General features: G+C 42.3%; 4 protein-coding genes and 1 pseudogene across 11 annotated transcripts; 3 read left to right on the forward strand and 2 right to left on the reverse strand.

Annotated features, from left to right (window-relative positions):
• The first annotated feature begins 806 nt into the window (after window positions 1-806).
• Window positions 807-26,331, forward strand: STOM (stomatin). Its single transcript, XM_019731227.3, has 7 exons — window positions 807-964; window positions 11,489-11,592; window positions 12,465-12,537; window positions 13,628-13,710; window positions 17,878-18,081; window positions 19,388-19,522; window positions 25,280-26,331. Exons 1-7 carry the CDS (start codon window positions 904-906, stop codon window positions 25,472-25,474), a joined length of 855 nt encoding a protein of 284 aa, XP_019586786.1. The 5' UTR covers window positions 807-903; the 3' UTR covers window positions 25,475-26,331.
• Window positions 26,332-31,499: 5,168 nt separating this feature from the next.
• GSN (gelsolin) lies at window positions 31,500-83,926 on the reverse strand. Of its 5 annotated transcripts, XM_074330943.2 has the most exons (20): window positions 83,570-83,708; window positions 81,027-81,126; window positions 73,381-73,468; window positions 57,797-57,867; window positions 56,205-56,409; window positions 55,314-55,468; window positions 50,566-50,727; window positions 48,862-49,011; window positions 47,624-47,713; window positions 45,290-45,422; window positions 43,922-44,010; window positions 43,532-43,747; window positions 41,497-41,630; window positions 38,629-38,719; window positions 36,568-36,738; window positions 35,756-35,930; window positions 34,533-34,657; window positions 34,253-34,330; window positions 32,509-32,569; window positions 31,500-31,909 (listed from the first exon to the last, which is right to left on the reverse strand). In XM_074330943.2, the coding sequence occupies exons 4-20, from the start codon at window positions 57,818-57,820 to the stop codon at window positions 31,740-31,742; spliced, it is 2,229 nt and encodes a 742-aa protein (XP_074187044.1). In that variant the 5' UTR covers window positions 57,821-57,867; window positions 73,381-73,468; window positions 81,027-81,126; window positions 83,570-83,708; the 3' UTR covers window positions 31,500-31,739. The 5 variants fall into 5 exon arrangements, with proteins under 5 accessions (XP_074187044.1, XP_019586785.1, XP_074187045.1 ...); XM_019731226.3 differs by lacking the exon at window positions 57,797-57,867 and having other exon boundaries at window positions 83,570-83,926; XM_074330944.2 differs by lacking the exons at window positions 57,797-57,867; window positions 81,027-81,126 and having other exon boundaries at window positions 83,570-83,622.
• Window positions 83,927-128,864: 44,938 nt separating this feature from the next.
• Window positions 128,865-128,935, forward strand: LOC141571443 (small nucleolar RNA U13; annotated as a pseudogene).
• A 2,118-nt stretch (window positions 128,936-131,053) lies between these two features.
• On the forward strand, window positions 131,054-155,046 carry RAB14 (RAB14, member RAS oncogene family). Its single transcript, XM_019731221.3, has 8 exons — window positions 131,054-131,328; window positions 140,572-140,630; window positions 141,743-141,796; window positions 143,115-143,292; window positions 146,890-146,956; window positions 151,092-151,179; window positions 151,517-151,547; window positions 152,766-155,046. The coding sequence occupies exons 2-8, from the start codon at window positions 140,579-140,581 to the stop codon at window positions 152,941-152,943; spliced, it is 648 nt and encodes a 215-aa protein (XP_019586780.1). The 5' UTR covers window positions 131,054-131,328; window positions 140,572-140,578; the 3' UTR covers window positions 152,944-155,046.
• A 1,759-nt stretch (window positions 155,047-156,805) lies between these two features.
• On the reverse strand, window positions 156,806-234,730 carry CNTRL (centriolin). Of its 4 annotated transcripts, XM_019731213.3 has the most exons (45): window positions 234,593-234,730; window positions 226,909-227,156; window positions 225,118-225,248; window positions 223,768-223,898; window positions 222,200-222,341; window positions 220,821-221,007; window positions 217,722-217,915; window positions 213,320-213,376; window positions 211,279-211,398; window positions 210,186-210,414; window positions 208,691-208,800; window positions 206,539-206,733; window positions 201,150-201,303; window positions 199,936-200,156; window positions 194,359-194,535; window positions 192,512-192,646; window positions 188,892-189,037; window positions 188,089-188,296; window positions 187,463-187,642; window positions 185,365-185,544; window positions 184,498-184,614; window positions 184,046-184,205; window positions 183,442-183,590; window positions 181,648-181,837; window positions 180,299-180,612; window positions 178,274-178,479; window positions 176,170-176,362; window positions 173,837-173,967; window positions 173,554-173,694; window positions 173,323-173,449; window positions 172,285-172,449; window positions 171,387-171,546; window positions 170,158-170,273; window positions 169,857-170,074; window positions 167,670-167,827; window positions 166,546-166,619; window positions 165,231-165,419; window positions 164,559-164,784; window positions 163,040-163,245; window positions 161,873-162,013; window positions 160,485-160,757; window positions 160,244-160,306; window positions 158,832-159,038; window positions 157,506-157,593; window positions 156,806-157,241 (listed from the first exon to the last, which is right to left on the reverse strand). In XM_019731213.3, the coding sequence occupies exons 2-44, from the start codon at window positions 227,123-227,125 to the stop codon at window positions 157,534-157,536; spliced, it is 7,098 nt and encodes a 2,365-aa protein (XP_019586772.3). In that variant the 5' UTR covers window positions 227,126-227,156; window positions 234,593-234,730; the 3' UTR covers window positions 156,806-157,241; window positions 157,506-157,533. The 4 variants fall into 4 exon arrangements, with proteins under 4 accessions (XP_019586772.3, XP_019586774.3, XP_019586775.3 ...); XM_019731215.3 differs by lacking the exon at window positions 213,320-213,376; XM_019731216.3 differs by lacking the exons at window positions 226,909-227,156; window positions 234,593-234,730 and having other exon boundaries at window positions 223,768-223,834; window positions 225,118-225,250.
• Window positions 234,731-244,429: the final 9,699 nt, after the last annotated feature.

A 244,429-nucleotide genomic window follows, 5' to 3' on the forward strand; every position in this document is an offset into this window, starting at 1 on the left:
ATCTACTTAACAGAAGGAAAAGGGATATCCTCTCCAAAGTCCTGCACTCGGGACCCCTTCCCAAGGCTGGCATCTTCTCATCTTTCAGGCCAGATCTCAATGCCACCTTCTTACAGAGGCCTTCCCTCGTCCCCCTAACTAAAGTAGATGCCATCTGCTATTCGCTCAGTACCTCGTTCCCTTTATCACGTTCTTCTCCACGTGTAATGGTTTGGTTAGTTTACTTGTTTTTTGTTGCCTATCTGTCCACTAGACCATAAACTCCAAGAGGGCGGGCACCGTATCTGCCCCTTGTGCACTACACCACCTGCCCTTGGCAGATGGCAGGGGCTCCAAAAGGATTTTGTTTGAATAAAGGCACCTCACTGGAATTCACTCCCTTGGCTCAAGGGTGATCACGTCGGTTCCTTCGCTTCACACCACTGGTCCTCAAGATCAGGGATGGCCTCAGCTACCTCACTTTGGCCATCAGGTGCCCGTCCGCCTCCTTCCCTCCACTCTGACCCAACCGCGTTGGGAGGGCACCATCTTCTTCTCTCTAATGCGTCTGTCCAGAAGGGTGCCTTTTTCTTATTTGCAACTTTTTCTCAAGCCATCCAGCTCCCTCCGCAATATACGAACCCCGGCCCCTCGCCTAGTGGCCTCCGCTCCTCTATTCGGGTGCCGCAGGCCACGCCCCTCAGCCCTAGAACCCTGCGGGGAGGTGCCCACCCACCAGCCGTGAGGGAAGGGCAGGGGTGGGGGCGTGTCCTCAATACTGGGCGTCGATTGGCCGGGTCGCGGGGAGGGGCGGGGCTTCAGCCTGGGTCTTGGGGCTCGGGATCTCCCCACTGGGCATTCCTCGCGGCTCCGGCTCTGGTTTCGGTTATCACTACGCGACAGCGGTGACCTGCATCCAGGAGCATGTCTGACAAGCGGCGCACATCGGACACCCAAGCCCGGCGGCTCCCGGGCACCTTTCAGGGTGAGCTCCGCACCCCTGGCGAGGCCGGTGGGATGGCCCGCCGTCCCCTACCCCTCTCCTCCGGGACAAGCCCCAGCCCGGAGATCCCAGGCCCGTCTTTCGCTCTTCTTGGCTGAGACCGCTGCTCGAAGCTGTGGTTTTCTCACTTTACGCCGAGGATGGCGATTCCTGCTTTGCGCGGGCTGGGGGTCAGATTTAGGGATGTTAGGGTACAGAGTGCAAGCTGCGTGCTCCGCACACTGTGAAAGCGCCAACAGCAGGGCGCGTTTCCAATACTAAAGCCATAGCAGGAGCTCGCGTTATCCAGCGGTTGCCAGATACCAGGCTCTGTGCCAGAGTTTTCGTTCATTACGGTATCTCCTGTCATGCACGCGGACGAGGAAATGCATAAGTGACTCGCGGCCAGCGAGTGGTGGAGCTCGGGCTCAAACCTGCACTCCACACTTGGGACCTCACGTCTTCCCTGTCGCCCGACTTCCCTTCCCGCCCCATCCCTGCGGAGGCCATCTCCTCCACTTAGCCTTCGCCCACCCCCAGGGTAAGCCACCCGACTCCGGAACTGGAAAGAACTCCTGCTCCCGCACGAAAACCCCCGGCCAGTTTCATGTAAAAAGCGAGACCAACCTGTGAGGTTTGCCCCCAGCTCCCGACACGTAGTGGGCGGGCCACATTTGCTAAAGAAAAGAAGGAAGTCTTTTTGGCATTCTTCTGGTATCTCTTTCCAGCTTCACTTTCTGCTCCATCCTGCACCCTCCACTTTACTTTGTCCTAGGGACCTCGGTCTTGGGGCTTTTGTCCTTCACAAGGAACTCTTAAGTTCCCCGATCCTTCTAGGGCCTTCATGAAGGCAGAAACTGTGGCTCAATCTTGTTCTCCTGTGAAGGAATTAGTACCCTTGAAGGATATCATCTTGAACCTTTATTGGCTAACTACTTAGGGGATTGATAAGAGAGGCTGGCGATAAACCTCTCAGGAGTACTGGTTCCCTCCCAAGGGGGTCTTAGTGATCCAAAGGAATTTTTTCTAAGGATGAAATTTCAGACAGGATGACATAGTGAAGGAAATGTAGGGTGCTGGGTGAGCTTTTCCACCACCCGCTCAAAGAAAGCCATATTGGAGTCATCTGTTCTGATTATTTGTAAAGCCAGCCTTGTCCACTCATCCCATATAAGGCCTATTTCCTTTGCCCAGCAATCCTTGTCTTTAGTTCCTTTCTAGGAGCATCAGAAGAATTATAGAAATCTTTATCCCTCACTTATTAAAAATGTAAACCGTAGAGAGCTGACACTGTTAGGAAAACCATGACTAGAATTTATCAAGTGTTTACCACGTGCCAAACACAGCCCAAGTGCTTTACAAACATTATCTAATTGCAATCCTCTAACAACTCCACAAGGAAGATATTATTATCCGACATTTTACAACAAGGCAACAGGCGCAAAGGGGAAAAACCACGCACACCTATGTGTGATTCAGAGCGAGGTTTCAAACTTGGGCTATCTGATTTAACCAATCATTTCCCTACCCTAGAGCTACCTCCAAAATGCATACCGAAACTCAGGCCTTTGTCACGTGTCAGTATTTCACTGAAGTGTGAGAGACAAAAATAACAAAGAAAGCCCAGAGGAACCTAGCTTCAATCAAGACCTATTTATTGGAAAAACAGCTCCAGAGGGCTGCTTCTAAGCGAAGCAGTGGAATATAAAAGCCCAAACTGTGTCCCTTTATGTTTTTGCTAATAATTAGTCTTAGGAATGTAAATATGACCAAACCTAGGGCAAGACTAGTTTTTTCCTAAATGCAGTTCACTCATTTTGTAATGAAATAATGCAAGTGGATTGCAAAGAAATGCATTATAATTAAGTCACATCAACAGAACAAATCCCTTTGAGACAATGCCTGAAAATAAGCAGAAGCAAGGGACTGATTTGTTTATTTCAGTTGTTACAGCCGATCAGATTGGGAAGAACTTTGTAACATCTTTAATAATTAATCTAGTTAAACCATTAATGGTCATAAGGTAACTCAAACTGAGGACCAAGTCTACAAAAATTGGCATTCATTATTGTTTTTTAATGATTAAATAGGTTCTTGGTCCTACCTGATGGTGTCAATTTTATACTGTAAAAGACAGAGTCACTGATTGCCTGGTTAGCTTTGAAGAAAAATGATTTTTTAATGTTAATAAAGTGATAGAAATTGGATTCAAAATCTATTTTTAAGTATATGTAGAAAACATTTTCCTGAAAACGATTGTAACCATGAAAAACGAAAAAGTGAGCATTTGTCCTCTGTGTCTGCCTGACATTCTGCACATACCTCTATCATAATATTTATGTATTATAATTATCAGTTATAATCACTTTTATTAGACCAGGAGAGCTTTTTTTTTTCTCCCTCCTTCCACCTCCCCAGTTCAAGCCATTGTTTCTCAGTCTATGTAGGACACAGCTCCCTGGCCAGTGCTGGTATTATGAGCCTTTCGCTCCCCCGGCTGAGGCAGTCAGTCACCAGTCGTTGCTCACAACGCTCACGGCAGCACACGGCAGCAGGCCACCTGCCACTCAATGGCAGCACATGGTAACCCACAGCATTCCATGGCAGCCCAGCTCCAGGGAGAGCCATTGTTCACAATCTTCGCTATAGAGGGCGCAGCTCACTGGCCCACGTGGGAATCGATCTGGCGACTTTGGAATTAGGAGCGTGGAGCCCAACCACCTAAACCACTGGGCTGGCCCAGGAGAGCTTTTGAAAACAGAGATTGTGTCCTCACTGTAATTAGCTCAGTATCAAGTACATAGTAGGTTTGCAAGAATGTTTGTTGAAAGAAAAAAGCAGAGGAGGGAGACAAAGATCCCCCATGGAGTAAATCACGTTGTTAAATGTTTGGCTTCTGTTGGTGGAGAAATTTTCCAGTCTACAGGTCATTAAGTTTGTTATAACCCAAACTGTTGATTTTAGGGTGTGAACATCATGTTCCTTATTACATGTTTCTCTCATTTTACTAACGCGAACATTTAGTGGTAGAATTGGAATCTGACACTAAAACCTCAAGCGCTTAGCTACTGCTTAGCTATTGGGCCTCAGCTGAAGAATTGGGAACCTTATGATCTAGTTCTCTTCTGTTTCCCGGTTGTTGGTTTGTTTTTGTTTTGTTTCATTTTGTTTTTTATTAAAATGATATTATCCTCCAAAGACTTTTATGAGAAAAACTTAATTACAGATACTTTTAAGATGTCCAAGTGAAAGAGCTGAAGGAAAAAAACCAAGAAGTGGGAGGGTTTTGTTTTGTTTTAACATATTTCAGGCCTAGTCTAAATTGAATTAACTTACTACCATCATGAAATTGTTTTTCTGTCCCATTTTTCTGAACATAACCGTTGCTGTCTTTCCAGACAAGGGTATATGCCACACATCTTTCTATCTTCCTAAATTCTCTAGCCTCACAGGTGGGAAAGGTCTGATTTTAAAAAGAGCAAAGAACAAATTCAAGGAAAGCAGTAAGACAACTGCTTTGGGATAGAGGCTGATTCTGAATCGTAGTCCTGGATCCTGTCTGCTGACAGTGTAATTTCAATTTCCTTCCCCGCAAAGAAACAACAGAATCACTCAACTCATTCAACAACTATTTCTTTAACAACTGTTTTTTTTTAGTATCTTCTTGGTACTAGGTATCTCCCATAGTAGTTCACTTACTCTTCACACTAATACTCTAAGAGATACTCTTATTACCCCTATTTTAAAGCACAGATTAAGCGCTTTCTCAAGATCACATAGCTAGTAAGTGGCAGATCCAACTCTAAAGCCATTACGCTATCCTGCTTTAACAAGACCAGAATCTCATGAAGAAGACAGACACTGAATAATTACAGGTGTGTTAAGTGTCCCTTAAAGAGGGTGAAGTGAGATAGGAGATTGGGGGTGGGGGGTCCTATTTAAGATTGAGAGTTTCAAATTTAAAATTATTGATGATACTCTCACTTATTTTTTCCCCCTCTTGTTTTATGGCTAGGAACATTTGAATGAAGGAAAGCTACAGAAAATCCTCAAGGTGCTTGCGAAAGAAAATATACCTATTTAATTTCCTTATTCTTTTCAAGCTAAGTAAAGGACTCCCTTTATTTCAACTTTTCTTGAAAATCTTTCTTAAAAGGATTAGTCCATTTCCTTTCCTTAATATTGCATGGTAAAAATATTTTAAGTTTTGTGATTCAAATTACATAATGCTTCATCAGTATCAGTTCTTTTAGTCCAGTATTTATAGCTATAGATGGTTACAAGAGGACAGTCAGGGTTCTTAACTTGATACGTCTGGCCTGCAGCCGCTCTAGCCCAGAGAATTCTTTCTTCCCTAGAGGTTTAAAGATAAGGGCATGGGAAAAAAGATGAACTGTGCCTAATTAAAATAATCATTTGAAAGATGGGTTGCAGTCTGTGCTTGTTTGCTTAGAAAGCTTCTGCCCAAAGGAGCTGCAAGTTGTGATGTCCTAGTAAATACCATTATTTTTTCAACATACATTTATTGCTACCCTACTATGTCTAAACTCTGCCTCTCTCTTACCTTTACCTGTTTTAATCTTTCTGCAGGATGATGTCTTCATTTTGTTGTCACTCTCCTCCTTACTCCTTTTCTCCATTTCTCTTATTTTCCTTTTGTCCTGTTGTTTCCTTCCCTTCTTTGTCTCTTTTCCCTAAAATTCCAGCCATTTGAAAAAACTGAGTTATAGTAAAATTTTGATTAATTGAAGATGTATTTATATTCACACACTTTATCTGCCCTTTTGCCTGTTTTCACCTTGAATTTTTATCAGGTCTTATAAAGACCTTGTTTCAAAACAAGCAAAGGGAGAAAAAACAAAACAAAACAAAACAAAGGAAAGAGAAACTGGGAATCTGGCAAATGTACCCTTAATTGCAAAGCTGGAAGAAAGATCAAGTGTGTTTAATTTATGAAGTCTTCCTCAAAGAGATAGTTGTATGACATAGGACAGGAACAGGTCGTCCAGCCTGTAGACCAAATCTGGCAGGCTGCCTGTTTTTGTATGTCCCACAAGCTAAGAATAGTTTTTGCTTTTATAAATGGTTTTTAAAAAAGTAAGATCTCGTTCACATGAAAATGACATGAAGTTCAGATTTCAGTGCCCATAAGTTTCGTTGTTTCGTTGGAACCCAGCCATGAACGGTACGGTATTCAGTAGTGGGGTACACCTTATGGCCTACCAAGGCTAAAATGTTTATTTTCTGGCCCTCTCCAGGAAAAGTCGCCAAATCCTGACATAGACTCGCTCATGAATAGTGGTCGAAAAGGACACGTCCTTCCTGAATATATGTGCTTTTACGAAAAATTCCAAAATTGCCAACACCTATCATTTTGACCTACTGTTGCCCCTTTAAAAAGTGCTGGAACCAGAGAGCATGTGTTTTTGAGACTGAATTCCTAGCCATCCTATCTGTCCCCACCCAAACAAAACTGTTTTTGGCAGTTTACAACATGAAGTGCTTCACATGCAATTCGGGAAAGGAGAAGGAAAAGATTGTCCTTTAACCATCGCTACTTAGGTATTTCAATAATTCTTTGGCTTATCTCTTTCTTTTTGTGCATAGTGATGCATAAGACTCTGAGTCAGACTTTCTGTATTGCGTAAGTCATGTTTCTGGCCTTTCCCTGAAGAGAAAGTCCAGTATCTTTGGAACTTTAGAACAAAGTGGTGATCATAAATGAAATTTATTACTCCACGTGACTTCCACTACACAGGGCCAAGTTCTGTTGATCTTAATGTAAATCGGCTGATATGGGATCATTAATAGCATACAGTGCTCTGAAATTGTGCCTTATCATCTTGAAAAGAATATTTTACTGCTTTTCCAAAGATAACCAAACAAAAATTTCTGTACAACTTTTTTTTCCCCCATTTGTTACATGTTTTTTTTAATTTGTTTTCTTTTGTCTCTTCCCGGAAAGTCTTTTGCTTTATTACTTTAGAACTCCTAGAGGAACATTTTATACCTACTTTATATATTTTTGTAAATATTAGAAATAATGTTTATAAGGAGGTAGCTTATGGCTGACAAGTAATAGGCATTCAATAAATGGTTAGTAGTAATAATAAAAGATACCTCCAGAATGAATTTAAGAATTAATGTAATTTCATCTTTTCAGCAAAATTTAAGAATTAAATTTTGAATTTAAGAATTAATGTAATTTCATCTTTTCAGCAAATTAGTATTCATAACAATTTAAGAATTAAAATTTGAATTTAAGAATTAATGTAATTTCATCTTTTCAGCAAATTAGTATTCATAACAAGGATTATGAAAACTTTGCTAAAAGTATATTCAGTGCAGCAGAGTTTTTAACAGAAAATTGGACACAACCAAAATGTTCATCATATGGAACAATGGAATATTAATCAACCTTTAATAATAAAGAATATGTACTGATATGAAAACATGTTCAGAAGATGGGGGGAAGGAGATTAAAAATCATCACGTATACCATTATTTCATTTTTGAAAAAATGTTGGATAGAAAAGTTTTAAAGAACATTTAGCAAGGCAAAAAATAATTGCCATCCAGAGATAAAGTATAGGTTATGTTTCTTTTTCTATTTGTTCAGCTATACTTTCTAATTTTTATTTAGTGACAATATTTGGCTTTTACATTTTTCAAAAAGCAGTATTTAAAAAAAATATCATGTTATGTTTCCTGGAGATAAGCCCAGTTTGAACGTTCAGTTAAAAAAAAGTTAATGTATAGGCTTAATACACTTTCAAAACCTTGCTTTGGTTAGTTAAAAATATATTCTAATGTAGTTTTCAGGAAAGAGTTTGGTAGTGAAAGAAAAAAATACTCTAAACCCTGGCAGAGTAGTATTTACAACCAAAAATCATGGGTTACTCACCTTTAGGAATGTTCCCACCCTGCAAAATATCAACACGTGCATCAACCAAAACATCTCAGGAACATTAATTGCTTGTCATTTGTCTTTTACTTCATAAAGCTGGTAGGGAGAAGTCAGTCCTCAAAGTAATGATGGGAACCTTGAAGAAAATGAATTTCATGAAATTTTTGGAGTAACAGAATTTCTTTTGCCATGTAGGTGACTAAGGGTTCATTTAGGGCCTGGTGGACTTTAAGCCTCACCTCTCGGACTCATATGATTTGTGTACATGTTTGAGCTATAACCAAGTAGGGAAGAATTTTGAGGGTTGAGAAAAAGAATAGGTTCATTTTAAAGGCACTAGAATAATATGAAATGGTGCCATTTCCCTAGTGTATACACTCTGATTATTTCTAGCTGAGCATTTGAAATGTGAAGGACCAAGCGCAGTTTTCAGAATATCCACTTAGTTTCCTGTTCCTCTTGATCTGTTATCCCATATACTCAGGTGGGGTTTTCAAAAACACAGCGTGTCCATGGAAACTGAGCACAAAAAAACTGGGCTGGACTTTCTGGCTTTTCCTCATGTGGATAATAATTCAATAATTTAGTAATTCAGTTCATAAATGAGCTTCTTGAGGGTCTTTGAATGTCCAAGCCTCGCCTGGCAGGAGGGAGGCGTGAAGTCAGGGGCAAATTTTTTTTTTTTTAGGGAGGGTGCAGCTCACAGTGCCCCATGTGGGGATCGAACTGGCAACCTTGGTGTTATCAGCACCATACTCTAATCAACTGAGCTAATCAGCCATCCCCAGGGGCAAATTAAATAGTTTAAGAGGCTTTTTCCAAAAAGGTTAAATGCTACTTATTTTCCCATTTTTAGTGTGAAAATTTGAACACTTGCGTAAAATAGGAGGATTATAGAGAACAGCCATCTATATTTATTGAGCACTACCTCAACCCTGCAAGGCCAGTCTAATTATCCTTATAGTATAGGTGAAGAAACTAAGGTCCAAAGAGGTAAATAAAGGTCACACAACTAAGAAATAACAGAATTAAAATGGAAACTTAGACACTCCATATTCTCAGGAAATCTCAGTCTAATAAGGGATATAAATGCCATTCAGAGATTCAGAGAAAGGAAAAAACACATTGAGCTGGAAAGCTTGGTCAGAGTGTTTTATTTTATACCCACTCTCTGCAGGTTACGGTACTAGACATTGAGAATATAAAAATGAACAAGAAACATCCTTGCCCTCAGGGAGTTTATAGTCTAGCATGTTTGAGACACAGAGCTATGTGCTTTGCCTGGAGTCTGGGAGACTTGGGGCAATATTTTAGAAGGCACCAAATGCGGTCAGATAAGTATTTGTGGCCAAACTGTTCCTTGTTTGGAATCCATTTTACTTTGGAAACCTAGACCTGAGTCTGGCAAAGAGTCTTGAGACTGTCTTTTGCTATAAATAGGCACAGCGGGAATTAAGAAGGCTTCCTCTGTAGGAATATAAGATTTCATTCTCAGAACTCCTACCACGTTTTCCCAGTTTGAATACTGTCTTAAGTGCTCCAAACACGAAAACTTCTTTAATGAGGATTTTTTATTCAGAGGCAAAGGGTCAAAGAGTGAACTGATTTAGAACACGGGCTTTGGAGTAAAATGACCTATATTTGAATCCCAGGCATTCCGTTATATGGCCTTGGGAAAGTCATGTTGCTTCAGTTACTGCATTTGTGAAATTGAATTAAAAATATTTTACAGAGCTTTGTAAGCAATAAATGAGATACATGTCTGAAGTAACACAGTGCCTGGAGTATATTAACAAACCATCTAAAAATGGCTGCTGTGATTATTATCAGTTATGATAATACTACCTGATGGAGCCTTCTCGACAAGCAGCACTGTGGCCTTACTTGGAATATTCTCTAAGTGAATATGTCTGTACCCCCCAAAATTATAACTTAGAGTCCTCCAGGATTAACTTCGATCACTTTTGTTTAAGTATGCGTAAGGATATTTACCTCACACTATGGTAACACAGGATAATTACGTCACACTATGGTTAAGTATGCGTAAGGATATTGTCGTGGGGGAGACCCTGCTCGCGGCGCCATTTTTCAGGCGGGGCGGCCCGCGGGGTCTCTGCTCCCGCTCCCCACACAAGAACGCAGAATATGATGAGTCCAAAAAGGAACACCCACGGAGCCATAGGTAGGGGAGTCATACCACTATGGTCTCACTGGAGGCTGGGCCCACCGGACGCTTGACCTGCCATCCCCCTTTCCACCAACCGACCGACGACTCTCTTCCACTCTCCTCGACTCTGTTCCTCTACTCTCTTCCGTAGCCGCAGCAGTTATACCAGCGGCCAATCGGCTAACTGGCCACAGCCCACGGCCAATCAGCCACAGCCGACGGCCATCCACCACCCGAGCCAGCACCCTTCCACGGGAGGCCGAGAGCCTGTAAACTACTTTCTGGGGCTCTGTCCCCACAGATATTTACCTCACACTATGGTAACACAGAATAATTACCTCACACTATGGTTAAGTATGCGTAAGGATATTTACTTCACACTATGGTAACACAGGATATTTACCTCACACTATGACACAGGATCAGAAAACTACAAAGTGATAGATTACCACAGTACTCATGTGTATTTCTGGGTTTTCATCCTGTGTTTTAGAGCACTTGACCTGGAGCCAACTTGTGTGTCTCTTTTTCTCCCACGCTCCCAGCCTTAACTCTGTGCTTTGTTCTTGGCCCCCGATTTATTCCAAGTCCTGTCCCACTGCCATCTTTGCCCTTTCTTCTGAGCAGTGATGCATACCTGCATACTTCTTCCTCCTGCCAGTCTCCCTCCCATTATTCAACAGCTCTTGGAAATAGAGTAGAAGCCTTCTATTGTTGACAAGAAAAGTGATAGTATCACGTGGCCTACTCAGTCCCTCTGTCCATCACAGAAAGGAAAAGCAAAGTAAAAATGAGGAAGACACTGGACACAGGAAGTGGGGAACAGAACAGGGGAAGTGAAAGGAAATTCCCAGGATGGTAGTAAAAGGCCATCAGAGTGACAGCTGTGTGCACCAGCTGCGAGAATGAGCCCAGGCATGACTCTCACGGAAGATGAAACTGATATAATAGAATGCCTCCATCCCAACTGTGTGAGTTACTCCTATTCTGTGTTTTCAAAATATTCTGAACAGATACTCTATGTCTGCACTTACTACCATCTAGTATTATAATTATGTCTGTCTATCTTCCCCACTAAACTTTATTATCTTCTTGATAGCTTGGATTGGGTCATATTCACTTTTACCACTTCAGTGCAAAGCACGGGTCATAATCAATATTAGGTGCTTAATAGTGTTTGCTGGATAAAGAGTAATGTGAAAAATATTTGTGTTATCATGTTAAGTAGATTAGGGAACGTAGCGCCTACTTCAGGTTGTTATGACGATGAGATGCGAAAATTCATGTAAAAACATCTGTTAGGTTGGTGCAAAAGTAATTGCGGTTTAAAAGGTTAAAATAATTGCAAAAACCACAACCACAACCCTAATGCCAAGCACAGCTGTTCATAGGATGAAGATGGCGGTGAGTATGCTAGTAAGAATAAGAGCTGTGTGTTTTCTGTTTTCCACAGAAAGCCCCAATACAGGCCTTGGACCTTGTGGATGGATTTTGGTGATTGTTTCATTCTTGTTCACCATTGTAACTTTCCCAATATCAGTATGGATGTGCATAAAGGTAAAGAATATTTCATTCGCATTTCTCAAGTCCTAATTACATAAACCCACTTTGTGTGGGCGTGTGTAAGACAGACAGAAACCACACTGACCTGTAATTCTTTTTCCTTTTTCTCTCTTGAAAAAGTCACTCTGGTCACCTATTATAATGGAATCTTAAAACTTTTTTTCAGCCATTGTTTAGTCAATCCTTTCTGAAGTTTGAAGTAAAGATCACCATCTAAAGTGTTCTGGAATCTGGGCTAGGGGATGGTTCTGTGAGAATAAGTTCTCCGGAGTCAGGATGCTGAGGTTTGACTGCTGGCTCCGTTGTTTATGCTGTGACCTTTGCCATGTTTCCTCACCTGTAAAATGGGAGGAAATAATAACACCCACTTCATAGGGCCCTTTTGAGAATTAAATGAATTGATGTATTTAAATGTACTCATCACAGTGCTTGGCCCATGATAAGTGCTTCCCAAATGCTAGTTATTATTTCTATAAAGTTATTAATACTTTGATAAATGACTATCATTTACATATTCCTAAAAAGATAAACATATGTTCCAATATTTGTGAATTTCCAGATACGTTTATTATTATAATTTAAGGAATCTGCAGACAAACTATAGGGACTGTAGCTTTTTTCTTCTGTATTAACAATGCATGAGTAATTGAATAATAATGTTAACGACTGAGGAGTGAGGTGATAGTAAATATATCCTTGGTGGGGGTATTAAACATTGAATATATTATTTATAGATATAATCTGGATTATAGAGAAGAGACTAACATAAAGGCATGTAACATGTTTAGAGCAGAAATATTTAAAAAGCTATGCACGTAAATATTTGTACTCCTCATATTAAGTTATTATTTGTGTTTTTAATCTAGATCATAAAAGAATATGAAAGAGCCATCATCTTTAGATTGGGTCGCATTTTACAAGGAGGAGCCAAAGGACCTGGTCAGTACTAGAATTCTAGGTTGTTTGCCTGGAAACTGAAATTCTTCCTTTTATTGATATGATTTCCCTTATGAAGGTCTCTTCTCTGTTGACTGAAAAAGAGTTTGTATTGCAATAGCAGTGGTGCTAGCCAGTCTTGCTGTAATCACCTTTTCCTTCCCGTCTCTCCCCTCCCCTTCCCATCTGAGCTGATAAAGATTACTGTAGGCCAGAAATAGCTGCAGTTATGGAAGTTTGAGCATGAGCTTTCCCTACGAAAATAAAGGCTTTAAGTCATATTGTTTGGCAAACTTCAATTAAGCAGTTACCGTGCTCCAGGCTCTGGGAATTCACAGGAGACTAAAACACGGTCCCTGCCCTCAGAGATCTTCCAGTCTAGAGGTGGGACACCACCAAAGAGACAGCTGGTTACAATCCCATGCGATAAGTGTTATGATTAAGTAATCACAGATAGCTGTGGAAACCCAGAGAAGAGTGACTGACCTGAACTGGTAGGATAAGGCAAGGCTTCAGCAGGTGACAACCTGGCAGAGTCTGGACGTGAAAAGGCATTGGCCAGAGCGGAGGTATTCCTGCCAGAAATGGCAACCCGTACAAAGCAATGTGGAGGAGAGTGTTTCCGGCTGAGGAAGGCAGGCTGCTCAGCCCAGCCAGAGTGCAGGGCACACCACTGAGAGGGGAGCGGCTGAAGAGGGAAGCTGGGGCAGGTCGTGCGGAACTTCGTATGGCTTGTTCAGGGGTTTCTATTTCAGGAAAGATTGCCCTGCTTGCAGCTTAGAAAATGGATCGCAGGAGAGAAACTGGAAGAAATAGAAAGATGACTTGGGAAATGATTGCATAGGTCTAAGTGAAAACAAAAAGTGCCAGTCACAGTGGAGAAAGGAAATGAAACCCACAGGCCTCGGTGGGGCAGTTAGAGTTGGGAAGGGAGCAGAAGGAGTCAAGGACAACATTGTTGACCTCTGGCTCATTCGCTGAGATGAGTTGGTGACTTACAGTCGATTAGGTTGACGCTTTTAGAATTGAATGGTGTAGTAAACCGATGAGGTGCTGGTATCTCCCTGTAAACTTCGGTGGATCTTTGTTGCAGGTTTGTTTTTTGTTCTGCCATGCACGGACAGCTTCATCAAAGTGGACATGAGGACTATTTCATTTGATATTCCTCCACAGGAGGTAAGGTGGACTTTTGCTATGAATCGCTGAGGTACCGTGTATAAAAGTGCTTAACAAGGAGGCAGCATTGTGTAGTGTTCAGAGCATAGGAGGTGTAGTCAAACAATACCGTGAATGTTTAAATTAAAAAAATTGTTAAAGTAAAAGACACATTGCCAGGAATCCCCCTCAGAATCCTTCCCCTCCCTTGGAACACACTTATCCCATCGTTCTTGCCACTTTCTGAAGCCGTTCTGGAAGTCCTCTTTTGTGAGTGTCTTTAGTTGTGCTGTCGTGGCTGCCTCCACGTCCTGAATCGATTCAAAACATTTACCTTTCATCCTCATTTTGACTTTGGGGAAGAACCAGAAATCGCAAGGTGCCAGATCCAGTGAATAAGGTGGATGAGGACACACCTCATGTTTTTATTTGACAGAAATGGCCGTATACCAGAAGCGATGTGTGACACGGAGCCCTTCCATAGGTTTAGAGCCCTGTGTGCCTCTGTCATTTTCTAGCTGTATGACCATGAGCAAGCTTTTTAACTGCTCTGTGCCTCAGTTTTGTCATGTACAAAACAGAGACTATATTAGTAGGACCAACTTTATAGGGTCCTTACGAGGACGCCATGAGTTATATGTCAAGTGCTTTGAATAGGGACTGATAGTTACGTGCACTATAAGTGATTATTATCCCAAAACGTAGTGTCATGTTGATGTAAGTATAATGTTCACATCATCACTGCTGTCATCATTTTTACCATCACATTTCTCCTCTGGGTTTCCTGAGAGAAAATCCTAGGTAGTACGGTATTCTTCCTGAAGTTCTTGATTTTATTCTAGATAAATTGGTTAGGTGCCAAAGTAGCAGTTTCTAATTCTTTGGCAGCTAACCAATTTATCTAGAATAAAATTAGAATTAGAAACTGCCAAAGAATTAGAAACTGCTCCTTTGGCACTTTAGATAAAGCATATGCTGTTTTAGATTAGTAAATATTTCATGCTGTTTCAGACTACTTCACCAATATTATCACAGTTGAAGCTCACAGCAGAATCCCTAGAAAGTATTCAGTGGCTGTGAGACAAAGGAATTCCCCCAGACCACAGAGGCAGAGCCAGGAGGAAAATATAGCCCCTTCCGTTCCCTGTCCAGTGCTTTTTCCACAACTCCATGCTCAGTGCATTCTACGTGAGGTCCCTCGTGGCCCTTGACGTAGTGGTGGCCGTCCTGGTACCCATGTCTAAGGAGGCATAGTAACTATTGCAGACAGAAAGCCTGAAAAACGTAATGAAAGGGAGGGACAGAAGAAGAGTATCAGTAATTCCTGGCTGAAAGCCAGGTATCTAGCAGGGTCGGGGAGCCTGGCCACGTTGCCTCCTCTCCTCACAGAATCCAGAAACCAGCCTCGGTGCTGATCCAAGTAGTTGGTGAGGTCAGACTTTTATAATTCACACCTCTGTAGAGACACCAGGAATCATTTTTACCCACAAAAACAAGACGTGAGCGTCGCTGTATTCTGTGCATGTTTTCCCATCTTTCAGGGAAAATTGTCTCTCAGAAGGAGCCCCTTTCAAGGGAGCTGGGAATTCTGGCATTTTCTTCTATAAACATCGCCAGCATCTGGCAGGGTTGCTGTAAGCTTCTGCCTTCCAGCTGCTCTCTCCTCTCCTACAAGCTGCTGAACGCAGAGCGGGTTGGAACTTGGCAGGCACTTGTTTTTCCGATCCCCTGTGAACTTACTGCCAGGGGAGATAAACACTCTGCCTAAGATAAACAGTAGGCAGAGAGGCTGCGGCCTTAGCTCTGGCTGTGGCAAAGTCACAGTGGCAAGAATTTGTTTAGAAATGATACACATTTTCCCATCACATCATGGGAAATCATTTTCACAGAAGATGGTAACGTACCATACATTTACTTACAAATCTCCCACTTCTCTTCCGAGTTACAAGTATATTTAGATTCCTAAAAAAAGAAGGGTTACTGCTTTGATGCCTGGCAGGACTAAATAGCTGTGTAATTATTATTATGATTACTTTCCATTTACATAGCTCTTTATACTTTCAAAAGGGTTTCATTCACAAACATCTTCTTACTTGATTTTCAAAGAAATCTGTGTAGAATTGAGTGGTATTGTTAGCCCCCTCTCACAAATGAGGGATCTCTTGGTCAAACAGTTTGAAAGCTAGAAGTCACTGAGGGAGGTACAGGCAGAGTTGGAACTGCGGTTCAGATCTCCTCACTCTCACCCTCCGTGCTCTTCATCAGTCACTGTATTCGTAGGACCATGTTTCAAGTCACCGCATCTCTTATTTACTGATGACCTGTTATGTATCAAACACTCTGCTGGTGCTGGTGAGGCAGAGACAAACTGCCCTCAAGGAATTCCTATCTAATAGGAAAGTAAAGAATAATGTCACTGCAGTGAGGTGCAAAGGGAAGAGTGTGCTCTGCCAAGTGGGTCAGGGGACTTCCACAGAGAAAAGGACACTTGAGCTGTGTTGAATGATGAGTAAGAATGTGCCAGTCTGATGTTTACGAGGGAGAGAGAGAAAATGGGACATCCAAGCAGAGGGGACACTAGGGGACATGGAACATGCAGCATGCAGGAATGTACACCTCATCTAGTATAGTGTGTGCAGGAGGGAGGCCAGAGGGCTAGATGTCAGCGGACCAGGTGTCAAAGGACTTGTGTAGCCAACTAAGGACTTTGCCCGGCAGGTGGTAGGAAGTGTTGACACGTTGTGTCCTATGAAGCATTTATATGTAGCATGCTGTACATATACTTTTACCCTGACCTCACCCTATAAAAACATTCCCCATACACTTTTTTTTTTTATATAATTTTTTTTTTAAAGATTTTATTGGGGAAGGGGAACAGGACTTTATTGGGGAACAGTGTGTACTTACAGGATTTTTTCCAAGTCAAGTTGTTGTCCTTTCAATCTTAGTTGTGGAGGGTGCCGTTCAGCTTCAAGTTGTCCTTTCAGTCTTAGTTGTGGAGGGCGCAGCTCAGCTCCAGGTCCAGTTGCTGATGCTAGTTGCGGGGGGGCGTAGCCCATCATCCCTTGCGGGAGTCGAACCGGCAACCTTGTGGTTGAGAGGACGCGCTCCAACCAGCTGAGCCATCTGGGAGGCAGTTCAGCTCAAGGTGCCATGTTCAATCTTAGTTTCAGGGGGCAGAGCCCACCATCCCTTGCAGGACTCGAGGAATTGAACTGGCAACCTTTTGGTTGAGAGCCCACTGGCCCATGTGGGAATTGAACCGACAGCCTTCGGAGTTAGGAGCATGGAGCTCTAACCGCCTGAGCCACCGGTCCGGCCCCCCATGCACTTTTTGTTCTTGTAATACTGTGCTACTTACAGTTCTAGTAATCCTCATAAACCTAGACTCCCCCATACCTCTGCGCTTTTTCATGCATTATTTTCTCTGCCTTGAATACTCTTTCACTCTACCCTCCATCCTCTGAAAAGTTTTGTTCCTTCCTTCAAGACAGTTCAAGTATCACCCCTGCCACCTACAACTGCCCATCCTTTGTTCCTTGAAGCCTCCCTTGATACCCCAACCTCTTTGAAAGTAGGAGCCAAGTTTTTTCATAACTTTATCCCTGGTACTGAGCACAGTGTCTGCTACTGAGTGGTATCTCATTGTTTGTTGAATGGTTGACTGAAGTAAGAGAATTAATGAATAAATGAGTATATTTTATTAAAACTTTAAACATACAATTAGCTTTCTATCTCAGCCCATCCGCTCTGCTATAACAAAATGCTATAAACTGGGTGGCTTTTAAACAACAAAAATTTATTTCTCACGGTTCTGGAGGCTGGGAAGTCCAAGATCAAGGCGTTGGCAGATTCGGTGTCTGATGAGGGCCTGTTTCCTTGTTCATAGATGACCATCTTTTCACTGTGTTCTCACGTGACAGAAGGGGTGAAGGAGCTCCAGGGTCTCTTTTATAAGGGCACTAATCATTCATAAGGGTTCTACCCTCATGCCCTCATCACCACCACCTCCAAATACCAACACATTGGGGATTAGGTTTCAACATAAGAATTTGGGGGGAACAATCAGTCAACAGCACTTACTAAAGAAAATCAGCGTGTTTTAAGATCTATAGAATAGCATTCCATACAGTGGTATTAAAGAAAGAGGTGGTTGACAGGTGGGAAATGGCTGCCTTTATACCACAGATCCTCACAAAGGACTCCGTGACCGTCAGTGTGGATGGCGTGGTCTATTACCGCGTCCAGAACGCAACCCTGGCCGTGGCAAACATCACCAACGCGGACTCAGCAACCCGTCTTTTGGCCCAAACTACCCTGAGGAACGTCCTGGGCACCAAGAACCTTTCTCAGATCCTCTCTGACAGAGAAGAAATTGCTCACAACATGCAGGTGAGGCATTACCGATGTCACCCGTCCCTGCACCCTGATCATTGAGGCAGAGGCTCAGTGGCTGAGAACTCTTTATCAATTCAAGTTCGGAAATCACTGGCCTTTTTTCCTTTGTAGAAAGGTTCTTCCCAAACTGGATGGAAAGGGATGTTTTTCACACAAGTAGCTCGTGGGTAATAATACTCAGATTGCATGATTTTTTTATGCCCTCCAGTGTGCAGTTTTTTTCCAGAATTAGTATTAACCTTTTTTTCCCCCCCAGATTTTTATTGGGGGATATAGGGGAACAGTGTGTTTCTCCAGGGCCCATCAGCTCCAAGTCGTTGTCCTTCAATCTAGTTGCGGAGGGCGCAACTCAGCTCCAAGTCCAGTCACTGTTTAGTTGCAGGGGGCACAGCCCGCCATCCCATGCGGGAATTTAACCGGCAACCTTGTTGAGAGCTTGCGCTCTAACCAACTGAGCCATCCGGCCACCCCTCCGGAAACTCAGTGACAGCTTGTTGTCTTCAATCTAGTTGTGGAGGGCACAGCTCCCTAGCCCATGTGGGAATTGAAGCGGCAACCCTGCTGTTCAGAGCTTGCGCTCTAAGCAACTGAGCCATCCGGCTGCCCCCTAACCTTTTTCTTTAGTGTGACAGTTTAGAGACTGTTCGGCAAGATGGTGTAGGTATTGTTAAAGCTGTATCTCCCACGTGAGTCCCATGACTTCCCTTGTGACTCTTATGCTTTCCAATGTTGCTTGAGTAATAGATGATGAATTAAACCTGATCTGTTCAAAAAAGATACAGTACTATAAAACCGAACTCATATTATTTGTATAGACTTCACTGTGTGTAAAATCTATGTTGCTTGATACCCACAACCACCATACGAAACCGATAGTATGATTTTATTCCTACCATTGTAAAGGGAGTACGTCGAAGCACAAAGCAGTAACACGGCTCACACAGAGTCACGTCAGTTTGGGAATTGGCTGGCCATCTGTTTTAATAAACCAAGTTTTATTGGAATACAGCCACACTCATTGGTTTATATATTATCCATGGCTGCTTTTGACCTACAATGTCAAAAAGTTGCGACAGACTGAAAGTTAACAATTAATATCTGGCCTTTTTAGAAAAAGTTTGCCTGCATTAGCTTATTAGTAACAGAATTGGGGTCAGCGCCCCAGTGAGCCAGCTCCTACTGCAGCATTCCTTCTGCCGTAGCATACCTCGCTGCTCTATAGCTCTCCCCTGGCACCTTAGGGGCTCTGAGGCCTCTGGGCTAGGGCTGGCCGTTGTAGTTTGCCTTCTCTTCCTCTCAGAGCACCCTGGATGACGCCACTGACGACTGGGGAATCAAGGTGGAGCGTGTGGAAATTAAGGACGTGAAACTCCCTCTCCAGTTGCAGAGGGCAATGGCTGCAGAAGCAGAAGCATCCCGGGAGGCCCGGGCCAAGGTTATCTTTTTGTTTTGTTTTGTTTTGTTTTGTTTTGTTTGTTTGTTTGTTTTGGTTTTTTTGTAGTTTGTCTTTCCTATTGGGTTTTCTTTTTTAATTGCAAAAAGTCAAACCTGTTTGTTATAACACTTAGGAATAATCCTGAAGTATTTAGTAAAGAGGAAAGCTCTCCCTGTCACTTCAGAGTGTATCTTCCCAAAGGCCATCAATCTTAACAGTTTAGTGTGTACACTTCCAGATTATCATTTGGGGTTTATCTGGGTTTTACTTGACCCGGTTTAGTTAGACTACTGGCTTGTTTGCTTTACAGAAGTAGGTCACAGTGTACATATTATTCTGCCCCTTGCTTTTTTCACTTAACATTTCACGGGTATATTAGTACATACAGAGTCACCTCATTGTTTTATTGACTGCATGTCCCGTACTTTATTCTCCCAGTCCCCTATAAAGGACAAATGAACAGTTCCGACTTCAGAGCAAATGGGCAACCTCACCAGTTTGCTTACCATTCATTCCTTTCTTACTTTTGTCTTCTCTTTCATTCTCTTCTCTCAGGGTCTTCTTTCTTCTCACTGTTTGCCTTTCTCTCTTCTTTCCTTTCTTTCACTTTTCTTTCTTGGATGTCCACTTTTTCCCCCGCTTTCTTTTCATCATCATCCCTGCCTATGTCTTAACCCTGCATAGGTGCATGATTCCTGTGAGAGGTGCTGAGGAAATATGTATTGACCTAACCTAGAAAAGAGGCTCTAGTGAGAGGATAATGCATAAGGACCCAGGATTATCTCGCCAAACCCATGAGTAGGAAGCAGAGTCGAGCCTCATCCGAATTGGAGCCAGGGACCCAAAAGGAGTCAAGGCAGAAGGGAGTGAGTGAGTCATTTCACTTCCTGGGCCACCTCTCACTACAGAAGGCTCGACGGGGAAAAGGTCTGACTCTAGCTGAACACGAAAGGAGACAGACCAGTACTGATTCCAAATTCACAGCAGAGAGATTATCTTTGGTCCAACTTTGGTCAAAGGATAAAGTCAGATACTAATGAGGTCCCACAGCCCCTTGCATGTGAATGGGTGGAGGAATAGGGGCACTTTTCATAGGAGGGATTGATAGATTTCCTAAGACATAAGGAGCAAACCACTTTGTTTTCGTTGTTAGAAAAATAGCAGTCGTTGGTGATAACTGGCTAACCACAGAACCCTGCCCTTCCCTCAGGGTGCCCTTCATGCCACATCTGGGCCACCATAATTTCTTAGCCAGTACCAAATAGAATAGTAGCTCATTTGATACTAACCAGAATTTTCAGGTTTTTCTAATGTGATTATCGATGCTTATGAGGATAGTCTGGTGACACTGCAGAACCCACAAGTGCTTTCTCTCAAAATCATTACATTTAGGAGATTAAATTATTTTTATGACAACATCAAATATGCCCTTCTATAATCAAATTATTTTGAAAATTAGGAATCATTTTGACCTAGATATGTCATTAACCAAAAGCCCCGTCCAAATCATACTAAACAATAGAATTCATCATACATAGACACATAGAATATCAGAGCCCAAGGAGTCCTTAGAGATTGTCTTCTGAAGGTGACAAATACCTGGCCCGGAATCTGTTCCCCTGCCCTCCTATTCCCATGCCTGTAATTACTCACAGCACTGTTTTCCACTGAGCTTAAACTTCACTTTCTATAGCACTTTAGATAACAACCCTCCCGTGCTTGGAATTGGCTCGAAAAATGAAACTTATCTGCCATCCTACTATCCAGATGAAAAAATTGATGCCGAGAAAAGTTAAGTGACTGCCTCAAGGTCACACAGTCTGTTAGTGGCCATGGAGATTAGAATCCCCCTCTCCTCCTCACATTCTCCCCTGGGACTTTCCAGGACAGACTGAGCCTCTTCTGCAAGTGTTCTCACCAGTTAGGAAAGGGAGTTCCCATCTTCCCTTTATAACAATAAGAAGAGATACAGGAAGCTAGTTAAAATTCTGAATTATGTGTTCCTACTTGGATGGGGCTGTAGAGTTGGTCTGGAAGCAATCTCATGGGCCTGGGCAGTGACTGTCTAAGTTTAGGGTTAATACAGAATCACAATGAGTCCAGCCCGTATGTAAAACACAGTAACCCTGCAACAACCATAAGGCCATAGATTCAAGTTCTCGTGGAAAATAGGGGGTCACGGTTTCTTCAATAAATAAGTTGCAAAGGAAAAGCCTAGGAGAACCTATAGATTAAGAGACTTCAGAGAAAATTCCTCAAATTAATTAGCCATCAGGAAGATACAAATTCAAATCACCAGCAGATGCCACACTAGACATCCATAAGAATGGCTTTAAAAAAGACAACAAGCAAGTGTGGGTGAGGGAGGAACTGGAATTCATATTTTGGTGGGGAGCGTATGAATTGGTACCACCACTTTGGAAAATTGGCAGTATATACCTAACAGAAATGCACTCATTTGTTTACCAAAAGGCATGTACTAGGATATTCACAGTGGCACTTTGTCATTTCCCCCACTGTCCACTGCTAGTTGAATGGATAAGTATGGTTTATTCCCGTGAAGAAATACTGCACACAAGTGAATGAACATACAAATGCTCAAACATGATTTGAAAGGAGCCAGTCACAAGAAGACAGATTCTCACAGTAGTTTTACAGTTATGTTTAGCTGAATCTCTTTAAGGTTTTTAGACCAACTCTTAATGACATGAAATGTAATATCCTTGTTTCCTTTTTCATAGCATTCAGAAAAATGCTTGACATGTGCTTTCAAGCTCCTATTTCTGAGAGGGTGTAGTGCAAAATACAGATTACCTGTCTCTGCCCTTCTCCCAGATCAGCCCACCTGGGCTGCCAAAGGAGACAGCAGTACCGACCTCACATCCCTGAAAATGATGGTCTGTAACTACCAAGTGTTGGTTGACATGGGATCACTGCGCATTTGGCAGAAGCCCCCTCACCACCAGTACCTTGCTTCGCTTTCTGAGATCCTGCCCACAGCCAGTGGTATTGTGTTCACATCTTTGGCAGCTTGTTGAGAGCAGCTTTCCTATTAACAAAATGTGCGCCCAGCCCTGTGGGTCTGGCTTCCCAGCCAAGAGATCGTGTATCGATTGGTAGCGGGAGATAAGGTGTCTTTGCGGTTGGTCCATGTCCAGACACACAAAAAGGGCCTAATTGGACATCTGAGGTGACAGCGGAAAGAATCAGAGCCTGCTGTCCTCGTGGCAAGGGTTTATGTGTGCGTTCTCTGCTGTGTTTGCCTTGAGGTACAGTTTTGTGATTCTTTTTGAGTCTATCTGGCACTTGCTCCTTTTCACAGACTTAGGTAGGAAATAATGGTTGGGGCCTCTCTCTCAGTAAATACCACATCCTATATTCCCTACCTCACCTAAGGGCGTTACAACCGAAACTCAGAAACCTCAGCTTCAGTCTCTGTCCCCTTCCCCCCTTTCCCATGACAGGTCAGCTTCCAGACTGTTGAGTCTCCTGAATGGCTCCCTGATCCATTTCCTCCTCCATCCCCCACACCAGTGAACTGCGCCACCCACTCTAGAGCAGTTTGACTGACAGCTCTCAGTCTCTTCTCTTCTAGGTCCTCAGACATCTGTCAGTGTTTTCTCAAACCTAGATCTGAGCAGGTTATCTACTTAAAACCATCCAGCAGCTTCCCATGGCCTGTACAAGGAAGACCCTGGCCTTCTCTGCCCTGCAGACCCTGCCCCATCCATGCCCCACCGTTCCCCTCTTCCTCACACAGTATTCAGCCACTTAGGGTTTTCTGGAATACACCAGCTTTTTTATACCTCAGCACATTTTCATGTGTTCTGCCTGAAATACTCTTCCTCATCTTAGTGCCAACAATATAGCTTTCATCCTATAACCCTGAACTTCTGTAACCTCATCTTCTGCAAAAATTGCTTTGCTTTTGGTGCTAGTTCTGCCTCATACAGGTCAGCATTTGTCGCACTGAAATGAAGTGACCTCTTGACACGTCTGTCTCCCCTACTTGAAGGAGGCAAGGAAGTTTATTCTATCTCTCCCTCCTACACAGGGCTTGACACCTCAAAGTCCCCCAAAGTTTACTGGACAAGTGAATGAAATTTCACTCATCATAAGACCCTGGCTTCCAATCCTGATATTACAGGAGTATGAGGTCAGACAATTAAGTTTGCGAACTTAATTGTCCGACCTTCGTATTATGAACCATTCATATTTGAGATCCTAGTGGAACTGCGCTTTTAATCTTGATGATTATGGTATCTTTATACCTAGTCTCCTAATTATGAATTAAAAGTAACTGCTTTGATTTGGCTTCTGAATCTTTTATGAATTAAGGCATTTGTGGATCCATAAATCAGGTCTTGACTTGGCACTTGGCATTTCTATATAATAGACTCTCTATATAGCAACACTTAATATGCCTTCTCTGTCTTCCTCACAATAGTCCTGAAAGGTAGGTGCTGTCCCATTTTAAGAATAACAGACTGAGGCTCAGAATGTTGATCTTTCTGAGGATATTCAGCTAGTAGGGGGTAGGTTTAGGATTTGAGTTCAAGTCCACCTAACTCCAAAGCCCCAGCTCTCCCCACCACGCGTGATTTCAAACTTTTTTGCCCATGTAACCCTAAAAGAATTTAGGAAAACTATATGTCTCATCATACCCTTTAAATGGAATATAAAATTTTTCATTTTGAATTTATATACCTGCCAAGTATACAATTCCTGGCATGTTTTAAATATTGACATTTTAAAATAAAACTGTTAACATCATTCTTTTTAAACGTATGCAGTGAAATTTAAATAACAAAGATTTCATCACCTATTTAAAAATATGTGAATAAAGCTCTCTTTTAACAGTCAGGAATTTTTCATGGTTCCTTTTTCTCCTTGAACTTGTACTTTCATTCACAGATTCTTTTCCTAATATATTTTGTCATGAATTATTTTATTATTACCCTACTGCGACACATTTAGTGTATAAGTTAAAATTATTTTTAAAAATTTCCTCTGATTACAAATAAGGCTCTAGAGGTTTCAAAATTTCTCCGTATACATATGCTTTTACCAGAAATGCTTCTTATAATGAGATGAATGAGAAATCAATTCATGAATTGAATTTCATGAATCTATCTGTAGATGGCTATCACTTATTGCTAGAATGAAATAAGATTCAGCATCAGTGCCATTATTTTTCATTTTTATAGATATAAGGACTCAGAAACCTTGTTTGAATAAATCGATGGCAATGGAAGTTTTAATGTCATGCAATTCTTAGCACTGCCTCTGAATTTATATGCTAAAAAAAATCATAAAGAGATCTTTCACCAAAAAATTTAAAAAATTTTTTTTCAGTTACAGTTGACATTCAGTATTATTTTATATCAGTTAGCCTACTGATCTATCAGCTTTCAGTTCGATAAGGTCCTCTTTCCTTTCTTTGAAATCAAAGAATTGGAAATCCATCTGGCTTTCAAAAGAATTTGTATCCAGTCATTAAAGTCACTCAACTTTCTCAACCCCTACACAGTATTTTGAATTGTTCCTTTGTTTGGTGTCCTGGAAAATGAGAGAAAGGCAGTAGTGAAAGATCTCAGGCATATACTCAGTTATAGGAAACTTAGTATCTGGAAATTGATTTCCTTAAAACTGTTCTGGCATACTCCCTGGAAAGTTTTCTGTACCTGAGGCATACATACATGCCGCGTGACTCCTGCCGTTTTCTCCTGTTTGATCTCTCCTCCTACCGTTCTACAGGTCATTGCAGCTGAGGGAGAAATGAATGCATCCAGGGCTCTGAAAGAAGCCTCCATGGTCATCACTGAATCTCCTGCGGCTCTTCAGCTCCGGTATCTTCAGACACTGACCACCATTGCTGCTGAGAAAAACTCGACAATTGTCTTCCCTCTGCCCATAGATATGTTGCAAGGCATTATGGGGGCAAAACACTGAGGCATATAGGCCAACAGAGATGAGCTCTTCCCTTCCAAGGATGAAGTGGGGGACCAAATCAGCCTTTAACCCCTAAGGAGAGGGTAGGGTGGGAACCTTGACGAATCTCCCTCCCTTTCCTTTTCCATATGTTGAGTGTGATGTTCTTAGACTGTATAGTGATCCTAGCAACAGATGAAGATTGTTAGCTTGTAAATACTATGTGGGTGTGAGAGAGATTTATATAATTTCTTCCTCTTTAAATATTTAAAAGTTCATATTTTTAGATCATTATGTAATAGGTTAAATCCTTTTTTTTTACTTTCATTAAGTCATTCTACACCCTCTATTAGAAGCCAGGCCAAAGGCAAGAAAATAGACTCTGACGACCACCTGACACTCTAGCTGGACAAATGCTTTGCAAAAATCAGTGACCTTAGACTACAACCAGCTTCTCTGGGGCATATGTGCCTTACTTCTGGGGAATTTTACTTCAGGAAAATTTTCTGACATCTGTTTACTCTCTAAACCCAAACCACGTTTAAAATAATCTCCACCTGAGACTAGGTATTTTCTTGCTAGTACCTATCAGCACGGTTGGAAGTGATCAACATCAATGAAAATTCTTACCCTAACCTCTGAATGCCTTTTAAATCCCGTCATAGAGGGCCTTTTAAAATAATGTTGATAATTTTTTTTTAAGCTTCTTTGAGCCTCTTTATGAGTAAATGATTTCTCTGTGGTCTGTCTTTCAAACCAGCTAAATACCTGTCACAGAAGTGCTTTTTTCTCACTTTTGCCTATTTTCATATATCAAGTTCTAAATAGTTGTGGTTTTTTTAATAAAAATTTCTGAGTAAATAGTTGTTTGTAACCTATTTGAATAGTTGTGTTTTTTTTAATAAAAATTTCTGAGTAAATAGTTGTTTGTAACCTATTTGAATCACTTAAGAACTAATACTTATTTTAAAAATATCTTCAGAAACCCATTATATTTTACTGTCTGCATGCTCTTAACTATTATTATACATTGTGAAATATCTTGGCTACCAGTCTCATTCATTAAGTGGTATAAAGAATGCACAGTATGTTGGGCACATACTATCCAATGAGCTCAGGAAGATGCTGTTAAACTTAGGGTATCGTTATAGATGTAGATCCTTTGTACTTATATGTTGATGCCAAAAGAGGAAGGGGTCAGCCCTTTGGAACCACAGTTGCTTAACCTGTACTATTAGGAAGCACCTTCTATTTCGTAAACTGGCTGGTGACATTTGTATCACTTCCTCTTTAAGGCTTTAGGTTCACCTAGAGAAGTCTCAGGATATCTGCTTCCTTCCCCAGAGACACCCTTCATATCCGTCCTTAGCTGGATTACTCTGTCAATCCCAGCCTCTAAGTATCCCCTCCCCTCCACCCCATTTCCAACCTTATTTTAGAAAACCTTGAACCACCATGTATCCTGGTTCTCGGCTGAGTTTATTAGATGTGTATGGAGCATTTTGACTCAGAACTCAAGTTGCGTTATGTTTTGAATTTGAAAATAATGATTTTTATCTCTTGTGTGAGGTGGCTCACCCTTGACCACCGAGGACCAGGAAACAACCACATATTCTGGCTGAAAAATCTTTCTCCGACTTAGAGTAACAGTGCTTTTTGTCCCTTGCATTTCCCTGTCTCCAGATACCAAACAATCTCCACTTTTCTGCCTTGTGGATTCATTGCCCCATAGTCTGGAATTCTATCGCCTGGGAGGGAGGAAGCCTGGGAGCTCTCGGATGGGAGGGTGAGTGCAAGGGTTTGTTCCAAGTGGCCTCCCTTCCCAATGCTGGACAGGAAAAGAGTGCACTTTTACCGACTTTCTTTGGATGAGAGCCTGTTTCTTCCTGCTTAGTGTGTGGTTTTCGTGTTTCAGAAGTGGCACATCATGTCCTGCAGTCCCGGCTGGCTCCCTTGTGTGCTCTCCCTGGGCCAGAGGCAGAGGAGAGCCTGCAGTAGTCCACGTGCCATCTCTCCTGTCCAGGTTCCCTCTGGGGCACCTGCCCACACATGTTCCCTGGGGGGGTTGAGACCCATGCAGCCCCTGAATCCTTGGCTGGCTTCATTTCCCTTTGCCTTAACCCAAACAGGACAAGAACTCACTACTTGCTGTCACCCCGCTAATCACACAAGCATACCCTCGACTTAAAAAGAGAGAAATAAATGATATAAAATCAATGGGTGTTACCAGCAATGTTCAACCTTTGAAGAACTGTCTTGAATTAATGGCTACCATTTGTAGAGCCCCAGGTACCCGGCTCTGTGCTGAAATACTTGTACATACGTTCTATTATTTTTATCCTCAAAACAGCTTGATGAAGATATTGTCCCCATTTTAGAGATGAGGACACTGAGGCTCAAAGGTTAAACTTTATCCAAAGTCAGAGCTGGGATCAAACACGGACCCGTGTAATGCCAAAGACTCAAGGTGTCTATATATGCACTTTCGTGGAACAGTGCCTGCCTCCACCCCCCCATATACACACCACCAGCAGCAGTCATTTTCTATGTAGAGCACAGCTTTTCAAGACTGTCTAAGTCCATTTGCTTAGTGAGACTTTGTGTTCAGTCCAAGTAAGGGGAGTAGCTAGGGAGTTTGTAAACACAATGTGTTATATAATACACTGGCCCAAATGGTAGGAAACCCGGTGCCACAGGTCTTGAACTAAACATAATCTCCCTTAATCATCATAAAAACTCTTTGTGTATAAGCAATATTTTTACTCCCATTTTACACAGAAGGAAGCTACCAAGAGTTAAGTAAAAATCACACTGTTAAGAAGTTGTGGAGCTAGAATGTGAACCCAGGTCTGACTCCAAAGCCCAGCTTTGAACCACTATATTATATCATCTCCAGTTAGGTACTGTTTTAATACAATATTGTCATTTTGCAGGAGGGGGAATTGAGGCTTATAGAAAATTTCCTGTTATGTCTTTAGTGCCTTGTGCATTGCCTGGCACAAAGTGCACAATAAATATCTGTTGAACTGAATTAATTGCCCAAGACAGGGCACAGGATCCAAGCCTAGGCCAATCTCTTTCCAAGAGGTGCCCTTTCGGTGCCTGTCATGGCATTTCACAGTAGGTTCTCCATTGCAGATGATGAAATCCAAGGTGTCTCAAAAATTGTTAGGAAGAGAAAATATGTGGCTAAAGTGATATCGTTCCTGATGTGTTACTTTGCCTTTGAGAGAAAAGTATGAAGTCCAAGCAACTCAGTCGCCTCTGGCAACTTCCTTTCTCAGAGAATTTCAGAGCTTTCTCCGAGGCCACAAGTAGCAATGAACCAAAATTGGCCAATAAACCACCTTGAATGCCAATAAATGGAAAGAAAGAATGCACGGGTAGGTCCACTTACAATTTGACCTCCCGCAGGTTTCCAGGATGTGAGCTGGCTCTGTCTGGACCCACCACCGGCCTCCAGTGGAGGCTCTAGAAGCTCCAGGTGGCCAGTGCTGCTTTTGTTCTAGGACTTCGCATTTGTCAAGGTGATTGCTTTGACCACTAGAGCAACCCTTGGGGTAGGTCAGGCAGGCAGGCAGGCCTTACAAGATCAAGTTCAACCCCCTTAGCTAGGCATTCAAGGCCCCTCATTAACTCTCAGCTTTGAGGCCTAGCACTCCCCAACTTCTGCTCCAGCCACACCAGGCTGTTATCTGTCCCTGAGTGTGACATTCTCCCTCTTAGCTCTCCGTCTTTGTACTTGCTACACATGCTGCCTGAGATGACTTTCTCCCCATGTTTCACCTGGAAAATTCCTTCTCCACTACCCGCGTCACGTCTGCGATGAATTAGAATCTCTGGAGGGAGAGCCTCTGGGGAAGCTATGCTTTTAAAAGGCTCCCTGGACAATTTGGGTGATCAGCCAGCTTTGAAAACGGTAAGTGTAAACACATATACACACCCTCCCCTCACACAGGTTTTATCACTTCGCAACTTGGATGGGGAGGTGGCACAGAACAAAATGGTGAGAAAAGACTGGCAGGATAGAGGGGAGGGAACAGGGTCTGTCCCGCAGCTGTTCCTTGGACGGGCTTGGAACTTCCCTGGAGAAAAGATGTAGAGGCACAAGTTCATGAAAATGTCTGAGAAGGACTTCGTGACAATCTGAGTACGAGCAGAGAGTCAGGGGGCCCAGGGGACCGAGACGGGAACAGAGGAGCTCCACTCCCTCTCCCAAACCCAAATGGATGCAAACTTTGGGAGCATGTGATGGTAGCTGCAGCAGCAGATTTCTCCAAACAGCTTGGCGGCAGAATGACCGGTGGGAACCAGAAGAAGCGAGCAAGTTCTAGGCAGACGTTACTGTGTATGGCAGCCATGAGATGGTACCTTGCCGACTTTCTACCATAGGGAATGTAAGCGGCTAAAGACCCCAGCGGCCGGCTTTGAATTCCACACCACAAGTGCTCCAAGGCCACACCTCACAATGGCTGATATAAGTGGGGAGAGGGGACACAGCACACCACTCCAGGGAGACATACAGCTCTTACGCTGGCTGATTTGACCCTGGCTTAACGACTTTGACTCGAACAGATAGTTCCACACCAATGCTCACAGCAGCATTATTCACAAGAGCCAGAGGTGGAAAGGACCCGACTGTCCGTCGGTGGATCAGTGGAAAAAACAAAATGTGGTAGACAGGATTTCCCCACTATCCGAAAATAGAGCGTTCCTATGAAACCTTTCGTGAGCAGGAATGGCATAAAGCAAAGCGTATGCTTTGCTTTCTACAAGGTCGCGTTGTGCAACTTCACTTTTATGAAAGACCTACGTTAGTGCCTGTTTTCACTAACCAAAGGAAATCCAAAGAGCATTTTTCGCTTTTACATAAAAGCTGTTACTACACTGTGTTTCCCCGAAAATAAGACCTAGTCGGACAATCAGATCTAATGCGTCTTTGCAGCAAAAATTAGTATAAGACCCAGTCTTATTTTACTATAACATAAGACCCGGTATTATTATATTAATATTTATATTATATTATATTATATTATATTATATTATATTATATTATATTATATTATATTATATTATATTATATTACATTATACTGGGTCTTATATTAATTTTTGCTCCTAAAGACACATTAGAGCTGAATGTCCGGCTAGGTCTTATTTTTGGGAAAACAAGGTGCTAATGTAGGTCCTTCGTAAAAGCGAAGTGGCCTAACTCGAACTTTTGGAAAGCAGGGGATTACCCATATGCATTCAATGGAATATTACTCAGCAACAAAAAAAATAAAGAAATTTTTATACATGCTACAAAATGTATGCCTCTTCAAAACATTGTGTTAAGTGAAATAAGCCAGATACAGCGGACAAAAACTGTATGATTCCACTTATAGAAGGCACCTAGAATAGGCAAATTCAGAGACAGAAATTAGAATAAAGGTTACCAGGGGTTGGGGGAATGCGGGGTGGAGGGGAGCTAAGGAATTATTGTTCAATGGGCACAGCAGTCACGTTGATTATTATGATAAAGGTTTGGGTATAGATAGTGGGGATGGCTATACAACACCATACATATATTTAGTGCCACTGAATTATACACGTACAAGTGATCAAAATGACAAATATTATGCTATGTATAGTTTACCACAATAAAAAAAACCACAAAAATTGGACCATACCATTGAAGACAATTTTTTTTTTCTTTTACTTTGGCTCAAGAACTCCCCAGAAGCTTTGCCAAACCTTCCTGGACTGCACGGCCATGTAAGATGCTTCCACCCACCCTCCTCTCCCTCTCCTTTACTTGGGGTCAGACTTGCATCTCGGTCTGATGGCTCCCCAGCCTTCCCTGGTTCCCTCCCAGTTTCCTTTCACACAGGAAGTTCCTTCGTACAACCTATGCACACTTCATCTCGTCCTGGCACCTGCTTCTCGAAGGACCGGGATTCACACACAGGGCAAATGAAGTTTCCTCGCTGATTCACTGGCACATGTGAGGCCCCTCCCTGGACATTCTCAGAATAATTACCAGGACATACAGAGCCACAGCAGGCTAACACACTCCAAAAAGCTTTTATTGAATTCAATTTCCAAAAGCACAGACACTTTAGACAATTTCAATAGGACCCTGAATTTTTGCAGGGCTGTTTTTGGCTACTGTAAAACACACACACACACGTACACACACACACACACAGACACACACACCAGAGTGGCCCTGCTATAAGGTCTCTTTGAGGGATGGATAGTTCTAGAAGGCACTGACCAGTGACAGGGGTAGGGCCTGCCCTTCCTCAGGCAGCCAGCTCAGCTATGGCCCTGTCCAAGGGGTCCACAGACCAGTAGTTGTCATCCCAGCCGAGGAACCAGCCCACAAAGGAGGGAGGCTCAAAGCCTTGCTTCACCACGGTGATGGGGGTCCGCCTATCACGATTAGCTGGGTCCGTCTCGATATACCGCTTAGCTGCAGACACACATGGAGGAGAAAGAGACCCGGGAATCCTTAGTGCCTCCCTCACCAGGGAGAGGCGGTTTAGAGCAGGAATTGCCTACGATGGTTTTTGGTCCTACTGCCATAATGCCCAGTCTCTGCACTGGACACCACTGTGCCCTGAAGGCAATGGTATCCGCATGGCTCCCCCACCACCTTGCCCAGGAACACAGGAAGGGGCAGGGGTCATAGTTTAACCTCCTGCCTCACAAAGCTTATATCATGTCTCTCTATTAGACAATATTAAAGAACCAGCTTTGGGGTTCCCGGCTCCCAAATCAGATCCATTCAGGTCCCAGGGACCTGCCTGCCAACATCTAAACCCTGATGAGTTCAGTCATTGGGTACTCTGGGAACTTGAAGCAGCTCCTGTCTGTTCCTTCCTTTCCCTGGCATGACTTAAGGCTTTCTGAAGGAACTGAGCTGTTTTTTCACACCCCAGGTGGGGCTCACGAGGGACTGACAATAGATGAGGGAGTCTCCACGCCACTGTCAGGAACCCCTAGCCTTGTACAGGAAGCTGCGCCCACCCCACCACAAGAAACAGACCACAGGCAGACGTGGGTCCTCACCAGAGGTCAAGGTTTCTGTCTTCTCCTCTTCTTGAGAATCCTTCCCAACCCAGACATAGACCTGGAGGTGAGATGAAAAATAAAAAGAGCATGAGAGTGCGGGCCAAACTCGCCGCTGGAGGAGTGGGGAGGTCCTAGGTGCTGGACTGGACAAACCCTCAGCTGACAGAGCTCACGGGTGACACCGAGAAGGATTTGGAACAGACGATGCAAACGAGTGACCTCCAAGCATGTTCTGTTTGCCCACTCACCACCCTAGGTTGGTCTGCAATGTCTTCTGAGACAAATTTCATTGCCAGCTCATTACATTATTTCTAGATTTCCGACTTCTCTTGAAAACCTGGAGGATCTGGCAACCATGAGCCTTTACCTTGACGGCGATGAAGCTAAGCAGCAACGGCCCCTGGAGACGGGAAGTTCCAGTTCCCCTCAGACGCCACCCGTCCTTCCTGTCTCCCCACCCTAGCCTGCTTCACTCACTGACACCGCCAGTCAGGTGCCTTGAGCATGAGACTCCGCTCTAGAAGTTCATGAATTATCCCTTTAAGGGTATTTACGTGTTCAACAAGTGAGTGGCCAAACATATGCTCACGGGTTTATTCAACCAACAAATATGCACTGAGAGTCTGCTATGTGCCAGTCTCTGGGTGTCTGGGCCAACTAAAGCGTGGCATCAAGACAATTCACCACCACTGCCACCATTTTGAGTCTTATTACGCATTTTGTTACACCAAAAAACTGACTAGGCAGATTTTTCTGTATCATCTATTTTTAGGTTTCTCTGAAATATTTTAAAGGGTGCCTGTCATTGATAAAACAGTATTAGACAATAAAATGCCATTTCATCGCTCCTATTTACAAATGTGTTCCCTACTACACTGCTCTCCCTCACGGCAGGTATTCTGTCTACTTTGCTCATCAGAGGGTTCCCAGCACTGTAGTGTTTTGCCTGGAAGACACTTCATACACGTTGGCGGAATGAATGAACAAACAGATTCAGTAGCCAGTGCAGCAATTAGTGATGCTAGCTGCATGGCTCAAGCTGCAAGCATTTCGGTGCCCATCTCCCAACTGGGGATCCCAAGAAGCAGCCCTGAGGGTAGATGGGAGTCATGTGCCTGCTATCTAGAGCCCTGACAACTCTGGAAGAAGCCAAATTGATAGCAGGGGTTACTGACTGCCACCCCCACAAGACTGTAAGCCCTATGGGAGCAGGGAAATGTCTTTATTTATTGCTCCGTCCCGAGCATCTAGAACAGTGCCTGCCTCAAAGCAGGTGCTCAGTTAATGTTGGCTGAATGCACGAATGGCATTTCCCCTGCCATGAAGACATGGTGGCCTTCCCTAGGGTGAAGCAGAGAGAACCCAGATGCACGTCAGAACCTCTGGGTGACCCTGGACAGTTACCCTGCATATGATACGCTGTTAGGTTCAACTTCCTTTACCAACAGATTTAAAGTAAGAGTTCACACTCCCGTAAAGGCCCGGGAGGGAATGCTCCTCATCTGATCTGCATTTCCATGGTGTTTTGCAGTTTGCAAGGTGATTTAACCTGCATCTCCTCTTGTTGGATTGTGCAAGGTAGGTTTTTGCAGATGAGGAAATGGAGGCTGAGAAAGGAGACGTGGCATGCAGCATGGGCTTTTCCAGCAACAAGTCTTTCTGTCAACGACCTTAGCGCTGGAAGTCTCGGTGCTCCCACTCCTTCAGGCCAGAGAGCCTTTACCTGCAGTCCTTCACTCACCTGGTCCCAGGTGTCCAGGAGCATGACATCATCAGTGGCCAGGTCTTCCTGCATGAGCTCGCCAGGGACCTCTTCGATCTGGGAAGGAACCCAAGAGCTTAATGAAAGCGCAGCTGCCTTGCTCCCAGGGTAGGCTCCCCACCAGGGAGTTGCAGAGCTGGCTCCAGCCTGCAGAGGACTCCTTCCACCGGGCTGCACCCTCAGATCTGTTTCTCCCTGCCCCTGCTGCCAAGGGCCCCCTCCCTAGAACACGCCTCCCCAGGGGAAAGCAGGGGCTTACCACAAAACGTCCGATCTTGTTGGTGCAGGCAAAGAGACGAGGAGGGTGGGCATCCATTTTCTTGTCCTTCAGCCTTGGGGACGTGCGGTAGGCCGCCTTCCCGCCCAGGGCTTCCCAGAAGCTGTCTGTGAGGGGAGGCCACACCAGTTGCCAACTGACATCACTGCCTCCCTAGCACTTCTCATCAGATGCTGGGACAAACCCTGACTTAGAGCAAACAACTGCTTTCCATCCCCACCCATCGTCTTAAAATCCCAGAGGGCCAAAGAGGGAAGGAGCCTGAGAGATTCAAAGGTGATGAAATAGAGCCCAGAGAGGGCACACTTGGTATTCAACACATAGCCAGGACTACTTCTGGTTTGAGACTGATGACAGCACTGTGGGATGGGGATAATTATCCCTAATCAACAAATGAGGTGATTGGGGCTCAGAGAGGGTAAGCAACTCACTCACCATCACACAGCTAGTGAATGGTAAAGCCAGGACACAAATCTTGTCAGACTCCAATCCCCTTATTCTTTCCACTATGCCTGTTTTGTCCACATGAGACTATTTATATTTAAATTCATTAAAATTAAACACAATTAAAAATTCATTTCCTCATTCTCACTAATTCCCACCAGTCACATTTCAAGTGCTCATTAGCTACACATTGACTAGTGGCCACCAAATTGGACCTGGCAGATAAAGAACATGTCCATCCTCTCAGAAGGTTCCACTGGACAGTGCTGCTCTAGACCGAGTGAGTCTTCCCCAGGTCTGCTAAGCATCAAGCAGGAGAGAGCGGGCTTAAAAGTAAGAGCAGAAAGACTGAGCGCGAGCCTCAGGAAGACGTTCCTGACCTCTATTCTGGAAACTGAGGTGGCCTGCGGCACTTTGTGCATGGATATTCTAAAGATTAGGAGAGACTGCTGTCCCTGTGAGGCTGTTAGTCCTGCCTACCGTCTTTCAAGGCTTCCCAGCAAATGACCGCCTCCTCCAGCAGCTCTCCCTGACTGCCCCGGCCCATACTGAGCTCTCCTTTCTCTAACTTCTAGAGGCCTCCCTCTCACTCACCATAGCCCTCATTTTCATCCAACCCTCTTTTATTTAACACACATGAGAGGACAGGCATTGAGGAGGGGTGAGGACAGAGCCCCACCCCATCCCCCAAGCAGAAGGAAGGGAAACCTAACAGCTGCAGCCCCCAAAGAGCAGCAGGCCCCTCTGGCCCTCGCTCCTACCTGGCTCGCTGCCTTCTGCCACCTGCACAGGTTGGGCCCGCAGCACCCTGAGCAGCTCCTGGGCCCCGGTCTTCTCCGCCTCACTGGCTCCTGCACCGACCCACAGGTAGGCGGCCGAGGGGGTTTTCAAGACAAAGGCATCGTTGGAGTTCAGTGCACCAGCCTTAGGGAGTATCTGGAAGGACAGTGCTCGGTTATTTAGAAAATGACCAAAACCCCTCAGCCCCCTTCTCACAGCCCAGGAGACACTACAGCAGGACAAGCTTAGGTGGGGACTTGGAGAAGCACACCCTAACCCAGCTGAGGGCACAGACGTCGGACACTGAGGGGCTTAGTTGACTTCCATGAGTCACTAATGCCCTGTGGCTAGCCAAAGTGATTCTAGATTTCTGGGATGCATTAACAGAAGTTGAGTGCCCAGAATAAAGGAGGTAATAGTCCCATTCTCCTCTAAGCTGCTCAGACTGTCCTATAGGAAGGAGCATGTTCAGGTCTGTACCTTCCACCATAAAAGGGATAGTAGCCAACTGGAATATAATCCAGACTGGAAGTGTCCAGACTGTGGAGAATGGACTACCAGTGAGTAGTGGGCTGCCCGTTATGGAAGATGTACAAGGGGCACTGGGCATCCTTGAAACAAGGGGAAATGTAAGACATACAATCCTGCTGCCAGGGTACGAAGGTACAAAAAGTTGCTTCTTAACCCCTCACCCAATTCCACCCAATCCTATGCCCAGAGATCTACCCATCAAGCCGGGGAGGTTTCAGGGAGGCCACGTTCCTCCTGGGGTCAGTGCCTGAGTGTTAGTTACCTCAACGGCTCGGGTGGCTCCAGAGCTGCTGGCCCGGACCTGGAAGAGGCGGGTACTGGCGGGGGCCGTCTGCCCACCGTCACGGGAGGTACCACCCTTATAGATGATCATGGGCTTCCCGCCAAACAGGCTCATGAGGTGGGCAGGCTCCTTGCCTTGGACCACACGGCTCTGGCAGGGAGATGGGAGAGCAAGTCAGGGAAGTGGGGGCAAAGATTCTTTGATGTGGCACCAGCCTCACCCACCTCCCTGGCCACCATGGCCCAGACCCACCCCCAAACAAGACCATCACGCTTGTATCTGTGGGTGGCATGGAGCTTGACCCCACAGCACCCAGGGCCTGGGCAGGGAACGGCGAGTTCCAGGAAGCTTAGAGACGCTGTTATTGCCTGCGTTCCCCTGGGTGCTGCCTCAGCCGCTCTCCCCTCCCAAAAGGACCTGCCTTGCTGACCCTGCGTCTAGTCCAAGAACCAAGAGAGCCCATGTTTGCAAATATTCCCTTAAATGGAGGCACAGGGATTGTGCATGGACGTGCTTCCAGGACGGTGACATCAGTTCCAGGCATGAAAGCCAACGGATTGGTGAGAAGAGAGCCTTCCAGATCTGGAGAGACCCCTCCCACACAGCCAGTGCACCCCAGAGGCAGGCTGCAGTCAGGGGCCTGGAGGTGGGAGGGAGTGCGGCAAGGAGGTCTGTGCCAAGATATATTGTATCTGCTTCTGCCCGTGTGCCACCCAGACCCGTCGTGGCTCGAGAGCTAAATCTCGAAGCAAATGTCGTGTGTGTGTTTGGGGGTGCTGTGGTCACTTCCCAGCATGACCCAGCACTGCGGGGTTTGAGTTCAGATCCCAGTGCCACCCTGATGGTGAGAATTTGGGCACATGCCTCAACCTCTCAGGTTCTTCGTCTATAAAGTGGAACCAAGAATGCCACTCCCAAGGCCATTGTTGGGACCAAATGAGCTAAGGCAGCAATCATCCCACTCTGTACCTGGCACCCAGAGGACACCCGTGTCACAAAGGTCAGGGCACCAACCTTGGATCTGAATCAAGAGCCCCACCCACTCCAAGAGTAGGACAGGGGAAGGAGAATTGTGTCTTCTTCCCTCTCAACTTTCCAACCAAGCTCTGCTGCCCTCCCGGGCCCTACACTATAGCCAGAATGACCTCTGAGACCCATGAATCCCCTCATGTCAGATTGATCCTTTAGCAACATCGCCTTGTTCTCAGGATCAAGGTCAACATCGTCACCATGGCTTCTGAGTAGTCTGGCCCCTCTGAGCACCTCTCCAGACTCCTATCAAGGCACCCATGGCACCCTTGCTCTCACACCCAGTGCTCCCTCCCACCTCAGGGCCTTTGCATATACTCTTCCCTCTGCCTGGAATGCTTTCCTTCACTCTTTGCCTGGCCAACCCCTACTCATCTGATTGGCCCCAGATGAAAAGTCCCTTCCTTGGGGGAAAGAAGGCTTCTCTAATCCTATTAGATCCTACTGGGGAATCTACGTCCTTATACATAACACACACGTATAAGGAGTCTGTTAGGGGCCAGGCACAGCTCTAAATGCTTTACCAGTGTTAATGCTTCGTCTGCACAGCCCTCCTGTCAGATAGGGGCTGTTACCCCCGTTTGAGAACACAGAGGCATAGAGGCTAAGTGACTTGCCCACAAGTGAAGATGGGATTCAAACCAAGCAGGCTGCCTCCATGTCCACGTTCCGCCACGCTGCCTATCTGGCTTCTCTCCCACAGCGTCTTATCAGTTTGACTTACTGCACACATCTGTGTGTGACCTGATCTCCAGTGTGTGATTACGCACGCATTTGTGTGCACTTCTGATGAACGTCTTTCCCCCTTGACTGTAACCCCCATCAGGGCAGGGGTGGGGCTGTGTACTCGGGGGCTACAGACACAGTGCCAGCATATGGAAGCCCTCATAAGTACTTGTTGGGTGGACAGATGGATAGATGGATGGGTGGAGAGATGAAGAGTTAGACAGATGAGTGAACAGATGGACAAGGCCCAGGGTATGACCCAGAGGGGCAGCAGGTGGGGCTCACCTGGACAGGGGTACCTCCCAATTCCTCATCCAGCTGGGCGGTCAGGATGGCAGACGCAGCAACCTCATCCTGGGTGGACTGGGCGCCCTGCCTGGAAGAGGAAGTGACACTCAGCAGTAGCTTTCACACATAGTTCCCAGTCTTGCCTTTGCCCTGGGCCTGACAAACCCACAAATCTCGATTACAGGAAGTGAAACTGACGCACAGAGAGGGCAACGGAATCTCTGAAGAGCAACCATAGCCAGGAACCAAACCAAAATGCCACACCGCCAGCTTAGCATCAGGCCTTCTCATAGAGAACTGAGCAACACCAGAGGACTTCTTTCTCCTAAATGTGCCCTGTTTTGGCTCATCCCAGGCTGGGCAGCCACGAGAGAAGGTGCTTTGAGACTCAAGCCCAAGAGGCAGAAAGGTGGCCAGGACATTGCCCAGGGTGGAAAGGCAGGTCAGGGAGTAGCAAGTGCGACGTAAGGGCACCAGTTGGAAAAGGCATCAGTCAGTTTAGCCTCATGTGGACACGCGCGGAGAGGTCTGCATGGATGTTCCTCAAAAGGCCAGTGGTGACAGCCCTGAGGGGGGAGATTTGGGAGAGGGTGGCTTTCTGTCCACCTTTTCCTAGACTGTCTAAATTTCCATAACCAATGTGTTACCTGATATTAGCCAACAAAATGTGACAAATCAATGTGCTGATGCAGCTAATTAAGAAAGACTGAGGAACTGTCAGAGATTAGATCAGACATGATGATTGGATGCCACTAAGGAGATGTGATGACTAAATGGCATGTGGGATTCTGGGTTAGAACCTAAACCAGAAAAAGGATATCAGTGGGAAAACTGGTGAAACTCAAGTAAGGTCTATAGATTACTAAACAGTATTGTATCGATATCAACTTCCTGGTTTTGATGATTGTATTATAGTTCGGTTTGATGTGAAAAGAGGCAACTGTGTAATGGTTATACGGGAATTATACATACTATTTGGCAACTTTTCAAGAAGTCTAAAGTTGTTTCAAAATAAAACCTTTAGGGCCGGCCCGGTGGCTCAGGTGGTTGGAGCGCCGTGCAGGTCGCCAGTTTGATTCCCACATGGGCCAGTGAGCTGCGCCCTCTACAGCTAAGATTGTGAACAACAGCTCTCCCTGGAGCTGGGCGGCCATGTGCCACCATGAGAGGCCGTGTGTTGCCACCCGGGGTGGGATCTAAATTAAAAATGTACTGAGATACCATTTCATAAACTATTAGGTTGGTGAGAAAGTATTATGGTTTAAAAGGTTAAAAACAATTGCAAAAACCGCAATGACTTTTGCACCAACCTAATACAAGGTTGACAAACATCCAAAAGGTGGATAAGACAGTCCATACTGGTGAGGCTACTAGGAAGCAAATGCTGTCACTTGTTGCTGAAAATGCTACAGACCTTATCTAGGGAAACTCGGCGCTATCCATCAAAATGACAAGCGATCTGACTTCTGGGAACTTAAGCTACAGACATTGCTCTACACATTCAAAATGACATTGCCTTAAAGTTCCTAATTGCAGCGATGCTTGTAATCACCAACAACTGGAACCAGTCCAAGAGTGCGCCAGCAGGGAATCTATTAAACAGTGTGGAATATTATGCAGCTGTTAAAAAAAAAAAAAAAGAGCAAGGAAGTTCTCCGTGTGCTGACACAACTGAGGGATAAGTGAGAAAAGTAAAGTGCAGGACAACACACAAAGCAGACTATCTATTGTGTAAGGAAGGGAGAGAACTAGGAATATTGAGTCATCCTTGCTTATGTTTGCATAAAGAATTACTGCACAGATACACAAAAAAACTAATAAAAGCAGTAACCCACGAAGGGTTGGGGGTTGGAGAACATGTTGGAGAGGGACGGGGTGAGAACAGGTACCTTTTTATCCTGTTTTTGTTTTTTTAATTACATGAATGCATTATCTATTTTTAAAGAGTTACAAATAATTTTTAATTAGGAAGTGGGTGAGAGGGTAAATACCTGGGTGTGCAGTAGTTAGAGAGGAATGGTGGAAGAGATTTTCTGCTTGTTTCTCCCTATTCCGTCCCTATTCACATCTCCTACAACAGCCATGCGATGTTTTATAAGAATAGCTTAAAAGTCCTTGTAAGAAATAAGACAACGGGTGTGTGCCCGCTGCTGCTTACAGGCTGCGCATCTGCCAACCCCGCCGCCATGGACCTGTTTGGGGACCTGCTGGAGCCTGAGCGCTTGCCGCGCCCGGCTGCAGGGGAAGAAGCTCAGAAAGGACCCCTGCTCTTTGACGACCTCCCTGCAGCCAGCAGTACTGACCCAGGTACAGTCCCCAGGCTCTCCCAGGGTCAGGGGGACCTTTGCTCTTTGACGACCTCCCTGCAGCCAGCAGTACTGACCCAGGTACAGTCTCCAGGCTCTCCCAGGGTCAGGGGGATCTTTGCTCTTTGACGACCTCCCACCAGCCAGCAGTGGCAACTCAGGTTCTCTTGACACCTCCATATCCCCGATGGTAAAGAATGAAGGGAAAGGAGCAAAGAGAAAAACCTCTGAAGGAGAGAAGAATGGCAGCAAAGAGCTTGTGGAAAAGAAAGTTTATAAAGGTGTTAGACAGCTTGAAAACAAATGTATTAGACTTGGTATTCTAAAACGACCCAGAGCAAAAACATGCTCAGCTTTCTGACATGACTTGAAAAGAAAAGAATATGACAAGCGGTATTGCTCTGTGGGTGAGAGCCCTTCCCAGCAGAGCGCCATCCCACCTCAGGCCCAGGCCCGCACAGCCTCAGACATCCCGTTGACTCCTCCAGCCTTGCTGCCATGCTCGCCATCAGCACAGTGCCCCCGCCCCGCCCCGCAGCACGCGGCCCCCGCTCCTCACCAGTTGTAGATGATCTGTCCCTGACGACTGCCGTGACGGTAGTTGTACAGGATGATGTAGCTGTCCCCACCGTAGAACTGCCCGTAGGTGGCGGGGTCCACTGGCACTTTGTTGGAGCCTTCAATTCTCCAGATCTGCCAGAGCAAAGCTGGGCTTAACAGGGTATGGCACCCCCCCACCCCCACCTCAGGCCAGCGTGGAAACCACGTTGTGGTTCCATAATGGGACAAGAGTTCCATAAGTGACTCCCCCTGAGCTCAGGCTGAAGTTAAATAATGTGTCCAAACCACAGAGCCACTCGATTCAAATCCAGGTATCCTGCTGAGGGTCCTTACACCGAACCCCTGCCCCACCCACCCCCTGCTTCTTCCTTGGAGGGATCAGCGTAGGGACTGGTAGCTGCATGGCTGTATGTAATGTGCGTTTAGCAAGCATAACACAGTGAGGGCTGAGGGCACGAATCAACATGTGACCTGGAACCAAATCGGCCTCTACCTCCTTAGAGGTCGTGTGACCTGGGACAACTTGCTTAAACTCTTTGAACCTCAGTGTCTTCATCTGAAAAATGGGAATAGTAAGAATATCTACCACGAAAGGTTGTTGTGAGGATCAAGTGAGTTTATTCATGAAAGTCTAGCACAGAGCCTGGCATAGGTTGATAGCTCTGTAGGGGCAGCAACTCTTATTATTAGAATTATTGTTATTACTAATATTACCATTATCTGTATCATTATTGAATTGTCTGGACTTTATAGACCACCTCCAGAAGGAGGGCCCTCACTATAGGACCTCCGAATGACCCCTGCTGGTAGATCTCTTTGCAGAGCTATGGTGACATGATTTTCCCAGGCGGTCATGAGGCCCTGCAGCGCCACCTGGCGGTGCTGCGGAGACATTGAGCCCTCCAAGTCCCAGAAAACAGAAGTCCAAAATCTCTGGACGTTGAAAAGTTTTGAACGTGATGGATTGGGACTAAACCCCATTTTACAGGTCAGGAAAGTGAGACTCAAAGAGGTTAAATAACTCACCCAAGGTCACACAGCCAGGCTGCCAGGGCTCTTTCCACACTGCCCTACCCTGAATATTTTCACTGCATCCTCCCCTCCCACTCAAGTAATGAATGAAAGAATGAATAATAATACCAATGACATAAACGATAATAAATAAAAATTAAGCCTTTTGCTATTTCTATCATGTTGGAATGGAATCAGTGTTTGCCCGAAACAGAGCCCACCTCATCGTAAACATCGCCCGCACACCACCCCACTCTTCTCCATCTTCACTGAGAACTTCCTGGTCTCGAGGTTGTCGTCTCTTTGCTAAACTATTATAACAATCTCCTCATGGAGTCTCTACCTTCATTTTCCTGCCTCTAATCCATTTTCACAACGATCTTTGAAAGCACAAAACTGAGCCTGTCACATTTCTGCTTTTAAAGAAAGCAAAAGGAAAAAACCCTTACTAGCACCTGCTCATCAGAGGCTCAAGTCCACAACCTTGGACACAGCACTCAAGGCCCCGCCTTGAAGACGTGCCCAGCATCAAGCTCCCGGGACGGCTCCTGCCTGGAGGGCCCACTCTTCCTCTCTGGCACCAAACTCCTACTCATACTCTGAGGCCCAACCGAAGTGTCCCCATCTCTGTGAAGACTACCCCATCCACCCTACTCTCAGCCCCTGCTGTCTTCCCTCTGCTCCCATAATCCCCGTGCTTGCCTCCCATCTTCACTGACCACACAGGTCTGAGCAATCAGCTGTGGCTGTGGTCACCTCCGTTCCCAGACCAGACACTCCTCACAGCCAAAGTAGGTTCTGAGACACTTGGCACAGGGCCTGGCAGGTGGTAGGTGCTTAGAGTATGTTGATTGTAAAAATTAAGAGAAAACAACCTCATTCACCAGTACTGTGGTCAAAACGTCATAGAAAAAAGTCCTTGGGGAAGGAAGCAGGAGGCCATGTCGCCATGCATGGGCCAGAGGGGCCTGGGAGGGAGTGAAGGAGGGGCCTGGACACGCCCACCCCAGCCCCCCAGGTACCTGTTTCTGGCCTGTGCCATCATCATCCATGCCGTGCTGGGCGGCCATGGCAGTGGAGGTGTGCAGGGTGGCAGCGTCGAAGGGCACCCTCTCCACATTGGCGATGTGGCTGGAGAGGTAGGGCAAGCCCAGGCCGTCCGTCTGGTCTGGGTCCCGCCAGCTCTTGAAGAACTGTTTGAACAGCGGGGTCTCGCCACCCTCAGGAAGGATGGAGACCTGGAAGAGGAGGGGAAGAGCAGGATGTGGCTGGGCTCGGGTCCCCCTGGGGACAGGGACCGCCAAGCAGGGGTCCTCAGGGGAGCTTCAGACAGCCAACCCACATCGAGGGTAGGACACCCACCCCACCCCAGCTGGACCCATTCTCCCTCTCCTACTTGGCTTCAGACTCACCTGAGTCTGCTTGGGGTAGTTCATCTTGGAGATGAAGTCGGAGGCCGTTTTGAGGGCAGCCTTCCTCTCCTCGGTGTTGGCCTGCCTGCCTATTGGTAGATGGAGGGTGAGGGGCCTGGGGTTACTGCTGCGCCCTAATGCCCAATGGGCCAGAGAAAGTAGCAACCAAACCTCCCCACTTATTCTTGTTAGACAATGGACAGCCAAGGCCAGAGACCGCTCCCCCACCCCACCCAGAGATGACCATTCCTAGAGCCCTTATGGTCTAGATGGGGTCCTGGCTGATCACAGCAACCGCAGCAACTGTTGAGGACAATTTACTGAGCGTGTGTTTTGTGCTCAGAATAATACATAGACTATTTCATTTAACCCACGTACTGATACTAAGTGACAAAGATCATTATCTTGTCCCAATTTCCATAAAAGGAAACCAGTGTCTCAGAGAGGTTAAGTGACTTGAACAAAGCCACTCAGCAAGTGGGAAAGCTGTGTGTGTCTGCCCCATCGCCTCTGAAGCCTACACACCACGGGCCCCCTCCCCTCCCCTAGGCCTTCTGTCCTTGCTGGGGGACTCCTCCCATTTCACAGTCTGATGTGTGTCCAGACTCTGCGAGCCTCCCTGTGCCTGGCCAGCTCCTGGCAGCTCAGACTCCAGCCTTCTTATTGCCAAGGCTGAGCAGCCAAGATGGTAACAGGAATAGCCACAAGTGTTCCGTCTGTCTCTCACCGTCTCTGCCACCCATTGCCCCCCTCCCCTTCCTCTGGACTAATAGAGCATGTGAGGAGATGCCCACGCCTCCACTCTGAAACATCTGGGCCAATGTTTCCCAGCAGCCTCCCGCAATAAGTACCCAAGACAGTCCACAAAGAGTTCCACGGAACGCTAGCACAGTTTCCCAAACAGAAACCAGATCACCTTTCTGAAAAGCCCCAACATGCATATATTAGCAAGTTAAAGGCTAGTAAGAGTCCTGCAGTAAACAAACCTGTGAATATCATTTAACCCAGTGTTGCCCATAAACATATTTGACCATGAAGCTATATATTTTTTTACGTATTTTTTTATATGATGCCAATTAGCCTCTCTGAGAACTGGTATTACAACACATTTGGGAAACACTGGTTTTAGTCCAAATTGGAAATCTGAGACCCAGAGAAGTAAGTAAAGTACCCAAGATCACACAGTGAGTCAATTGCAATTGCCAAGTCAGGGCTTTTAGCTCATGAGTCCTGATTTCCATTCAGGAGCCTGCCACTACCTCAGGGTACCTGGAATACACACTCCACCTTCTCTCCTGAGGTAAGACCCTGCCAGGCTGCAGGAGCTCCCACCCAGGGTCCTGTCAGAACCCTTCCCGTCCACAGTACCTTTCCAGACAAAGATTTTCCCATCTTTGCCATGGTCCAGGATAAAGCAGTCATCTGACCTCAAGGCCCCCTGGGCGAAGGGGTTCTCGTCAGCCACAAGCGACACCGACATGGAGCCCGCACTATTGGAGACCTGAGGGGACAAGGCAGAGGGAGCCCAGGATGTGAGTGACTTCCACCACCTCGGCCTGCCCAGACGGCACCCCTAAGCCAACACATGGGTTGGTGGCATCCCAGCCCTGAAGGACACTGCAGAGTAACACCTGGACTTGTACCCTCAAGCTCTAAGGCACATTCAGGTTTTCTTTTCCCTTTTCTCTTTTGTCACAACCACATCTGTGACCTACACACAAGTGTAACACGGAAACAGCACCCAGAAAGGGACGGGAGATAAAATGCAGGAACTCAGGTCGCATAGGAGAAGAATTATGTAGTTGGCTAAGAAGATAGTCAATCTCCTCAGTAAGCAAGTAAGTAAATAAATAAGTAAGTAAGTAAATAAATAAATGTAAAAGATATAAATGGGATTGGAATCTGGAATGAAAAATCGGGGAAATCTGAATAGTCTGTGGTTTAGTTCATATCATTGAACCAGTGTTACTTTCTTAGTTTTGACTAATGTACCTGGTTGTGTTAAGATGTTAATGAGCAGCTGGATAGGAAAGGCATATGAGAACCCTCTGTACTATCTTTGCAACTTTTCTGTAAACCTAGAAAACTATGCCAAAATAAAAAGTTCATTAAATTTTTTACAAAGTGTACCATACTAGTCAAAATTCAAAGGAATGACATCCAGTGTGGACAAGGCTCTAGGTACACAGGAACTTTCAAACCCCTGGGGAGGGTAATTTGGGAGCCCTTGCAGAGTAGTTTAGTAATATCTATCAGAAGTTTAAATAATGAATGTTCTATGCTTACTGAGTACTTACTATGTGCCAGCACTAGTCTAAGCAATTAGTATAATCAATCACTTACATAATTATAGAACTCCTTTAATCCTTGCAACAACCCTATGATAGTTCTACTACTATCCCCATTTCACTGATAAGGACCCCAAGACAGAGAGGTTAAGCAACCTGCACACCTACAAAATACCGGTCCCGGGATTTGAACTCAGGCCGTCTGACTCCAGAACTAGTATTTTCAGTACTGACTCGCTATTGAGCCTGTGACCCAGCAAGTCTGGGAACTTGCTCTAATGCCATACTTAGCACAAGTGCAGAGGGACTGCTTGCAATCAGAAAAGGTGGAAATATTCTTTGATGTCCATCAACTAGCGGTCTGCCAAAAATTCTTCTGTTCGTAAACTAGAACACTACATAGCTGTTATAAAGGGCCAGGAGGTCCTGTAGTACAGAAAGATATTCGTGACTGTGTTGAGGGGAAAAAGGCCACAGAACAGCATAAATAGTTTGGATCCATTTATATCAAATAGAGATGGAAAAGTATATAATTAGACACAGAAGGATGTAATCTAGATGTTCTTTCACCAAAATGGTAACCATGTATCCATGGTAACCCATGGAGAGGAAGGAGGAGAGGTTGATTTTTGTTTTTAATTGAGTATTGTTACTTTTGTAATTAAGACATTTAAAAAAATAGTACTGGTTATCTTAAACCAGTGAAATCGCACTGACTTTCATTTTCTTTTTATATTCTTGAGTATTGCCCTCTATTTTAGTTTTATAGTGAGTGTGTGTTGCTTTATTAGAATAAAAATCACAAATCTCCTTGGTTTTCCTCTGTACGTGATGAGAATCTGCACCCCGTTTTGTTATTTTACCACAAATAAGCCGAGGGCACAATATGAGTATCACGACTCGGCGGGCCTTTGTCTCAGGTCTCAGCCACAGGACCAGAGCATGTCAGCTCAACAGCAGCCTCCATTCAATTTTAAACATCACAAGGAAGAAATTATAAATAAAGTCATTAACCATAACCCGCCCCCCCCCACACACACACATGCCCACTTCTGTAGTATTTCCCCAAGTATTTTCCCATCAGTTTTCTCTGTGGACTCCCAGAAATCCTACAAAGTGGACCTTACTGCCCTTCTCCCCACTTTACAGACTAGGAAACTGAGCCCGGAGAGAGGACATGTGCTGCCAAGACCCCACAGAGGAACATGACACAGATGTGTCCACAGTCAATGGCTTTCTCTTATTCTTAATGCAAGAGGCAAAGGAAGTAGACGGGTGCCCACTGGAGACAGGCAGAAACCAAGCCCCCCACCACACCCCGCAGGTGGATTTTGCTCAAGATAGCAGAGCTCGGAAAGACCGGGCCCCCTGCCTCCTTGCCCTGACCCCAGGAGACAGAGCAGCTGAGGCTCACCTTGTAGAGCTTGGCCAGCTTGCGGTTGGCCGCGTCCTCCTTGGCTGTGTCATCGGTACCCTCGGGCAGAGCTGGCTTGGGACCCAGCACCTGCAGAGATGGAGAGATGGAAGGGTGGCCATGAGCTCCCGGCAGCCTCATCCCCCTGGGAGGGGCCTGGGCTCCTGAGAGAGCCCCGCTCTCCAAGCAGGCAAGGACCATATAGGCATCGATGGCAACCCTCCAGTTAGGGGAAAACCCCCTCTCCAGAGACGTCCTGCATCTCTTCACATGCCTCCTGTGTATGGAGCTCAACCAGGTCGGCCTGTTAAGTCCTCTCCTCCCTGAGCCCTGTCTCCAAGAGTTCTGAGAATGTCCTGCTTCTCTGTCTCCAGGACGGTCCTTCAACCGGTGCCTCCTTGGCCTTCTAAGAGTAACTACAGCTACTGAACACCTTCCACTATGTGCCTTTAAGGGATCTCATTTAATGTCACATGCACACCAGGAGGCACAGATTATCACTCTCGTTTTACAGAAGAGGAAACTGAAGTCCACAGAGATGAGGTGACTTGTTCACACAGCTGTGAGGTGGCCACATCAGAATTGGAATCCAGATCCCTGTGACTTGAGAGCCGATTTTTACTCTTCCATGTTGGTCTACCTCTGCCAACAGCCCCAGCTCACTGCCCCTCCCAAGCCACGGTCGGTGTCCAGTCTCCTCCCCATGACAGTCACCATCTGCTCGTCCTAAAACCTGTAACTCAACACAAGGAGGAGCCAAGTGGCATGGAGCAGAGTTCATGGTCTCCCCGTTTTCCTGGTGAACTCTGCCTCTGCAAAGCCAAATGGCTGGTGATGGCACCACGCAGTTGACTAAATGGGCCACACACTACCAGGAATGGTCAGAAGAGGAAAGAGGGGATTGGGTCTCAGGCGTATATTTCTGACCTGGCGTCAGCATGAGGCTTGCCCTCAAGAGAGGCTGAGACTCTCCTCCTTGGCTCCTTGGGAGGACCTGGCCCTCCCAGCTGGAGGGTGTGGCTTAAACCCTAGAAAACAGCAGGGCCTGGATTCCAGCCCACCTCCCAGGGGCGTCTGGGAGTGGTGAGGGAAGCTGTTCTTCCCCACTTTCTAGCGAGTTCCAGCTTGGTAGAAAAACAAATTCACCTCAAAGTTGCCTACTGACTGGAAGAAAGTAAACAGCATCCTTTCCCAGGCTTGGCACCCCCCCTGCACTCCTGGGATGCGGCTGTCGGTACCTGGAGCATTGCCTCAGGCTCGCCGCCCTCCTCAGACACGTGCACTTGGGCTCGGCCACTGCGCTCGTTGTCCCGGATGCCCTTGGACACCTGTGTAGCCTTCAGCCTCTCAAATCGGTTGCTGTTGGAGCCACACCACTGGTAGATGTTCTGTAAGACAGGGACCCCATGTAAGGCAGCGCCCCAGCCTTTGAATAAGCCCTGCCCAGTAACAAGGTCAGGAGGAAACAGTGTGGTGTGTGTAAGCTCACCTTGTTTTCTGCTGGCCCAGGTGAGGGGGGTGGAGTGTACACATGCACACATCTAAGGGCAACGGGTGTGATCCATGTGCACCAGGGTATGTGAGTGCATGGCTCGGGATACGTGTTTTTTCACAGGTGAAACTACACAGAGAATGTGTATAACAATGTTTGCCTGCTGGTGGGAGTGGAAATTGCTACAACCACTTTGCAAAACCATCTGGCCACAGCTACGAAAGCTCAGTCTATCGAGATCCTATGAGCCCGCAATCCCTTTTCTAGGAACATACCCAACAAAAGTGCACCCAGATGTTCCCCAAAAGAGCTGTTCTCAGTCAGAACCTGTTCTAATAAGAAGGTTCTGAACCGTACCATGTATAATAGCCCCAAACTAGAAAACAGAAAGGATAAATAAATTGTGGCATATTCAGCCAATCGAATCGCACGTAGCAAGAAGAACGAACAATCTACAGCTAAAGGCAACAATGTGGATGGACCTCAGAAGCAGAATGCAGAACAGAAGTCAAACATAAAAAAGCACGGTTCCATGTACATCAAGTTCAGAATCAGGCGGAACTACTTTGTGCTGTTGAGAGAGTTCAGGGTAGTAGTTACCCTTGGGGGTGAAGGGACTCAAAGAGGACAGGAGGGGCCTTTTGGGGGCTGGTGAGGTTCTGTTTCTTGATCAGGGTGTTGGTTATATGGGTGTTCACTTTGTGAAATCCATACAGGTGTGCATTCAGGATTCACACACGCTTCTCTGTGCCTATAACCCTTTAATAAAAGCTTACACTCAATAAGTGTGTGCCCACATTTGCATAACAGTACATCACGTGTATACATGAGCTTGGGGTGGAATGTCTGCCGTGTCCATTTACAGGTATGAGTGCATGCGGATTTGGGAGGAATGGGTACAAAGCATCACACATCTGTATGGTGGGCCTGGGTAAGTGCACCCCACACACATTGCCATATACAGCTGTGAATGTGTAACTGCACGTCCAACACACACATATGTGGGTCCTTGAACAATACACCCAAACCCACTTGTGGAGCCATGTCCATGCTTGGTGGGCAAGAGCCTATAGTTTTTGTACATGCCTTCCATGTATTTGGAAGTGAGTGACTATATGTAAAAAGGTACAGCAGATGTGTATATGAACACAATATGTCAGAGAGTCTGTATATCAATCAAAGTCTGAGTACACTGTGCCCGAGGTCTGTTGGCATGTATATGATGGGCTGAGTCTACACGTGTGGGAGTCCATGCATGCCGGGCACATCTGTACCTCAGTCTTTGCAGGTGTGTCTGACTCATGCGTAGAGCAGGTGTGTGCATGGGGGCTGCTGTTCCTGTGGCTTGCCCTGTTCATGCCTTTGCATGTGTTAACATGGGTGTGTCTACCTCCCGGAGCCAGGCCAGAAGCACCTCAGTGGCCCCTGGGAAAAGGCAGGGCAGACTCACATTGCCCAGGTCCAGGATGAAGCAGTCGCCATTGTTGAAGCTCTCCCAGGACACGGGTACTTCAGTGGCACGGACCACACGCCGCCCTTTGACCTGGAAGAGTCTCTGCACCACCACCTCATTGGGTACCACGTGCTTGAATCCTGATGCCACGCCTCCTTTCTGTTGGGTCAAGAGATAGCGTCAGTCTCGGGGAGAGGGTCCAAAGAAGCAGATATGGGGGAAAAGAATAGGGTTGAGCTGAAGGAAATTCTGGCTGTGGACCAGTGGCCTTCCAGCAGATTCCCTACCACTACACCTTGTCGTCCTTTTGAATCTTATACTCCACTGACAAGAACACAGGGCCATTTTCCTGAATCAAAAGCTGCAAACACTTCTTTCTCAAAACCAGCATTTCCCAAGGGGTGTTCTAAGGAACCCTAGTCCCCAAGACATTCTGCAAGGAAAAGGTTCCCTGGCGGTGGAAGAAAAAGGCTTCCACTAGGGCCAGAAATGCGGCCACCCTGTCCAGGCCCCTCTTTGCTGCCTCCCTTTGCAGAGCGAAGCCAAGTCTGACTCTTGCCACACAGACTCCATGAGAGCAAGGGGACAATGGGAGCGAGTTTTAACTGGGTTCCTATTATGTCGACACACAGTAAACAATATGGAAACGTTTGTGAAATGATAATGCCCACCATGCAGGGCATTTTGCATCATGTATGAGGCAGGTGTCACTATCCCATCTTACAGATAAGGAAAATAAAGCCCAGAAGTGAAGGAACTTGCATAAGATCTCACAGCGAGGAAGTGCTGGAGCTAGGATTCAAACCCAGGTGTGACTGAATCGACAGGTTCTTCCCCCAATATCAGGCTTTCTTAGAGCAAAGGTCACTAGGGTCACTCAGGATGGGAGGCAGGAACAAGGCAACTGTTCAGGGCAGTCTTTCAAGTAATGTTTTTCCAGTTGTGAGTGGAGCGGCCCCTGGTGGCCTTTCATAGTACAAGCATGAGGCCTTTCGAGAGTATCCCCTGGGGCTCAGCAGGGTTGCCAAGGTGTTCACAGAGCCGTCTTCTGCCCTGCTTCAATGGCCCTGCTGCTGGGGGGCAGGTGAGGGAGGGCAGGTGAAGAGAAGATGAAACGCCCTGCGCTCACCTGCTAATGACTGCAGAGGATGCCACTCACTAAGTCCTTGCCATGGGCTAGGGCATCTGTTTTATGGACATGCAATGTGGTTCTCACAACAAGCCCTGAGGTAGGGACTCTCATTACCCCACTTCACAGGCAACGAAACAAGTGCTAAGAGGGTAAGTCCCATGCCCAGGGTCCCAGCTAGTTGGTGGCAGTGCTGGGTTTTACCCCTCAATTTGCCCTTCCAGGAACCCGGCCGTGCCCAAGTCTGCCAGCCCAGGGACTACTGAGTGTCTGTGGGCAGCCCTGACCTGGGGACTTCATTCAGCTGGAGGTAAAGAGACAGTGGATCTGAAAAGTCTCACTGTTTCAATGGATTCCTCAGAGACAAGGAATGGGGAGACAGGGGAAAAGACCCTTAACTTTTTTTAGTACATCTCTGAAATATTTTACTTGTTCAAGCAGGCCTTATATTTGATGTTTAAAAAAAAGAAACATTTTTTTTTACAAGAAAATGGGTTCTTTTATGTCATAAATCTTGGTTCCAATAAATTCTCTGTATATAAATTTATAAAAGATTAATTGATTTTTAATTATTGTGGGTGTGTACTTCCTGATAAATTAATTCCTCTGATCAAGAAAATTAGACCTGGAAAGACTAGTTAACAAAAAACAACAAAACCAAGCTCTGAAAAAAAAGAAAAGAAAAATGTAAAAACAAAAACAAAACAAAAAAACTGGAAAAAAAAGGAAGAAAGAAAAAAGAAAAGCTCTTAGAAGACATTGGTGGATCTATAACCACAGGGGACAGAAATTTTTTGAAATTTTCACTCTTTTCCACTTCTACTGTAATCTTTAGGATTGATTGTTGCTTTATATGGTCTAATCATTAGGTGGGCAGAGATTGACATCAAATTACTTGGAAAAAAATTCAATAGGATAAATTGTTTTAAAAGCTACTTTCCAAATATAGTTCTATATGTATATGAATATACATATCTATATGTTCATATACAGAGAGAGAGAAAAACTACCCACCATTTGGGGTACATCTCCAATCATAGGGGACTTTTACTTTTCAAAACCTGTGTTTCTATGTTTGATATTTCACAATAAGCTTGTATCACTCTTGTAGTCAGAAGAAGGAAAAATTTATAAAGATTTATATTTTTTTAAATGTTAAATTGTCTATAAAACAAAGAAAAAACGGATCAACCCAGCCCAGCCCAGATTGTTTGAATAAAGAGTTTCAAATAACCCAGCCCGGAGGGGTCTCTAGGGTTCTGTCTGAGAACAGAGAAAGAAGGAGGAAAAGAAGGAGGGGTGGGGCGGGGGTTGATGGGGACGGGATCAACGGATTCTGAAAAGTGCAGCAACTTTTAAAAGGAGTTATAGGTTGCAGAACAAGATGAGCCAGGCCCTGTGACAGCCCTCTCTAGTATCTCCTGTCCCCTCCCTGCCCCTTCTCACAACCGAGGACAGAATTGGCTCTGAGGTGCAGGCTTTCACAGAAACAAGTCTTGCGTAACAAGCTCTGCTCCTTGGGGATCTATAATTGATAAGGGCGCCAGGCCAGAACCTTGGGCTGGGCCAGCCAAGTGCGGGGGCAGCCGGAGGACTTGGCAGAAGGTAGAAAACAGGATCGGCCTTGGAACTCATATTTTCACCAGGAACAGGGTCTTCCAGAACTGATGTCCCAAATCCAGGCCCAGGTTGGGAACCCGCCCCCTGGACCATTCCTGAGTTTGGTCCAAGAACATCCTGAAAAAATCCCCGGAGGGTGGGGGAGCCTTGCTAAACATGACCTAGGCTCTACCTGAGCTAAGATCAGAGACCAGGAGACCTAGAAATGTCCACTGTGAACCAGCTCCATGCTAGCCCTTCACACCCAGGTTTGAATCCCAGCTCCATCCCTTACCAGCTGTGCAAGTTGCTTAACTTGTCCACACAGCAACAATAAGCAGCGCTATTTATTTATTTATTTAAGGAGGGCGCAGCTCACAGTGGCCCATGCAGGGATCGAACTGGCAACCTTGGTGTTATTAGCACCACGCTCTAACCAACTGAGCTAAACAGCCACCCCAATTATCATATAAATGATCAATGTTTGCTGAATGGATGACAAATGAGGAATGTGTCAGGGCACACACCCAGAAGCACACAACTGGCCCAAAGCCTCAAAGCAGTTACAAGAGTGGCCTTGGGACCAGAACCCTTAATCTTTCTGGCTCCTGGTCAAGTGCTCTTTCCGCTCCCTAGTCCAGGAGCTGCAAAAAAGCCTGGTCCTTCTCCAGGTCAGAGGCCTGGGTCCCAACCTTCTTACCTCTCCTTCAAGGTACCAAGGGTCCCAAGGTACCAAGGTATAAGCCCCAGAAGGGGCTTTGTAAGTAGAAGGTAGAGCCGGACAGCTCAGGATTAGCAGCTGTGAGCACCAGTGAACTGGCAGACATGGGGCGCTGGTAGGCTCCCGGGAATCCAGCCCACCTCTGCCCAGCCCAGAGCTGAGGCCCTGTTCCCAGGATACACCCTGCCCCTATCTCCGTCTCACCAGCATGTTCCCATCATCCAATTCCTTGTGCCTCACCTGGGCAGAAAGGGTCACCACAGAGGACCCTGAGGTCCAGAGAGGGACAATGACTTCTATAAAGTCACGCAACACATCAGTGGCACAGACTTGGCTTGAGAGGCAGGTTGGTGTAGTGGAAAGAATGCTGGGAGTCAGGAGATCTGGGTTCTGGTCTTAGCTCTGGGACTGACTTGCTGTGTAACCCTGGACTAGTTGTTTAACCTCTCTGTGCCTCAGTTCCCCTCTATCCCGTAAAATAAGAGATTTGGACTCTGACATTAAGGTCCATTTGGCTATCAAAGCTTGTGATCCTCTCCCTGTCCCGACCAAAGAGAACCCCAGCTCTGCAAAACTACAGCTTTTCCTGAGCCCTTCCAAGCCAAGCCCTGTGCAAGGCATTTCCCAGCTACACCTTTACCAAATCCTCTCCCCAGGCCTGAAGGGCAGGTACAACTGGCTCTTGTGTTACCGGAGAGGAGAAGGAGGCTCAAGGAGGCCAAGTGGCCTGCCAGAAGTCACACAGCGTATTAGGGCACAGCTTCTCAGGACTCCTAGCTTGGCTTTGCTCAGCCCCACCTGGCTGGGGACTGAGGGAAAGATCTGTGTTGGTTCAGATTCTTCAGAGTTCAAGTTCAAGGGGGATTCTTCTAACGAACAGAAAGAAGAACGTCATCAAAGGTGCCCCTTTCAAATATCTAACATGGGCACTCTGTTGGCAGGGCCAAAAATCTAAGGGGTGCAGGAATAGGACTAGGTCCACGCCCCTGGCAAGCAAGGGACTAGGTTTCCACCCATGGCCCACACCTTGCTACTGGGGCTAGGAAGACAACTCTGTGAGACGATGGGGAACTTTCTTCTCTCCATTTTAACATAAGGAACCAGAGGCTCACAGAGGAATTGTGATTTGTCCAAGGTCACACAGCTAGGAAGGGTCCAGGATTCAAACCCAGGGCTGGCCAACTCCAAAGGCTGAGCTCTGACCTGTCTGCTGACATCACCCCACAAGACTGAAAGATGGGTGGGCCTGAACATGTCCTGCCATTGGTGCAATTGTCCCTGCCGCCCAGGACCCACCTGGTATTTGAGGCCAGACTTGAAATAGCCGAGGAAGGTGGCCGACTCGAAGCCCTGGACCTCGCGGTGCTGCACGGCCCGACCATTCAGGTAGTCGTCCAGCTGCACGGTGAAGATGGCGGCTGCTCCACTCTCATCCTGGGTACACTCATTGCCTAGACGACATTCGAGCAGCGTAAGCCTGGCTTCTGGAGTGGTCCCAGCCTCCTGTGGAGGACTCTGGAGCCCCCAGCATGGAGCAGGCCTGGCTGTACCAACTGGGCAAGCCCCTCAGTTAATCCAGCTACGTAGTGGGGGAAGTGGGGGCCGGACTCCATGGTCTCTGAGTCCTCTCAGCTCTGACACGTTCCCCCCCCTCACCTCTCTCCCGCATTGCCCCGCACTCACTCTCAGGCCTCCTGAGCGTGACGCCAGGCCTGGGAGCAAGGGCTCAATTCACACATTAGGAAACTGAGGCTCAGTAGGGGCAGGACTTACAGTCACACTACAGAGCTGTGGCAGGGACTCCAGGCTCCCAACTCTGAAGGGTAAACTGAGGCATGGCTGGAGACGAGCCAGGGAATGTGTGGAGCAGGTCCAGGGTCCCCAAGTCACCCCCAATTCTGAGTGCTGCACTAACTCGTTTACCCCTCCCAACAGCCCTCTGAGGTAGTGTGGCACTGCCATCATGTCCACTTTCCAGAGGGACTGAGTGCGTTGCCAAAGGGCAAGGCTGGGCTCTGAACTCGGGCAGGCTGGCGCTAGAGTTTGGGGACACATAATCACCAGCCAACGGCCTGGGACCTACTTGATGCTCAGTAGTCACTTAGCTCCCATGGGCGTCCCCCTGGGGACCATGCCTCTAAGTCTGTGCTTTATGGGAGTGGGGCCTGGGGTGGGGGCCGGCCTCACCCAGCCAGTAGTGCAGGTCATACTGCAGGTTCCCGTTCCTCAGCTGCACTGTCTTCAGGATGACATAGGCATCGCCTGTGTAGAAGTTTCCGTAAAGGTTGGGGGGCACAGGTACCAGGTCGAACTTCTCCACACGCCAGATCTGCAGACCAGGCACCTTTCCGGCCTTGAGGAACTCGGGGTGTTCCACCACCATGCTGCCGGGCTGGAAGAGACAGGGCGGAGCCTGAGCAGGGGCCGGGGCCCTGGCGGGGAGAGACCCCGGGCATGAGGGAGGGTGGTTTCCAGCACCAAGAGCATCCCACTTGAGCCTCTGACTCTCCCCACCCCCCGAGGCAAGTCTAACCCCTTCTACAACCGCTGTCTCAAGGAGTGAGCAAACAGGGAAGAGTTTAGGCTCCAAACCCTGTCCTTGGCCAGAGAGTAATCAGTTCTCCGATGATGGGGCGACAAAGGGCTCTACCTCCCTTCTCCTTCCCTTCTTAGTGCCAATTGGATGGGACAGCTGAGGCACAGAGAGGTGAAGTGACTCTGCCAAGGACCCCCAGCCAGAAAATGGCATGGCAGGGATTGCCCCAAGCTCCAAGAGCATGAGCTCTGGGGCCATGGAAAGAGCCCCTCAGACGGCAGTGATAACGCTGGGGGTCTCCAGGAGCTCAGCATTGTTCCCTTCCAGCATCCTCAGTGGCTCTTAGAACTAGAAGGGTCTTCAGAAAGCTCCTCATCCAACCCCATTCTGCAGATGGGGAAACTGAGGCCCAAAGTGGGGAGGGGACTGGCCCACGGTCACACAGCCTGTTTGTTTTTGCTCTTTGGAAATGGGAAGGTATCCCATGCCCTGTCCATGTCCCCCATCACATCCCCAAGAAGGGCCTAAATGACTTAGCCCAAGTGGCCTCCTGCGCTGTCTGCCTCCTCCCTCCTGCCCCCCCAACACCCCATCCCCAAGTCCCATTTCTTAGAAAAGGCAGAGGATGCAGCTGGGGTCTGCCGAGCCTGTTGGAGATAAGGAGGTCAAGAATGGGGCAAAGGCCATCAGACATGCAGGGGGCTAGAGATGGAGCAGAGTGAGACGGTTAGCCTGAGGCCAAAGGGCAGAATCAGCAGGCACAGGTCACCTGGCCGGAGGACAGATCTGGTGGGAGAAGTCAGAGAAACCAGACAGGGAGAACTCAGGCAGAGGGGTGAAGAAACACAAAAGGGAACCAGGAGAGAAGAGGAAAAACCAGACAGGACAGAGGAGATATCAGAGAGGGGTGAATAAATAAGAGTAACGACAATAAGCACACAGAGGTGACATCATACAAAACAAAGGGAGAAAATATTGGAGAGGGAGGGAAATAGCAGATGAGAAAGAGGAATCTGAAATAGAAGAAATAAGAAGAGGGAAGAAGAGAAATCAGGCAGAGGGAAGGAAAAACTAGATGAGGAAAAGGAGAAATCAGGCAGCAGGGATGGATAAGACAACAGAAGGCGGCGAGGGAAAAGAAATCCGGCCAAGGTGAGGTTAGCCTCTAGGGAGGTTAACAGCCAGGTCCCCGAGGCTCCCACCCCCATCAACGGGAGCCCAGGAAGCAGCAAGAGATACTTACAAAGCAACAAAACAGTTTTTCCATTCTAGACCTGAATTACTCCCCTTTTCCTAGCGCTGTATCTGCAAGAACTTACAATAGAGAGTTACTCTGGGAGCCCCCGGTCCCCCTGGACACTCACCCGCGCCTCGGACGCACGCCCCTGGGGCGCGGATGTCTGGGCCGCCCCCCGCGCCGCGGTGGCCGCGCGGGCAGGCGGCGACAGCACGCACAGCGCCAGGACCAGCGCGCCGAGCAGGGCGGGCGCAGAGCGGTGCGGAGCCATGGCAGCGATGGCAGCAGAAGACCCAGTGAGCAGCCACCGCCTTCGGGTCGCTCACTTTAAGTAGCCACCCGCCCATCGCATCCAAGCCGGGAACGCCCTGCAGGGAGGGCGCGGGGCAGGGTTGGGCCCCAGCGGGGCCCAGGAGGGGCGGGGACCTGGCCTGGATTTTGGAGACATCGGGGTTCCCATCGGACCAAACCGACTGGGCGCGGCCGCCCCTTCACCCCAGCTCCAGGGCAGAGACCAAGCACAGGGGCTGGCATACAGCAGGCGCTAAGTCTATGGATACTAAATGGGCGAATTCACGAATGGCAGGGAGCCCAGCTCAGCGACCTGTGAGACCCACGCAAGACCCCTCCCCCTCCGCACCTAACATCTCCAGGACTTATTGTAGGTTCCCCACGCCTCATAAGAAGGTTGACACAAGACATCCTTTACAGAGTGGGTATATCGGCAGGCCCATTTTACAGAGGGGGGGAAACTGCTGCGAATGGCCCAGCCACCTGCACAGCAGGACGTGGTGCAGCTAAGATTTGAACCCAATCAGTCTGGGTGGCCCAACTCCCAGTAGCTAGGGGCCGACTGGACCGGGAGCAAACAGAACTTAGCGGGGGCTGGCAGACCTCTCCACTCCTGCAGTTGCACGTTCTTCTACTGCATTCAAGACTGCCCTTCTTTCCTTATTTTTCAACAGTTTTCATTTTTTAAAACTTATTTTTTATCAAAGCTTAAAGTCACATATTTGTACAGTTACTTCTCCCCAGGGGCAACCACTTCTATCTACCCCCTTTAGCTGATGATTTCAGTGTTTACCTTCATGTCCTAAATAACAAATTCTGTTGCGTATTGTAGTTGTTTTTGTTTTGGGGTTTTTTGTGTGTGTTTTGTTTTGTTTTTTCAGTTCTAGGTCCTATCTAGTGGCTCCCCCTGGGGAAGACGAGGTTTTAAGCCTTGTCCCCACTCCCAGGCTCCCTTCCCATTGCTCCACCCTCCCACTCGTGAGGCAGAGTCACTGCATTAGGAGGACTCTTCAGACTCTCTTAATCCTGCCAATCCCTCTCTCCTCCCTCCCATCACACTACTTATCTATTTCCAAGTTCTCTTTGCATCCCAGATCTCCCCATCTTCCAAGAGCCTGGTGGGACGTCAGGAAAGAGAAATGGGGATTTGGAGACCTGGCTCTGACTCCCACCACTGTGTGTAAGTTACTTTCCTTTTCTATGCCTGTCTCCTCATCTACTAAATGGGTACAGTGGTTGCTGAGGACTAAATCAATCTCTGTGTATGTGTGAAAATGGCCTGGCCTGCAACCAGGTAAATGGGAGTTCCCGTCCCCTTCCCCACAGCTATGGTCCCCTGTCCCAGCCCCTCCTGGAGCCCCAGCTTCTATCTAATCAGTGGCAATTGGACCTCCGCCCTCCACAACTTCCTTCTACAGAAGGGGGTCTGTGGGACAGATAAAGGGCTAAGGGAACACACACACAGAGATGGTTCAGATCGTAAGGATTGTAAGAAGACTTCATGGAGAAAGGAACTTGTGACCAGGGCGTTGAAGGACAAGGGGGAGGGAGCCTAAGAAGAAAAGGCATTTTCAGGGAGGGAACAGCATGGACAAAGGGCAAGCAAACAAACCACACGCAGCGAATAACGAGGGGTCCAGTCTGAAACACAGGGAAAAAGAGATGAGGCGGGAGAGGGCGGCAGGAGTTCACAGGGCGCTACACTGAAGAGTCTGAACTTTATATCTGGGTGTCTGTGGGGCGCCACAGAGAGATGCCAAGTTCTCTGTCTGTCTAGGCCCTGGCCCAGGGAGCCTGCAGTGGGCCAGTTCAGGCCTAAGTTCAGACAGTTCTTCCCTCTCTTTAGGCATTTGGGTGATTATAAAAACCCCACAGTTGTAAAACAAACAAACAAATAAACAAACAAAACCCACAGTTGTCATATGCTCTGATGGAAGCATCAACTGGCTTCACCTCTTTGGGTAGTAATTTGATTATCCAAATTCGAAACACACGAGGTAACAACAGATCCACTTTCTTCAGAATTACTTACAAAGGAACACAAAAATATATGTGCAAGGATGTTCACTGAAGCATTGTTTGAGGAAAACTGGAAAGGACCCAAATGTCCTGGTTAAATAAATTACGGCGGTGCCATACAACGGACCACTCTGCAGCTGTGAAAACACAATGAGCTAGATGTGATTGTGCCTGGCACATAGTAGGCACTCAAGCACGGAGAGCTGTCCAAGGGAAAAAAAGCAAATTGTACGACTGCAGTATGACTCCTCTCTGCTTTTTTATAAGGGTGTCTGTGTTTGCACACATCCCTCAAAAGTCAAGGAGGACAAATGCCAAACTGTCACGGCAGTTTGCTTGGAAGAGATGAGAAAGGAGAATTTCCTCCTCTGATACTGTTGTGATAGCCTGAGGCTGCAGTGAGCCCCTCGATCACTGCAGTCAGCAGGAGGACACATTTTAGGGTGATGACAACATTCTAACACTGGATTATGGGGATGACTACACAACTGAAAAATCTACTAAAAATCAATGCGCTGTATGCTTACAATGGGTGAGTTGTTATGGTATGTAACTCACACCTCAATACACTTGCTGGGGAAAAAAAAGAAAACTTGCTATAGGAGTTGAAACTATTTACAAATATGTATCCAATGCAATTGATGTTTTTTAATGAAACACTGATCTAGAAAGAAGTCCTTTTCAAAATATATAGTGATGCCTGCTCATTAGAGAATTTGGAAAATCCAAACAAGTAGGAAAAAGAAATGTCCTTGTCATCCCAGCCCCCAGAGTGAATTGGAGCTGGAGGCTGGCCCGGGTCAGCAGGCCCTTCTTGGAGCACTGTGGCTCTGACCTCCCCACTGGGTGATTAACGGAGGGTGTGGCCTTGGGCACGGGGGTCTGACAAGCAGCCCAGGGTCACTGGCCCTCAGGTTAATGGTCACAAAGGCCTTGCAGCTTTGCCTGCCACATCTGAGTAGCTCTGGAGCCTGGGCCCTCAGCATTGGAGACCTGGTGAATGGGCCCTGGGCCCCACCCTCCGGGAGCCCACAGCCTGGAAACTCTACTTGGTAGAGATGTGTGGAGCCTGTCATGGGGGCAACATGGTCTTGTGCTGCTCCCTGCCTGGAAGAGGATGTATGAGTTCAGGAGAGTGGGGGACTTGGGTGCAAGAGAGGGGCAAGGTAGACCCCAAGGTAGAAAGGAAGAGGCCCCACTGCTAGACCTGGCTCTGTCACTGACTTCCTGCGTGATTTGAGACAAGTCACTGCCCCTCTCTGAGCCTTGGGGTCTCCACTGCAAAAGATGAGATAGGTCCCTGTGCTATTTCCAGCTCCAGCATTCCCAGATCCTGGCTGTGCAACCACATCCAGAACCTACATGTCTCTGAGCCTCAAGGTTCTTATCTGTAAAATGGTACTGGACCAGGTCACCTGTACAGGTACTTCTGAATCTGACAGTCCAGCACCTGTCCTGCAGAAGGAAGCATTGCCATCACCATGCTACCTCTCCTCTGGGCCCAGACATCTCTGGGAGAAAAGAGGAAGGAAAGGAGAGGGGGGTCCAAGACTGAGTCTCCTCATAGCAACCAAGGGAAATAGACATTAAAATTTCCATTTTACAGATGGGGAAACAGACTCAGGGAGGTTCGGTCACTTACTCAGGGCCACTCAGCTGGAAAGAGGCATTCCTGAGACTCAGACACAAGTGTGGCTGGCTCTAGTCTCTAAGGTCTGTCTGGGGAGAAAAGCAGGGCCTCCTGGCACCATCCAGCCCGGGCAGGGAGCAAGTGTCCTTTCCAGGTAAAGGGTTGCAGTTGCTAAATCAGCCAAAGGCAAGCCATGCCTGGCAGCCAGCAGTCTCTGGGGCAGCCGTCCCCACCACACCCCCCAGGCCAGGGCAGGAGGCTGGACCGGAAAAGCCCTCTGCCCTCCACACACCTGTGTGAGCACCCAGGACAAAGGCATGTCTTAGGAAGAAGTTCAGGCTGTGGCCACTGAGTGGACGATGGCCTGACACCTACATCCGATGCCACTCATGGGCACTCAGGTCAGCCATGGTTACTGTGAGCTGAGAGGCAGCCTGGTTCTGCTGCCACTCACTCTGTGAGCACACCCTCAACCCTGCCCTTCTCTGGACCCCAGAGGTCCCCTGGTCTTGGTTGTTCCTGGCTCCTGCCCGGTACCATGCACACAGTAGGCAGCTTTTCAGTGTCTGCCACAGGAAGAAGCCATAGAGCCCACAATCTTCCCCTGTAGTTGGACCCAGGACCGCCACGGGCTTCGGCCCTACCTCCTCTGTGACCTTAGGCTAGTCTCCGTGTCTCTCTGGTGTCCCAGGGCAGCTACCAGAGCCTGGAGGAGGCGGCCTCACCCTCCGCCCCTGGCCACAGTGTACAAAAGGCCTTGGCCAGGGCTGGAAGACGCCGCCCTGTTCTTTTCTCTTCACCCCAAACACAGTTGTTTCTGATTTCCCAGCAGCTGGCCACTCATGGGAAGCCTCCCGGAGTTTGTTTGCTGTTCTCTGGGTCCTCCTGGGAACACCCGCCCCGCTGGCCCAGGATTTTGCTAATTGGGACAATGGTAAACAAAGAAGCAAGTTATAAAACTCAGTGAAACTGGACAGGGCCGCAGGCAGGTCTGGAGAGCCCCCGTGGACCTGAAAGGATGTGTGTTTTAGAATTTGGGAGACTCAGTTCCTTGAAGTGACTCAGTTTTCTTATCTAAAAAACTGGGAGAATGATACCTAGCTCACGAGGCAGTGAGGAGGCCCAAGGCCTGACACACGGTAAGAGCTCCCCAAAAGTTAGAACGCTTCTTCTTGAACTATCTGGTTTCTTTGCAGAGGCTTTTATTCAGCATCTGTATACCATGTGGGAACAGTGGAGCAGGAGAAAGGTTACAGACTCCACAGGGAGATTCTTGAGTTCAGGTCTGGGCTATGTCACCTGGAGCAAGTTACTTCCCCCTCTGAGCCTTGGGTGACTCATTTGTAAACAGGGATAGCGGTGTCCAGTTGCAGGGCAGTTGGGAGCTCTGGAGCAAAGGTAGTGTTGGGGGCCATTGCTCAGCGCAGGACTCATTAGCAGCCATGTTCATTAGGCTTCCTGTCTTTGTAGATGGTGACACCAAGAACAAGACTGGGACTTCTCAGAATCAACAGCGAGTCCCTGGCAGAACAGACTGAGGCCCCAGGGCCCTTGGTGACCAGACCAGAGCTGAGGCCTGTGTCCCTGCCAGGACAGCGCTCACGCTAAGGGCCAGCTGGATCTCTGTGTGGGCCCAGCCTATCCTGGGTGTGGACAGCTTTTGGGGAGATGGCCAGTGGGGTTTGGCTGAAGCCACCTCTAGGAGGCCGACTATCCCAGGGACCAAAGCCACTGGCCCTTTCCCAGCTTCTGGAGGCAAGCCCACCTAGTGCTGAGAGCCAAGGCAGGACATTCGGAAGGGGCCAGGCCCTGCCACTTCCTGACCCCGTGCCCTGGAAGCTGCCAGATTTGGCCATGGGTGCAAGCCCAGCGCCCTTCTTGCCACGGCCCACTTCACAGTCTGTCTCCCCTTTCCTGGGGAAGGAAACACGGTGGGCCAGCAGCTCGGCTGTAAACAGCTGCAAACAACTACATCGTAGCCCGTCCGGCACCCCTCATCTTGCCGAAAGGGGAGCCCAGGCACAAATCAGCAGCAGGGCAGAGGCCCAGCTGCAGGCGCTGTGGCCGCAGGACCGTCTCCATCTGCAAACCTCCTGGGAAAGCAGTGCCTAGGGGGCCCCAGCCAGAGCCAGGATGAGCAGGAGCCGCAGGAGGCAGCTCCCTGGCTCCACAGAGCGAAGGGCTTTCCAGGAGGGAGAAAAGCAACGTGCAAGACTGTGAAAGACGCTCCCGCCAGGAACATCTGGGCCTAATTCCTGACCTACCACTTCCTAAGTGTGGTGTGAGCAGGTCGCTTCTGCTCTCTGAGCCTCCACTTCCTCATCCGTACCATGGGGATTATAATACCCTTCCTAGGGTTGTTGTGGGAATTTAATAAGGTAAAATACGTGTGGGGCTTTGCACAGTGCTGGGCGCAGAGTATGCACTATAAAGGATTATTGTTAGTTGAGCACTGGGGAAAGTTTCTCTCTCTCTGAGAGGCTCAAGTTCCTTATGTATGAAACTGGTGTAAAAGTGCCTTTCTCGAAAGCGAATGGAAAGGATGGAATGAGACCATAAGTGTGGAAGATCCTCGGACCATGCCTGGCATAAAACAGATGTTCAAAAATGCCAGTTTCCTTTGGTCAGGAGCAGGAGCTGAGGCTGGTGAGCTCAGGATGCCGAGAATGGGTGAGGGGTGCGTGACCTCCCGGCCAAGAGAATACAAGGAATGTGTGGGGTGATTTTGGACAGAGCTCAAATCCCTACCATGGGGAGGTGGGGGGAACTGGGCGAGTGGCCCTCCTGTGGCACTTCACTTTCCTCCTCTGTAGAATGGGGTGAGGGTCCCTGCCTTGTGGGGTGCCTGGGAGGGCTGAAGGAGCCCAGGCACGGTGCTTGGCACACAGCCAGCACTCAATTACTGTAACATCCAAAGACGAGCCCTAGCACATGTCCAGGCCCTGCACACATCCAGCTCACGGGCCCCTACACCCACCCTTGACCTCTACCTCTCTGTCCCTTCATCCGAAGGAGGGGAGAGTTGGAGGGTCCCAGCCAAGGCCCTGAAACCCAGGGTGGTGGCTGGTGCCAGGGATGGGGAGGCATCTCAGGAGAGGGCCTCGAGCCAGCACCTAAGGAGCCTAACTTGCCTTCACCCCCTCCACGAGTCTCTCCTGATGACGCCTCTCCTCGGGTCTGCCTTCACCCAAAACAACAAGGGCTCTGATCCCAGCCCTGCCACCTACTACCTGGGTAAGTGACTCAACCTCTCTGAGCCTGTGTCCTTGGGTATGGAATGGCCAGACTGTGTCACAGGCTTGCCAGAACTTGATACCAGTAAAAATCAATTATGGAAAAACTCCAAATGCTATGGCATGATTGGAGAGTCTTTGCAATGAACCTCAAACTCTAAACTACAATAGAACATCCAGAGATTCAAAGATGTTTTTATTATTACTAATCCTTTTAATTGGTTTTTAAAAGTACTTTCCCCTCTTCAGCATAAACAGAGGTATGGTACTGGAATGCTTTTGTTCCTTTCCCAGCTCAGAGGACAATCGTAACCAGCTGGAAGAATTAAACATGATCCAGCACATAGTAGGCACACAGTAGGGCTCCAGAACGATGGGTTCCAGTAGGTCTTCCCTCCCCAGGTTTGCTCCTGACCTCACCTCCCTCCAGACACCAGTCACCGGCATCATCTTCCAGGTGCCTGACCCTCTGGGGGCTTCCAGAACCCTCTGGGACACTCTTAGAGGCAGGGCCTAATCAGAATCCTCCCACCAGGATATAGTATGTAAGGGCTGAGGCCAGAGCCGAGATGCTCAAACCCAGCCACTCCTGCTTCACACTCACTTCCCACCCCCACAAACCAACCACTATCCTGGTTCAGGGTCCCCATCTTTCCTCTGGAACCACTGCACCAGCTTCCTCACTAACTTCAACTGTCCCATTATCCAGAGATTGCATCATTCCCTACTCAAGACCCTTCCACGGCCCCCAGTGCAGACTGAAAGCAGCTTGGCACCTGAGGCCCTCTGTGATCTGGTGCCCACGTGTGCTTGCAGCCTCATCACTTGCCGACCTCCACCACCAACGTCTGTGCCATCTAACCTTGTTTGTATACGTCCTCAATTTCTTGCCTCAGGGATAGCTGGGGTCTAGCCTCAGCTCTGTCTCTGACTCAGTATGACCTTGGGCAAGCACTTGGCCTCTCTGAGCCTCAGTCTCATATGAGGCAATCGGGGGCTCTTGTGCAGATGAGACAAGATAAGGGACTGTCAGGGGCCAGGAAGCGCCAGTCTGCCAGCCTGCTTACTGCTGCCTCCTCTCTGCACCTCCACCCCCGCAGCAGTGCTGATTCTCTCCCCTAAGCTTTCTCTCCTCCACGCTCTGGAATGCAGCCGCTGGCAGCCAGCAGGGGCAGCCAGGGAGGGGAGCCGGAGGGAGGATGGCTTACAGGAAAATTACCCAGCTCAGGCCAGCCAGTGCTGGCGCTTCCAGCTGCCTCTAAGACTGGAGCTGGGGGCCTAGCAGGCTCTTCCTGAGCCATGGACTTGGCCCCAGGCCTTGACCCCTGTCTGAGCTGGTGGGGGCCTGGGGGCTACTCTGGGCCCCACTCCTCTGGGATATGCCCACTCTTTGGCACCCACAGAAACGGAGGAGGAGGAGGCAAAACACAGACTGGCCTTTGTGAGAAGAGAAAATTGGCTCCTGCTGCTGCATGCTGGGGCCCCAGGCACTGACATGAAAAGGGTCCTCTGGGCCCCTATGCTGAATCTTTATACCCTGGGTACCATGTCCCCACGTCATATACTTTGTACCAGCATCACATATGCCACGCCCTGTGTTCCTCACACCTTGTCGTGTGTGTACCCTGATGCACGTTCCACGTTGCGGCCCATGGACACCGTACACCTGGATCGTGCTCCGCGCACCACGTCATATCTGTTGCATGATGCACTCTGTACTACATACCATCTTTTGAGACCCATGCCCACTGAGTCAGGTCCTATCCCTGGAAAGTGTGTGCCATCAACCTTGTCCTGGGCCCATGAACAGTGTCCCTCATGCCTTGGTGGCCATCTGTATCGTAATGGTTAAGGAGGGCAAGCTCTGGGACAGACTCCCAACCCTACCCACCGTTACCAGGGAAAAGTTACCTCCCTTTTCAATGCCTCAGTTTCTCCAGCTATAAAACAGAAATGGTATTAACACTCACCTAATAAGAGTTGTTGTGAGAATTAAAAGAGATAATGCATTTAAGGCTCTTAGCCCAGTGCCTGGCACAGAGTGAGTCTGCAAATGTTGGCTGGTATTGTTAAAACTGTGCCCAGGTATCTGTACTATGGCCCGTGTACTGCATGCCAGGCCCCCAATTCCCCAGCTCCTACTATGCATCAGACATTCTATCACATTTGTGAAATTCAAACAATGAGCTATAAGAAGGCTATGACTGTCCCCTCTCTTCCAGAGGAGAAATCCCAGGCCCAGAGAGGGCCAACAATGTGCATGAACTCGCACAGCCAGCATGGATGAAGCTGGGAGGTGCACACAGCCTGGGCATCCAGAGACAGCAGAATCGTGGTGGGCCACGGGGTGGGTGTGGAGATTGCCAGCCAGCAGGCACAGGCATCTTTTAGGGGTGATGAAAATGTTCTCAAACTAGATTGTGGAAATGACGGTATAACTCTGCAAATTTATTAAAAGTTACTGAATTAAGTAAACCAGGTGAATTATATGTATGTAAATAACATGTAAATTTACTTCGACAACTTATGTAAATTGCATTTCAATAAGGCTGGTTGAAAAAAAAGAAACAAAAAAGCCTCTGAACTTCCCATGCACCACGCTGCCCAAGCATTCAGCAAGAGAAGTGATTCCCTGGGAGTCAGTGGACACCATCATCAAGCACAGGCTGAGAAGCCACTGAGGCCCAGCGGGAGGAGCCTTGAGTGGCATGGTTCCCAAACACCTCTGCAGACCAGGTGCATAACATAACAAAATCACCTGGGGGGCGTCCAGAAAACGTGGATTCCCAGGCCCCACGCCCAGCCTCTGAGTCTGTAGGTTGGGTGGGGCCCGGGAACCTGGGATTCTGAGGCTCAGCCTGGACTGGAAATCACTTATCATAGCCCAACATCCCCTTTCACTTTTGGGGAAACTGAGGCCAAGCAGGACAGGCGATGTGTCAGGTCTAGTTGATCAAGCAGTGGAAAAGCCACGGCTGGCACTGGGACCCCTCCTTGTCCCTTCTCTCCATTCCCTCCTCCTCCCTCCCACTCCTCCTTGGCCATCAGCCCCCAGGTGACTCAGGGCTCTGAGTCATTCAGTAGCGCCACAGAGGAAACTTCTTAGGAAAAACAATCCCCAAACAAAGCTTCTCTGATCTGTGGAACAGAATAGGCCCAGGGCGCTAGGAGTGAGGGAAGAGAACACAGGGTGGAGTTGGAGGCCAGGACCAAGACTTAGTCTCCCTTCTTGGCCACTGACTTGTGAGGGCCCTAGAGAAAGCACTTCTCTGTACTGAGCCTGTTTTCCCACCTGTAAACAACACCAGTATTGTCCACAGAAGCTCATATGGACCAGGTGACGTAAGTACTTATAAGCTTTGTCTTGTTGACAATGCTTCCCCAAAACCCACAGGTAACCTTATTCCCATTTTACAGATGGGGAAACTGAGGCTCAGAGAAGTTCAGCCCAAAGTTGCACTGTTAGGAAGTATAGGCAGAGTCTGAATCTAGAGCTATCTGACTTGGAAGTCTTCCGCTCACTCCTACACACCTTTAAAACATACCTACTCTGTATAGTGGCATGCAGATCATATCTCAACAAACATGTAAGGTGAACGGCCACAGAAGGTGCTCGACCATAAATGACTTTCTCTTTTTCTTCCTCTGTGTCAGGTCCTGCCTCAGGACTTCCTGAGCCAGTGGGTGATACACGTAAATTCAGGTAATCACTCAAGTGGCTCTGGGCAGAGGGAGCGCAAAGCAGGGAGCACCCAGGACCTGACAAGCCCCAAAGGAGGAGCATTTGAGCAGAGCCTTGAAGGATGAATGGAGGTTTGTCTTTGGGGAACTGGAAACAGGCCAGTCAGGTGGAGGGAACAGCAAAAGCAAAGGGTCAGGGAAATGCAAACACTGGAGAGGTGTGCCCGGGTGGAGACTTAGACATGCAGGTGAGGGAGGGGCCTAACTGCTCGGAGTCCTGGACCGATCTGAGGCAGCGGAGGATTTTTAAGAAGGGAGAGAATAGGATGGGGACTGGTTGCATCTCTGCAGAGGGTTCGGCTGATGGCTAAACCAATGGAGTCAGGCCTGGGCCTTCCCCTGAGGCCTCTTGGAGGCCCCCCTCTGAGCAGACTTCAGGGACCACCCCAGATCCCTTGCTACTCACCCACGAGTCAGAATTGCCCCCAAGGGCCTCTTCCTCAGCCATAGCTGGGCTGGGCAGAAGGCAGATAGGCCTCTCCTGGCCGCATCGATCTAATCACACGGCCTATAAATAGGCCCTTGTGGCTTAGTCTGAAATAGCTGTGCCAGGCCCAACTCCACAGACATCACATGGGACGCACAGTTCTGGAAATGGTCCTTCTCCTTGACACAATGAAAAACCAAAACTTCCGCAGGAAACCATCGTTCATGCTCTACTTCCTTCTCTAAGCATGAGACAGTGCGTCTGTGGGCAATGGCCCACAGACTGAAAGTGGGTCCTGTGACTGCTTTTCTGCTTCCCTCTCTGGGGACCCTGAGTGAGCCATTACCTCTCTCTGGGCCTCGGTCCCCCGCAATGTAAATTAGCGAGGTTGGATGACACCCTTAGGGCCTTTGTAACCAGGATGGTCTCTGGAATTGTCTGGGGGGGGAGCCCCTACACCCAGAACACCCATTCCATTGTTACCTCTCCCCCAGTTGACTGCAATTTTAATTATCAGCATTTAAAAAATTATAATTGCGATAAACATTTGAGCCAGAGAGAAATGAACAGGTCCAAGCCCTGCCACCAAGAGCTGTGTGACCTTGGACGAGTCACTAACCCTCTCTGGGCGCCAGATTCCTCAGCCATAAGATGAAGGTGCTGGCGAGATGATGCCCAAGGTCTATGACTTTTTTTCAATTTTCAATTGTTTTGTTCAGTGTTTATGAGAACAATGAGAGGCCAGTCTTGTGCTGGGCGCTGGAGCTAACGAGACAAATTAGATCTCATCTAGCCCTCCGCGCCCAGCCCTGTGCCAGGCCCCAGTGGGGGAAATTTAAAAGCATTTCCAAACCCCTCAGAGTCCCACTAGAGGTCTCCGTTAGGGCTGCTGGGAACACCTTCGTTTCAGTTCGTATTACAGATTTATGGCTGCTGATAAGACTCCCCAAGAGGCAGAGTAGGACATGGACTGGGCCCTGAGACGTTACCAACCAACAGGGAAATAAAAGTAACCGTGCATACCAATGCCCCAGAGATATGCTTAGCGCTTTACCTCCTCATCACTTAAGCCTCGACAACCCTATGATCACCCCCATTTCACAGATGAGGATATTGAGGCTGAGAGGGGTTAAGGGATGTGTCGAGGGGTGCATAGCAAGTCAGTCCCAGAGTGATGCTTTGGCTTAGACCCATCTCCCTCTGGAGCCCAGGGTATAACCAAACCCCAGGGCTGCAGTGAAACAGCGCTGGGTGGCTCATGTGAGCCAACCAATGGGGAATAACTCTACAAGGGCTGGGGACAGAAAGGGGCACGGAGTATTTTACCGTGTGTGTGTGTGTGTGTGTGTGTGTGTGTGTGTGTGTGTGTGTGTAGGAGGGTAGGAGAGACCCAGTAATACTCACTCTATCCAACCAGCTTATAGCGTTGTGCCCTCCAATCGACCCTCCCCTCTCAAATCCCATCAATGAAGCCACTCCTCTGCTCAAGACCTGTCCATAGCTCCCTGGCACCCAGAGGCTCGAATCCTGGCATTCAGTGCCTCTCCCAGTCCTGCTCTCCCCGTCACATCCTGCCACTCCTCACCTCAGCGCCACACTCCCGCTCTAGCTGCACTGCTCACTAGTCCCCAAGCACAGCAGCTCCAGGTGGCCAAGCCTTGGCACATGCGACTTCCCTTGTCTGGAATGCCCCACGTGCCCTCTTACCCTAGTGCTTGACTCAGAGGAGGAAAATGTCTCCCTGGCTCCAGGAGCCCCTGGCACTGAACACAATGCACTCTGGGCTCAGCCACCACAATTCTGGATCCCCAAGGGCAGGGCAAGTCTGATGAAAAAAAATTCAAGGAGCCCAGAGAATGCTGGGAAGTGCACATTTCTCAGGACTCCCCAAGACCAAGCCTTGTACTGAGGCACAGCGTGAGGGTGCCACGGTGTGGAACAACCAAAAATTACACCCCTGGGGCTAATCAGTGTGGGGGTGGGGTCTATCTCTTTCAAGGGTTCTAATAATGAAATCTGGGCAAATCTCTCCCCTACTTTAAAACTTCCAGTAGTTCCCCAGTGGCCTAGAATAAAATTGAAACTCTAATCAAGGCTCCCAAGGGCTTGCATGACTGAGGTGCTACATGGTCTCCAGTCCCTTTTCCCATGACGCTCCCTTCTTTTAGTTCCTCAACAACTCTGCACGCAATGTCCTGCCTCCAAGCCTCGCCCATGCTGTTCCCTCTGCCTGATGGCTCCCTTCCCAGCTCCTTTTGTTCCCTGTTCAGGTCTGGGTTTTTTCCGGGAGCCCTCCTTCATCTGTCCAGACAGAATCCCATCATACCCACCCAATCCCATATGCTCTCACAACCCTGGTTATTCCCTTTAAAGCTTTAGAAATAATGGATTTTTATGTATGTAATGACTTACTGTAAGACCCAGGACAATAAGACCATGAGAAACAGGAAAACCTTGTTGTCCAACACCCAGTTCAGGGCTTAAATATCTGTCAAGTGAATGCACCCACGAATGAATGAATGAATGAATGAATGAACCAACCAACCAACCAATGAACGAATGAATGAACGAGTGTATGTAATGAGTCTATATGTAACTCAAGACAAGAAGGTGGTCAGAATCCTCGTGAACATTAGAGGCAAAAAACCAGGGCCCAAAGAAGGTCAGGGAAGCAGGAGATAAACTGGATGGTACAGGCTCCCAGAAGCAAAAAGGAGAGAGAGCTTCTAGAAGGAGAAGGTATCTGATGCTCCAGAGAGGCGGTACATGGAGACCTGAGGAAATGCCCCGGATTTTGACAAGCAGGAGCTCAGTGGGGCCTCCTTGGCTAAGCCCAAATTCAGCGGAGGGGGCACAGTGCAGGGTGGGGAAGAGCAGTGCAGGGTTTGAGCAAGCTAAGCTTACTTAACAGGTCCTCAGCTGGGCCTGAGCCAGCCTGGCCCTGCAGGGTCTACACAAGCATGGAAAGCAGGAGACAGGTCCCTGTGTCGTTGTTACTAAAAACACGAACAGAGCCTAACACCCTTTTTGGTGACAAATCATTGAGGTAATTCGGCTTTAGGAGTTGGAGTGGTCAGGGCTCCCTCAGTCTCAAAAGCTGGAGCTTCAGAACCGAGACCAGCCCCCATCCCTCCTCCCTGGGCAGCATCAGGGCTACCCCTTTGTCAGAACCCTCGGGCTGTGGCTAAAGTGGGATAAACCCCTCTCGGCCTGGTGGGCCTCCTAGGAATCCTGGTTTTGAGGACAAAGCATTCTGGAGACCGTCAGATCTAAGCTTTGGGAAAGGGGAACATCTCTGGCTGTGGTCGGTATCACCCCCTGGAAGTCAGCTGGGCCATGGAGGATGAGTAAGCCCTGTAGGCATTTGGCCCCTTCTCCTTTTGGCAACCAAAGGTGATGTCATGAGCTGGAGGGGTGTTTTCCAGGCTCTCCGCACAGTTGCTGTTAATTAGAAAGTCACTTCTGTGTTGGCGTTGGAAGTTGGGTTAGTCCCCTGGCAGTGATCCTTCCTGTTTTACAGCTCACAGAGTCCTTTGGCATCTGCGAGCTTGTGTCGTCCTCACGACAACTTGTTAGATGGGTGCGGGGGAGACCAACGCACCTATTTTATAGGCAGAGAAACCAAGGCCCAAGCTGGGACGTAACCCAGGTCTCCTGCTTGCAACCCAGGACTCTGCACCCTACCCCTGCAAGTCAGGTCACCTGTGAATCTGATAGTCAGGTGGGCCCCACCCTGCCAGCCTTCCCCAGGTGGTATGACTCATCCACCTTCCCCGTGACTCACACTGCCAGGCACTCCTCCTATAGTCAACAAGCCAGACACTGGGCCCCACTCCCCAGCTTTTCTCACCTCTCCAAAGCCTTCAGGGAGAATTCCTGCACCTCCTCCTGGCAGACGCCACCCTCTTACAGAACAGCTAACAGAGACGTTGAGAGGGAATGCAACTGTCCTATAGCCACTCAGCCAGCATGCAGCACAGCTAGGTGGGGGCCCAGGCACCCTGGCACCCAGCCCAGTCCTTGCCTCTTCCCCACAGGATCACCCTCACCTGGCCTCCCTCTCAAGGGAGGGTGAGAAACAAATGAGGTAACAGGCAGATAGTACCCTGAGCTTTACTAGAAAAACCTCAGAAACTACCTTTGAATCAACTGTGGCAACCAGTGGCTGCTTCCGCTGTCCCTTCCAGACTCCCCTGGGCAGCCAGAGCGGGTTTAGGAGGACGTGAGATGTCTGTTCTACTCTACTTACCTTTCAAGGCTGTCAGGCTGAAGAGGGCTGTTACGGATGGAGGTGCTGGGTCCAAGGCAGAAGCTGTAAGAATAGGTATCAGCACCACCTGTAAATAAAGAGCCAAGACTCTCAGTGTCAAGGGCTCAAGGTCATCTGGTCAAATCAAAAGCTTCCACTCCTCCCCAGCCCCCACTACCAAGGTCACATGGCCCCTACTTGCATGCCTCCAACAAAGGGATACTCACTTCCTACCAAGGCTTCAAGACCTTCTGTTGGAGAGTTTGGATGGTTAAAAATATTGTCGTTAAGATGTGTTAAAATCTTTCTCTATGCCTTATACATGCTGGTCCTAGCTCTGCCCTCTGCAGTCAGCCAAAACAGGTCAGTCACCCTGTTTCCCAACGGCTCCTTGAAGACTTCAAAACAGTGATCTTGGGCCCCTTAAGTCTTCTGCAAGTTATACACCCCCTTTTCCTCCAGCTCTTCCTGAGACCAGGGTATCCAGTTCCCTCACTGCCTTACCTGATCTACTCCAAATGAACCCTGTCCCTCCTGACAAAACAAGACCCAGAATTAGACATTCAGATGAGTTCCATCCAGAGCAGGCAGGGCAAGCAGAACTCTCACCTCCATCATTCTAGATATCATCCCTCTATTAATTCAGCCTAAAATCCCATTAGCATTTAAGGTAACGCCACTGCATGACTGAATTCAGCGTACAATCCACTTCAGAGCTGTGGTTCGGGGTTCTGGAGTTAGACAAAATGGTCCTTCAGTTAACTATGTAACTTGACCAAGTTACTGCACTTCTCTGAGTCTCAGTTTCCTTCTCTGTAAAAGAGGGGTTATGTTAGAACTCACACCATAGAGTCATTATGAGGATTAAATGAGATAAAATATGTCAAGGGTTTTGAACAGTGCATATATTACTCTGATTAGTAATTAAATCCCTAAGTCTTTTTCTAGAAGTTATATCTTTCTCATCCTGTAGTTCTGCAGCCAAGCTGTTTACATGCCATAATCCCACCTCTATACCTAAGCATTGCTCTATTCTTGCAGGAGCGTATTATCATTCTCTGGTGACAGGTCTTTCTCTCCCATCAGACTGAGCTCCACCAGACTGCTCTGCCTCTGAAGCTGCGGCCCTGGCACATGACCTGACGTACAGCAGACCAGCAGGTGTATACTAGATGACTGAATGAAGGGCTGGCCTACCTCGGCCAAGATTGTGCAGCCCCGTCTTCCAGCCCCCACCCACCCCCACACACACCTTTCAGAGACAACCTGGATCTTTCCCCTTCCTCGCGCTACGGAGCCCCAGTCATCTACATCTGGGGACAGCTCGGTAAGCTGGCTCCAGCCTACACTGGAAAATTTCTGCCCAAACCAGCTTCTCCAAGCCAGAGAGTCCAGGTTCCCAAATGCAGTGGGGTCCTGTAGGCTGCTGAGATTCAGACATAAATGAGCCCTGTTCTCAGCTGCCAGTACATGACCCAGCCATTCCTGGTGGATTTCGGCACTGTGAGTGGCACGAGTGCACAGCAGGGGATCTGGAAAGAGGCTGGGCACGTATCTGGGCCTTAGCACCTGGTGTTAAGTGCCACCTCTGTAGGCCTTCCCCAGAGAGTTCCACCAAGACTTCCTGGTTCCATGGGACAGATCAAAGCAGAGGTGGCTTTTGTATGTACGGCTCCCCTTTGGCCCCTAGATAAAAAGTCCAAGATCCTTAACGAACTTTTCAACACCTTTCATGATCTGCCCTCATCAAATCATAAAGCCTCAGCCCTCACCAGTTCCTCTCTTCCACCCACACCCTCCAGACTCCAGCCAGACACAGCTGTAATCTGTTCCTTAAGTCCTTGGATAATCTTTGCATAGACTGCTTCCTCTTGTTTCAGAACTCTCTTTCACTCCTGTTCTTCTTTCCTCCTTCCTCTCATGATCAAGTTCAGCTTTCCTCCAGGAAATCTTCTCTAACCTTCCTTCCCCTTTGAGGCTGTTTCCAAGGCTGAGACCTGCTCCAGTGTATGCTAATGCCTAGCCTAGGGCTGTGGCAACCACAGCTCACGATTCACCAAAGAAAGAAATTAGTGACTCACGTGTGTGCACAGGCTCACAGCACAGAGCCAGCTGAGAGTGCAGGTGCTGCCATCTATGGGCGGAAAGGGCATTACACTCTTTTCCAGGATTTGGACCTTGGGAGCTCCACCGTTTCAAACTGGGCTGGTTTAGAATTAGCCCCAGCTAACTCCAAGTTGGTCTGTTTTCCATCTTGGATTTGAAAGCTGAAGTGGCTTAAAAACAAGTCCACAAACCACTGACTCTAGTCTATCTCCGACACGCCCCAGATGGAGCCATAAAGAGAGGCGGGTCCTCCCAGCACTCATCCCAGCCCAGGCTCACTAGGTGCCTGTTTGCCGAATTATATCTTAAAGCAGAGGGAGAATAAGCACTTCAATAGTCAGAGCTGCCCACCAGGGGAAAGGCTGGCCTTCGGGTAGAGAGCTCACCGTTAGTGAAGTGTAAAAGTCACCAGAACCCTATCTGTCTACTGGGCTGAAGAGGAGCTTTCTGACCCAGGGGTTGGGGGGGCGGGGGCAGCTGGAACAGAGGTGTTTTTCTCCTAAAAGACTGTTTCCCAGCTTACTGGGACGACCTTCAGAGTTGGTGAAACATGGTATCCGTCTAGTAATGCCAGAAGTGTTCAAACGGCCACCTCAATGACAACAGTTATTTTCTGAGCACCTACCAAGTGCTAAGCATTTTATATACATCATCTCTCATCCTCACGAGAACTCTGCCAAGCAGCTATCATTGTTCCTATTTTGTGAAGGAAAGACAAGCTCAGAGAGGTGAAGTAATGTGCTCAAGGTCACACAGCTAAGTTGTCTGGGCAGTTCCCACCAAGTCAGTCTGCCTCACCCCTATAGCTCGGTCTCACTAAATTTCAAGCTATAAGGCTAGGCTTCTGCTCACCAGAGAAAAACATAAAGCTTTGGTTACTCTAGATCAGTGGTCAGCAAACTTTTACTGTAAAGGGCCAGACAGTAAATATTTTAGGCTCTGCAAGCCACATACCCTCTCTTTTGCATATTGTTCCTTGTTTGGTTTTGGGTGTGGGGTTTTTGTGTGTGTGTGTGTTTTTTTTAACAACTTTTTAAAAATGTAAAAATTCTTAGCTCGGAGGCATAAAAAAACAGGCTGGGGCCTCCCCAGGCTGTAGATTGCAGCCTGTAGATAAAGAAAGTTTATAATTTTAAGTAGAAAAACTTGGAGTGGAAATGGTTCAGCCAGATGCTGGGCCCTTCAGATGCATTTCTCCCCCTTCAGATGGCTTCCTATTGAGTCACTCTCTTCTAAAGGAGGGTCCTACGTAGCTCTGCAATTAGGCACCAAAATATTTCAAGGGCTGTTCAGATTCTAGAAACTCATAGCTGTGGACCAAATAGCTAGATCAGTGGAAAAGGAGGTAAATACAACGAGTAGAAAGAACCTCAGAGATAAGAGTAGAAAGAACCTCAGAGATAAGACATTAAGAGATGTGGGGTCCTGGTCTGGCCCCTCCCTGAACAGGGACTTAGAATCTTATTATGCAAAGTATAGCCCCTGGACCAGCAATGTGAGCCTCACCAGGGAGCTCAGTAGAAATGCAGTCTCAGACCCCATCCCAGACCTACCGAACTGGAATCTGCATTTTAACAAAATTCCCAGGTGATCCATGTGCCGATAAAGTTTGAGATGCTCTAGAACACCTCTTATGTCCAACTGCAACATTGTGAACAAACCCTGTCCTCAAGGAGAGAAAGGGTCCAAAGGCATCTTTCTTTACATCGTAACATTAAGTCTCTGACCTAACATACTACACTAGTGACCTCAAAAAGCATGCCGCTTTAGGATGCACAATTGACAGAATAAAACTTGCCACTGGACCTAGAAATTAAACCTTCAACTGGCAGAAAAGTAGACCTGAGGGGACCAACCAGAGAAGGTGCCATTCCCCATTTTGCAGTGGGGAGAAACTGGTGAGGAAGGGAACTGACTATCCCAAGACCACACTGCCAGGACAAACTAGGGGTCTGACCATGGCCAAGTTCCTCAATCTTCCCAGGCCTTAGGTTTAATAATAAGTGAAATAATTTTGGTTTAGATGAGTGCTTTTGAAGTCTCACAAATGGTGGAGTAGCAATCAGAGGCCTTGCTGTGTGCTTTAGGAAATTCACTTGTTCTCGCTGGGCGTGAAGTGTTCCTGGTCAGGAAGTAAGGGGGTGGGGCCAGGTGATTCCCGAGGTCCAACTGTAAAGGTTGGAGTCTGGAAACTGTTTTGAGATGAAGGCAGTCAGGAGAGGGACCTTCCGCTGAGAGTCACCATAGTGACACCAAAGTCTCAGGGCTGGGAACACAAAGTCAAGCCCTTCTGTCCTACATGTGGAGGCAGAGCAGTGACCTGGCTGGCATAAGCTCAAGGTCATATGGCAAGTACAAAGCAGAAACTAGAATGAGAAGCGGCTTCTCTCTAGCGCTTCAAGCCTGGGATCTTAACCGTCATCCTTTACTGATGCTGACCTGTGCAAATGTATTTGCGAAATGAATGAACGAAGTATGATGTTTGGGGAAAATGATTCCTGAGCCTTTTAATAAAACAGCTAGACTTTTGATAGACCAGCTTCCGATGCTGCTAAAGGCAACCGCCCTCAGGTATGGCTGGTGGGAATAAGAACTGCTGCAATCTTTCTGGGCAGCAATTTGGCAAAATGTTGCAAAAGTTGTAAAACGTCATTTTTGGCCCAGAAACTCCAAATGTTGAGCACCCCTCTAAGAAATAATGAAAGAATAATAATTTATGCATTAGGATATTCACTGCAGCACTGTTGATAAAATCAGATGGGCATATATCATTTTCACAATAAAAAAGTAAAATTTGTTTTTTACAAACAAAATGCATTATTTCACTTCTTTAATCCCCTTGGAACGAAAGATTTAAAATAGCAAAGAACATGCACTTATCTACTTAGGTATAGTACACTTTAAAAACTCTTTTGAAAATTAAATTTAGAGTCCTGAATAACAGGAGAAAATATTTATGTTATAATGTTGAAAAAACAAAGAGTCAGACTAGAAAATTATAAATGTGTTATAACCACAATTATGTGAGGGTTAAAAAAAAAGTGCTGACAATATCAGGAAGGAAATGCACCCAAATGTTAGCAGTGATTATCTCTGGTTGGCAAAATTATGGACAGTTCTTATTTTTGTATACTTTCTTTTATTTGCTAAATTTCCTATCATAAACATTTATTAAAATTAGAAAAAGAAAAAAAAAAAGTCCTTGGAGGACGGGAGAATAAAAGTACCCCATATCCTATGGGTAGCCCACCCATAGCACTGTGCCAGAGCCCCCAAATTAACTAGTATTTACTGAGTACCCACCAAGGGCCCACCTGGCCACAGTCACTATAGAAAGGAAATGACGGCTAAGCCCCACCCTGAAGGCTCACCTATACCATATATATAGTCTTTGCTTGGCAAATAAGCCAGACCCAGATGATATCCTTGCTGAAGGTGGAAAGTAATAAGGCTGTTTGCTTAATCAGTCAGCCGAATCAATGAGTCCACTCCCTCTGGTGTGGCGCCTTGCTCAGACTTCCCTGAGAGATGCCACAGCTCAAACCATTTCTGGAGTCCCCTTGGGAAGAGCAAATTTCAGGGATGCTTTACAGTCCAGGAAGAAAACTGTTATCCGTTAGTCTAAGCATTGAATACAAGAGATGTAGAGGCTCCTTCTGAGGCTGGGAAGGAACCTAACAGGACATGTGGCCCCTGGGGACCCCGAGCAAGAGAGCTCAAATCTCCAGGTCTCAATTTCCTCATCTATAAAATGAAGCCCATAATGACAACCTCAGGGCTACTGTGAGGCTCAAAGAGAAAGTCAGTCATTTCATGTCTCTAGGCCAAACCTCAGTTACCTCAACTGTAAAACTGAGTCATTATCTTCTCTCTCAGGGCTGTTAAAAGACTAAACAAGACGGTGAAGACAAAAGGCGAACACACACAGTAAGCATGCTACATACGGTGGCCATGACTCTTATTGCTGGTAGAACAGAGAATAGGATACATAAATGAATCCTAGGCCTCAACTTCCTTATCTGCAAAATGGGGCAACCAATTCAGTCCACAAAAACCAAATTCATGAACGGTAGCTGAAGCTGTAGCTGGCATTGGCACAAGTAACTTAAACACGGATGGCTGCTACGGGCTCACTTTGTGCCGCAGGTCCCATGTTCCTGTACTGAGTACAAAGCCCGGTGACAAGGCCAGCAGAACCTGGAAAGCCTGACATTATCCTGTCGACCCCCCTAGTGCAGGGTGGACACTGGGGCCCAGAGAAAGGCACACATTAGCATAAGTCACCCAGTACTTTGTCAGTGGCAAACCCAGGACCCAAGCCCGGGCCTCTGATGCCCACTGCACCCATCACTTTTCTCTGCCCTGCCCTTAATTGCTGATGTGGTCCCAGGCATATGGCAGGGTGGGAAGGGGAGGGGAAGCTGGAGAGCAGCAGGAACCCAGCCTGCCTCTGGTCTCCAAACTCACAAACCACATCAGGCTGAAATTTGACACACGCTCACTACTTGAAAGGGAGAAGATATTTTTACTTAAAGTCCCCCAGCTGCCTAAACATTGGTCTTTTTCTTTCCCTCCCTCCCAAAAATACATAACTCCTGGGACGTGCTTTTTCCTGCTTCTGCCGGTATTTTCTCAGGGAATAACCATGGGACAGGAGGGTGCCCACTTTTCCTGGCTTCCCTAGAAAGCTTTCCAGAACATGGGCTTAAATGATGAAAGGAGGGGGACTGGTCCTGGCTGGGCCCCCATCTCACTAAGTGACTTTGGGCAAGTCTTGTGTTCTCCGAAATGGAGGTAAAACTGACCTACCCTCTGGAGTCTTGGTGACAGCATAGAAAAGTATGCGTTTACAAACAGCCCTGCGAGGCCACTTCAGGCCTCTCAGCGGAGGACTAAGCTCCCCAAGCCGTACACACTGATTCATGTCCATTGTCACAGCCACAGCAGAACTCTTCCACCAGTTCTCACGTCAGGACTAGACGGACCCTTCAGGAGAATGTTTGCAATCATTAAGAGCTATATAGTCAGACCTCTGGAATCCTGGCACCATCACCTATAGCTTCACAACTCGAGGTACATTATTTAGCCTCTCCATGCCTCAGTTACCTCGCCTGTAAAAGGGGGTAATAATACCTACCTTATAGGAATGGTTGTTAGGAATCAATGAAGTAATTAATGTTACAGTGCTTGATATACTAAAAGATAGCTTTTTATGATTATCATGCAGACCAACATCCCCCCATTTTACAGATGAGGAAACTGAGGCCCAGAAAGCCGAGACTTGCCCAAGGTCACTCAGAAGAATTAAGACTACAGCTCTATTCACAAGTCAGTGCTTCTAACTTTTCTCAGTTCTGCAGTCTCGAATAAGCAAATATATACTCCCAGAGACTGTAGATTTAGGCTGTCAAGTTTTCTTGAAAACCAGAGACCAATGCCTCAGCCAAAGACCACAGACCATACAGAAATCATCTCTATGACCTGGCAACTTTTCATGAAAGACCCAAACTACCCACACAAAGTACGGGGAAGTGACCTACTTGTACTGGATGGCCGAGAAGTTTGAAGGCGTCCAATCAACAGATCTTGCTTGTAATAGTTTGGCACAAGTACACACACAGCTGTTGACAGTGGCCAACTCTGGGGGAAAAATAAGGTTTGGAGAGATTCAGGTCACTCTATACTTTTCTCTATGTTTGAATCTTTAACAATATTTTTTTGCCTTAAAAGTAATAAAAAGAAGAAAATAACACAGCAAAACTCAAAATAACTTAGCAGCTTTATCCAGTAGCTATAAAACTATTGTCTGCTTTTAGATGACATTTATAGCAGGTTCTGAGATCTTCAGTCGGGCTTCCAGAACGTGCCACCCATGCAGGGCCACTGCTCTGGTGCAGACCTACACGCACTTTCCCTTGACCATGCGCACTTTCCCTTGACCACTTTCCCTTGACCATGCGGCAGCCTCCTTGGGGTCCCCTCCCCCCTCGCCTCCAGTTTAGCCCTTTCTGATGCATCCCTTACACCAGCCCCCAGATTGAGAGTTTTTATCATTGCCCTGGCCAGAAACCTTTCTCAACTCCTCACTGCCTTTAAAATGAAGTCCAAACCCTTAGTTTACAATCTAGTTGCATCTTCATTTACAGTCTCAACTCCCACCACTCTAGCCACGTGGATTGCTCAGAAAATTTCAGTGCCTTTGCACAAGCTGTTCCCAATTCTTTAGTATGTCTTTTACCTCAATCCTATTTCCTGGGAAACTGTTACTCATTTCTGAGGCCTGAGTCGCCCAGACAGACTTAGTCACCACTCTTACAGGCTGAAGTATATATCTCAGTATCACGTAATTATGTCAAACCCTATAGATGGGAAGCATCTTGAGGACAGAGAGCTTTGTCCTCCAGTGAGGGCCCTTGGTCCATCACAGGACAAGGCACTAGCCCCCAAAGAGTGCTGAACAAAAGAAGCAGGGAGGAAGGAAATGCCATGAGAGGCAACCCCCCCCCCATAGCCCCCCTCCAGGGAGCTGCCTGCTTTCCCAAGTTCGTGTTAGTCCATAATAAAAAAAGACTATGGGAAAAAAAAAAAAAGACTATGGAAAATTCTGGAGTTCCCTTCCCTGATTCACACGGAAACCTTCTTTGCTGCTGAATAATTCACTCTGGTGCCAACCCAAGCTCCCCCCAGCTATTTACAATTTCCCTGGCATTTACAAACAGTGAGGCCCCAGGAAGGAAAATGGAGTTTCAAGGGAGCTAGATGCCCACTGTCCCCCTTTCTGTCCTGCCTCCTGTTCCAAGACTCTTCCCCTAACACCCATCCCCAAGACACCAACCAGCACCCACAAGTGTGTGTGTGGGGGGTCTCAGGTCCCACCAGATAAAAGGAGTCTGCCGAGGGCCCACTGGAACTGGGCCCCAGCCCTGCCCTTCCTCAGTGTGACTGACTGTGCCTGTGACAAATCCGCAGGACCCTTCAGATCTCTCCGTTGTGGAGTGCAGTCAGACTTCAGCAAGCTGCGTATGGTCACTGTAAAGTGCAGTGCAGCAAAAGGTCATGGTGCCTGGTCAGAAATGTGGTCCTGGGAGAACAGGATGCGCAGGATCAAGTCTTAGAAAAGCCCCCTGAGGGCAAACAAAGGCAGGAGGCATCTCCCCGGAGGCCGTGGCTTCCACAAAGCCCGCGTTACCCCCAGCACAGCCCTGCCCGCTTTTCGCTGTTTAGAGTCCTGCGTGTTTTAAAGATTCTCCTCTCTGCTCTGAGGAAGGTGTGGAGGCAGGATAAAGGGTAGCTGTCTGGGCAGATGAGCGGCTACGAAAGATGTCCCCTGCCCACCCAACACTTGCAAGGATTCAGACTTGCCCTCGGGCCTGGCCCAGAGCAACCAGCCCACACTGGATGAGGGGGACACTGCTGTAATCAGGTTCTGGGGTGATCAGGCAGGAGAGACGATGGGGACGATGGGGAGAGAAACGGGAGATTGCAATCACTGTCTTCAACTCTGAAAGAAGTTTGCCTGTGAGTCAGGGAAGGGGACAAACACCGCAGGGTGGAGGAGACAAATGCAAGCAGATTTCAGAGTAGAAGGAAAACTTTCTAACAGTGCTGGGTCCGGAAAGAGGAAGGAGGTGGACGGCTCCTCGTCGCCCAGGGCGAGCAGGCAAAGGCATTACTAGCCTGGAGTCTAGAATCCGTGGAGCAGACTCCCCAGTGGAGCCGGAGCCCAGACCGCGGGCGGGCGACCACCTGTAAGTCCGGGTCAGACACACCGAGTGCCGGGGTAACCCTGGGCCCAGTTCCACCAGCCGCGGGGGCGGGTCAAGGTTAGCTCGGATGCTGGCAGCACAGCGGGGCCTGTGGGTGGGGGCCAGGCCGTCCTCTTCTGCCCTAGCCCCCCATCCAGCCCTCCTTGGTCCTCTGGAAGACGAGCTTCCAGAGGTGAAGGAGGAAGCCCTTCCACAGCGATGCGCCCGTTGCCGAGCCGAGCTCCAGGAGCTGGCGAGCTCGGACCGCGAGTGGGGAGAAGGGCCCAAATGCTCGGGATCCCCAGATGTCCGAAGTCGTGGCCGACCCCTTCCCCTACCTGCTGCTGCGGCGCTGGCAACGGCGGCTGCTGGGTCCAGCGGTGCTCAGCTGGTTCCGGGCCGCTGGGCGGGCTCCCTGCGATGGCTCGGCCAGGGTGGGCAGGGCGCGGGCCGGAGCCGCCCTCGGGGCGGGGCGGCCGGGATAGGGGCGTAGGGGGAACGGGTGGCGGGGAGGAGCGCCTGCTCTTCCCCTGGGCTGCTGGGAGAATGGCGACTCTGGTTCCAGGCTAGCTTTCTTCCAGTGCGCTGCCTGTCACTTTACCAGTCCCCTCGCTACTTGCCCAAGGAAGGCATCAAGCTTCCTGTTTTCTATGCTAGGAAACTGAGTCCCGGAGCAAGGAGAGGAGAACTGCAGGAGCCTGCTGGGGAGGGGACGAGCGCCTGGGTTGGGCTGGGGCCGAAGAGCTCAGTTTGGTTAGGCTGAGTGCCACGTTCCACTGGGACCAGCTGAGGCAGATTGCAGCTCCGGTGACACCCTCCGACTTCAGGAGGCAAAGCCCTCTGCGGGTGCAATGGGCTTCCTGCAAAAGCAGGGGAAATAGGTGTGCAAGCAGCCCCTAGACCCACTGAGGGGAATAAGGAATGATGATTCCCAACTTCATTTGAAATGAAGAAACAAGAAATGCCCAAGGGCATCCCTGTCCTGTGTTAAAGCAGGAACTTTGCAGTCAGACCGCCTGGGTTGGAACCCCTGACATTACTAGTCCTGCAACTTCAGGCAAATGACATATCAAAGTCTCAATTTCCTCATCTGTAAAACGGCCATAATAATTGCGTCTTCATGGGGCTGTTGGGAAGACTCAGTGAGAGACTTAGCACAATGGCAGGTATTGTGGGTTCTCTATAAATGGAAGTTCTTTTACGTGTGATGGTAGATCATTATTTAGGTGATCAAGCAAATCCACATTGTCAGAAAGATGAATGCAAGGTCACTGTAAACAAGAGTAATATTTTACTTAAATCTCAACAGCATCTCACATGCATTTGAGAAATAAAATTTGTGATGGAGCGAGACCTAGGCCAGCCTCCCAATCAACCTGGTGCAAACATGTGTTTCCCGGACTCTAACAGCGGCTCTGTGGCCCAAGTGGGGACTCACAACAGGAGACTGGACCAGGTGGCCAGGATATCCATTCCCTGCACAGATGCTGGTGGCAGCCCCATGTTCAGCTGGGTAAATCTCCCTCTAACACAAGGTGAAATCTACCAAGTCAATAATTGCCAGGTGCTGGGGAGCAGAGTCAGAAAAGCAGAGAAGCCAAGAGCATAGCACTCACTTCCTGGTTTTTCCTGGTTTTCCCATTGAGTAGCAGCCAGGGGAACCATTGGGCCTGGGGAATCCCAGCCTGGCTCTTCCTCCTGCCTCGTCTTTGTACAACACTCGGAATGACAGGAACCATTTCTTAAACACCTCGTGCCATGCTCTGGGCTTTCCAGGTGTTACCGACTTTCATCCTCACGCCCCCCGCCCCACGCACTCACAAAGTAGGCATTACAATATGCAGTTTTCAGATGAGGCCACAGCATACAGGTTAAGTAGCTCTCCCAAGTTCCCCACAGGTGACACCACACATGCCTGAGTCTTTGGCCCCTTCACCTTTGCTCAATGTCCTGTGTCATACTCTGTCACCCTTCCTGACTTGGGAAACTCTGCCTAGTTCCACTTTCTCTCAGAACTGAAACAGGGTGCCCACCCCCCAGGGAGGCTCACGCCCTCTCTCCGCCACTCCCTGCTTTTTCCAGAGGCTGCCTGTGGCCCACTGTGGGGCAGGTCGGGAGAAAAGCAGAAATGCAGACCGTTTGGCTCTGAGCTCTTTGATTACATTCTGCGGCATACACGCCCCCTGTAGTTATCTAACATATCATTTCCAACCCCAGCAGCTTCTCTCAGACAAAGAGAGGGAAACTTCTGAACCTGTGTCTCCACAGAACTGGGGACTATCATATTGGGATGGAGGAAACACTGGAGAACATCTGGTCGAACCCCTCATTTTAGAAATGGGGAAACTGAGGGCAAGAAAGCCGAGGCTTGCACACATAACCCTGTGATTGCTTCGTTTGGTACTGGAAAGGCCCATAAGCCTCAGCTGTCACCAGACATAATTTAAAATGATGACAACGATGGTGCTGACCAATACTTACACTGGTGGGCTAAGCAAATTCCTAGTGCTTTGCTTTGCGTCCATCAACACATGTATTTCACAGCTGGTCTAGATATGTCTTGGCCTGACTTTTCAGTCAGGGTCAAGTCTGTCTTTCATGGATGCTTAGAAGTCCCCTCTGCCTTGGTGTCTTATTCTCATTTCTTTCTAGACTCTTTTTGTACTCCTCTCTCATTGGGTCTGGGCCTCAGTGAGGCCTATTTGCCCTGGGTCTGACCTTCAGAGGGAATGTCATCTTGTTCATGCTGATAAGGGTCTCCTCTCATGGAAGAATTCTGATGTATGCTTTTGCCAGAAGACCACCTCCTCCCCAGGAGTGAGGAATTGGGGAAACAAAGGCTACACGCAGGCCACGCAGTAGACAGTTTGGGGGTGCCTGCTCCCTCTTCTGAGAATGCCTCTCCCCACCCACGGGGGTGGCCCTTACTTGGCCCTCATGTTTGTACTATAACCCTTACCCAAACACAGTTGACAGCATTAGGAGAGGTCACCAGAACTAAGCTGAACTATCGGAATTTGTAACGAGAGTTTGGGACAGACCAATTTTGGCTAATTAACTTGGCCTGTGAGGACTGGTCATCTCTGAAAGCTAAGGCTGCCATCTTCCACAGACAAAGCTAGTGAGACCCTCATTAAATGGCTAGGTGGGTGTGGAGAAGCTCAGAGAGGAGAAAGCTGGGCTGCCCAGAAGAGACTTCTGGATCCATTGGGCTCTTCTGGATGCAGACCTCTCCTGAAGCTAGCTTCAGAAAAATAAGTTATTAGGGTAAATATTTACTGAGCATTGAATGCCTTATAGCAGGTTCCCCGGAGCAGAGCAAAAGACAGGGATTTAGTGCCAAGGATTCACTGAAGGGGTGCTCTCAGGAGATCCTGGAATATCCCCAGGAGCAGGGATGCAGCTGGGCCTCAGAGTCAGACGAGAAGCAGGGCCTGACTATTAAAGGAAACCTGGAAAGTATCATCTTTCACCACTGTCCATCGTATTATCGTTCTGCCTGACATCAGACAAGCATCTCTGCTTTCCAAAAAATGGCTTTACCAGCAGGGAGCTGGAGTCTTTGTCTGTGACCCACATGCTAACTTGGGTCAGATGCCTACCCTTGGTCCAGCTGACTCTAGCCAGAGGGCCAGGGTCACACTGCACAAACCTGCCTGCTCCCAATGTAACCTGTGGATGGAGGGAAAAGGGGAGGGGAAGCCAGGCAGAGAAGACAGCTTTACTGTGTGGAAGGATGCGGTCAGCCTTGAAAGGATGGAAAGAACAGGAATAAAGTTGAGGAATGGGATAGCATCTCTGCTAAGGGCACAGGATAAACAAAAGTGTGGAAGCTGGAGGAAGAGGAGCCTGAAAGACGGGAGGCGTCTGTGGTTGGCTCCCGCCTGAGTCCCTTCAGTGGTGTGCTAGCGCCAGCTTGAACTAGCTTGCAAGAGCTGGTTGTTACATTTCCAGGAATTCTGACAGCCAGTGGTTAAATACAGCCTTCAATAAAAATTAATTTATATAAACTTATAATTAAATCAATTGTAAAATAAAGATAACAAGTTCTCTAAACGTATGACTTCCTAATTATTTCACTATACTATTACCTATGCGCGTAAGGCGATTTTAGCTATTTGTCTACATAACAGGTGGGAATACTACCTAATTGTGTGCTACTGCACATTACTTCCCAATTCCACACTCAGTGATATCACACGTAAGCTGACGTCAGGTATGGTGGGAGTACTTACACCACAGAAGTCAGCAAAGGCTACAAATCAGGCTTCTCTTCTCCCCGACACACCACCCACCGAACTTGTTGTTTTAACATTTACCAGCACAGCACTACCCACTACCCCGGGTTCCCCCATTCATCAGTCGGCACTGGGTGGAGGTTGCCTGTTTATGTGTATATTTCCCTCACTGCCTGCTGAACTCAGAAGAAGGAGAAAATGTGTTTGCTAGGTTTTCCAACATATCTCCAGCATCAAATTGTGCCTGGCAGGGAGCAGATGATTCGCAAACTTTTATTGAATTAGTCAGTCAGTACATGAGGGAAACGACAGATGAGTTCAGTCAGACAGAGTGAGTTGGGACACATCAGGACCCAGGAGAGGACTGTACTTTGAATTCCGAGAGCCACCAATCCTAACGTCTTCTGACTCCCTGGGCAGCAATGTGTTTGTGCCATTATTTGAATGAGAACTTAGAAATATGGGTTCCATACAATCACTGTCAGCTCAGTTGTAAAACCCACAGTTGATGAATTTCTACATTGTTGGATTCCTAGCAGGCACGATTTTATGACTGCGCCAAATAAACACGAGTCAGATGCTGGACAGCGTGAGCCTCCGAGAGGGTCACTGATGATGTTACCCTGTAGAAAATTCCCCCTCCATCCGGCCTTCCAGGCTAGATTTTCAAGGAAATGGCAAAAGCACCCAGATGCCCTCTCTCCTTCTACCACTCAGTCCTGTCCGTACCTACACAGCTGGCCATATGACAGTGGCACTTATGAGAGGAAAAACTAAAATTGTAATTGTAACTACCATTTTGGGGGCGCTTATTATATGCTGGCCACTTTATTATTTCAATTACGCCTTACAACTACCATCTAGGTTAGGTATAATCTTTAATTTTTCAAATAAATAAACAGGCTCAGAAAGGAGAAGTAACCTGCTTAAAGCTCCACAGCTGGGTGAGTGGTAGACTGGGATTTGAACACAGGTCTGCCTCCAAAACCCAGGTTCTTTCGACAGCCAAAGTGAAAGAAAGTCAAGGGGAAGGGAAGGCCTTTTCCACGCCTCCTATTCTGGATCAGCAATTATTTAGCTCCATCTTGACAATGGTAGGGCCTGATATCAGCCCCTTCCCTGTACCGTTCATGCAATGCTTCATGACAAGTCACTGTTTCTTTATGTGGAAGGTATTTGGAGTTGTTTGAGAAATGTAGGCCTATTTTAAGAAAGATTGTAAACTGCTGTGCTTTAGAAATAAAAAGTAATTCATAAAACGCCTTAAACACACATGCCAAAAAAAATCTTTGAGGCAGTGCTATTTTTGTATTCTTTTAGACCCACATGAGAAGTTTATGTTTTCTCTCTTTTCCTTACCTATTTTTTACTCACTGCTTTTCTAAGTACCAGCTACGTGCAAGCCCTGTGTGGGGGGCTAAAAGCATAGAAATGAGTTTGCCACAGACTCCATCTTTGCAGGGCCTGCAGCCAAGGAAACGGACACTTACAATAGGGTGTTGTGGGAGCTGAGAGACGGAGAAAGCATGGGGAAGGTGGGATGAGAGGCTGGGGGACACAGACAGGGCCCAAGGAGACTGCGAAGAAGATGAGCCAGGCCTTGGAGGACACCTCTCTGTGCCTCCGTCTCTTGATCTAATCATTGTGTCAACCTCAAAGAGTCATAAGGAAAATGAAATTATCCATGTCAACTACTTGCTGCAAAACGTGGGGCATAGAAAGGGCTTGGTAAACAGGAGCTGGTACTATTATGGGAACGCTGTAGGTACAGGCCTGGAGGTGTTTAAGATGAATGAGAATGTGCCAGCATATCTGGAATGCAGGGTCCTTGGACTGAGTTATAGAAGATGAAATCAGACAGCAAGAGGACGACAGGAATCATGGGTGCCTGCTCTGACCATTATCTCCTTCATTTATGACAACAATTTCCTCGAATTGAACTGTTCTCACTCCCAGTTCACAGACAGAGAAACTGAGGCTCAGGGAGGTGAAGTCACTTGTTTCAGTTGCACAGCTGGGAAATGGCAGAGCTGGGACGAGAGAACCCAGATTTCACTCCAGAGCCACTGTCTCCCATGTGGGGCTGAGAGCATGTCAGACTGAAGGGACGGGGCAGTGGGAAGCTGTCAAAGGCTTTCATGCAGGAGACTGAAACTACTGGAGCTGGATCAAAAGGGAGCTTCCGCCTCGCACAGGGGCCCACTGGCCTCCACACCCAACGGCCCAGCTTAGGCAGGAAGAGCTAGCTTTTGTTCTGGATGAATCAGCCCAGCTGTTTCTGAAAGCCCAGCCCCACTCTTCTGGGCCCAGCAGAGCAGAAGGCATTCAGCTGTCCCAGCAGGTCACCAGTGGGGTGGGAGGGGGCAGTACTTTGTACACTGTACGGCAGCATTTACAGAGTTATATTATCACAACACGGAACAATGGGCTTTTCAAACGTTATGCTATGTCTTGTGCTGCAAGTTGTAGTGGAAACACAATCAGGCCAGGAAAGCATTACCTGCTTTCCATTACTTTGGAATTTGGAGAAAACAAACAAATAAACCACCCACCCATAACAGCTGACCGGATTAAGGTTTCAGTCAAAAGTTGAGCTCCCTTCTCCACTTTCCTCCTCTTGCACTTTACTTCTCCTCCTCTCCCTTCTCTCTATTCCTCTGTGCTTCTGTTTTTCTCTTTTCCCCTCCTCCACTTTCTCCTTTCTCACCAGTTTCAGCAGTCACAGCACTTTGCTGGCATCCAAATAGCCTTGCTGGAAGAATTAGGGTACCCAAGTTCATTCCCAGCCTGGCTCTCATGGAGTGATCCTGGGCAAGTCACACTCCTCTCAGCCTCCATTGTCTCATCTGCAAACTGGGACACAACACAGGTACTGATTTCTAAGAGAGGTGATAACTGGCTCATAAAATCAGTTTTTCCAGCCCCTGGTTCTGCCGCACTGGTGATCTACTGCCCCAACGAGAGCCAGAGGGCGTCTGTCTCATAAGGTTTAGTAAATTGTCCTTTAAAATGTTTGATTTTAAGTCAAGTCACTCTAGGTTGTCTTGTTTCACATTTGTAATTTGTAAGAATGTCTTCAAAAACTCACAGTGCAAATCATTCACTTTGGTTCTATTTTTTTTCTCGAATGAAAACCACTGATTTGAGAAACCCAATGCCTGATTAACAAGAGGCACAATGGTTCCCTGATGGAGCTTTCTTCTCCTGATGCTCCCCAAACTCCGAGGCTGAAGCCGCCCCAGCAGGGGAGAGCAGCCCACCCCCACACTCAGCAGGCAATCTGGAACTGTGCTTTTTCCCTGATGTACCATCATGCTGATTTGACCCTGACCTCGGACAGACGACCCTGCAGATGCAGGACCCTGGGCAGGCGCCAGGGGTTTGGGGGGCTGTCCAGCTCCTTGCCTGCTTAGCCCAGACCCTGCACTCACTCTCCAAGGTCCCAGCCTGCCAGGAGCTCCGTAGCAAAATTTGTCTGTATATCTGCCCTGAGGGAGGCCAAACCTCCCTCTTTGTTTGTCTCTAGATGCCTTACCCGACCCCCTTCAGGGATGAGGGAGCAACCTTTAGGTAGTTAACTGTGAGTTACCCCAAGAGGACATTTAAGTTGATTTTTCCCTAGAGCCATAAAACAGTTAAATCTTCAGTGGGCAACCTGTGACTCCTGTTAATGTTCGTAATTTAATCACAGCATAAAATACGATAGGTACAGTCTGGTTTTATGGGACCCATGAAAAGCAATGGGAACCTCCTGTGCCAAGGGACACAGGTTGGTAAGCTCTACATTTTATCACCATCCAGACCAATTCCAAACTTTTTAGGCCTGGCGTTGGTGGCCACACGTGATCTAGCCTTGCTTTCTCTCTCCAGCTTCATCTCATTCCCCTTCCCCCCAACCCTCTGCCAGTGAATCACCCGCTGATACCCCAGCAGATCCTGCTTTCTGTCACCTCAACACCTCCAAGCCTCTGTACCCCGGCTCTCTCTAAGGATTGCCTACTTTGACATTTTTCTCCTATTTAACTCTTCCCTATCTTTTCAGACACAGTGTGGGGAGAGCCTCCCTGACAAAGCATTGCCTGACTCCTCCTAAGCGTCTCAGATTAGCTTGCCCCCCCCCACACACACACACAATCCCTGTGCCGCCTCCATCACAGCACTTCCTGGACCATCCTGCTGAAACAGGTTCCACTTGTCCCCTTATTCTTCATCCCAGAACTCCGCTCAATTCCCTTCTACGTGATGGTTATTTGTAATGATTTAGTTACTATTTTTGTTTCCTGGCTCCCCCACTAGCCTGTGAGCTCCCTGAGTTCAGGGCCAGATAGCTCATTCTCTCCTGCCTATGCAAGGGAGCAGCGCAGCACCTGGGCAGAGCAGACCTGCAATGCACATTTACTGAACTGAAGCACTTATCACACTGCGTGGTGATCATCTCTTTATGTTTCTAGCTCTACCTGCGAATCTCCTGGGGGAGGGGACTCAGGTTTATTGTGACTGTGTTCCCAGTGTCCAGCACAAAACTTCACAAAAAATAGGAGACTAGTAGACGTGGAATGAATAAATGAATGAATGAATGAAATGCATAAAGAGAAGAACTAACATGAAGGCAAGATGAATAAATGAGCACATAAAGGAATTCCAAATAATCTTTCTGAAACAACCAATGAATAGCTGTTACTTTCACTGTTTGAAATAAATATGAGGCTCTTGTCTTGCTTCTGCTCAATTGTACTGCTGAAAACATTTGTAATGGAGTTGCTCAAGGCTAACCTTTAAAAAAACAATCACCACAGAAATCTAATGACTGGAGTAGCCTTTTCATGAATAGGCAAGACACTGATATCAATTTACATTAATTAGTAAGGCTAAGATACCCTCTCAAAATGCCTGCTTCCTTAACCTTCCAGATTTGTATCAAACATCACCTGTTTCCATGTTTCATACTTTTAAAAAGTTTGTCACTGTAGCAATACTGAAGTGTGTGTCTGTGTGTGTGTGTGTGTGTGTGTGTGTAAAGGAGGAAACTGTTTCTTCTCTACTACTCACATAGAACTTCACTTCTGGCACCAAATATGTGGGTTTTCCCACACCAACCAATTCTGTGACACCAGTGGGCGTTTTACAATTCAATTCAATTCTGGCATTATCTACCTGGAGATAGCATCAAATCCCACAGCTTAAGGGCTCAGTCCCACAAGACTGTCCCCACCCCCACTTCAGATGCCAATCACCAAGTCCAGGCCTCTAATACTTCTGACCAACCAGCTATAAATCCAGGTTTCCCATGACCTCCTTCTCATGTTCCCTAACTTGCTAGAATGGTTCACAGAACTCAGGAAAATAATTTACTTACTAAGGTGCCAGTTGATTATAAAGGACTCAACTCAGGAACAGCCAGATGGAAGAGACGCACAGGACGAGCGTGGAGGAAGGGGTGCAGAGCTTCCATGTTTCCATGCCACCTCTATGTGTGCAGCCACTCTAAAGTTCTTTGAACCCCGACGTGCAGGGACTTTTACTGTGGCTTCATCACATAGGCATGAGAAATTAACTCAGTCTCCAGCTCTTCTCCCCTTCCAGGAGGAGGATGGGGGAGTAGGGCTGAAAGTTCCAAGCTTCTAATCCATGGCTTGGCCTTTCTGGTGACCAGACCCCACCCTGAAGCTATCCAGGAGCCCAGCAAGAGTCTCCTTGTTAGAACAATAGAATCTATAGAAATAGATTTCTATCGCCCCCAAAATTTCGAAGCTCTGTGTCAGGAACCAGGTTCAAAGACCAACTATTGGAACAAAAGATGCTCCTAGCACCTTTATCACTTAGGAAATTACACAGGTTTGAGCTCTGGCTAGGAGCCAGGGATGAAGACTAAAATACTTATTTCTTATTATATCGCAATATCACAGTGTTTGTTCCATAATATACACATATTTAAATGCTCACGCTATTAAAAATACAGTTACTTAAATGTCTTCAATATAGCCTTTAGCTCTACGTGAAGTAACCATATTTCCCCAACTTCCCTAAAGTCCGAGCATAGCACCTGATAAGGGATGGACAACAATCAGAAACTTTACACCCAGGACTGTCCTAGAATGTTCTGGATGGATAATCACCATACCCATGGCACTTCTAATTTTACACAGGTGTAATCATCACATGTAAACAATTATACACCAATCTTTCCCTTGTGACATTATTTAGGAAACATTTTTCCACGTTGTGTTGTACTTTTTATATTTCCTCCCCAATAAGGCATATAACCCCCTGAGCCTCTGTTTTCTCACCTGTAATCACTTCATCTCCCATGACTCCCCACCCCACCCCAGCTCCTGAAAGTTAAGTGAGCTAATGGGAAGAGGCCTTCCAGCGGACGCGAGTGCAGGCTTGGGATCATACACACCTTTGTGGAATCCCGGCTCTGCCACTTCCTTGCTATGTTACCTTCGTTTGGCAAGTTAACTGTCATTGTTGATGCTCAGTGTTCTCATCTGTAAATTAGAAATAATAGTGCCTTATACAGAGTTGGTATAAGGATTAAATGGGTTTTTAAAAAATGCATGTGTTTGACACATAGTAGGTCTTAATAAACAATAGCTGACATTATTATTGTTGTTCTTGTTATAATATTTTGCTTTTCCGTAGAGTTCATATATTGTCATTACTTAACCCTTTCCAAATCATTTCCTATTCCTTACTCTTACAGATAATTCTGCAAGGTACATCCTCAGGCATACAACTTTTTTCTCTCCCCATCCCCCCAAATTCTCTTCAGATTAAACTCCCAGGAAGAGCCAGGGCCCCCACAGGCTTTTCCTCTGTCTGCTCGGTGAGCTCCGATTCTTCCAGGGCCTCACCTTCAGACAGTCTTCTCTGACGCCCAAAGAGAATGAATCTCTCCCCGCACATCCCAGGCCCCCTTCAATTTTACCTAGAACACACCATCTCCCTCAGAGGCACTTCTGCGTCCTCTCCCTCCAATACAATTTCCACATGGCCCCAGAAGGATTTTTCTAGAAATACATGTTCTCTCTGTGGGAAAACAGAGTCTCTTAAAATGGCTAGTGAGACTGTCATTTGATATGAGCTGAAAGAGCAGTAGACGAGCCGATAGACAATTAGAATACTTATCATTCTCTTTAATCCAGCGATTCCACCTCCAGGAATTTTTTTTACAGAAGTACTAAAAAATGTACAAAATGGCATATCTAAGATTATTGAGGCAGCAATGCTTATAGTGGTTAAACTATTGGAAATTACACAAATGTCCATCAATAGAGGATTATTTAAATGAATTATGTAACATGCATACACTGACTAGTACAAATAGGTAAAACTCTTTATGTAGTAAAACGGGGGCATTTCCAAGCTATATCTACATTTTTAAGTGAAAAATGCAAAGTACAAAGCAAAGTGTATGGGATGCTAGCATGTGTGTGTGGAGACTAAAAATGAGGGGAAAGAAAAGATATGTGTTTGCTTGTACTTTGTGTAAATACTTTGGAAGGATACGTAAGAAGCTGGTAACATTGGTTCCCTCTGGGGAGGGTAGTGTTGGCTGGTAGATTGGGGAAGAAAGGAGATTTTTCCATGTATACCTGTCGTTGCCTTTGAATTTTAAACCATGTGAATGTATATTACCTATTCAAAATAATAACAAAAATAGACAGAAAGCACGTTGTGGAGACACAAAAATATTGCTCTCTGTGCTTGTTGCTAAAGGGATGACCAAAGAATTCATCTTCTGGAGAAAACTGCTCTCCTGTTGGGGGAAATGCCTTCTACGGGCCTTTTGGTTGTGCAAAGCCAAAGTCCAGGGCCTGTCTGGAGAGGGAGGGTTACAACCACTGGAGAGTGGAGGATGACCTCTTTGGGTGAAGAGGTGGTTCTGATTTTAAGTAACTATTTATCTCCTCTGAAGTGGACCTAAGAGACAGGATTTGGGGGCACTGGGTACTGAGAGGAGAAGGGGAAAAAAAAGGACTAAATAAGAATAAGAGATAAGAATGAACCTCCAGCACTGAGATGGCTCTTCATGATGGTATAAGGCTGAAGGATTTCAGAACAAGTGACTTGTTTCACGGGGAGGCCAAACCTTGCTATTGTGTGTGTGGCAGGATGTGAAGGTTCATACTGTTTCGGTATGAAAACAGTTGCCTCCTTTCTCTTGCCTACTTACTGCGATTATTTTTCCTCACTTAATGTGCAGTTTGAATGTTGAGCCCTCCCTACCCTGGAGAAAAGGGAAATCTTTTCTGTTTTCTTTTTGGTTTGTTTGTATTAATTGCTGATGAACCAGACTCTAGCTTTAACAGCTCAACAAGTCTTCTGTTAAAGGTCTAGAGAAGAACTGAGGGACTAGAAGAGAGAAAGGAGGAAGTACTAAGAAGGAGGCCAAAAGAGGGGAAAAGAAAGATTTTTCTCAGAAGTAGATCAGAAGATAGGAAGGAGAAGAAAGTGACAGGGAGGGTCAGTACAAGGACGCCACTGGCCGGGGACCTGATCTGGGCAGTTGACCAAGAAGCAGCAGGGCCTGAAACTCACCTGAGCCAGGGGAATGGAACTAGCGAAGAAGGCTTCACGGGACACCGATTGTGCACCAAGGAACATGGTGAGAGCTGCGTTATTGTCTCAGGTTGTTCTGCCATGACCAGAGAAACTCCTGTTGCCTGCACCAAACTCATCCCGTACACATTGTTCCTCTGTGGGCAGCTGGTGAATAGACCATGCTGCTGGCATCGATAACTCACTGGATGCCTAACCAGCTGGAGAGATGCCCTTCTATACAACTTCAACATGAACCTGCCCCATTATTCCAGGTGACATAATGTCCCAGGACAAAACCTGGAAGCCCCAAGCAAGGGAAGGGGCCTTGGACCCAGTGCAGTGGTGACAAGAAAGCTCTGGGCATCTGTCCATGGTGGGGGAAGGGGAACAATAAAAGTGAGAGCTGAACTAAACAAGCTCAAACCCTCCTGAGATGGGACAGTGGTTAATGACACCACTGTCACACATGGGTAGGGACAATCTGGATGGCAATGCCTCGAAAATAGGACAATACTCACCTGCTTAAAACCTTTGAGGGCTATTCTCCGCCTATAGGGCAAATTCCAAATTTCTCAGCCTGGTGTATCAGTCAGGATAGGCTAAGTCATGCTGCAGTAACAAATTAACCCCGAAATCCTAATGGCTTAACACAACAAAAGTTTATTTCATGCTCATGGTATAAATATCATACCTGTGCTCCACGTAAACATTCATGGACCCAGACTGATGGAGGGGCCATCCATGTGGAGCTGCATGCTTGGAACACGTGGCCTCCTTAGTCACTGTGGCAGGGCAGGAAAGCTAAGGGAGAACTTGCTTTTTCATACTTCAGCCCAGAATTGACATGTGTGACATCCATGTACAGCATGTTGGTGAAACTAGTCACATGGTTTCTTCCAACTGCAAGGAGACTGGGAAACGTGGGGAGTAAATGAATATTTGGTGAGCAGTACATATCTCTGTCATACATAGCATTTAAGACTATTTGTGATCTGCCCCCCAGGGTCTCCTCCAGCTTCATTTCCTGCCACCGCTCCACTTCCCAACTCATAATCCACCTCTGCTCACAGGAGTCTTCACTCAGCTACTCAGCTATGTCCTTGAACCATTGCTCCCCCAAACTTTGCTCACGCTGGTTCCTGAACATAAAATGACCCTTTCCCACCTTCCCCAAATGCCAAAATTCTACTTCTTTTAAGCCCAGCTCAAATGCCACCTTTCCCATTCCTGATCCCTCAGGGTAAAATTAATCGACCTGTTTCAGTTCTGCCATATCTCTTGATATACTATACTTCCATTAGCACCTAGGGTCCATGGGACTGCCTTCCTGGCACCTTTCATAGTGCCTGGCACAGAGTGGGCACTAAATAAATATTTGCCAAATAAATGCTTCTACTTTAGACTTTTTCAAATAATACTTTGTATGACTTTCTCCACACCCAACTACTCACCCCAAATAGGTTGTGTACTCTGGATGATACAGACTAAATGTTATTCATCTCTATTTCCCTATTACCTGCTGGCACTGGGAAATTTTTCAGTAAATCTTTGAGGGAGAATTGATTAATTTGCCCTTACATTTAATTTTGAATAGCGATTTAAAAATAATTGCAAATGGGTCTTTTAAAAACGAACATTGGCTGTGTGTGTGTTAGACTTCACTTAAAAAGTGTACTCTAAAAACCAAGCAAGAATAATAAGCAAAAAAGGGAAGTATTTAGAGACTAAATTGCATAAACACAAAGGTACTTCTCGGAGATGTAATCACTGGTGTGTGAGTTTTGTAATAGCATCTGTAGACAAAAGTATTAACGTTCTTTTGGGCGCAGTAACATTGGCTAGAGCTGGGAGAAACATCCTGGCCTCAGGATCAGGGGAACACACACAGCCCTGTTCACTTCTTTCATTTGTTTCTCTGAGCACATACTTCATTATCCTCACTCACTAAAAAACAGTTTTTCTACTTCTCAGAACACAGCCCCTTGAACTATCAGCCAACAGCTACCTAGTTTCCAACTCCTTTCCACAGAACACCAGCCATATTCTTTGACTCAATTTCAAGACCCCAGAGGAGGACTCTGAATGGCTCAGTCTGTGCATGTGCCCACCTGGCCCAGTTACAGGTGACCAGAGTGGAAAGTCCCCAGACATACACATGGTTATTTCTTACCACGACCTTCTTTACAGGGGAACCAGACACCAGAAAATGGGCTGGGAAGAAAAGGCAATTGCTGCCCACTAAAATCAGGAAGAGGAAGAACCATTTTTGAGAAAGTCGCTTCAGAGAGAGGTAATATGTTAATACAAATATATCCTCAGAAAAGAACAGATGCAGGGACACATTATTTGGGAGGTAATTAAAATGGTAGGAGCCGCTTCCTAGCTATTCTCTCACATCTCCCACTACATCACTGTGCATGTACTTCCACCGCCACCTCCTATCTATTCTATCTCCCAGTTCTCTTGTGAAATAGCCCCCCACTCACCGTGTCCATTGACTCAGATCTTACCTTATCATCTTTGGTCTGGACAGTTGCAACAGCCTGTGAACTGGTCTCGGGGCCTCCATTCTCACCTCATTCTAATCGTCCACCACAAGATGGTCTGCAAATAATCTTTCCTGCAAACATATAACAAAATGAAGAATATACAAACCCTCCCCTGGAGGACTGCCCTGACCAGTGAACTTTCCATACTTAATATCTTTGATGGCTCCCATAATCTTCCAAACTTCCTGGCACAGCCGTCAAGGTCCTCCTTGATCTAGCACCAGCTTCACCTGCTCTCATTCTTTCCTAGACACCAGGGCTTTCCCCCATGCCCTCCCTACCAGCAGTCTATGCTTTCATGTCTTCTCAAGAATTTGCTCTCTCTGTTCCTTGAGCCCAGGATGCCCTTCCCATCGCCATTATCTCTGCCTGGTGATGCCACTTACCTTTCAAGGTCCAGTTAAATGTCCTCCTTCCCTCTGTGGTGCCTGCACATCGTGCCCATTTTTGGCTCTGGATACATCTGTCTCCCTGCTGTGTTCTTTCAGATGGTAGCCATGTCTCATTTACCTTTAATCCCCAGTTGCAAGCCTAGGGTCTGACCCAGAGTAGGAATCAACAAACGCTTCTGAAAGGACATAAGGAGGGAGGGAGGGTGCAAAGGAAGGAGCAAGAGAAGAAGAAGGAAGGAAGGAAGGGGAAGGGAAGGAAAAGAAAGGGAAGAGAAGGGAAGAGAAAGGAAGGAAGGAAGGGAAGAAGAAAGGAAGGAAGGAAGGAAAGGAAGAAGGAAGGAAGGAAGGAAAGGAAAGGAAGGAAGGGAAGAAGGAAGGGAGGATTAAGGAAAGACCGAGGGCTCTAAGTTGCAATATTTGTTTTCTCCATTATTTATCACTGATGAACTTGGACAGGTTACGGCCCTTCTGTCTCCTCCTTTGTAAAATAGTATCTGTCCTACCCAATTCACAGGCTTATTAGAGATCAAATAAAGAATATGGAAGCAGTCTATTCATTTCCATGAAAAGACGAGTTATTGTTAATTGGCCATTGTGTAGCATTTATTCTCCTAACTGAAGACTGCCGTGGTGGACCCCCTTCATGGGTCAGGACTCCCTTGCAGGGGGGCGGGGGTGGGGGGGTAGCTTTAGCTAGGTTTTAGGAGTGACTCCTTACCAGAAGCTTGTGAGTCAGGTGGGGCAGACATTGGGGTTCATCAGGATCACAGTGTAAGACGTGAGTAAATTTGACATTATCTTATTTTGGGTACTTATTGTATTTATTTTAAATATTGGGTGTTCTTTTTCTCCTGACTTAGATGAATAATAAGGAATAGCCATAGCTATTGGCTATTATTAATGATTTAAATTCGAATCAAAAGTTTTTTACTCATTTCTCTTATCTTCTGGACCAGTTGAATTGGAAAGTAGCTTGAGACTGACTGCCATGGCAGATGATGAAAACCGGCTTCAGTTTGCTACTACTTGCCTGTATGAATCAGGATTTTTTCAGTACAGTGTAACCAAAATAGCAGGCAGAGGGGAATTAGGAGCTGCACAGATGGAAGGCTACAGTTGGCATATTGCGCTTGTCTGGTAGACCAGGTGGCGCCTGCTTAGGCCTGCTGGCACGGTAAGAAACAGAACAATGTGGGGCAGATGTGGGACAGCAATGTGGCAAGGGGACCCTAATGTGGGACTGAATGGACCCTTGAGTGCTGGTGCAGCTCTTCCGCAGGTGCCATGGCCTGGCTGGTTCCTGACTGCCCTGCTGGCCTGCACCGTCCCGTGAACTTGAGCAGGCCTTTGGGGGGACCCAGGAGCCGCAGGGAGCTGGGGCTCCTCACTTGTCTCCTTGTCTCATGCATGGCTTCTGCTCTGCGTGTTTGCTTTCCCTACTCAACCAAAGTAAAACCTGTCCAAGTCATCATCCTCCCGTCTTTGTACCCACTCTCAACGTCATGAGCAGGCCTGGCCTGACTCAGCTAGGGAACTGTTGTCTGGCTGCCCATTCGCTTCCCACCACCGGGCCTCTGGCAATTGTTCTTCCCCTTCCATCCATATGAACACCGTGGAACTACAGGACCAGCTAATCTGCAAACAATGCCTCAAACCCTGGCCATGACTGACCTAGAAGTGGACCCTTCCCCTCAGATAGGACAGCGCCAGCTCCTGGACCAGTCAATGCCTTCTTCCAGAATTTTTGGAACTGGGTCTAGGGAAAATAATCAATTTCTATCTGGACAGGCTGAACTTGGGTATGTGAAACTATGGATAGGCATGTTTTCCGTGACGTGGACTGGAAAATGAAGAAAGCTGGTCTGCAACAGGATAGAGCAGTGGTAGATAGTCAAATTATACTGAGCAGAGGAGAACACTTTGAACTATGTTCTTCATGAATCTCAGTAGCATTTCTGCCCTAGAATTCCTTGAGATTGCCCTGAATGCCCACAATGTATCTCCAAATTTTTCCTAATCTTTCTATTAGTTGCAACCAAAGAATTCTCAGCAATACACACCGAGAAACTCCAACTTCAATATTTTTATCTATCTAAACTGCCTCATTTTCTCATTCACTAGCTTTACAATTAGTTTAACACGTTTTAATTTACACAAATGAAATCTCTATCAGTTTGGCTGTGCTGTACCTCAGGCTTGCACACTCGTGGTCGCAGCAGCTCCAAGCATCACATTCTCACACAATATCCACAACCTTTTCCATGTGACTAAAAAACAAACAAACAAAAAACAACCCTTTTTATTACAAAAATGTGTTAGTCATTAAAAATAGAAAGAATACCATAATGGTCCCAATGTGCTTGTCACCCAGCTCTCACAACTATCACTACATAGTCATCCTGTACCATCTACACATTCACATAACTGTCCCTCCCCCTTGGACTATTTTGAGGCAAATCCTAGACACTGCATTATTTCTTCTGTAACCATTTCAGAATGTATCTCCAAGAAACAAATTCTTTTTTTTTAATCTCTACAATATCATGGTCAAAGCTAAAAATATGGACAATCATTTCCTAGTGTTATCAAATCTGCAAAAGGGTTCATTTTCCTGATTGTCTTTAAAAATGTGTGGTTTTTTTACAGTTTACTTGAATTTGAATTCTTTTTAGTGGTTATCGCTAGAAAATATGTATTATTTTATAAAGATAATACACACACGCGCGCGTGCACACACACACACACAGTGACCAAAAAATGTATACACATTTTAAGAAAGGAAAACTGTATTAAAATTGTAATACTCAATATATACTGATAACAAAAGATGAATGCAAGTCACGTTTGACTTCTGCAATGACAAGAGGTGCTCAAAGCAGTTACTATCAGCATCCAGATACTTCTGATTACGGCAAACTACTGCTTGAGCAACGTGGACCAAAATGTCCACTTGTATACATTTTCCTGGCATACACACACACACACACACACACACACACACACACACACAGTATAATGCCTTCATACTGATAATTCCAACTGACATGGGGAAGGGGAAGTGCAGTTTTCACTCAACCCATCAACCTTAATCTGCATGCCAAATATCTCAGTTCCCAAGGACTCCAACACAATGACTTATTTCTATCCCATAATATGCAGTTCTTTTTGTCTTTGGATATATCCCTCCAGGGGGACAGTCAAATAATGGTGATTTCAAGTCACTCAGTGTCTTCTCTGTGCGGTTATGTCATGCACTGAATGTGCAGTCAGGGTCATTTTTATTTCATTTTACTTTGTTTCTAAGGATGTTTTTTTAAATTTATAAACTTATAGCCACACAAAATTTATCTGTACCTGAATATAAATAGAGAGGCTGAATTCATAATTGCCAATAATTGGAAACAACTCAAGTGCCCTTCACCTGATGGAGAAATTGTGACACGTTTCTACAATCAAATGTCACCCAGCAATAGAAAGGAACCAACTACTGGTATACTACAACATGGACGAATTTCAAATGCATTATTCTACAAGAAAGAAACTCCATAATTCCATTTACAAGACTTTCTCCAAAAGGCAATGCTGTAGGGACAGGGAACACATCAGTGGCTGCAAAGGGCTGAGGTGAGGGGATGGTTTGACTCCTAAGGGGCAGCATGAAGGGATTTCTTGGTGTGATGGAACTCTTGTCCATCTTGACTGTGGTAGAAATTATACAACTACATGTCTTTGTTGAAACTCATAGAATTATACACTATATAGAATGAATCTCACAATATGTAAATTATACCTCAGTAAACCTGCCTTTAAAAAAAAAGATAAATGCACAGGTCACTTTACTCATTAGTGCCTTGGTGCCAAAATTCCCCCTGTGGGTGGATGATTCATGGCTCCCATTGATATCCAGGTCCTAATGGAACCTGTGGATGTTACCTGATATGTCAAAAGGGATTTTGCAGATGTGATTAAAATCAGAATCTTGAGATAGGGCGAGTATCCTGGATTACCCAGGCAAACCCTACGTACAATGGTAAGTGTCCCTGTAACAGGGAGGCAGAGGGAGATTTTACCATGGAGGAGAAGCCATATGAAGACAGAGCAGAGAGAGTTTTCAAGATACTATACTGCTGGACTTGAAGATGGAGGAAGGAGCTATGTGCCAAGAAATGCAAGGAATGGGGCTCTAGAAGGTACAAACGACAAGAAAACAGAATCTCCCGTGGAGTCTCCAGAGGGAGCACAGCCCTGCCAACATCTTGGTTTCTGTCCTGTGGGACTTCTGAGCTCCAGAACTTAAAGCAAATAATTTGTGTTGTTTTAAATTACCAAGTTTGTGGTAATTTGTTACCACAGCAATTATAAACTAATACACCCTCCATAGGGGCTATACTATTTTTGCAGTCTGACCAAAAGTGTAGGGCATGTCCTTTTTTTTTAAGAATGAGGAAAATTTTCCCACAGGCCTCAAAGCAGACATCCCCTATATCTCATTGTGTCACATGGCCATTTCTAAGCCAATCACAGGCAAGAATAATCAAGCTTCCTCCTACCCCTTGCCCTGAGGCTGCATCATTGTTTCCTGACCCTCACAGCTGCCTGACCCTGACCAATATGGACGTTCTGCCCTCAAGGAAGGAGAGGGGCAGTGCTTTGGGTTGACCACCAAAAATTATTTGCCCAAAAAGAAAACCTCCCAATTCAGTATATATAAGAGTGAAAAACCCTTGGACTAGGCTCTCGGAGGGGCCATCAGCTGCAGCCTCCCAGGCTGGGGCTTCCCCTGTTCAGCCACATCTGGCTCTGCCAGCCTCTTTTTCCCTCTTTCCAGAGGAGGCAGGGCCCTGCTGAGCGCTGGTTGTGAGTCACCAAGGTTAAATAAGGCCCCATGAACACACGGGCCTGTCTTCCAGAAAAATATCCCACTTGCAATACTGACTTCAGTCCTATTAAGGGAATCTTTTCTCCCTGTTTTAGCATTTCTCTGACATACTATTCTAGAGACTTTCAGAGCCACAAAGGCCCTTAGAGGTATACTACTAATCATATTAATATCTAATACTATTATTATGATGGTAATTAATGAGCATTTACTAAGTTCCAGGCACTTTGCATGTATTAGCACATTTAATCCTCCAGTCTTCTTGATGAAGTAGATATTATTATCACCCATCTGATAGATTTCAAAACCCAGGCAAAGAAAAGATGAATTATCCAAGGTAAATCCTGGCATCAGGGTTCAAACTGAGATCTGTGAAGACGCCAAAGTTTTTGCTTTCAAACCCCATGAAGTCCCAAACCTTTCATTGTACAGATAGGAAATGATAATCCGGGGGTGGCGGGGGTGGGGGGGCACCAGGAGACATAAGCATGTTGCCCAGTTCACATGACCAGTGAGTGGCCAAGCAGATGCTCACATGAGCATCTTCCTTCTCCACGGGAATCAGATACTTACAAATCATCATGTAACTGGGTTCAGTTAGAGAAAAGGTGTTTCTCTTTTTGCAAAATGAGAGCGATGGAGACTCTTCTCATGGTGATTGTCCAGTTTATCTGGCACCGTTGGGGGACTTTTAAAAAAATCAGAGTCACAGTGTAGAGAGTGCCTTAGAGTTTACAAAACGCTTCCAGGTGCTTTCTCTCATGTGGTCCTCGCTGCAGCTCTGTGAAGCAGGAAGGTAAGATCCACTTCGCAGAGGAGGAAACTAAGGCCTAAGAAGATAACAGTACTTGCCGAAGGTCTCACAGATCACTAAGTGGCAGAGCCAGGGTCCAAACTCGGTCTTGTCTCTTGGAAGGAAACGTGTTGGCTATGAGGACCTGACAATGAAGGACAGGGATTTTTCCTATGAATTTTAGACTCGTGTTTTCAAGTTTAAAAATATTAATTAAGATTTTGATTGCCTGAGGTGATTTTTTTTTTTTTCTGAAATTTTTACACTGAATACATCAATTTAGGAAGAAATGATATCTTTATAATCGTGAGTCTTCCCATCCTTCATCTTTCAGGCCACCAAGGAGAGCCTGATGATTCTCTTAATAGAGACCCATTGCATTTTTTTGCTGAGTTTATTCCTTTACAAATTGCCTTGGTAGCTAATCTAAATAACATCTTCAGTTCTGTTATGCTCTCTTACTAATTGGTTTATATTACATTATTTTTATTTCCAGTTGGTAACTTGATAGTTGGGTTGAACATTCCTGTTGTTTCCAAGAGCTTTTCAGTTAATTTTCTTCAGTGTTCAGCATAGGATTATGCTACTTGCAAATAGTATTAAAAAACAACAACAATAAAACCTGCTCTTCTGATTCCACCAAAAGTGTTCTACCACATGACACTGTATTTTTCCACTACTCTGCATTTTCCAGATGACTAAATGGCTCCTTGAAGTGCCAAAATATTTAGAACTATAACTGCCTGAGCTGAAAAATCTTTCTCAAGTGAATTACAATGTGTGCAAACAGCTATGGTTTTGTCTGTACAACACATCTCTCCCCCATCTTTTGGTAGAAGCCCCTCTCTTTCTTTGAGGGAACTGCCTCTCCCACACCCTGGCTGGACTGCCCACCACTTGATCCCATTCACATACCCCTAAAACAGGCCCGATTCCACTGCAGGCTGACCCAACCAATTTTCTATGAATTTGTATCTTGAGAGAAGAGACACTTGGCCAGAAGGATGTCAGAGTGGAGTCCTCCAGAAGGCAGGCCCTAAGGAATGTCCATGAGCTTTGGCCTGGGGATGCCCTGAGTTGTGTGTCTCCCTCCCAGAGCCTTTGATTCCAGGAGCTGCCCAACATGCTTCCAATACCGCCTCTGTTTGCTTCTGTTACAGATGATCCAGATATCAGTGCCCAAGAGCTGCTTGCAGACAATAGACCCTGTTATCGATTGAACTGTGTCCCTCCCGAAAAGATATGTTGAAATCCTAACCCCTCATACCTTCAAATGGGGCCTTATTTGAAAATAGGCTCTTTACAGAGGTAATTAAGTTAAAATGATGTCATTAGAGTGGGCCTTAATTCAATATGACTGGTGTCCTTAAAAGGGGGAAATCTGGACACGGACACAGACACATACAAAGGGAAGACAATGTGGAGACATAGGAGAAGGCCATGTCAGGACAGAGGCTGAGTGATGCATCTACAAGCCAAGAAACTCCTGGAAGAGGCCAGAAGCTAAGAAAGACATGGAGAACAATTCCAACCCTAGTGCCCTTAGAGGAAGCATGGTCCTGCTGACACCTTCATTTCAGAGTTCTGGCCTCCAAAATGTGAGATAAACAAATTCTTATTGTTTTAAGCCACCAAGTCTGTGGTACTTTGTTATGGCAGCCCTAGCAAACTAACGCAGTTTTCCTCTATACCTCTTTCTCCTGGAGAAGGAAGCTAATACTTTTGCTCGTGCCCAACCCCTCCCTGCATGTTGCTCAGTGGGTAACTCACTCCATCTGGAGTAAATAAATTGTTCGCACAGAAATATTTTACATTTATTTTTTACTTGAATTTGCTTCCCCTGCCCTTTTTGCCTCTGCCAGCACCATGTCCCATGGCGTTATGGGAAACTTTTTACCCAGTCGTGGTATGTCACACAGCTTTGACTCCTATTAAGGAATTCACTTCACAGCAAAAGTGGCGATGGCCTAATTCCCGCAGGATTCACTGTCTGCCTAGTGGGCCCTACTGGTGACCCAGGAAGAGGAGGATGGCCTTCTAAAAGCTCCCAGTGTCCACTGGGACATAAATGCTTGCTCTCCTCTGGAAGTGATCCCTGCTGAGTCAGCAGCCCATCCGTGAGGCTGTTGCTGTGTCTCCCTCTTTCCAGGACAGAGAGAAGGGGCAGGCACTTCGAGTAACTTCCCAGTAGCCTTTCTTACCTAAAGTAGTAGGATATATAGCTGGTACATGGGCACCCACAGTTAAGACAACATTTGTCAGCCTTATTGGTCACTCTGTCAAAGATGTGGAGGCATTTCCCTCCCCACTTTCCAGTTCTCAGTTGAGACACCCACTTAAGTTACTGAGTTTAGGTATTCTTCCTCCTCCTCCTCCTCCTCTTCCTTCTTCTTTGAAATAGTGTCCTAAATGAATTACAGCTTCAAAAAGCATTTTGAATCAGCTTCTTCAATTGAAGCATTTGATTCTGGGCTGGCTAGGTCTCTGCTCCCTTCATTCAGTTACTGTTTGAAATGTAGGGTCCTTGGTAAGTAACATCAATCTAAGATTCTCTTCTAAGACGCAATCTAAGATGCTTCTCCCCCACATGACAACTTCCTGAATAAATCAATTATCCTTGGGAAGTGTTGCTCATTGTCTAAGTTTGAAGTTATCCCAATGTTTGCATCTTATCGAGGCCAGCTGTGTGTGCAGCCAGCTAAGGAAGTAGCTGGCTTTGGGATCAGCTACATGTCTTGCTAAGGTCCTTTCTGCACTATAGGAATGGATGGTCTATCCGTTTAGCCTCTTTCCTAGGAATTTGGAATCAGAGTCCTGAGCTCGATCAAGATCTCCAAATATCGTGAGAAGCCCGCCGTTTCATCTGTCTGGGTCTCCTTTTCCTCCTTTTTCTGATGAGGGTAAATGGTGAGCCTGGACGAGCCTGTTGTGCCAGAAAGTAAAGAAACACTCAGAGTTACTGGACAAACACCAAGGTACACAGGAGCTGGCTCACAGCAGTTCCCACGGGTCAAATTTGGGACAATTTAAACATCAAAATGAATACGGGTGATAATTGAATAATAATAATAAAAGAATCCATAAGTATACAATGACACTCAACCTCCCTAACTCTCAAAAAAAAGAAAAGAAAAAAGAACGGAGAGAGCTCTGTTATACAGAAGATTGCTTAATAAATGTAAAAGAAATTAGAAAACTTGTTCTTAGCTACAAGCTATGTTCTTAGATATATGCTAAAGATTTTAGGGGTGAAGAGTCATCCTATCAACAACTTTCAAATGGTTCAGGGAAAAAATGTGTGTGTGTGTGTGTGTGTGTGTGTACATACATGCACACAGAGATAAAACACCTGTAGCAAAATTAGCGAATCTAGTTGAAGGGTGTATGAGTGTTTATTGTACTGTTCTTTCAACGTTTTCTTTTTAATCTGAATTTCTTCAACATATAAAGCTGAGGAGAAAATGGAGGCAAAATAATGCCAATCTCCACAGAGCAATTTAATGAGATAACATTAATAATGTGTCTGGTACATGACAGATGCTCAAAAAAACATAGCTAGTAGTGGGAGATAATAGTTACCTAAGATCAAATGAGTAAATCTTTGTAGAGCATCATTTATTATTCAGTCAACATATAACCGGCAGCACCTCATATGTGCAAGGTCTGTGCCAGGAGCTGGGGACAGAGGGAGGAGAAAGACGCATTCTCTTCTTACAGGGAGCTCATAAGATAGTAGAAGAAGACATACGAGCTGATGATTACAACATAGATAAATGCCAAAAAAGGGATACTGAGACTTAGCAAAGGAGAGTGACTGATTGCATCAGGTAAAGACCAAGAACTTGGGGCCTGATGACCACTTCCTACTGGCAGTGGTATAGTAGCCAGCAGGTTCACCTGAATTTCTGGGTGTACCAACAAAAAATCCCAGGTGGACCAGGTCATCTCAGAAGCACTGAGTTCCTGGCCTCAAATGTCTGGACTGAAGCTGGGATGGACTCCTGTCTGGGATGCCAGAGCCAGAATTCTTGAGCTGGAAACGCCCTGCCTAGGCTCCAGCCACACTGGACCTCCTTTGGTTTTTCCAGGTAACCCTGGTCTGTCCTGCTCGGGCCTTATGAGGGCTTCTTCTCTCAACTCTGACCAACGCTAATTCCCTCATCCCTCAGATCCCTTCCTCAGAGGCCTTTCCTGAATACTCCCAAGCATCCTGCTACACTCTGGGTTTCTTTCGCTCCCTCAATTGTAAGCAATTCATTTTTGCCAAATTAACTGTTCTGTGTCCGATGTCCTCATTAGACCTTGAACTTCAGGAGGGCAGAGACTGCCTCTCTCATATTCACACTGGTCTTTCCAGCACCTTCACGGGGTCCAACATGCAGAGACGTAAAACAAACATCTTGGTGAGTCCCGGAAATCTCTGTGGGTTCTCAGAGAAAGGAAAGGGAAAGGAACACACTTTTTAATATTTTTGATTATCTAATAAGCAGCTCTGTGCCAGGCAGTCCACATTTATCATCTTATTGATTCATCAAAAACATTCTGAGACGTGGGTATCACTAGCCCCATTTTGCAAACAAGAAGATTTGAGCTGTCATGTATCCTGTCAAACGACAAGTAAATGCCGGCAGTGTCAGGATTCAAACCATGGGTGGTTAGTTTCAAAGCCTGGGCTTTTTTCCTCTTTTGAGGAAAGGTGATGGACTGACACTCCCACCGCTCCCTTCATACCTGCACCCATGTCTGGTGCTTTTCCATACAGATTTTGGCTGTATCGCCGGAAATCATAAAGATCATGGTGACAGCCATAATGTGCCTACACTGATGAAAAATGCCTTTGAACACACCACATTCACAGGCATTATCTTTTTTAATCCTATAATTGATCTAACAGTTGGTGAATGCCTAAGTAATTCTGATATTTTTGTTTGTTTCAAAGAGTGGGATCTTGTGTAAATTCTTTTTTTTGTCTTTCAAACTCATTTGTAATAGTTTGTTGTTTTGTCACCATGTAGACGTTTTAGTCAAATTTGTTAAACTTTTATGATTTGTTTTATAAATCATAGAACCAATTTACTCATTTTTTTTTTATAGTCCATTTATTTTACTTTTTTTTTTAACATTTAAGTGTTTGGTCCATTGGTGATGAGATAGGAATTGAGTTTTATTCTTTTTCAAATGGCCTAGCTAATTATATCATCCCCATTGACTGACTAATCCAAAGAAGAGCTTACTTCTGATGGGTTCTCATCACTCCCACTGGTTTTCAGACAAAAGCAACATTGGTGGCAGGGAGGCTTAAGCAAAGGCTCTCTTAATTTCAGGAAGAAGTCAGAAAACCCTGCACAGGGTCCCAGGTGTGCCCCTAACTCACAGGCTGCCTTGGATAGGTCCCTTCCCCACTGGGCACTTTCCTCTAAGTTTACAGCTTTACTCTGGGGGGAATGAGAGGTAAAGTGATCTCTGACACTGAAAATTATCCTTCTAAAAGAGTCCTGAAGAATTCTTGTGATAAAAAGAAATGCAAATTAAAAGAATACCATGAAATCTTTTTTCACCTATCAGACTAGCAAACATTGAAAAGATTGATATTACTCACTGTTGGCAAAGATGGAGGAAAATAAATTTTCCTAAGCTGACTGCTGGTGGGAGTGTAAATTGATTCCACCTTTTGAAGGACAATTTGCTCACATCTACATAAAGTGCACATATTCTTGGACCGAGATATCCACTTCGAGAAATTCTGAGAAGTGGAGAATGATGTTAAGATATTTACCGAAATGTTCATCATAGAAGAAATTGGAAATAACCCAAATGTCCATCAACTGAAAGATGGATAAATAAACACTGATATGAAGTAGTAGTTAGGACTTTGCATTCTGGCTTCCCCACTTCCTAGTTATGTGATTTTGGGCAAGTTACTTTACCTCTTCTCATCAGTACAAATGGAATGATAATAAGATCTACCTAATAGCCTTGTTGTGAGGATTAAATGACATAATACTCATCAATTACTTAAAACTGTACATGGCACAAAGTAAGCAACCCCAAATTATTAGCTATTGTAACGACAATATATTGTAAGTTGTGAAAAATTGTGTAAGTTTATTAAGTGTCCTTTCAGTGTCATCTTTGGGGGTTCCCTGATTCTATAGGGGCCAAAGTTTTTCACTGTCTTTGACCACAGTGTTCCCCGAAAATAAGACCCAGCCGGATAATCAGCTCTAATGCGTCTTTTGGAGCAAAAATTAATACAAGAACTGGTCTTAATTTATTATAAGACCGGGTATAATATAATATAATATAATACAATATAATATAATACCCGGTCTTATTTTACTATAATATAAGACCGGGTCTTATAATAATTTTTGCTCTAAAAGACGCATTTAGAGCTGACTGTCTGGCTGACTGACTGTCTTATTTTTGGGGAAACACGGTAGGCTATTTCACAATCCTGTAAATTATAGAAAAATGATAGTAATGTAAATTATTCTTGCCCATGGACATACAAATTGATTTTGTCCTATAAATGTACAATTTAAGAGATGATTCCAAACATCAGTTTTTTGCACTAAATAACCAACTTTACATCTATTAGAAAATTTATTTCTGCATTCCTGATTGTGTGTGTATATGTTAATCAGATTCTCCTTTGAACTGATTTTAATATATTACTGGTTCCTTCATTAATTACTGAGTTAATAAAATCTTTGACAAGTGTTTATTTTACATTTTCATTAAGAGTCACAATTTTGACTTTAAAAATATTGTAACAGTGTTTCTAGTGTCATCTTATCTTCATTGTAAAGATATATGTCTTTATAGTTCTTAGAGAAAGCCTAGAAGGATGAACACAAAAATATTTATGAAGGATTACTCGGGCAGGGGTAGGTAGAATATTTCAGTTGACTTTTACTCTCTTTTTCATACATTTCTATAGCGTTCAAATATTTTTATGCTGAATACCTGTTTTACGGCAAGTTGAAAAAAACAACCAACCTATTTTCCGTTTTTGAAAGACAAGACAGAAAATTCTCCTGCTGGAACCAGTCATTTGGGATGGCAGGAGAGTATTATGAGGGATCCAGTGAGAGCAGCTGCCTCATTCTACAGGGCTTTGCGGCTGGTTATTTACATGATGGGACCAACTGGAAAGCCAGGAGGCCAGCTTCATTCCCAGCAGACTTGTTTTTCCTGACACAAGGCACTGGGGCATAAAACAATCATAAGTGGCAAAGCTTCAAAGTCCTCCCATGGCCTGGCTGGAGGTGGTTAAGTCTGAGAGTTGGACCTCAGCCCTGGCTCTTTCAGACTCTTTGATCTTGAGCTGGTCAATTGATTCAGCCTCAAGCCACAGCCCACAGAATGCCAGCTCTGGAAAAGGGTTCCCTCAACCAATCCTTTCTTTCCACTGATGGGAAAATGGAAGCTGGGAGAGGGGAGGGAACCCACAGAGGTCACACAGCAAATTAGGTGTCACTCTAGCAGCAGAATCCCGGTAGCCAGAGTTCCAGCCCAGTGTGCTTTTCCCTCACTACACTGGGCTGATTGTGAAGGGCGGCAAATGCCAAGCCCAGGAGACGGGCCCGACAGAAACGGGCATGCTTGAACAGAACACGCCAGGGCCAAGGTTTAGGAAGAGGCACACTTTAGGAAGAGTTTTCCCTCAAAACAGGGAGGAGCACACCCCTCCCTGTCTGGGGACTGGACTGGAAAAGGGGGCTACTGTTAGGACCTAACGTCTCACCAGGTCTTTTATGGAAGGCCTTGGCAAAGCTGCCAGCCATCTAATTGCACTTGAGGGGAAAATTGGCTGCTCTTTTTCTGTTTGAGGGAAAACAGTGTCACGGGACTTTTGTTATGTAAAGAGAGAAGACAATCCCCCATGAAATGGAGAAACCGAGGACTATAAGGCAGCACAAAAGAAAGGCTGCACTCCTGCTGGGTCTGGAGTATTGTGATGTTAACTGGCTTTTCTTGGGGCTGGAGCTGGGCTGGGAAGAGGGGCCTCCCTCTTGGTCCCTGCCAAGCACGGAGGAGAGAGGTGACCCCTCGGGACAGAAGAGGCCAGGTCGGGCAATGGATTCTAGCGTCATGTCTGAAGTTCCTCCTTAGTGCTGTTCCCCAGCCTTGAGGCTCTGAATCGCACTATTTTTGCCATTTTAATTAACAAACCACACTGTTGTTGACTTAATATTTTTTGTAAATCTATTCACTTTTCATAACTTAAATATATTTTAAAGGAACATTTACATGGCTACCTCAATGGGAAATCAACATTATTTCCATAAAAATAAATACAAAACAAAACAATGTCATTAAATTCTAGCTAAATACTGTTGCCTGCTCTCTCTGTTACAAAGGGAGATTGGCACATGTTAGAGAACTTTTCAAAGGAGATTAGAAACAACCTGAGGTTCCTCGATTTAATCAGAAGGAATGGAAGAGAACTGAAAATAGACTCTCACTGTGAGGTTCAGTTACTGAATGACTTTATGTGAAACAACTTAAGTGAGGTGTGGTTCCACCACAACTATTAGCCAAACTGTGGAAAATGCTCTCCCACCCATTAGCTGAGTGACCTTGGGAAAGTTCCTCAACCTCTCTGAGCCTCTGAGTCCTTAACTGCCAAAGGGCTATGTTGACAGACCTGCCCACTAGGCTTCTCTGAGAGGTAGTAATGATGAGGATAATAATGATAAAATTCCTAAAGTTGAACCTTCTTTAGGAATTTTCAACTTCTGGTATTAGGTGTGCTTTGGGAGACTGAGTATGGAGTCTGGGTCTTTGCTTGAGTAAAGAGGAGCAGAGAGAGCAGTAGCAGACAAACCAGCAGAAAAGCCGTTAGCTTCCATTAAGGTCGATTTGTGGAAAATGGAAGCAATCCCCAGATTCTCAGAACTATCAAGGAAGTGAAACTGAATAAAGATATTGGACTTCTGGTGGTCACGTAGGAAGGATGCTTGAACAATACTGGTTGAGTATTATAGTAAAGGGTGTTAAATAAAAATTCAACTGAGTAAATTCAAAAAATCTATTTGGCTTTATTCAACAATTCAAGAATGGGTCAGCCTCCCACTTAGCAAATAGAAAGGAGCTACAAAGAGCTGCAGAAAAAGAAAGGTTTTTAAAGGCAGAAAGGGGGAGGGACGAGGAAGTCATAAACAAAAGAAAGGATTATTTCAGGAAAGATCACCTTCCTTTGGGGGATAAAAGGGGTCTATCAGGTGAATTACCTCACTAGAGCTGACCAGTTAATTCCAGACTGACCAGTTAAGATTACATTCCAGGGGGAGGCAGAAACTACAATTAGGGAAGGTATTAAGTCTCCGATTAGTGATGTGGGCTTAGCACAAGAGACTCCATTTTGGGTCTGCTGTCTCTTGTAGCAAGGGTAACCTCTGAATGACAATATGAGGACCCAAGGAGATGAATGGTATAATTATTGTCCTTCATTTTACAAAGAAAATGAGACTCTATAGTAGGTGACCATCACAAAACTCATAGCAGACCTAAACTCCATGCCTTCATTCTTTTCAATATTTCAATAAATGTCTGAACATGATTAGCTATAGCTAAACTCTGGGTCTGGGTACAGGGTGGGTGGATATAGTATACATTCAAAAAAGAAGAATAATGAAGTGAGTATTTGTAAAACAATATGGACAATATAATCTTATTTCAGTAAAAGGAAAAACAGGAAAACTTTACTTTTACGTATGTGCACCCATATTTGTAAAGGCTTAGAAATAAATCTAGTAGCAGTGTTAACAGTTGGGTGGGGTGGGGAAACTAAAATGAGGTCCTTAGGGTGGGCCCTAAGAATATGACTGGTGTCCTTATAGGGAGAGGAAATTTAGGACACAGACCCACGTGCACACAGAGAAGACCATGTGAAGACATCCACCTACAAGCCCAGGAGAGAGCCCTCAGAAGAAACCAACCCTGGGATACCTTGATATCAGACTTCTAGCCTCCAAAATTGAGATTACGAAACTGAGGCACAAGAGGTCAAATAACTTGCTTGAATTAGTCACCACTGAAGCTGGATGATGAATGCAGCAGTCTGTGTTTTTACCTGGAGCCAAAGCCCTTGCTCTAAAGGAAAGCACGTGTTTGTTGGTTAAAAAGCTTCTGATGTTTTTATTCATTCCTTCATTGATGAATGTCCTTAGGTTTCACACCTTTTTGAAGGAGGCAGCTGGGTGTAGCAGAGAGAGCACAGGCTCTCCGTACTCAGAGACCGGAGCTTTGGTCTAGCCTGGACTTCAGTGACCCCATCTGTGAAATGTGGGAGCTCTACTGGCCGATCTTGATGGTCCCTTCTTGTGCCAAGAGTCTATGATTCTGTGATTCCCCAGGCTTGGGAAAAAGTTACCAATGATTAATACAGCACCTCATTCCCTAACGTCTCAAAAAATGACAGAGCCAGGATTTTAACCTAAGTCCACCTAACTCCACAAGCTTCTCCACTTCCTCCTCGGGAAAAGAGAAGAACTGAAAAGAGACGGAGGAAATACTGCTGCAGAACCAGCTCTGCAAAAGCAACACAAGTAGGATGGATGACCAAGGGCCTCGAGTCTGGCTATGAAGCTGGCCCGGTGTGGGCCTGTTACACCCTCTTGTGGAGGACGTCGGAAATGCTCTGCTCTGCTAGCTTTGTCATTTTGATACCAGACTAGATGGAGGGATTGGGGTGAGAGCGGGAGTGGGGGAACAGGAAGTGGTTTTCTCAATAGTTTTGAAAACCACTGACCCCCACTATGGTCCTAAAATGGAGACTGCCTGAAGGCATTGGTCACTTCTCAGTGAAGCCCAGCTTCACTGTGTTCATTTATTGATGAAACACGGTTTTTTGTTTGTTTGTTTGGTTGGTTGGTTGGTTTTGTTTTTAGATCTTGTACATATCTGTACTAGGTATAAAGCAGTGGACCCAACAAGAATGGCACCTTTCCTCCTTAGCTCAGGGTTGGGAGTGGGGAGGGTTTCAGACATTAAACCTATAAAACCCAGAATAAATAATAGGCAGGAAAAATTTCTTCTTCCTTCACACTTGCTTTGTTCCTTAGCTTTCTCTCTGGTATCTGGAGGGGAAAGAATCTTTGGCAAGACCAAAGAATGAGAAATAAAGACTTTGAAGCATAAGAATTCCTAAAATGATGCCTATCTGCTCTTAAAAGTTCATTTGCCTGGCAGATGCTGTGCTCTGGGGATTCTAAAATAATAAAATCCTCATCTGAGAGGCAACCAACAGAATTGGAGAGCATATTTGCAAACCATGCTTCCAATAAGGGTCTAATATCCAAAATTAGATATTACGTCTCAACAACAAAAAGACAAACAATCTAATTAAAAAATGGGCAGAGAACCTGAATAGACATTTCTCTAAAGAGGACATACAAATGGCCAATAGACATATGAAAAAATGCTCAACATCACTAATCATCAGAGAAATGCAAATAAAATCACAATGAGATATCACCTCACCCCACTTAGAATGGCTATCTATCATCAACAAGACAAATAGTCAAAAGTGTAGGAGAGGCTGTGGAGAAAAAGGAACCCTCACACACTGTTGGTGGGAATGCAGACTGGTGCAGTGGCTATGGAAGGTAGTGTGGAGGTTCCTCAAAAAATTACAAATAGAATTACCATATGACCCAGCAATCCCTCTCCTGGGTATCTACCCCAAAAATCTGAAAACATTTATCTATAAAGATGTACGTGCTCCGATGATCACCACAGCTTTATTTATGGTGGTCAAGACCTGGAAAAAACCAAAGTGTCCTTCGATAGATGAATGGATAAAGAAGTCGTGGTATATATACACAATGGAATACTATCCTGCCATAAGAAAAGATGAAATAGTGCCATTTGTGACAACATCGATGGATCTTGAGATTATGCTAAGCAAAATAAGTCAGACAGAAAAAGTTGAGAACTATATTATTTCACTGATATGTGGGATGTAAAACTGAAAGCAACAAAGGAACAAGACAAACAAAGAAACAAAAACTCATAGACACAGACAATAGTTTAGTGGTTACCAGAGGGTAAGGGGGGAGGTGGATGGTAGATGAGGGTAAATGGGATCAAATACATGGTGATGGAAGGAGAACTGACTCTGCGTGGTGAACACACAATGTGATATATAGATGATGTGTTACAGAATTGTACACCTGAAATCTATGTAACTTTACTAACTGTTGTCACCCCAATAAACTTAAAAAAAATAGGCTGGCGCGGTGGCTCAGGCGGTTGGAGCTCCATGCTCCTAGCTCTGAAGGCTGCCGGTTGGATTCCCACATGGGTCAGAGGGCTCTCAACCACAAGGTTGCCAGTTTGATTCCTCGACTCCCGCAAGGGATGGTGGGCTGCGCCCCCTGCAACTAGAAATGGCAACTGGACCTGGAGCTGAGCTGCACCCTCCACAACTAAGACTGAAAGGACAACAACTTGACTTGGAAAAAAGTCCTGTAAGTACACACTGCTCCCCAATAAAGTCCTGTTCCCCTTCCCTAATAAAAAAATCTTAAAAAAAGAAAAAGAAAAAAAACCAGAAGTAAAATCTTCATCAGTATTGAGGCACCATGAGGAAGTGGGTAGGGGATCTTCTGCTTCTGAGGGGGAAGCAGAGTTTTGCCCCTCCAAAATATGCCTTTATGGGGATACTGATTATTTTAAGCTGGCTACTTTTAAAAAACAAAGACTTGGGGGAAAAAACCTTTGATCTCCCCCCTAACTGCCCAAAAGAATACACATATAGCACCTGCTCCAGGAAGGGAGCTGTCATCCTAGGTAACTATAGCTTAAGGTGAGCTAGGTGTGATAGACGGGGAGGAACCCTGCAAGGCCCCTTTGCTCAAAGTCCTCTCTGTGTCCCATTGGTAAAGATGGCCCAGCAGACATTCGTTTACCAAACATTTGCTTCTCCATCTTCAAGTGAATTGCCTTCTTCCCCTTTGAAGTCCCAAATCACTACCTCACCCCTTTCTCCTTAGTCAAGATGGGATATAAGCCTCAACTGCCATATTCTTGTGGAACCTCCATGTGTATATATGTAATTAAATTTGGTTATTTTCTCCTGTTAATCCTGTTGATCTCATACCAATTTGATTATTAGACTAGACAGAAGAGGGGAAAAAAAGGGAAATTCTCCCCTCTCCCACAGCCTTCTCCCCATTGTGAAACCAGGGCAATGTCTAGAATCAAACCTGAAGGTGCAGGGGCCTCCAGGAGGGAGCTCCCACCCTGGCAGGGAGAGCAGATGGGTGGAAATAAGGGGTGGGGTCTTCAGTGGAGAGGAATTTTTACATACATTTTGAGCCTTCACAACAATCCAATAAACTAAGGGCTACCATACCTATTTTATAGATGAGACATCCGTCTATTGACCTTCCTTGTCTGCCAATATAAGGGCCTGAGCAGAAAAACAGGCAGGGGCCATGGAGGAGATGCAGCGGACAGGAGCGCGAAGCCCAAACCCAGGCGTAGCCATTGGTCAGTGATGCGCTGCTGGTGAGTGAATCACTGAGGAGTGAATGCCGTTACCTGTGATGTGTGATCACCTGCTTCTACTTCCCCTATGTCCATCTCATTCTACTTCTATCCAGAGCCAAGCACCTACCTGGGCTTTGGCATACACAGAACCTGAGACATCTGGCACGCCTATATTACTGGACGTGACAGATACACCTGGGGGAGGAGGAAACAGACAGGAGGGTTCACTCAGCCAGCTGCCTGACCCCTCTCCCTGCGCAGCCTCTCCTGGGTGGATCTCACAGCTTTCTCATAAGAGAACACACAACATCAAAGATGGCAGAAATTCCCTTATCCTGCTGATTTTACAGTTTTTAAACAAAAATTTCATCCCGCTGATTTTACAGTTTTTAAACAAAAGTTCCATCCATAAAACCCTTCAAAAAATTAACTGCTCTGTTTTTTTGGGGTGGGGAGAAGGGACTTGGGAAGGGATTAAGGGGGGATAGAACCTCCTCGGCAGACTCTGAGGCCCCTCAGTCTAAGAAACTTTGGGCTGGATTGCTCTCTGAGACCACCTAACCTCTCTGCACATTACAGATTGGAAAAATAAGGTCCAGAGAGGGGAAGCCACCTACCAAAGTCACAGCAAGTTTCAGCTGAGTTAAGTCAAGCCCTCATTCTCAATTCAGGGCTTTATTTACCCCACCCCATCCCATCCCATCCTCATCTTCAATTAATTAGCAACATTTATACCAGGAAGCATTTGTTTGAAATATCAGGCCCTCAAAATGCCATTACCTGCTTACACAGTATCGTGTGAGCCAAATCACTCAAGGGTTGAAGACATTGTAAGCCTTACTTTTAAATATTAGCTAGTCTATTTTATTTAGAACATCGTTTTTTATTTTTAAATTATCAGTTGCAATCCAAAAGCGACAGCCCTGGGTGTGAGTCCTAACTATCACTCTCTACCTATGTGATCTTGAGCAAACAATTTCGCCTCTTGTCCTCACCTCTGTGAAATGGAATTAATGAGCTTCCCAGTCCTGCAGTGTGATTGTGGGGACCGAGTGGAAGAAAATGCTGAACATCATAATGCGTTATGTGCTAATAAGCTGGACAAAGCCTTCCTGTGGGCAGACAGAGGGCTAGGTACTCTATAAAAAGCTTTACTATCTCTCCTGATAGACTACTACTAGGAATGAGACCCCCTCATGGGAGGGTGTACTTTACAGTTTACAAACCACATTTGTATCTGTGGTCTCAACTGAATTCTTACCCCTTCTGTGAGTTTCACTGGAAAGTACTGCTGGCTCCATTTCACAGAGGACAAAGCTGAGGCTCAGAGAAGGCCGACGGTCAGTCGGCTAATAAACAGCTCTCAGTGGCTGGCTGTCCCTCCGTCACTTCAGTGTGTCTGGATGGGGAGGGAGTCCACTGCGGTAGATTGGATTACTCTTCACCTATGTTCACCTCCCCAGAGGAGAGTTATATACCTCGACTCTGTCAACATGAGGCCCTAAGACTTGCTTTGATCAAGGAAATATGAGAAGTGATGTATGTCACTTTGGAACAGCTTGAAGACTCAGCATGTTGTTCACCATGTCTCTTCTCCTTCTGCTATGAAATCTGGTAATTTTCCATAAGGAGACAGAGAGAGTACTCCATGAGCCTGGGTCCTGGAGTAAGGATGACGTGGAACGGGGATTCAGGTGACCCATCATGGACACCGGGGTGAGCAAGAAGTAAACCTTTGTGGTTGTAAGCCACTGAGATTTTGGGGTCATTTGTTATACAACAAAACCTAGCCTCTCCTAATATATCTATGAAGGCAATATCCTTTCCAGGGAACAGGGGGTTGATGTCAGACTGCTGGTCTGTGTGTGTGTGTGTGTGTGTGTGTGTGTGTGTGTGTGTGTGTGTGTGGTGACACAGTGGGTAAGGGAAAGGAAAGGCCCAGCTCAGTTTACCCTGGACCACACTCCAGCCAATCTTTCAAACCAGCTCAGCCTGCAGAAGCCTGTTTCCTGTTCTACCCCTCTTCTCCCTCTCTCCCCAGTTGTTTCTATTATTCTGCAGAAACCCTTCTGATCTGTTGAATTCCGTGATAGCAGATAAAGGTTTTTTTCTTTCCCAATTAATATGGAGAAACTGCTCCAGGAGCTATTGATTGGCTCTCAGAAATAATATTCACAGCTACTGCTTCCCGGGGGCTTTTTCACTACCAGGTACTCTGCTAAGAGCTGTCTACATTTTTACCTCATTTTCTCTTCACAGCTACCTGAGGAATTAGGTACTATTATTTCCTCATTTTAGAGGCAAGGAAACAAGAATTAGAGACCTTGCAGAACTTATCCAAAACTACATGGCTATTAGTAAGAGGCAAGGCTGGGTCTCAAGTCCAATTACAATGTTGGGTAATTTCTGACTTGTCAACTTGGGTCCTTCTTGTATTTGTGGACTGCATTACAGTTGTTTCCTCTGCTATTTCTAAGCCTCACTCTTTGCTCACCATGGATGGGAGAGAGGAATCCCTTTTTCCTAGCTCTTGTTTCAAAGGGGAAGATGTTTTTTGCTTATTTGTGTGTTTGCTGAACACATTCTGGGTAGAGGAAGGACGGATCTGTTGGTTAGGTTTGAGAATACCTGGTCATGCTCCACTCAGCACCATCCTTCTTACAGGGAGAGAGCTGCTCCTGGGCCTCCACCCCCACAGCAGGGCGCCTGCCCTAGGCTTTGCATCCTGGCTCTGGGATTCACTATTAGCTACCAGTCTAAAAGCCTCTTCTCCAACATGACTAACATCAGTATTATACTGTAACTCACCTATTCCCTCCCTTTTTTCCTCCCTCCCTCCCTCCATTTACCAAGGTTATTTGGTTACAAGCAATCCAGTTCTGAATATTTTAAGAAAACAAAAGAGGAGGTATTGGAATAACACCAAAATGACTCAGTCTCTAAGAGCTAAAAAGATTGTTATGGTTGAATTATGTCCCCCCCCAAATTCATACATTGAATTATTAATTCCCAGTACCTCAGAATGTGACCTTATTTGGAAAGAGGATTATTGCAGGTATTACTAGTTAAGCTAAGAGGAAGTAGTCCGGTGGGCCCTAATCTGACTGGTGTCCTTATGGAAAGGGGACATTTAACACAGAGACAGTCACGCATAGAGAAAATACAGTATGAAGAGACACAGGGAGAGGGTGGCCATCTACAAGCCAAGGAGAGAGGCCTAGAACAGACCCTCCCCTCACAGCCCTTAGGAGGAACTAGCCCTGTTGACTCCGTGATCTTGGACTTGTAGCCTCTTGAACTGTGAGGTAATACATTTCTGTTGCTTAAGCCACCCAATTTGTGATACTTTGTGATGGCAGCCCTAGCAAACCTATACAAGGATACATATAAGAATTAGCAAAACCAAACCAAACCAAACCAACCAACAACAACAAAAAAACCCACAAAGGAAACGGGGCAGTTCCAGGGACTTCAGCAGTTAGATGTGTGTGATCTTTTAATAATACAGGTGATCTTTTGGCCTCTCTTTGCTTCTTTTTGTTTTATTCGTCAACTTGTTCAGAACTCAGGCAAGGCAAATGGGATGCTATTTACTCAGAGTCTCTAGAGAGCCCAAAATGGGCTCCTGAGGAATTACACAGGTGGGAAAGCTTCATGGTCTACTGCTGGTTCCAGTCCTCGCCTTGGTGGCTTCAGAGTGTAATTCTAGCTTCACTTGGCCTTCAAGCTCTAGTGCCTGCCCCCTCTTTAGCAAAGAATGGTGGTATGGCAGAAATGGCTAGTTGTTTCTCAATGTCAATTTTTTTCTTCCTCTATTAATAACAATACTTTCCAGAATAAAGACTAAATTTCCCAGCCTCCCTTGCAGCTAGGTGTGCCCATGACTCACCAATTGGATATGAGCAAAGGTGATGAGCACAACTTTTAGATCATACATTAAAGGGAAGGCACATGCCATCAATTTCTTTTTCTCCTTTCTGCTGGCTGTAATGGGACATGCTGGTGGCAGCTGGAGTAAGTATTTTGAACCATGAGATGGAAATTATGTATTTGGGTGGCAGTGCAACAACCAAGGAAGAGCTTAAAAAATGCTACCTTCAAGCTGCTGTACCAGCTCTTGACTACTTATCCAAACTTCTGTGTGAGAGAGCAGTACACTTCTAACTTGTGAAAGCTGTTACCATTTTTGCGTCTCTTAGTTACAGCATCTGAACCCATGTATCTTAACCAACTCAAGTAGTGACCCAAGAAGTTGCTTCCTAATTTGGGGGAGGGGTGCAGAGCTCCAGCAGAGGCCTAATTGTGCACCTGATTGTATGAGGGAATCAGTGAATGGGGAAGAATAGAAGCATTGGGCATCTGTTGAATGCTTGGACTATTCCAGATACTGTGCCCAGTACTTTCCATTACACTTTCTTAGTTGATCTAAACAACAATTCTTTGGTGGTAGATCTATTATCCCATTATGTAATTGGGGCTCAGAGAAGTTAAGTGATTTGACTAAGGTTACATAGCTAATGAAAAGTTGTGCTAGAAATGGAGCTAAGTTCAGTGTGCTCTCAAAACCATATTCTTTCCTCGAAAGCAAACCATTCACTCATTGTCCCCTCCCACCAAGTATATAATACAACACAATAAAATCTTGTCCCTGTTGGAAGAAAACCCTCCATGAGTCTCTTGTGTTTTTGCACATCTTGCAAGCAGAGGCACTGACTATCACTAGTCCTAGACTATCTTTTCAAGGGTGTTTGTAGAGCAAACAGCCTTTGAAGATAGTTTCCCTCCAGAGCAAAGGGCAGATGCTTATTCTGTACTATAAAAGATTTGGTTTCCCTAAGGTCAGGGGTCCTCTCCTGTAACACACTGTGTTCAGACATCCAGGAACCGATGTAAAGATGCTAATGCTCGTACTGCATGTAATGATGTGAACAATGAAGTCCTTTGTCTCTGACCTAGGAAGTCTCATGTCTTCTGCCTGTACCCATGAATCTGTATTAGGCTGTTAGCTTGCGACTAGGGTAAGATTTCAGTTTTTGGCAGCACCTGCCATATTTTGTGCCATGTTGAGCATCACCATGTTTCATACAGCTGTGTCCCACCACACATGCTTTCAACTTACATTATTTCAACTAAATGTACAAGGTCGAAAAAGCAATAGAGAAAATTTAAGTACTGCTCTGCCCTCCCTTAGTCTAAATAACTGTATGCCTTGGAATCAGCATGTGATGAAGGAATTGAATCTGCTATTTTCTTAGATCTTAGTTTTCATGTAGATATTACGGCGTGGTCATTTTGCCACACTGAGAGTGATTCTTAAGTTCAAAGATGTATATTTTTCATGCAACAGGGCCTTTAAATCTAAATCACCTACTTCTTCCGGTGGTCAGCCAAAGAGACAGCTACCATATCCAACAATGGAGGAAAACTCAGTCTCCAGTGCAGAGCTCTCCTGAAAAATTTTCAAGTACACTTTTCACCTTATGTGATTTTTGTTGTTCTTGTTACGGATTAACTTTAGGAGCTCTGACTCCAGAGGATTACATTACGGGGGAAGGGGATCAGTATAAGGTCTATAGATATGGGGGGAAGAGAACTATTTTCATAGTCATGAAATTTCTTTTATAATTGAATATAGCATATACATATCCTTACATTTATACATCACTTTTCTCTTTAGTATTGTACATTTGAATCCTTTTTCATATGCAGACACTAAAGAGTTCCACACACTTGATTTTGTGTTCTGGGTCAGCCTGCTAAATTTTGAAGTATATCAATTGCCATTTCTTTTTTGATTAAACTAATATTTTTAATTATTTGCTTTTACTTAATTGAATTATGTATCACTGCAAGTTAATCAATTACATTTGAAAATATATTAGTTTTTTTAAAAATTAGGTAGCACATGCACATGGTAGTAAATTTCAGAGCATGGATTGTATTGGTTCTGCTGCATCTTCAATATTACCTTAGAAATTGGTACACCAATATTTTGATATCTGGTTCTGGATTGGTGGCAACTCCAAAATCACTACACAGAAAGGGGTGAGCATAGAGACAGAGAAAAAAAAATCTACAATCCGAGATAAGCCTCTGAACCAAAATTCTAAAACATATGAGGAAAATTAACAAATAAGATTAACCCTACACAACCAATAAAGAGATGAATTAATTTGATTTAAATAAGCACAACAGAGAGATCTGAAAATGACTTAAATGCTTAGGTTCTGGAAAAAGATAAAGAATAGAATAACATCTATGGTTACCAAAGAACTTATATAATATATACAGGTAGAAATGAAACAAGAACAGGTGGATACGACAAAGAATCAGTACCTGGAGTGATCGCACGCATCTCCCTTAGGAATGGGTGACCCCTCACACATTTGCTGTATCTTCCAGCTGAGGGCCAGCTTGAACATCTCTGTTGTTCTCCAATCTAGGACTGGGAAGTCAAGGCATGTGTGAACATGGTGGCTGAGGGCAGTTTTAGTCCCTCTCCATCTAGAGTCCTCCACTATGGCATCCAAAGCCTCCTGCTATGTGGTCTCTCTCCATTTGTGTTTTCCTTTTCTTAGGAAGCAATGGGGCAGAGCACATCAGTAAGCCTGCTGCCCAAACATGTATCTGGGAGGTTGCCAGTCTCCTCTGCCTGCAGGCACACCTAACGTTCACTAGTGAGTCTCATGGAGGGGGAGGAAGGGATGTGATTCTCAGGAGGGAGAGGAAGGGTTCTTTTCAGAACACTGAATTTTTCTAAAGGCTAACTTCCCTCCCTTTTCTCCATTCTTTCTTTCCACTATTTAGTGGTGACGTTTGTCTGTGAGGAGAGGGGTGGGAATGGGGAATAAGTGGGGTTGGTGTAAGGGCTGACAGAAGAACAATAATGGCTCTTCAAATGCCCCACTGGAATATAGATAGTTCCAACCATTGGCAATTTTTTTTAAATTAAAGTTTATTGGGGTGACAGTTGTTAGTAAAGTTACATAGATTTCAGGTGTAGAATTCTGTATTACATCATCTATAGATCACATTGTGTGTTCACCACCCAGAGTCAGTTCTCCTTCCATCACCATATATTTGATCCCCTTTACCCTCATCTACCACCCCCCTTTCCCCCCGGCAATTCTTTAAATGTAGGATGTGGGTTCCTATGGACTTTTTGTTCAGATTTGGGCCTCAGCAGCAGTTTCAGTACAATAGGAAAAATGCCCCTCAATGCCTAGTGACATAAGCATATATGTCTATTTCCCCTTCCTTTTATATTTTAAGACACATTAACATACTGTTTAGTTTTCTGAATCTTTTTTTCCCCACCTGAGGTATTTCTTAGAGATTGTCCTATATACACGTGCTTAATACTTTGAAATTGCTGCATATATCACAATATGTACTAAAATTTATAATAGCCATCTAGTGATAGTTTGTCGCTAGTCTTTTGCTATGACAAACAGTGCTGCAATGAATATTTTGTATATACATCTCCTTTCATATAAATAGCTTTTTAAAAAACGTTATTTAGAACTACCCTGACAGATGTTTGGCAGGAAAGACAATCCTTTTTTATGCTGCAATTGGTCACACACAGTTTCTCCCAACTTTGAAAATTCTGTGGCTTATCACAAGAATTGACAATTTCTACTTTAACTGCATTGCTTAGCATGTGACAGGCACTCTGCATTTACAACAACATTTCTCTTCAATGCTGCATCAAAGTGTAATGTCTTTCACCACAAAAAAAGAAAACTACAGGCCGATAACTCTAATGAATATAGATGGAAAAATCCTCAGCAAAATATTAGCGAACAGAATTCAGCAGTACATTAAAAAGATCATACACCATGATCAATGGGATTCATCCCCAGTATGCAAGGGTGGTTCAACATCCGCAAATCAATTAATGTGATACACCACATTAACAAAATGAAAAATAAAAATCACATGATCATATCAATAGATGCAGAAAAAGAATTTGATAAAATCCAGCAGCATTTATGATAAAAACCCTTAAGAAAGTGGGAATAGAGGGTTCATATCTCAACATAATAAAGGCCATATATGATAAACCTACAGCTAACATCATACTCAATGGGGAGAAGCTAAAACCATTCCCCTTAAGATCAGGAACAAGGCAAGGTTGCCCACTTTCTCTACTTCTATTCTTTCTCTACTTCTATTCTGGCTAGTGCTGGAAGTTCTAGCCACAGCAATCAGACAAGAAAAAGAAATAAAAGGCATCCAAATCTGTAAGGAGGAAGTAAAATTGTCATTAAATGCAGATGACATGATACTATATACAGAGAACCCTAAAGACTCCACCAAAAAACTATTGGAGCTGATAGATGAATTTAGTAAAGTAGCAGGATACAAAATTAATATTCAGAAATCAGTTGCATTTGTATATACCAATAATAAAACATCAAAAGGAGAAATTAAAAAAACAATCCAATCCCATTTACAATTGCTCCAAAGACTATAAAATACCTGGGAATGAATTTAACCAAAGAAGTAAAAGATTTGTACTCAGAAAATTATAAGACACTGAAGAAAGAAATGAAAGAAGATACAAATAGGTGGAAACACATACCATGTTCATTGATAGGAAGAATTAATATAGTTACAATGTCCATACTGCCTAAGGCAATATACATATTCAACGCAATTCCTATCAAACTACCAACGACATTTTTCACAGAAATAGGACATATAATCCTAAAATTTATATGGGACCATAAAAGACCACGGATAGCCTCAGCAATCTTGAGAAATAAGAACAAAGTGGGAGGTATAACAATACCTGACATCAAATTACACTACAAGGCTACAGTAATCAAAACAGCATGGTACTGGCATAAAAACAGACACATAGATCAATGGAACAGAATAGAGTGTCCAGAAATAAATCCATGCCTATATGGCCATTTAATCTATGACAATGGAAGCAAGAATGTACAGTGGGGTAAAGATAGTCTATTCAATAAATGGTGCTGGGAAACCTGGACAGACACATGCAAAAAAATGAAGCTGGACCACCTCCTTACACCATATACAAAAATAAATTCAAAATGGCTTAAAGACTTAAATGTAAGATCTGAAACCATAAAATTCCTAGAAGAAAATATAGGAAGAAACTTCACAGACATTACCCGGAGTAAGATTTTTACTGATATATCCCCTCGCACGAGGGAAGAGAAAAAATAAACATGTGAGATTACATCAAACTAAAAAGTTTTTTCACAGCAAAGGAAACCATCAATAAAACAAAAAGGGATCCTACTGAATGGGAAAAGATATTTGCCAATGATATATCTGATAAGGGGTGAATATCACAAATTTATAAAAAACTCACTCAACTCAACTCCAAAAAAACAAACAACCCAATTAAAAAATGGGCAGAGGACATGAAGAGACATTTTTCTAAAAAGGACATACAGATGGCAAACAGACATAGGAAGAAATGCTCAACCTCACTAACCATCAGAGAAATGCAAATAAAAACCACAATGAGATACCACATCATCCCAGTCAAAATAGCTATCATCAATAAATCAACAACAAGTGCTGGCGCGGATGTGGAGAAAGGGAATGCTTGTGCACTGTTGGTGGGATTGCAGATTGGTGCAGCCACTATGGAAAACAGTATGGAGGTATCTCAAAAATCTGAAAATGAACTACCTTATGATCCAGCAATTCCACTCCTAGGTATCTCTCCGGAGAAATCCAAAACTCTAATTCAAAAATCTTTATGCACTCCTATGTTTATTGCAGCACTATACACAATAGCCAAGGCATGGAAACAACCGAAATGCCCATGGGTAGACGACTGGATCAAGAAACTGTGGTACATTTATACAATGGAGTATTACGCAGCCATAAAGAAGAAAGAAATATTACCATTTGCAACAATATGGATGGACCTAGAGAACATTATGTTAAGTGAAATAAGTCAGACAGAGAAAGACAAATACCATATGATCTCACTTATATGTGGAATCTAAAGAAAAGAATAAGTGAATGAACTAATCAGAAACAGTTTTGGAAACATGGAGGAAAAACTGAGGGTTGCTAGATGGGCAGGGGGGGTGGTGATAAGGGGGAAGGTGAGGGGATTAGAAAACAGTCGGTAACCACAAGATAGCCACGGGGTTTTGAAAATTAATTTGGGGAATGTAATCAATAATATTGTAAAGATTTTGTAGGATATCCGATGGACACTTGTCCCATTTGGGAGACCTCCTCAGGGATGATGTAGATGCCTGATCACTGCACTGTACACCTGAAGCTGAACAATAATGAATGCCAACTATAATTTTATATATATAAATATATAAAATTATATATATATGTATGTATATACTTACAAGAAGCGGAGTACAGCATTAGGAATAGAGACAGTGGAAATGTAATGGCTCTGTGCGATGTGAGAGGAATAGTGGATGGGGGAAGGGGGGCTCACACAGTGTGAGGGATATAAATGATAAACGTCTAAGTATCACTTTGTCTTGTGTACCTGAAACTGAAAAAAAAGAAAAAAAAAAAAAGAAGCCTTTTTAAAAAAAAGTGTAATGTCTTTGACAGACTTAAGCAACAATTAGGGATCTACATTTAAGCTGTTACAAGTACAAATAAGGGATGAAGTACCATGTTTCTCTGAAAATAAGACCTAACCGGAAAATAAGCCCTAGTATGATTTTTCAGGATGACATCCCCTGAACATAAACCCTAATGCAAGATCCTTTTCTAGTTCATGAGATGTGCCTCCCACAAACTTTGTTATGACATCAGCACATTACCCGTCTGATGTGAAAAACAAACAAACAAAAAACCCCCCTAATGCGTCTTTTGGAGCAAAAATTAATGTAAGACCCGGTCTTATTTTCGGGGAAATACAGTATGGAGTGGTGCTTAGGAATGGGGATTCTGAAGTCATACATGCTAGAGTTCAAGTCCCACCACTGCCAGTTTTTGCCTATATGACTTTAGATGTGTATGACACTCAGTTCTCTCATTCATAAAATAGGGAGAATGTAGTACTGACTTCATGGGGGTGTTGTAGGGATTAAATAAGAAAATATTCACTATTCTTAGGATACTTCCTGGCACATAGTAAGTGTTCAATAAGCATTAGCTATGCATTCAGGGACAAATGGATACACAGAAACTTTCTAGCCAGGCCTAAGTTCATAGCTGGGCAAGTAACAGCAATTAATTCACAGCTTTCTCTATTTGGCATAGGCAAATTTCTTGATTTCAGAGATGTTAAATTGTGACCACAAACAAACTATACTTGTTAGAATTAAAGAATATAGGAATAGAAGCATAGACCTATAGGGATGGAAGGGATTTCAATATTACTTTATATTATCTTGTGATAACCATTCCATGTATTAAATCCTTGTATGTCCAGCATTCTGCATACATTATCTCATTTAATTTTACAAGAACCCATGTGAGATAGATATCATCATTCTTCTTTTGCAGAAGAGACTAAGGATCTGAGAAATCAAGTGACATGTCCAGTGGCAAGGTATCATTACTGTGTTTCCCCAAAAATAAGACCTAGCCAGACCATCAGCTCTAATGCGTCTTTTGGAGCAAAAATTAATATAAGACCCAGTCTTATTTTATATTATATTATGTAAGATGGGGTCTTATAGTATAGCATAATATAGTATATTAGACCCGGTCTTATACTAATATTATATTATATCAAGTCTTATATATTATATTTCATTACATTACATTATATTATATTATATTGTACAAGGTCTTATATTAATTTTTGTTCCAAAAGACACATTAGAGCTGATGGTCCAGCTAGGTCTTATTTTCAGGGAAACAGGGTGGGAAGTTGCAGAGCAGGGATTTGCACCCAGGTACTTCGGAAAATAAGATTTGTAAATTGCCATACATTTTTCCAATGAAATCCCACTTGCCCATGGCAAAACCAGCTTATGAAAGGTATTAAGTGCCATGAGTGAGCTTGAACTTCGTTTTGGGGGATTGAGGCACAGTGGTGTTATCCATTAGGCACAGTGCCTAAGGCCCATAATACTTTTAGGGGCCCACAATGTTTCAAGTGCTTTTAAAATCAGAAGAGAAAAATTAACTTTTAGGTTGAAGAAAATGTTTTACGCTATAGTATATTCATCCATACCAATGCAGTTGTAAAATGTGAATTATATATATATAGAAGCACAAGGCAAAAGTGCCTAGGACCCACGAAAATCATAACACGGCCTTGTACCGAGGTGGGCTAAACTTTATGGGAAGGTGATAACAAGCAGACCAAATTGGAACATGGGGAGGTGGTGGATTAATTCTGAAAAATGTGGTCACAATTTCTCTCCTCCCATCAAAGATACCCCAAAGAGAGGTTAAACGGGACACAGGTGAAACATAGGGCAGAAAGTGCCACTTCCTAGCTGCATGATCTTGGACAAGTGACTTGATCAATCTGACCCTCAGTTTCGCTGTCAATAAAATGGGAATATGTACTCCCTGGGGCTGTTGGACAGGGACCCAGTGTGCCTTGCTCACCGCTATGTACGAAGCGCTCAATAAACACATGCTGAGTGAGGTAATGTGTACTTATCACAGTGGCTGGTGGCCCGTAAGCGTCCAGTAAGTGGTAGTTGCTGGCATTAAACATTGTAAAAAGTCCTCAAAGCGACTGCCCTATCCTGAAAGACCCAGACGTACCTCAGCAGCTTCTACGCGGACCTGCGCAGTAAACCGCGCTTGCGCATAAGCGCTTTCCTCCGCCCCTTCAAGCGTGAGGGCCCGTGGGGCGGGCTCCGGCGGCGGCGCGACAAGTCCAGGAGGGAGGATTGAGGAAGAGGCGTGGCTAGTAGGCCGGGCCCCAGCCACCTCCTTCCGAGCTCCGCCAGTTGCGCGCGCATCCTCCACCCCCCTTCTTTTGTGGTCCGGCCCATTGCGAGGGTGACAGGAAACCCTGTGCAGGGAGCGCCGCCATCTTGGACCTGCCCGAGGAAGATCCTGAGGGAGCCGCCAGAGCAGTCGCCGCTGCCACCGCTACTGCCGCCAGTGCGTCTGCACCCCTTCGGCTAGCCCGCTACCTGCCGGGGCCTCGGCCGACCCCCTCCGCCCCTCTCCCGCTGCTCTCGCACTCCTCTTCCTCGTCCTGACGCCCCCCTCCCTCCCGGAAAGCTGCCCAGCCACCAGCAACCCCCCAGGTAACCCAGGCCTTCCGCAGTGTCCCTCCGGCCGAGGCCTCCTCGCCCGGCTCTCCGATGGCAGAGTGTAGGGAAGACAGCGAACCCTGGCCGCGGGCAGGCGGCGCCGCAGGGCCGGCCCTGTCAGGCCACGGCGAGCCCGGGGTCGCCCCGGTTCCCGGCCTTCCGGGACTCCCGTGGGGGGCGAGGGTGTCCCCGCGCAGCGCCCGCCTCAGCCTCTGGTGCTCCTCGCCCAGCGGAGAGCTTCGAGGCGTGCCGGGCAGGGTGTGTTCGGCCTCGCCTTCCCCGCCTCCTCGGCGGGACTGGGCAGACTGGCCTCGCCGCAGGCCCCTCTCCTGGCTGCGGTTCCCGGAGGCTGCGGACCACCCCCGCGGTAGTTATGCACGCGAGCCGCGCCGCCTCGCAGCCCACGAGCCCCAGACGTGGCAGTCCCCGTCCCCTAGGCCGCTTCTGGCCCCGAGTACAAAAGGCAGCACCTCGCAGCGTCGCCGGCATGTTGGACTAGTGCCGGTGCCCTTGTGGATGTGGGCAGACCGTGTCTGGGCTCGGGCTGGGTGGAGGAGGAGGTCTCGGGGTCGGTGCTTGCGAGGTTCCGGTTTGGGTGAGCCCCTAAAAGGCCCGTGACATCCTCTAAGGCCCTGAGCCCGGATAGCATCGAGAAATAATGAAGAAGATCAAAAGTTTTGGCGTTTGTAGGATTGAAGAAGGAACAAGCATGTTTCGATGGTTTTCACTTCACTTGTGTGCCAGGCACCGGATTTAGTCGTCTTCAGACGGGTTTATCTTAGCTCGTGGTGATAAGTCGAGTGATCTCCATGTTACAAGTGAGGAAACTGAGGCTTGAAGTTGTGATGTGGCTGGTTAACGACGGTGCCGGCAAACTCGCCTCTCCCTACACGGTGGCTGGTTTTTACTACACGGGTTAGGCTTGAGTTCATAGACACGACCTTTTAAAAAGTAGCTACAGCTTGATTGCTTTTTTCCTATTTTTGCATTGAATGACAGCTGATGGCTCCCTTATAACCCCAAAGTCTGTCGCGTCAGCGACTACACTGCCAGTCCGCATTCTCACAACCCCACAGAGGAGATGGCAACATTTCCATATTGTCTGTAGAAGAAACGGGGGGTTGCCAGAGAACAAGTGCTTTCCTGGTGGCCCCATAGAAATTGTTAGAGCCCACATTTGAACTTTTACAAAGTTGGCTGCTCGTTTCATTAACTGTCTCCACCGCCTTTTATCTAAATGTGGTTATCGAGGACAAACCTTGCAATAATCGAGCTCCCACTCCTCCTCCCCCCAAGACTTCCCCAAAATTTTTCCTCAGGGTTTTGCTTGGGCCCTGTCACTTGGTCATGCCTTGACGTATGTAGTGTACTTTGACTTTCTAGTTCAGTGACTCTAAGCAAGTTACTTAACCTCTCAGACTCAGTGTCCTTATCTATATCGGGGATAATAGTACCTACATTTTAGAGTTGTGGGGATTAAATGGGATTAAAAGCCCTTAGCATGTTGCTTGGCATATAGGTAGTTAAGTGCCCCAATTGCATGTAGTGAGTGTTTTGTGGAAGAAGTGAGAGGAGATTGACTTTTGGAGCGTTAGACCTGGGCCTAAATCTTAGCTTTCCCTTTAGTAGTTTATGATCAAGGATATATCACCCCTCTGAGCTCATTCTTTATCTGTAAAATGAGTTTTTACGGTTAGAGATGTTTATAAAGTAGCTGGAGTAATTAGGCACGCAGTAAGTGGCAGTTGCTGTAAAGATGTGAAACCTTAGATTCTAATAACCTAAAAAATTCCTTGGAATTAAAGCTACATTTTAAAAAGTTTTTGCTCTTTATATTTTATGTTATACTTTATAGTTGTGTTATGCTTCAACTATGCAACAGAGTTTGGGGTGTTCTTACAATTAATTTTTATCAGTATTAAATATGTGCATAATCTTAGTAAGATGTACTATTAGAGGAAATTTTGGTTAAGGCAAATAAAATGTGTTAAAACTAGGGCTATTGTGAGATGTTTAATTTTTTAAACAAAGCTCGATAGTACGTGGTTAAAAATGCCAGGCATGGCTGGAGACAACAGTGTATAAATAGAAATATCAAAGATGTTGTGCTTTACTTTTTAAAAACTTTTCTATTCTAGATAATTTTTTACGCTATAGAGTAGCATGCTGAGCCTCCACATACCACCTATCAGCCAGTGTCAGCAGTGATCAGCCTTGTTTTATCTACATACACCTTTATCCTCTCCACCCACTTATTTTGAAGCAAATCTCAGCATAGCATTTCATCAGTAAAATTTTCACTATTACTAATCTTAACTGTAGTAGGAAGTGCAGGGTTTTTTTGGTTTTGTTTTTTTCCTATATACTTTCCTTCTATGAACAGAGGTGCTGTTTAGGAGTACTTTGTTTCCTATTCATAGCAAGCATACTATCATAGTTAGAAACATTTTGCTCTTCTCTTGACACATTAAGGAGTCCAGTGTTTTTTCCTTACATTGTTAATTTGTATAAAAGTGTAACATTAAATAACTTGTCAAAAGTGAGTTTTTTAAAGTGTGTTTCAGAAAATGAGTGGGTTATTTTCAGAGATTGTATTACTATTGAGGAAAGGAAACTGACCACTCATTTTGATTAGATTAACTACGGAAAAGTTTTGCGTCCACTTGCGTGACAAATCAAGTAACATTCCACTTTACTGGATCTATAAGCAAATCAAAATGCTTCTGTTCTTGAGTTCCATGAGGTAAGGACAGTGTGGATTTTTTTTTTTTTTTTTTTTATCATTACTGTATTGTTAAAGTCCAGCACAAGGCTTTTGATTGCTAGATGCTCAACAAATATGTTTACATTGGAATCTCAAAAGCAGTCTGTCTTGGCTCTGGTGTTCTTAACAAGATGTCTTGCATGTAAAAAAACAAAAAAACAAAAACTGATTTCAACAGTAAGGATCAGAATTTAAATCACCTGAAATAGTTAATGGGTTGCTTTTTTCCTGTGTTGTCTTGAGTCAGTTATGTAAAAATTACACAGTAACACCATGTGTTCTGAGGATTAGAATAAAATAGCTATATAACAGTTGTGAAAAGATTAGTCAGACATAGTGCATAAGTTAACACAGTAAGAATCCAAACTATATTCAAAAACAAAACAAAAAAACAGAAAAAATACCCTTGATTATCAGTGTGATTTTTGTTTGTATTTTGAGGCTGATTGGCCTCATGTGATGGTCCCTGTATTATTGATAAATGTAGAAGTAATGTTGGAAATATGAATGGGAGTTCTTTTGTTTTTGTTCATTCTTTCATTTGTTTTACATCAGAATTGTATGTAAAATGCTTTTAAAATATTTTTAAAATCCTTTATTTGCTCTACTTTTAATATTTAAGAATAGTACATACTCATACTATCAGAGCAGGAATACATAAAAGAAGTTAATAATTTCCCCCTTCCCTTTTTCTACTCTCAGACCATGTGTTCATTTTTCACAATTTGGGGTGTATCCTCCCATGTAATATGTATATAGGATTGAGAGAGAGAATGTATGTTTAAAATGGTACATACTATTGCATAAAACTCTGCAACAGGTTTTTTCTCACAAAATTTTTAACAAAATCATTTATATGTTTCCAGTTAATACATATATTTCTAAGTGGTTTTTAAACTACGTGTATATTGTTTCATAGTACAGATGTACTTTATTCAGTCATCTCCCTGTTGATAGGAGTATGGTTGTTTCCAGTTTTTTTGCTGTAAAAACGCTGCATTAAATGCATTTGAACCCGTAACCTTGTGGACTGAAGCTTTTGTTTCTGTAGAGTATTTCTAAGTGGGTTTCTTGGCCAAAGGGTGATTTGGATTATTACTATTTTTTTTAATTTCTTTACATGTACATCTTTGTTTTGTATTTATTTATTTTTGATTTATAAATTCAGCACAAAGATCAGTTTCTCTGACCAAGTATAGATTTCTTTTTAAAAAAGATTTTTATTAAAATATATCTAACATACAATATTATATTAGTTTTAGTGTACACCATAGTTAGTCAACATTTATATACCTAAAAAAGTGATCACCATGATAAGTCCAGCAACCATCTGACACCATACCACACTATCACAATATTATCAACTATATTCTTTATGCTGTACTTAATATCGCCATGACTATTTCGTAACTACCAATTTACACTTCTTAATCCCTTCCCCTTTTTCACCCATCTCCCCCAAAGCTCCTCCCATCTGGCAACCCTCAGAATTTTCTCTGTATCTATGAGTTTGTTTCTGTTTTGTTTGTTCATTTATCTTGTTCTTTAGATTCCACATATAAGTGAAAGCTGAGTTGGATTATTTTTTAACATTTTAAAATATATACCGATTACTTCTGAAAAATGTGGCAATTCAGACTCCCACAAGCAGAGGGTATGAAAGTGCCTACCTTCAGATCTGGATCTGCAAATTTCAAAACTAATCATTTATATGTCTGTATAACTATTTGGAAAGGTGTTTGATTCAGTACATGGAGACCATGCAATTCTGTTTTTGGCACAACAATGATTAAGTATTTAATATGCATTTAGTAACTACACACACACACACACACACACACACACGCCTGGAAATACATCTATGATTTTGTTAAGTGAAAAAAAGCGCATTGTAGAGTTTTATGCAATAGCAAGCCCTAATTTAAAAGTTTATTTCTCATCTTAACAGTGGTGTGTTTCATTTTCAAGAGGTAAGGTTGAGAAATCCCTTGTTAAAGCAATATCAAGCATAGTTAATATTTAAAAGGGGCCACACAGCAATTATTAGTGTTTAATTATGCATTTAGTAAACATTTCTCTTGACAGCCAGAAAGTTCAGAGCTAAATTTTACGTGCACTGATAGTAAAACTATTACCCTAAATTTTTATTGTAATTATCCTTCATCTTTCTCTGATTTTGATTGTTTTGTTTTTAATCAGTCTACATATAATACAGTCTACATATAAGGTAGTTTTAATAAGCTACCTTAGAGAAAATCAGGTTCTTTGGAACTAGTTCAAGTTCCAGCTCTGCTATTTACTAACTTTGTAACACTGGCAAATGTGAATTTCTCCAAACCTCTATTTCTTCAGTTTTTACATGGACATGGTGATTCTGCAATTATGAGAATTAAGTAGGAATTATATAAGACAGCGTAAGGAAAAGGAGTACAGCTCATCACATGGTTTACTCTTAACAAATGTTAGTTCCCTTCAGAAACTTTTGTAAGTAGATGTAATATGAATTATTATTACTAGTATTATTTATCCATATCTACAAGTACTGATAATAGTGCATCCTCTGAAGTTAATTTTTAAATACTGCTTATTCAGAATATTAAATGAGAACCCAATGAATGAACTGAGAAAGATTTGTGTCCCAAAGTACCACTATAGAGTTTCATAGATGTACTCACAGGAGGAGACAGGATGGTGTAAATGGTTAAGGGGGGCAGGGGTTTAACAGTCAAAACAGTCCTGAGTGCACTATAGATTGACCACTTAGCTGTGTGACCTGGACATGTTACTCACCTGTTCAGCCTTTCCTCATCTGTAACGTAAGGATAATAGTCACTATTTTATAAAAGTAGTAGTAAGAATTAATGAGAAGGCATGTATTTAGCCCATTGCCTGGCATATATGAAGTGCCTAATAAATGGTAACTATAACAGTTGTGTTTGTTATTAGTTTACAGGTTCATCATGTGTTTAATGATGCCTATTGCCTGAATGAAGTATTCTTTTTTTTTCTTAAATCAAAGACATTAAAGGAGAACTTATGCACATGTGAATTTTACTCAAATGCTTTTTGTAAAACATGGAAGAAAGTGCATTCTAATCATACCAGCAGTTGTGCACAAGTTACAGAATATTACTAAGGTTTTTCTAATTAGTGCTGAGTGGACTTATGTTTTCAGTGTTTGAATGAGACTAACATTTCTTAAGCCCTTTTTGTTTTTGACTTTTCAGTAAATAAAGCAGAAGCACCCTTAAGTAATAGGGGAAAAACGTAAGCATAGTTTAGAATATATTCCTCACATTATCACCTAACAGTGGCATGTTTCATGTTTAAGAAATGAGGTTGAGAAATCCTTTGTGAAAGCATTATTAAGCATAGTTAATTTTTAGATGGGGCCACTTGAATATAGTTCTACTGCAAATACATAAATTTGAGTGTTATCAATAAACTATGGGAGTATATTTAAATTTAACTAGTATATGACCTTAGAGTAAGAAAAGGAGGACCTTCGATAAGATTGGGGTGATAGCTTCGTAAGTTATATAAGTGTCTAATCACTACGTTGTATACCTGAAACTAATATAATATTGTATGTCAGTAATTGAAAAAGATTTTAAATTATTAAAAAAAAAAATATATATATATATATATATATATATATATATATATATAGTTTAAAAAAAGAAAGAAAAGGAGGACCTGTTTTGAGTGTTAGCGGCTACAGTGCTAGGTATTTTCAGCCTTCCTTGTGTACTGAAATTAGTAAATTTGAGCCATTTTTCTTTAACTCTGCTTTTAGGATTTTTATTTGTAATTTTAAAGAAACTTGAGCCAGAAAATTGCGTGGTGGATACAGGGTGCTGGTATTCAATTTGAAATAGTGATCATTCTCTTTTATTTGAAAATAGTTTGTATTACTTAATACTTGGTAATTTAAAAAAACATTTTCAAAATTAGTTATCTCAGTAGATATTTAATTAATGAATTAAATTGTGTGATAATTAGCAAGTACATAAGTCAGTATAACTAGAACTGGGTTGTAATTTCATGATTAGCCTTTAGAGCATTTCAGGGAAAAATTGATGTTAGAAGCCATAGTTTTAACATAATAAAATGGAAGAAAGCAGAGTATGTACAGCTACAACTTTCAGTAACAACAGGGAAAAGAAACAGGAAAATCAGAAGGGGGGAGAACATGAGAGAAACTAATTTAAAGCTGACTGATTACTTTTCCCCAAGTTTGAATGGGGAAAGATGAGGTAAAAATTAATAGAAGAAAAGAGTCTGGGTCTGGGATGAGTGCAAGTTAAGAAACTATAACCTTGAAATACCATTTTTACTGTGAGAGGTTATTTTTTTCCTTGTGTTTGGGATCTGCTTCAGAGATCTGGTGAATAATCCAGACCAATTTTAGCCTCAGGACCAAGTTCATTCTTAAATGTTTTGAGTCCCTGGTGTCTGGAAAAAGGGAATCAAGTTATGATTATCAGAAGCAGAGCTAATCTAACTAGAAAAACCCCCTTTCCTGAAAGAACTGGTTAAGGGAGTTTTCTGTGATGTCAAAGACTGATTAAAAATGTGTTACAACAAGTCAAGCTGGAATGGGTAGCAGGGCATCCACTTTTGTAGAATGTAATTCATACAGCTAAGTGGGAAGACTGCATTTTGTGAAGTGGTCATCTAATAATCTACAACTTTCCTTTTCCTGATAACAATAATTCACTTACTTTAAATATATACTTTTTCTATAGATTAAATTTTATTAGTTATATAGAAATTTTATTTGAAATATATAAAGGTGTTAATTTCAGTAAATTAATTTCTCCAGTCATACCAAATGTCTAGCTTGTGTAATGTGAGAGTTCACTAAAACAGTAAAAACTAGATTAAAAAAATACTGGGAATCAGGTTTCCTAAAATGAGGTTAGACCTTCATATATATAAAGAATTTTTATCTTTGTTTAAACTGAAAACTGGTTTGAGAATAATTTTAATGGAAGTTATTACCAGTATTAGAATTCACCTCGTATTTCTCTGGCACCCAGCACAATGTCTCACACATTCAAGGCATTCATTTGAATAAATGGAGAGGTTTTTTTTTTTTTTTTTTTTTTTTTAAGATTTTTATTGGGGAAGGGGAACAGGACTTTATTAGGGAACAGTGTGTACTTCCAGGACTTTTTTCCAAGTCAAGTTGTTGTGCTTTCAATCTTAGTTGTGGAGGGTGCCGTTCAGCTTCAAGTTGTCCTTTCAGTATTAGTTGTGGAGGGCGCAGCTCAGCTCCAGGTCCGGTTGGCATTGCTACTTGCAGGGGGCGCAGCCCACCATCCCTTGTGGGAGTCGAACCTGCAACCTTGTGGTTGAAAGGACGCGTTCCAACCAACTGAACCATCCGGGAGCTCAGCGGCTGCTCAGCTCAAGGTGCCGTGTTCAATCTTAGTTGCAGGGGGCAGAGCCCACCATCCATTGTGGGACTCGAGGAGTTGAACTGGCAACCTTGTGGTTGAGAGCCCACTGGCCCATGTGGGAATCGAACCGGCAGCCTTCAAAGTTAGGAGCATGGAGCTCCAACCATCTGAGCCACTGGGCCAGCTCCCCCGCCTGTTTTTTTTTTTTAAGTTATTAAAACTAGGAGACAAATTAGAATTCTTTAGGTTACATCTATCTGAGGTTAAGGAATGGGTTGTGATCTTTTTGAAATATCTTCTTTTACGTAAACTTTCAAATTTTACAACCATGAGTCCTATTTTATGCCATTATTTCTCTCAGCTCCTAAAATAGTATTTAGCCAACATTTTATATATAATCTTCAAATCCTACATTTGGTTGAGCTATATGAAATTGCCAATAATTGACTTAAAAAATTTACAAGAATAGTTTCATATGGTTCTAATTTTGACATTAATTTAGTTTGGAAGTAATATATTGATTGCTGTTTCTTTGGATGTATGCTCACCATTGATTTAAAGTAGAGTAAAAATGTTATTATGAGTTTATAAGTCACTTTTTAAAAACATTCTATTGTAAAATCAAGGCATTCTGAACAAGTAGGCCATCAGTAATTCACTTTACCAGTTAATGGGGATGGGATGTTGGGGTGAGGGGAGGGGGAAAGAAGGTCTAATTATAATGAAGTTTAGCTTGAATTCATAAAGATTCCCTTATTTGAAATTTTCCAGAGTAACATTTCTTACGGGATATTTCCAAGTGGGAAATATGGGAATTGTTTTGATATAAATGGTTTCTTACATTTGTACAGATAATACATGAGAATGTTAAATGAATGTTCATCTGTGAAAATTTATGCATTTGACCAGTTTGGGGAATGCAGTTTTTCTCTGACTTGTAACCAACATTTTGTTCATAATCAGTGTGCTTTATTTTATATATCTTTAAAGGATAGCAATGATCAGCTTGGGTAACTTGTGTGTGCCTTTCTACTGAAGTAACACAATTTTCTTTATTTTTATTTTTAGTGCCACCATGGCAACTGCACCGTACAACTACTCTTACATCTTTAAATATATTATTATTGGTAAGTTTATTTAACTTACACTCTTTTTCTCCAAAGGTTAATATACAAAATATTTATATACTAATACTTAACACACTATTCCAGAAGAAGTGAATAATTTTCTCAGGGCAAAATTGAAGCTCCTTTGATAACATTTATTTTTGCATTAACAGTGTACCTTTTGCTTAGTGGCCCTGGATGCTTTTGTAGTACAATTCTGGGTACCCTTTAAAGTAATGTTGGTTGTTCTTGAGGGCTCCTTGAAAGCTTGTTAATACTGGGGATGAAATTAATTTCCTACATGTGCTGATACATTCCAGAAAATATAATGAAAGCTCTCAGAACTCCCTGTATTCCAAAAATTGATAGAGAACATGGATTCAGAATAATTGTACAATATACTATGTAAAATGTAATATTGATGGTTTTTTCCTTAAGTTGCGAGAAGATTTCACTCACTTTCAAAGACAATGCTGTTGACTTAAGTATAGTTGTAAGAGCACAGTTGAAAGTACACATACTTTTCAGTCATTCTTTACATGAGAACAGTTTGACTTAATGTTGAGCTTATGTGACTATACTGTAATGCTTCTTTCACCAATGGTTAAATTGCTGTAGTACAGAAGTGATATCTGTTCTGTTACTGTTTCCATGTAGTGTGTGTTCATTTCTTCTGTGGAATTACACAAAAAATGAAATAAATATGAGATAAGACGGCATCTAGTGAACTAGGCTTCCAAAACTTATTTCTGCTTTGTATATTCTGCTGCCCTATTTATCACTCCTAGGAATCTTGCTTTTACTCATGGGTTAAGGGAAAGAACAATACAAAACTTAGAAACAGCTCAAAGTAAAAAACACTGTTACAACAATTTCTTTCTTAAAAAGCACTTCCCAGCAGGTGGCTATTAACATAATTTATAACTATACATTCTGTCACTGCTGAAAGTGGGGAATAGTGAAAAACTGACCTGTAGGATCTTTTGAACTCATTATAAATTAGGGAAATACAACTTTTCTAAGTGTCCCTGAAATTTGTGATATTGTAAGGACAATAGCAGTCATTGCACATAATTATAAGAGTATAAAATTGAGAAATGTAATTGCTACTTGAAACTTTTATTTTTAAACAGGGGACATGGGAGTAGGAAAATCTTGCTTGCTTCACCAATTTACAGAAAAAAAATGTAAGTTTAATATGTAAGGTAAAACATTAGTAAATTCTTTATTGTCACTGTTCTATCTTTTACAAAGTGTCATTTTCAGTGTACTCTATGCATTTAAATGTAACCTTTCCCTATATATGTACTTTTGTCTTTAGGGAATGATTTTATTTTTAAAAAGGTACAGATAAAATACACCCACATGTATATTGATTTTTTTATATGCCATATATAATTTGATTCACTTATTTAAATTTTTTTGATGTTAAAAATTCTTAAAAATGTATACTATAATGTCACATCTTTTAACTATAATGTGAAATCTTTTTATTCTCTGATTTTATATTATAGAAATTATCTTATTAGGGGAAACTTGTTGCTTCTTTCATCTGTTAACTTAATAATAGATTGGACATAATTAAAATGGAATTCTGTCTACATTCATGACTTGATTAAAATTCAAAGTACAGCTCTGTTTTGGGTAGTAGGGGAAGGGGTCATTTTATTTTATGTAACCGATAAGCTAAATATAGTTGAAATGGTTTCCGTATAGTTGAAATTATTTGTCTTTTTTTTTTTTGCTTAATATAACATTTTATGAAGTGTCCAGTGGTCTGTTTGTACTTGCATCTAGAGACTGGTGGGTTTAGGCTTCCTGTGGCCTAATAAGGAAAGGACTAATAAACTTGTCCTATTGGATTAGACATAATTAACTTGCCAATATATAAGTATGTTAAATGTGATGATTTTCTTTGAGATATTGGTAATATTTTCCAGGATAAAAATTTGTTTGAATAATAACCCCTAGAGTCCTAAAACCATTGATTTGTTTATATGTAATGATCAGAAGGATAAGTAGTATAATGTTGGTATTATGAAGAGTTTATTTCAATCTTTTCTTTTAATCAATAGATTATTTCAGATCAGAGGTCAGCAAACAAGAACCTGTGGGCCAAATTCAGTCACTGCCTGTTTTTGTAAATTAAGTTTTAATTGGAATGTAACCATGCCCATTTTATGCATTGTTTATGGCTGCTTTTGTGTTTCAACAGCAGAGTTTAATAGTTGTGACAGAGAACTTTTGGCTTTCAGAACTTAAAATATTTATTATTTGGCCCTTTACAGAAGTTTGCTGACCCTTGTTCTAGTCCATTTATGTGAGTTCTTACTTCTGGGTTTTTGCTGACTTTTTTTTTTTTTTTTTTAAAGCACTAGCGTTAGTCTATTTATAGCCAATGAGTAAGTCATTTGATTGTCCAGTGGATTTTTTTTCCCACTGATATTAATTTGAAGCTTCTTGGAAGTTGGAATATCATATTATATTTCTTTTCCTTCCTAACAGTTATGGCTGATTGTCCTCACACAATTGGTGTTGAATTTGGTACGAGAATAATTGAAGTTAGTGGCCAAAAAATCAAACTGCAGATTTGGGATACAGCAGGACAGGAGAGGTTTAGGGCTGTTACGCGGAGCTACTACAGAGGAGCTGCAGGAGCGCTTATGGTGTATGATATCACTAGGTAAGAAATGAATGATTTTTCAACCTTCATACTGGAAAAAAGAGATCTACTTGATACAGGGCCGTTTCTTTTTTATTGATTTAGGAATTCTTTAGTTTGTAACTGTGTGACTGTAATTGTGCTTCTTCAGGTTTTATGGTTTCTTTAAATTGCTGTGTAAGACTTGACATAACATGTCGATTTCCTTTTCTGAAAGTGGGTATGACTGAAGAAAAACTTTAGGAGATGCTGGTGGAGCTGACAGAAGAATACAATTCTGAAAAGCAGCATCAGTTGAATTATTTGAGGTGAAATAATATTTTATACCAAACCTTGTTCTTTTTCACTTCAGTAGAAAGCAAGCAAGTCTTGAGGAGTTAACTCTATTTAGTCTCTGGTGTTAAAGTTTACACCTTTTCAAAATAAGGTCAAATAAGGCATTAAATATTTGCTAATCCAACATGGTAGTTATTAAAAGTTCTTATGCTTGCATCTGAAAGTATTTATTAATTCTTTTTTGTCCTAAAATGGACCAAAGAGGCTTACAGTACTTCTGGCAGTGAGATTAAATTTATTTCAACTTAGCTATTTCTGGAAACTCAAAGCACTTTATTCAAAGTAACAAAACAACTGTAAATGTTTGACTTTGGAAAACATGGAAAATTGTGACACTTCATTAAATTCTATGCTGTTTGTCTACTATAAGTTGGAAGATGAACTGGATCACCTTCTGGTAATGCCAAATGTCAGGCGTTGTGACTGTCTCCCTTTTAGGAGGCAAGGTAGGCATGGGTGAGTGGGACCGAGTGATAATTAGACTTTCAAGCGTATTTCCTTTTGCTTTATGCTGTTTCCTAGAATTGGATTGTTTCAGGGTAAAACTGAGTGAAACAGCATTAATGCTGTTCGTATAGCCAGGTAGTGATCAGTAAATAGTTTTGTGAGAAGACTTTTAAAGAACCTGGCCATCTGTACAGGACATCTTTTTGTGAGGGATGCATTCTTAATGACTTCGTATAATTAAAAACTCCATACATTATTAATAAATATGGCAATGTGTGCTTAAACTATATCAATGTATAGTCTTATAGTTTGTTTTTTGTTTTTTTGGTGTGTGTGTGCTTTTTTTCTTTTTCTAGCTTTATTGAGATATAATTGAGATATAACTGTGTAAGATTAAGGTGTACAGTGTGATGATTTGATACATGTATGTTTTGCTTTTAAAAATACCTTTTAAACATAGTACATACTTTTGGTAAAATGTGTGTCTATTTAAATCATCAAAAGTAATTCTGCTGGAAATGACCCAAAAGTCCATCAACTGATGGATGGATAAACAAATGTGGTATATGCATACAATGGTATAGAACTCAGTTATTAAAAGTAAAGAAATGTTGACACATGCTATACCGTGGATGAACCTCGTAAACATTTTGCTAAGTGAAAGAAGCCAGAAATAAAAGGCCACATGTTGTATGATTCCATTTATATGCAATGTCCAGAATATGCCAATGCATAGAGATAGAAAGTGGATTGCTAGGGGATGGGGATTGGGTGCTGTAGGGCATGGGGTTTCTTTTTTTGGGGGGGGGGGTGATAGAATTAGAGGGTGGAGATCATTGCACACCTTTGTAAATATTCTTAAAATCACTACATTGTGTACTTTAAAAGGATGGGCTTTATAGTATGTTCATTATATCCCAATAAAACTGTTTACTGAAAAAAAGTACTTTAGGTTTTAGATAGGTGCTTTCTTGACTCAGTGATTCTTCAGAGTGACATTGATGTTGCAGCCATGACACTGATTTTTTTCTATTATTAATCTTGACGTTTTGCAAACTTCAAAGTCCCTGCTTTAATAATACTTTTTATTCTTGGCATTAACTCTTAGTTGTTACAGGGTACTTTCCTAAATTGACAGCATAGCTTATCATGGCAGTTTGTTTGGCTCTATCATTTGATATATCTAACATCCATGCCAAAGTTAGGGATATTGTAGCACTTTTTTTTTAAACACTAGAACCACCAGTTAATGAATTTTGGGTGATATTGTAGTTGTAGATTTGAAATTATGATGGTGAATTTTAAATGAATGAAACAGTTACCAGAACCATTGGCAGAAGTTATGGTACCTATAAATAATATAGTTTGTAGGATCTTGATACCACTTACAAAGGATATGTAGATTTCTCTGTTTACCAAAGTGGTGCCAATATGTAGTTCATTCTTGCTGCCAGCTTTGACATTTTAAAATTCATCAAAATTAGTATAAATATTTTTTGGACTTGTATTATTTAAGGTTTTGTGCATGAAGTAAGGTATGTTTGTTGTATAAAAGCAAGGTATACCAGTACTGCAAATACTGAACCAGTGATAGGGCTTGGCTTTTTAAAAATGACATTTGACCATTGTTTACTTAGAAAATTTGAACATTGGGAAAAAGTAATTTTGATTTATGTGACTTTTTTGACATCTAGGTGGCGATTTGCGTATGATATCTAGCACAGTAAAAAGAGTCTGAGTAAGAAGTTCTTTTCCATTCCCACTGGGAAAGGATTAACTGTTTGGAATGTCGAATTTTATATGAGCACTGGCAGCTGGAGATTATATTCGCAAGGCTGAACTTGAAACACTTTTTTGAGGACCCAATGTGTGTAAAAGGTTCTAGGCCTGACTCTGAATTCATTTAAATGTTTGTGGGCTTCTGTTTCCTCACCTATTAAGTAAGTTAAGATGGATTAATGTTCTGTGAGTCTGTATAAATCAGAAACATTCTTAACCTTCAAAATTTTATTATTTTGACACCTTTGGTAAAGTCTGATTGATATTAATATTATACTCTGTATAATATAGTAAATTGGATTTGTTTGCTATTTCAGGACCTACTTGACTAGTAGTGAACCTATGAGTTTTTAAACTCTTGCTTGGAGAAAATGGAGAAATAGGGCAGTCTGAATCCCAAAATGAGTTAGCTGCTGGTAAATAAGAGTACAAAGTTGGGATAAACTCACTGATACCTGGGGACTTGAATTTCCAGTCACATGTATTAAATGCCTTTTTAAAGCCAGTTTTAATGCAGTTGTAATTAGTTTCCTCTTTAAGGAAAGGTGAATTTTATACCAGCATACTGTGGTGTGACTGTCTTGGTTTCTAATCTGAAAAATTTAAAGACAGATGCAAAAGTGGTTTCCATTGAATGTGTCATTGGTTAGACATTTAGGTACTATTTTGTCTCCATTTTCACAATAATTTTAGGTTTTCAGATTGCAAATTCTGAGTTCAGAATTGTATTCTGTAAATTTTCTATGTTGTTCCTTGCTTGCTTATTGGTTTGTTTATGGGTGTGCTTTTAAATGTAAGCAATTTACTCCTGACACGTAAGTAATTAGAGTTGTTGGATATTGAGTTATTTAAAAATAATAGTTTTAGATTTTTTAAAAGTATGTGTTTGCATTTCACAACTGTTATTCTTTAGGGTAACAATCTAGTCAAAGTAAAAATACTTTTTTAGGTCTGTCAATTAAAGTGTTTATTTTAAATATTTATTGAAATTTCTTTTTTTCTATTGAAATGGCAATTGTTTGTGGCAGTCACAGATGTAAACTTTAATTTTTGCAGAAGAAGTACATATAACCACTTAAGCAGCTGGTTGACAGATGCAAGGAATCTCACCAATCCAAATACTGTAAGTTAAATGATATCTACTAAATGGAAAATTTAAGATCTAAGCTAACCCAAAAAGGACAGCCATTTGCTAGTGGGATTTTTGTGTTTCAGTGATAAGAATGAGAGAATCTTTATTTCTTAAATTGATCGAAGAAAACTTAACATTTTTTTCAATACTCATTACCCCAAGCTTTTGTTCATGTTTGTGGTTAAAAAAAAAAAAAAATTATGAATGGGGTGGTGATCTCATATTAAGTAGAGACTATGAAATCTGAAACTATCATTTTAAAAGGGATCTGTACTAGTTTCGTAAAATGTTACCATTTGAAGAAACTGGGCAAAATTTACGAGGAATCTCTGTATTCTTTCTTACGACTGTAGTTATCTCAATAAAATTTCAATTAAAAATAAAGAGTTCTGCATGCTTTAAAAGCTTCTTAGCCAAACTGAGAAGATACTGAGATTTTAAAGGCCAGCCACCATGCTAGGCTCTGCAGTTTACAAAGATAAATGTGGGTCCTTGGCCCACCAAAAGTTATAGTCTAGTAGGGAGATTACCTGCGGAAATACAGATAACTATGCTGAAAAGCAGAGTGAAAAATGAGTTAGAAATAGAGTGATTGGTGCAGTGCTGAGTGGCCCATGGTAAGCATTGCCATCTGGAGAAACCAGCTTTCCAGAGGAGGTGGTGTTTGAGCTGGGAGTTTAGGGGTGAGTAACGTTTTAGTAGATGCTATTAAGGGTATTCCAGGGACAAGTGAGGAAAGGCACTCAGCTGTGACTGACTGAGCTTCTTGAGAACAAGGCCTGTGTCTCATGTCGCTTTGTACCTCAGCAGCTGGAAGAGGCCTGGTTCAGTAAATATGTAATGAGTGGTAAGATTGATTGGCTTTTATCAGGGAACAGCAATTTAATCATATTGAGAGTTAGTTAACGTGGTTTGCCTATTATGCCAGGGACTGTGCCTAGAATTTCATATTCATTATCACTTTTTTTTTAATTGAGTGGATGTCATAATTTTATTTTTTTCTCTTTTTATTTTTATTTATTTATTTATTGGGGTGACAATTGTTAGTAAAATTACATAATTTCAGGTGTACAATTCTGTATTACATCATCTATAAATCCCATTGTGTGTTCACCACCCAGAGTCAGTTCTCCTTCTATCACCATATGTTTGATCCCCCTTACCCTCATCTCCCACCCCCCTCATTATCACATTAAACCCACTGCAAACCTACAGATGTATGTTCATAGCAGCTGTATTTTGCAATAGCCAAAACCTGAAAGCAGCATAAATGGCACCGGTGAATGGTTAAACAAGCTGGTACATCCATACAATGGACTACTACTCAGCCATAGAAAGGAATGAACTATTGATTCATGCAGCGACTTAGATGGATCTCAAGGGCATTATGATGAGTGGAAAAAGTCAGTCTCAAGATTACATACTGTATAATTCCATTTATAAAACATTCTCAAAAAGACAAATTGTGGAAATGGGAAACAGTTTTGTGGTTGCCAGGGCTTAGCGATGGGGGTAGAGGGGTGTGAGTAGTGTGAGTTGACTATAGAGAGGGCAGCTCCATGCAGTTCTTTTGTGGTGATGGAACAGTTCTGTATCCTGATTGAGACGATACAAATCTATACCTGCAAGAAAATTGCATGGAACTAACTATACACACACGAGTGTGTGTAAAACGGGTGAAATCTGAGTAACGGCTGTAGATTGTACTAAATCAGTTTCCTGGTTTTGAGAGTGTACTAGAAGTATGTCAAGTGCTACTGCTGGGAAACTTTGATGAAGGGTATATAGGACCTCTCTACTCTTTTTTGTAAACTTCTGTGATTCTATAGTTATTTCAAGTGAAATGTTAAAAAAACAACAAAAAACACTCACTGTAGAATGTCTTTGAGGAGTATAGTAAAAAATTAGCCATATCCTTCCTGCCTCATTGATGCCTCTTGAAATCTTACCGGATCTTCAGAAGAAAGAAAAATCTCTTCTTTAAGTTCCAGCTCAAATGTTAACATTTTCTATAGCATTGCCTTTGATTTCTATGTGGAAATTACAGCAATCCCCTCTTATCCGCCGGGGATACGTTCCAAGACCCCCAGTAGATGCCTGAAACCACAAATAGTACTGAACCTTATATATACTGTTTTTTCCTATACATATGTGTTCATACCTATGATAGTTTAACTTTTAAATTAGGCACAGTAAGAGATCAACAATAATAAAACAGAAGTTATAGCTATATACTGTAATAAAAGTTATATGAATGTGGTCTCTCTCAAAATCTTTGTTGTATTGTACTTCCCCTTGTGATGATGTGTTGACCGTGGGTAACTGAAAACGAAGCCGTGGATAGAGGGGGAGTACTGTATATACTTTCTCCTTTTGTTGATGGTATATTTCGTGCCTCCGTCTTGTTAGCCACCTTGTCTTCCCTTTCAGGGTGATAAGGAAGCAGTTTGGAAATTCTTCAGGAATTAGGAGAGGAGGCATTGTTTCCATTCAGCAAACATTTGTTTAGAGTACCTGTTTTATGATGGCCCTGTAGTAGGCCATTATGACTATCAGTCTTGATTTTTAGGAAAAAAAATTGATTTCTTTTTTTAAGTGTAATTACCTTAGTTTTTGAAAGACTAGTGGACTCCATGTGAAAACTTCTTTCCTTCCTCAGTGGTTAGTTGTCCAAACTGATTGGAGAATGCTCACTGTTATACTACTTAACTGCCCTTGCTCAGGGTTTACATTCAGGTCAGAAGTTTATTGGACACCATTTTTTGGAAGTGGGAGAGCCAGGGGCTGTAATTTCAACATGAAAAAAGTTAATGGTAGAAATCCCTTTTAGTTTAAACCAGGGGTGTCCAAACTTTTTTCAACGTTTTTCACCAAGGGCCATATGCAGTAAAATACACAAACAACCGGGCCACTTACTCGAAGTGAAGTACGTATTGCCTCACCTGATTTATTTAAGTAAACTAAATATATTTTTAGAATTTGCTGTGGGCCAATAAAAAATGGATTGCGGGCCGCAGTTTGGACACCCCTGGTTTAAACCATCCATTCCTCAACTATCTGCATCTGGATTAGTGGTAATCTGTTTGGAAGGGGAAGGGAGGTGTGATTTACCAGTTGGTGCCAAATAAGCTTACAGATAGACAGAGACAGTTTATACATAAACCCCACCCCCCCAGTAAAGTCCAAAACCCTATTTCCCAAGGGTACACACTTTTTTTCTTTAGAACTTTTCAGAGCTGCCTTTAACTTTGGCCTAAGTTTACTTGTATAAAATGATTCCAAAATGAATGTAGTTGTGTGATATTTTGCCTTGGAGCTGAACTCACTGTATATGTGTCCCCCAGCCCCACTGCCCCCCATGAATACACAAACATTTGTAATCAGTTGCCACAAACTTAGTCCTGCCTAGGGATAGTGTGGGGTCGGACAGTATTTGTCTGAAGGTCCCAGTTTGGGTTTTCTACCTGGGTTCCAATGTCCTCCTTACCACTGACTCACTGACTGACCTTTGACCAGTCCCTTTGCCTCATTTGAGCATTAATTTCCTTACCTGTAGCCTGAAGGAGTTGAACTCGTGGTTTTTAAACTTTTTGAGGGTCCCAGAAACTTTTGAAAATCTGATGAGAACCTTGTCTTCAAGGAATGTCCTTGTTTAAAGCATTTTGTGCTTAATTTCAGTGCATTCACAGATCCCCTGGAGCTTGTCCATGAACCCTTAGTAATCTTAGATAAATCTTAATCTTTGGCCTAGATCATATGTGTTTCATGGGCTGTTTTATTTTTGAATGGCTTATGAGCTAAGAATGGTTTTTACATTTTTAAAGATTAAAAAAAAAAAAAAGCAAAGAAGCACATACAAAGAGAGCATATGGGGTCCCAGAAACCTGAAATATATACTCTGCCGTTTACAGAAAGTTTGTGAACCCCTGGCCTAGACGATTGCTGAGATCCCTCTTAATTCTAATGGCTTCATGATTCTGTAGTCCTATCTGGTGGATAATTCCTAGTCCTTGGTTTCCTTTTTAGGCCCACAATGTTTTTCCTATCAAGATTTTAGGATTTCAGAATTTTAAGGATTGATTTAAATGGTTGCTTTTGTTTTAAGATGTCTTTCTTTACACATTAGGTAATAATTCTCATAGGAAATAAAGCAGATTTGGAGGCACAGAGAGATGTTACATATGAAGAAGCCAAACAGTTTGCTGAAGAAAACGGTGGGTTCCTTTGAAGACTTTTAGTGGTTTTTTTTGGACGGGGGTCACACATGGGAGAATTTCTAAGGAAAGGTGGGGTTTTGATCCTGCAGATTATTTGACGGGTTATTTATTTATTTCCTTTTAATGCAAACTGCTCAAATTTCAAGAATGAAGAAACAGCAAAATGTGTTTGAGAATTCATGGGGTAGTACAATTATTCCCTCCATCTCAAACTCATACTATTTCATAAAATACTGAAAGCTGATGGAACACTTTTATTCAGATATTAACTGAAGAGAAAGTCCTTGTGGGTTAATTTGAAATGTCCTAATCATAGTCTGAATTTTATTTTTAGGCTTATTGTTCCTTGAAGCAAGTGCAAAAACGTAAGTATGGCTAAAATTAGTATATCATTTTCAATCAGATTTCTCTAAGTAGAACCATATATGTGAAACATGTATAATGTATGTATACAGTTGACCTTGAACATGTATTTGAACTTGGGGTCCACTCACACGAGGATTTTTTTCAATTGACTGCAGTTCATTTGACCCACACAATTCAAACCCTCCTTGTTCAAGGGTCAGCTATGTAGTTGGCAATCCACATGTGCGGACTGTAGTTATACATAGATTTTCAACTGCGAGGGAGGTCAGTGCCCTTAACCCTAGTGTTGTTCAAGGGTCAACTGTACATACAAGCTATAATATGTAAGTGCATCATGCTATGGCAGGAACAACAGGAAGCAAACATCCCTTTGCTTCCTGTTTCACATTTCAAAATAATATTTTGTTACTTTTTACCCAAAAGATGATACCTTGATTATGTCCATTGGTAATCCAGATTAATAAATAAAATTGTGTTAACATTTCAGAAGTGTGTGACTTTCACAACTGAGGTTGAGTTTGCATCTTGGACTCAATCTTGGTCAGCCTGTTCATTTAATACTTCTGATCATGGTAAAAAGCATGACTTAAGTAAATACTCTACTCTTATCGGAAGCATAATTAACATTTTCTAATTGTTATTCCAAGTCTATTATTGAACCCGACTCTTACCATAGTTCTTCATTTATTAAGCCAAAAATTCCTTGCAGTGGAGAGAAGCTGGCCCATTTTTGTTTAACCTCATCTGTACTGTTAGTTGTGAGAGAACTGAACTGAAGTTGGAACATGGCTAATCGTGGAATATGTTATCATCACTAAAAACAGTCCAGTTCATGCTTGGCTAATCAGACTATGCAAATCCTGGAATCATGTTTGCAGATATTTCATTTTTGTTCGGAATACCCTCTATTATTACAGAAATGGCCGATCTTAACTGTCATATATTAATATATTAGCATTTTAATGAGTAGAACACACACAGTTATCCAAATATGGTTTGTAGAAACAGCTCAGTACTTTGTTTATATGCTTTCCACAGGAAATATTTTCCCATGTTGTTCTCTTAGTTCAGTCTTCTGGTAATCTCTTATTAGATGACAGTGGCTAAGTTGAAGACATCATGGCAGTTGACTAAAGGTTAGCTAAAGGTCAGTGTATAATGACTTATCTTTTGTAGAAAACTATGGCTCTCAAATAAAGTTGTCAATTGCCTCTTAGGGGAGAGAACGTAGAAGATGCTTTCCTTGAGGCTGCCAAGAAAATCTATCAGAACATTCAGGATGGAAGCCTGGATCTGAATGCTGCCGAGTCCGGTGTACAACACAAACCTTCAGCCCCGCAGGGAGGCCGACTAACCAGTGAACCCCAACCCCAGAGAGAAGGCTGTGGCTGCTAGTGACCTCTTTGCCATGGCTCTCATTTGACCTTTCACCCCTGTCTGTTGGAAGCAGTACTTTTTACTGCCTCACTGTCTTCTGTACATCTTACTGGGTTTAATTACAAAAAAAAAAAAAAGATAAACAACTCTGTTGTAAAAACAGTTTAACACAATACTAAACTGCTAAACAACTAGATGTAATCAGGTTATCAAAGGCAAGTAGAGTAATAAATCTCTCCTGCATGGAAAATCTAGACTTTTTTTTTTTTCCCCGATTGTCCTCGTGATAGGTATGTCACCAATACATAATTTAAACTGAGCACTGATGCTGGACTTCATGATTTTTACCCCTGCCTCTCTTTGGCTAGGCTTTGTCTCACTATACAGTTTAATTTGACATCTTAAGCCTTTCTCCCCATCTTTAACTGTTCATGTATGTCTGTTGTAACCAATAAGTTTATTGCTGTGAAATGACTTCTGATGCTAGAGAAGGGGTTGTATAACTGCTTTTGTTTTGTTATGTCAGATAAATTCCCCTTTGTGGGCGGCATTTTGGTGGCATTTTTCTTGAGGTTTGCTTCTGTCTTAGCCTTGCACAGGGAAAATATCCATTTAGCTTTTTCTTGTGCTTAATTAATAGCTTTATCTCTTTTTTTTTTTACATCATTTTATCCTTTTCTCTTTAGCAGAAAGTAAATATGTATAAAATTTGAAGGAACCGAACTAACATTACATTCTGTGTATATTATTTTAATGAAGAAAATAAATTGATTACTGGCATTGGAACAGTATAAATGACCAGTTTGTACAGTATGACCTCCATGTGACCATGTTATTCCCTTCCACTTCACACAAGGAAATAGACACAACTGCAGTTCACAAGTAATACTGGCTCCACCCTTTGGTGCTGGCGGTGTTTGGGGACATTATGCTGGAAAGAGCTCCTAGAGAGAGGATTAACACTAGCAGATTCTCTTCCATCTTTGCACTGTGGCTTACCTGCTGATTTTCTTAACTGTTCTTGTGCAATCGACAGTGTGCTAACCTGCTTTTCTCTTTTTGTAAACGTTTTGCATTACAGGCTGCATTTCTTGCCTTACTGTATAGAAAAGGAAAAAAGGCTGGGTTTATTATTGCACATTTTAAGCTTTTATACCTTTATCTTGGAATGGTGAGAGTTTGAACCGACAGCCAGAACCACAGGCCTGCTGTTAAGGGATTTTAAATTGTGCATTTTTAACACTACAGTGAAATAATTGAAGAGATCCCTTGCGTTCTTAGATAAGGGGGCTATTTTATGTCATGTTGGCATAAATTATAAAAGGGAAAGTGTTTCTAACTGTTTCAGTGTTTGTGCTGATACAAAGTAAGTTATTACTTTGCACTAAATGGTTTGGCCACTGAATACTGTATTGCAAGGGAAAAAATTTTGTTTCTTTAGACAACAAACTTACGTTTTACCAAGTTCTTTACTTCTGTTGATTGATTTCTAATCGAGTTTCTTCAGGCTGGGAATTCAGACGTTATTTGAAGTAGGATAGGTAAACCTTGGTATATTATATAAAAGGCACTCAGCTCAATGCCGTGTTTAAAATACACATTTAAAATTCCTCTTTACAGACACTAAAGTAAAAATATACCTTTCTGGGTTGTAAACATGTGGTAATACCCAGAGTATTGTATAGTCAATGTTAAATAAAAGCCAAAACTGGAATGTGCGGTAAATAGGATTTGGTTAATTTGTGGACTCATCTTTATTATTGTCTTGAACTTTTTAAAAAAGATGTTGCCTGGAGTGCATTGGTACATTCTGTTAGACTTACCACCACCCGTTTGCTCACACTGTTGCATCACAAGGGACTCACCCAGGGACCATGACCTGCGGGGGTGTGTATATATTTACAGAGACAAAACCAACCAACCGCCCTTTGGAATGTAAGGCAGCAATCACAAACTAAAGATGGGCTTGTCGAGGGGCGATACCTGACGCCCAAAGCCAGTTACAGTGGGTCTCATTGTTTTCGTGACAGGACTTATTCAGACTGCTGTACTCTTCATTTGATGTAACAAAATGCTGTTAATCTAAATATTTGTAAATAAAGTACCTGTATCTAGATTAAAGTCGTTTGTATTATTTTCTGAACTATAATAGGATCTCTTATTTTCTTCAAGCAAACAACTATTTGACATAAGTTGTCAGTTTTTATTGCAGAATTGTCCTTATTGTATAGCAGCGTATACGTATGTAGCATATAAATCCACATCACTCAGGAATTGAGCTCCAGTTTCTATCCTTGTGCTTGGATCACACTTGCTGTGTTTTCAGTCAACCTTTTTCAAGGTGAGATCAGCACATTTGATGTCTCATAGTGTTCTCCCTTGACTGTTACTTGGGGCCAAATTCTGTTATTTGCATGCGTAATCCCCTATAATAAACTTGGGTGCTCAAAAATAGAGGAGCAAATTGTCATAACATCCGTGTGCTAAACACTGGGCAAGTGCGCTATGGAGAGAATGTGAAAGTCTTTTCATTTTTAATCCATGAGCGCTGACTGCTTACTGTAGTCACCCGCTTCTCGGTACTCATGGCCCTCGCATCTGTGAGGGGGCCCTCCACATTAGTAATTGTGCTCAGTACTCTCTGTATGTTAGACATTCCAGTAAAAGGTTCAAGTATTTTCCATGGATAATAAAGTGTCTGATGCAGGAAGCTTGATTTTTTTTTTTTTTTTTTTGGGGGGGGCGGGGATTAGTGATGTTCATATAATACTATTAATAGAGGTAGTAAAGTTTCTTTGGAAAAATGTCTTTTGGAACCAGATGTTTGGCTTCATACATTGATTACCTTACCGCTTTAATTCCAAGAAACTAGTTTTGAGAGCTTTTTTGCCCACACATCTGTTGTTTTAAGGGTGATCTTTTTTAAATAGATGTGTGGTTCAGTTCACTATCCTTGAACAGAAAACCTAATGATTACCTTCCATTCCTGTTTATTTGGGAATTAGAGTTCATGTGCCAGTTTCGAAAGAAGATAGTTTATCCTCATTCAGCTCATGGATAGAACAGGAAAATGTGGCCCTCAAGGATTTCAGTAATTGTGAATAGGCCAGGCTTTTAAGCACTTTGCTATGACTTGTGAAAATGAAACAAAGGAGAACGTAAGTACAAAAGAAGCTACCAAATCAATTTTTGTTTTGGAAGTTGATTCCTTCTAGAACTTACTGTGTTAGTTTTATGTCACTTTTCATTTTCTTTGTTGTAACTATGTATCACATGTCTAAATGGTCCAGTTGTAGCCAAACTACTTTTCAGGAATAGAAAGCTCAGCAGGTGGAGAGGGATTACCGCACTGTGCCCTCCTGTACTGCAGTAACACCTGCTGGGGGTCAGAAGCTACCCAGGGGCCTAGAGGGGAGTCTCGGGGCAAACTGTCAAACCTAGTACATGTAGCTTCATACTTCACCTATGCCATGGCAATAATTCTGCTGCCACACATTTTACTGTGACAGTAGTTGCTATTCTTGTTTTTAAAGAAATGCATTTGTAGACAGACCATGGAGTTGAGACATTAATTATAGTACTTCAAAAATTTTAAAGTCTGAACATAATTTGGCTTTACCCCTGGGTCAGAGCCTCCAAAGTACAATGCTCTACTTTTCTGCCAAAGAATATTTTTGGTTGAGAAAAAGCACCTGAAGTGTAGTGGTTCTTTAACAGATTATTTCCAAAGGTGAAATATAATCATCAATAGGTAAAACAAACTTCAACCTCCAGGCAAAAGATGGAAAAACCATTTGAAAGACTGTCATTTCTTAGAATTAAGGTAATTGATGGCTTTACCGTAGATCTACGAAATGTGAAGTCAGACAATAGCCCCAAATTTATTTTACCTTTTATTTTCATATGAAAATAGATCTTAAGCAAAATCCAAAAATAACTTTTGACACTATAAATGAAGAGAAGCATAAGTACACTTTTTTCTTTGTAACTATAGCTTTTAACAAGATTCAAATTTGCAGTTACATTCAGCATTGGTTTTATAACAACACATTTCCAAGATTAGAAAAAGATCCTCAGCCATCGAGGACCCTGCTTTAAACGGTATACTCTTCCCAGGTGTACAAGTGGTTTACAAAAACCCTGGCCTTAATGGTACCAGTGAAACAAACTACAGTGGAGTTTGAGCATCTGAACTTACTGGATCTTGATAAAAACCAAGTGGCATTTCAACTATGAAGTCAGTGAGGTAGTGGAGAAGGTTTTTCCTCAGATACAGTTCTGCCAGAATGTTCTCATCTGGCTGAGCCATTCTCTTCCTGCAATAAGACAGAAAGAAAGGATGAATCCTTGAAACAGTAAAAACAGGTCTTAAATAAACTAACAGAACAGTGATAGCATGATGGCTGATAGGTAAAATATATACTAGAGTACCTCTGGAAAATGTTTTAAGATGAGCAAACCACTATACAAAATTATCCAAGAAAAAAGTTAAAAAGGTCCTTTTCTTAAGACTGTATTAGCTAAAATTCAAGACCTTCCAATCGAAAGTGCTAGTTAAAAGAACTATTTGTAATACGTACCCTGTAAGCAGGAAGCTAGGGAATGGCATTAGTGTTGGTAACTGTCTGATGATTGTGATGGACCTTGTAGAACTTGTTGGAAGGAGCTCTGAAAAGGAGAGAGAGAAAACATTAGGTGCAGAAGCCAGCCCCCTAATTCCAACATATTAATAGTTAGGCTTTTATCCCCCAGAGACCTGGATGATAACAGAGACTCCAAAATAATTCTAACAATCTCACCCCTACCAATTGTGCCTCTAACACCTCCTTTGTTCTCTTGAACTCTTCTGGCTGCCACCATGAGCTGGTAAATGAACCTGTTCCCCGAGCCCCCATGCACTCATCTCCTGCAACTTAGCGCTGTCTTACCTCCAAAGACACCTCCTTTTTGATGCCCAGTGCCTCTGACGCTTCCTTAAGGCCTGACCTGGGCCCCAGTACCCGACTTGGGTCCTACCACAGAAGGTTTTAAGGTAATCATATTTAAATTTTGGCTCTGCTACTGATGAGCTTGTGCCTATTACAGAGGCAACTGTCCTTGAATGTTCCTTGTGGCTCAACCATACCTATAATACACTGTTCTGTGGTGACGACAGATTAGCCCCTAAATCCTGGTTTTGTTTTTTGCTGTGACCTTGATATCATTTCTCATTTTATACAATTTCCTTATCTGTATAAAGGGAAAACCCTACCTCCAGGATGTAAAAACGAAATGAGATAATACATATAAAGGATTTAGTACATGCACACAGTAGGCACTCAGAAATGGTAGCTATTACCTGTCTCTGACAGTACTACTACGTTGCTGTTTAGCAATCCAGGAGTATATGTCATGTTCCTCTTAAATGAGTGTTAACCTTACCTAAGTCACACAGAAAACCTTTGTTGCGAAATTCAGGGTTTTCTTACAGACCCTGGTTAAAAGGTCTGCGTTCTAACTCTTGCTGAGGAGTAATGGCACAGTCTGTCATCTGTCCACAGGATACGGGGGCCGGACAGACTAAGCTAGGACTTACACCGGCCTCACAGGTCTCAGCTCTTTATACTGAGCCCACAGAGAATGAGGAAATCCAGAAGTAAAGGGCATTAATAGTAGAATTAACTATGTCCCAGTCTCCAGTTCTAGTCTGTTTCCTAAGCCATCAGTTTATCCTCTTTCTTCATCTACCAACCAGATGGTTCCAGTTTTCCCAGGAACCACAAAAAAACATGTCTTTCCCAAGACAAGTTTTCCAGCAATTTGAAGGTGGCATTTTTGTCCTTCTGAGTCTCCTCTAGATGGTGTACACCAGAGCTGTCAGGTCCTTTCCATGTAGAGATCAGACCTTGTGAAGAGCTTCCTCTTACCTGGCTTGGTCCAAGCTGGCAGTCATCTGCAAGGGACGACTCCAGCTGAGACAGACTGGGGGACAATGTGGAATCCACAGAGGAGCTGGTGACCAATTCCCCTAAAGCGTCAACTTGTCTCCTCAAGCTGTGTAATGTGCCCTCTGTCTGCCGCTTCCCTTTGATTAAAACTTCCGCTTGCTTGGACATACAGTGTCGCAGTTGGGCCTGAAAGTGTTAGGGTGAAATTTAGGGCTTTACGTGGAAGAAATGTACCAGAACTGTTAGTTGAACATTCGATAGGCCAATCTATCATAAAGTAGGAAAAGCTACTAAAAAACCTCTTGTCCTAAACCCCAAGTCCATGAGGTGCGCACTCCTCTCGGTGCGTGTCCACATTTACATCTGTGCTGTTAGCGGGGCCTTTTCTCAGCCTGGTCTCCCCACTGTAACAACACGATTCCCGCACCCCAGCCCCTCATTAAATTGCTGCCTCATCTCTCAGGAGAAGGCTGGTTTACACTTGACATCTGCAGTGTCTCTCCCAGTGTGTTTCATCTCAACCCCAGACCACTTTCTGGCTCTGCCCAGTGCTGTACCTTTGAAATGAATCTCTCCAAGTGTACAGCAGCTCTGTCCAACAGAACTTTCTGTGACGGGAATGTTTGCTCTGTGTGCTTTCCAATAAGACAGTAGTCACACATGGCTACTGACAGCTTGAAATGTGGCAACTGAAGAACTGAATTTTTAACCCAATTTAATTATAATGAATATACATAAAAGCCACATGTGTCTGGAGGCTACGGGAGGTCAAGGCCTCCACTCCCTCATTCGGCAAACAGCTGCCTCTCCGCCACGCTGTGTAACTGCTGTTCTCCAAAGATGCATTCTGTCCTCTTGTTCTATCTCACTCTCATCTTCCAACTCCCACCTCTACTCCTAAGCCCAAATCTTTATGTCAACACTGACCTCTAACTCCTAGACTCCTATTTTCAGCTGCCTACAGGCAGACACGCTTCCCTTCAAACTCAACATGTTCTGAGTCCAACAACTTCTTATCTGACACCCACGCCTCCTTCTCCAGTATTCCCAATCTGTCCCGCAACCATTGGCCTGTGAGCTTAGTGCTTATCGCTGTGTCTGTTTCCTGTCCCAAAAGCTGAGGTTCTGTCAGTTTTAGTTGAGGCAAAGCAGCATTCCACAGGTTAAAGAACATGGGCTTAGCACCAGAGCTCGTGGTTTTGAATACTGAGCCCACCATTTACTAACTGTGTGAGGCCAAACTCTCTGAGCTTTGACCATGTACTCTTTACAACAGCTGGGAGTGCTGCGATAGAGCCAGTGTGACAGCCGTGTGTGAACGCAAGCCATTTCCCCACTGTCCTCAGTATGCCAAGTATCTCTCACTACGTAGGGATTTTTAAGAGGGCAACCTTGAGTCGATCTTCACGGTGACGTAGTTTCTCTCGCAGTGCTTCTCCACGCCAGTGTTCATCCTTTTTCCGAGGGAAAGGGAAACATCAAAGGGTCACCCAACGCCACTATCAGTAACCAGCCCACCTCGCCCTCCTCCTACCCTCCACACCCTCCAGCCTGTTTTTCAGCTTACTGGGGGAAGGTGGGAACCAAATTATCCTTCTACAGAGCCCAGAGAACAGCAGGATAAGCCCTTACCATTATGTGAACCTGGGAAATATTCAGTCTTTCTTCAAAAGGTGACGGCCTCTCACTCACGGTGAATGGCAAGTTCTCTTTCAAGCTTTCCAACCCTCCTCCTAGATTTTCGTTCCTTTCCAAAATAGCTTCCAGATCTTCTGGTAGTTCTGGAAGAAACTGGTTGAGATTCTTCAGGCTGGTTCTGATTTCACCTTTCACCTCAGATTTAAGTGTCCTCATTGCTTCACTGATTTCCATTTGTCTTCTCTCCAAATCTTTTTGGTTGGCCATCTAAAGAGTGAGAGTCAAATACCACCGGTAAAGTTGGAGACTTACTTGGAATGGTATAATGTGTCGTGAATTTAAAGATCTACAAAATGTCAAAAACGTATGATTTTTCAATTACTCAAGTATCTCTCAGCTACCAAGTAAACAATTTTACTGGCATTTTGACTAGAGCAACTTCCATTTAGAAAAGCGTGGGCACAGCGCTCCCTGAAGGTGTATTACTCTACAGAAGTCAGTCTCTCTGGAGTTAGACAGAGCTGGATTCCAATCTCATAGCCAGTAAACATGACCAGTATGACTCAGGACAAGTTAGCTAACTGCTGAACCTCTGTTACCTCATTTATACATTAAGATAATACCTTGCATTCAAAAATGTGAGAACTAGGTGAGAATTTTTAAGAAGCTCCTTAGTGGTACCCAATAAATGGCAATTATAATAATTAAACCCCAAAGAAGAAAATAGTCATTTACTGAAACAAATCACAAGTGATCTAGATTGTAAATGTTAATGCTCGGGTCTTAGAAATGACCTGGTCAAATGCTTTCATTTTATAGGTGAAGAATCTGGTGGTTTGGGCCTCCAGAGGTTCCCACAGGCGCTGCAGGCTATGTGTAATACCCGGGATTCCTCTCCGTGGCTCTCTCCACAAAGAGCTGAGTGATGACAGTAGAGTCGTGCCCACTGCTAGCTGCCCTTACAACTTTGCAGAGACTTGGGGACTTTAAATAAAACAGGTTTTTTGTTTTTGTTTTTTAACCAAAGCGGGTGTGTATGGGGTGGGAGTGGAGGCACAGATGAAACCGAATGGCCGCATGGAGTCGTCCAAAGGACAAAGTGTGGCAGGTCAGCCGAGTGGCCACAGCAGCCTGACTACAGTGTGCAGGGTGGCCCAGATGCTGACACTGACTAGGGGACAGCAGGGACATCTAGGATTAGACTTGCCCGGTCTGAGCAGTGAACAGCTCTCACTGCTGTCACAATGGCTCTAATGCAGCACTCAGCACTTTCACATTTCCAAAAAGAAATACTCCTCTGAGAGAACTACTGATGAACTGAAACCGGCCTGAGCCCACGGGGAGTGGGTGTGCCTCCCGAGACCGCTCTGTCCTGGACACACCTGTTTCTTGAGCTCCGTGTACTCATGCTGCATCTGGCTGAGTTCCTTCATCAGGCGCCGGGCCCGTTCGTGATTGTCCTGGGCCACCTGTTCGATTGTTGCCATTTCCTTCTGCATGCAGCTGTTCTCCTGCTTTTGTTCCTAGCACAGAGGGAGGAAAAGGTCTCTGGGCTCCAGCACACGGAGGTGTCGTTGTTGGCTTACACACTCACTGCCTCCAACTTCATTTCTCGTCTGGGCAGCAACTTCTCTAGCTGTAAAATGGGGGTGATTCTATCTGCCTTATTAGCAGCTGTGGTAGAGCTGGAGTACGTACGTGGTCAGCCTGTTAGTCCAAAGTCTGAATCTTAAAAGATCTGCAACATCACTTTTGATAATAAGTTACTTTCCCTTTCTGAGCCTCCATTAATTGTCTGCAAAATGGGAACAATGCTCCCCATCATCACAGGGTTATTGGAAGGACTAAAACCTAGACATTTGCATACTGTCTTTACAATCATGTTGCCTATCACCAGTTGTAAGGGTATCATCTTTTGGAAAACACACATGGTTGGAAAGTTCCATCCAACAACAGGGCTCCATGAATTCCTCCAGAGGGGGTTAGAAACATCCATTCCTGTGACAGTCCCTACTGCTGCCCATCTGGCCCCATCTACCATAAACTGTTTAGAACTCATCTGAGTATCATCTCCCAAAATTTATTTCAGGGATAAAAGCATGCTACATTGGCCTTCCTGGATTTCGGGTAATGATTACTTAAAGCTAATGTTGACCAAAAAGGTCAGGATGAGAAAAATCTGTGAGCACAGACTGCAGCTGTGTAAATATGTTTTCAGAAGCCTTCTTTCTCCTAAGCCCCCTCCGCCCACCGTGGAGGGGTAAGCAGAGGTTTGCTAGCCAGGAGTGCTCTCTGCTTAGTGCTGACACTGTCCATTCACGTGACCATCTTTCCAGCCAGCTAGCCAGAGCTCCTCTGGGGCTGGAGCCCAACTTGGGCAAAGCCTGCCATCAGCTTCAAGAACAAATTATGCATAAACACACCAAAAACAACAGGGCGATAGAGACTGGGTTGCCAGGTAATGTTTTGTCTACATTTGAAGTACTGTTTTAGTGTAAACATTTAAATGCATCATTTCCTCAAAAACTGCCAGGGCGGTAGGAACTCACAAGAAGGTTTTTCTCCAGCTGGCTCCGCTGGATCTTAAGTGCTTCCTTCAGGCTGAGAACCTGTTTCTCAGCTTTCTTTCTTTCGGCCAAGAACTGGTTCCGCAAGAGGCTGAAGTCTGCCCTCAGAGAGTCCATCTCTTTCTGGAGAGCCAGCAGCTCATTTGATTTTTCCATTAATTGCTGCTCCCGTTCTGAAAGCTGTTGTTCTGAAACGAGCATTTTTCGTACTTTAGCCAGAGGCCCCGGGCTTGCTGCGGGCAGACTGCATAACATGCCACCCACTCCTCGTCACTGAGTCTTTCAAGTCCCACCCCTGACTCACATCGGAGCTCCAGAAAAAGACCCCATAAGGGTGCCTCTTGACAGAATTGGTTCCTGGAGGGCCTGATTCCAAAGTGATAGCTGCTGTCTCCCTTGAGTCTTTGACTGAAAACAGCACCAATCCTGAGTGCAGGGAACACGAAACGGACTGCGGAAGTGGTTTTTATAAACCTGGATTTTAACAAAGGAAGGCGTGCCATCCTTCTTCCTTCATGGGAGGTGGTGCCGTGGAAAGAACACAGGACTTGGGAGCATCCGAGCCTGATGTTACAGGGGGAACCTCTCCTCATGTTCAATGGGAATCACGTATGCAAACATCTACTACATAGTGAGCACTCAAGAAATAATGCTACTAAATAATGCTTATAAGTAAATCATGCAATTTCTAATGCTCATAAATTACAAATGTTTCTGATCACCCTCTTTAGAGTAACACCCTACCCAAATTTCACTTTGACACCTCTGGCATTGCCACACTCAGCATATTTGTTAAGTTTCATCTTCATAATGAAAGGTTGGGTCTGGTTCTATCAAGAACTCCCAGAGAAAAAGAAATAATAACCCTTTCAGATCCCCCAGTCCACTGAGTTCACTCGGGGGGACATTTTCTGAGCATTATTAAACCCTGCAGCCTATGAAAGATGAAAATCCCTTACCGATGTTAGAACAGTCATTTACCTTGGATTCCCAGGTCAAATGCACATGCATATGACTCAAGAGAGAACAGACAGACCCAAAGGCAAGGACCTGTATTTCGGTATTTGTCAAATATGACAGAAATTTGTCACTGTCAAACTTGGATAGAAAAGTGTTAATGTGTTTTTTTTCCCACTGGTTGAGATAAAATGGGTAATTGTTCCCCAAACTCATAAATAATGTACTTCACAGAAAGTCTTTGGAGCACGTTTTGGCACTTCTTCGCCTTATTGCCCCAATTTCTTGGCAGAGCATTCTCAAAGAAGGCAAGATGTCAAGTAAAAAGACTTAAAAGTCAGTCTCAGGAGCAAATGCCATCACCATACAGATAATTGCTTCCTCATCTTTCGCAGGAGGATTAAATGGGTACCTTACTTCCTGCTGTGCTTCTCCGGCCTCATTCCTGGGCTATGGCTATGGCTGGGTCTCCTTTACACACTTTACAAGACAAGCAGCAGAGCGCCCACCCCACCCCTACAGAGTGATGTCCCAGAATACATACTGGTTTGGGAGAGCGTCTTCTCCAGGGCCTCACCCCACTTCTCCTCCTCCTGCAGAGTCCTGACACGCTCCTCAGCCACCAACAGCTTTGTGAGCACCTGGTCCAGTTTGCTTTTCTCGTCTGTTAGCTCCTTTGCCAACTGCTGCTGCTGCTCCTTCAGTGTCACTTTACTGGCTTCTAACTTTTTTTCTTCACTTTCTCTCTCTTTCTGGAGTTTTTGAAGCATCTTAATAGAGAACAACCTCAGTTAGTCATAAAGTAACAAACAGTGTCCCAGATGAGGGAACTTGCATGGACACTAGACAGATTCCAGTTCAACAGAAAGTAGGAAACAGCCCACATGCCAGGCAGGGAGTTCCCTTTACAAAGGTGATCAAAGAGGTCCTGGAAAACAATTTGGCCAGCATGTGAGAAGGGGATTCAGGCAGTAAATGGCACCTGGCCATCAAGGTTCTTCACAGGACTGATGTAAGGCTTTCTAAGGCCTTAATGGACCACAGATATTAATACCAAGGGAGGCAGAGTTGGTGTACAATCCCCTCTGCTTACACAGGGCAGTTAAGGGAGGCTAGTCCCAGGGTGGGGTACTTCTCAGCAGGTTTCTGCCAGGGGAAAAGGCGCACACAAGTGACAAAGTGTTTCCTCTTATGTAAAATCATGAATGTGAAGTACCACGTCTTGTTGGGTTAGTTTGGCCTTGTTTTCCTCAATCTCATTCTGGAGCACTTGGAGCTGCTGTTGTTTTGTCTCCCCTTCTTTCCGGCAGTCTTCAAGCTTCTGTAGCCACTCGCTGATGTCCTTCTGGAGCCGGGCCTGCTCACTGAGCAGTGCGTCCTTGTGCACGGTGGCCTGGAGCAGGTCCTTCAGGTGAGAGAGTACATTGAAATAACTAACAAGGCCATCTTTACTAGAGGTGGCTAGCGCCACTCCAGAATCTACTCAGTCTGACAAAATGAGAAGCATAAAAGGTCCATATCCTTTTTTATCTCAGCAAACTTATACAAAGGTCCCCAGAACTCAATCATTGACTTTCCTCTTTTTAGTACCTAAAAAAATAAGTAGACAGAAGATGTCAGAACCTCAGCAAGAGATTCAGTTCCTCTGGGCTTTAGTTGCCTTGTGACCAAGGAAGGTATAAACAACACCCACCTCACAGCCTTCCTGAGAAGATTTTAAAAAGCTGTGAATAAGGTTAATTCTTATTGAAATGAACCTAGAGTCAAAGTTTTGTTACCATTTGAAGTATTTATACAGGTTAAAAAACTCAGAAAACAATAAATACATATTTCTTTCTTCAAGGAACCCAAATTGAACATTTTTGAACAGGTTACCATATTTCTAACAACACAGAATATTCACAAGAACCCATGTAAGACTTTTTAAAAGATAGAATACTTTGATTTCAAGTTTCATACATCTTAGAAACACAAACTCTTAAAGGTAGATGGAAGAGTCTACCCCAACCCCAAATCCTAACTCACATGGTGGAAACAGGCCCAGAACTTGAGGTTCTCTGAAACTCAAAGATAGCACTATTCTCACAGGACAACACTGAATTACCTTTAAGAAGACCATCAGAAGCACAGAGTCAAGAATTCACTCTATTCAATATTCAGTATCTGACAAGATGGAGGCCCAGATCTGGCCGTTACTCTGCAGCTCAGTGAGTGATCACAACTAAGCCCAGCCTCTGGTCTCATCTGTGCCACAGATAAGAGATGGTTGCTGAGGGGTTGGGCTCTGCTCTAGCCACCACCTTATTTACCAACTTTGAGTAAAACATTGTTTGAATCAAGAGTTCTAGGGCTAAAATAAATCAGAAAATCAATGCTCTGCATCAACATTTTTGTGTATACGATGTTTGTGTTATGTAAATAGCCCTATGGCACCTGCTGGTGTGAAAAGGAACCGGTCTACTTTATCTGCTATTTCAACCAATTCTCTGCCTGCCTTCAGGATGTGCTAGAAGATTACATATTAGGCTTACCTGTTTTGTTAGGGTCACATGGTCTTGGACATCAGCCAGTTCCTCCTGGAGTGAGTTTAGTGCTTCTCGTTTTTCTACAGCAATAACATTGACATAAGAAATGCATATGTATGCATTTTCCAGATTCCCATCAGCTCGCCCCCGCAGTAGAGTGGAAGTGAATTTAAATGTATTTCTGTTAAACGCATGACTACGTCACACCACCTAATTCAAGGCCATAAAAGAGAGGGGTACATGTGCAACCCAGATCTGGGCTTGGAGCCCAGGTTTTTAAAGACTTCCATGTTCAAAACCTCACAGTTTTTTTTTTTTTTTTAAATACCTAGTGTTGATGAGGTGCATGGTTTAAAATCAGGTAACTTCAACATTGCTGGTAGAAATATAAATTTGGTACAACCTTGCAGGAAGACAGTTTGGGAATAAATTTTATACCTATACTGGTTTTGTCACTTACTAGCTGTATGATCTTGAGCAGGTCACTTCTCTCTTAAGTAAGTGATAAGGAAACTAAGCTTAAGTTGCCTCATCCATAAATGGGTAAAAATATTTTTATCTCATGAAAACGTTATAATGATTAAATGAGAAAATGCATATAAAATACTTGTATAAGGTCAAAGACATAGTAGGTGCTCAATAAGTACATTAGCTAGAATCACCTAGTGACTTCTCCTAAATAATCATAATTATAAAGATTTGATACTAAAGATACTATTTGCATCTTTGTTTTTCCTTTTTGAAACTATGCAAACACACATCCCTAGGAAAAATCTGGAAGGATATTCGCCAAACTGTAAACAGGAATTATCTCTGAGGGGTGAGGTCAATAGTAATTTTTATTTCATCTTTTTCCTGTTTTTAGATTGTTCTTTAGTTATTTTTTAAGAAAACTGCTTTGAGATGTAATATATAGACCATGTATTTCACCCATACAAGTCCGTGGCTTTTAGTATATTCACAGATTTGTGCAAACATCACCATGACCTAATTTTAGTACATTTTTGTCACTTCTAAAAGAAACCCCATGCCCCTTGGCATGATTTATTTTTGAAATAAGGAAACTCAAACCATTCAAGAAGACTAACAGGGGGAGGAAGTCACATGGTCCCCGCCATGCTGCCTTGTACCTCGTAGCTGCTGCTGCATTGCTGCCATGTCTTTATGCAGTGAGAGCTTGTCTTGGTTAAGTTGGTCTAGTTCCCGCTGCAGTTTTCTGACACCCAATTCCAGCTTTTCCAGGTTTGATTGCTCCGTTTTGCTGCTCTCTTCTGTAGCTGCTGCAACCCTGCCATCCCAGCACAGAACAGTCAGATTGCCAAATATAAGATGTTCAAGTGCACACAAGTGACAACTGCGGGACAGTGTTTCACTTTCACCAGGCAGTTACGGAGTCTGAATGATTACACAGCCTAAAAAATTTAAAGCTCTTCAACTCATTTTCAAAAAAAATCTCATTTTCAGCTTTCCAAATAGGGCATTTTTCAAAAAGTTAATTCACTACATAGAAGTTTTATAAAAATCAGGAATAAAAACATGACTAGCACTCAGAATTCCAAAAATGTGAGTGATTAACATGGATCTCTAACTTCTGACAAGTGAAAAAGCAGGAAACATAATTGTATGTATAATAGGATTTGTCCAACACCAGACACGCATGGACATGCATTCTTTTACATAAATGGAATCACAGAGTATGGACTTGTCTGGCTTCTTTCACTGAGAATTATTACTGTGAGATTCATCTATGTTGTTGTGTGTATTAACTCCAGCCCTCGTGAGTGCTGAGCAGTACCCCACGGTATGGACATACTATAATGTGTCCACTCACCAGCTGCTGGACATTTAGGTTGTTTCCAGTTTTTGGCTACTGCAAATAAAAACTGCTATGAACAATGGTGTACAATCTTTGTAAGGACATATGCTTTCATATCTCATGAGTAGATACGTAGGAGTGGAACTTCTGGATCTTCAGGCAGGTATATATTTGAATTTTTAAGTAACTGCCCAACTATTTTCCAGAGTGGTCTTACTAACATTTGACATTCCCACCAACTGTGTGTGAAAGTTCCTCGCTAACATTTGGTGTGGTCAGTCTTTAGTTTTAGCCATTCTAGTAGGTGTGTAATGATACCTCATTGTGCTTTTAATCTGTATTTTCCTAATGGTTAATGGTGCTGCGCATCTTTTTATGTGCTTATTTGTCACCCGTATTTCTTACGTGAAATATAAATATATGTTCAAATCTTTTGCCCACTTGAAAATTGGGTTGTTTTCTATATATATCTATATATACGCGGTACAAGTACTTTATCAGATACATCGTCATAAAGATTTTTCTCCTAGTCTGTGACATGTCTTTTCATTATCTTAACAGTGTCTTTTGAGAAGCAGAAGTTTTAATTTTTGATGAAGTCCAATTTTATCAATTTAGTTTTTTATGGGCATGTTTTTGGTGTCATATCTAAAAAATTTTGCCTAACCCAAGGTTACAAAGGCTTTTTACCTATGTTTTCTCCTAGGAGTTTTACATTTAGTTTTACTTTTAAGTTTATGGTCCATTTTAAGTTTTACATATAGTGTGAGGTATGCACTGAAGTTCATTTGTTTTTATTTTGGATATGGAATTGTTTCAGTGATATTTTTTGAAAAGATCATCTTTTCTCTACTGAAAAAGATGGTTTTGCATCTTTGTCAAAATCGGTTATCCACATATTTGTGAGTTTACTTCTGGACTTTGTGCCATTGATGTATTTCTCTATCTTCATACCAGTACCGCGGTGTTTTGAGTATCATAGCTGTACACTAAGTCTTGAAATCAGGTAGCGTTAGCCCTAAACTTTTGTTCTTTTTCAAAGTTGTTTTCATGTCATAGCTAAGTTTTAGATTCTATTCTAGGTCCTTTATATTTCCATATGAATTTAAGACCCAGACTGCTAATTCATATTTTAAAAGCCTGTTGGAATTGGGATTATGATTAATTTGAACCTGTATATCAATCTGAAGAGAACCGAGTCTTAACAACATTATCTTCCTACCCACAAACAAGGTATGTATGTATCTCCATTTATTTGTATCTTCCAGCACATACTATTTTACTTGAAAAAACCACAACAGGTTATTTACAAAATTGCTTTAGGGAAAAAAACCCTAAACGGAAATTCACCCCAAAATGCTACTGGTGATTGGCATTGCGTTACTGAGTTTGTGGGGTATTTTTTTTCCTTTTCTCTATTTTCCAATTTTTTAAATAGTGTGTTTATAATGTTTTAGCTTTCAAGACGTGATCTTGCAAGTTTATTTGTTCCTGCTCTCACCGTTTGGTTTGTGCCAACTTCTTGTCCCAGACGTCACATTTCTCTTCAAGATCTTGCTTTTCTTTGCACAAAGACTCAACACATGATTGTAATGCTCGGGTCTCAGCAGTCATTCGCTCTATTTCCCGTTTGTCCCTCTCGAGGAGCTGTTTCTGCCTCTCTATTTCCCCTTTCTGTCGCAGGGCTGTCTGCTGCAAATTCTCTAACTCCAGTTTCCCCTAAGTCAAATAAAAGAGAACTCAAACACGCTAGAAGACAAAGACTGCAGTTTGGTTAAGGGTAAAACGGCTTTCTTTATTACCTCTAGCACTTCAACCTGAGTCTTCTCTAACTCAGACATCTTTTGATCATGTTGTAGCTTCAAACCTTGTAGCTCATTGTTTTCAAGTTGCAACATGTCCAGAATATTTTTTAGTTCTAACAGAAACAAAGCATGGTCCATGCTATTAAATGAACTTGGAAGGATTTACAAAATGAAACAGAAAATAATGCTACCGACTGATACAAGAAACAATAATAGATAATCAAAAAATATTTGTTGAGAATTAGTGGAGCTAATTGTATTTTTAATGAAAAAATCCTTTAAAAGTATTGCTAAGCATTAATTTTAACAAAACATTTTAATAAAACCATTAATAAAGATCTAGTTCTAAAAGCATTTACCCACCTAAAAGAATTTTAATAAAAATAGGAAAAACTTTAAAATATATAAGTCAAGATTTATATAACAATTTTTTGTTCTTTGAAATATAAATTTTTAAACATTAACTCTTTTACTAATTATAAAAATATTTGCTCACTATAGAAAATTTAAAACAAAAAAGTATAAAGGAAAAAAACCAAAACCCCATCATTATCCCACTATCCAATGATCACTACTGCAATAGCATTTTGATGTATTTTCTCCCAAAGCACACATACACACACACACATATTTTAAAATAAATTGGGTCCACATTCCGTATTTACCTATTTTTTTCACTTTCATCAGCATTTTTGTATGTCATTAAGTGTTAACAATATAGCTTTAAGTTGGTCATACGTTTCTAAATTTTGTCATAAATATTGCTGCACATCACCAACTAAGCCAGCTTAATTTGTGAAACAAGGAAGTAAAAGCTTACGTTTCTTAAAATAAATAAATAAATATTGTTATGACGTGCATACAAATGCTTGCCGTCTCTAGAAAACTGTAACAGAAATGGCTAAATGGTTCAACAGGTGTGAATTTTAAGATACTTGAAACACTGGGAGAGTGTTCCAATTTTATACTTCAATCAACAGCCTATAAGGACTTTTCTCACCGCACCTTGGTCAGCAACGAATATGATTATTTTGCTTTTAAATAAACGTTATCAATTTGAATGGCAGAAAAGATCATATTCCTTTTACAATCTGGTTTTATTTGCTTGTTAGGAATGAGGTTAAACTTTAAAAGAAGTCTATTTGACCATTTGTATTTTTTCTGTGACCTAGAATACAGACATTTCCAAACTCAGACTTTGTATGATTATTTTCCTTTAAACTTACCAGTTTTATATTTCGACATTTGCCCTAAAACTACCTGAAGATTTTCTTCCTCTTTTTCAATTTCCTGCTTTATAAGTATAAGTTGAGCTTTTTTTTCACTAATCTGTACATTCAGTTCTCCTTTCTGAAAACTCAATTCTTCCAGAAGAGATTTTACTTCCTGTGCAAAAAAACAAGAAAAAGGTCAACCCTCCCTCCAAATTATGAATGGAAATTAATATCAGTTTGGTTATTAACTGTCTGATTTCACAGAAATTCTAATTTGGAAACAAGCTCATTTTTGCCTCATGTCAAGAACAGCACTGTATTTTACACTAATATATTTCTGTGTAACAGAAGTAACAGACTGTCTTTATTTAATACGTATATGCAATATTTCCTATGTACAAGGCAATGTGGTATAGAGAAAAAAGGCTGATACACATACATCTCCTGCCCTCAAGGGGCTTAGGTCTTGTGGGGAAGGAAGGCGGGAACATGAACATGATCACGAAAAGGCTCAGATGCCCTAGGAAACGTGCAGAGCTACCAAACTCAGAAGAGAGAGAAACTCCTTCCAGGGTAAAGGAAGTCAGGGAAGTCTTGTTAAGGTGAGGTCGGGCCGTGAAATATGGATAGGATCTAGACATTTTCCAGAAGGGGCTCCTGGAGGAGAGATGGTATGATAACAACATAGACACAGAAAACCTTGGACACACCCAGAAAACATTATGGGGGGCAAGGGGCTACAAATGGCAGCCACAGCATGGATATAGAACGTATCACCAAACCGATGTTATGGAGAGGTCAAGAGTCAGGAATTTATTATTTGCATTTGGTGGGAAGCCAATGAAAGTATCTCAAAATAAACCTCTACCACTAGCCTAGGACTCTTAAGAAAACCCACTGAAAGACATACCCTTATGTGACTGCACTGCTCAGCTACTTCAGTCTCTCCCAGCCTCAGCGCTTCCTGGAGGTCCGCTTTGGCCTGGACCATGCTTCCCTGGAGCAGCTGCACCTCCTCCTTCTTATGCCCTAACCGCCTGTCCAGGACGGCCATCTCCTGCTGCTGAGCTGTCACCTGCATTACAGAAAGGAAGAACGCAAAGCTTGGCAACGGCCATGCAGCCTTCAGTGCTGACATGGAGAATAGTCAGTCCAGCTAAAGGTGCTGGGAAGAAGTTAGGAGCTAGCCCAGTTCTACCGTGTTTCCTCCCAAATAAGACCGAGTTTTATATTAATTTCTGCTCCAAAAGAGGCATTAGGGCTTATGTTCAGGGGACGTCATCCTGAAAACTCAAGCTAGGGCTTATTTTCCGGTTAGGTCTTATTTTCCGGGAAACACGGTATTACCCTAGCTGCAAGAGTCAGGAGGGCCAAGCTGGGGGTGCAGACATGAAATGCCTAATAAAGACCTTGAGTCACGTACATAAAATCACTCAGATCACAGGAAAACAACAGGATAATAATGATTATCCCTAAGGTCATGGTTTTTCAAAGAACTTTCATATCTATACTTTATTCCATTTGACAACTATCATGGCAATGGAAGTTAGGCAGGGATTTAAATTTCATTTTTTAAATTTAAAAATTAGTTACAATTTTAAGGGCAACATATGTTTACAAAAAAGCAGAAAACACAGACATGCAAAAGGAAGAAAATGGAAAATCCTCACAAGCCCCCTTATTAGATGACCACTTTCATACTTTTGTATAGACTAAAAATACAAACACAAGTTAAGTGTTCGCAAACACATTTAACATAAATGATCTCAGTATATTCTGTTCTGAGAGTTACTTACTTTACTCGATAATATATTGTGGATATATAGCCCCATTTATGCTTTATACTTAATTTTGTATTTTCCAGTCTTTTCTACAATCAAGCGTGTATTACACGTTATGTAGGTTTCAAAACAACGTGAACTGGTTTTGCAGGTGTCTGTTGCCATACCTGGCTTCTCAGCGTCTCCAGCTCCGCTCTCTTGGCCTGCAGGAGGGTCTCAGACTCTTTGAGGACCTGCAGGTGGTCATCCTCATTGCGTTCCGCGGTCTCGATGTCTTTTTGTAGCTTCTGCAGCCTACAAAGCACGCAGGACTAGAGCAGGTCCAAAGGGAGACTCGACCCCAAGAGCCGTCTTCCAGCACAAGCCCCTAGAGGCCTTACAGAGGCCACTGTACTTACTCTTCAGTCAGTATTTCCTTCTTCTTGTTTAGACACTGGAAGTCTGAATCTTTTGCTGCAACAACTTTGTTTATTTCTTTCAAGATTTCTTCTTGCTCGATTTTGTGCTGCTCCAAATCCTTTGTGTCAGCCTGGAGCAATCTAAAACACATCTGATTATTCCCTCCAGACCCTTAGACTTTACATGCATTATTTGTCATAAGGCAATTACCATCCTCTTAGAACCAAGCTTGTCATTCATCTCACCTAATAGTACATCAACGGCTGAGGGAATCCCACCTACCTGAGCTGCTGGTCGGCTTTGACAAGGTTAATAGCAGTTTCCTGAGCTCTCCTTTCTAATTCCTCAGCATCTTTCTCGGTTTGCAGTAAATTTCTCTTGGCATCAGTGAACTTTTCAACAGTAGTTTTTGTCTAGAAAAGAAACTGTCTTTAAAAGCAGTTCAGTTACAATACTCTCTCACAACTATTGGTAGAGTAGATTGGTATAACTCTCGGAAAACAACAAGGCAATACAGAAGTACTAATAAAAATGCTCATTCACTTTGACTCTCCAATTCTCAGAAAAGAATTCAGAAGTAAAGAATGCTCACTGTATACTGAAATAATATAAGAGGACAAATAATAGAGTCAGCAAGTGGTAATGCGTCAACATAATGGAATACTGCGTAGCCTTTAAAATAGGATGTAGCAACATGGGAGAATGTTAATGATATTATGTTGACTGAAAAAAGATAAATTTAAACTGATATAAGCACTGTAAGAGCAACTGTGTAAAACTATCTGTGTCAACAAAGACAGAAAGGCTACCCAAAAATAAAATAATCATTTGAGGGTGGTGGGCCTGTATGATACTATTTAAAAAATAATCAGTAATATTGTTATACGTTATTTTTTTTCAATTAAAAATATCTACCCAATTAAATGGCAGTGAAGTGATTTTACCAATATTCCCTCCAAACAGAGATTCTAGCTGTACTCTAGATATTTATCACGTTAAGTAAAACCTCTTTCATCTCAAGATGATTTAATTGTGGCTGAGAAACACAAATATTAAATACTTTTGAAGTATCTCAAAAATATTCCTATACAAGATTTGGCAAAAACAGTAATTTTTTTTTACTTATTAACTTGGTTTCTTTTTCTGTCTAAAACAAGAGGCTTAAAACAATGTCATCAAAGGTCTAAAAATAGAGTTTGGTTGGCGCTTGCTTGGGCAGTGACTCACCTTCAGCTAAAAAACTCAAGTTTTGCAGTTGCACTAAAGTCAGAGGCACCTGTATGTTAAACTAGTCTATCAAATATCCCATGTGGATACAAAAGGGCTGGCAAGCTCCCGAAGAGCTAGATATTTCTTCACTTCTTTCCATTTCAGAAGGCTGGTTTCTGTCAGTTTCATCAGCAAAGCATTGGACAAAACTCATTACACATTCCAGAATGCCACAGTTCCAAAGTATTAATAGTTTTTTTTAATCTCCTTCTATGTCAGGTTTTAACATGTCTGGCACATTCCTTACAAAATGCAGCACTTCCTCCCTCCCTCTTCCTCCTTAGCAAGCTCAAGCTGCCTCCTTGAGTCATTTTGGGAGGATGAAGAGGTAAGAGCTTATTAGCCCCAGTTCACTTACTATCTCTGCCTACAACCAGGATCATCAATTTTCTTTTATGTACCAGTGATAAATTTTTCTCTAGCCCTGCTTACATCTATTTTCTCTCACAGTAATCTAACATGGAATAGAAGAAGGAACTGATCATCTGAAAAGAGAAGAGGATATTTTTCCATTCTTATTAAAGCCATCACACACAAAATTTCTTTAATAAAGCCTTCATTTCAGTTCTTGGGTAATAGATTTCTATTCATTTAAATCAATCCCTGTTGAAATAACAGTATAAAAATAGTAGTTCCTGAGGTGCTTCATGTGAGTACTGGATTTTATCTTGGAATTCTCATCTGACTAAAAAAGCTCTCTTGGTGAAACAGAACTTTAACTGTGTGATCCTGGGCCAGTTACCAGCCTCTCTGAGCTAAATCTGTGAACTGGGCTAATGACCATCTTACAGGGTTGCCAGGAAGGTTAAATAAAGTGGTATTTCTAAAACAGCCAATGTGTGGCCATAGTAGGGGCTCAATAAAAGGTAGCGCCTTTTCCTCCCTGACTTCCTTCTGTGTTGTAGTCTCAAGAATACTATCTCTGACCAAAAACAATTTGATTTTATATTGTCAACTAAAAGAACAAAGACTAGGAGTCCTGTCAAGTCCATTGTTGCTTTATAAGAATTGACCTATTTAACAAATACAGCTATCAAAGCTAAAACAATTTTTAGAAAGACTCATACGAGATAAGGAAGTGGCATGTGACAGGCACTAATGACTTTAAGAGTTTTAAATAGGCTACTTCATGTAATTCAGACCGAACAGCCTAGGTGTTCTTAGCCTGGATTTATGGATGAGGAAAGAAAAACTTAGGGACTTAAGTGACTTGCTCAGATTCTTACAGCTACTTGACAGCAGAGTCCAGCCTGGAACCGGGCTGTCTGACTAGGACAACTGTGCGCTTATCATATTTCCTTTCCAATCCTTCACGCTGACTCATCCCAAACCACCACTGAACATACTTTCTCTTTTGTGCATGAAAGTTCACTCTCAGCTTCCGCCAGCAGTCGGTCAGCTTCCCTGAGCTCTGCTCGACGTTTCAGAAGGGTCTTCTCAATGCACTCAATTTCATCTACAATATCTTCACGATGTTTGAGTGATTTTTCCATTTCTAGTTCATTCATAAGACTCTCCACATCTCCATCAATGTAGTCTCTAAAAAAATTATATACACTTACGTTAAGAAATGTTAAATGTAGACAATATAATGTAGACAATTAAATGTAGACAACACAAGTGTCTACTTGTAGCCTAACTGATAAAAAGATGCACAATGATTTTCTAACTTTATATGAGAAAGGGTAGGAGAGACAGCTACACTTGGTTATGTTCAAGTTTTATGTTTACCTTTTTATTCAACATGGCATACTGTTGACAATAAGTGTATAATATGTATGATGTATGATGCACTTCATTTGTCCTTCTTAATATAAAGATTATTTTTTTTGTTAGCACTCAATCAACACAATGTTGATACTTCTATTCTTCTGTGGTGTAAAAATAAATCAAACCACAGCTACAATAATCAGCTATTCCCTCAAAACTATCCTTCAAGACCCAGCTGCTCCAAAGACCACCTAATTTTGTCTGTTTTCCTAGAGTAAAATTATGGTGATGATAGCTGAAAAATCAAAACGCATGACACAGGATTTGGTAACTCAAGGCTATCATGTCAAAATTATTTGAAAACCGGACTACCTGTAACAGAAAAACATGAAAATAAATGCATTGATATATTCTCTTTAAATGAAGGCATAGAGATGATTTTTACTTTTTCTTTGAACATTTTTGTGTTACCAAATTCCTTAAAATGATACTTTATTATACTTTCATATCTGGGAAAAGAAGTAGTTATTCCACTGCCCTACCATCCTCCTTAAAAAAAACACCCCTCAACATACACATACACCTACAAAAATAATAGATCTAACCGTCCCCCAAACCTTCAAACATCTAGTCCAAATCTTCTGTTGGTGTGGTCCTTGCTTTTCCTGCCAGGTCTATTAGAAGGCAGAGACCATATCTCACTCACCCGTGTCCTCCACAGGTCTCCCCCCCAACTCTGGTGCTTGGGCGAGCCCGACTTAAATGACAAAAACTGGGCAACTGTCATAATTCATCGAAGACTGCAGAAGATGAGCTTCTACCTAAGTGGCTCACTCAGCAGAGACTGATTCCTTAACAGATCCCACACCAGGTACTGTGGCTCAGGGGAGGCTCCTTACAGCAGGGGATAAACAGTACTAAGCCCAAGGCTGTCAATCCCAAACTGGGGGAGCCTGAGATGAGAAAGACTTTGTGTAACGGGATCCCTGACCTTCATCTGGAAAGACAGGTTGGAGTTAGGCAGGGGGGTAGGAAAGACATTTTAGGTAGAGGACAATATGTGTAAAGGTGGGGAGGCAGAAGAAAACGTGGTGTCTGGGGAAATCAGAGCAAAGTCAGTAAGGCCAGAACAAACACTGTGCGTGGGAGAGAAGGATAAAAAAGACGGGCAGAGTTCAGATCCTGGAGGGGGTGTATATTCTGACGGGACAGAGTCACATGGGAGAGTGGCACAGTGAGACTTACAGCCATGTCGAGGTAGAGAGAGAAAGAGACTAGACAAGGAAGGCTAGTGTGGAAGCTACTGCGATGACCGGGGATGAGACTGATGAAAAGCCAGTGGAGATGAAAGAAGGGGACCAGTTTGAAGCTCTGTCGGTACAGAGTCAGGAAGACTTGGAGGCTAGCTGGCATGCTTTTAGCCAGGTAACTGGAGAGGAGGGATAGTTGTGCCATTCTCCAGGAGAGACTACAAGAAGAGCTGAACTGGATTATTGGCTAAGAGAATTTAGGGATTATACTGTCCAATATGGTAATCACCACGTGGTTATTAAATTAAATTCTTTTTCTCAGTTTAGCCACATTTATGTGCTAAGTAGCCGCTATTGTTTTGGACAGTACAGATTAGAACATTTTTAAGATCACAGAAAATTCTATTGGACAACACTGACTTAGGTTACCTTAATGAACAAGTACTATATTCATCTGAATTATAAAAATAAAATAGCTAACAACAATTACTTTCGCTGTTGATGTTTCTCGATGGTTCTATGTAATTCTTCTATTTCATACTCTAAGTCTTTCTTCTCTTGCAAAAGATCATCAATATTGTGATGCAGTTGTTCCATTTCTTTCTCAGATTGCCGCTTGGATGCTCTCGTCCACTTCTCCTGTTTCTTTGATTTTAAATGCTGCATTATGTCTTCTAATCTAGAAACTTCATTCTCCTGAACAGAGGGGAAAAAAAACAATGCAATACTGAAACATCACACAGTGTTTTCCCTCTTTCCTGCAATTAACTGTGGTTAAAGTGGTATGTATATCTGACCTGAAAATGGTGGTAGCTTTTAAAGCTTCAATATAAAAAGTAAAATTAAGTTGAGCCATTTTTTTTCACATATTATTGAATACTATACATGAAATTAGTAGACTAATAAAGCTTTTAACTTTTCTGTCAATCCAACTACGGTTGATACATTTTCACCAAGTACCTCTTGTGGATAATCTCTGCCTCCAGAGTTCAGCGTCTAGCAGAAGAGATACACAGAGAGGTCTCTCTCTGCTCCGAGCACGTGGGAGAGGAGGGATCTGAGAAGGCTGCCCACAAGTAGAGGCGCTTTGCCTGGGTTTTGAATAGTAAATAAAATGGAAAAGACCTAAGCTGAAGAAATAATGTGCAAATATTGGGAGGTATGAAAGTGCACCTGGGAAACTACAGAAACAGCTGGTTACTGTTGGAGATAAAAACCAGCTTAAGAGATCATCAAATGCTGAACCAATAGAATTGCTATAAATTTAATGAGGACTGAAAAACTGCAAGATAATGTGAATGACTATCATTATTAACTACTGTGTTTTCCCGACAATAAGACCTAGCCGGACAATCAGCTCTAATGCGTCTTTTGGAGCAAAAATGAATATAAGACCCAGTATTATATATTACATTATATTATATTATATTAGACCCGGTATGTCACGTCACGTCACGTCACGTCACGTCACGTCATATAAGACCTGGGCTTACATTATATTATATAAGACCCAGTCTTGCATTATAGTAAAATAAGGCTGAGTCTTATATTACTTTTTGCTCCAAAAGATGCATCAGAGCTGATTGTCCAGCTAGGTCTTATTTTTGGGGAAACGGTATGTAAATATATGCAGTCCCCTGGAAATCAGTCTGACCTATTAAAAGGGGGCTGGTGGCTGGCACCCAGGTGTCCTAGTCCTTTACCGTCTTCTCAATCTGCTAATAAGAAAATGAAAAAGATACAGAGCTCCAGGTGTCTTGAGTTTGAAGGAGGAGCTTGTAATACATTTGATTTCTTTAGAACTAAAAAGTTATGAAGTAAGCTAATGATTATAAAGTAATCATCTTTTGGAATCTAACCTAGGAAAAGAATATAAAATACAGTAACAATTTACACCCAGTTAAGTCAACTACAGTGCCTATAAATAAAGAAATGTCGTGCAATCATACTGTTAAAAAACAGATGTAAAACCATGGGGAAATGCTCATAACATTAAGTGGGAAACACAGAATATAAAGTTGTGTATACAGTTAAAAACAATGAAGAGAAAGAAAGAATCAATAAATCTCACCACCCAGAGGTGATCCCTATCAAAACCTTGCTATATGCGGCTCATACCTGTGTATGTACAAGCACATATATGTGTGTATACACATATATGCATATGTGTGTGTAAGTACAGGCACTAGTATATAAATATACTTATACATACACATTAATATAGTGCTTGTCAGTAGAAAAGTATATAATAAACTTTCTAAAAATGGTTACTTGCTGGACGGAAAGCATTTTTGTTATAAAATAGTTAAACCAGGTTTGTAGACTGGTCTGGTATCCTAACTCCTGCCCAGGACAGTATTTTATATGAGAATGCTTACTCAGTTCTAAACATCAGCCTTACAAACAGACTTTTGGGATCTAACCCATTCATGAGAAGGTCGACTCTTTAAGGACATAAGCTTTTCAGTCCCGCACAGACGCAGTGAGCACAGGGGCCTCCCGTCTTCCCACTTACTAAGTTATGATGCTCCGGGACATTGCAGTGCAGCGCACCCATAGGGATGAAGGGGACGGAGAAGTTGGGGGGAGGAGGTCCATACACGATGGGGGCACCAGCAGGAGGTGGGCCATAAACGACAGTGCCAGGGGTGAGAGGCTGGCTATTGTTGGGCAGGGGAGGAGGTGGTGCGTACAGGGCCATGCCCTGGGGCACGGGAGAACCATCAGGAAACACGGTGTACAGCATGTAACCAGGAGGAGGCACAAATGGGATGGCCTCCTGCTCATCCAGCTCGCTCTCTTCCTGGCTATCTCCTCCACTGTCTGCATCTTGAAAGAAATAAACAGAGAGTGTTTTACCTCCAAGGCTTACTAGGTAAACACGTTTAGCAGAAAACAGTAGCATTTAGACCAAGATATCAGAAATGGCACAATAAAATTCTATAAAAAGATTTCAAAGGCAGTTTTGAAAAGCAGGTCAAAATAGGGATTCAAAATATTTTCAGTGGCTGATCGTTGAGTTTTTATTATGCCTAGCTGTTGGTTTGTTTTATTCTGTATTCATTCACTCATTCACTCATTCATTCAGCAACCATTTGGAAACCTGCTTTACGCTACATAAAAAATCAGCAGAGATGTGCTATGAGATCCCACAGCTCTCAGCATTTATCTCCGTCATGACACACAGCACTCTCCAAGGTGCTGGTTTACTTCCTATCTCCCCTACAAACAGGAACTATTTGTTACTGATGACAGAACCTAGCACACAGCAGGCACTCAATAAATAGTTCCTGAATGAACAAATTCTCAGATGGTGGTAGTCCCATTTTATAGATTAACAATTTCAGAGCAGCTAACTAATTTGCCTAGGATTACACAGCTACTTAGTGAAAGAGCTAGGAGATACTCCAGGTCTGACTCTTCCACACAGAGCTTTAGAAGCCAGACCTCTAACACTTCTTTTTAGTCGAGCCAATCAATGCCATGATTCAAGGGTGTAAGCTGCCATACTCCAGGAGCACAGGCTAAGAAGCTGCTCAGTTTGCCAGGGGGAGGCAGGGTGGAGGAAGGCTCCTCAAAGCTGTTGTTTGAGGACCTGGATGAGTAGAAATAGGTTTGGGAGAGGAAGGAAGAAAAAGGACATTGAGGTCTGAGGAAGCTGGCATGTTGTTGGGTATGGCTGATATGTGGGAGAGTGCTGGGAGGTGAGACAAGAGGACAAGGTCACTGGCCAAGACCAAAGCACAGAGGGCCTCGCAGAGCAAGCTAAGGAGTTGGGACTGTGTCGTAGCGATTTCAGGAAACCACGAAAAGGTTATTAAATGGGCATGAGAACAGCAAGTTTCCTTATGTGATTTAACCTACCTCTATTTGAGAATGATTTATGTAACCCACTCCTGATGGGAGAATACACCCAGTATCCCGAGGCAGGTGGAGGCCCACTGCCTTCTTTCCCATCCTGCCGCTCAGGCTGTGGTTTCCTAATAGGAGTGGAGGCTGTGTACTTTAGGCCAACACCAGAGTCCTTGGTGGCCTGGGAACTGTGGCTGGAAACCTAAAATAAATGACAACAGAGCAGACTATCCATTACAAATGAAACGGCTGATTTTGAAGAATGTCAACATCTAGAGATGTAGCAAAGTTGAGAAACAACTGGTTTTACTTCATATATTGTAATTCTCACTTTTCACAGACAGAAGTGAGACGTGATTACATGGTCATGTAAGATGCATGGGTGTCAGCCTCTCTTCTCCAGTATCGATCTTTCCTAGTGGTTTCTCTTCTTTTGCATTGTCCTTGATGGCCCAGCGACGGAGGCAAAGGACAGTAGTGAACTTTCAAGGGCCTCTGGGGCTGTAAGTGTCCTGATGCCCTGGGAGCTTGACAGGGCTTTAAAGCTCTACTCTGCTACTCTCCCTCCCCTTCTCTCACCCACATGGCTTCTACCTCCAGCCTGGTTGTGCCAACGATGTTGGCTTCCTTTAGGTTTCTGGGGGAAGAATCTCAGATTCCGCTCTTTGAGGTTCTAAGTCTACACGCGCTGGGATCCCAGCGTGTCAGAGCTGCTGCTCCCTGGCTGCTGCATGTCAGCTGATTCTAGTGGGATGTCACCCAGCTGCTCTGCTGTGGATGAGTGTCACTTACAGTCCTCTGCTCCCTTCCCACACTCAGGCCCCAAGCTCTGATCACTCTGTGTCCTGAATGCCCCTCCATGCCATCTCCTCTGCTCCCGCTCTGGCTCCTGTCCTTCACCTGAATGAGTTCAAACAGCCCCACGCAGAGTTCTCCACCACCAGTCTCGCCTCCATACTCAGCCCAATTATTCTTCCTAAACTACAGCTCTGATCACATTACACACAACCTCAGTTTCCTAAGGACTGCAACGGATCTTTGAGGCCCTTTTTAAAAAAGCATGACCCAATCTACTTTTCCAGCTTCACCTTTCCCTGTTCCCATCCAACCCTCCAGCCCCACAGGCTACAAGCCATTGGCTAAACCAACTCTCCTCTTCTACACGAGCTGTTCCCTCCCTCCTAAAAGCCCATCCCTTCCGGGATGCTAAGTATTGACTTCACAAACCTGCTTGTGAAGCCTTCCTTCCTGCACTTCCCCACAAGATGAACCCCGGCAGCTAGCGCACACAGGTCAGTCTGCTGTCACATCACGTCACTGTTTTGTGATTACATTAGTGCGCCGATTTTCCCTGACAGCCCATGAGCTCTTTGAGAGCAGGGGCTGTATCATCCATCATGGCGCCCCTCCCCTGCCTAGTCCTTGACCTAGGTAGGTTTCAGTAAGCACTGAATGAATGTTTGTTAAAATGAAATGAAATCCAGGTGCCTATTTTTCTGTCTGAGCATCTGCACAATTCTATACCCATTTTCAACAGGCTCTCTGGGCTCAAGTCATCTCATCCCCTCACAGGATCCTCATTCAGGGGCCCCACAATGTACCACCTACGCATAAATGGGCAATTGCTACATTCCTTGCGAAGGCCCTATTATCATCTCAAATATTAAAAACACTTAAAAAGTTCAAGGCATGGCTTAGCCTACATATATTGTTCTTGACACTCGTTCACAAATTTGGAGAAGGGAACATTGTCACACTTTCTTCAAGAAAATTCAGTATATACTCCCAACACCAGAGCCTTCCTACTTTTGATGACGATGGTGGTGGCATAAAGTACCAATAGCCTCGTCTTTTGAAGGGATCTGCCACACTGCTGATGTAATCATTCTGGTAAGAAACTTCACGTCGAAGTTCGGCAATTTCTTCCAAAATGTTTTCAAAGCTTCCTTTGTTATCTGTAAAGGAAAGCCAGTGTATGAAGCTGGCTATAAAATCATCTACTTCCTTTCTCTCTCAAAATACAAAATTGATTCCATGACAGTCCATGACTTTTGTCAGTTCCTCAAAGCTGACTTTCAGCCTGCGCTTTGGTAATGAGATTTTGCTTACACTTAAAGAGGACAGATATGTCTTTCTGTTGTTCACTTATACAGGAAGCCAGAGAAAGAAAAGAAACAGATTTGTAAACATTATTTCTTTTGAAAAGACAAAAATAAATCTCTTGTCTCTTTGTAATCAAGTCCCTTCATACTGTACGTATGTAAAATGTTTTTTAAATTCTTTTATTAAGCTAATGATCAAACATGGAACTGAACTGTAACCGTTATATAAATTTGTTAACGGTCAAACACACACAAGATTTGATTTTAGAACTACAAAACCACTACCAAAAACAAAGCCCAATACTTACCAGCCAATACTTTACCAGCCCCCGTGAGGTCTAGTAAATTCCGCAGCCTTGTGATCTCTGTCCTTTGTCTCTCCATTGTCTCATTCAGTTTCTCGATTTCTAGAACCTGTGAGTTTGCTCCTCTGCTGCCCACATCTACTTTCTCCATCTCAACTCGAAACTATTGAGAAATCACACACACAAGGTTACCAATGAATAGTCTTTCCCACATGTACTCATCCTTGCCACTCAATTATAAGTCTATAATTTTTATTTACACTTTACTAATGAGGAAACCATACTACGCCTTATAATCACACTGCACTGTACCTGGTACATAGTAGAGGGTAAAGTACGGACTAGTGATTGCACTTCCAAATTCTTTGAGATGTCACCTTGATACCTACAGTGATCAGTCTTTTAGGAACTGATAAGGACCCAGTAAGGAGGAGGTCTCAGGTATCCGCACTGACCTGCTCCTCTTTGTCCCTGAGGAGATTCTGCAGGAGTTCGATCTCCGCCTCTGCTCGCATCAGATCCCTGGCGGCTTGTGCGGCCTTTTTGCTGAACCTCTCCGTTTCCTGCAACTCCTACTGGGACAGAGAGAGGTATGAGAAAGGCACCACTGCCATCCCAGGTTGTCCTCTTCATTTCTTTCTTCCTCCCAGGTTGATTCCTCTGCTTTCATCAGAGCACTTGCCTGGCTACCCCACATACACATGGCGCCAAGTCCCACCTTTTCCTGTAGGCAGCCTGCGCCACCCCTCTATGGGGCCAAGTGGGCAGGGTGCTGCATCAGAAAGAGCAAGGGCTAATTCCTTCTTCACTGTTCTATAGTCTTCTACAACTGGTGTCTCTCTGGACTCGCACCATTAGACTTTTCTCTCCTATGAGCTATTGCCTTAATCGCATTAGCATTTGCATCCTATAAAGACTGTAAGAGACACTGTCTCAGTCAGGAGTTACAATAGCCCTATTAGTGAATGTTAATCACGTGACTGCACAAGATGAAAAGTCCGAGTTCAGAATGATTATACGGCAAGCCTTTAAGACCTTTGTTCAGGTGTGTCCTGAACCACCTCCCTAAGCAGATCCCTACACTCTGAGGTAGGGATGGTACGTTTCATTCGATGGTTCCTTTCAGGACTCAATACAGTGCAGGATATATGGCAAGGCTGTGGTGGGGGAAATACAATCTTCAGGTCTGAAGGGAAACAGACAACTTTCTAGTGGTTTAAAAAAATAGCCAAAGTCTATCACAATAGATCAGTGACACAAGTTGCTATGTTTTTTGACAGCAGCAGCTCTGGTGGAAACTTGCTCTGTACGTGTAGACTCACCTCTGCTCGCTCCTGGTTAATCTTCATGACAGTTCCATGAAGGGACTTCAGCTGGTCTTTAGCAATGGTGAGCTCAGCTGTGGCTACCTTATCAGAGGCGGCCACAGCTTTCTTTAGTTTCTTTAATTCTTTATCTAAACTAAGAAACTGCTCCTGAGATTTGGCATCTTCAAGTTTCTTCTAAAATAAAAGAAACATTAATTAAACAGATGAATCATTTGGTAGCAACAAATTAAAATGTAAGCTCCCGTGAGGGAGGGCAGGGACTCTGTCCATTGCTCCACGCCTCATGTCTACAGTAATACCTGCACATAGTAGGAGCTCGACAAATACTAAGAGAATGAATAAATAAAATCATCTCAAAATTGTATATTAAACTTGAAATGAAATCAGTCTTCTTGGTCAAGAATCTTAACGATCATAAATTCATTCATTCATTGGAAAAACATTTCTTGGCACCATCACCAAGTGATGGACCAGCCACTTGGAAACACTGAGTCAGGCAATAGGCGTATGGTGGTAAACAAAACAGACTTGGCTGCTGCCCTCAAGGAGCGAAGGAGAAGCAGATATTAATTTAAACAAATACTCAAATAAATGTATAACTAAGATTGTGATTGGACTGAACAGGGTACCATTTGAGAGATGAGCAGGGGAGAGACCCAGACTGGTGTCAAGGGGGCAGTCAGGGAGAAGAACAGTGGGGGAACTTGGTCCAGGAGGGAATGGCATGTGGGAAGACCAGGAGGGAACACAGAACTTGGCATATTTGATGAACTGAAAGAAGAAACATGGTAAGAAAAGGAGAGAGAGCTAAACAGAGGCAATCATGCAGGGCCTCACGGGCTTAAGAATCTTGATCTTTAGCCTTAAAATAAGGATGCTACTAGAGTGGGGAGGGAGACAGAGATGGAACTGACAAGAAGCAATTCATGTTTCTGAAAGAACATGTTGGCTGCTCTGTGGAGCAAGGTCATGAGTGGAAGTGGCCATAGCAGTGGTCCAGGAGAGAGATGATGGCTGGAGTTAGGGTGGGGGCATTGAAAAAGAATATATATTCCAGATATATTTTGGAGGCGAACTCAGTGAGAGTTGGGGGACTTATGGGTTCTCAGTGAAGTATGAAGCAAGTCATCCACTGAGGCTGGGATCATAGAGAGGGTAGGTGTGAGAAAGGAGAGGGTAGGTGTGAGAAAGGAGAGGGTAGGTGTGAGAAAGGAGAGGGTAGGTGTGAGAAAGGAGAGGGTAGTTGGGAGAAGGGAGAGGGTACGACACAAAGAAGCATATGGGAGAATGAGCTTACTAGAGAAAAGGGTAAAGTTGCCCATTTGAGGTTGGTAACCAAGAGTTTATAGTGATGCCACTATGCCTGGAAGGGTGATTTTTTTCCTCTAGGAATACTTAGCATGTGCAAGCCCAAAGAAAGCAGATAGCTGTAGTTCTGTCAGGGAAGTAAGACAAGAGAAAAGGGCAAGGGATTTAAGGATATTTGCAAAAATGGCTATAGCGGTAGACCATGGAATTTGAGTAAGGAGGAAAATAAAGACAGGAAGGCTTAACAGACAGAAAAGGCGGTGCTAACGCACTGGAATTCTCAATAAGTTTGAAAAATCATCAGAGTCGGGGGTGCTGGGAAGATAAGAGGTTACAATCAGAGTGGGACACCAGTTTGTGATTTCAGAGGTGGTAGGCACGATTTCTAAATTGGACCAGGTCTAAGGTGTGACAATGGGAGTAGATGGTGGAGATGGGATGGAGAAGTTCAGAGAGGCCAGGATGTTAGAAAGGAAGATGAGGAATTTAAAGTAATTTCCCACGATGTGTCCAATTGGGCAAGGAGTTTCAAAGGAGGCAAACTCATCCCAATGGCATTTAAGTACCACCTAACTGGCTCTCAAGTCACTCTTACATTCCCAATTCTCTTGTTTGCATCACGGCACCCTTGATTTGATGACAAGCATCCAGGTTTTTCTCAGCTCAGGTTCACCTCTGGGCCAGCAATGCAACCAGAGGTGACTGTGCATCACACCCCTTCTCAGCTGGCCTGATCGCTGGGGGCAGGAGGAACGCCTGTGTCTCGCTTTCCTAGTCTTCCCACCTTTTTCTCTAACTCTTGGAGTTGAGCCAGAATTCTCTCCTTCTCTTCATCAGCTTCCTGAAGTTGCAGATCTGTAAGGCCTTGGATTTCCTCCATACTTTTTAGATTTTCTTGCAAATAGTGAATTTCATGCTCCAACTGCTGGATTCTTGCTTCATGTTGCCTCTTATCAAAATTAATCTGTAAGGAAACGGGAGTTTCAAAGTTGATTTTTAAGCAAAATATGTTTTTAAGCAAAATAAAAACTTTTTAGAGTGTTATATCTCATTTTACTAAAGAGTGTAAGGAAATTTAGTATGAGTACCCAGAATGGTTTTCTCTTGAATACTCTCTAGGATCCATTTTAATGTTTGTCTCATTAAAATAATTACATCAAGAAAAATCAGATTCTGGCACCATACTATACTCTCTTGCTTCCAGGACAAAGAAAACACTGTTACAAGGAAGCCTGACTTTGCCATCAGAAGCCATATTCAGGGCTGAGTTTTAGTCACACCCCGCATGACTTGTTAAGAGTGAAAAATAACATTTATACTGTATTTACATGAGGAGAAAACACTGTAATTTGCTGAAAACGTGAGTGTTTGCCAAACACTCCCCTCCACTACCTCTTGCCCTTTTCTTACTCTTGCTTCAAGCGCTCTCTCACAGGCCCGTCTGAACTCTTCTTGTCCGTTTGCCAGTTTCTCCTGTTGCAGAGCCATTTCTTCTTGCAGTTTTCTCTCTCTCACTTGTGCTTCCTCTTTTTCCCACTGGGAGCATGCAAGAATTTCATTGAATTGTTTCTGCAAATCAGCAAGACTTTTCCCTAAGACATCTGAAGGACTATGGACTCTGGTAAGGGGGACAAAAGATGGTATAAATGTGACATTTTATTCTGATGCTGGGTACAAACATGCTGGTAACATTAGAAGTAAAAAGAGTTGGTGGAATGGGTCTAGTGTCAGTCCATAGCAACTTACTGAGCATCTCCTAAGTACAAACTATTGTTTTATCAAATGTCTGCTGTCACTGAAAGCACAGGCTCTGAACAGGCTAACAATGTTTACTCAAAGAATAAATGTCCATTTCATATATTTCAATTAGCCTCCGTTTTTTTTTCCATATTTGTTTTCTATTTAAAATGCATAATGTGGCTCTACTTCCTGACCATATGCAATGAACTTTCAAGAAAGAGATATTCTTAAAACCTTTATGTTTTTTTAAATTAAATAATACCAAAAAGTATAAAAGATTTAAAATGTAAAAAGAAATCAGACAGACAATTTGAATCCCACAATCTTATGTCTCAATCATGGAAACATGATAAGGGGAAACCTTACAAACACACCGTCCATTCACAGTACTTGGAAAGGTGAGTTCATCATTGACCCTCATAACTCGGCCCACTGTATACTTTGTATACTTGGAGGTTTTCATTTTCCATCACCTCATTTCCCCAGCTCCTGACTTCAGTTTTCTCCGTAGCTCATCCACACGAGTTGCCATGTCTTCTGGACGAATCAAACCATCAACCACATTGTTAAAGTGATTCTGGAAATCTTTAAGTTGCTGTTTTAACAGGTTATTGTCATCCTATGGAAAGGATAAAATGAGGTAGTCAAAGTTACCAAAACCAAATTTAAAAATACACCCACATACACAGCCTGTATTACTTATCATATGATAGTTTTATTCAGCTCCTTTACCAATTTTTTTAAAACCCTTTCCACTTGGGCTGACAATATATATGATCAATCTAAAGTCACAAAAGACACAACCAGGCATTATGATGTCTCCTGATGTGATGGAAAAGGAAGTACCTATGAACACTGCCTATGAATGTCTTATGTCTTTGAAGCAAAATCTAACTAACTTGAATCTAAATAAGCCTCCATATATGACAAAATTAATACTATGGGGATGCAAACAGCAAAATCTAGAATACAGAAAACTCTACAGGACAAATATCTGGTTTTTCTTTAACATGTAACAGTGAAAAAAGAGAGAAAACCTATAGACTGCAAGAGCCTTAAGAATCAAGTAAACCAAATGTGATGTGTGTACCTTATTTGGATCCTGATGCCAAAAAAACACTTATAAAAATTGATGAGATAATTTGAAAAATGTGAATACTGATAAGGTGTTTGATATTAGAGAATTATTTTAGGTATAACAATGGTATCCATGCTTATGCTTTTTTAAGCCCTTATTTTTTTTGAGATACATACAATAAATAGTACAGTATTTATAGACAGAATAAAACGTTTCAGATTTACTTCAAAATAATTCAGTGTGTGAATAGGTGGGAGGGACAGGGTGTGGAGGGCTTTATAGATGAAATAAGATTGGCCGTACTTGTTGAAGGTGGATGGTATGGTCTATACATGAGAATTCTATTTTTGTATATGCTTGAGACTGTCCAGAATTCAAAGTTAAAAGAAAAAAACATTTTCTCATACTCAGATCCATCTGCCAGTCAACTGAAAAATGGACCACCTAATACGGAAGCTTCTCTAATCGCTTATACTTCTCTGTGGGACTATTTGTTACGTATCAGCATATTTTCACTACCAACAAACAAACACATCTAAACCACAGAATTAAATTCAGACAATGGTTCTTTCAAGTAAAAAGAAACTGCTAAATTTCTCTAAAGTATAAAGACAAATAGTTCTATATCCTAAGCTACTAACTGTATTCTCTGGAATACCTACCTGAGTGATTAATTTACTTCAAACTGAGTGCAACAATGTGAACTAAAATTGAGGAGTTAGAATTGCAATGAATAGGCTGCGCTCCTGTACTACCTGGAGTCCTCTTATCTATAAACTGTGCGTGCCCAGCGGCCATACTTGTACTACAGTGTCTAGTCCTGGCTGCACGTGATCTGACCCAAGGCCAGCCAATCCACTAACTAGCCAGAAAACAATTTCTTATTCTCTCCAAAAGTTGAACCAAGATCCAGTACAGCAAGTCTGTATAATTGCCGGACCTGTAAAAATATGTCAGTTCAGGGCTGGGGTCCACGCTGGGTCAATTACAATGCCCAGAGAGCCAGAGAAGGAGCAATGAGAGGCCTGTGAATCCCCCAAAAGACTGACAGAGCAGCGCTAGGTCCTAGCGAGCTGTCTCCTTTCTTGAGCTAAATTTCAGTTGGATTTGGTTCATTGCAACTAAATGAGTTCCAACAAAGCCAAATGGAGACTGAGTTTAACTTGTACACAGAATCCGGAGGTTAGTAGGCCAAGTTACCAGAGGACTGAGTTCTAACTCAGGTAGTCTCACAGCATACTGGAAAGCTGACTTCAGTTCTACCCTGGAGGAGAAGGCCCCTGAAGAATGTAGTTTAGTCCTTTTCTTATCTCTTTTAAAAAATTTTTTTATTAGTTTCAGGTGTATAGAACAATGTAATAGTTACACATTTACACCCGTCACAAAGTGATAACCCCCAATCTACTACCCCTCTGACATAGTACATAGCTGCTACAATTCCATTGACTCTATTCCCTATGCGGTGCTCCACTTCCCGTGACCAAATATATATATATATTTAATTATAGTTTATATTCCATATTATTCAGCTTCAGGTGTACAGCGCAGTGGTCAGACATCTACACAGTCCATGAAGAGATGGACTGAAGAGATGTATTCTGAAGTATTTATGAGTGCAATAAAGATGCATGAGATTTTCCTTAAAATAGTCAGCAAAAAAATGTGGACTAACTGAAATAAGAACGGCAGAATGCTGAGACTTGTTAAAGCTGGGTTGACCAAAGGTCATAAGACTATTCTGTTTTTGTGATTATTTGAAATTTTCCATAGTAAAAATAAAAAACAATCCAATGAACCCTCAACATACACACAACTCACACAAGAATGGAAAACATGTACATCTTTTATATTTGCTTCAGAAGCTGACCTGATAGTGGGAAAAATTAAATTTTAAGTTTTTTCTTAAATTTTGAGGAAAAATATTCAAGGTGTTGGAGGAAGAAAGAGAATTTGGGTGAGCTCAGTCTGAGTTGTCACAACCCACCCACCCCCACCCCCCCGCATGACTTTTGGGAAGCTTTCCCCAAACCATAGCAACTCTGCCCCTTTATTTCTGGTAAAGTGTAACAGCTGCCAACTCAGTCAGCCAAGCGGCCCCTGACCTCACAGATCTCGGGACCTGGGTATTGATCCAGGGATCCAGGTACATATTATTCAGACATCTGTTCTCTTTGAGAGAGTTAAATTATCTGGAAAATTCTGTCCACCTGCTTCTCCCGCAGTTTGTTGGTCAGGTTACCGTGACGATAGCTATTGTCAAAGAAAACCCCAGCAATGTAAAATGACTGCCTTTTTAATAGCACCCTTTCTGAGATGGGGACTGTGAAAACTGTTCACAGTTACGAAGTTCTACTCCAAGCCACTCTAGGTAAATTCCTGGATAATTACACAGATATTTCATGGAAAAAGAAGGCACCAATCCGCTAACTTTTGTCTGGTGACAAATCTGCTTCTAGGATACATGAAAGGTACTGCGTTCACCCATAAGTTTATACAGTATCCCCTGTTTACTACTGACACTACCTCCATCTCTTTGCACTGTCATAACAACATGAAGCATGCATATCAATAATTTTAAAACAACAGGCTCACAAGGGAACAGAGGCTCTGGTCCTAGCCCACTCAAAATTCCCTTTTTTGTAATAATTCAAGTTGCTTACTGCATGTTAGAGCAGGTTGGTAAGTGTCTGACTAAAGACATCAACATCTTCGAGTGTCCCATGTAATAATATACAGTGGTACCTCGGTTTTCTAACGCAATCCGTTCCAGAAGACCCTTCGAGTTCTGAAACGTTCGAAAACCGAGGTGCGTTTCCCCATAGAAAGTAACGCAAAATGGATTAATCCATTCCAGATCTTTAAAATCAACCCCTAAAACTGCAAATTTAGCATGAGTTTTACTATCTAATGATACCATAGATCCATAAAATTTCTGACAGTTCGTAAACCGAAATGTTTGTCAATGGAGATGTTTGAACACCGAAGTACCACTGTATTCCGAACCAACAATCTCACCTGCAGCTGTTTAAGTTGCGTGCGGAGCTCACTATTTTCTTGGTCCTTTTCTTCCGAGAGCTGGGCTTTTTCGAGGGCATTCTTGAGGGCTTGCTTTTCCTTCTCAAGTTCTGCTTCAAGGGCTAATTGTTCTAACTATTGCCAAGCAATGACATGAAAACACAAAACAGCAATAATTTATGATCTAAAAAGGCATAGAGAAATTTACATATACATGCAGTTCCTTGCTAGCTATGGTTTCATAACATTTCAATTTTACGTCTGAACTCCGAAATTTAAAAGCCCAAGGTAATTTTTTCATGTGCCTCCTTAAACTATTATTACTTAAGGAAGAGTAAATACCAAAATCAGCTCAGCCCAGATATGCCAAATCAGAATCTCCGGGGGTGGGCCCAAGCACCTCCCTTCAAAAGCTCTGTGAGTGATCCAACAATCACTGCTCTTCTTTCCCTTTGACCAATATTTCTCAAACTGTGGTCCTCAAGTGCCTGCATCAAAATCATTTGGTGTGCCTGTCAGAAATGCATAAGCCTGCCTAGCCTCCACCTTAGACTTGACAGACCAGAATCTCTATGGTGGGCCCAGGAATCTGCATTTAACAAGCATCACAAGTGATGTCATGTAACTAAAGTGTACCAATCAGAGACCTGTAGATCACAGAGAAAGGCTCTGTTGTGCTCCGAACTGTCAACATGTGGTTTGCAGACCAATTCTGCCAGTCCTAATGCTAACGAAGGGCGTGTTCCTTTCCATACCAAGTGCATTTGCGAAAGGGCCAGACTGTTACATTTTTGCCAAGGTGCATGAGGAAAACAAAGGACAATGGAGGTACAAAGGATAATGGATTTCAAGCTAATGGCTGGCTTAAAACTTAAAAAAGAGAGAACTGAATGCAAAGGAGATGCCATCTAGAAATTTTATTGATTATTATTTAAAAATACGTGTATACTGTAATTTTAATTATTCCCCCCAACCTCCTTTTGTAAAACTTGGTACTCTTGAAAAATGTAATCCTGAAAATTGACAAGTGGTTATTTGATATCTGATAAGTAAAGGAATACAAAGTAATTCCTGTAACAAGCCAGACCTATTCTTACTTCCTTTTCTAATCATCTGAATGGTATTTCACATGAATTCTTGGGATTCTAACTATCTTATTTGATCTCACTTTCATCCAATAAGAACATACTGACCTTCCTCATGTTCCAGGCACTGACAAAACAGAAACATCATTTCTGCAGGGCAGTCTTCCCTGACCACCCCTCCCCTGCACAGAACCCTATCCCCTTCTTTCTCCCACACTTGTTTCATGTCCTGGACTGTCAGCCTCACAAGGACAGTGCCCATGTCTGCTGTCCCGGCAGCATTCACAGCACCTGGCCCTCAAGGGCCCATGAATAAGTACTCACTGGATGAATAACGATTTCTCTAATTTGCAAGTATAATTTAAACTAGTGGCTATTTCATCCAACCAAAATAGGAAGGAGAAAAATAAAATTTAACATCAACTTAAAAGATGTCTCTTACAGCTGTTTTGAGAAAGACCAGACTTACTGAATTCTAGCTATGTGCTTTCATGTCCATTATCTAGCTCCCTTATCCTCATCATAACCCATTTCACAGACGACAAGGCATTTGTCAGAGACTCAGAGCCGTGAAGTGATTTGCACTTGGTTATACCTGGGTAGTATTTGAACTCAGAATGTCTGACTCCCAAACTGTGCTCTTCCCATCACTCCACATACATTACATGAAAAAGCGTTTACTCTTACATTACATTACAGGAAGGCTAAGACGTTAAGGCCATAGGCTATTTGCCTTCTAGATGGCTTTACGCCCCTACTTACCTGGCTGAGCCTTGTTAGTTTTTCCAAGTCTTCCTTGAGCTGGCTGGCTTCAGCATCGCGTAGTTTTAGCTGCGTCTCTAGCTCAGCCTCATAGGCACTGAGCTCCCCCTGGGTGTGCTGTAGGGTTGCATTCACCTCATGTTGCTCCTGGAGGGCGATTTCTAGCTCTGCAAGCTCCTGGAAGGATTCAGAATATGTAACTACAGAACCCTCACTGTGCTGCTTGAGCATCTGCAAATCATTATAAGTACAGTAAACCAAATACTGGCCAGCCTGGCACAAAAAGTGTTCATTAGCAATATGATGAAGCCACAGGCTGTGCATATCCAGGTCAGAAAGCAAAATCCTCACTAAATGTAATCAGAAAAACCAGTAAGCTATAAACTTGTCTTCCAAAATAACCAGTTGTATGATATTTTAAATGTGCCTGAATATGTAAGAAGAAAAAAAGAACAGAAGAAAATTTAAGACCTATTTTCCATCAGACATTGGAATAAATGTTTTCACATTCATTACTTCATTGCATCTTCATAATAACTGTGTAAGACAAGATATTATTCCCATTTTACAGATGAAGAACTAGAGAATGGACACCTAAGTAAATGGCATGGGGCTGTGTAGCTAAAAAAGGATAACAGTCAGAATATGAACCGAGATCTCTCACTCAAAAGCCCACACTCTATTAAACCACAGTATGTTCACTTATCAGAACAAAACGGGTCTAGCACTCTGTAATATTAAGGATATTAGAGTAACTTAAATGAGTGCTAACGAGAATGTAAGTACATATTGATTAGCATACCTCAGTGCTGAGTCATTTTAGCCTATCTGTTTTTTATGAATAAACATTACAGCTTTCATCTATTTATTTGGGATCTTAAAGCATTAGATCAAACTATGTATTCTGGATTCAAGAGGGGGATCCTATGATGAAAACGTCTATAGAAGAGTTTCTTAATGGGTGGTTAAAAGAGTTCCAGGTATCTGAATCATTTGGGTTGCTTGCGCGAAATACGGACTCCATATGTAACCAACAAAGGGTTAGTATCCACTAAATACATAAAGAATTCCTACAAATCCTTAAGAAGCAGTCAAATAAAGCAATAGAAAAATGGGCAAAGAATATGAACAGGAAATTCACTGAAGAGGAACATTGAATGACAAACAAACAAATGAAAGGCGCTCAACCTCTTCAGTCATCTGGGGAAATGAAGTTTAAAACAAGATACTTGATAAAATTCAGCAGCCATTCATGATAAAAACCCTTAAGAAAGTGGGAATAGAGGGATCATATCTCAACATAGTAAAGGCCATATATGATAGACCCACAGCTAACATCATACTCAATGGGGAAAAGCGAAAACCATTCCCCTTAAAATCAGGAACAAGGCAAGGTTGCCCACTTTCTCCACTTCTATTCAACATAGTGCTGGAAGTTCTAGCCACAGCAATCAGACAAGAAAAAGAAATAAAAGGCATCCAAATCGGTAAGGAGTAAGTAAAACTGTCATTATATGCAGATGATATGATACTATATTTAGAGAACCCTAAAGACTCCACCTAGAAACTATTAGAGCTGAAAGATGAATTTAGTAAAGTAGCAGGATACAAAATTAATATTCAGAAATCAGTTGCATTTGTATATACCAATAATAAAACATCAGAAGGAGAAATTAAAAAAGCAATTCCATTTACAATTGCTCCAAAGACTATAAAATACCTGGGAATAAATTTAACCAAAGTAGTAAAAGATCTGTACTCAGAAAATTATAAGACACTGAAGAAAGAAATGAAAGAAGATACAAATAGATGGAAACACATACCATGTTCATGGATAAGAAGAATTAATATAGTTAAAATGTCCATACTGCCTAAGGCAATATACATATTCAACGCAATTCCTATCAAACTACCAACGACATTTTTCACAGAAATAGAACATATAATCCTAAAATTTATATGGGATAACAAAAGACCTCGGATATCCTCAACAATCTTGAGAAATAAGAACAAAGTGGGAGGTATAACAATACCTGACTTCAAATTATACTACAAGGCTACAGTAATCAAAACAGCATGGTACTGGCATAAAAACAGACCCATAGATCAATGGAACAGAATAGAGAGTCCAGAAATAAATCCGTGCCTATATGGCCATTTAATCTATGACAATGGAAGCAAGAATGTACGGTGGGGTAAAGACAGTCTATTCAATAAATGGTGCTGGGAAACTTGGACAGACACATGCAAAAAGATGAAGCTGGATCACCTCCTTACACCACATACAAAAATAAATTCAAAATGGCTTAAAGATTTAAATGTAAGATCTGAAACCATAAAATTCCTAGAAGAAAATATAGGAAGAAACTTCACAGACATTACCCGGAGTAAGATTTTTACTGATATATCCCCTCGCGCGAGGGAAGTAAGAGAAAAAATAAACATGTGGGATTACATCAAACTAAAAAGCTTTTTCACAGCAAAGGAAACCATCAATAAAACAAAAAGGGATCCTACTGAATGGGAAAAGATATTTGCCAACGATACATCGGATAAGGGGTTAATATCACAAATTTATAAAAAACTCACTCAAATCAACTCCGAAAAAACAAACAACCCAATTAAAAAATGGGCAGAGGACATGAAGAGACATTTTTCTAAAAAGGACATAGAGATGGCAAACAGACACATGAAGAAATGTTCAACCTCACTAACCATCAGAGAAATGCAAATAAAAACCACAATGAGATACCACCTCACCCCAGTCAAGATGGCTATCATCAATAAATCAACAAACAACAAGTGCTGGTGTGGATGTGGAGAAAAGGGAACGCTGGTGCACTGTTGGTGGGATTGCAGATTGGTGCAGCCACTATGGAAAACAGTTTGGAGGTATCTCAAAAACCTGAAAATGGAACTACCTTATGATCCAGCAATCCCACCCCTAGGTATCTATCCGGAGAAATCCCAAACTCCAATTCAAAAATCTTTATGCACTCCTATGTTTATTGCAGCACTATACACAATAGCCAAGACCTGGAAACAACCGAAATGCCCGTCAGTAGATGACTGGATTAAGAGTACATTTATACAATGGAGTATTATGCAGCCATAAAGAAGAAAGAAATCTTACCATTTGCAACAACATGGATGGACCTAGAGAACATTGTTAAGTGAAATAAGTCAGAAAGAGAAAGACAAATACCATATGATCTCACTTATATGCGGAATCTAAAGAAAAGAATAAGTGAATGAACTAATCAGAGACAGTTTTGGAAACATGGAGGAAAAACAGAGGGTTGCTAGAGGGGCGGGGGGGTGGGGATAAGGGGAAGGTGAGAGGTTTTGAAAAATAGTTGGTAACCACAAGATGGTCATGGGGGTTTGAAAATTAATTTGGGGAACGTACAGAGGGATAGTGGATGAGGGGAGGGGGGTTCACGCAGTGTGAGGGATATAAATGATAAACGTCTAAGTTTTGCTTTGTCTTGTGCACCTGAAACTAATAAAAACAAAACAAAAACAAAAACAAACAAAAAACCAAAACAAAAAAAAACAAGATACTACTTTATACAGAGCATAGAGGAACAGGTTAAACACACCATGACGGAAACAATCAGACACATCCAGGATGCGGGACACTCTATAGGACTACTTCCTGGACTACGCGCACACACACACACACACACAAAACCTATACCTATAAAAGACATTCTTGGCACAATTGGGAAAATCTGAATATGGTTCAGATATTAGATGACATTAGGGAATTATTATTAATCTTCCTAGGTGTAACAATGGTATCATTGTAATGTAAAAAAAAAAAGTTCTTATTTTTAAGAGATGTGTACTGAAGGAATGATGTCATGATACCTGCAACTTTCAAATGACCTAGCCAAAAACAAAAACAAAAACAAAAATAAAACGACCAAACACAGCAAAATATTTGTTGAATCTAGGAGAGCACATAGGTGTTCAGTAAACTATTCTTTCAACATTCTACAAGTGGAAAATTTTTCATATAAAAAGATCCCATTTCAAACTCAGCAGATTGGCAAACACCAAGTCTGACAAAATATTAAATTTCCTGAATTTGATCATTAATCTGTGTTTACATTAGAAAATGTCTTTGTTCTTGGGAAACACATGCTGAAATATTTAGAAGCTAAGCAGCAAGATGTCTACGACTCATTCTCAAATGGTTCAGAAAAAATTTTACATAAAAATATATAAAACTATATGAGATAAAGCAAATGTGGCAAAATATTAATTGGTAACTGAATGAAGTACATCGTGAGTTATTCCTGTAATTCTCCTGTAAGTTGGAAATTATTTCAAAATAAAAGCTTACAAAAATCCAAGTTGCTGGCAAGGAGGTGGTGCAATGGTAGCCCCCACATTCCTGGTGAAGTAGACGTTGATAGAATCAATGGGCAGTGGTTTGACTACATCTTGTGACGTTACTCTCTGACTCACAGTCCCACTCTGAACATAGTTCTCATGCTCAAGACGTGCATAAGAATGTTACTCTCAACACTGTCATAGCAAAAGACTGGAAACCACTTAGATGTACCCCCAAGAGAATGGATAAGCAATAAATTTTTGATGTGTATGTAAAATAGGATCATTGATACATACATCAATAAAATTGATACATACATCAATAAAAATAAACAAAGTAGACCTATATGAATCAATGTGCATAATTCTCAAAAATATAAATATGAGGGAAGAAAGGAAGTAGCCAAAGAATATGTACATTATCATACCTTTTATAGAAATCTTAAAATTTGTAAATAATACTACATATTGCTTATGAATGGATATACATAAAATAAAAGAGAAGAGATGCAGGGAAATAACAACCATATTCAGGATTTTGTACCTATGGAAGGGGTACACAGAGGATTTCAGCTATATCTGCAAAGTTTTATTTCTCAAGCTGAGTTGTGAGTACACAGAGTTAAATACTATTTTTGATATTTTTATATGCCTGAGAAATTTCATATTAAAATATATTAATTCAAATTTTCAGAGCCAGCCCTACTGAGGATGAGGTTTGTGGATCTGGGTTCTCATACATTATAAAGTTTGCCAAATAACTAAAACAGAGCAAGTAAAATCTCCAAAATGGCAACAAATGAGGGACTGAAAGGTATAATTTATAACACCATGTCTGTCTTATCTGTAAAATAATGTTAAAATTATGAAGTAATGACAACAAGAATAAGAAAAATTATGTTGCAATTAATTTTGAGACGAATAATAAAATATAAACATTTACTATAGCATTTATAATAGCTACAATTTCATACTCTTTAGTTATTTGATAATACCTTTCCGAATAGAAATTCAGCTAAAATAACCTTCCATTCTTAATAAAGGAAAAATGATTCCAAGTATATCCCAACGAAAGGAAAACAACAACAAAAAAACCCAAAAAAACAACACTAAATACCCCCTAATACTTTTTTGCCACTTATAATTGTACTGTTGCTAACGTCCTTAGCTAACTTAATTTGGACATCAGCTACTTCTGAGGTTAAGGCGAACAGACAAGAAAAAAACAAAGCATACCTTCCGCATATTTTCTGCATCTATAGCAACTATTTCCAGCTGGTCCCTCTCCTGCTCAACCTCAGTCAGTCTCTGCAGCAAGGTCTCTTTCTCATCCTGTAGCTTTCTGCACTCATTCTGAGCCTGAGTTGCCTGGCCTTTGACAGTCCCAAGGTATTCTTGCAACCCACTGATGACACCTTCCAGTTCCTTCTTCAGGGCTTCATTTGCTGCTATCTGGCCTAAGATGGAAAAAGGGAAGGTAATAATGTATGTAAGAAAATGTTTTCAAGATACATAAATAATTACTGCATTTAATCTCCCTAGCTATTTGTCACTAGCTAAGAATGCAAGTCCAAGTTTTTAATTATTTCCTACTATCTTATTTTTCAAGATATAATGATAGAAATATTAAGCAGGTATACAATAAAAATAGTATATTTAGTAGACATTGCTATAAAATGTCTAACTTATGCTGTAAAAAGTTTAAAGTGGTAATTCTCAAATAAAATAATGAAAAATGTGCAGCAACCCCGAGTTCTTGTTGCTAGATACACAAAAGAAAACCACTCAACAAACAAGATCAACCCAAGACTGGGAGCATAAACATGAAAGCTGAAGAGTTAAAAACAAACACTAAATTAGGTACCTACATACCATGTGCCAGGCACTTTATGAACACTATCTCACTTAATCTTCACAACTAATGGCTGAGATAGAAATAACGTGTCCCAGGTCACAGAGCTGATAATGGCAAAACAGGGACTGGGATCTTACACCAAGCAAAGGCTCAACCTATTACAACAACCTATTATCCTCCTCTTCCACTATTACGGCAATGTCACAATTTAAGTCTCCATTGCAAAAGAAGATCCTACAATTCTTTCTACACTATCCTTGTAACTAGACACTGAATGCCTCGATGTCAATGGGCTCTTTGCTCCTGAAAGGATTTAACGCCTTAGAAGAAGACAATCACATGCCCGAGCTCATCATGATCATATTTTGACTTCTTGCTTACTGAATGCAATGCCCTAACTCACCAGGACATCGACACAACAAAATTAAATAAAGACTTCTTAATTGTATTAAACACTTTTGGGTACTGTGCAAATATTTCCTTATCAAACATTACTACTAACAGCTGAAGCATATTCAGCTAATACTTGTCTGGGTGTCATTTGTCTTTTGTTAATACTGAAATTGATCTATCTTAAATCAATTTAAATTCTCACCTTCAGTAAGCTGTTGTTCAAGGTCCTTAATCTCTTCAGTTTCTTTTGCAATTCTGGAAAGTATCTCATCCAAACGGCTTTCAAGTTGTTTGTACTGCTTGTTCATAATGTCAAGCTGTTGTTCTTTACCCCTTTTCTGAGCCTTCATATGGCACTGAATTGAAAAAACAAAACAAAAACAAAAGACTCTTTTAAAAATAATAATTTTTAACATTGCTAAAGGAAGAATGGAAAATAAAATGTAATGATTTGCATCTATTTTATGTCAGTCTGTGTTGTTGTCAAGTGTGTAGTTTTCATTTAAACATCATAACTTTATGTGGGAACCGTCTCCATTTTATAGATGAGCAAACTGAAGATAAAAGAGGATAAGTGATTTTTCCAAGGACACAGCTAGTAGGTAATGTAGCCAGGTTCAGAGTTCTTTGAACTGCATTAAAATGTCTTTTTAAAAGGGTTTCCAAAAAGTTAGCTGATTACATATACCGTGTTTCCCCGAAAATAAGACCTAACCAGAAAATAAGCCCTAGCAGATTTTTCAGGATTACATCCCCCTGAATATAAGCCCTAGTGCATCTTTTGGAGCACAACTTATTGTAAGACCCAGTCATATTTTCGGGGAAACATGGTACATATAGAAAAAGACTATATTCCAAATGTTAGCAAGGATTATATCTGGGTGGAAGGATTACAGGAGATTTTTTCTTTTTTTTTATAAGCTTTTATACTAAAAAATTTTTATATTAGACAAGTGATACCTTTTTAATAAAAAAACACACACTACATGTACTTTAAAAAAAGGTTTCTCAGGGGATAGTAGAGACATACTTACTGGAAATTCAAGTTTATTTTCAATTCCTTATACAAAGAAACATTTTGCTTTTAGGTTCAATAACCTGGGAGCTGAGAGGAACCTCAAACACCGTTTAGCCCAGTGATTCTCAAGATGGAGGCTCTATGCAGGCATTCTCTTCTAGCACTATATATGCCCCTGGTGGAAAACAGCCTTCACAAACCCACACACCCTCTCATACCCAGACAGTCATGGCTTTAGGGAGCTACTGGTAACTGAAAAGACTGGATTGTATTTCTCAGGTGTGCTGGGGGAAAAAAACTGACAACCAGTGCTCTAACCCTTCTTTTTACACGTGAGAAACCTGAATCTCAGATCCATCAAATTACTTACCCAGGTCATTTGGAAACTTTTCATATGGAGACAAAATACTCCCCCAGAGAATCTTTGCCCTCTCACTCACCCTCACAGCTCTAGTTTGCCTCCCATAATCAGAGCAACAGAACAATGAATCAAGAGAGTTATCAGGAGAAAAAACTACATTACAGTCTGAATAACAAACTCCAAGGTTTTCAAGTCTAAGACCCATTTGATTATAAAAGAACACTTCTCAATTTTAGAAGTCTGCTGTCTCCAAAGACAAGACAGCAGTCTTTTCATTTCTGAAGAACAAATGAATGGCAGCCAGATCGAAAGGTTTTTAATTTACTACTGGTAAAATTTGACGGGATTTAAAAAAAACTCTTCTCCCTACACTCTCAAAATATCCACTGAAATCTTTCTAAAAAAGTAACTGCAGGTAACAGCTTAAATTCTAAGTAAATTTAGGATTTTTATGGCTCAAGAAAGAATAGTGAAAAAAAACACACACAAATAAACCCCTCCCGCATTCATTTCTATCAATAAATCTTTAAATTCACCATTAAAAATTTCACTGAAATATCTTTAAATGCAGAACAAAAAGTTGGTTCAATATGCCCATGATTTGCATTAAACACATGGTGCTCGAGCAAAAGTAGATTCCTCGATTTTCAGCATTGTGAAGCTCACAAAAGAGTTACTTGTAAAAACAGGAACTTACATCTCTGACTCCTCCTCCTTTTAAGTCCTTTGTATAGAGAGAGAAAATTATCCTACCTTAACTTAGAATTTGTCCTGTTAAAACTGAGCCGTTGAGAACAGGGAAATTGTGGGCGGAACGCTTTCTAAAGTCTTCAAATTTCTGTGCACTTCCCTCTCTGACAGCCACATTTTTGTAAGCGCCTCCAAACCTCTGTAACTTCCCAGCTCTTCAAACCACATTCCAGGCAGAGAGTGAGCGGCAGCCCAGCCAGTCCAATCACGAGCAGCCTCTGCAGGAAGCTTCCAAGGGCCAATCACACACACCCTTTGCCACAGATTACTACAGGCTAATTCCCCACAGAGAACAGTTACCTTTTGCTTTCTAAGGGCAGTGCCTGCCATATAGGGAAGAGTGATATAAATCTTTTATTATTTGTTCCTGTGATATATGTGCTTTAAGCTATGACCGTTTTTTATAACTAAAATGGGATTTGATTTTTAAATATCTTTTCCTTTTGAAACCTAGTTAAATGTTTATGTTTATTGAAAACTTGATTTAGGCTTGGTTCTGAGCTAATTTTAAAAATAATTAATCTCTTTAGACCTTCAATTCCTTTGTGGGGAGAGGGTCATTGTAGCAGCATAAGCATGGGCTCTACCTCTTCCTAAAAGGGTGAGTCTGGGAAATTATTTAAGCTTTCTAAATCACATTCTCATCTTCTGCAAATTGGAAAAAAAGTCACCAATCTCCTATGGATGCTGTAACAAAGTTTCTCACCAGTATATGCAAAAAACTCAGCACAATGCAAGACATTGTTGGCACTTAATATATTTGTTTTCCATCCTATCTCAGAGTAACATACTGTTTTCTAATCTCTCAAGCTTTTCCTTTAAATTTTATTTGCTATTCATAAAGATACCTCATCTGATTAAATATAATAATAAAAGTTAACTGAATAAAAGTCTAGGTATATCTATAAAAAATATATATGCAGGGATCCCACTCTTCTTTCCTTTTTGCTAAAATGTTTGTATTTGTAGCCTGAAATGGGTGTCTAACACTAGCCAATAAAGTGACTGTGAAAATTAGAAAAAGATGTTCCCTCTGGGTGAACAAATTAAAAAGAGACATCCTGTGGTGCTCAGACTAAGGCTGTAATCTTAAGAACTAACCTGTAGTAGTTTTAACAATACCAAAAAGGAACCTTAAATCTGGTTTTTATGTTTCATCCTCATTAATACAGATTAATTCTGGCTACCTTCAAAAATTGGATGCCATTCTTACTTCTAACTAACTCCTTTCAATATGTAATTCTCTGAAATACAAGTGAGCATTAAACTCCCTGTCTGCCAGGAATATCACAGTCGTTTGTTGAAAGCAAACACACAGTCTAGATTCTAATTAGACTCAGATCACAGAACTGGAAGGGGCAGCAAAGGAGCTTTGGGTAGAGCCTGTAGGCTGGTTCCTCCCTGCCTTCCTTGATGCAAACATTGGTAAACATAGAGTGGCCCCTGGGGATACCAGTCCTGTCTCAGGGGCTCACACGGGGTGATAAACTTCTGAACAAATAAATGCAATAAAGTAAGATATTATTCACATATTACACACATTACTTAAAATCTCTAATCTTTCATGTACTAAAAATTCTTTGAAGTAATCAAGACTACTTTTGGTTTCAGTTTTAATACTAAGTGTTAGGCTTTTGTTAGAAAAGACCTGTCTGTGACGATAAGGTCATTCTTTGTCAAAATTAGCTGGCTTGTAAAAACTATCTATGCTTTTACTAAAATGTTTAAAGGAATAATTAAAAACTTGTCAAATACTTAAAACAATTGTCCTTACTATGCATTGTCCTTACTATGTTAAATTCTATGATTTCTCTTGATCCAGAGATCTTTAAGTTCTTTAAAAATAACATTATTCAAAATATACCAATAAAACATGCAGAAAATATATTTACTTCTATTTTATAAATATTGGCTAAAATATAAGCCATTAGTAAGACTTCTCAGGGTAGAGACAGGAAGACTAGAACCTAACTCCATCATCCAATCACCCGATCATCTCTGGCCACATTTTAGGAAGACAGACACTAGAGAAATGTTTCCTTTTTAAGGACAAAACAAAACAATACGAAACAACAAATAGCTTTAGTGGAATATTTGCATAAAGGATTAAAAAATGGGTAGAAAAAGGACTCTAAACCCCCTTCAGCTCTCCTATTTCACCAGCTGGCTCTTAAGAAAGAAGAAAATAAGGCAGAGAGAGAAAGGGTAAGGGGTTTGGAGGGCACCTTGAAGCAGGTTTCTCTTGATTTGAAATGTAATGAAATTCGACCACTTGAAAAAAGAGAAGTATATCATGCACCCCTCATTCTACTGACAGCTGACTCCTTCAAGCCTTAGGTGGTTGTATTTTAAACACACACATATATATAATACACATATTTTAGACATACACATATAAACATATGAGCTCGGACAATTAAGTTCGCAAACTCATCCTAGAAAAAGCGCTACATACCTCATTGCTGAATAGCACTATAGTATTTCGAAGTACTCCCTTTAGGAAGCTATGCACCGACGCAAGTGCCTAGTCTAACCTTCAAAGCAATTTTGGAACTCTTTTTCTGGAATGGCCATCAGAGCTGTCATCGTATTACCCTTGATGTCCTGAATGTCAGCAAAATGTCTTCCTTTCAATATTTCCTTTATCTTTGGGTAAAGAAAGAAGTCATTGGGGGCCAGATCAGGTGAGTAGGGAGGGTGCTCCAATACAGTTATTTGTTTCCTGGCTAAAAACTCCTTTGCTTTTGTTCATCTGTGAGCTCCGTTGGGGCCATTTTTGCACACACCTTTCTCAGGCCAAGATTTTCAGTTGAAATTTTCCTAACTGTTTCTGCATCGATGTTTACTTGGTCTGTTATGCTTCTCACAGTCAGCCGACAATTGTGACATACAATTCGACGAATTTTTGCAATGTTTTCATCAGCTCTGCTCGCTACTGGCCACCCTGACCTCTCTTCATCAGTGACCCGTTCTCTCCCCGCAGAAAAACGTTTAATCCATTTGTACACTGCCGTTTTCTTCATGGCATTATCCCCATTAATTTGGACTAACATGTCTCTGATTTTACTTCCACTCTTGCCAAGTTTAACAAGAAATTTAATGTTTGTTTGTTGCCCTAATTCAAGCTCAGGCATTCTCGTGATGGCACACAAAACACGCAACAATGATGAATTCAGCAAGACACTGCCACCCGTCGACACAAACACAGTTGTGACACACTGATATACCAAGGTTATGAAACCTTACTGAGCTGTTTGTTTGTACCGTGCTGCCAATATAAGCACATGGTAGAAAGTTCGCAAACTTAATTGTCAGACCTCGTATGTAGTAATCAAATTTGTACATCAAACTAAAAAAGAATTTCAGAAAGACTTCTGCAGCTAAAAATGATGAGACATAATATCGAGATAAAATTATCCTCTAGTCCCCACAAAACAAACCAAAACGTTTTCATTTACTTACATGTTTTGGGTCTTTGGAATCCAGGCTGTCTATAGCTATTTGCAGGTCCTTGATCTCCTTCTGCTTTTCAGCAATTTCTTGCCTTTGCTTTTCCATCTGCATTTCTAAATCCATAGCTTCTTGGCGTAGTTTATTTAGAAGTTGTATTCTACCACTCAACTGCTTGAAAAGAAGATCTTTCTCTTCTTCTGAAATCTAATCCCCCCACACCCCAACACACAATTAACAGAGGATAGCAACACTGATTTACACATTTAAAGAAAACAACTTTTATAACATAAAGGTATTCTATGCTCTACCATTTTATTAATAAAAGTAAAATGTAGAAGTTACCTAGACATTCATTTCATTCATAACTTATACTTTTATGCTTATATGTAGAGGAGCCTTATTTTATAGAAGTTCATGAAAACTAATAATTTAACAGCAGGTAGAAATGAAGTTGTAGTATAAGCCACTTGTAAATTACTGATAACAACAATAGCATTAATGGTAGCTGACTTCATCTAGTACTTACCTTGCTATTAGCATGTCAAGCAAATTAATAGTGTAATGAAAAATTTAGATTTATATTTACTCATTTAAAATTTTTTTCCAAGCACATTTTGTAAGCATCCACTTATTTAAAAATTATGTGCATGATTTACACCTATCAATCTATCTATATTAAAACTTGGCCAGTGCTATTCTAAAGCATTCTTATTTAATTATTAAAATTATTCTTGATAGATCCCTCCATTTCATCTCCCACTTTCAACCCATCTTTTAAGTCCTATCAATTCCACTGCCAAATTTTACCTACAATCAGCCTGCTTTCTCTCCATGTCCACCATCACCTCCCTAGTCCAAGCCATTATCGTCTCTTGCCTGTGCTAACCAATAACCTCCTAACAGATGCACGCATCTCCATTCTTTCCATCTCCCTCATTTCACTCTTCTTGCAGGAGCCAGAGTGACCTTATAAAAACACAAATAGGATCAGCCACTTTACTACTTCAAATGTTTCCCATTACATTCAAAACAAATTTCAACCCCCTTAAAATGGCCTACGAAGCCTGGCATGATCGTTAACCTGTTCTTCCACTACACTCTCCCTCAGTCTGCTGAGGGATCTCTCGTTTGAAGGTCTTTGCACACATTCACCTCTGCCTGGAATAAACTCACTGGCTCCTTCTCATCCTTTGGCTCTCAGCCTAAATGTCACCTCCTCAGAGAGGCCTCTGTGGGTCCCCATAATCTAAATTATATCCTTTTTATTGCCTCTCCTAATTTTCTACTTTTTTCTCCAACACTTATGTTGTTTAACTACGTATTTCTTTTTTACCTTTTTCGCTTTGTTTATTACCTATTTCCTATTTCCATGAGGGTGGGACACATATCTGTTTTGTTCATTGAGTACTGAGGGCCCAGTCAGTGGCTGCCATATAATAAGCTTCCAATAAACTTGAATCAATTCCTAGTTACTGTATAATCTGGAAGCAACAATATAGTATATCTTTTAAAAGAATCTATAATTTGGACTTCACATTCTTGTTCTACCTACTATGATATGAATATAGTTACCACTATAATTTTGAAACACCATTGCTAAAAGTTGCAAATAACTAAAACCTTTTACATACTTAAAAACTAAAATGTCAAATACTTCCTTTTTTTCATTTTCTCCCTGTGCAATTGCATCATGGGTTTGAGCTCCTTACTTCATGACACACTTTTCTGAGACAGTATCATTTCCATCTTTTTGTACACCATATTTTTATATGATTTACATTTCTGCTGCTTGTGTTTGATAATGTTCATGGTATAGTAGAGATGTCTTCTGGTTCTTAATCTAGGTCCCAGGATCTTAAAGTTGGGGAGTGTTTAATTAAATTAGAAGAGATATATCTGGAAGCCACTTCTCATAATAGGAGTAGACCAAATACATCTTTTTTACATAAATCACAAGTAATTTATTTCTACACACTTTATAAAATGTTAATAGGATGTCATTATGAATGAAAGGAAAATGTAATTGGAAAATACTAAAACCATATTTGACTCTGAAATCTGTTATTCTGTAACTAATTAGGCAGCATTGTTTTACATGGTTATGAAGAGAGAAAGCATTTTTTGCATTTCCTCTTAGCATTGCTGCTTTGCATTTACATACTTTTTTAAGATGTATAGCTTCTTCCAGTTGTTTAAATTCTTCAGTAGCTCTTAAAATTTGTTGTTCTGCCTTTTCTATTTCATCATGCAGTTCTGATAGTCGAGTTTGTGCTGCAAATTTAAAACCATGTACACAGACACACACAAGAAAAATCTTGAATTCTCAAATTTCTACCAGATTTTTTTCTTTATAATAACCTTCTCCCTCCAATTAATTTCTAGATTATATTAAATTATAGATCACAGGAATAAAAAACTAATTTCTTATGATGGTTTTCCTCTCTATTAATCTCTAGAACAGTTTCATGATATGCTACGGAACTATAATTGATCCCTTTATTTGTACAATCCTCAACATGAAAGGGGCTTTACCTGCTAATCCCAACACAAGAACTCTTTTGAGAGAATAAGGATTGTATTGGTAAATATGCACTAAGTTAGAATCAGACTCAAACTATTAAAAACATGACAACCTGTGTTAGAGGTAAATGCTTTCATGATGGGACTCAGTATCAAGAAACCCACAACTGAACAGTCTTGCTCAGCTGAAGGTGATCTCAAATTAATCATTTTCTACTTCAAATTTCCAATTTCGCTATCTCCCTCCCTCCTCTAAAATGATTAACCCCTTGAAGCTAGTGTGCACAAATGTCTGATTTATTTTTGCTTTCTCCCTCTGGCATATACGTAGTAATGCAGACATGGACAACTCAGTCTCTTTTCTCCCCTTTCCAAGTCAACCTCTACTGGCCTTCCATGTTTTCCATTTAGCTACCAACCAAGGGAAGATAAACTGCTAATCTGATTGGTGAAAGCCCCCAAATGGGCCATGATTATTAGTGGGAGGCATGACCTCAGGTCTGCTTTCTCTTTCTTCCGTATCATGCAGCTGAGTGGGTAAGTGGATTCTAAGTTTGTTATCGGAAGGGTCTCTAACAATTCACTTAGAAGTTAATTAACTTAGAAGTTAATCCTCTTGGATTAACTTCGTCCTCTTTGAAACTTGCCAGAAGGTGATAAGATCCCTTGAGCTAGATGTTTTTGGGGGTGGAAGAGAAGGTTGAGGAGGTGGAGAGTTGGGACAGGCTGGGAAGAATCAAAGGCCAGCCTTACGCTAAAGCCTAAGGAGAGTGCACTGATCCAGCATATTCAAAGCACTGCGGCAGGTTTTGGCTACAAGTACAGTAATCAAGTGGTACTTTACTTGCTTCAATTATTCCTAATTATGAATGTATAGTTCCAATGGTGACAAGGATCTGTTGGTATCCCCTGGACATGCTACCAACAAATTACTGTCAAAAACCCCATTTTCTACCATAACAGGAATCATTAAAAAATAATCTGATCGATAAATCACTACTTTTGTTTTAGACTTTTCATGTAAACAACTGAATAAATACCTTCGGCATATTTAAGTAAACAAATTATAAAACAAAATTTGCCTATATATTCAACATTTTTATAAGTTTGAAGGATGTAAAATAACTTTTTTACACCTGCACTTATTTGTTTTTCTTTGTCTTCCAGTTGTACATCCAGTGGCGGATGGGCTCTCAAGTTCACACATTCATTTCTAAGTTGTTCCCCTTCATCCGGCTCCATCTTCCTGATCTCTACTGGCTGGGCGTTAGCGATAATGTAACTCTCTCTGGTGAACATATTTCTCTTGTATCTGGACTTGCCAATGTAAGGGCTTTCGTCTGGGGTTTTATCAATTTCAACATACTAAAAGAAAAATAAATTAATAGATTTATGGTTTAATAAGTAACCTATAAGCAATCAAATGACATTCATTTTACTAGTGAAGAACACATCACAGAACTGCCTAAATATTAATCCTACATGCTGAGAAGTTGAAAAATATGTATAAATCTTTTATTCTTAATATACCAAAAAGAACTAGAGCAAAAAAATGGTCTCAAAGGATTCTTCCTCCTATCCCTGAAGAGTGAGTTTGGATTGACTGATTAAAGAACTGCTTATAGTTATGTGATTTTTAGCACTGCTGAATCTCTCAAATCAGAATCTACGTATTTTATTTTGATTTCTTGGCTGATATACAAATAAATCTCAGTTTAATACATTTTAATAATTGCTTTTCTAACTAAATAACATTTTGATATTGGTTGAAATCACTGGGTCTTAGAAGTTAAGTGGTTCTCAGTTGCAGTAACTTATGGCATTTGTATAAATATCGGTTGACCCAGTGATTACTGAAGACAGTGTAGAGAGATAATTGTACGAGTACCGAAACAGGCAGCACACTTTTCCTGGAAATTTACATGACAGGGAGCTGATCAACCACACTCTCGAGTGAGGTAATTGAGAGTTAGAAAGCTGCTTAGGGTTATGGCTATCTATGGGTAAAGAGCCTTCTAAGCTTTTTACCTCTTTTGGATACTGCTCTAACTTAGGGAGCCAAATAATTCACAGATTCAACCAACATACATTTATTCTGCTGATGCCCTGATAGCAAGGAAATGGAGTGGTTACTGATAAAATCCCTTGACTGTTTCCATCACCTGCCCTCCCTTACCCCACTCTATGCTGGCTTTAACTTTGGATTACTAAAAAATTAAAATAACTTACCTCTGATGGATAATAATTTAGTGGCTCAAATTTAGCATCAATTTTATAAAAGGCCAATTCCTGTTCCAGCTCATACTGTTTCTGACATGCTCGGTTTAGTTCCATGGTCTTCTGTTTTAGCTATTGACCCGGTTTGAGATGAGATAACATATAGCATCAGTAAGTTAGTATAAAAGTACAGTGGTATGGGGCAAGTTCTAATCATAATTAATAATTAGATTCTTTTAAATTCCACAGCAAATAGCACAACATTCAGAGCATTTTATATGATTCTACAGTATTAAAAGAATGAAACACAAAATTATCATTTCATAAGAGATCACATAAAAGACCTTTGAAGTTTATATGCTATTTCAGGATACAATGAATAAAGATTTTAAAAAATCATTTAAATTTGCTTTATCCAAACACGAAAATAATTCTGTATCAATTATTTCTAAGTAACTAGTCTACTAAATACCTGCTTGCTGATTTCCCAATAATCAGCACTAATTTATTTAACTTCCTCTGTGGTTTTAATGATAACTTCAAATCATGGATGGAAATGATATTAATTATTTAACATTAATTAAATAACATTAATTACAAAGGAATCAGGAGGAGCAGTGAGAAGGATAAAAATAAGAGTTTGGTTTTAACTGTTGTACTGTTGTTGCTGTTATATTTTGGCTAATCTCAGTTTTAAGTGTTCAGAACACTATTCTTTGTCGTAGAAGATAAAGGATGCGAATAAGGTCAATCAGATCCAAATATGGAATATTAAATTTTAATAAAGTAATTCTATAAATACAACTTTTCAGTTATCCTTAGAAATTTTGAGCTAAAAGAAATAAAATCTAATTCTCTTGAATTTATAAATTAAAAAACTGAGTCCCAGATTGGTGAATTGACTTGTCAAATGTTACATATTAGATTAGTGGCATTGGCTAAATATTTTAGCTACCAGAACCAGCCCCCTTTCTTTAAACCAATCCTTTGAGTTCATTTCAAAGGTCCACTAAGTGATTTTCACCTTTTTTTTTTTTGCCAGTGTCTGATAATAGATACCAGACAAAAAACATGCAGAAAAAACTTACTAATATAAAAACGCAAGCTACAGAGAGAAATACGTAAACAAACAAACATTTTACAAGGCCCAGGAAATCAAAGTCGTGCATGATTTAGCTTGCAGTCACCTCCTGATCATCCATCAAAGGGAAGTAATGCTAACCTGGGTTAACAGGTAACCTTGATCGAGTATTCACTGTGATAGACACTGTACTAAGCATTTTACCTGTGCTATCTCACAGAAGCTTCATAACTACCTTACGAGGTGATTAAAGCTACACAGAAACGTTAAATAACTTGCCCAATTGCACAGCTGGTAATGGAAGAGCTAGAGATCAGTTCCAAGTCTCCTAATTTCAAATCCAACCCTCTGTCCATTATACTTTACAGTCTTTGATGTCCTGCTGCGGGGTGTCCAGCGTATTACCCCCACTGATGCTCTACGAGCCTCAAGAAAGCAACTCACAACCAACAGTGTCAACTAATCTTGGGCTTCTTTCCCCAAAGATTATTGGCAGTAGGGCCAAACAAAGGCAAACGTGACTGTCACAATGGAGAAAGCATAGACTGGTCTCTGAAGGCAAATAATAACAAATACTCTGTGCCTCTTAAAGTACCTTTGTGTCTCCTATAGCACTAGGCTTAGCATATCGTAAGCATTCAATAAACGTCCATTGCAGAAACACATAAATGAGAGCAAGTTAAGAGTCAAAAGACTTGGGAAATCGGTTAGTTCTAGTATGAGCTGTGGATAATCAAGAGTTGACTGCAGTTAACATATTTACCAACAGGAAAAATGATACAAATTCTTTCCCCCAACATTCAAATTCACTCTCCTATGTACACATCCATTTCAAAAAATTATACATACACAAGCACGTTTCTTGAGAAGGCAGGCCAGTTTTAAAACTTAAGATGTACATGAATATATTAATACAAGTTATCATGCAAACCATGAAAAACATAGTGTGCAATTCAGTCCTGAAAGAACTACCTTTAAGGAAGAATAAAGACTCGGCAGAAAAGGGTCTGCAAGGAACCCAGACAAGGGCTAAAAGGAGAAAAGCAAACAGAAACCATGACCTAGAGAATTCTGGAGAGTTAGGCTGTAATAATGTTAGTTGTTCTTTACTGACAACTTAACTTAAAAAGATATTGTTATTATTACTTGCATTGTTCTTACATGGACACATTTTACCATCATTCTATGAGTTACAGAGTTACCACCTTCCATTACTTAGCTTGATTCATTTCAAATTATTTTCACATTCATTACTTCATTCAGTCCTCACAATTCTGTGAGACTGGCAGAACAGGTAAGTCATACTCATTTTAAAGTAAGGAAACTGAAGAACAGGAATTAAATAATATTCAAAAAGATAAAGAGCAATATTAATATTAAAGTTAATCAAAGTTAGTATTGGCTTGGGGCAGGAGAGGGGGATTACTATAGTTTAAATTGCCACCAGCAGCTTTACTTCCATGTTACTACATTTCTTTTATAGTTTGACCTATTACATGAGGAACTACTTTATGAAACTGGAAAACATATAACTATAGATGATATTATCACCACATATTTTGCATAAGAGAATGGAAAATGTTTTTCAAACGCAGGCTCTTAGAATAAGACTCAGAATTCTTTTTAAAAAAATAGACTAGTCCTCTGGAGTAGTAAAGAACAGGCAAAACAATAAAAATTGAAAGAAGAAATTTAAAGAATACAAAAGAGCTAATGAATATATATGTAATACTCAACTCTCCAACCACTAAAGAAATGTGAAGTTAAAGCAATGAGATTCCATTTTTTTCCCTATTTACAAGTTCAAAATAATAATATCAAGTGGGGGATGGGCTCTTTCACTCACTGCTGTAGAAGTGTAAAACAGCTATAAGCTTTATGAAAGGTGCATTAATAGTTAACAGATTTAAAATGCAAATTACATAGTAATTCTACTTATGATTTATACTAAGGAATTACTAGTATGAATGTATAAGTGTGTGTGTGTGTGTGTGTGTGTGTGTGTGTGTACAATATATATACCAGAAGTACCCAAAACATGTATACACATTTTAAGAAAGGAAAAAACTATTAAAATTGTAATACTCAATATGTACCAATTACAAAAGATGAATACAAGTCATGTTTGACTTCTGCAATTACAAGAGGTGCTCAAAGTAGTTACCATCAGCGTCCAGACACTTTTGATTACGGCGAACTACTGCTTGAGCAATGCTGACCAAAGTGTCCACTTACATACATTTTTTTTGGCACCCATGGTATATATATACATATATATATATATATATATATGTATATATATATATATATATGTATATATATGTATAAAGATTTTCTCTGTAGTATTGTTTCTAATAACAAAAAAGTGGAAGCAACCTAAATATTCATCAATAAGAATAGGCTACATAAATTATGAAGGATACATATAATAAACACAATATAGACTTTGAAAAGAATAAAAAAGATTTATGAGTGTGTGTATATGTGTGTGTGCATGCACACACGTGTGTGTGTATTCTTTTTCAACTTGGAGAGCTAACTATCCATGATATACTGTTTTGTAAAAAATAAGATGCAGGGGGAGAGTGAGACCTTCATTTTCTATTATATATATTTGTATTGTCTGAATTTGTTATAACAAACATTAACTTTGTATGTAAATGTGTTTTTAAATGGTTAATGATAAAAATAACATGCCACAAAGATGAGCACAGTCTATCGTCTAACCAGAAAGTTACAAAAAACAAAACAGCAAAAACTGTTGACAATTTACAAAACATTTATTCACAGCACAAACATATCAACAACATCAAACAAACAAAAGAGAAAACTAGGCAATATAGTAACCCATAATTTGGGGATAGCTCCAAGTCATAAAATACAACATTTTGCCAAGGTTTTCAACAGGCTCACTAACCTGCACCATGGAGTCAGCATATAGAAATTGTAATTCCTTTTATCTTAATAAAAAATGGATTCTACATTATAAAAAAAGATCAGTAATTTAAAAAATTTTAAATGTTCACAAATGTCAAGTGACACCATAGTAAGCACAGTTTGTTTGTTTTTTATATTTTAAATACAAATGTTAAGTGATGGCACAAAGAGTTCACTGCTAAAATAAAATTGATTATCATGTAGGTCTCCAATGATTTAATTGCTCATCAATCCATTTTACTTTATTATGGAATGGAGAGCAACAGAAGTATGTATAATATAAAACCATTGATAATCACTGATTTATTAACATCACATATAACATGCCTTCAGAACACAGCTGACATGTTTGAAAATTACCTTCAAATAAGAGGCATGTGAAAGAACCTACAAATGCCCTGTGTATTTCACTAACATAGCTGGGGAAGATGCCCTTTCATCACATCCCCTACCTTTTTTCTCTGGCAAAGAAGAACTCAAGAAGGAGGTAGATAAGTATCTGGATTTCAAATAACAATTTCCCTCTCTACAAAAAAAAAGGGAACACTTTTTTCTTGCTAAAAAATTTAAGTGCTTAAGCAGAATTCTTGTCAACAAATCAAGTAATTAAGCCAAGATGCCAATCTTGAAAGGGGGATGTAAAAAAGATAACTGTATATCTAAGATTCTATAGTTATATGAGAAGTATAATTCTCTAAGTTATGCATAGGTCAGAAAAAGAATTGTCAAAAGAGAAAAAAAAAGTACTAATAGCTATTTTTTCCTTACGAAGAGTAGCCTAATAATTTTACAGAATCAGAATCTCTGGGAAAGACCTTTTAAGATCATTTAGTCCACCTCCCTGCCTAATGTTTTTCTTTTCCCCAAACCCTGAGCATATGCCCGTTTCAGTGACAACAACACATTCCAGAGTTATGGCACTTTAGTTCAGGACAGCTATTAGAAATTTCTACTTACTAAATGAAAAACTGTTTTCCTATAATTCTATTTGCCATTTCTTCATTTTACCATATTGAACCTTAGTCGATAACTCTAAGTCCCTCGTTCATGAAACAGTCCTTTGACTATCTGAAAGCAATCACCATAGCTCACTGGGTCTCCTCTTCTCCAGCCTGGACACACCTGTTGGCGTTGTCCATTCCTCATAGGACATGGTTGCACGACCTTTGAAGCCCCTGGGTCAGGGACCTTTTGGTTGTACACTGTCTAGTCGTCTAAATCTTTATCTTTTCTTTTTATTTCAACCATAAAGCCAAATTACATAAAATTTAAACATTGTACACATGTGTAAGTAGCAATTAGAAAGTCTATAATTCCATTCCTCATAAATAACTACTGTGAAGAGTCTGGTACATATGCTACCATTTTCCCTACACATGATACTATTCTTTGCTATTTTTTAAAAAATATTTTTCCCAGGTTGTTACAGTATTTTCTTTTTCTTTTTAAAAAAATTTTACTGGGAAACATCCATTGTCATTGGTTACATATTGCTTTCATGCCACAATGGCATAGTTGACTCTCCTAAGGAGGGCGCAGCTTCCAGTGACCCACATGGGGATCGAACCAGCAACCTTGGTGTTACCAGCACCACACTCTAACCAACTGAGCTAACTGGTCACCCCTATTATATGCTATCTTTATATATAAGATCATACTTGATATATTGTTGCACAGCTTGCTGTTTTTTACATAGCAATATGTGTTAGACATCTTTCCGTATCAGGACATACAGCTCTACCTCATTTTAATAGTAACACGATTAATTTACCACATGGGTATCCACTGAGGGAATTTTAATTATTCTGAATATTTTGCTAATGTAAACACTACTGTAGTGAATGTCCTTGTATATGTACATGGGTATATGTGTATTTATATATATGTATGTATGTATTATACATATATAATATCTTTACACATTCTTGCTACCATTTCTACAGAACATGCTACTGGAAATACATATTATACTACACTTATATAGTAAAAATAAATAATACAAATACAATAACAAACATACTATACATAATATTTCCAATATAAAGGACATAGATATATCCATTTAAATTAGGATAATTTTGTCAAATTGCCTTCTAAAAGTTTTTGCCAATGTACGGCCTCACCAATGTTGTCGTTACAAACAATACACACATCGATAAGACAGTCTGACCAGCTGCTCACAGTGTGGGGCTTCACCTCTCTCCTTTGTTCTGGGTACCATACTTCACATAATGCAGCCCAAGACAGCATTTGTCTCTTGGGCAGCCATGTCATACAGTGCCCGTCAACTACAACTTGTAAAATCTTTTGCACAGACTTCTGTTGAACCACATCTTCCCCATTCTACAGTCTAGAAGTTGTGTTTTTAGACTCAAGGGCAAAGAATGCTCTATTCAAGAGACTAAAGTCAAAGCAACGTAAAATAATACGAACTTACCAATTCATTTTTCGTGTTTAGGTTACTCTCTAGCTCATCATAGCTCTGTTTTTGTAACACGGTCGCCTCTTTTAATGATTTGTTCAATTTATCTTGATTTTTAATTTCCTCGAGGAGCTTTGATTGTTTGCTCTTAAGCTCTTCAGTTTCCATTATCTTCTTTTCCAGATCTCTTTCCAGTCTTTCTACTTCTTCTGCCAATACAAATTTAACAATTTATTGATCATCATATTTCCTATTTGGAGAAACGTAAGAATATTTCTTAACTAATAGCAAAAGAACTCTTAGGATAGTATCAATACAATTCTACTTTCAAAATCATTCACTATGGTTTCGGGAAAAAGACTATCTTGAACTAGAAAGGGATTTATATTAAGAGGTAAGAAGTCATTGTCATTCGTATAACAATTTTAAAAGATAACACTTTTCTTCCAAGTATTTAATTCAATTAGTGTATTGATAAACACAGGTATCCTAGAAAAAACATGCAATATTTTATTCGATATTAGTAATTACACTTTAAAGGATGCTGCAAGCATGTTTGCAAAATACTACGCTATCTTAGAATCCTTCAAGGCTTCCCATGATGCTTAGGATAGGATCCAAAACGCCTGCATGAATAACGGACAAGGCTCTTCATGACTGGGTCCTGAACTCCCTCCTCTCCAGCCTCATTTTCAAGTACACCCCACTGCAGTCCATTTGTAATGATTCAATTCTTCAGATTTGTGATGCCTCTTATCACCTGCAGGCTTTTTTCACTCACACCTTCTACCTGGAACTGTCCTCTTCTATCTCCTATGGGTCTATTTTATATCCTCCAGGTCTTAGTTTTAAAAACATTTTGAGAAGTCTGCCTTGACTCTCCCCTCTCCCCAAGTTAGATGCTTCTCAGGGGTGCTCTCCCACCACCCTGCACTCTTCTGTGGCCCTCGTCTACAGGGCATTGTAAAATGTGATCAAATAGCTTGGCTGCCTGCCTTCCCCACTAAATCTTTGTGAAAGCAGAAACCGTCTATCTGGCTCACTATTGGGTCGCAGAACTCAGCACATTAAAGGCTCCTAATTAATATTCAAGGTCATAAATGCATCACAAGTAGTTTAAACATCTTCCCTTATAGTAGTATATTTATATGATGACTTCCCTTTGCATTATTTATCTTTTTAAGGATTCTAAAACATAAACTTCAGGGTAACAAATGTTGAGTTAGGGGGATCCCAAACTAATAAAAATTTACCATATTTCTCAAGTATTGGATCAAACCATTATCAAATTGCCATTTTTGTAAGTCAAAATGGATTAACATTAACTTTAAATGGTTGACTACAGAGGCTCATTTCCTAACATTTTAAAACGGCTATTTCATACCTTCTTTCTCCCCAACTCCCATACCCCTATTCTCTTTCTCAGTTGATGACCTCATATTTCCTGAGAAAACAGACCCCACCAGTAGGAACTTCCTCAAAACTACCCACGCCTGCACATATCTGCTCTCCCTTCTGATAAAGAAAGCGTCCTGTCCCTCTTATTAAGAGACAGTCTTTCATTTTCTCCGATCTCATCTTGTCTTCTCATGAACCAAAAGAACTGAGCCATGATTTGCCTCTCTACGCCACTCTTGAATATTCTCTGTTTCTTTAATTACTAGCTTTGACGTTTACTACATTCACTTCTGCCCCTTTCCTGGTCTGGAAGCTATTGGTGATTTTTTTTTTTTTAACACATTTATTAGGTATCGGGAGAGAAATTGTGGGAGGAAATTGCAAATCTTCACCCAAATGTCTCCTTCCCATTCACTCTCCCATCTATAACCTAGCATTTGTCCCAACCGCTCCTTAACTGCTCTTGTCAAGATCACCATCATACGAGCACATTGCCGATCTACTGCATTCTCTGTGCTCATCTTCTTCATGTCTCAGCAACAGTCAACACTGCCAACCACTTCCTCTCTTGAAATACTTTTTTCTGGGCTTTTGCAACACACTGTTTCCTGGTTTTCTCCTATCTTGCTGGCTTCTTTTTTCTCATTTTTCTTAGCTGGCTCCCCTTCTTGCTCTTCTCAACCCCAGAGTGAGCTAATCGATTCCAGTGAGTGGAATTAACTATTATATTTATGCTTGGTAAGTCTCAAATTTATATCTCTTGTACAGATCTCTTTGAACTCCAGACACATTTCCAACGCTCTTCTTGGGTGTTGCAAGGCATTCACTCAAACTCAGCATTCTGAGTTCTCTCATTTTTATAAACAATAGCACCACCATCTAAGCACTTACTCAAGCCAGAAGCCAGGAATTATCCCGTCCATTAGAAAGTGCTGCTGATCCTACCTTCAAAACTCATGCATCTTTCCTATACCCACCACCTAAATACAGACCATCACCACATCTAGCCTAGAGCTCTGCAACAGCCTCCTCCCATGTCCCTTTAGTTCAATTTTCTCCTTTCCCAAATCATTCTCCATCCTGTTTCAAAAATAATCTTCTTAATACATAAACTGCCTCATGTCCCACCCCAGCTTAAAAACTGTCAATGGCTTTCCACGGTGCCTGGAATAAAATCCCAACCCCAAGGCCCTGTGCCATCTCACCCCTCCCCATCTCTGCAAACTTTTTCGTGAGCTATCCTGCAGTCATACTGATCTCCTTTCAGTTCCTTAACTCACCATGGTCTTTCCAACCTCAAAGCACCAGCTGCTCCCTTTCCCTGAATGCCTTTGTTCACATGGCTAATCTATTCTTGGCTTTGCCATCAGTTTAAATGTCACTTCCTTAGAGCGACATTCCTTTACACCACTTTCCCAAAAAGGGGGCTTCTCCTTTGTTACTTTATCTGGGTTTACAGGCTTTTTGTCTGTCCACTAAAATGCAAGCTGCACGAAGGCCAGTACCATCTATCTTACTATTGTATCTTTGGTGCCATATACGGTGCTTGGCTCACAGGACATGCTGAATGAATATTTGTTGAATTGATTTACGGTGTCATTTTCCATGCATATTTTAATAGCACTATGAAGTTCATAACATAATATATCTTCCTGGATAACTTCTTAGTTATTCCTCTCCCACACAAATTTAATTTTTAAAAAAATGTCATCTTACCTAAACTGAATCTCTCAAAAGCATCCTGTCTGTCCTGAGTGGTTACTGGCTGACCTTCCAAACTTTCCAGTGAACGGAGGTGAAAAATGGTAAACTGGAGGTAATGAGGAAGGGTCACAACTGGATTTTCAGTTAGAACGAGAGAAGTCAAATCTTGAAGCGGTTTCAATCTGCTTACATCTTGGAGCTGAAAAGATATATAACATTATTATTGGTATAATTTAAAAATCATAAACACACCTAAAGGAAGTAATAAGTCAAGAACATTGCTATTAACATGGCAAGGAACCTATTTTCATGCAATTCATCATCCAAAAGTAGTGTGAGTGGAGGAACAGAAAGGGAGTATTTGAGTATCTATAGTGTATCCGGGCAATACTAGGCATTTTCCATATACTAGTTCATTTGTGACTCCTCACAACAACCTATGACGTAAGCATCATCTTAATTTTAGAGATGAAGAAACTGAGGTTCAAAGAAGTTAGGTGACTTGCTCAAAGCTCAGAGGTTATAAGTGAATGAAAAAGGATTTGAATTGAAATCTGTATAACTGTAAATCTATTGTCTTTTCATTATACAAATCAAAAAATATAAATGGCTATAAAAAAGTGTCCTTTGAAAGATGATTCATAAAGAAGTTGTGGTATATGTACACAATGGAATACTATTCTGCCATAAGAAAAGATGAAATTGTGCCATTTGTAACAACATGGTTGGATCTTGAGATTATGCTAAGCGAAACAAGCCAGACAGAAAAAGTCAAGAACCATATGATTTCACTGATATGTGGGATATAAAACTGAAAACAAAGGAACAAGACAAATAAAGAAAACAAAAACTCAGATACAGACAATAGTTTAGTGGTTACCAGAGGGTAAGGGGCAAAAGGGGTGGTAGATGAGGGGAAAAGGGATGAAATATATGGTGATGGAAGGAGAACTGATTCTGGATGATGAACACACAATGTGATATATAGATGATGTAATACAGAATTGTACACCTGAAATCTATGCAACTTTACTAATAATTGTCACCCCAACAAACTTTAATTTAAAAAAGGATAAATTTTAAAGTCTTAGTTAAAGAAAAAAATCCCTGCACTTTCTTTTTAACAAGAGTGTCCTGAGTCTCAAATGGAATGATAGATGTGAAAATGCTAAGAAGTCAACTCTCAGCTACCATGGAACCAAGTAAAACCAGGACTGACTATACTTAATTACCCTAGAGAATCCCAGGTTATGTCTGAATTTGATGTTTGGTCAAAGGACCAAGGACCTTAAAAGAAGAGGCCCCATTTTTAAAAAATTTAGATTTTAATCTTTTTTTTTCAGTAAGTCCAAAAATTTGAAAAAAGATTCTTGCTACTTTGAATAACTTACCGATGATATCTTGTTGCCTTTCAGATTGAGGACTCGCAAAGATTTTAACTTCTTCCCAAACCATGCTGGAATATGTTCAATTTCATTTCCTGCAAGGTTTAGCTTTCGTAGATTACACATATTTTCTATGCCTTCAATTTTGCTGGAAACCAGACGGTAAAATCAAACTTAGTAATAAGTACAATGATATGAGTTCCTCCACTCTGTTTTTAGATTTAATAGCCTTGGGTTTTTGTGGAGCTCCTTTTCACAATCACAACTTAAGTTTTTTCATAAATGAGAACCAAAAAAGTGGCTAAAAACAAATTTACCACAACAGCTTTGGTAAACTCTTCATTACTGTGTCCAGGAAGCCCACCTATCTTACTATCAAACTTTATGATCCCACAACACAGAAAAGAAGTGTGTGCCCATGTCAGTCTCATTAACCACTGTAAAGAGTACCAGTGGACAGCCAGGGGACAGCTGAAAACTCAACAGCACACACGGTGCTATGTGCTACGGCCATGCACAGGAGAAGATGTCCTTAATTATTACCTGAAATAATTACCAAAAAGATTAGCCTCAACAGCAGACTATGGCTGCCATTCTGAACTGGTGGACCCACAGAACGATACTGTATTTATAAACAGAAATATTCTCATCAGAATATTTCTATTAATAAAACATGTATCACCCATATTTATGAATTTTCATTGATGAACTATTTTTCTCAAGTTGATTCCAATTTAATTCCTTGGTCAATTTTCTATACTGGGAAAATATTTCCAAGCTTTATTTTCACTTTCATTTTGTTGAAGTTATTTTCATCAGGAGCAATTATTTTTTATACAAATTTTATATTAAGTATTTAATTCATTAATCAGTTTTTCCCCCCATTTCATTTCTGCCATATTAGAGCTTCTGCCACTGTTAGTGTTTTTTTTTTGTTGTTGTTTTATTTTGTTGGTGGGGGGGAATAGGCATTAGATATACCAAGTCTAATGTGGGGGGAAAGTATACAAATATAAAGATTTTCAAGATTTGATAATTGTATCATTTTGTCTATAACAAGTTTTCTATTTACAGTTTTAGCCTCTGTCAGTTTTATCATGTTTACTTCTCAAGAGTAATGTATATTATATATATATTATGAAGTGGAAACAAAACAGAGTATATTGCTTATAGCAATGAGCAAAAAACATAAGGAAAAACACATACAGGTGGAAATATCTTTGGGATCAAATTGACAGTGTTAAACATATTGCTTCATGTCAACTTTCTTAATGTAATAAGGCAGTGAATCAAAGCCTCTACCTGGGAAACTTCCTGTCAAAAATGGAATTAAGATAAAATTTGATACTCAAAAAATGTATCTCCTTCTTTGATAATGCTAGATTAAGATATTAATCCATTCTTTAGTAAGGCCAAATCATGAAGGCAGTTATCATCTGCGAAGGGCTAGACTATCAATGAATAAGGATCAGGTGCCTGCTGCTTTGAAGGCTTCTTTCAGTAACGTGGGCAGCATTAATCTATCTTTTACCAAAGATGACCCTGCAATGCTACCTAAAGAAGTATTTACTTACCAGATTTTGTTATATGACAAGTTGAGTTCACGTAATTTTAACAGCTTGTCCACCTTCTCAATCTTCCCTATTAGATTATAGCTGAGATTCAGTACTTCAAGTTTAATACATTTTTCCAAATTTTCGATATACTAATTGGAGACAAATGAATACTTTATACAACAGATGCCTTGACATAAGCACAACATGTAAGTATGTGTATCAGGGGCTGTTCTGATCAGTCATCAGAGACTAAACCCTTACTGCTCTCCTGACAATCCCTTGGTACGGCACTCCTTGACCAGGAGAAGCAGCTCTCCTCAAGCTGCCACACTCTCCCTGCCCCTCAGTGGACACACTTCCCATGTACTAAGAAGCTCAAGACTATCCAACAAGAACACCCCCACCTCATCTTCTCCATGCCTCTCCCTCCCTCCTCTCCTTTCTTCAAAGCTCAGCTAGGTACTTAGGCTCTTCATAACCTTACCCATCTCCTCTCCCCATGCTCTTGCATCTTCAACCTCTTTCTTTCTCCTGGATCTTCCCCTCAAGTTTAAAAACAGTCATTAGTCAACAGTATTGATTACACACTTACTACATAGCAAGTGTGGCACCAGGCAATGGAGATGCACCATTGAACTGGACAATTTCCCTGCTGTGTGGAGCCTACGTTTGACATGCTCAATCTCCTCTACATAAAGCAAGTCACCTCAAATGGAACTTGTTTTTAAGGTCAAGCCATTATCTCCTTCATTTGCATTTTTGTTGGTTTGATTTTTGTTTTGTTTTCATTAAGATCTTCGATTAATTTTTGTGACGAATGCAGTAGGCATCTAAGTTTACATTTTTTCTAATTAAAACTTAAACTGTCTATTATAATGTGTTCCTATTGTACAGTTTATGAATAAAGTGGGAAATACTCTACAGCAGGGATCAGCAAACTTTTTCTGCAAAAAGCCAGATAGCAAATATTTCTGGCTTTGTGGGCTACAAAGTCTCTGTGGCAACTACTCACCTCTGCTATTATAGCACAAAACCAGCCAAAGACAATATGTAAACAAATGAGTGTGACTGTGTTCCAATAAGATTTTAGTTACAAAAATAGCAGCAAGCCTGATTTGGCCTGTAAGCTGTAGTCCGCAGACCTCATCTCTAAAGAGAGTCAATAATGCATAAAATAATAGGAACTTAATGTATTTGAAGGTGTCATACTTCTGATGCAGAACTTTTCACTGGAAAAAATAAAAAGGTCTGCTACAAATTAGGTGACATTAGGATGAGATGTAACTGTAAATCTAAAATAATCTTCTCAGTTTTAAAGCACAGAAACATCAAAAACAATGTCTATATTCAGAAATGTTGGTAACTTACCCTAAATTTCTTGCCACCATCTTTAGAAAGTGAAAGGTTCAGAGATTTTACCAAGGCCAAATTATCCTGCTTAGTAAGTTTTTTAATAAGAGCCTCTGTGATATATCGGACTCCTGCATGAGAATCAGCTTCTGAAATTACAGAAACAGATCATTATCAGGAGAGGAAGACATGAACACTCTGAAAAACAAATTGTTTTCATGTTATATAACAAAAAAATTTTTGTAAGCCATGCAAATGTAAAAACATCTGGCTCGTCCTAATTGCAATGTTTTAGTAATATTTTACCTTATATAGCATTTCATAATAATAACATTAACAGTTATACTCCATAAATATTAGCTGTGTACTAAGCTTTGTGTTAAATACTTTACATTTAAAACATTTAATTTGTACAACAAATCTTTGAGAGAGACATTCCCAAATTTTTGAGAGAGACATTCCCAAATCTTTGAGAGAGACTATTCCTATTTATTTTTTAAAAATTGTAATAATTTGCTCAAAATCTTGCAGGTAGTAGTATGCAAATCCAGGATTTGAACCCAGGCAGATGAATCCAAAACCTACACCTTTAATTATATGCAGCACTGAAGTTTTTAGCAATTAAAAAAAATAATACACTGACACTATTTAGTTGTTTGTTTTTACAATTCCAAACTAAAGTTGGAAATGCTGGAATTCTTTAAAATCCTCTTTTCTGGTTTTTTTTTTTTTTTTAATGGTGAGAAACACAAACTTGTTGTGCTTTTAAATAGAGATAGAGGAGATCCCATCATCCTTTATAGAGATAAAGTACTAACTTGATGGGTAGCAGACCCTGTCCTAAGCGCTCCACGGATATTGCTGCCAAAGTTTCTTAAAGCCATGTCACATTTTATAAAGGAAGCCATAAAAAGAAAATTACCTCTTGGTTCTTTCTCTGAGAGTCAGAAAAAATTAATCCTGGGTTCAGATCTAGGCTGTGGGCCAAAGACTTCCTATGATTTTTTATAATAAGTTAATATTATATTTATTTTGGTTCAAAATAAATAATTTTTTCTTTAATTTGGGCTGTTCGAGGAAAGAATGACTAATATTCTAAAATATTATACAAATTAGAAATAGCAATGTACCAATTGATAGCAAGGGTATAGTCGAAACTCAATGCTGATAGCTGATGTTTATTAATAAAACTGATCAGATATTCAGGTCACTAGAGTTTGATGGCTGTGATTTCATGACTTAGCAAAGAAATCACATAGTTTTCTTTCACATTTAATCACATTAAATAGATTCTTAGGAAAAAATAATCAATTTTGGAAAATAGATTCCCAGACTAACAGAATGCTTTTAAGAAAAAAATAAAAACCTTGATGGAACCTATATATGTCCTTATGTGGAAATTAGTCCATTCACAGATTAGCAGTTTGCCAATAAGCAGACTGGAATAGCCCAAGGGTGGATATCATTTTTATACTGAATTAAGGCACTCCACTCTGAGGTGAACAGATATGCCCTCCACCTACCCAAGGCTGATAATAAATTTGGCAGGTGAGCTTTAGGCTCTGTCCCATCACAGGAAATAAAGCTCCCTTTTTCTGGAAACTCCCTTTTCCTAACCCATTCAGACAGCTTCACCCTCACCCCGAAGCCTCCATCCTCCAATGCCCTCATACAATGTCTGTTAATAAAAATGATAGGTCAAGTCAATACCTGGATATATGCTACATTTGGACCAAAAAATGTAAGTTCAATATCATCCCTCTCTACTTCAGAGTATGTGGTCAAATTCTAAGATTAAAAAGCATATACCTTTATGGTCTTGGTAGTCCAAAAGTATAGTGTTTTCATCTGCAGTCTCCCCTCGCTCACACCACTGTCCTTCAGAACGAAAAGGCAGAGTCTCTGATCCGCTTAAGGGTGAAAGTGACCTAGATCTCATATTGAACGTAAGAGACGATGGACTAGGAGAGTGAGATGATGATGGCATCTTTGGTTTGGAAAATTTTTGCTGAGAACCTTTCTTCATTGCAAGAATAAAGCCAGGTGTCCATCAAAACCTGTAAGAGTTTTCAGTATATTTAACAAGGTTAATTTTTTTAGAGTTATCAAAACTATTAAATTAATCTATTTCTAGAATTTTCAAGACTACAAAGTTATAAACTCACAGGCTATAGAGGCTAGGACACACACTACTTTAAGCTGATGGGAGCAGCCACTATTTTAAACATTGCTGATCACCTTGCCAGAGGGAAAAGAGACCTTCATAGGGTTTTGTATTGATAAATGCTTTAGCCAGAAGTCTTACCTATAATTTCTGTTCTCAATTTATAGGACCGAATAAGCCACAGGTCCCTGATGCCCACACGCGGTCCTAGAATGCAGGCTCTGGAAATATTTGGCAACAAGCTGTATTTAATACTGATGAGCATTCTCTCCTTCCTGAAACAGTTTCTTCCTTTGGATTCTGGGACACCACACTCTCCTAGTATCCTCCTGCCTTGCTGGCCACTCTTTGGCCTCCTTTGCTGGCTCACACTCCTCTATTCAATCTTTAAATGTCAGAGCTCCTCAAGTCTCTTCTAGTCTCTCTCTAGTCTCATTTTTAGACAATCTAATACACACCCATGGCTTCCAATGCTACCTGCATACTGAGATTTGTATCTTCAGTCCAACCTTTCCCTGCGTTCCAGACTCCTCTTCCTAACTGCCTACTTGATACCTCACTGGCAACCTAAAATCAACATGTCCAAACTGAATTCATCATGTCCTCCATTCCTCCCTCATTTTCCTCCCACCCTGTTCCTCCTCCAGTGTTCCCTAACTAGTGAACAATGCTCATGGGAGTAAGATGGAAACCTGGGAGTCATTCTTGATGCCTCCCTTTCCCCTTTTTTCCTATACCAAATCAATCACCAACTTTTGTCAATTCTACCTTCTAAATCTCTGTCTCAAATTAGTTTACTTCTTTCTGTCTCTACCCTCAACTACTCTAACCCAAGCCCTCATCAAACTATAAAATAGTTTCTAACTGATCTACTTCCTACTCTGTAACTACATTTAGTCAAACAGCCAGTCATCTATTTAAAAAGTAAACCTGGCTATAATGAATATAATATTTGCCATGACCTGTGAGGTTCCCCATGAAATGGCCCTGTTGCTCTAGCCTCACTTCGGTCACTCATTCCCTCAAGTCCCTGGGCTCCAGCCACACAGACCTCCACACATAATTCCTCTGCTACAAACGCTTGCCCTCAGTCTTTTTTTTTTTTTTTAATCTTTGTTTCCATCATTTTTTTTTTTTTTTTTTTTTCACTGTGGTAAGATATACAACATAAAATTGACTGGTTTAAACATTTTAAGTGTACACTTCAGTGGTATTAAACACATACATAATGTTGTGTAATCATCAGCACCGTCTAGCTCCATAACTCTTTTCATCTTGTAAAACTGTAGTTCTATACCCGTTAAACAATAACTCCCCATTCCTCCCTCCGCAGCCCCTGGCAACCAGCATTCTTCTTTCTGTCTCTATGATTCTGACTACTCTAAGTATATTATATAAGCAGAATCATACAGTATTTGTCTTTTGATGGCTGGTGTATTTTACGTAGTATAATATCCCCCAAATTCATCCATCTAGCATATGCCAGAACTTCCTTCCTTCTTAACATTGAATAATACTATATTATCCGCATATATCACATTTTGCTTATCCATTTATCCGTCAGTGAACACTTGGGCTGCTTCCATGTTTTAGATATTATGAAGAATATTGCTATGGACGGGTATACAAATATCTCTTCAAGACCCTTCTTTCACTTCTTGGGTATATACTCAGAAGTGGAATTAATGGATCATATAGTAATTTCATTTTTAATTTTTTGAGGAACTGCCATACTGTTTTCCACAGCAGCTATACTATTTTACATTCCCACCAATGGTACATGGGGGTTCCAATTTCACCATATTCTTACCAGCACTTGTTATTCATTTATTTTTTGATGGTGGCTATCCTAACGAGTATGAGGGGGTATCTCATTGTATTACTGATTTGCGTTTCCCTAATGACTGGTAATGTTGAGCATCTTTTCATGTGCTTGTGGCTATTTGTTTATCTTCTTTGAAATGTCTATTCAAGTTCTCTACCAATTTTTAAACCAGGTTGTTTTCTTTTTTTCTTGTTGAGTTTTAGGAGTTCTCTCTCTATATTCTGGATATTAATCCCTTATATGATTTATAAATATTCTGTAGGCCTTTTGACTCTGTTGACACTGTCTTTTGATGAACATTTAAAAATTTTCACTAAGTCCAATTTGTCTATTTTTCTTTTGTTGCCTGTGCCTTTGGTGTCATATCTAAGAAATCACTGACAAATCCAATGTCGTGCAGCTTTTGCCCTGTGTTTTCTAAGAGAGCTATACTTTTAGGTCTGACATTTAAGCCTTCGATCCATTTGAGTTAATTTTTGTTCATGGTGTTAGGTAAGGGTCCGACTTCATTCTGTCTCCCCTTTAGACTGTAAGCTCCACGAGAGCTTCTGTTTTGTTCACCACTTTCTCCTCAGTCGAGATAGTGCCTGGCATCTAGCAAGAACTCAATAAATATTTATCGAATGAATGAATGAAGTCATTTCCCACTTGTCCCTTTCCCTCAGCCATTAAGATACTGATTCTAGTTCTGAAATTTTCTAAACGCATCTCTATCTCCATAGCTCCTGCCCTAGATCTAACTTTTATCACCTCTTGTTTAGACTGTTAACCAGCTTTCAGTCTTCTTTTGCCTCACCCTCAATCCTTTCTCCCGGACTCACTTACTTTATAAAAAAACAAAAGACGTCTGATGGTTCTCATTGTCAATAAATCTAAACATTTCTGCATCATACATAGGACTCACCACAATCTAGCCGAGCTTTCTGGCCTCATTTCTTACTCTTTCCCACCATGCATCCTGCACTCTAATCATTTTTCTATTATTACCTGGACACATCATGAGTTTCTGCTCATGAATTTCCCTCTCCTTAAAATGGCATCCTCTTCTTCCTTTCTACCAACTAAAATGTCATTTTATTTGTAAAGGCTTTCCAGAAATCCACTTCCTTCAAGTAGAATTAATCTTCATGCTTATTATCATACTGCATACACCTCCATCAGAGACTCATTATACTATAATATTTTTTGCTTACCCAGATTGTAACATCCACAAGTGGAGTCGTCATGCCTTATTCATCTCTGAACTCCCAGCACCTCAATGGTAGGCCATGAATGTATCTAACATTTTACAACTAGAATTCAATCTGTTTAGAAGCCATATTTTAACAGCGTGTCCTCTCCCTCTCTTTCTCTCTCTGTCTCTCTCTGTATATGGATGTGTGTATATTTTTGTTGCATTATATTATATATGTTAAAAAGTACACATATCATACATACATAGCTCTATGAATTTATATACAATGAACACAAGCTGTATAACTATTATCCAGATCAAGGAACAGACTATTACCAGAACCCCAGAAGCCCTTGCATGTCCCCTTCTGGTCACTAACTCCCACACACGGGTAATCACTATTCTGATGTCCAACATTAAGATTTTTAGACTATTAGGTTGGTGCAAAAGTTATTGCAGTTTAAAAGGTTAAAAATTGCAAACACCGCAATTACTTTTGCACCAACCTAATATTTTTTAACTTTGCGTAAAAGAAACAATAGAATATCTTTTATATCTGCCTTTTGATAAACATTATGTATTTGATGTTCATTTATGTTTCTCTCATGCTGTTTGAAAACATCTAATTGCTTCAGACTACCATGCCTACTACTGCTTGTCCATAAAATCAATTTATTGAAATTGAGGTCTTCCAGAAGGAACTAAAGCATGTATTGATGAAAGGGATCTTAGTCAAATTCCTTTCTTTGCACATAAAAAAACGAAGGCCCAGGATGGTAAATGACTTGGTCAGTCACAATGCTAGCTGTAGTAATGATGAGAGTCAGTTCTGCTCTCAAACTAATTTGTAATCAAATCACATAATTAATCTAGTAGAATGTAAGTTCCATGAGAGTAGTGATATTGTTCACTGGTGTATCCTGGCCTAGAACAAAGCCTAGCTGATAGTAGACAACTAATATTTATTGAGTGAATTATTCATAAAGAACATGGAACTGATAAAATGCTATCTAGTACCCCTACAAAAGGATATCTTCATGAGCAATATTAGTCCTCAACACCAAGAGTCCTAATTTGCAAGGTTAAATTTATGCAAAAAAGATTTTCATAATAAACAATTGCTCCTATAAATGCATTCAGTCTAAAAACATTGCAAAAATTATGAATTTGACAAACTGAGACAAAAAATATCTCATAAGATGTTTAAGTCTTGAACAAGGCTGTGTTAATAATGATCCTATTTTTGCTCTATATCCGTAATCTCCCCTACTCTCACTGCTTAAAATGTGAAGACAAAAACACAAATTATTTTTTAAAACAGTTGTTTTCAAACCAAAGATTTTGGGTAGGTCAAATCTATAACATATAAATTGATATTAGAAAAAGACATTATAATGGTTTGATGTGTGAACGTCTACATATATAATACCTTCACAGGTATATGAATATTATTATGCAGGCTGGAATTATGAAGAAACTTATTTTTTAAAGAGTTGGAACATATACAGTATATGTAAAGGAGAGTTGCCATTATACAGTCAATCAGTTAACCAATATTTAGCAAATACAATACCTTTCAACAACTATAGAGAGAAGGAAGGGTTTCAGTCCTTCTAGGAATGCTGATCTTGCCCAAAACATTTCTGGAATTCCTCTTTGGGTCCTGCTCTCAGAATTAATGTATAAGTCTCACAAGAAAATCAGACCCATCATTTCAGCTACATTTTGTTTTTATTTATTTTCCCAGGTTGATCATTAGCTTTTATCATGTGCTAAATGTTGTGATAAGGTCTTCTATGTATCATCGAATTAGAAGGATTAAATACAACTACTTATGAAATAGGTGTTGTTATCTCCCATTTAAAGATTAAGAGGTTAGATAATTTGTTCAAAGTCCCATAACTAATTGGTTAAGCCAAGACCAGGTTCTAAAGCCCATGTCTTCATTACCACGTCATGTTGCTGATTTTTCTGGAGTCCAAATCCCTTTGATTTGCTCTCTAGGGCCTAGCAAGGCACCTTACATAAAACAGACTATAACTAAATGCCACTAAATGACCATGAGTAATGAATGGATGGCATATATTATAAAAAATTCCTGAAGGAAAAACAAAAAATTTAATGTGATAGCTGTCACTCTCAGACTCAGATATCTGCCCTGATCTAACCATCCTGTGTACCACAGTTTAGTAGAGACCACCTTCACCTCTACCCAGCCTTTCCTAACAATGCAATGCAATTATTTGGTGTCCTGCATCTCAGTTTTCTCTCTTAATTCTTAAAATACTGAACCGTCCTGAAGTCCTCTTACAACATCTTAATGACTAAGACCCTTTGGGTCTCACTAAACTATCATGAAGTCCTCTGTTATCCCTCTTGATTAGAAAAACTCTGCCTTGTTCACTTATAGAGTTAAAAAAATATTAGAATGGATTCCAGAAATCTAGAATAACCTCCTTCCTTTTAAGAATTGTAATAAGAAAGATTAAGTGTTAGCAATTTAATCACATGTCAGTACTTTCCCTGAAATTCTACTTCATTCCATACCCTTGGACCCACTTAAACACTCTTACTCTTTAGCTTTCTCTAGTCCTTTCAAATATCCTGATTCCCATTCCTCTCCAAAGTCTCTAATCCACTGCACTCCTTTCCAAAGGCAATTCTCCCATCCTGTGTTTGTCAACCTCTGTCTCTTATACTTCATCCCATTCTGATTTCCAAGTTTCCCCACAAATGCTGTCCCAATTCCCTAACACTGTTTTACATCCATTTATCTATTGCTCTTTTCAGTATCCTGCCTCAACACTTCTATATCCACCCTGATTTCCCAAACTGCTCATCTCAGAAAATATTCTGACATCCTAGTTCATTCCAATACTGACTTCTATTATTTCCCTCCTCAAAGAAAATACTGAAACCTCCACCTGTTCACCTTCATCCCAACACAATTATCTACCTACTTGCCTTTCCCTTCTAACATCCTGACCTCTGCGTCTTTCTCAATTCTATTAACATTCTGAATTCGATTCTCCATTCTACTCAGGTACCTTAAAACCCAAGCTTCCCATCCTCTTCCATTAATTTATTTACTCAGTCATTCAATTTTACTGAGCAACTTTTATGCTCCAAGAACTGTGCAAGGCTCTAAGACTAGAGAGAAGGCAGGGTTTCTATACTCAAGATGCACAGCAAGATTACATCTCCTTATTATAACTGGTTTCTGAACTTTATAACACCTTACAGTTAGAATGAAATGATTATTTGTGAAACGACTTGATTATTGCTTATTTCTTCTTCTAGAGTTTAAGCTATAACACAGCAGGGGCTCTATTTGTCTATTGTCCATTGTCCAACAAATATTTGTTTAATAAATGAAGAAAGGGTTCTGCTAAGCACTCTAAAGACATAGCCAAATTTAAACCTCGCAGATGCTGTATAAGAACAGAATTATTAACCTTATTTACAAGTGGCGGTATATCATTGAGAATTAAAAGCATGGGTTCTGGAACTAAATAGCCTGAGTTAAAATCCCTGTTTGACATTAGGCAAATTACTTAACCTCTCTGATCCTCAATTTCTTCACTTTTAAAATGGGGTTGGTAACCATTATACAAGTTATTTAAGTTCTAAATGAGTTAATACACGCAAACGACTTAGAACTGAATCCGACAAATATTGTACGCTCAAAAGTAATAGCAATTATTTTTACAAATGAGGAAACACATGCGCAGAAAGGTTAAGCAACCTGCCCAGAGTCATAGAATTGGTTAAGTAACACAGGGTGGCAGAATCAAGCTTGAATCCAAGTTTTGGCTTCAAAATTCACCCCTCCTTTAACCATTATACAACAAAGTATTTGCTCTTCCCTTCCTTTTAACATTTCCTTCCAACATTCTAACTCATTTTTCTTCCTGTACAATCCCATGATACCCGTCAGGATACCCAAACCATCCTTTACCCCGTCATTCCCCACAGACACCTGGCACACCCCAGCCCCTCCCCCCTCCCCTCGGTGGAAGGACCCCCATCCTTCTCGGCGTTACACCCCAACGCCCAACTCTTTCTACACGCTAGTCCTGTTTCCCCAACCGCCCCCGTATCCCCCACCCCTGACCGACTGATTCCCTTCTCATCCAAACCTCCCTGCATCATTCTCCTCCCCACACTGATTCCGGGCCGTGCCCTCCTTCCCATCCAATCCCATATTCCCAGGCACACGCCCCCGCCCCGAATCCATCCCGAGCTGGCGCAGGCCTTCCCGCCTTGGCCTCCGGCCCCCACCATTCCGCCCAGATGCCGGAGAACGCCTTCGACCAGGCCTGGCACTCACCTCCGAGGAGCCGAGCCAAGCGGACCCGCAGGACGAGGCCGGGTGAAGATGCGCCTGTCTTCCCCCTTAGGTGCCCAGCGGCGCGGCGGCCATTTTGTTGTGTTGAGCCGGTTGCCGTGAGGCAGCGCGCGCGGCGGGGGCGGGGCCTGTGGCGGCCACGCCCCTCCCGGGACAGTTGTGGGGTGGGGTGGGGTGGGGCTTCCCGCCGCCTGTGCCGCCTCAGCTGCGGGCGCGCAAGAGCGCGGGCGATCTTCGTCGCGGGACGTCTCGCGCGTGCTGAGCCTGTGGAAGGAGAGCTTTCCTGCTGCAGCCGCCAGCGAGCGGGTGTCCTGTCACTGAGGCGAAGCTGCAGACGCGTCTTGCCGGGGCTCGGACACGCACTTTGGCGTCTGGGCCAGAGGACAGGCTGAGGGACCTACGTACCGTCGTGCTGTCGCCAAGCTCCCGGACTTACCATGCTGGCCGTCTGGCCTTGAGCTTCCGTGCCTTGAAGCACGCTTCTCCTTGCACAACCTATTTCAGAGGCGAATTCTCTTCTTCAGGGACCGAAGGCCGGAAGTGGGTGAACCGCTGAGGGAACGCAGCTTGGGCTCCAGCCGCCACCCGAGGTTAAGGGAGCGGGACCAGCCAGGGAGTCGGGGCAGCGAATATTCCTGTCCGCTGGTGCTGGAGAATATTTCTCTGGCTTGGTGACACGGAAGCTAAAGCAGGATGTATTTGAGGAAACTGGTTGGGGCTTACCTGAAAGTGCTGCATTTCACCATATACCCCACGGATAGTTGAGAATTTAGCAGATACTGTGTGTGCTGGGTGCCAGAGGAATAGTGAATTTTTCAAAGACCGTTATCGTCATGGACGCCTTCCTCCACGCCAATTTTGAAGCTTGTACCCTGGGCCATGTCACCATCAGAGGTTGCACTATCTCCAGACATCCCCAGTGCAGTCACTGCCTGTCTTTTCCCATACTCTTCGAATTGTTAACAGCTTGTTAGCCCCAAAGCTCCCAGTCCCAGCACAATTCTTATCTTCATTGTGACCTCCAATCCTTTGTTCTTACCATTTGCTCACAATTGGTTCCTTTCATAGAATTCATAGAATTTATGGTTCATCTTTGTAACACTATTTTAGAAATTCCCTCTATCCGTGCCTCAGTTTCCTCATCTATGAAATGGGATAATCATACCTACTTCCTATAGTTTTCCTGATAATTATAAAAGTTAATGCACGTGGAAAAACTTAGGACAGTTCCTTCCCAAGAGTAAGTTCTCAGCATGTTTTAGTTATTTTTAGGCAAAGGTTCCCAGAAGAGGTGACACCTCATCCTAAAGCCTGAAAGAGGTGAAGAATTTAGTCAAGGAGTGCAGGGTGGGGAAGAATTTGCTTGGCAAAGGAAATTTCTTGTGCAAACCCCAGGAGGAGAGGGGAAAAAGATCTTGGCAATGAACTGGACGTTAAGTAGATCATATGGCAGCACAAAATCCGGAGTGAGGAAGCTAAAGCTGGAAGAGGAGTCTTATAAACCCCATTAGGCACTTGTCATTTTTCCTAAAGGCAGAGATGGACTCAGGAACTGGAAATTCAGTTGACTTCCAACAGGGGGTGCAATTTATATTCACCTCTGTGTGAATGATGCTCCCCTTTCCACTATTTAGGCAATACAGAAGGAAGCCCCTGGAATTGTAGAAAAGCCAAAATTCCTGGAAAGCTCCACATTTTAAATTAATAGGAAGACTTATCCATGTTTTTAATCAAAGTTCAGATGATATTTTTATTTATTTTTTTATTGGGGAAGGGGTACAGGACTTTATTGGGGAACAGTGTGTACTTCCAGGACTTTTTTCCAAGTCAAGTTGTTGTCCTTTCAATCTTAGTTGTGGAGGGAGCAGCTCAGCTCCAGGTCCAGTTGCCCGTTGCTAGTTGCAGGGGGCGCAGCCCACCATCCCTTGCGGAAGTTGAACCAGCAACCTTGTGGTTGAGAGGACGCCCTCCAACCAACTGAGCCATCCGGGAGCTCAGCTCAGATGATATTTATTAGTTTGGAATATGTACATTGCTGACTTTCAGTTCTATTATTTTTTGTTGGCTTTCTTGTTTGTTTTGACACTCATTTCTTTTTCCGTTTTCCACCAGAGAATGGGTTTATTGTATAACCTCACTGCTACGGTCTTCAAAGCCTGTAATGATATTCAGGTGGGATTCATTATCACATCGTGGTATGTTGGTGTGATTCATTATCAATCTTGTGAGTAGCCATCAAAAATACACACAAAATCCAGAGGATGGTGCAAAACACTTATTTTTCCCTTGGGTAGTTACTCAGTCCATATCCACTTAATCTTGAATGAGTACTCTCCAGTCTCTTCTTTGCCAGTTTTCTTCCTTCATCCAGATGCAGTACCCTCTGTTGGCGTCTAGCATGGTGAAGGCCTTGGATCAGGGGTGTCCAAACTGCGGCCTGCGGGCCAACTGTGGCCTGCAATCCATTTTTGATTGGCCCACAGCAAATTTCAAAAATATATTTAGTTTACTTAAATAAACCAGATGAGGCAATACACACTTCACCTCGAGTGAGTGGCCCGGCTGTTTATGTATTTTACCGCATATGGCCCTTGGTGAAAAACGTTGAAAAAAGTTTGGACACCCGTGACTTGGATGGACCATAGGCCTTAGAGATGTCAGAGGAGAAACCTTTCTATAGCTAATTTGAATATTAACTGCCTCTCTTAGCATGCTAAAAGAGTGAGGATAGGAAAGGAGTGAGGGCATCTCTTTCATTTCATACTAATTTGTACTTATACGGTAATATAAAGAAGTTGCTACTCTTCTGCGTTGCATTTACAATATAAATATTAGCCATCACAGAGTGACCTAGCTATTCTTCTGTTCTTTTTTTCCAAATGATAACAAAGCCATTCTGTTTCTTTTTAACTTGCTTCATGTTTCTAGGAAAATAGCAGGATTGTACAAAGCTGGAATATAGCAATCAGAGACAGGGACACTAAAACCTTGAATAATTAATTCATAAACTGAAAAGCTAAGATCACATGAATTCCTAGAAATAATAGCCAGTGTCACAAACCAAAGGATTGATAGTCTATATAAAATTTTCCCAGATTCTTTTCAATAGATTTATGAAATGTAAGAAGTAGAGAGGATCTCAGGGTTTAGTCATATCATCTAGCTAAACTCCTTTAATTTACCATTAACATTATCATCTTTTGGTTCTAAAAGATAAAGCTATTTTCTTACATAGAAATGGTCAGGTTCTAGTGTTTAGTCATTGGCTGGGGGCTACCTGGAAAGAGCACGGCCTCAGCTTGAAAGGTAAGGTGGGTCTTGAAGGCATTAACAGCTGGAGGCCATCAGCTAATACTCCTTGCAGCTGGAGAGCAAATTCTTTCTTCAAGGGAAATCTGAGCAGCCCATCCCCATGGTTGCCACACTGCTGTTAACCAGCAAAGACACCATTTTGTTGCCAAAGTGCATAAGGTGTGTGCTGAGGGTGTTGGCATCTGATGACAAGGGGACTTTTGTTGTACTGAGGGAGGAGTCTCCTGAACCAGGAGGTCCTGGCCTCTTGTCATTGTTGTTGTTTTTTTTCTTTTCCAGTTTTACTGAGATATAACTGACTCTCTTGTCATTGTTAATGCTAATCACCACCGTTACCAATCAAAACCATACTGCTGAGGTCTTATTTCTCAATGCACCGTGAAGACTTGAGCATTTTCAGCTAGCCTGTTATTGGAGTTTCCTGGGCTCAAGCATGAGTCTATTGAAGCTGAGCCCAAGGAAAGTCAGAATGGCGGACAATGTGCTATTGTCAGAATCATCTTCCCATCTCCATGTAGCTCAGTGCAGGAGCTTGAACTCCTTTTTGCTCTCTCTTATAATGATTTCTGAGACCCTCTATAGGCATTAGGTGGGCTTCACTTAGGCTAACACTTAGGTTCTAGCTGATACCCTAAAAGGATAAAGTGAAAGAGATCAAACTGAATCTTAGGAGGTGGTTCCTTAGAAGAGAATCTACTTCTAGTTCAGTGGCTCTTAGCCATGGCTGCATATTTAATCATCTGAGGAGCTTAAAAATACTGATGCCTGCCCACCCTACCCCACCACACCTACGTATCTTGATTGAATCAATCTAAGGTATTGCCTAGACTCAGGACCTTTAAAAGTTCCCCAGATGATTCTAATGTACAACCAAGACTGAAAACCCTATTTTGTGGTGGAAGCTAAAGAAGCATCAGCATGTGAGTTCTTCAGTTTAATTTGTTCAATTCATTTGTTTAGTAAATAAGGCAAATATGACTCAGCCTTGCCTACCAGTCATAGCTACATTTCAGTAGGGGAATACAGCAAGTAGAACATAAAAAGAGAATGACAGAAATATATGGGAAGTGTTGAAAGTCATGAAGAATACGGCTTTAAAGGCACACACAGGAAGAGATAATTATCCTTTTCAAAGCAGATCAAGGAAGGTATCCCAGAAAATATAGTTTGTAATCTGAGACCTGAGGATAACCAGTAGGAGTTAGTCATATGAAGAAGTTGGAAAGAGCATCTAAGGTAAAGGGAATAGATAACGTGTGCAAAGACAAAAGATACTTGAGAGAGCAACTTCAGAAAACTAGAAATTCATCAGTAGGGCTAAAGCAGAGTCGGAGCAAGAAAACCATGAACTAGGTGCCACAACAAAAGGCGCTGGATGGGGGGCCAGCCCCGGCCCCGGTGGCTCAGGCGGTTAGAGCTCCATGCTCCTAACTCCGAAGGCTGCCGGTTCGATTCCCACATGGGCCAGTGGGCTCTCAAGCACAAGGTTGTCAGTTCAACTCCTCTAAGATTGAACACGGCACACAAGGTTGCCGGTTCGAGTCCCGCAAGAGATGGTGGGCTGTGCCCCCTGCAACTAGAAATGGGAATTGGACCTGGAGATGAGCTGCGCCCTCCACATCTAAGACTGAAAGGACAACAACTTGAAGCTGAACGGCACCCTCCACAACTAAGATTGAAAGGACAACAACTTGACTTGGAAAAAAGTCCTGGAAGTACACACTGTTCCCCAAAAAAGTCCTGTTCCCCTCCCCCCAAAAAGTCTTTTTTTTAAAAAAGCAGTATTATTTAAAAAATATAAAATAAAATAAATCTTTCTCTATATCTTCATGTCTAAAAAAAAGGGGGGGGCTGGATGAGCCATATGAAGTGTTAAATCTGTAGATCAATTTGGGGCATATTGCCATCTTACCAGTGTTAAGTCTTCTGAATCTTAAGCATGAAATATTCCATTTATTTAGGTTTTCTTTAATTTCAACATTTTATAATTTTCGAAGTAAAATTTTGTACTTTTGTTAAGTTTCTATTTTATTTGATGCTATTATTTCTTACTTTCATTTGGTTTAGTCATTGCTGCTGTATAGAAATACAATGATTTTTATATACTGATCCTATATCCTGCAACCTTGCTGAACTTGTTTCTTAGTTCTAATTTTTTTTTATTTTTACTGGATTCCTTAGAATTTTCTGTATGCAAGATCATGTCATCTGCAAATAGAGATAGTTTTACTTCCTTTCCAATTCTGGTGACTTTTATTTGTTTTTCTTGCCTAATCGTGCTGGTTAGAACTTCCAATGTAATGTTGGATAGAAGTGGCAAGAGTGGGAATCCTTGTTTGTTTGTTTTTAAATTTTTGGAGGAAAGCATTCAGCCTTTCACCATTGAAGTACGATGTGAACTGTGGATTTTTCATAGATGCCATTTATCAGGTTGAGGGAGTTCTCTTTTTTTTATTACTAGTTTGAAGTGTACAAAACAATATAATAGTTAGATATTTATCATTTATATTCCTCACAAAGTAATAACCCCCCTCCGCCAATCTACTACCCCTAGGAGTTCTCTTTTATTTCTAGTTTGTTGAGTGAGTTTTTCTTTTTTAACCAAGGAAGAGTGCTGAATTTTGTCAAATGCTTTTTCTGTGTCTATTGAGATGATCATGTGAGTTTTGTCCTTTATTCTATTGATAGGCTGTTTTATGTTAATTAATTTTGGGATGTTAAACCAATGTTGCATCCTTGAGAAAAATTCCACTTCGTTGTAGTGTATAATCCTTTTTATATGCTTCTGGGTTTGGTTTGCTATTATATTGTTGAGGATTTTTGCATCTATATTCTTAAGTGATATCAGTCTGTAGTTTTTTTTCCTTATGATGTCTTGGTTTTGGTATCAGGGTGAGGTGGAAGTGTTTCTCTTCTAGTTTTTAAAAGAGTTTGAGAAGAATTGGTATTAATACTTTTTTATATGTGGTGTGACAATTAAGTTCGCGAACTTGTTGCAATGATGTTGCTAACCTTTTTTGACATCAGAGGGATTATTCATTATGAATTTGTACCAACTGGACAGACAGTTACGAGGTTTACTATTTGGAAGTGCTGAAAAGGCTGCGTGAAAAAGTTAGACGACCTGAACATTTCGCCAACAATTCATGGCTCTTGCGTCACAACAATGCACCAGCTCACACGGCACTGTCTGGGAGGGAGTTTTTAGCAGGAAACAAATAACTGTATTAGAACATCCTCCCTACTCATCTGATTTGGCCCCCAATGACTTCTTTCTTTATCCAAAGATAAAGGAAATATTGAAAGGAAGACATTTTAATGACATTCGGGACATCAAAGGTAATATGACATCTCTGATGGCCATTCCAGAAAGAGTTCTAAAATTGCTTTGAAGGATGGATGAGGCATTGACATCGGTGCATAGTTTCCCAAGGGGAGTACTTCAAAGGTGACCATAGTGATATTCAGCAATGAGGTATGTAGCGCTTTTTCTCGGATGAGTTTGCAAACTTGTCAAACCTCGTACATTGAATTGAATGTAATTCATATCATATGTCCCTGAAGTGGTTAAAAAATGACCTTCAGAGAACAACATTTGACTACTGAATTAAATCCTACCAAGTTTGTGCTTGGGTCTGAAGGAGGGAATTATTTTCGCATTTTCTTGCTGTAAAAAAAATCAACATTAACTTTTGAAATGGATTTGATCCAATTGGTGCAGGTGAAGGATGCTTTTGACAATTTTGTAGGAGGCATTTCAGGAACCTTGATGCAAAAATAGTTGATAACACTCAGGAGAGGAGAGATGTGGATCCAAGAAAAAGTACAACAAATTATAATGACGGAGTAGCTTCATTTGTGGTTAACATTCCCTCTGATATGACAATGCTGGAGTTTTCATGTGCTCAGAATTCTCATTTGTTGTACTTTTTATTATCACCTAAATCTGCGGTAGCTAGTGTGCAAGAAAGATTGGGGATATTTTATACAGAAGTCTAATGAACTTCTCTGAAACATTTGACTTGTGGGCACAGGAAATACAATTTATTTTTCCCCCCTTCCTTCCGCCCCACCCCACACTCCGGTTCAAGCCATTGTTACTCAGTCTAGTTGTGTAGGACACAGCTCCCTGGTCCATGCTGGTCTTATGAGCCTTGCGCTCCTTTGTTCTTATTTGTTATCAAATTACATTTACCAGCAAATATCTAATTCTTCAGCTTCAGGGAAAACATGGCTGATTTCAGCCTCTTGTTCAAGAACTGGCATAGCATGGCATAAATATTTATGAGTTACCTAGGGCCCTGCACATTACCTTCAAGAACAGATTTTGTTTACTCTCCTAAATCCTTCTCCCTGTCTCTCTCCTGAGGGCGAGAATAAGAAATTAGTCTTATTCCATTTACAACCAACATCTCTACTAGACTTTAAGAATTATTGCCACATCCCTCGCTGCGTTTTTCCTCTCCCCAAATTCCTACTTTCTGCCAGCCTATGGTAGAAGGAAATGAGTCAGTAAGTTGATACGTCATTTAAGAAAGAAGGCCAACCCTAGATCTAGGATCTTTTCTCTTCTTTGACTCATTCGACTCTCCTGCAGTAGCCTAGATTTTCATAGTTAATTATATCATTTTTAATAGCCTTTCTGTAGTCACTTGATAACATAGCTTATCGTGATGTTAAGGCAGTGGAATGCTAATTTGCTTTTCATAAAATGTTTGAAGCCTGAATATATATAAGGTATATGTATATATTCACATATGTCAAGCACTTAGAACCAGACCTGGCACTAAGGGAATGCTAGCCAAGTGTTAACAGTTACCTACACCATCATCGTCATCAAGTTAAGCATCGGTGTTAGGTCATAACTGATGACCCAAACTTTCCAGAAGAATATCAAGCCAGCAATGACTGTCAAGAAGTGGCCTACTCATCATGCAGCCAAAGTTGCCTTTCCCTTAGCTGTACAGACAGCTACAAGAGTTTGCTTGGAATAACATCTGAGCATAACCGTTCATCCATAAAAGTTCATATGTTGAGAAGATTATATACTACAATTACTTGGTAAGTTCAATAATATCTTACTTGCATCTGGTCCCCTACATGCAAGATTTCTTTACTTATGCAAATAATCCTTAAATGATTCTTTACCTGACACAAAGCAGTACCCAACTGATATTTAGTGAATGAATGGATGAACTTATACAGCACTTTATAGTCTATAAAGCACATCCACAACATCCTTATAACAGAGCCGTGCAACACCTCTTTGAGCTCGGCAGACGATGGAACAGATTGGAGAAGTCGAGTGACTTGCCATGTTTGCAAGTAGTCGTTGGTTTAGGATTTTGTCAAGGTCTTCTGACTCCTAGACTGATATTCCTTCCATACATAACATGGTATGAAGGGTTTGATCAGAGCCTTCATTCAGTCCCCAGACTAGTCAATGACCTCAGCAACATTTCATGGCCAATCAGAGCATTACCAACCACTGAACCACTAAGCCTTGCCAACAATCCTTAAGAACGTGCCTTATTTACAAAGGGAAGAATTTAAGTCCTGTGCTCAAGAATGCATGTAGTGATTTCATTGTTCATTCCTGTTTAAAATGCAAGGACAGTAGCATGCTATATTGGAAAAGGCATGGGCTTGAGTCAGCAAGATCAGGGTTCACTTCCTAGGTAATTTCAAGTTCAGAAACAAACCTTTGAATGCAAACAATTCCAAAGTATCTTCCTATCAGTGACTGATAACATCATCTGTTTATTAAGCCATTTGTTGGAATAAGCAATAACCTTATTACTTTTGAGAAAGGCACCTTTTAAGCTAATGAGATGTTTATATCTATGAGCTTCAATTTCTTTAACTACTAAATGGGATTAATAAAACCACAACATACAATTATGAGGATTGAATATGTTCGTGTATAGGTGGCTAATACACAGTAGATGCTTGATGGACATTAATTCTCTTTCTCTTTATCACCTGTGTAATTGCTAGCCTAGCGTTAAGCCCACTTGGATGCATATTTATTGCTGTGTGTTTTTGGATTTAATCTAAGGGCAAAATTGTATACTTTGGCACGGAGAAGAAAAAACTCCCAGGTTCATCTTACCAACTTTTAAACCTTTCCATGACTCAGCATATGGTTCCTATAGCCCTCCTCCTGGTCTATTATATCATCACAGGGGAGCAGACAGCAGAATTAGTGTCTGACTAAGTCTCCCTAAATATTGAAGAAAAGTGTGGTAACCAGCTCCAGGTGAGCCACAAATACTCTCTCCAGCTCGACTTTCTCCTGAGTGACTGTTTAATTTCATACTAAGATACTTTCTTTTTCAACTAATTTTAGATCCACCTGTCTCCAAATAAAGATATGCACTCTCCAGGCGAAGCTATATCTCTTATTATGGAAACTCTATCAGAACCATGGGTAGCATCATCAGTGGATAGTACTATATATAGCAGATAAGAAAAAGGCAAAAAATCCCATGAAAAGAGTTAAATAGG

This window comes from Rhinolophus sinicus, chromosome 16 (genome assembly GCF_057876585.1).
Source record: "Rhinolophus sinicus isolate RSI-liver-muscle chromosome 16, RSI-T2T, whole genome shotgun sequence".
NCBI classification, from domain to species: Eukaryota; Metazoa; Chordata; class Mammalia; order Chiroptera; family Rhinolophidae; genus Rhinolophus; species Rhinolophus sinicus.

Coding starts and splice junctions, on each gene's coding strand:
- STOM (XM_019731227.3), top strand. CDS start 904: ATGTCTGACAAGCGGCGCACATCGGACACCCAAGCCCGGCGGCTCCCG. Junction 13,711..17,877: donor TTGATATTCCTCCACAGGAG/GTAAGGTGGACT, acceptor TTTATACCACAG/ATCCTCACAAAGGACTCCGT. Junction 18,082..19,387: donor AAATTGCTCACAACATGCAG/GTGAGGCATTAC, acceptor TCTTCCTCTCAG/AGCACCCTGGATGACGCCAC.
- GSN (XM_019731222.3), bottom strand. CDS start 58,061: ATGGCTCCGCACCGCTCTGCGCCCGCCCTGCTCGGCGCGCTGGTCCTG. Junction 38,720..41,496: donor GGACAGATCATCTACAACTG/GTGAGGAGCGGG, acceptor TTCCTCTTCCAG/GCAGGGCGCCCAGTCCACCC. Junction 34,658..35,755: donor GGCAGAAGGCAGCGAGCCAG/GTAGGAGCGAGG, acceptor CTCCCCTCACAG/ACAGCTTCTGGGAAGCCCTG.
- RAB14 (XM_019731221.3), top strand. CDS start 140,579: ATGGCAACTGCACCGTACAACTACTCTTACATCTTTAAATATATTATT. Junction 141,797..143,114: donor CCAATTTACAGAAAAAAAAT/GTAAGTTTAATA, acceptor CCTTCCTAACAG/TTATGGCTGATTGTCCTCAC. Junction 151,180..151,516: donor ACAGTTTGCTGAAGAAAACG/GTGGGTTCCTTT, acceptor TTTTATTTTTAG/GCTTATTGTTCCTTGAAGCA.
- CNTRL (XM_019731213.3), bottom strand. CDS start 227,125: ATGAAGAAAGGTTCTCAGCAAAAATTTTCCAAACCAAAGATGCCATCA. Junction 221,008..222,199: donor AAGGCAACAAGATATCATCG/GTAAGTTATTCA, acceptor ATATCTTTTCAG/CTCCAAGATGTAAGCAGATT. Junction 176,363..178,273: donor GAGAAACATCAACAGCGAAA/GTAATTGTTGTT, acceptor TAATTTTTTTAG/AGACTACATTGATGGAGATG.